At 38.5% G+C, this 288,358-nt stretch overlaps 1 protein-coding gene across 2 annotated transcripts; it reads left to right on the forward strand.

The window, feature by feature from the left end:
- The first annotated feature begins 62,422 nt into the window (after positions 1 to 62,422).
- Positions 62,423 to 199,327, forward strand: SATB2 (SATB homeobox 2). Of its 2 annotated transcripts, XM_088135672.1 has the most exons (11): positions 62,423 to 66,439; positions 67,481 to 67,708; positions 98,171 to 98,347; positions 118,086 to 118,212; positions 118,884 to 119,007; positions 129,287 to 129,389; positions 136,308 to 136,780; positions 155,214 to 155,426; positions 160,840 to 160,995; positions 173,452 to 173,649; positions 198,496 to 199,326. In XM_088135672.1, the coding sequence occupies exons 2-11, from the start codon at positions 67,540 to 67,542 to the stop codon at positions 198,949 to 198,951; spliced, it is 2,196 nt and encodes a 731-aa protein (XP_087991798.1). In that variant the 5' UTR covers positions 62,423 to 66,439; positions 67,481 to 67,539; the 3' UTR covers positions 198,952 to 199,326. The 2 variants fall into 2 exon arrangements, with proteins under 2 accessions (XP_087991798.1, XP_087991799.1); XM_088135673.1 differs by lacking the exon at positions 155,214 to 155,426 and having other exon boundaries at positions 198,496 to 199,327.
- The last annotated feature ends 89,031 nt before the right edge of the window (positions 199,328 to 288,358 follow it).

Raw genomic sequence — 288,358 nt, forward strand, 5'->3', positions numbered from 1 at the left:
TCCCTCTCTCCATCCAGGAAAGAAACTGAGTTGTGATCTGTCAAGTGTGCAGATTAGATGAGACTTCCAGGTTGGAAGTCACCTTCTAATTCTGATGTCAGATATGGTAAGATGGTCTAATTTATGAAAACAAACTAGTCCAAAATGCCTTCTGGACATAGGGTACTTCAACAGAGCTCCCAACTGTGCCTGTCAAACCTATTTGTTTTACGTTGCTGCATGAATGTCCTCACTGCTGTGTTCCATCCTCCTGTTGAATGAGTCAGGGCTCCCTTCAGCTAGCTATATGATTATATCTATATCTACTGTATATCTATCTCCTAACTTCATTTTTGGAGTTAAATGCCATTTTCTCACTTGTGACTTATAGCAACTTCTAAAGTCATCCAACCATTGTTGTGCCAAAATACAGAAATAAGGACAGGTTTGATATAGCCTCAAACATGGCTGGTTGATGCCAGAAGAGTCCAGTGAGGAAATGGCCTTTGGAACCTCTTCACCACACCAGCTTCCACTTCCCTCATTGCCTGCTTCCCTCTCTCTCAGAATACATATTGCAAATCCATCCTGACAATAGACACAGATGGATAATAATAATAATAATAATAATAATAATAATAATAATAATAATAATACAGATTTTGAACAGATTTTAAAAATTACCAATTAACTAAGTCCTTGTTTACGATCAAAGTATAGCCTTCTCATCACTTGTTCTAAGAGGGTTTACTCTTAGCTGAAAAACAAGAAAATGTACATTGTGCCTGATTTTTAAGAGGTAGTGTAAAGCGCATTTTAGAAGCTTTTTTAGAATCCCAGAAAAGTCAGACTCCTGGATGATACACTTGTACACATGAATCTTCAGTATTAGTATTACTGAATGTGAAAGAAAGCAGTCAATATGGTTTAAATTAAGTGCTCAGTTCATGTGCTGTCTATGGAATTTATTTCTTGGATTATAATTTATTATTTTAAACCTTCTGCTTATGTAATTATTAAAGGCTTATTTTACCAGTAATTAAAATGCAACATGGAACTTATCAAATATATCCCTTACTGCCTTTCATTTTTAATTTGGTGTTGGGCCCCAGCATGCCTAGATTTCCTAACAAATCAAAGGAATTTGTTTAACTGAGTTTGCCCAGTCAATAGCTTCAAACTTTAAGGAGAGTTAGATATGTTTCTTATGATCAAAGAACTTGGTTAGTTCAGCAAAAATTTTAGGGCCTATTGTACCCCACTAAGAATGTTTGTAAAAAGTTGGTTCACATCTTTTTTATGTTGTGGATGTAATACATTTGAAGGAACTTTGATACCTATGTTATGGTCTATATTTAATTCCTTATTGATTAGATATTATTGCAATGATAAATCAGGTTCTTGAAAGCAGTTAAGAGTTAAAGATGTTAATGTTTTGTTTAATTATATCTGAAAAACCTGGAATCCTGCAATCTATGAAGAACTTTGAATATATTGAACTTGGACTATTGAAAAAAAGGGGAGCTTGTGTTCATGGAAGAATGCTGGTGACCCAGCCTGTAAATGTTAGCTTAATGAAATTGCCAGCTCTCAGCCTTTGAATCAGCTTTGTATCAAAAAGAGAGGCAAGACCAGACAATATGGTTCCTTATGGCTTAGTTTTAATTCATTGTTTAAAAAAATGCATCAGAGCTTGTATAAGGAAATGATATAATTTATTAACCTGAGATGATAGATATAGATAGATGATAGATATAGATAGATGATAGATAGATGATAGATTTTTAAAAAGAATAAAAAAAAAGTTAATTGCAATGTTTCTGAAGTTAAGTAAAACTAAGAAAGGCTAAGCTTCTCTACAGCCAGAATTCTCTTAGCAATTTAGGGGCGTGCACACATCTGTATTTGTTGTACTTATCAAGTACTTATTAAATGTGTTATGACAGTATAAGATACAACGGCACACTACCCAAAGCTCTCTAGAGACAGAGGCGTCCTGTTCCTGCTGTTGGGCCATGGCTGGTGGATGTTCTTCCTGCTGACTGACGATCTGCTGAAGAGGGAGACAGCAAAGCCACATCTGGTTGGCCTGTCCTGCACAGCACTTGCGTATCCAGGATGACTCTATTCAGCAGTACTTGGAACAGGTGGGCCAGAGGCCGGCCAGGAGGCAGCGATGGAAGCCGCCCGTTTCGTGCTGGTGTCATTTTCTACTAGCTCAAGAACTGGTTGGTAGCACTTTAACTCAGTAGAACGATATTGTACTCATTTTAAAGGGACCCTTGTCTGGGGCCAAGAGGGTGACAATGACTCCCCAGGATGACTGCAATTAAACTCAGTGCAGCGGCACTGCAAATAAGGGCATCCCCATAGGAAAGCTTTGCAACAGTTCAGCAGCAGCTCTGGGCTACTGGGACTGTGTGACATGGCTGATGTGGAGAGGTGCGCTGTGCCTCTTCTGTCTCTTGCTGTGGCTCATTTGGAACCAGAGCACAGCTGGGTTTCCCCCTTTGCAGTGCCAAGGGTTTGTTGAGCTTGTGGACTTTTCTCTTCCCCCTCAGTTTGAAAAGGCTTGCTTTGCCCTGCTTTCTGGCTCAGGGCAATGATTACTCTGAACCCTCCCTGAGGTTGTTTGGAAACCCTGCTTAAAACGTGTCTCATCTACACCACCCACTGCAGTAACGTGCAGCCATGGTTAAAACTGCTAAGAAAAAAAAAGGCTGGTTATAAAAAAATATAGCATCACCGACATCTGCAAGCAGCAAGGGTGGAAGGAAATGCAAAATTTGCAGCCTCATGATGCAAACTCCATCTCTTTTGTACTTATGTCGTGACACTGCACCCAATTATGTAAAGGGCAGCGCTTGCATTGTGACATTATGACCAACGTTCTATCATTCTGACAAATGGTCAGAATGGTTTCATGAATGTTCTTGTGTGACATATTTGCATTTTAGTTTCACAAGAGGATTTTACATACAGCAGGAATGGTGCCTTTGCAGCCAGCCTCTTCTTCATAGAATCCGTGCAGTTTTTTAATTTGTAGTTTTACAACGGACCAAAGAAATACACAATGAATGAGTAGGGTTGTTAACCATTTGTTTTGTTTGCCTTTTGTTGGAGTGGGGATGAAGAAAGTTTTGTTGTTGCAGAACCTGCAGGAGGGAGCAAGGCATTGGCGTGTTTATACTTTCTGACTGATCAGCTGAAAATAAAGCTTTTCTAAATTGAATCATGGTGTTCCCTGTGTGTTCTCAGTGTTCCAAGGTCAGCGTAAGTGAAGACCATCACAGATCCTCAATTATGCTGCTTTGTGAAAGAATTAGGAGTGAAAATAGCTCTCTTCACAGTCAGCCTTCCAGACTGAAAAGCTAATTCCAGGAACTCCAATCCAGGTCACCTGCTTCTGGTGCACGTAACTCTTGATCACACAAAACTTACGGCCTGTCTCCGCAGTATATGGTGTTTCATATCTCAGTTTTATTTAAATGTTTGATGACTCATCATGTGTGCATGGAGTGATTCTACTAAAAAGCACTGATTCTGAAGTGTGGTGAAAATATTTTCTATAATAATGCATGTGAGTGACCACTTAGAGTTGAGTGTCCATTCAATTAATACATCTGTGAAATTTATAAAATTGGGTCCATTTACACAACTGTGTTAGAGAATTAAATTTCAGGGTAGCAATGGGCCATATTCTGAGGGGTCGAGGGCCATAATTTAAGTTCCTGACTGAATGGTGGTTCACAGGAACTCTTCTGGTGATGTGGTGACATCACCATGGCAGGGAGCGAAAATGGTCAGACTTCTTTTCAATATTTGGGACTTCTGAAGATGAGAATAGAAATATTTCACTTGTGAGAAGCTGTGGCTTTCTAATCTTGCTTTTATTTCATATTTTTAAGCCAAAAATCATGTTGCTGAAATTCAATGATTTTGTCTTCAAATTTCAGTGGTCTCTTCTTAAGAAGCTTTGGAGGACAAACAGGGTGTTGATCAACTACAGTTGGTCAACCTCTAGTTTACAATTAAATGCTACATTTTTGTTTCACTGAGACTTAAAGACACTTTGAGGTTATTCCATGACTGAGCTACATTATGTTTTCAGTACCATATTTTTAAAATAGAAAGCTTTTTCCTAAGAGAACTGGAAATTCAGGGAAGCTTTTGAAGGATCACTTTTCTGTCATACTGAGAAAATAATAGAATCTCAAGGAATCTAGTTGAATAGTGTCAAACTTTAGATAGAGAAACCATGAAAGGGATGAAGCAGTAGGCATAGGTAAAAGCAGAATCAGTCAAAATCTCAACTTTCAGTAATCATGGATGAATATGGATTGGGAACTTTTGAGGTTTATGGTCCCAACACATCTGGAGGGCATCAGGCTGAGGAAAGCTGTACTACCAAGATAACAATAGCAAACCCTGTTTGGGAATTCTAGGCAACTCCGTGCCTTTCTGTCTAACAGATTTGCTTCAATTAAGCAGCCACTTATCAGAAATAAGTGCTGTCTGTAACTTCCCTCCATTGAACTCCTAACCTCTAAGTGGAAGGTGATCCCCACACATTATTCTAGCATTGCCATTACAATACGTTGGTACTATTTCTCCTTTTCTGCTCTCTATCAAACATTATGGAAATCTCAGGCATAAGTGAGTTACCCAGTTTCATATGCATACTAGGGGTGTAAGGTTTTTTCCCTCCCTTTCCTGTTCTGATAAATGAAAGAAATTTGCTAAATGCCTGAGGATTACGTACTGTAATGTTTCACTCGTTGCTGATATTTACAGAAATGGGAGGACTACCTGGGCAGTTTTGTAGGGATTCAACTATTCGTGCTGTGGAAATCAGCACCTGCCCATTCTATCAGTGGACTCCCTATAATTTCATTTTTTTTAAAAAGAACATTTGGGAGAAGAGATTGTTCAATATCACCAAATCTGGAAAGAAATAACAAATCCCAGCCTGATTTCTTCCTTGGTGACTTGCAAAGTCACTGCTGCCTCCCATCTCTCTCTGCTTGACTTCCTGTGCAATAAGTTAATAGAGCAATAATAGCTGATGAAGTGGAAGAGCACGGGGGAAGGGGGGAAGCCCTGTTGTGCACAGAATGGAATGAGATGCCCTTATCATGTTATCCTATCCCATTAAAGCACGAAGCTGTCTGCCCTGTTCTTTTCATCCCATTCAAGCGGGTGAAGAAGGGTGGGCATGGGGATCATGGAATTGCTATCGCTCATTGCAACTGTCAAAGAATTATACTAATTGGCTTAATTTGCAATAAATCCAAGCAGTTAAAAACCTTCAAACAACCTAAGTTGGAAAGGCAGTTTTTAGACACATATGACAATAGCGGAGTTCAGAAATTCCAGAGGCAGGATTACTTTAACCATTGACACAAAGGTCTACCTTCTTTTTCTGCTGCTGAGATGAAGTTGGCCATGGATTTCTGGTCTGAACATGGCATTTCTAGGTAGATTTGCTCTTGTCAGCCTCCACATGTAGAAGATGATATCAGCAACAGAGACCTTCCTACCAACCATGGAGGTTTACGAACAAATGAGGGCGTTTTCTGCAATCAGTGGAGAACCTCCATGGATAGAGAAGCTGTTCATTTTAGACACTCACCCTTTATATATGAATGGGAACTGAGCAGAAGGTGGACTTAGCAAAATGACTGGAGTAAAAGTCCTAAGAATCTTTACCCGAGTGTGAGAGAATATCATTATCATTATCATTATCATTATCATTATCATTATCATTATCATTATCATTTCCTGCCTTTACATATATATATCTCAAGGTGGGGAACATACCTAATGCTCCTTCCTCCTATTTTCCCCACAACGACAACCCTGTGAGGTGAGTTGGCTAAGAGAGAGTGACTGGCCCAAACTCACCCAGTCAGCTTTCATGGTTCACACTCTCCTGGTTTCTAGGCCAGCACCTTCACCACTGCACCAAACTGGCTCTCTTTTAGGGTGCGGGTTTTCGTCATCTCAGGGTTGTCTTCTTTTCAGAGCAATATGATCACTCTATTTTGACTGGCTGGCTTTTGCTTTCTTTTCCATTAGCCAAGGATCCCCGTCAATGTTGCCAGTCACATGTTCACATATGGGAGTGTCACTGGAGATCCTGACGGTTGCTACTTAAAGCCTTTACACATTTCCATGCTCTTCTTGCCTCTTGCGATCTGGTCTGGAATTGAATCAGATTCATCTCTTTTTTAAAAAAACGTTTTCCTTCATTTTTTTAATAAAACAGAACAAAGAGAAAAAACAGAGAAAGAAAAGGGGAAAAAAGCAATATAACAACAGAGTGTGTGTGTGTGGTATTCTCCTAAATGTATATTAATGTATTTTGCACAACAAAATTTCACTGAAATTGTCCACAATCTACATCTGTAAGCAACTCTTACCTAAGTTGCAAGTAACTATCAGGCCTTCAATCCAATAAATAGATGGGGCCATCAGTTTATCTTGTTAGTGTTAAAGGACTATTTTCTTAGCAATCAGAAGGAGAGAGAGAATGTATTTCTATGGTCCATGTGCCCAATTCTTTATAACGGTTCATTTCCTTTTAATGGCAATACTTTAGGTCAGCCTCAAAAACTGAATTTGATTGAAGTATATTTTTTCAAGTGAGTTCTCTTAATTCAGATTTGCTTTCCAACCGTTTGAAATTCAGTAAGCTCACTTTTTTAAAAAAGTGCTGTGATACTTACATCAATGTCTTCAAACTAGCAAACAAGAATTACGCTTGTTTTTCTTGTTTTGATATCAGAGTGAAAATGAAATTTGAAATATTTTTAAAAGATATTCGAATTCTGAAATATTACCTAAATTTCCTAGCTTTACAAGTACTTGTTTCTTTGGGATGTTGGCTATAAATAGTCCATTTTCTTTTCTCTGGACAGAAAAAAGGGTGGATTTGTGTTCTGTTTATAAAGAAAAATCAGTTCAGAAGTTAGCATCATGCAACAGACTGAGTTGCGATCATATGATCATAATCTTCCAACAAATCTTGCTGAGCCACTGATAGGAACTCATCCACCAACAGAACGGAGCTCTTCATTTCTCAATTTTTTCTCCATCCTCAAATTTGCTCTGCATGGGAGCAACCTTGAAGAGTGTGCTGAAAACATAGTGGGGAACAGAGTGAGATCTCTTGTTGCATTAGTGAAAATACATTCCTATAATATTGGATGAAGTTCTGTGGCAAAATGTATTTTTTTCTCAAATATTGGACATTATTTCTGAATTGCATATCGTATTTTATGTACCAAATTTGGGCAAATTGGTGTCCTGTTTTGGGGCGAGTCATTTCCTCTTCTTGGATGATGTGAATAGGTGGCCACTCTAGCTGATGATGAGCAGGGAAGAATAGCTCAGTGAGCTGGCTGGGGGTCCAGAGCCTCCTTGGCATTCAAAGAATAAATACTCTTTACAGATGCAAGGAGCAGCATATAAGGATGGCTGTTTCTTTCCAAATCCTGCCACAGTTTTGTATTAATGAAAAACAATAGCATCAGTGTAAAAATATCAGATGAACACAATAAATAGACAATATTTTAAAAGAACAATAATCCTGTTGAGGAAAAACGTAACAAACGTGGAGTGGTTTTGATTAACTGGGATGCATGCCAACATCTCAGACTTTTGGAGAGGAATTGGTATAATGCAGAAGGAGCTGTTGACTGCACTGTAATCTATCACCGTGGTCAATGAACAATATACAGTGAGGCATGCCTGCTGATTTCAGCTCTAACATTAGGCAGAGTGAGACATCTGCCTTAGGAAGATGATCTTGGCTGTTGAACAAACAGCAAGTTGTACGTCTTTTAATCTATTATTTTTTTATTATTGCTATTGCCATAGAAGGAGGCAGACGTGAGGATGATCTGTTTTACATGTTACAATAGCTGAATCAGCCTTGGATATTCTGCACTTTGATGGGGTAGAGATGGCATCTGCCATTCCATCTTCAGTAGAAGAAGATGGCCGGCCCTGAATGAGTTCCTGGAAGAAATCAGAAAAATGCTTTCCTATACAAAAAACATGTTTGAGAAAACGTAGACCATCTTAATTATGGAAAAATGAATTCAACACAAGTTAACTACAATATTAGGCTGCTACAGTTCCTACTAGCTTCTTTGCATTTTCTAAATGGTAGAGAAGTGTCATGGTATGTGGGAATGACCTTGGGAGACAGGGGGAAGGGCTGCGACCATAGGAATGGTCAGATAAGAGGTAGATGAGCCTGCAGCAGGAATGTGGGCATGGTAAACATCTCAGAAGGGACCCTCCCTAGTTTCTTGGGATGTAAATGCGACAGGAAGAAATTCACTTTCAGATTTGCAAGATTCTGTTAATGTAACCTTACAATAAAGTACAATTACAGTAGTTCATCTGGGCATGCTTCCTGTCTGGATTTCCTCACAAGAAGTCACAAATAGAAAAATGTGTTTACTGATCCCTACAGCTCTGAGTGGCAGAGTGCGATGTGATATAGAGATTTTCTAGGGGAGGGGAATGGAAATGGCCTTTTCTAAGAGGAAGGGTGAATGGATGTTCCATAGATGCTTAGACCTCTAAGACTGCAATTCTCTGCACTGATTAAAGTCAATGGCCCTTACTTCATGAAAGATATTTCCTAGGTCTCTCTGTAGGCCTTTCTCCATTTGCACCAACCATGACAAAAGCATGCCCTGCCCACATTATTTTTCTGCCATATCTTCATTCCCTTGCCTGCCTTTCATCGCCAGCACACAAGCGAGACAGGTCAAAGACAGCCTTGGATGTACTGAAGTGACATGAGCTTCCCCCCCACCTTATTTTGACAATGTCCAAGGTCAGCCTCAAGGTGACTGACAGTGATTGAAAACTACAGCAAGACAATACAGACAAGAGAGGGACTGGCAATGAATTGGCTGGTATTGTTTCTGCCAATTCAAAGATGGGTGTAGAGCACCAACTCAGTAATAGCGAAAGCCCTGTGAAAGAGCTTAGATGAGGATGCTAGATAAGAGTTGTTGGGAGTCGGGTGGCAAACAAATCTAATCAATCAATCAATCAATCAATCAATCAAATCAAATCAAATCAAATCTACTGGAATAGTTTATAGTGGAGTCTCTACCTGAATATCCATCTAGTCATGCTTTGTACAAACTTCTGAACACATGTGCAAAAGAAGCTATCTGGGGAATCAGCGAATTCTTGGGAAGGAAATTTCATCTACTTGCGCAAAAAACAGTGACGTGTTTTACTAGACTGAGCATGGATTATTCCCAATACTGGCACTGAGCAATCCACTAGATGTTTTGGACTTCAATTCCCATCAGCCCCAGCAAGAATGACCACTGGCAAGGGAAAGCTGAAGTGGAAATTAAAAGTATTTGGCAGGCACAAGACTGCTTAATCTTGACTTAGAATTTTCTTTAGTTTTAATATTTTAGATCTCAATTGTGACAGTACAATTGTCTTGGCAGAACTTTGCTTTGAGTAGGAGCGTGGAAAGGCCTGAAGCAAATTAAACAAAAATAATTATGTGATAACGAATATCTTGCTTGCTTCATGGTTTTTTTTCCTATAGAAAGCTTTACATAACATATTTCCACATGAAATTTACCCATGAAATAGATGGAAATGGTTTCTTTTTTCTTTTTCTTTTTCCAAGGGGGGTATTGAAAAATGCTCACCAAGTATGACAGCATGATTCTACTGAAATATGCAGATTCTCCTTTGGCTGTCTTTTGAATGGGCTGTTATCTTGGTGCAGTTCTATCTTCACAATGAAAAATACCTTCTTCTAAAGTATATAATTACCCTTTGTCACTTGTAAATTTCCTCTGGTTTCAGAGCTCATTTAATAATGCCAAAGAGAAGTTAACAATAAAGGATTCCTGCCAATTTAGCACCTTGTACATAATGTACCTATAATGATAGTTTGATTGCCTGTGCCCATTATTTCCAGCTTCTGTCTATTTTCTATTACTACACAGAGAGCCATTCTGCTCTCTGGAAGATGAATACAAGAGATGAATACAGATGTTAGCCTATAGAAAATGTTGCCCACAAAATGGCGTTCACATTAGTCTGAATCTCGATTTCACTTGGGGCTAATAAACACAAACAAAGTTCTCCATCTCGGATGCACACGGCAGATCAGAGGCATGTTTTGAATAAGAGCTAACCAAGCCCTTCATTCTTGACTGTGCCTTTGAAGTATCCTGATGGGATGGTCCATCCTGGGGCTGAAAAGGTATTACTGGAGAACTCTAGTTTAGTAGTGGAAGGGGTGGGGGGGATCAGTGTTCTAGTCCACAATGTCCAACATCTGGATTTCAGCCCTGCTGGTTGAATCAGCCATCATTGGTTGATTTGAATAGCAGAAACTCACAAGAATTGTGTGCTGGAAATTCCAGCAGGGTAGACTGGGAAATCCCAGGGGAAAAGATAAGATATTGTACAGAAAAAGGACACACTTGTATATTGTTTCCAATGCCTACTGACTGAACAGTAGCCAAGCTTTCTAGCAAAAGCCATGTTTGCAGTGCCAGGTAATCTGGTGTCCCTCGGATGTGTATGGATAAAATTCTGCTAACAATTCAGGTTTCTGTTCAGTTCAATCTTTTCTGCTAGACATGACTGATTATACTTATTTAAATGTCTGATTTTGTAGTCTAAAGCTTTTTGGGTTTCAATCTGCTTGCTTTCTTCTTCACTCAGGGCTGTCATTGCTCAGGCTAAAGTTTGCAGGAATATGTAGCTAAAGTCTGTACTAACACCCTTCCCCATCAGAGAGAGAGAGAGAGAGAGAGAGAGAGAGAGAGAGAGAGAGAGAGAGAGAGAGAAATACTAAAAATAGAAAATTACAGACTGTTCCTTGCAATGACAGCATTTGACACTGTAGAAAAGAGATGCTCCTTCGAGATTCTCTGGAAGGCCTGCACCATAGTTAATTCTGAAGAGGTCAGAATAAAGCCCTTTGAAATGTTTACACCGAGAAAGACCACAGCTTAGGCCAATCCTCTTAGTCTCAACAGGGTTTTTCTTTTTCTTTTTGTGCCTTCAAGTCAGCCTTGGCTCCTGGCAACTACCTGGACCAGTTCCTGCAGTTTTCTTGGCAGCATTTTCAGACATGGTTTGCCATTGCTTCCTTCCTAGAGCTGAGAGAGAGTGACTGGCCCAAGGTCACCCAGCTGGCTTTGTGCCTCAGGCAGGACTGGAACTCCCAGTCTGAGCTTTTCAGCTTTGTACTTTTGAGGGTTGGCAAGGATCACTGCCTGGAATCTTGCAAATTGATGGCAAATATTTAAAGATAAAATATTAAACTTCTGATAACCATTCTATATACTCCTACGTAGCTTCATGTATGCCTAAAGATAACAGTTTTTTTAGGCAACATTTTGAGCAGCATTGCTTACAGTGTTATGTTCTCCAACCTTATTGCACAAACGTTGTTCTGAGTGAGCGCAGTACAGATAGGACAAAATGTTGCCTTTGCATTTCTTATAAGCAGTTTGAAATCTTCTCTGATTAATTTAAACAAAACAACCACCACCGCACAATTTCTAGAGTGTTTTTTAAAGTGTCACACGAGAGAACAATTGTACAGTATCAAAATCAAATAGCCAGGCTGGCAAACAGTGTAGCAATGATATGATTTGCACATCGACTGAGGACCAAAAGATGCCAGTCTTTGTTATCTTAATTATGAATTAGGAACAAGACAAGACAAAGCAGAAAATGTCAAGCTGGAATTACCATAGCATTTGCATGTTATCCTAATACATATCAAAATTTCTCAGTTTCATTTCTTCTAGTCCTAAGCACCCTCCGTTGTGCATCCCCTCTGTGCTTTGTTACCCGCAGCTCTCCCTCCTTTTCCTTCCATTTCTTGGGGTGTATATCTGGCACTGACAAACTTTCTCTGATGTCCATCAGGGAGGTTTTAAAATCTGGCCTAGAGCATAAGCCACTAAGTGAGAGAGAAAGATGGTATTATAAAAAGCAAGAATTCATCATTGTGGAAGAACTTACTCATACATTTGGTGGGATGAGAGTATATGTTTTACTGCAACTATGGTACCCTAAAGCATTGTATTATTTGTTAACCTATTGTACTTTTTCAGATTATTTGTACTTTTTCAGATCACTTGAAAAAAAAGATTCTATTCTTGGAAAAGTGACACTTGGAGAAAAATTGAATAGCTCTAGTGAGAAAAAGAGGTTGAGACAAGGAGCTTCTCTTTGCCCTCTTATCCTCATTTTTGAAAAAGAATGGCTAAACTTTGCCGTGGTGTTAACTATATTGGTTGAAATCACAAAATAGTGTGCTAATTCTGGATGGATTAACTCATTGGATGGATGAGGTTGAGCTTGGATTTAGCAACTCCTGCTGACTTGAGACTTTAAAAATAGAGGAACTTTTCTGATATCATCAATGGGTTAGAATCTATATTGCAATGACCTGTAACACAGCAGAATTGTTGTTGGTGCTCGTTGGAGCAGGAGGTCTTCCCAATCTCTGTCCTCACAGTTCATACAGGAAACTTCTATTAAATTGACTGCATTCTCAAATTAATTGCAAGACTTCCCCCTTACCGTGTGCAGACCTGGAGTGAAGGTAAGGAGTGTTAGACTTGGGGATATCTTTCTAGCTTTGTGGTTTTCCTGAACTGTTATATCTTGTTATCTTGTTATTTGCTAACCTGAATAAGCAATACTGTAGTTTGTATCTTGGACATCTGTCTGAAAGAGACACAGATTGCTATCCAGGCTTCCAGACTGATGTTCTAGCTTATCCCTGAAGGAATTCAAGTCAGAACTTAATATCCAAGGAGAATAACCTCTTAGACACTGAACTTCGCTCTGTGTATGAACTCAAGATTTTCCATTAGATTGCAGTAAAATAAGGGCTTAAATTTGTGTGCATGGCTTTCTGAAGGTGTCATGTGTAATCATGGGGCACTTGATACACGCACACTTATATTCTAACAGAAATCTCAATTTTCTGAGAATAAGCCCCAATGTGGCCAAATTGGTATTATTCATGCACAAAAAAATTGGTATTGGCAGCAAGAGGAAATCTGAGGATTTCAAAAAAGCAAAATATATGAAGGGGGAAAACACCTCAGAGAATCACTCCACCCCCCCCTCCAGAATAACCCAAGCCCATTAGAACTGAACCTATTTAGTGGCTAGGGAATGCCGAATGACTATTAGTGGTGAAAAACCGACAATAATAGAAGGGGGAACAGAAGAGAGAATTTAGAGAGAGTGGCTGGTTGCCTAGAACTCTGAACAGGAACTTTCCAGATTGAATGATTCTGTTGCAGAGCCTCCTTGCATAAAAACAGAACTTGTTCCCTTGAAGACGTAGTCTAGGGCTACCAGATCTGGACAACTGCTAGATGGCAGCAAGGAGATATAGAAACCTCTAACTCCTTGCTGCAATTTAGTGGTTGTCCAGACTTTTGCAGCCCAGATCTGGTAGTCCTTGTAGTCCAAATTATAGATTAAAATGAATCCTCATCACATTTAATCTATGTGACATACATTCTTCCTTCCTTTGCCTCTAACATACTGTCAGGAGAGCCTGCAGTAACCTCCATTAAAACATCCTCAAATAACTAATTACTGTTACTATAACTAATAATGATACAGTTTCTAAAACTAATAAACAATAAACTAAAACAAATAAAGAGAAGTATGAAGATACCATCAAAATAATTCAGATCATTCAGATTTTTAAAAGTTGTGAAAAGTATGATAAGAGAAATATCTCAAACTGCCTCCCAGGTGAACCTCTTTGGGGAATGTGTTCCAAATTTGGGGTGTTGCCACTAAGAAGGTCCTCGCCTCATGAAGCACTTGCTGTATTACTTTTTGTTGATATGCTAAGTTGGTTTAAGTTACAACTTCAGTCAGGAGCAGAAAGCTGCACAGAAGAGAAGCCAGGTCATTCTTTTCCTTTTATGATTTGTTCAAAACGATACCCATATATCTCTAGGATTTTTTAATACCTGCAAAGGAAAATGTGCTTTTCTTCTTATAGAAAAGATAGGAGAAAGACATAGTTATACCAACTTTCCAGCTTAAAGCTGAACTTTGCTTTCAGTTCCTCATGTTACTCTTAGCTCATGTGCTTTCCCAAATTCAGGTAATAGAGATTGACTATGTTGGCATGGTACCCTTTCCAGGTTATTAAGGTAACCATGGCTATTAATATTAATTATTATATTGCAATAATTATATATAATTATTTGTGCACAATTATAATTATTATAATAATTATTTAATATTAATATCACTGTGGTTTACTCTGTTAACCCAACCTTCTGGACTTGCACAGTACACAGAACCATAGACTAATGTCCTAGGCTGGGTTTCTGCAACATATTAAGGTACGTATGGTTGTGTAATGGATGGCATGAGGGGGGAAGATTCTGGAATGGAACTTCAAGGTTGTCAGGAGGGGGAAGAGACATTCCAGGGCGAGCGCCTCCTCAGCCGGCAGCAAGAGTGTGGGAAGACGAAGAGGATGAGGCTGGCCTCTCCCTAGAGTCTCATGGGTTACAGCCACTAGTTGCTTTAGCATAGGTTTAGTCTGGCGAGATTTTGTCTATTAGGTGTGAACTAATAAAGGAACTGAACTGTACTGGATTGCCTCGTTGCTGTTCCTGGGCTGAACCTGACATCAATCTCGCCAGACTAAACCTATGCTAAAGCAACTAGTGGCTGTAACCCGTGAGACTCTAGGGAGAGGCCAGCCGCATCCTCTTCATCTTCCCACACTCTTGTTGAGGGCTGAGGAGGCGCTCGCCCTGGAACGTCTCTCCCCCTCCTGACAACCTTGAAGTTCCATTCCAGAATCTTCCCCGCTCATGCCATCCATTACAGGTTGGTTACTTTGGGCCTCCATATCACACACCACACGGGCATTGTAAACACAACCAAAGAAAGCTAATAGGATACATTTATAGTATAGGGCTGTGCTGTGCTCCTTCAGAAAGTGTGCAATTTCCAGTGCAGCCTCATAAACCTGTAAAAAAAGACAGCTGCTTCAGCGAGTTGAAAAAAAGGCACCTTCTATATGCCCCTGCTTGTTCCGAAGGATTTGTACCCTACAAATTAAAACATGTCTGCTCAGGAGTAAGTCGCCCCGAGTTCAAAGGGACTCCCAGGTAAGTGGGTATCAGATCACAACATGATTGGTGCTTCAGATCCACTGCAAACACAGAGCAGTGTAAATGCTGAGCTCCCACTGATGTCACTAAAACACATCTAATTCACTCTTGATTACATCCTCTAATGGAAGCAAGGCACTTTCAACCCAAGCCTACCAATATTTGCTCAGAAGTCATCTCACTAAGGTTCAATACAGTTTACTTCCTGGTAAGTGTCATTAAGAGTTGAAGGCATTGTAAGTTTTTTTTTTTTTTGTGCTAAAGCTCTTTAATGCATCTTGAGATAATTATACCATTCCTATAGGGCTGGCTCTCCCAGTCTGGAGCCCTGTGGATACTTTAGAATGTGAACCCATCTCCCAAACAGTAAGGCATGCTGATTCTGGATAATGGAAGCTGTAGTCCTGAGCTACCAGGTTCAGAAATGCTGCTAGTATATTGCTCTCTTTAGGGAAAAGCAGTGTTCAATTGGCTAGTGTGGTAGGAAAACGTCACCTGTACTGACAGACTTTAAAGGTGTGAATGATTTCGTCTTGCTGCATCATTTGCCTTTCATATAATTTTTCATAATATTCCTTCATACAATTGCTAATTTTCCCAGGCTACTGGTGTTTAAACAAAGGGCTTGTTCACTGCCAGGCATCTTCAATTTCAGTCTGATCCTGTGTTGACAAGGATCATAAATGCAGAGCGATTATGATTTTATTTGCTGTTGGAAGGACTGAGGAGTTAAACATTCAACTTCAATGAGAGCAAAGGGAAAGCAAAGGAGGAGTTCATCAGCATATAGGCTTCTCCCCACAGCTGTACCTTCCAAAGACTTACCCATCTTGGTTAGTCTTCCAACTCATACTTCAGGCTAGTTCCAAGGGTTTGACTGGGCAAAATCCTCCTGCAGATGGAAGTAGAGAAATTGTGCTGCTTGAACAGAAGGGTCTATGGCTTGTAGATTCCTCCCAGCAGTCTCCTAAAAATTTGATCCAGAGTGATGTACATTTCTCCAGAGCGTTGGGAAAAGGATGCTGGGAATTATGGAGGAGCAGCTCAGCAGACACGACCGTTTCCTGCCTCCCTCCCCTTTCTACTGTTGGGAATGGACTGGACAGAAATCCATTTGGGGTTGATCTTATCAATAAAACTCTAATTCCAGTGCAGTGTCTTTGATGTGATTCTTTTCTGCATCTATATTTAAATTAATCAACTGATTTATTAAGAGCTCTGGTTAATTGATTCAGAACCTTGGTTAAAACAAGACTGATCGTAGACCACTGATTAATATCCTGTCTTGTCAGGATTGAGGAGCACACGTATTCTGGAGGATGGACTTGAATAATAAAGGGAAGCACTGTCCTCTGGGTCCTGCGTGGCTCCAGATTAAAATGAACTAAAGGGGATACCCATCCCTTGTCCCTTGATAAGGCCATTCATGCCCCCTCCTTGCTGTGGCTCAAAAATGCCCATGTCAAAGACATGTCAGCACAATAGTGCCTCTGTCTGGTAGCTAGCCTGTTGCCGAGGCCAGCTGAAGTTGGAATAAGGTGTTCTAGCCTGAAAGTAGTTTTTCCCTGGGAAAAAAGAAGAAAAAAACCTAAATAATGAAAAAACCCAAGCCAATCTGTAGTCTTAAATAGTATAGCAATAAAATATCTTAACACAGCAGAAGTTCCAGACTGGTCTGTTCATCACTGGTAGCCCATGAGGTCTGTTCAGGTGTGCCACAGAAAGGTTCCAGAGCAGTTTAAGTATCTGTATTTTCAGAATTAGTGGGGATGGAGGATCCTGGGATCATCCAGTAGGTTCACCACACACCAGTGGTGTGGTCTATTGACTTTTCCCCTGATCAATAATTAGATAAAGGGGTCAGATTAGGTTGATGGCAGTGTGGAAACTGAAGATTTTTTTTTCTTCCTCATTGCTAGGTAATACAAGAGTTTCCTCTTTTACCTTCCTCAGCTGCAAATACACCCCCCCCAAAAAAAGTGCCAAGTTTGAACTACGGCAATTTTCACAGGACTTTGCTCATAAAAAGTTGGTATATCCAGTTCAAAAGGAAGACAAGATTTACAGTACACTGATTAAAATATCCATTTTATTTGTGCCTTGATTTGAACACAAAAAGCGTATTGAGTTCTAGTTGTCTAAACTGGGAATGGAAGAAGGCTGAGGATTATTTTATACTTTGAACTTGGCTTCCCAACCAAATGTGTTTAGACTGCAACTCCCAGAAATCCCAACTGGTACGGTCTTCCCTTTCCCTACCTCCTTTCCAAATTCTACTTTTAACCTAGGAACTGGCAGGAGAGAGAGAAAAAAAATGAAAACAGTGCAGCAATACCAGATCTATGGTGCAAAAATCAAGATGGCAGCCAAAAGATACAGAACTCTAATTCTTGCTGGCATCTAGTGGTCATCAGGATTTTTGCAACACAGATCTGATAGCCCTAATATAGTCCTACACTTAGATGGTCTTTTTGGCCAATGGCCTGGAAATTCTGGAAACTGCCATTCCAGCATATCCGAAAGACTTCAGACTAGAGAAGAAAGTCGTCTCATTCTCATTACATCCTGCAATTCCTAAGAGTTACACCAGTGGGCGCCATTCCTTTTCGGTTACAAGATGGAGCCACATGTTTGTTCATTAGAGGTCGTGATTGCAGCTTACAGAGTAAGCAGAATAAAACCTGAAGGATTACCTTTGACTCACATGGACTGTGTAAAACAAGGCAAAATAAAGTACTACCTATGAGCTAAAGAACTAAGCATATGCTTTAATAGGCTTAAAAGAGGCCATAAAATGTTCAATCGATTTAAGGGTAGGCTATGCTTATATTGATCCCCTCCCCCTCTCCCGAGAGAGAATAAAAGTAGTCTTCAGAGGGAGGGTGAATAAGATGGAGGGAATGGAACTGACATCATCGGCAGCCTGTTTTTCCCTCTGAATCATTAAGATTTGTTTGTCTGCCTTATTCTTCCTCAATAGACAAGATCCTCTGACCCAAATAGCTGCCAAATAGAGAGGAAAATAAGCAACGAAAGTTGTACACAGGCTCAAAATGCAGTGTGCTCATCTCTGTTGTGTGCGTGTGCTGGAAATCACCCTTTGAACTTCTGCTTCTGGTTTAGTGATTAAAAGCACAGGAACCCTGGCAGAATGAAGAACAGGGAGAGCTGGCAAGCCATCAATAAATTGGTCCAACAAGTTCACGGGACAATCTTTCCAAATCTCTTTGTCTCTTGTCCTTTCCATTTCTGTGTGAGTATGCTTACTTCTTTCTTTTATTCCATCCTGAAACTCAAGTCTTCCGCTGACCAGGTTTGGGAGACGGAAAGGTTGGTGGTCCGGGGGAATTCTCAGATCTGTTTAGCTCCAGCAAGTAGGCTGCGTCTTGTGTCCTCCCAGGACACATTTCTAATCCACTTCCTTTTCACTCTGGAACCAGCCAGGAATGCTCTCCTTCCCCAATCCTTCCTTGCCCCAGGCTCTGAACCAGTTACATGGACTGCAAGAAAATGTTGATAAGAAATGGCAGTGTTTCGTCCGTGAAAATATATCCTTGTTTCTTCTGCTCATAACAACAGAGCCTCTCCTTTGTCCCTTGGTGCAGCCAGCAAGGACCTTTGAATATAGCATATTTATTGTGTTTGGAACCCATTTCATGACTTCACTGGGCATTTCACACACGTGACTTATTTCTATCCTATAAAATGCTAATGTGCATTCACAATCAATGCTATTTATTGAATGGACCCCATATTCCTGCAAATGAAAAAGGAAGCAAAATACAAATTCTAATATTCTTCAATAGTTTCTAAAGTCTGTACAAGTAATGCTGGGGGCTTTTATAATTATAATGCTTTAAATTATATTATATTGATGTATTATTTATTTTGTGGTTTGCCCTTGCCTGCTTCCTAGGGCTGAGAGAGACGGACTGGCCCAAGGTCACCCAGCTGGCTTTGTGCTAAGGCGGGACTGGAACTCTCACAGTCTCCTGGTTTCTAGCCTGGTGCCTTAACCAGTGTCCCAAACTGGCTCTCTAACATAATGAAAAGTGTAATGCAATTATAATTACACATGTGCAACTGAAATAATTTTATATACAATGTATAAAATGCTTAAAAAACATTCAGTTCCTTTGGCCCAAAAGGCAGCCTGGCTGAGAAATGTCCTGGGGTATGGATTAGTGAGCAGGAGCCCCTGTCCAGAAGGACGAGTCCAACAGCATGTTCCTGTGACCGGCGAGAGCTCCCACTTCTCCTGATGCCGTCTTATGCCTTCGAATGTCTGCGCCAGTCGGATATCTCTGTGCAACTATTTCAGACCGCTGGATCCTGAGCAAGCTGCTGCCCCATTTTCGGGCACACCTCTAGATTTGCGAGGGTTAGAAACTAAGATTTAAAAAGTGCACAGACACAAGGATGGCTGCCACTTACGCCACTTCAGCGTGTGTGTCCTTACGCAGCTTTCCCAAAACCAGGGCCTTGCAGGCTGGCTGGGGACTAGGAGAATCTCAGTCCCATGCACCTGGAGCTTTCTGGGCTAGGGAAGGTTGCCAAATTGAGATGTGTAATAGAGGAATCCTCATCTAGATGTGCAATGGAAACCAAATGTTTTTAATGTCTCTTTTAGAAAATGCCACTTTTGGGTCTAAATCTCTGTCAGCTGAAGTCACGTTTTGAGTCCATCCCAGCTAAAAATCAGATCACCAAAAGAAAGCCAGCCCACGCTGATTTGAGGCCATATTTTTTAAATAATGCAGTTGTCCTATTTGTATATGATAAAAGTTACTCATGTGGACTGTCAACTACACTTACCTAAATAAAATAACCCTGGAAAATACCCTTTGAATAATGCTAGCCACCTGCTTTAAACTGTCACCACACCCTGCAATGGCAGAGTTCCCGAACCTCTAACACAAAATCTGGACTTTGAATGAATTAAAGGTTCCCCCCTTTCCAACTCCCCTGGCAATCAATGAGTATCTCTGTAGCCTTCCCCAACCTGGTGCCGTGCCAACTGTTGTACTTCCATAATCCTTAGCCAGGGCTGGGGTGGGTAAGAGTAATAAGAACTGAAGTCCAGCATCAGGATAAGGGAGGCTGCCTTTCTGCCTTTCTTGAGAATAATCCCCACTGCCTTCCCCCTTGACCGAAAATGTGTGGATTTTCCAGGCTGCTTTCAGAAATGTCCCTTGAGTCCAATTGTCTTCTATCTGAAGGAGTTCTGCTTAGAACAGCACTCACAAAGCCAGGGAAAGGGAAGTCTAGGCCATTGAATGGGAGCGTTTCCCATCACTTGTTTTCACCGCTTCTGCTCCTACGCCGTTAACATAACACAGCACACAGAAATGTAGCAGGTAAACAAAGCTTTCTGGGCCCAGAACGGAGGGGCGGGGGAAGCTTCAGACTGAGAAGACAAAACTTTCCTCCACTCTCTGACCAAATCCTCATATCTCAGCTTCCTTCTCTTGAACACAAGCTGCAGCAAGCTTTGCACACACACAAAAGGGTTGCAGCACATTGCAGGACAGGAAGATCTGGCCCAGGCCAGAACAAACTGACTGAGTTCATTCTGAGGGCCTGTAGCTAGTTTCACTTCAATCTCATTGGAGAAGTAACTGAAACTTGGAGTTGATCTCATTATAGAGCTGATACATGAGGTCCCCTTGCCAATCGTTCTTGGAAGAGTGGCTCTTGCAGTTTCACAGAAGCTCCTGATGGCCAGGACAGAGGGCTCTGTGACTAAAAACCATCCAGGCAGCAATGGCATGCTGCCTGAATCTCCAATATGTTATTTCCACACCTGAACACACCTTATTTGATTTCTACACGTGAGGACACTTTGGCAAATGCCTGACCTGATGCCCTTAGCCATTGCAGCATCGTCTTCCTATTTGCCAGTCTCGTTCTTTCTTGCTGCTGCCTCATCACAAACCATTAAAAAGCCTAGCCAAAGTAAAAATCTGAGGATGTTCTGGATTCCTCTCCAGGGCTGGCTTCATTTCATTTCCCTCCTCCCTGCTTCCTTTCTGTGTTTTTCCTTCTGTTAGCAGTCATCAGTTTGGGACCACTGAATCTGCTTAGTCCTTACTGGGCTGAGTTCGGAGATATTTTTACTTTTTTAACAATGTTTTCTTAAATCTATCTGGTACTGATGCAAAACAGGTGGTTCCTCTGAGCTGATTCCTCCATGCAATTGCTTATTGCTCTGTTTTGGTTACCGTGTTTCAGATTGGAAGGAACTGTCCCCCTGCTCTAAGAACCAGGTGCCAGCAGACGCTGCTGGGTAACTGACCGTTATGACTCATGCACGCAGGGTCCAATATGAAGGCTAGTTTGACACTGGTTGCCTAATTGGGAGAAAAATGCTTGAAAGGCACATTGGACGCCTATTATAAACCCAGGAACATCTGGTTGGATTGCTATGTGTAAATAAAATTATGTATTTTATATTAAGAGAGAAGGCAGATTTTCATTGTGCACTCTCTGGATTAAAAAATGCAGATTCAAAAATATGAACAACTTCAAAGCTGACCATCAATGGCACAAAGCTGGAAGACTTCTGAACATGTGGACTTTTTTTTTTAACTTACTTTCCAGGTAAGTGAATTTGAATTTGAACACTGGTTTCTGTTTCTGCAGGCAAGAATGCAAGGATCTCGTTTTGTGTGCGCTATTAGGAGAAATATTTTGCCCCCATTTGCTGGCAAGAATATCCAAACCCAGTGATGTAGATGGAAGAAAGAAATTGGTACAAGATATCTTTTCCTCCTTTAAAACTGATATTTCCTAAATTGGCTCCAAGGGTGAATGTGAGACATGTTTCTTATAAATGCCTTCATAAATAGGGGCGAAATGTCATTTTGTTTGTTTTTTTAATAACTGAATAGGAACTTAGGTAGAAGCTGAAAATGTATTTATTTATTTGAATTTATTAGCCACCCAACTCCAACAGACTTGAGTCAGACTGATGATCTATCTAGATTTGTCTTACTAACACTGACTTAAAATGTGCAGTGTTCCCTGCTTTATCTGGAGATATCAAGTATTGAATACTTTGGCATACAAAAGCAAGAGGGTTGGCAGTGAGCTATAGTTCACCCCTTACAGATCCATCAGGCAAAGTGAAAAAGTAATTTTCTCTTCCTCGTACAGATTCTTATATGCCCATTGCTTGACCATGAAAGATGCTCTTGCAGCAGGACTGCAAGGATCAGAAATATGTTTTCTATCTGCAAGAATTGAGCAGGAGCACCAGCACCTACCTATCTTCCTTCTTATATGGGCAAATGAAAGTAAACTGATTCTGCTATAAAGCTGATCTTGTCTACCCTAATGCATATATTTTCTCACCTTTACCAATCATGATGATGTTGATGATATTGTTATAGCCCTTATATAACTTCTCTTATTATTTATGCAAAAGCAGCTTGCCTGTAGCTTACATTTTCTATATTGTGGAAAAAAATGAAGCAGTGCTGAATTATGTTTCTCAGGGGCCTTTGCAAGATTGCCAGTTTCGGCCACCTCAACAGTATACCAAAAAATGCTGCAGATGCGCAGGCTGATTCTTCTGGAACTTGCGAAATACATTCAAGTATGTGTGAAGTGCATCCTGTCCTTAATTTTTTAAAAATGCAAATATCCTACAGTCTTTTGGAATCAGGGCTGTTTCAAAATAAATATAGACATGACTTCTGGCTGAACCTTTGCCTAACCCTTCTGTCCACATGAGCAATCCATGTTGTAGGAAGTCCAGTTTAAATGCCTGCCCCTCATTGCATGTGCCTTTCCGAGGACATTAGTCAAATGTTGATTGCGTCTGCTTATATGATGCAGATAGGCAAATAACCTCTGGATTGAACAGGAATATTAACATATGATTCCCCATATAGATATCAGAAACGGAAGTTTCAGTATAGCTGCAGACGGGACAAAATTTACCCTCCAGCAAATGGATCAGGCATAGATAGAAAACCAATAAAAACTTGTCGTCTTTTCAGTTTTTTTCTACTTCCTACCTTCTTTCTACTTTAGTCCTATAGGAAGAAAAAATTGAAATTTCTGGCTGGAAAGAATCTATTGCACCTATAAAGATAGAACATGTTGCGTGCCTTTATAAGTTTATGACACAGATAATATTTTATCTCCTGGATTTCCTGGTTCACATTGCACATATGTTATCTCATACGTTATAAAGTAATTAATGAATCTCAGACCTTGCTGAAGTCAGAAGGATGAGACAAAAGGCCATTCCACACTACCAGTGCTTCCATCCTCCAATTCTTCAGTTTAAAAACCAACCTGTAAACACCTTCGGTTCTTCCAGCCTCAAAATGCAGAGAACGCCAATAGTCAATCAGTGGTCACTGTCCTTCTTTTCAGCTGATCGATAGGAAAGTGCAAAAAATGTCATCCAACCAGACTCCTGGTCCTTGAGTTCCTGTTGGCCATGGTGCAACCCAAAATCTTCTCACTCCTACTACACATAACAGTGCTTCCTTGTCCATGTTTTTTTAGTACATCTAAGTTCTAAATATTTGTCGGGGGTTTATTCTACGAGGGAAAGCCATACTATATGAGGGAAGACTGACTGTAAAAAATGCAAACAAAAGCGTTGAAAGCCTCCAGAGGCTTCCCAGGTGCCTTGTTGCATCTACAATAGCCTGTGAGCTGTGAAGGTGAGTTGATCGCGTGCTGATCATCTTGTGACTGTGGTCACATGTTGCTCAAGCAGTTGAACTAGGAGAGGGAGGAGTAGAAAGGTTCTAAATTTATTAGGAACACATCAGCTAAGCTCCCCCAAACAGTGTCATGTGAAAGGACTGAACTCTAAATGGGGTAAAAACAGTGGTATGAAGTATCAGACAGTGGCTTATATACAGCCACTTAGTGAGTGTCTAGTAATGGTATCAGGAGTTTCACTGTCCATCCAGTCTCACTACCCCTGCCATTTCAGGGAGTAAACTGGGCTCTTAGAATTAATCTACATATTCAGAGAAACTATATAATGCAGGGCTTCATTCTGGAATTGCCATTTCAGAGAGAGTTTCCATGTCTGAAAGCTGTCCAATGTAAAAAGCAAAACATGTTCTGCAGTGAGATCCTTAAACAAAGAAGCATGAAAACATGATTCCATCTCTTGCCTGCAACCCAAACTCATAAGAACTCTGTCTCAGGTTCTCAGTCAGCCTCAGGGCTCATCATGGGTTCTCCTAATTGTGGTTCAAAGAGGCCTTGTGAACCGTGTAGCCCTGACCAATTATCAGAGTGCCTCGTTGTAAGTGGAGGTGGGCATTTACTCCCAGAGGAAAGCTGGGGAGGCCACCTGCACCTGATATGGTCTTATCCACCACCTACCATTCACTGTACTTACGGAGTCTGGAAAGGACTGTACAGAATGCTGCAAGGAAGACGGATATTATGAGAAATTAGCCTACTTTCAAAGCCAGAAGAAGAACAGGCTGGAAATTAGAATTACAGACAGGCAAGGAAAGGTTTATATGAACTCAGAACAATAACAGTATGGGAAATGTATTTCTACCCATTGACTATGTAATTACTTCTTTGAGGGTATCTGAGAAGCATTTTGTTAGTCAGCTATAAACAGAGGCAGTCTTTGAAATGCAAAGTTCTGCTTAAGATGTTTGCCTTTTCAGTGAGCAACCCTTCCCACCTCCATTCTCCAATAGTTTTTGCCACTGTGCTGCTTAGGGAGTTTAAGAAAAAATCTCCCCCCTTCCTTTTTTTTTTTTTTCAATGAAATTACATTAAAAAAAATCTCTACAGTGAAACAAGAAACTTAAGCATATCTTCCAGCAGCTAAACCAACCACTTTTTCTGATTCAATAAAGTAAATAAGGAAAAGGACATGGTGGAAAGCTTAATAATTGCTTACAGGAGCAGGCTTGTCATGGCTGTTGCTAAGGCATGGAGAAGGCCAGGTGGGACACAGCCTCTTTGCGACAATCGTCCCCTTTTGGGCAAGCTCATGCCAGCAAGCGCACGTTGTCCACATGGGGTGCCTGGTCCCCAGCCTCCAGGGCCAGGAAGTAGCTAGTTAGTGGCAGATGTACTATCATGTTGGGCTCAACACCTGGGGATTGCAAGGACACATGCTCAATTCCTCGGCCTGTCTTTAGTATTTAGCCATTGCTCTTCCAAGAACATTCCAGTCATCTCTTTGATCCTTTTCATTCACCTTCTCTGCTGTCTTCCACTTCACTTTACCTTGCCAAAGTTTACCCAAAGCATGTGAATTTATGCTTGCTGATAATTCCCTCAGGGGAGCAATCAGTCTTTATTTGGTTCAAGTTTGATTGATTGGTTCTTCTTGTAGTCCATGGCACTTTCATAACTATCTCCAAAGCCATAATTTGGAAGCATCTGTCTTCTTTCAGTCAGTGTTTCTCAGTATCCCACTTTAATGGCCATACATTAACCAAGAACATTATTTAATTATTCCAATCTTTGTTGTCAGTACAGTGTCCTTATTTATGATCTTGCCTATGTTTGTCATTGACTTCTTCCCTCTTCACTTCTCGAGGATGCTGTTTATTTTTAACTCTTTTCAACTCAAGGAAACAAAACTACCATTTTACTTCTTCATTGTGAGTATACTCAGCACTCAGGTTAACAATACCTTTCTATTTAACATTAGCCTGCATTTTTCATTTTCTTCTATTCATTTAGGAAATATATATTTAAAAAATATCAAGAATTATCAAAATGGAGTGCCTTTCCTATTAGAAAAGATTAAGCATATAACCCATTTTTTCCAAGTCTAGAAAGTTGAATGCTAAGGGGAGACATAATAGAGATTCACAACAGAAGGGCATGTGCTATAGCAATTATGGTTCTAGGATTAGAATTAAGGAGATCTATATTCAATCCACACATAGCCATAGAAGCTCGGGGTTGATTTGGGCTAGTTGTATAGTTCTATGTAGGCATTAAAAAATTACAGAGTTGCAAGTACTCATTTTGTAAGCATTTTTGATTGATCCCATCTCCCAGCAATGTCACTCAAATAACGAATTTTAGCATGGATGCCTGCAGGAAGAAGATTTTGTTGGCTTCTATAAGTGCAAGGACTTTGGTCAACATGAAGGGTGACTGACAAGCTGCATCTGGTTACAGTTTACTGTGTTGTCTAATGCAGCACCTGTTAATGAGTACCTTACCCATGGTTAGCACCAGATTCAGACACCAAGCCTTAGAGTATCAGGCAAATATGTCGCATGAGTGGCATGAAAGTGTAGCGAGGAAGAAAGGCTTTCTCCTTCATTCCCATTGCTAAAATAAAGATGTTCACCAAATGTTAGTAAGTTCAGGAAGTATTTCATCCCAAGTTTACAGAATTCCCTGACACAAAGAGCAGTGATAACTGTTAGCTTTCAAAAGAGCTCAGCATATTCTTGGTAGGCAGATCCTGGAATGACTGCTAGGGAGCAGTTCATATGCAGAGCCAGCGTGCCATAAATGGAGTGGTCATCTCTCTGCCCGCTGTTGAAAACTGAAAGTGAGCCAGACTGTCATCCATTATATATGGTCTTGTCTTGCCATATATAATGGGTGCAGCTACATAGATTAGTTCATGACCCACCAAAGGAAGAGCAAAAAGACCTTGAATTTGCTACAATCAGATACTTGATTCTGACGCAAGGAGGTGATTTTTAATCTTCTTAAACTTTTTTCAAGCCTTAAACTAGCTTATTAAATCAAGCTAATTATTGCTAAATATACTATCTTGTGCAGCTGTTAAATATCCCTTCCATTCTGAATACAACTTTGTGCTAAAAGAATGGAGTGGATAGAAGAGAAGCACGCTATAAACTTTTAATTCATGTGTTTTATTTAGCTTGGAAGGCTTTAGATAAACAAGTAGAGGAGATACAGAGAATTGTTTGTCAGAGGTTCCAGGGGACCTTCCCCTGGTGCTCAAAGCAGGGAATGAATTCTGAGCTACACATCTGTCATCGCAGACAAGCTCCTCCAAACTTGTGCCTTTCAGATGCGCTGGGATTGCAACTCTTAGGCTTCTCAACCAATGCGCCTATTCGAGCCTTCTGGAAGATATGGATGGGGGAAGCTGAGGCAGACAGATCTTCTCAGAAAGAGATGCATGACACTCCTGCTCCTCCTCACTTTGCTCCTTCTCTTTTCCTCCCTCCCATCTGCCAAGCCTTTTGCATAAACATAGAGAAGGGGGAGAGGAGATGAGCGGCTACAGGAAAGCAGTAGCGGCTATCTTCAGGAGGTCGGATTTGGCCAGCTATCAGAGCAGAATTGGAGGAACTGTTTGCAGCAGGATGGGCTGCTGCCGTCTAGGGACAAGAAGGTGTGTGGAACTTTGGAACTCTGTTGGGCCTCCCTCGTCAATGGCAGGCTTTCCTATGGGTAAGCAGCCCATTTCCCCCTGAAGTTAAATGCAAGTATTTGAGAGATTTTTTTTTTGAGACAGTCTCCTTTCTATGACTAAATGAAATGTGGTCTGGAATTTGCCTGATAATGTTCCATGCCTTATTTCCCTCTACCTTGCCTTTAGTTTCTTTATTAGCTGTTGTTTCTAATTTCTTTTAAGAGGATCAGGAAGCCTATTTTGGCTGCAGTAAGTAAACTATCTTTGCAAGAAATAAGGAAACAGTTAGAAGGGAGTAGCTGCCACATTGTGTGGGTTACTTAATTTTCTTAATTGAAAATAGATGAACAAAAATAGACCTCAGACTTCCTTTCCTGTCCTTCCTTTTTTCCCCCAACTAAAAAAAAATCCAAGGCTATAATAAAACCAATGGATGTTTTATATAATGGGAGAAGGAAGGGAAGAGGGGCTGGTGGGTAACTTATTTGAGGATTTCTGCATTCCCTGTGCTAGATAACAACAACAGCAGCAGCAACAACAACATAAATAAATAAATAATAAAGTATATGAATAATAAAATATTCACAGAAGTAGAATAGGAAGAACTGCAAAGGTCTACCCAGGGCAAAGGAATTGAAGCCTTGCCAGAAGTAGCTCAGACTGTAGAGGCAAACCAGGGCAGTCGGCAGTAGAGGAAGCCAGCATAGCAATTGAATCGTTTTCATTCCCAAACCAGGCACCCTCTCCTCTGCCTTCTCCTCAGAAAGAACAAAGCCCTCTAACTAAAAAAAACAAGAGGAATTGAAACAAAGAATAACTGAGCATCTAAAACAGCACAAAAAGAACAGAATAAGGCTTCCTGCATTGAAGCTTGTTACAAGAAACAGCTCGCACAAATATTAAAAGATGCTAATACGGTAATATCAAATGTAAGCACCAGCTCACTGCAAGAAACAAACCAACTAATGTACGGCACGGCTGCAGTTATAATTGAATACCTTGGATACAAAATCAATGAACAAGAAAAAAAGCCAAACAGTACATTACTAAAATGGAAGATCAGGTTGGAAAATAAGATCAGCATGCTAAGATCAGATGCAAGCAAGCTAGAACAGATGAAAGAAAAGAAGCTGGAGAACAAGAAGACCAAAGAATACCTGATCAAGAAATATCACCTAGAAACAAGGAAGATCAAAGAAGCACTGGAAATAACAAAGCAGCAAATAACAGCCATAGCCAAAAAGATCAGCAGATATGAAGCTAGGCAGAATCTCCAATTTCAGTCAAATCAGAAATGTTTCTATCAATCATCAATGGAGAGACTACAGGGAACCAGTCAACACTTGACAAAGAAGAAACAATGCAGATCTGGGAGGAGCTACAGGACGACACAAAGAAATAAAAGAATGCAGCTTGGATAAAGGAAGTGGATATGAATAAAAAAGAAGTTGAAATGAAAGAACTTGTAATAACAGCAGAAATGTGGAGAAAAGGGCAAGGAAGATCAAGTATTGGTCAGCACCAGGTGAAGATGAACTGCATGGATTTTGGTTGAAACATCTGATTGCTCTACACCCACTCATTGCCAATCAGTTTAACAACATACTGCAAGGAGGTGAAATTGAATATTGGTTAACATCTGGCAAAACCTACCTGATAATGAAAAATCCAACAAAAGGGGCAGCACCAGGCAACTACAGGCCAATTACACGCTTACTGACAACTTTCAAATTGCTAACTGGTGTGGTAGCTGATGCAATCCAGCAGCATCTAGTTGAAAACAAGCTCTTTCTATCTGAGCAGAAAGGAAACCACCCAAACAGCAGAGAAACAAAAGATCAGCACCTAATTGACAAGATGATGTTGGAAAACTGCAAGAGAACTAAGACCAACTTGAATGTAGTTTGGATTGATTACAGGAAAGCATTCGACTCCCTGCCACATGACTGGATAATCAAGTGCCTAGAAATAACAGGAGTCAGTAGAAACATCAGAAGCTTTGTGCAAAGATCAATGGCACAATGGAAGACACAGTTGCTGGTCAATGGTAACAGACTGGGAAAGGTTAATATCAAGAGAGGAATCTTTCAAGGAGACTGACTATCACCACTACTGTTTGTCATTGCATTGATTCCTCTGTCAAAATACTGAACAAGTCAGGCCATGGCTATCAAACATCAAAAACATCTGCCAGGCTATCCCACCTCCTTTACATGGACAGTCTGAAGCTGTATAGAAAAACACCATCTGAAATAGAATCACTGCTCAACACTGTCCGAATATACAGCCAAGATATTGCAATGGAGTTTGGACTGGACAGATGTGCCACCCTGACCATCAACAGGGGAAAAATAGTGAAAACTGAAAGAATCAAGATGCCCTATGAAAATAACATCAAGAGTCTGGATGAAGAAGATCACTACAAATACCTGGGCATTCTTCAAGCTGACAACATCAAGCGCATTGAAGTCAAGAAGAAGGTTAAGAGTGAATACATCATGAGAATGAAGAAGATCTTAAAGTCCAAGCTCAGTGGAGGAAATACCATCAAGACAATTAACACCTGGGCAATTCCAGTCATTAGATACACAGCTGGAATAGTGGACTGGACTCAAGCAGAACTAAAAGCCCTGGATAGGAAGCCCAGAAAAATAATGACAATGAATCATGCTTTTCAACCATGTAGCGATGTTGACAGACTATACTTACCAAGGAACATAGGTGGGTGTGAAATGTTGCAAGTACCCCAGACAGTTGAAGAAGAAAAAAGGGCATTAGAAGAATATCTGAAGGGCAGTGAAGAAGATGCACTGAAGCTAGTACACCATGAAAAGAGACATGGCAAGGCAAAGTATTACGTGGCCAGTACACAAAAAAATAGCAGGCAAAGCAGATAACAACAAGATCTGGCAATGGCTAAGAACATGAAAGTTGATGAAAGAGACAGGGGGGCTAATTCTGGCTGCATAAGACCAAGCCTTAAGAACAAATGCAAACATTTGAGAATTGAGAAGACAGCAACAGACAGCAAATGTTGCCTCTGCAAAGAAGCTGAAGAAACAGTGGACCACCTAGTTAGCTGCTGCAAGAAGATCACCCAGACTGACTACAAACAACAGCATGACAAAATAGCAACAATGATGCATTGGAATATCTGCAAGAAATACCACTTGCCTGCAAGCAAGAACCGGTGGGGCCACAAAACAGACACAGTAATAGAAAATGAAGAAGCTAAAGTGCTCTGGGACTTTAGAATTCAAACAGACAAGCACCTGCCACATAACACCCCAGACTTAACAACTGTTGATAAAAAAGTCAAAAAAGTCTGGACAGTGGACATTGCAATACCTGGAGACAGCAGAATAGAAGAGAAAGAACTGAAGAAAATCAGAAGACACAAAGACCTGCAAATAGAAATAGAATGACTATGGCAAAAAAAAAAAGCAAAGATAGTACCAATAGTTATAGGCGCCTTGGGTGCAATCCCAAAATATCTGGAGCACCACTTGAAGATCATCAGGACTGACAAAATCACCATCAGTCAATTGCAAAAGGCAGCTTTACTTGAAACAGCTTATACCATGCGACGATACCTTTAACACCAGCAAATGACAACATCTGCCTATCCCAGGTCCTTGGGAAGGACTTGATAGGTGGATAAAAATGCCAAATCCAACCTAAACAACTGGCTGACTGTGCGACCAACAATAATAATATTTGTTCATGCAGTATGTAACAATGGCACTCCCTGCCCCAAGGTTACTATTTTTCTGGTCTCCTCTGAGTATGATTACTCTGAAAATAGCATTGTTTCAAACAGAAGCAACTGCTTGCTATGTTTACTTTATGGGAGTGAACGGGGTTTGGGAGTTCATGGAAATTTTACTGTATGAATGCTTCAGAAGCATTATCGATTATGTATTACACAGGCCTAGTAAAGACCAAAGTAGGCCCATATAATCAACCTGGAAATTTTTAAATAAAAATGTCCAGATTGATTATACACATGCTGATCACACACACACACACACACACATATGGGATTTGCATGACATATTGAACCACACGCTAGCCAAAAACATTTTGGCTGCCAATTTGGGTAAGCCCAACCTGTTTATGATTCTGTGGAATGTGCAATCCCAGGCAACTGGATTGAAAAAATGCTGGTTATATTAATCATAGCTAACTATGTTAGTCCCTTGTCAAACCTAAAAAAATGAACTTTTTCTCTATATGTAAATAGTTGTTTTTGCTTTGTAACCTCTTGAACAAAAGCAGTGAAAAGCAAGGGACTGGGACAAGAACGGGTGTACAAAGTAGTTACCAAAAACCTCTTGCAGGAAGCCTCCAATTACCTTGAGTCACCCCATCAAATGGAGCAGTCGTGCTTCTGCAGACAACAGCTACTAAATGACACCCTGCTATAACAGGGAGTTTTGAAAGATACTTTCACCCTTGTGGTTCAAACTCATGGAAGAGTTGGGAGAAGAAAGAAGAGGAAGTCTGTGGTCTGTTTCTGTATGCTTGCATCTGGATTACAATTTATTTATATGTGCCAGAGCAAGGCAAGGCTGAGTTCTCGAACCCAACCTCCATTCCTGTGGTGCTGATGGCAGGAAATAGGACATTTTGGCAGATAGCTGTTGAGGGGGCAGGTGTGGGGTGAGAGAGAGCAGAAAAAGAAAAGTTGGAAAACAAATCCTGAAGACTTTTATTTCCTGTGATCTTCAGAAAGGTCCCTAAAAGTGATGCCTTGCTTAGGGAGGCAGTGGCCACACAGAGGAAAGCAGAATGAGGATTTTAATGCAAACAAATGCAAAAGTATAATGTATGTAGCTCAGAGAGCTTTTCTTCATTAGTGTTTTAATTCATCCCCCACCCCTTGCTGCATTGCTGAAAATAACCCGTCTTAAATTGGACTGCCTCAATTCTGTTCTCCATTCTCTGTCGTGCACTTTTCTAAACCAGCCAGTTGGCCGATATTTTCAGGCTAGACATTGGCCAGTGTCATGGCTGGAGTAATCCATCAGCCACTGATCACAAGAAGGGATCTAAATGTACCTTCCCTCATTCCCAAGACATACCTCAGGTTGTCTCCCTAAAAGGGTACTGGAAGCACTATAGCATGTTCACACTTGTTACTCTTTTGCTCCCCTGTCAGTGTAACTGGGGGGGAAATAGTTGATTTTAGGAATGGAAAGAATTGGCATAAGATTGAGCTGAGCACAAGATCAAGGCAGGGTCGCGTGATCAAGGGGGAACATTAGGGTCCTGGCCCCAACATGAGGGTCAAGTAGGCAAAGCAGGAATCGAAATGTGGTATCCCTGGTTGTATACAGGGAAGGAATTCTAGGAATGCCACTTATGGAAAATAAACCTAGAATAGCAACACTGTTAAAAACTATGGTTTAGTATTGCCCAATTCTAGTAAACTTTCTTGCTTATGCACTCCAGCCTACTTTGAACTATGCCAGGACAAAAACTGGACAGAGCATCTTGCAGCACAGGGGAAAAAATGTCCAGGACTAAATGCAAAAGTGGGCTTCATGAAGAGTGTGAACTGCTAGAGTGGCTTTTGCAAGAAAAGAAAAGAAAAAACGATCGGCAGCTTCTTTTATTTAAATAGAAGAAATGTGTGTGCTTCCTATTCACACATATTCATAATAAAATCCAATGCCTTTCTCTAAGATATGTGTATGGCCATTTCTGAGGCCCACATTTTACTCTGGGAACTGTAGTTTTTAAATACTTTTTAGTTAAAGACCCACAGCCTTCTAGCACTGCCTCTAGAGGTTTCTGGATAGTTGGAACAGGACATATTCACATAAGGGAGGATTACTCTTAAACATTCTGTCTTTCTTCATTTTTTCTGGTCTTCTGACTTGGCCATTGATCGGGCAATGCAGGGAGAACAACTGGAGGCACTCAAGACAAGAAGAGCAGGAGCAGGAGGTTTCATTCAAACTACGCACAGAAAGGTTTACAGGGAGCCCTGGGAATGCTGCAGAAGTGATCTGAGCAAATGGTTACTACAGTGAAAGACCTCCAGATATAAGTGTGCAACAGAACACCAATTCAGGTTTGATCCTTGTGATTATGCTAAATTAACAATATGGGGGCATCTAAGTTTAGAAACGGCAAAGCAATATTTTTGCTGACAAACCAGGATAGAGTGTGGAGTGTATACCTGAGAACATTCACTCTTCCTACCTATATCTGTTTTCAGTCTGATCCTCCTCCATTCTCCCTGTTAAACCACTTCAATATATTTTTTCATACTGGTCGTTCATGTTTCTATTCAAATTCATTCAGCATCCATTCATTCTTGATCTGACATTCTCTTGTTTTACCATGCATACTTATTTGGTAATCCATTCCGACTGCATTCAACTTAAGTTTGCTTTTCATGACATATCCAGTTCTCACCTCTGCCTTCTCCTTGCAGAAGGACGGTCTTATACGTGGCCATTTTTGCTTCTTTTGGGAAACACAGCATTTTCTATGTTTGCTAGTTAGTACAGTAGAGTCTCGCTTATCTGAAATAAACGGGTCGGCAGAACGTCGGATAAGCGAAAATGTTGGATAACACACAGTAACGATTGAGTGCGGTAAAAAAAAAAAAAACCCAATCCGCATACAATAACAAACTGCACTGAGTGACCATTAGGAAAGGCGAGACATGACCGACACATGAGTCATAGGCTAGACATGCGTGCCTGCTGCGCCTGTTGCAATCGATTTTTTGCGTTGCGGCGCCGCACCGTCAGGAGCAACAAGAAAGAGTACACTCACGCTCGCAAACAAGCGGCACACTTTTCTCGTTGCCGATTTATGCGTGTTGTTGTGTTTTTTTTAGGGGCGTCAGATAAGACGGAATGTCGGATAAGCGAAGGTCGGTTAAACGAGACTCTACTCTATTACTAACTGTCCTTCTATCAGCATGTCAGTAAACATTCTACTGATCTAAGAGGTGAGGCTGATGAGGCAAGAACTAGCAGTTCTCACACTAGAGACAACGTTCATGTAAATATACAATTGCCCAGCTTCATGGTCAACAAGTGCTGCCCTAAGCAACTGTTAGTTTAGAAGGTCAGAAGGAAAAAGCCTGGAGTTTCAACCCCTGAGGATATATAAACCTCTTCACATCCTTGCACTACAGTGGGCCATCAACTGTTATATGTCATTCTTATCTGCAATAAATTCTTGTCTGACTAAGCCATTTCTGTGAGACTTCTGCCAAATGAAGCCAAGAAGTTGAGCTAAAGGCGATGTAACAGATGCACAAGCTCTTGAGCTCCCCTCCCAGAAACCTTGCAGATCTTTACATCCTGGATCTGCCTCCTGATCTCGGGTTCTAGCTTAGCAGTTCCTGCTGCTGTCACCTGTCTTCCAGGGGGTAGCTCGCCTGGCATACTGCCCCTAATCCTGGTATGTATGACAGAGCTCTCATACCCTGTGATGGCTTTCTGGCAATTAAAAGGTAAAATACAAGAGTTGGAATAATTTTTATACTGCCATTTCTTGGCTACATAGTGTAAAGATATGTGGCTAAACTCCTCCTTGGGATCAAGACAATCTCACAAGAGATAGACAAAAACATAAATATATAATATTTATATAACCCTATATAAATGTGATGTATAAATAAATAAATGTATAAATAAAAACCAACTTTTGGAAAAAAACACATAAAAGCCCATTTAATTTAAAGGGCTTTTTAAGTGCAAACATTTAGTGGTGCATAACAAAAACAAATAACAAAAGCTGTTCATATGAACAGAAAACAGCAGCTGAAAAGAAACTTAGGAAATACTATGCTCTCAGCAGGCCACAAGATAGGTCTGCTACAAATGAAACAGGCACTCTCTGCCCAGGACCTCACAGACTTCAAAATGAGAGTATTTAGGCTTCCATTCCTAACCATGATGATGTCAACATGATGACATACACACTCTTTCCCCTTGTAGTTATCTATGCAAGAATAAAAAAATAACAGATCCAAGAACTATACAAAGGATATATTTTTGGACATGCCTTCAGTAGGCATAAGTTAAGTAACTTATGCATAAATTACACACAATTCTTTAGCTTGTATAGAATGATAAAGAACATGTAGACTTTAGCTCAACAAAGAACATAAACCAAGAACCTAACACAGATTCCTGGCTAAAACCTATTACCTATTTTTACCAAATTCGAACCTTCTTGAAATAAAGATCCTTTCTTTTCTTCTACCAGGTCTTCCCTTTTTCTTAGAGCTCCAATCCTGAATTAAAAGTTGTGGGGGAAATAGTAAACCACACAAGTAGCAGGCAAGCCAAGGAAGCAAAAACCACATGGTTTTCAGGAAGGTATCTTTAATGATAATCTCAGATAGAGCAGAGTCTTGACACCTGTAAATTCCCAGCCTCAGTTTTAGTGAGTAAATTAAAGCAGAAACTCTTTGAAATGCTTTCTTTCTATATCTCTTACATTTGGACTTTATTTGGACTTCTCAGATAAACCAACTGCCTCATTCCAAGCTTCTCCACAGTATCTCACCCTCTTTTCAGCCTCAGTCATGCCACTTCTTTGGTGTTCTGCCCCCACTTTTAAAAGGATCAACACTGTTTTCTATTTCTAGCAGAGGAATGGGTTGGAGTACTCTGACTCTATATATGACCTACATATGGGGTTGTGGATTGTATGATTTGAGTCTATAGACTACAGTCTGGTTATGCAATCTGCATTCACAACAGATGACATGTCAGGGGATCTGTGATTTACTCTTGAGCCCAAGTATGAAGACTGACACCACAGTATACAAATTCATCTACTTGCTCAAGCTTTTTTGCCATTTATATAGAACCTGTAATTGTTCAGTATATTTGCCTTGTCAAATACAAACTACCTGGGTTTTGATACAGTAATTTGCAAATCTGTACTTATCATTACAATCTTAAACTCAACACAAACATGTTGGCTTATCAGCTAACAACATGGCATCATCTGCATATAAAAATATGTGTACATTCACATCCCAAATCAACACAACTCTGACATCACTATTAGTGTTTCCTATACATTTATCCATAAAAACAGCGAATAACCAAAGGGACATCACACACCTGGGTCTCACTTCTCGCTCAGTGCTGAACCATTTGCTAAGCATTCCATTTATTCTCATGCATGTGTTATTTCTTATCACATTCAGCAACTAACTTCAACATTCATACAAAATGATCCATAATTCAAGCTTATTCACTTTATCATAAGCTTCCTCTAAATCAACAAACATACAATAAATTTACTTTCTGACATTCATACATTTCTTAATGCCCTATGAAGAGCAACAATTTGGTCTGTGTGCCTTTGGCCTGATGATGTGCACCCACTGATAAATTATACTACCCTTCACAAATTTTGCTCATTCACATCTCTTGTACCCTTCTGATCAAAATTTTGCCAAGCATTTTCTTAGGCACACTTAAAAACTCTTCTATTGATTTTGCATTAATTTTGTTACCTTTTCCTTGAACAATGGTGGTATCTTCCACTCTCAATACAGATGCAGTTTTCACACACAGTTAAAGAAGTTATGCAGCCATTCCATAAGCAAGCCATTCCTTTGTTTAACAATTCTCCAGTTACACCACTAATTCCTGCAGCTTTAGCACGTTATAACATTCTCACAGCATTTATGGCTTCCTTATGATCAATTCCTCCTGTATAAGCCTAAAAATGGGGCAGTATTAGATTTCAGGAGTGAGAGTTTCTCAGGACAACTGAAGGAAGGGGGCTTAATTACAGGCACTACTTCAAATATTCAGTGGTTACACAGAGAGAAGGGAGTGAAGAAAAATGTCAGTAGGAAGGGAAACCGTATTTCTTTTTTCTTTCTTTTTTCCTGAAAAAAAAAAAAGAAAATTATTATTTTACTGAGTGGCCACTGCAATACAAGAATGCAAATATACAAATAAAAGTAGAATAAAATGTACGGACATTTTTATTAATATTAAAAACCCAACAGAACAAAACTTCAAAACAGAAAAGCATTAAGAGCATTAATTCCCTTTACTGTCAACTCTAATCTCAAAGAGAAGAGCTGTTTGGAATTTCTGGTTGCTGTAGGAATCTTTGCAACCTGCTCAGTAATGTGAGAATATATTGAAATATAACACAGAGATGGAACAAATCAAAATGGTATGATAAAGGGAATGGAAAACTTCAAAGAAATAATCACAGTACACCGCTATGGAAAAAATCAATAAAATTTACTCCAACTTATAATTTAAGAGAAAATTGATATAAAATGTTTTACAGATACGGTAGTATATAACTCCACCAGTAATTACCATGATAGACAAATCATATAACAATAAATGCTGAAAATGTCATAACAAAGAAGAAATATTTTCATCATACATGGTGGTTATGTAAAAAACCTCAAAAGTACCAGAAAGAAATACATAAAAATATTCAGAAAATCCTAAAAATAAAATTTAAGTGGAAACCACAAATATTTTTATTATGTATAATCCCAGAAAACCTAAATGAAAATAACACAATATACTAAGATATACGTTGCTGCAAGAACAAATTTGGCACAACATTGAAAAAGAAGAACTTTGTCGACAACACAAGATTGGGAGACCAGAAAAGGAGAACGTGCAGCAATGACAGAACTGACAATATAGTAGAACCCTAACCAAATTTAAGCAAGAATGGCTCCCTTATATACTGCACGTTACACACAGGGCAAATTTCGACATATGGAGTAAGGTTTCTAGGAAAAAAGTTATGAGACCAATTAAACATAATAAATGAAAAGACTTAAATAGATGCTAGAAATAACCTTCAATGTTCAGTGTAAAAGATAAAGATCTATGTTGTGGTCAGTAGTTGGAGAAACAGATGGAAGAGAGGGGGAGAATGTGTCACCTGCATGTTATCCTACAGTGTTTTTATTTCTGCTTAGTAGATGTTCTCTTTGTTTTATTTGTCACTATCTAATACAGACTTTTCCCCTTGTATTTCACTATTGTAATAATAAAAACATTAAAAAAATGTAAGGGTACTTCTCCTTCACAGATTTTGTCACAAATTAACATCTGTGAAAGCCATTCCATGACCAAGGAAGATGATGTGACAAGAGATTCCTTCTTGGACTGATATATACAGCATTTTGACAAGTGAATAAACAACATGAAGACGTTTTCAGTTGCTCTGCTACAACAGATGCATTTATGATTAAGCAAGGGAAGGAGAGAAATTCTCCCATCTAGGACTGTTGGGGACATGAACTAAAATCTTAGTGCAGTGAAGCTCTCCTCAGTGATGGAAAAGTTAATGGTACAGATAACATTCTTTATCAGAGTTGGTTTTAAATCTATTTTGCACCTTGGAAAAAGTGTCAGTGGCTGATGATCTACAAGTTGAACCCAGAGTCTTAATAATAAATCTGGCTTCTTAAATTCACTCTGTGCTCTCTATTTGGGACAAAGCTTATATAATACAGGTTTTCTGTTGGATGACAAACTTGATCCAGCCTCCTGGTTTCAACAATTCTTGATAGCATATAACAGGTAAGCAATCCTGTGGTATTTGAAGAAACTTTTCTCAACTTTGTAACATTCACTGTTACAGGTGGTAAGTCAGTTTCTGTTAGTAGAAATGCTATTGGGATCCCCAGAGAAAGGGCCATAATTCTTCTGGTAAACTTGTGAAATCTCAAGCCTTATTATCTGTTCCCCAAATCTCTATGCCATTCAACATTTGAAGTTCAGCTTTCTCTACATAAAAGTTGTGCAGGTCTTACTAATTGTCTAAGCGTCTACCATTCTAGAAGAGAAATCAGAGTATTGTATTATACTAGAGTCCTGTCTAAACTTTTTGACTACCTGCTTATAGGCATTCACCAGAGTTATTCACCAAAGGATACCCCCATATATTTAAGAGTGCAGCTGCTCTCTTTGACATCTATGCATGACATGTTTTCATTATTTTTCACCCACAAAAAGTCACATTGATCTTAAGTGTAGTAACTTCCCAATTTCTATTTTTGCAGAAATCACTCATCTTGCCCAACCCCTCATAAGGTGTTGAGAGAAAGGACTTACCATAGGCCTAGTTTCTGCATACATCAGAAGAGGCATGTTCTGTACCTCTATAGGTGGAGGAAAAAACATGAAATTGCAGTTTGTTTAAAGTTCAAAGTGATACACACTGCTGACATAAAAATTAAATAACCTAAAATATAAGCCTGATTCTTTTAATACTTATCCTCTCTGTTAAAACTCTGTTAAAGCTCATTCTTATCTGCATAGTGTTGTTACAGTGCAATTGCTGATCAGCACTAGCAGTCTCCTGTCCATATAAGCGAAGACATCTTGCCCTATAACTTTTCCTATCCACTGAGTTAAGGACAAATGAAAGATCCACAAAGCCAGCTTATATATTCTAACAAAGATAATTTACAGGTAGACTTCACTTACCGACTGCCTCATTTAATGACCGTTCAAATTTATGATGGTGTAAAAAAAAATAGCTTTGTGACCAATCCTTGCATTTATGACCATTGCAGCATCCCACAATCATGTGATCACCATTTGGGTGCTTTGCAACCGGTGCACATTTACAACCATTGCAGTGTCCTGCAGTTACGTACGTGATTGCCACTGATGTACTTCACAACTGGCTTGTGACAAGCATTGTTAATAGAGAGCATGAAAGTAAATTGTAAGTTGTGTGATGTTTTGCTTAACGACTGTGGAGACTTGCTTAATGACCAAAGGGGTGGTGAGGTCATAAGCCCATTGCAATCACTTGATGTTTTGCTTAGCGACCGTGGCACTTAGTGATGGAGTTGCTGGTCCCAATTGTGGTCGCTAAATGAGGACTATCTGTATTGTATATATTGAGTAACTGAATGCTGCAGAATAAAGCACCAGCTTCTACTTTTCTGAAAGCCTGCCTGTTACTTGTACAAATACTGTTTACTTTCTCCCATGATTCCACTTTACAGAGAAAATATTCAATAAACTAACAGTGAGTAACCTGTCAGTTGTTGGGTCCCTTTGATCTTCCTTTTTTATAGACTGGAACAATTGAACTTTTCAGCTACTTCTGTGGATATCATATTTGCTTTTGCCTTATGAAGCTTTTATAACCCAATTAGGTCTTGCATCCTGGAAGCAGACACTGGTAGCTATATAGGAAGATTAGTAAAATCAATGTGTTTTTGGTCCCAAGCCACTTGTGGGCAACTATCTCAGGTTTTATTTGAGGTTTTTGTTAGCTTTTTGTGGTTACTTTTTGGTTTTGACGTTCTGATGTATGTATGTATGTATGCATGTATTATTTGGAGGCGGGATTGATGTTTTACACTGCCCTTTGGGAAAAATAAATAAATCTAAAGATTATTGGTTTTCATATAGCAATGGAGCATTAAAAAGGCCGCAAAAATGGCGCATCCGTTGACAGTCTGGCATCTCTGTTTCAGATGAATCAGATGAATCTGAGTCATTGAGAACTGGGTGGCATACAAGTTTAATAAATTATTATCTCCCAGATGTTCTGGTCATTTTTTTCAGTAAGTGCTGAGCCTGAATCATTCTGCATGTTCCTTTGTTAATCAAATGTCTGTTGCTTAAAAAAATGTTGTTCATGTAGTATATTCTCTCTTGAATGGATTCTACTGATCCATTTCTTCACATGTGTCATTTTTCTATGGATTCTCTATATGTTTTAATCAAACCAGATGGTATAATTAAATAATTCTTTCTTGATGCATTTGATGACTAAAAATTGTAGTCTCAGGTGGAATTTATAGAAAGCATAAAAAGCTTCTATCCTGGTATTATTATTTCTTCATCTACAGAATTATACTTCTGAAGTGAAGAAAATCCAAGCTCTAGACTAAGCTTTTTACTCATCTTGCTGCTTTCTCCTATCCTTACATCATACTCACCCATACATAACAAAATAATAGTCACATTTGGACAGCCTATCTGGTATATGTTCCAATTTGAACCAAGGGTCTTCCCTAATTGCTGATGTTCTAGCAATGGGGAAATAAAATGTAAATAACTTAAATCTGCACCTTTAGAGAATATCTCAATAATAGCATCTGGATATATGAATAGGAGAGCCAGTCAACTGCTATGCAGTTGTCAGCCATACAGTACAGTTTGACTTCCCTATTATTCGGCTCTATTTATTGGTATAACTGAAGTTCTCAATTTCAGTGAAGAAATTAAATCAGTCCAGACTTTATTTTCTTCAGTTCCAAAATTGATTGAACAGAAATTACTGGACTCAAAATTAAATGCAGTACTGTATATCACATGGACACACTACAGTGACTAGCATGGAGAAGATTGAGAAAAGCAAGGATATTGGTCTTAATACCAAGTACAGAATAGTAAATGTTATTGTATTTCCTATAACACACATGGTTATGAAAGCTGGGCAATTAGAAATGCAGATAAAATAAATTTAGACTCCTTTAAATTATGGGTTTGGAGATGGCTACTGCACATGTATCAGACAGCAAAAGAAGAGATTTTAGACCACATCAAATCAGAAATATTACTGGAAACTAAGATTACCAAGCTAAGACTGTCATTTAGGTCATGTCATGAAATCAAATTCCATAGGAAAAGAATTTATGGTAGGAATAGTTGGAAGTGGTTAGAAAACAAGGCCAGCAAATAATTTGCTGAATAAATATCAACAAGTAGGATACTACGTTAAATCTAGAAACATTAAACAAAGTTATAATACATTGAAAAAATTGAGAAAGTTAGTTCATAAAGTCTCTGAAAGTTTGTACAAATGAGAGAAGTTCTCAAATTATGTAAATTAGAAATTATCACTTTCATTTAACCAAGCTTCCTGCAGACAATAACAAAAGGACTGAAGGAACTTTAGCATTTCCAGGTCCATACATTTAATAGTTTAATTGGTGATGTTCCATGATAGAAATCTAACTTGGCAACCTAATAGTTAATTTCCCAGGTTTTTTTGCATTTCTGTGAACTACTTCAGTTCTACTTATGGCCTCTTCCAAAGATGTGACATTCCACGGGCGAGCATTTGCTCTGGTTTTTTTCTTCCTACTAGGCTTCTTAAATTTATTTGGAAATGGTCTGATGTAATCTCTCTACAAAATTAGGTAAGAACCTGAGATATACATATCTAGTTTGTATGTATGGTCTTCTACACTTCATGTTTCCAGTCAAGAGTTCTGTGTGATTGCTGGCTGTATGTATACTGTCTGGTAGATACAGTACCTGCTGGTCAGTCTTTTTTCAGGGGAACTATGGCTAACAATACTACAAGGATAAGCCTCAGAGGGGTACACTCTCTGGGCTCACTAGATTTAATCTTAGAATGCAGACAGAGTCTCTATGTTTTGTGAGAATTCCATTTCTGGTCTGACAGAAAATTCCTCTGACATAGTATGTGAGGAGGACTGGGTTGATTCAAAAGTACCAGAAATTTCACTGCTGCTGAAAATAGATTTGGCTCAGCAATCCAGAAACTGAACACTGGGGCTTAAATACTTGTCTATTCAAAATATCAGTTGAGTCACAGATAGTTGGAACTGTTGCATTAAACCTGAAATTATTTTCTCAAGCTGATTTGAGGTTTACTTTTTTTAATTCAGCTAGGTAGGAGGTTGTTTTCTGAATGATGTTTTCTGAAGATAACATCTATATCAGATTGGGATCTGAAGTAGTTTTCATGATGTTCTTGAATGAATAACAAAATCCATTTCTACTGTCTTAGGGGACATGCAAACAATGGATGCAGTTGGACTTTTAGAGCTCTTAACCAGTGGAGTGGCTGACATCTGTTCCCCTAGTGCCAATTCTTTAATACGCCCTGAGATGCCAAGTACTGTCTCTTTATGAGCAGACCAGATCTCCTGCCCATACAACATCAGGATTAGATTCTACCCAAGGAATAAAATGAGGTCCTCTCGAAGGGCGAAATTGCCCCATAGACCTCTGCTGTTCCTTTGGCAAATTATTTGGGTTGAATTTTGAAGAAGCCACTGGGCCCTAGTTGAGACTGCTTGAATAATGTATCTTAAAATATGTTGAAATAAAATAGACTAAAGCTGTGCGGTTTTCCACTTTTATAGCCAAAGAACATAAGTTTGAACTAACATAGATCTTGTGGAAACTTTCCTCTTGGTTCCTTATTTCAGTGCAAAAATCCCTATTAGATTGCTGACTACAATTCAGGAACTCATAAGGTACAAACTTGTGTAATCACAAGGACCAGCCAGACATAATCAACATGAAGAATGAAGGAAAAACAGCTAGGGGACTCACTAACATATTCCACAAATCTACTGCACCCATTTCACATTCTGGATTTTAAACATAGTTGAGAGCCCATCAAACACCAGCAAGCTCTGGCTCCCAGAGCGTAATTAGGTAATACCTAATTAGATAGCAACTGCCAGGATTTCATTTTGATGTGGTCTTGAAAAGAAGAGGAGACAGGGAATCTCCAGCCTTTTCTGTCTCCATTTCTCAATGGTCTGAACCTTGAGTTTCTAACTTGTCTACCCACTACTGCACTAAGGTGCCACCCATACCCACTTTACTACACACAAAGAATCAAGAAAGCCTAACTTGGGTACCAGGGCATGATTGTGCCATGGTAAACTGGGCATAGGCTCTGCAAGTCTTCTTTCCATCCAGGTGACATGGATTTGAGAGAGCTGCTTAAATCCATAGAGCAGCAGATATTACTCTCGAGTAAATGCTCCTGTGGCAGGAATCACACTGCTTTGAAAAGGCAGCTTTGGGCTGGCAAGACAGGACTACATATTCCAGGTTTCTGCCGATGTTACTAACAGGGGGACTAGAAACGGAACTCTCGGCTAACTTAAGGGATGTGTAAAGCGTGCTCTGCCCGAACCTTCACCGCACAGGACAGCCGTTCTCAAACCACTGATACTTCATCTGTCGGCGCTCGGAACAAAATAGCCCGTTTCGAAGCACCGACCAAAACACTGCTGTTTCCGGGCGGAAGTGGTGGTGGTGGGGGAGCGGGAAAAGGCGGTGGCTGAGGTAACAGAGGGCAGGGAAGAACCTGGAAGAGCGGCGCACGCGAGAGCAGAGGGAGCAGCGACGGTGCTCCCCAGGCAGCCTGGACGCCGGCCAAGGATGGGACAGGAGATCTTGAGACACCAAGCCAGTTGGGCTTCTCAGCCAGTAAAGCCTTACACCCGGGTGGCCAGCTTCGCACAGATTGACCTACACAGTGCGTTTGGTTTGGGCGTATGCAAACCACGGTTTAGCAGGATTTGTGAACCGGCTTCGGACTTTCACTTCCAATTCACAGAGCAGCCTTTCCTATCTGCATCCTTCGAACAGGAAGAGTGCTGCACACAAGAACTGGGTTTCTCCAAACTATGCTAAAATATGGGTGGCTAATTTTGTAAGTGCATTCACACAACGCACTTAATTTGATTACTGGATTAACCCATTTTCTGGATTTCAGAAATACTGTAAACCATAAACTAGCCAAGCGATCTGAGTTTTCCCAACACACTTAAAAACTGAAAACTGATGGAAAAACGAACCAAATTTAACAAGTGTGCAAATGCAGCTCCTGAATCTTTAACCTGGTTATGTGTTTGTGCAAATCCAAGCAAAGTGCTTAGTTTAGGATTAGTATTCTGGAAATCTAAACCCTGCTTACATGAACAAGGGACCCGTGTGTGTGATCAGAACCATAGTCTTTTAAACACATTTGCTTATCCTGCAATACTGCCGATTTTCCAGACAAGTAAGATCAGGATGACAATCCTATGCCCACTTAATTGGGGGAAGGAGATAAGCAGGGGTGTTATCATGAAAATCATTCAGATTTACTTTGAAATCTAAATAGGATTGCTGGCATACTTACAGTCTGATGCACATTAAGTCAGAAAACCTGCTGAATTCAAGATGACTTACTTTTGAGAAAACTTGCAAAGGAGCTGCTGGAAGATCCATCCATATATCTCATCAATGCTGTAAGGATTAAACATATACTTTGGGCTTCTGAATGAATCAGAGGGACTAACAGTACAATTCTAAATATGTCTACTCATTGGGTTCCATGAGACTTACCTCCCGTGAAGGGAGAGAGAGTGGATGGCTCAATAAAAATGTCAACTAAGTGTGTCATTGCTCTAAAAAAAGTCAGATTCTATTATTGGAATTAAGAGGGACATTTGAAATAAAACAGCCAGTTTCTGTGTAAGAGATACGGTAATCACACCTTAAAAAGTGTAGCCCTGGAAAAGGTGCAACTAAAATGAGTAGTGGGCTAGAACTACTAAGAGGAAAGGCTGCAGTGTCAACTTATGGGAGAGTCTGCATTATAAAGGTAAATACAATCATATATGGCACCAAAATGTGGATAGAAAGAAGTTTTTTCCTCGCAATGTAAACATTTGAGATTGCCTTTCTATTACCACCAGGCATGGTGATAGTCCCAATTTAGATGGACAAATTTATGGAAAATTGGGCTATAAATGCCTACTAGCCTTGAATCTGGAATCCCTTAAATATCAGCTCTGTAGTTGAGGGCTATAACCCCTTCTTGCTTATGCCTTTGGGCTTCTTCATTGCATCTGGTCGGTACAATGGGGCACTGAAAGTTGTGACTGAGCCTTCTCCTGATCCAGGAAGGATCTTTATTGCATTGTTATGAAGGATAAGGAAGTGAAGATCTCCAAGGGCTTCCTTGCCTGGATTGTGGGTCAAGTGGGCTATTGAGCTGTGAAAGAGACTCTCTCAAACTTCTGCCCTTTCAGCACAGCACAAAGTCTAGAAACATTTTTTCTTTTCTTTTGCCAGGTAGGAAGTCAGCAGAAAGTTCATTTCCCTTAAAAACGAGGTGATGAATCAAAGATGATGCTGGAGTCTGCCCCCATCCATTCTAGGAAGTTGTAAGTCCTATTTTTATGAACGTGTTGCAGAGAGAGAGGTTTATAATTTCTTTCTTCACCACTGAAGTTTACCAGGTTTCCAAGTTTAAGCAAAAACAAGCATCCTATGCAATTAAACCCACACATCCTCATACATGCCGCAAAATGGAGTATTTGCAGATCGTTGAAAACGTCAAATCTTCCAGTGCACTGAGAAAGCACAGATGCAACACAGGGAGGGAAGGAGGGGGAGGAAAGTCTTGAGCTGGGATGGGGGGGGGGGTGAAGGAGACAAAAGGTTGTAAGCCCCTGCTGTCTCTGGATTTTAGCTTGGACAAATTGGCTGGTGGTGGTGGAAGAAGGTGTAGCAGCATCATAGTCCAAGGGCTCCTTTCATGTGTGCCCAAAAGTCCTGTGTGCAAAGCAGGAGGAAACACATTTCATAACCCAGGGATCTGAGGATTCCCTGACTCAGAGACCCCTTCCCAGAATTCAGCTGCAATTGCCTCTAATTCTAGAGATGGATCTCTGATTGGGCAGGTGATTCCTGGCAGATCTAGGACAGTGCCTTTTTCACACCAGGTAAGTTCAGTGCAAACTTGAAAGACATGTGCCCCAGCTGAAAACTTAACTGGACTAGCCTCTGGCTACCACTGGAAATAGAAAGACTAGTATTTGCTATAGCCCTGATATGATCTGTTAAAAGTACACTCAGGAGAGAACCTGTGATTCTCTTCTGAAGGCTTTCTGATTTCCTTCATGAGGATTTGCATTAAAGCAAGCAATGGTGATGAGGGCCTGGGGGATTTCTGAGCTCTGATATTTGCACCTTGATGTGAAATCCATTGGGCATGATCTTCACATTAGTGAAGAAGGTTTGGAAGGCATTTAGCGGGCTTTTAATATAAAATAAAATCCATTACTTCATTTTCTGATTGATGTACAACATTTGAATCAGCTCCTGGAAAAGCAGTGTAACACCAAACCGAATGAAATGTGCAACAACTGCTGCTCAGAGATAGGCTGACAGGCCACCCTGGGCCAGGGGGGCTCCCCAGAGCGAGGGCGTGTCATCCTGGCAAAGCATCTTGTTCCACTCTCCCTTCCAACCGTCTGGCCCTCTTTGGTGACAAACGGCTGGAAAGCGTCCGACACTCCAAGTCTCCTGACTGCTGGGGAGCTGAGCAGGCTCCGTGTCCCCTTTGGCTAGCCTCCAGATAACCATTTCCCCTGGCACTTTTCCCACAGGGCTTTCCCAGCCTCAGTCGATCCAGGGGAAAAGGGATCCAGCTGGTGGTTGGGCCTCCACATCCCTGTGCCAACTGCGTCAGGGCTCTTTCAGCTTTCCCCAAAGCACTGTCTCAGCAGAGAGTTACCGTGTTTCCTTTGACCAGGACCTGAACAAACTGAAAATGCTGGTGGAGGTCACTGAGCGGGTGAGAGGAGTCAGGCAGGCTTTGGAGGCCCAGCCAGCCTACCAAAGATCGGAGGAGACCATGGGGCGGAAGTCCACGAAAGCTTCGAGCCTCTCTATCCCCCAAGTAAAGCAAAGGCGGGCGGGCGGCTGGCTGGAGCGAGCGAGCGACCCACCCGTCTCTTAAGCGTGCCGGCTTCACCGGGGGCGAGCGGCGGCTCTCACCTGTCGATCAGGGCGCTTTCTTCAATCAGCGGCAATAAAGGTGGGGGTGGGGGTTGGTCCCTCTCCCTGAGTGGCATTAAAAGGCAGAATAATTGCCAGGGGAAGCAAGAAAGGCGAGGCTTGCTTGCCACGCTCGAAGGGAAGCTCGCTCGCTCGCGTCCCGCACCGCCCCGCCGTCCTCTCGGGCGAGCGCAATGGGGACCGGCCGCGCAAAGTAGCGGGCGCCGCTGCCACGCGAGAGGAAGCGGAGTAGGCGGGTGCCAACCGTGCCCGGATCAACAGGCGGGCGTCGCGGCCCTACGCGGGAGGCCTGCTGGAGCGGTGAGCTACCGAGTCCCGTTCAGGCAGGGACTCAAGGGCTGCGACGGGAGGGGGCGCCCACCCGCCTTCGGACTCGCGCGACTGGAAGCGCTTTGGGGCAGAGTCGCCCGAGCTCCCGCCCTCGTTTAGTCCGGGAAACTGGGAAGGGGGCTTTGAAATAGAGCCGGTAGGGCGGGCTGGGGCGGGGCCGGGGCATGGGAGCAGAGCCTGGCCTCTGCTCTTCCTCGGGGGAAGGGGGCTCAGGAACTCCTCTTCAGCTGCCTGCCTTAATGGGGGGGGGGAGGTGGGGGCGGTGAAGCTGAGGCCTAGAGGGAGAGGCTCGCAAAGGCTCGGCTGTTCTGTATGTGTTTCAACCTCGTCTTTCCTACCTTCCTGGCCTGGGAAGCCGATTCTTTCTCCTCCGCCCCCGCTGACCCGGTGCAAGTTTCACGAGGTCTTTCTAGTGAACTCTCCCTCTCTGTCATGGGGAGAGGGGGCGGTGGCGGCGGCGGCATTGGTCTGCCTGGCCACGAAAATTGTTACTGGGGAAATCATCATCTAGCGGAGTCCCCTCGGTGACGAGTCAGGCTCGGGGTAAGAGAGGGGCGCAGCCTCCTCCTCTCTGGAAGCCGAACTGAGTTAGGCTCTGGGCTTCATCCCCACGAGCTCTCGGGTCCCTTGGGGAGGCTGGGAGGCGGCTGCTCTCGAAAGGCGGCGGGTCAAGGGCTCCCGGAAAGCTTCTTTCAGGTGTTCTGGTGGGGGCTGGGTGAGATTTCTTAGGGACAGTTGGAGGAAAAATGAAGCAGACCCCCCCTCGAGCGGATAGGCCCACCGACCCCGCTAACGTCGGGCATTGTCCTGCGAACGGTGAAGGGAACCACCTCTCAAGAGTTCAGCTGTTTTCTGGGCACTCCAGGAACACGTCTCCACGTGGGCGCGCGCGTCGTGTCCTTGGCTAGGGTAAAACCGGTGGGCTCCGTTTAGGCAGGATTTGGTCCTGAAAACTTTTCTCCCCTTCGCTTTCTGAATGTGGTTGGCTGGAATGCGGTTTTCCGAGGGAGAAGGGAAGCCCAAAGCCCTTCGCTTTCCCCTTCTCTTCCCTCGGCCCCCAATAATTAGAGAAGGATAATCCATGGCAAATCTCTCATTAGAGTGAAGGAGCGCAGGATGCCGCGAGGTTTCCCCAAGCCAGCCGCACCCAAGAGTCCCCCAGTTTACGTGCAAGGTGCTAATCGAGTCCAGACGGCGGTGCCTTGAAATCACCCAACGCCCCTTCGCCTCAGAACAAATTCCGAGGCTGTTCCGGCGCTGCGGGTCCTGATCTTTGTCGCCAGCCGAGGCGTGCTGGCTTTGTTCGTTTCTCACTTCGGGCTTAGAGACCCGCTTTGAGCGAGACAATAGCCCGCGCGTGCCTCCGGGTAGTTCGGCTCCGCGCAGTTTGGGGAGCCAACTTCCGAACTGGAGTTCAGTTCGCCCTGAAGCAGCCTCGTGCTTTCTGAAATCGAAAGTGCCCCCTTTGTTTGTCCCAAGACGCTCCGTTCCGTGGTTGCAGCTGGGCCCCAACGAGGTGCCGCTCTTTTGCGTCAAAATAAGCCTCCGTGAAATAGCCACGGGTGTCAACGCCCTCAAAGGCGCCTCTCCATAAAGAAGATAGCACAACGTGCTAACTTAATGAGGGCTTTGGGGTTTTCTCGCCTTTCCTTCGAAAGCTCCGTGGCTGATTTGCCTCGGAGCGGCCGCTAAAATTCTTCCTGGTGCTAAGAGCAACCTCGGTTGACCGGGAACGGTTAACTGAAAACGAATTGGGGTGACAATAAAACAGCACGAGCGGCGAAATATTTCCAGATCGGTCTCCTAAATTCGGCGTACGGGTTTCAGTCGAAAACCTACTTTTGTGGTGGTTAAAAGCCAGCCGGATCCTCTCTGCTTAAAATCGGAAAGAGCGAACCTTTCTCCTGGAAGTTCAGTAAGGCCGAAGTCCCAGGCTGGTTCCTCTGGCCGTGAACTTCGTTAAACTCGATGGGGCTCTCATCCGAGTGGACACAAGTCTCGCCTCAAGCTGCTTTTTTGCGGTATTGCAAATTACGGAGAAAGGAGACTCTCAGCCCGACAGACGCTTGAGGGAATTATTCCCTCTCAGCCAAGCCCCCCATCTTACGACCCCCTTCGCCTTTCATATCTGATAGGTGTTTTGCCCTTGTAGTCTCCTGCTGCATTTCCTGTGTTTCGTCCTAATCCTGCTCTGTATGATTAAGGCTGAGATCCAGAAGATCATTTTGTGATTTTTTTTTTTAAATGACGCCGTCCAGTCTTATTTCTGAATAAGAGTTTCAAATTAGAAAAAATGATGACTGCAATCTAACTCAGTGTTTAATTCATCTATACCTAGTACCTGTGAGTAAATCCCATTAAACTCAAAGGACTGAACATTTTTAACTGTGCTGACCACTAAATAAGGGAACTGGGTCCCAGAGAGTTTCCAGAAAAGTATTTTATTTGCAGGGGGGTCCTTTATTGGATCTCAAAACCAAGAAAGACCAAGATAGATGCACCCTAAATATGCCCATTAGTTCCTTTGGGTTCAGTGGGATTTTCTCATAGGTACTTTGAGTATAAGATTGCAGCCTAATTTGGTGCAAAGTAAAATCAAACCAAATGAAATGCATGTTATCAACAACAACAACAACAACAACAATAATAATAATAATAATGGGGGGTCCTCTACAAGTGTACTCTCAGAGGCAGGCTGGCCAGCTTGCTGCACTGTCCAGAAAGGTGGACATGTGTCAAGGAAGGCTGCCAAGAGGGAAGGCATGTCATCTCAACAAACTGTGTCCTCATCTGACAAGGAGGCATCTTTCCGCTTTCTCCTCCAATGTCTGGCAACCTAGCAGCAGAAGAGCATCATCTGTTCCACGTCCTCTCTCTTGACTGCCGGCAGCATGGAGCTTCCTTTGGCTGGCCTCCAGGCAGCCAGTTACCCTGACACATTTCCTGCAGGGCTTTCCAAAGGCACTGGCTCCAGGGATCCAGCTGGTGGCTTGGCCCTCCTACCTCCTGGCTATCTGCACACTCACTCTCTCTACTTTTCCCAAGCCTGCTCTTTTAGCAGAGAAAAATTGGGAGGGAGCAGTGGGAGAGGGTGACTGGAAGGTGCCAGCTGGATGAGCCCTGCAAGTGCACCTGCTAAGCAAAGTCCTCAGTACTAGCTGAGTCAAGGTTTTGCTGAATTAGGATAGAAAGGAGATTTCATACATCCCACTAAGGCCTAACCCATGATTTATAAATGGCTTTCATACAGCTAGCTAAATGAGAGCCAAAGTGCACCATGATGGTATATTCACAACATTCTTACCATCTTACCTGGACTGAATAAACCCAAGTTTTTAGGTTCTCACTGCTCACAGGACTGTAGGGTTGAGTTTGCACCACACAACTAGAGTAAAATGCAATGAGCTACTTTACAGTTCCAAGTGCTGTGTAGTATATAAAGATAGCTAGAGACTTCCCTCCCAGCCTCCTTGTTGCTTCCTCCCTGTTCTGCACTATGGGCAAAATGAAATGCCTGATCTTAAAGAATATTATAAAGGGCCTGAACTTTGGGAGAAGTGTTTAGACTGTCCAGGGAGAAGTGCAGGCACAACTGCTGGTTGTTGCTTCCAGTAACTTGCTCTGTTAGGACTTTTCTCAGGGAGTATCCATAGGGAGGTCTCTGGATTGGAAGCAACTGTTGCTTGGGGATACAAGTCCATTAAACCTGAAGTGACTTAATATACAAGAAAATAGGCACAAACTATTTCCATTGCAATCAAGGGGTTCAACATATGGTCTAGCTTTTTGCAGCCTGAAGCTGAGAGAGGACAATTATTTATCATGAGACAACCTGCAAGAGTTTCAAAGCACTTCCCCATGTGGTTGTGGAGATGCTATCCTTACAAACATATTTTATCCCCTCTCCCTCTCCTCCAGAGCAAGTTGTGGGAAGGGGTTAGAGATTTAGGGAATGCTGCTTGTCTGAAAAGGGAAATCAATTGTGCCCTCTTCAGAATTCAAAGAAGCCAGGAGTCCAATTCTCACCTGTGCCGAGAATTGGACTCCTCGCTTCTTTGAATTCTGAAGAGGGCATCTTTAGATGATCTTGTTCAAAAGCTAAAGCAAGTTTGAACTCAGTACTTGGCTGGTGTGCACTGTTGGTTTCAGCGAGGCAGATTTTTGAGCAGCGTAATTGGACAGAGTTGAACTGTTAATGAGACACCCCCCCCCCCCCCGCCTTCCCTCAGTTTGTACAAGGCTGCTATCTGAATCTTCGGATAGGTCCGAGGCTGTCTCTTACTTTACTTAGCCACTATTAAGCGCTGCCTACCTGCCTGCTTCTTTCTAATCAAAAGTAGGCAATATAGTGCTTGGGATCCTGGCTAGGTGCTTAGGCAATGCTGCTTTGACCATCCCAAAAGAGGAATCAGTAGCTTCTTTTAAAAAAAGTGCCACTGTGGCTGACAAAGAATCACATTTGGACACATAGCGTAGAGAAGCCACCACTGTGGAAGTGAATATTCCCAAAGAATATCCCTGAGGATGTGCAGCATAACCCACTTAGACAGAAGAATTCAAGAGCGCCATCCTGGGATGCTTTTTGTTCAGCAGGGAGTCCGATTGATTTCCATGGGTCTTCCTCAGAGGCGCTTGGGTAGAAAATGATCGTCCAGATGATGCTAAATCTTACTGATTGCCTTCCCTAACTCAGTGCCTTCCAAAAGGCTGGACCACAACTCCCATAATACCCAGCCACTCAGCCTGTCAGATAGAAATTATGGAAGATGTAGTTCTATCTGTCTGGAAGGCACCAGGTTGGACAAAACAGTCATACCTAGATGGGAGGTATTTATATATTTAACATATTTCTATGCCATGGCAATCAAAATGACACTTGGTAACATACATAGAAAAAAACTACAATATGAAATATACCCAGTGAAAGAAATAAAAATACAATAACACTATAGCAATACAAAGAAAATAGAATAAAAGAGATGGCAACAGCAAATCAAATCAAATCAAATCAGTGGATGACTTTCTGAGACAGGTCAGTCTTCAAGAGCCTTTGAAAGATCAGCAAAGAATGATTCCTGCAGATAACCATGAACTTGTTCTGGTCCTGAACTTTCAATAAGGGCCATCCTTGTTACTAAGACTTGGCAGTACCTGGACATTGATTACATTGGGAACCGCACCCTTCATTCTAGTGAATCACCTAGGTTAACTACATTGCCTTGAAAATATTTGCTTTGACCAGGACCTGAACAAACTGAAAATGCTGGTGGAGGTCACTGAGCGGGTGAGAGGAGTCAGGCAGGCTTTGGAGGCCCAGCCAGCCTACCAAAGATCGGAGGAGACCATGGGGCGGAAGTCCACGAAAGCTTCGAGCCTCTCTATCCCCCAAGTAAAGCAAAGGCGGGCGGGCGGCTGGCTGGAGCGAGCGAGCGACCCACCCGTCTCTTAAGCGTGCCGGCTTCACCGGGGGCGAGCGGCGGCTCTCACCTGTCGATCAGGGCGCTTTCTTCAATCAGCGGCAATAAAGGTGGGGGTGGGGGTTGGTCCCTCTCCCTGAGTGGCATTAAAAGGCAGAATAATTGCCAGGGGAAGCAAGAAAGGCGAGGCTTGCTTGCCACGCTCGAAGGGAAGCTCGCTCGCTCGCGTCCCGCACCGCCCCGCCGTCCTCTCGGGCGAGCGCAATGGGGACCGGCCGCGCAAAGTAGCGGGCGCCGCTGCCACGCGAGAGGAAGCGGAGTAGGCGGGTGCCAACCGTGCCCGGATCAACAGGCGGGCGTCGCGGCCCTACGCGGGAGGCCTGCTGGAGCGGTGAGCTACCGAGTCCCGTTCAGGCAGGGACTCAAGGGCTGCGACGGGAGGGGGCGCCCACCCGCCTTCGGACTCGCGCGACTGGAAGCGCTTTGGGGCAGAGTCGCCCGAGCTCCCGCCCTCGTTTAGTCCGGGAAACTGGGAAGGGGGCTTTGAAATAGAGCCGGTAGGGCGGGCTGGGGCGGGGCCGGGGCATGGGAGCAGAGCCTGGCCTCTGCTCTTCCTCGGGGGAAGGGGGCTCAGGAACTCCTCTTCAGCTGCCTGCCTTAATGGGGGGGGGGGGGAGGTGGGGGGCGGTGAAGCTGAGGCCTAGAGGGAGAGGCTCGCAAAGGCTCGGCTGTTCTGTATGTGTTTCAACCTCGTCTTTCCTACCTTCCTGGCCTGGGAAGCCGATTCTTTCTCCTCCGCCCCCGCTGACCCGGTGAAAGTTTCACGAGGTCTTTCTAGTGAACTCTCCCTCTCTGTCATGGGGAGAGGGGGCGGTGGCGGCGGCGGCATTGGTCTGCCTGGCCACGAAAATTGTTACTGGGGAAATCATCATCTAGCGGAGTCCCCTCGGTGACGAGTCAGGCTCGGGGTAAGAGAGGGGCGCAGCCTCCTCCTCTCTGGAAGCCGAACTGAGTTAGGCTCTGGGCTTCATCCCCACGAGCTCTCGGGTCCCTTGGGGAGGCTGGGAGGCGGCTGCTCTCGAAAGGCGGCGGGTCAAGGGCTCCCGGAAAGCTTCTTTCAGGTGTTCTGGTGGGGGCTGGGTGAGATTTCTTAGGGACAGTTGGAGGAAAAATGAAGCAGACCCCCCCTCGAGCGGATAGGCCCACCGACCCCGCTAACGTCGGGCATTGTCCTGCGAACGGTGAAGGGAACCACCTCTCAAGAGTTCAGCTGTTTTCTGGGCACTCCAGGAACACGTCTCCACGTGGGCGCGCGCGTCGTGTCCTTGGCTAGGGTAAAACCGGTGGGCTCCGTTTAGGCAGGATTTGGTCCTGAAAACTTTTCTCCCCTTCGCTTTCTGAATGTGGTTGGCTGGAATGCGGTTTTCCGAGGGAGAAGGGAAGCCCAAAGCCCTTCGCTTTCCCCTTCTCTTCCCTCGGCCCCCAATAATTAGAGAAGGATAATCCATGGCAAATCTCTCATTAGAGTGAAGGAGCGCAGGATGCCGCGAGGTTTCCCCAAGCCAGCCGCACCCAAGAGTCCCCCAGTTTACGTGCAAGGTGCTAATCGAGTCCAGACGGCGGTGCCTTGAAATCACCCAACGCCCCTTCGCCTCAGAACAAATTCCGAGGCTGTTCCGGCGCTGCGGGTCCTGATCTTTGTCGCCAGCCGAGGCGTGCTGGCTTTGTTCGTTTCTCACTTCGGGCTTAGAGACCCGCTTTGAGCGAGACAATAGCCCGCGCGTGCCTCCGGGTAGTTCGGCTCCGCGCAGTTTGGGGAGCCAACTTCCGAACTGGAGTTCAGTTCGCCCTGAAGCAGCCTCGTGCTTTCTGAAATCGAAAGTGCCCCCTTTGTTTGTCCCAAGACGCTCCGTTCCGTGGTTGCAGCTGGGCCCCAACGAGGTGCCGCTCTTTTGCGTCAAAATAAGCCTCCGTGAAATAGCCACGGGTGTCAACGCCCTCAAAGGCGCCTCTCCATAAAGAAGATAGCACAACGTGCTAACTTAATGAGGGCTTTGGGGTTTTCTCGCCTTTCCTTCGAAAGCTCCGTGGCTGATTTGCCTCGGAGCGGCCGCTAAAATTCTTCCTGGTGCTAAGAGCAACCTCGGTTGACCGGGAACGGTTAACTGAAAACGAATTGGGGTGACAATAAAACAGCACGAGCGGCGAAATATTTCCAGATCGGTCTCCTAAATTCGGCGTACGGGTTTCAGTCGAAAACCTACTTTTGTGGTGGTTAAAAGCCAGCCGGATCCTCTCTGCTTAAAATCGGAAAGAGCGAACCTTTCTCCTGGAAGTTCAGTAAGGCCGAAGTCCCAGGCTGGTTCCTCTGGCCGTGAACTTCGTTAAACTCGATGGGGCTCTCATCCGAGTGGACACAAGTCTCGCCTCAAGCTGCTTTTTTGCGGTATTGCAAATTACGGAGAAAGGAGACTCTCAGCCCGACAGACGCTTGAGGGAATTATTCCCTCTCAGCCAAGCCCCCCATCCTAACGACTCCATCCGCCTCTCAGGTTATTTGCCCTTGCAAGTTTCTGCTGGAGCCCAACATTCAGACTGATCTCACATGAGGTGGGTATGAGGGTGAGCCTTTCACATAGTCAAGCACACTTGAATGCTGTCGAAACACCTGGGGGTGAGAGATGAGGCTGAGAGATGACCGGCCTCATCCCCAGTTTCTGAGCTTGGAGGAAAATTCTACAAACTGAATGGAGTGTACTCAAGACTATAATGAAAGTATTTTTTTTATCCCAAACAGTCCAATATATTCATCAACAGGTGGCTGTTGATACACTTTTTCCAAAGTATGAATGTTTTTTCAAATAAGAATTATGCCTACTTCTCCAGAGTTGTGTCCTAATCTCTGCTCTGTGCAAGACTAAGGTCTATAACACTTTTTTTCTTACTGAACACTTTTTTTCCCTTTTATTAAAGACAGTCAATCTTATTTCCAAATAAATGGAATTTGTTATTCAAAAGAGAAGATTCCTACTGATGAGGGCTGCAGTACTGTACACATAACACCTTTGAGGAAATCCCATTGAATTCAAAGACCTTGGGAGAATATGCATTCAGACCCCATCCATGCTAGCCTTTTTTTTTTTTTTTCCTTTTGTGTTCTAGTTGCTTGTAAATGACCCTTTTGTGGATAAAACTGTTTTCTGGCAAATCTCTGGGACTCAGATTCATTATCTGGTGCTTTAGAACTTGCTGGCATGCTTAAAAGAAAGGTCAGGCAACCTCCGGGTTCAAATGCCAAGCAGGCAATCTGCCTGCCTTTCTCTAAAACAACAACAGCAACAAATGTTGCTAACCAAACACGGTTAAAAGAGCAATCATCGGTGGACCAGAGCTATGTTTTGGCTTGCTGGGAAGTTTATACACTTTTCCAGAGATCAGAGTGTGCAAATAACACAGGGTGTTCAAGATGGAAACTGAGCTGTTCCGCTTTGCAGGTAAAGAGTCTTTTCTGCTGAGGGGTTTGAACTAGGCTCAAAACCCTCCATTACACCGTGCCCTGCCACTGCTTTGCCGTTCCTATTTTCACAGAAATGGGTTCACTGTGCTGTTCTGTGCCAGCTTTTGGGCTAGCTGTTTGATTTTAGTCTGGGGAATGCTGACTTTGCTCTTCTCTTAAAGCGCATCCATCAGTCAGTGGAACTGGTGCAAAGTGGATTTAGGTTGGAGTCGGCAGTGCTAAATAGATCTGCAAGCAGGTGGATCAGGAAGTGAAGGAGATTTGTTCCCTTTTTATGCAAGAAAGAAGTCCAGTGTGTTTCTCTGGGCTGCATTCCGAAAGAGAGGCTACAAAAATCCTCAGGATTTGCTTTTTAAATTTAAGATGAGAGCTTAAATACATGCAGAAACTGCCTTGAGAGATTGAGCCTTGTAAGAAAGGCAGAAATTTTTGAGCCTACTCGATAGTAAGTCCCATTTGAGTTGGGAATAAAATCCAAAGGTTTCAGGAAACTGGATTAGCTACCTTACAGAGAGGGAGTGGGAGAGAGAGGGACCTAATTTGCCCCTTCAGCAACAAATCCACAGAGTGGGTTCATTTTGCTAAGGACCCACATTTAAATCTCCTGGTTACAGAAGTGAAAAAAGGGAATGGAATGCTTTTTTTCTGGATGCTTCTGTGACTGGTGCCTCACCTAAAATCCTGTCTCATTGCATCATTGTTAAAGCTACTAGCCACAGGAGAAAAAGCCCATCCAGCTTCTTCCAAGTCATCCAGTCACAGGCCCAGGACTGCATTGTAAAGATAGCCAGAGTCGATGGAGGGCACATTGATCTATTCAAGGCACTCCACACAGTTTCTGTTGGGTGACCTTTGTGAACAGGCTGAGCTTAGATGGAGTAGCTAGCTAAGGCTGCAAGAGAGCATGGGGATACCCTTTGCACCTGCCCTGTTGAGACTTTTAGCAAAGACATTCTGCCACTTCTCTTCCCACCTCATTTCTATCCTACATAAAAGTGGTAGTTGTTATGCAGACATCAAGACTGAGTATGCAGAAGCACCACAAGCCCAGCAGCTTCTGGCTGACATTGCTGCACCAGGAATGAACAGATGTGGCATCCCCTTTTGCCATCAACTTGCAGGAGCATTACTCTGATCTCAGCATAAGGAGACTGAAGGGATAACTGGTTCTTTTGAGCAGTAGGACAGTTCCATCAAAGACTTGCTGGGCATCTGGCAAGACAGTGCTCCCCAGTGTGCAGGCCAAATGCATGGCTTCTCAGGTCTCCCTGCTCTCTTCCCCCCTTCCCCCCAAAGGCTTTTGAGTTTTTCTGCCCTGAGTCCCATGGCTCAGTTTCCCCTTTGGCTCTGAGCATGTGTGCCTTGCTGGCTTTAGAGAGCTAAATTTACCCAGCTTGGATGGCACCAGCATTGCCTGCTGCTAGAGGCAAACAGGTTAGAGGAACACCCATGGAGGGAACTCCTTACCTCAGCCCACCCAAAATGGGCTTACCAGAGTGGCCCTTGTACCGCACAGCCAGGTGTCTGTTACTTTTGCTGTAGCTATTACAGCTGAACAGACTGAACACAGGGTGGCGCTGCCTGAAGGACAAGCCTTACTCAAGGCTGGGATATGCTAAGCAGCCCTTTGCTTTCTCTGGCTGCAGCCCTAAGTCCCTCTTTCCCTCCTGATTATTTCCGATGGGATTTATTAAGGGCAAGATCAGAGCCAACATGCCCACATTGATAGAAGCTGTTTTATTCTGAATAAGTCGGTCCAGAGCCTGAGAAAGAACAGGCCTCCTGGCTCATGGTGCCAAATGCCTGTCTGCTTAAAGAGAGAGAGAAGAGAGGGAAGGCAAGCAGCCAAGTTTCCCTTCTTTTGCCACTGTAAAGGTGCAAGTGACCAGCCCCGCCTCTGCCCTTAAGAGCTCACTCCCTGCCCCACTGCTTGCATAAAACATTCTTCTTGACTTGAGGGTAGAGGCACCAGGAGCTGGTCTGTTCTCTTAGGTTAACCATCCTCACTCCTTATTGAGAAGGAATCCTATTCTTGTGCCAGAGAGGAGGGCCAGAAGCACACAGCCCACCCCTACTCCCAGTACACTCTGAAATGGGGAAATCAGCAGCAACAAGGCTATTTGACCTTTTCCAGGCTAAGTCAGATCTTTCTTGCCTACAGTTCAAGAGTTGTCAGCTTAGAATCAGCATGCTTGTTTTTCTTCTTGGCTCCTTACCTAAACTCTTGCAAGAAATTGTCTCTTACCTCCCTAGCCAAAGCCCAGCTCAAGCTCTTAAACTCTGGCTTACATTTACATTTTAAATATTTCTCAGTAGGTGGACAAGTCATTCACCATGGTACCTTCTGGTCCTGCTCTTAGCTGGGAGGGGCAATTAGATACCTTCTCCCCCCCCCCCAGAAGATACACACACACATGCACACACACAAAGATGAAAGAAAGGATCAATGGGGAGCTGATTAAAAGAGTCAGCTCCACTGAGTCAGGCATGACAATATCACATCAGGTCATGGAAGAGCCTTTTGACTATGTTCTTGGTAGCTGCTTTCTGACCAGTCATTTGCTCCCTGACCTTGGCCTTAGCTTTGAATCCAGCTGTAGCTGCCCCTCTAGAGATAACTGTTTCATATTAGGGACATTTCTCACTGGTACAATATCCAGACTTGCGTACAGGTAACAGGTAACTGTACTCACTACTGACTAACTCTTCCAAGTGATACAGGTGTTCCTTTTACTCAGTCTGTTTATGGCCTACAGTGCGCCAAACCATGTGTTTTGTTCCATGCCAGCTGTGTGTGTTTTGTCAAGCCAGACATTGTGGTTTTTAAACCATGATTTACATTTTAGCCAGTTGGGTAATTATAGCCAAATATAGTTTATTCAGCAAATCATAGTTTAGCCCAAAATATGCAGCTGGGTGTGTGTGTGTGTGTGTTTTCTAGCAGATTAGAGTATTGTATCTGACCTGCCCAGTCACACACTGGCAGCAACTATAACCTCACCCTTGTATGCTTTTGTGTCCCCTTTCCCTACTAAGGGTTTGGAACCAAAGTCACCACGAATCCCCTGAAATTCACAGGGTTGCAAGTATTAGGACTGGCTCCTAGCCCAATACTATCTTACAAGTCTGCACATTCCCCCCTTCCCTTACTATCCTTAAGACATCCCTACGCTATACAATTAACTGTCAATTTATACTTGATAAATTGTTCTAGAAGACCTGGACTTAAGGAGGAGATCATGCTCAGCACGTTCAGCTGAGAGCCTTGTCCTTCCAAAACTAATGGGATTTCCTTGTGAGCCTCCTGGTCTGAAGATGACACACCACCTTGCCAACTGTTTTTAACTAAACTGTGCTATTGATTCCTGGGCCCACCCAGGCAGATATGAAATCCTCATTTTCTTCAGGGGCAGGACTGGGCACTGGCAGGAGTGGAGTCGGGTGAGGAAAGCTTTGTTCCAATGATTTAGCAATAAGGAACAAAATCTTAGAAGCTGTTGTGGCTGCCTGTCATTATTCTTGGACTGATTTTGCAGAGTCGGTGGGTAGGCTGCTAGCCTCCAGCATTGTGACAATGTTAACTTTTGCTGTGGTCAATGAGATTTGCTGGCTCCTGAATGGCTTGGATGTTGTGGTGTGCCTGAAGAAAGACAATATTGGGCTTGCTAGACCCATGTACAGGAGATCTTCCTTCTTGGCTCTGGAAACCCTTGAGATAAATAATGTTTCTTTTCATGTAGAGACTCTTTGGTTGGAAAGTGGTATGTAAAAAAAAAAAAAAAAAAGGAAAAAACAAAAACAAAAACCTGACCCTTGTATTATGAGTTGTTTCTGAGATCATCCCTTCTGCTGATCTAAGCACCTGGGCATCAATAGTCCAACCAAAGAGAAGTGCCAAAGATGGGATGGGGGTGGGGGGGAGGACTTTCTGACAGAGTTCTGACATGAAACAAACTTATTAGTGAGAATATCCTTAGAATTAAAATAATATTTCAAGGGGCAGAACTAACGAAATTCTTATGGAAGCTATATAACTGTAGCATTAAAATAAATTATGTTTGGGATTTATCTATTTCATTACTAACACTAATACAGTAGTAATATCAAGAAGCCTCCTGATTCAAATCAATGCATAACACATTTTGACTCAAAACTTCATCACTACACAAACCTCAATTAAATACCGGTTTATCTTAGTTCTGAACTAATATTCTTTTTTGTTTTTTTCACTACCCGACTATGGTGAAAGAACACCCCTTTTAAATGTTGAAAACATAAGATTATTAAAGCATGCAAACGGATTTTATATTTAGCAGAATGAAAAAATAAGCAAAGCATACATAATTTGAAACAAATGCTTTATTAGAGAAATTTATAAATATATTGGATATACATTTATTTCACTTAATCTAGATATGTTTAGAATCACAATTTCCTCAGAAGTTACTATTTTTTTTTTTTAAAGGACAACTCCACAAAATTGAACAGTGGTGTTAAAAGGTATAGTTGAGTTTGAGGATCTTAAATTATAATATGATGAATTCATAAATTATGATGGGTTAAATCTTTTCATAATCCAAATGTTTATTTTCAGTAGCTGTGCAGAAAGTTTCACAAAACTTTAAATTCACTACAAGAAAATCAATTCAACAGGAAATAAATGGTGAAAGAATGTAAATCACACTTAAAACAACAGCATTGCAACCAACTGTATATCAGTATTTAACTGAATGCATTATTCAAAGTAACCCTGGGAGTGGCTAAATAATTTAGAACAGTTTTCCTGAAATCTTTTATCAAATATTAATACTTTATAAAATATGAATAAGTGAACAATCCGGTTGTATTCTTCAAGACTGAACTTAGAAATTCTGTAATCAGTTATTCACCCAGAACTGTGGTGCTAAATGTGATCAATGACCAAATGCAAATCAAGATCTTCACTTCTCAAATATCATAAAATAGCTCATTAATGAGGTTGGATGAAATCCCTCTAGCCACCCACATAATCAGCAGTAACAATAGTGACAAACCAGCCAGGAACAGGGAAAGACCTGCCAGAAACAGCATTTTTCCACCAGAAATCTCAACTTCTGAAACTAGCAGCACTTCCCATTTTGGCCAATCCGATTAATAGGTAAGAGGGAAATTACTGTTCTACTGCTAGAATCAAAGGAACAAAAGTTTTCTAGAAAATGCCTTTGGCAAATCACCCCTTCTCCCTTTTAGTTTAGGGCTTTTCCCCATGTAATTGTGCTTCCACATCTTTCCCAGTCTCCTTTTCTGAAATACGCACAATGTATTTCTGTTAATTTGACAGTGATTTTTTTCAATACTACAACTATAATTTTTTCAAATGAGCCTTGTAAACATTCATCATGGGCAGGAGTTCGAGTACGTCGTGTAAGTACTGTATAGCCTTTCATTTTTCCCTGGTAGAACCTTTTTGAAATGTCGAAGTAAGAAAACGATCTCCATAGATTTTCAGGAAAAGACTGACATGTCCTACACGTACCATTTATGCAGGGGCAGGGGGAAAGTGTTAATTCTCTGCTGAAGAACCACGGCTTTTCCTGAGATGGGTGAAGCACTTGCCCTACTCCGATTTAAAATGGAAATGACTTGGAATTAATCTCTTACCCTGGTCAGGGGTTCTCCGTAGTTCCGGGGCTGCCAACCAGCAGAGCTTCCCAGAGGGGGCTTATGCCCAGATGGGAAGAGAGAGATCGGCAAAGAGGCGAACTATTGCAGCCTAGCCTATTTCCATCCTCGGGAAATGGAAGAAACCACGACCGCCGCGCCTCTCCCCTCCAGACTCCCATTCTCGGCGGAGTCCAAAGTCACCAGTTCGCTTTCTGCCTTCTTCCGAAGCTTGGAAACGTCCACCTCAGCGGCTTGCAAAACTGTTTATTTAGGATGGGGTGAGGGGATGGGGAAGAAGAGAGCCCAGAGCTCTTCTTTTGCTTTTCATCCGAATAAAGTCCCCAGCAAGATTATATGGTGCTCTTTCTGGATTGTCTTCGGCCGCGATTGTAAGGCTACTCGGCTTCGGCAGCCTCGGCGCACACAAAACACTTCGCTTTAATTTTGCAGCAGCTACTGGGGTTCGCCGCTTCTGCTCACTCGTGCATGGCGGTTACAGAAAGGCTTTCCCTTCAGAACGTCAGAAATATGTACCTGACGGGGGAAACCAAGCTCTAGCATTTCTCTCACCCTCTGATGGTGGAAGATCTGGGGTTCGCCAGAGGGAGGTTAAATATGCCATCTTGGGCGCCCCAGAGGACGTAGATATGCGTGGGATAAGGCAACCTAACTTTGCATAGAGCTAAATGCTCTCCTGCACCCACTTATTGGCGAGTAAGCCTTGTAGAAGTAAGAGGAAAACCGTGGCACGCTTTTAAAGTTCTCTTTCCCTCCCTTCCCGGTCTTTTCTTCACGTTTTTCCTGAACTTCGAATTCAGAATGCAGAAGTTTGGGAAGTCTAAAAAAAAAAACCCATCCTGGAAGAAGTTAACGCAAACCACTTTTGTACTGTTGCCAGGAAAGCTTCGTGGACGCGGCCACGAGCTCCTCAGAAGTCAAGTTTGACTTCAGGCAGGCTTTACAGTACTTTTTTCGTCCTTCTTTAGCGAGAGTATATCTGAATTGCCTCCATCTCCTCAACGGTCCTGATCCAGACGACTTTCCCTCGTCCTGTTACCCTTCTAAACAGGGGGCGGAAGAATCCGTCTCCTCCCAAATCTTTAAATGTGTTCTACCGTCGCCGCGATTAAAAAGCCGCACAAACCCCGAAACCCATTCAGGCGGAGGGGATTTTTTTTTTTTGACCCTCTAGCGCCACCGTAAAATAAAGCACTCTTAAGGGGGCCAACAGTTTCGCCGAGCGGTAGGAATGCTGGTCCTTCTCCCGCTCGGGCTGGCGGGCGCGCGCGCGGCTTCCCCAACGGCAATGCCGAGGAAGGCGAGAGGAGGAGGAGGAGTTCGCCGAGTCGCCTCCGCCAGGCGGGAGAGAAAAGGAAAGGGATTCCTGCTGCACCACCTTAAACGCAGAGCTGCCGCCGACGCTGAGAAGAGGCTTCGGGGTCTCCGTCGCCGAGGGCGGCGAAGGAGAGAGGCGGACCGGGCTCGGTTATCCCCCCCTCCTTACCCAGGATTCCGGGGGGAGAAGGCGCGCTCTCGTGCCGGGAGTTCGGGCCTCGCGCTTAGCGTCCGTTAACTCCTCCGAAGGGGCAGCGCCTTTGCGGGGCGCAGCGGCATCGTCACCTGGGCTCCCTCTCGGGCGCGGATCCCACCGCTTGGCCTCCACTCCACTCCACTCCACTCCGCCTCCCGGCAGCTCCTGAACGCCGTAAAGGAGCGGCAGCGCCGAGGGCGGCTGGACTACCTGAGGCCACTCACCCTTCTGCCCGCGGCGCGGCCGACCCTCAGACCCGGCGGCTCTCGCAGCGCGCGCGCAGGACGAAGCGGCTTTGCTCCCACGCGGACTGTTCCCCGCCCAGAGAGGAGAGGGAGGCCACCCGGCGCCCCTTCGCCTCGGGAAGGAAGAGAAAAAAATAAAATGCGGTCAAGGAGGGCTGGCTCCCCCCGCCCGCCCTTCCCGCGGGACTCGCGCACCGGCCCCCTTCCTGTGCTGCGGGGGAGGGCCATGTGCGCTTGTTTTGAGGCTTCGTCGAGGCCAGGCCACTCTGAGGAAGAGACTGCCGGGAAGGAAGCGCCTCGGAGGGATACGGGGCTGGCGCCGCTCCAGCCCTCCCGCCCTCGTGTCCCGAGTGCCCTCCCGCGTGGCTGCTCGGCTTCACTTTTACAGCTGCAGTCTGGTTCGCTCGCCGCCTCCCCTCCGCCCCCAATTTCACAAGCTCCCCTCCCGCTAATCCTGCCCCTTTCCTTCGCAATGCCGCCTCCTCACTTCTCCTCCCAGCTCCTCCGCCTGCTCCTTTTTGGTTTGCCTGGGTGCTTGCGTGAACCGCGTGTTTCAATTTATTATATATTTATTGGGCTTTAATTCCCTGACAGGCGGCTTCCTCTTTTTTTCCTCCCCCGCCCCCGGTCTTTCTCGCCTGCGTGCAAACGGCGGTGCTGGCCCCGGCAGCGGCAGCGGCAGCGGCAATTTGTAAAATCCTTCCCGGCCGCTTTGGGAAGGGCTCTATCCAGCCCGAGTGATCCCGTAAGATAAACGCAGATACTATTTTGGGAAACTAGGAAGAGAGGAGGAGGAAGTGGGGGGGAAAAAGTAGGAGGGAAAGAGAAGGGAGGAAGCGGAGCTGTTGTTATTTTGGATTCCAAGAGTCGGGAGGAGGTAGGGAGGGAGAGAGGGAGGAGGGGAAAAAGGCATCACCACCATCACCACCACCCCCAAAATTCCCAAAGCAAAGAAGGACAACCCCAGAAAGGACTCACTTTGCCTGATGACTCAACGCAACTAATAATCATTTGTCTCCTCTCTGGCGAATCCCTCGTGTTTCTGCCGCTGCCGCTTATGCTGGCTGGAAGAGGGAGAGATTGAAAGTGACACATCGGGCGCTGCTCGCGGCTTAGCGGAGGTCAGAGCACCGGCTTCTGCTGCTGCTGCTGCCGCCGCCGCTTGCCCGATAGAGTGTCCCCATTCGGAAGCAGCCTCTCCACCCCTTTGCTTCCCCCTCCCCCTCTTGTTTCTTTCCCCCCTTTTTGCCGAAGGGGTGAGAAACCGTCTCCCCCTCCCCTGTCTTTCTCCCCCGCCTCCTTCCCTCCCGATCCCAGAAGTCTCACCTCTCCTTTCCAGTTGCCACCTCGGGTGCCCTTTTGGGAAGAGCTCTTTCCTCAAAGCATCCAGCCGTTTCAGGCGCAAGACGACCAGGCATCCTGACCCGGGAACGAAAAAAAAAAAAGGAAAAAAAAGGGAAAAATAATACCCCCCCTCCCCACAACTTAAGGCGTCAGTGGGGTGGGGTAGTGGGGAGAAACGAAAAAGGCAAAGAAGAAAATAAAGTAGCAAGAGGAGCCAAGAAAACTTTCCACCCTGGATTCTCTACTTTTGATCCATGGACAGAGCCCAAGTCAGCCAAGTTACGGACAGAGTATAAGCAGTAAGTACTGAAAAGCTTAGCGAACTAGCCGCGGTAGTCCCGAAAGATGGTTGAAGACGCCTGCTCAAAACAAAACAACTGACTTAATAGAAATGTAATAACTGTGACCGAGTTGCTTCAGGTTGAAGTTTTAATGTGATATGTTACACTCCATTTTATTTGTTTCTGTGTAACTCTGTAAATCGCTCTTATGCTGTCTCCCCCACCCTACGTTGTGTAGTCAAGCTTGAAAACTCAATCTGCTTGAGATAGCATTTCAGCACAAAATTCCACATCGGCTCTAGGATTGCAGGCAAACGGGGGGAAATACTCGAGGAGGAAAAAATGTTTTTCCCTTCTGAGCAAACCTGTAATTTTTCTTTGCACAACAAAAAGCAAATCAACAGAAGAATCAAAGGTTAGCTTAACATCTCTATTACTTAGCAAGCGTTTACAAACGGGAAGGATAGCAAATATATGTTGCTTTTTAAAGGCTTGTTTAAGAGTTTGAAAGTGGGGCTACATTCTTAAGTACTCTTTACTGGCATTGTAGGTTTGCTGCTTATTTCTTCAGTTTATCCAGAACAGGACCAACCTTGAAATGCATATTTAGCTATGTAACTAGAGGTCTGTATTACTTCATGCATTATTTGAAATGCATTAGGTCTTTTAAAGCTTAGGCTCTCTTCTTAACACATTTGTTTGTCGAGTCCATAGCTTTTATAAATTGCATTGCATTCTTTATCTCCAAGAGAGAAACTGGAGCAGGTAAATAACTCTGAAAATAGCAAGGTTTATAAAGCCAAAGTTAAATGAAAACTTCTGTGAAAGATTCTGTGTAGGTACTTGTTAGCTGATGGTACCCCAAGCAGCATAGGGAGTATTAAGAAATCAGGTACAAAACCAGAGTGTTCTGGTTAGCTCTTCTGTGCCATGCAGCTGCTGTTATTTCTGCTTGAAGCACCCTCGTTAAATGTAGATGTAACTAATTGACACATTGGATCTGGATGCTTCTGAAATGGTATTTCTTGTTTGTTTCTTTCTCCCTCTTTCTCTTTTTAGGTCCTTGCTCATTTTATTGTGACCTGCCTGTGGGAACGTTGTCTCCAACTCAGAGTAATATGGATCGGAGAAGCGAGAGTCCCTGCTTAAGGGATAGCCCAGAGAGAGGGAGCGGCAGCCCTGATGTCAAAGGTCCTCCCCCGGTGAAGGTGGCCAGGCTTGAACAGAATGGCAGCCCTATGGGAGCCAGAGGGAGGCTCAATGGTTCTGTCACCAAATCAGTGGGAGGTAACAAACCTAGCAGAACTAATGTATGCATAACAGTCTGGCGGCTGAGTTATAATAGCACAAGGTCTCAGGGTTCAGGTTGGTGTAGCTTGAGCGTCTTGGTGTAAGATTACGGAAAGAAAGTCAATGGCAGACAGTTAATGCCCCACTTTAACTGATGTCTCTCATCAGTAACCAATAGGCTCATTATGGTTAAATAAAGTGGCTTATGTAGAAAGTGGCATATTTTGGGCACTTTGCCATTCTATATCTGGAGTTAACTCCTTTATGTTGCAGGAGAGAGTGCCTCCTTTTTCCTGGAATGCTTAAAGTTATTAAATACTCATCTTACTCTTAACAGAAGACATAAAAAGGCTTTGGAATTTCTTTTATTTAAGGATAGTTGTCATTATCTTCTAAATAGTTATATAGCTATATCTGGACCAATGTCAAAGAATTTAGCCCGTATGTAGTTTTATATATATCTATGCCGAAGTGGTTTGCACTAAGTAAGCTGCATTAAAAGGGGCACTTAATTTAGTCTCAAGAATTCTGTATTTTTGTTAAATGCTTTCTATACATTTAACCATCTTCATTGTATTTTATTCTCTCTTAGAAGGTTTTTAAACCATTCTTTAAAAATAAGGAAAAAGGAGGTCATTTCAAAATCCATCGTAGGACAATATCTTAGGCCCACTTAAGATTCCAAAATAGTGTGCAAATTTTACTAATCAAGAGTATGAGGATAAATAATGTAAGCCTTTACCTCGTGAATTATTTGTCACAAAAATCTCAGAAGAAATTGGTGTATTGTTTCTTTATCTGGTACTAGTTTAATTCAACTGAGATTTGTGAGATCTAGCTTAGGAGTTCAGCTGACCTTCTAAACCTTCAATTAGAAGTAATAGTTTGGTATCACTCAGTAAAATATAATGCCAAATAAACGTATAAGCCAACTCATTTCTTTACTTTCCGAGGCAAAACTATGTTTATTTTGCTTTTGTGGAGAATTATATATCTATTTTAACAATGATATAGCATTTCGATATTATAATTACAGATAGCTCATGTATTCTATATAGTTTTACATTTTTAAATGGTGCCATTTCAATAACTCTCAAAATCCCTAACATGCAGTTACTTTAAAGATTTTATTTGTGTCATAGTTCCTGGATCTTCAATCACTTTATGTTTGGAGATTAATGTTATAACAGGATCTGATATTTTTGCAAAGTTTCTAAAGTAGAAGGAGATAATAATGGCAAACGCGTAGTTCTCTTAAATATAAAGCATATTGTAATGCATATTGGCAGCATTTTTACTCTGTAGCAGTTCATTAAAAAGCTCATGTCTTTACAAATATTGGGATCTCTGAAGGATAAGAAAAATGCAGCGTGGCATCACTGCACCCTTTTTAACAGTTCAACCATTTTGTGCGCATTCTTATCTTTCCCTTTTCAGTGGAGATTAGTAATTACTAAAGATTATCGAAAAGTTGTATCTTGAGGTTTCCTTTCTCTGTCTCGCATTCTGTCTCCCCGTCCTCCATTTTAGTTATTTATATATTCTTCGATAACTTAAATTTTCTTTGTACTGGATTAAAAAAAAATGGTCAATAGCTTGAGAGCCTTTGATGAATGCATCTTTTTTTCTTAGCATTCTTATCACTGTAATCTTAGAGATAAGGAAAAATATATAATTAAATAAGTTCAAAACTTCTGAAAGCAGTAACAGATAGTTATTGATTTGTTGCTTGCTACACCTTTTGTAACTGTTTCAAAATGAGCCATGGAGGAGTTTGTGACAGGTTAAGAACATTTATTTTTGGGAAGTGTTTGTAAGTTTGCACCATTGTTTTCTGGTGATCTGCTAAAATACATTGTGGAATGAGAGGTTTTTGAATTTTTTTCGATTTTGGAGGGGTTTGCAAATGTTGCTTTACTACTACAGTGCTTTGCTACAAAAAAAATTCTCAGATTGTAATGATATCAGTGTGACAAGAGACAGGATTTTATTCACAAAAAAGTTGTCAAGTCTTACATTTCTCAGTGTCATCTTCTAAGATTATCTTTTCATGCAATACTAATTGGTTTAAATTAACAAACTATATTATGGTATTAACTTTCTGTTTCATGCAGGTTTTTGTAACTGTAGCACCTGCTTACCAATTGAATGGAAGACACTAAGAATAATTTCTAAAAATGTAGTTCTTAATTCTGTTATACTGAATACTAAGGCAATTAAATATTAAAATAGTTAAATCAAACCTTCTTAGGAATTGGGTGCCTAGTTAAAATTGATATAAATTAATTTTAGCTGCTGTAAAACTTTCTATCTTATAAAATGTTTATTGCTATTGTTCTCCAAAAGTTTATTTTGAAAAAAAATCAAGAAATTTGTTCATAGATTTAAGCATAAATTATAGAAGAAACTTACCTTGCTTCAAATAGTGCATTTATATAAAATAAACATACCCTTTTAATTACAATACACAGATTTGAATTTTATAGATTTGAAGACAGTTAATTATAACAGAAAGGGAAACTGATACTTGGTTTGTAGAAAGGAGTAAACTAGAGGTCTAGTTACACTGAAGAAATATTTGTTATATAAAATAAAAAGATCTCCTGAGGTTGTCCAAGTATAATAAATTTTTAAATATAACACATAATTTAGGAAAGTTACTTGTTCTTAAAAAAGTACTGTAGTTTTGTTTTTTTTAAATATCAGCAGACTGTAATTATCTTATTTTTGTTGGGGAAAACAAAAAAGTCCATTGATATTTCCACACTCTCCTCTCTATTCTTCTGATTATTATTTGTGCAGACATAAGATATTACCAATTATAACAGTTACGTTAAGTTGCATATTGTCTCTGATATGTACCTCTAAATAAAACTTGTGGGATATACTTTTTAAAATTTTTATTTTGAGATGTATGAGAAAAGTTACAGAAAACTTTTGTTGGTAATGGCGTATTATGTGTTCTTGACTTAACACTTCTTGTTCTTTACAATATTAATTTCAGCAGAATTAGTCAAATTAAGCTGCAGCTTCTCTTCCTCCCTCCCTCTTCTTCTGGTATTCCTAGATGCTCTGTTTTAACCATCTATGTAATAAAACAGAAATGCTGTGATATGTTCATGATTGGCAGAATTTATAGTGAGTCTGTGGGAGAAAAAAGCAAATATCTCTTTAAAACACATCTGATGCCTGGGAGAGAGGTTAAAGCAAGCAAGAGCTCTATGGTGTTGACAGCTTTATATCCCTGCTGGGTAACATTCACTTACTAGAATTGGCGTCCCCTCTCAGTTAGTAATTTGCTCCATAAGGATTTTGGAAAAAAAAAAGGGGGGGTGATTAATGGCCAGGAAACTCAGATTTCTAAAAATCCTGAATAAAATTATCTGTTCATGACTCATCAGTTTTTTATGGACATTTATCTTTATTTGTGTTTAAGAGGCTTAATAAGACTGTAATCCTCATCTCACTAAATGTAGAAATGAGGTCTGCAAAAATCACTAAGATGTTTTAAAACTAAGTCTCCTATTTTGTTCTTTATGAAACCAGCTTAAGTATATAAAATAGATAGTATAAAATGCCAATATCAGATCTAAGAAACCGATTATGTTGTCATATTTGATCTATCCAGTTCATTTCTTCAGTGGTATTATAAGGCTGAAAAGCACATAGTATCAGGTCTTGTAAAATATACAGTCTAAAACATAGGCCGATTCAGAAAGTATAGGTTTTGCTTAATCAGATACCTAGTGGGTGGGGGTTTGAATAAAAAGTAATAACACTTCTGTAGTTTTTCATTAATATATTTCAAAGTTTAGTATATTATATAGTTCACATGTTCAAACAAATATGCTATTTTTAACACATATAATAAAATTATTGAAGGTCAGATCCATTTACATTGATACTTATTGAAATCAGTCCACTGAAATCAATGAGTTTATCATGACTAACTTAAATCACATTCTTTTTTAGTGGTTCTACTCAAAGGATGTCTAGGCTGGAACCTAGCCTGTTTCTATTCAGTGTAGGTATATTTCTCAAACTGGCTTAATAGGAAAATATAAAGCTCTGTTTTCAATTTTTAATAAAATGGCTAATGGTCCAATCTTATATATGATTGAAAAACTTATCACATTGTTTTCAGTTAAGTTTACTCTGAAGTAAATGTACATTAGGTTGCAGCCTTAAATTTCAGATCTGGACCTCAAACTTATACAGTTTACTTAATATTGAGTCCAATGTTGCACAGTCCCAAGTAGGATTCCAGTTTTTGCTTTAAGGTCTAGCATGCCATTGTTAAAATGTTTATGTTACAAAGATTAATGCTACATCTAATAGAACTGGGCATAGGAGGGTTTGTTATGACCTTTTATTACTGTTACAAGGGTCATGAGGGGAAAATCACAGCTAACATTTTACTAAAACATTAAGATGGAATCCATAGTAGTGAGTGTGATCTAATGTATTAATGGAGGAGTGTTGATGACAATTGTTAACATACTTTTCTCGCAAATAGTTCCCTTTGCAGCTGAGTGGAGAGTAATACTGTGGTGCTGAATCTTTCAATTTTTCTCCTGTGGTAGTGATATATTGTGTTATATCTGTAACAATTAAGTACTTTATAGCTTGATGGTAAAGTAAGCTAGTTTTAGCCATTGTGACAGATTTTTATTACTACTTGATTTTGGAGTATATGTGGTTTATATAATCCTGAATTGGATAGTGCTTTTTAAACATATTATCAGTTTAAAATATTGTAAAACTTGTTTATTTTTACAGCGCTAGAAGACAAAATTAAAATCTTCAAAAAAATTGGGAAATAATAAGTTGTTAAGTGAGTTAGAAACTGAATATTTTTAAAAAATCAGCATTTATAACTTAATTGAACATTGAGATGTGCTTTTGGAGTCAACTATCTTGTCATATTCTGTATTCTCATAAGAATATAGCTCTTTTGTGGTTTTCAGAATTTGGTCATTTGGTTTCAAAATTATGCAGTTCGATATCCAGAATGAGCATACTGTATAATTCAATAAAGAACCTAGAGTTGGTATTTTGCATAATTTTGGAACACATCTTCTGAAATATTTTACATAAATTCTTAACTTTGATGGATTTCAGATATGAAAATGAGCTGTAATGCGATTTGTGCATTTGCTTAAAAGACACAAAGATTAGCTTGTTAAAGAAGAGAATGTGTGATGCCATTAGGTAAACCAATAACAAAGTCAGTATAGTGGAAAAAAAGAAGGAACCCAGCCTTGACTCTAAGAGTAGATGTGGGAATGCATTCTGGTAGTTTTAAAAGGAATGTAAGTACTTGCTTAGAAACAATGACTTCAATGGGAAAAAAGTATACTTAGGAGATTATAGTTATAGAGTATTTAAACTTCTCTTGTGATATTTGCGCCTCTCTCTCTCTCTCCCTCTCTCTCCCTCCCTCCCTCCCCCCCTCATAATTTCATTGGAAAATGACCATATTTAATAGGGTCTTTTAAACTGTGTGAAGAAGGGAAAATATGTTCTAGGTGTATGTACTTGGAAGTAAGTTCCATTGAAATAATTAGATTTGCCTTGAGATTAACATACTAATTGGTTTCTGTTCAGCCCCTCTTCTTGCACTTAAGTACTTGGTAGGATGTTGTACTGATTTGTTTCCTAGTGAAGTACATGCAGTTAGGAGTTTAATGTAAGGAGAAGTACTTGTTACAGATGAAAACTTTGTCCTTCAATCTTGCAGAAAGACATACATTTAAGGCAATTGTTTTTTTAAAAAAAATGACTTTGAGAGTTTATTTGCTGAAAACCTTTATACAGATGTATATAATACATGCATTTCTCTATATCATATAAAGTATGTCTAATGTAATATTTAACTTGGATAAATATGGATATATTAGCTTCTTAGTATCAGCACAAGACATATGTTTCAGTTGTGTGAATTACTTGTGCTGAAATTGAAATAATGTAAGCTGAAAGTTAAGAGGAGGGGAAAAAAACCCTTAGAAATTGTATTATTTTGTCAATCTTCTTGTTTATATGGAGAAGTTCAGAGATAGGGAAGTGTCATTATAATGACAAAATAAATCCTGAGTTAATAATGAATTAATTTATTATTTCCAAAACAAGCTAAAGATAGAAAATGGGATCATTTGAAAACAAATGAAAAAGAATAAAGAAAGAACTTTTCCTGATTGCAGTTTAATAAATAAGCAAGGGTATGAAACCATTAAATAATGCATCATCATAATTAGTAATGCATTTTTTAGAACATGTGCTACAGTTCGGAATAACTGTACATGAAAACTTGGAAAATTTTACTGTTATATGCGAATAGGTAGTTCATTCAATGTAGTTCAACTTCATGTAATTACATGTTAAATAATATTAGCCGACTGAAAATTGATGGAGTTATTTGCTGGGAGAAAGGCTGGTAACTGTTTAGTAGTACTTCTATATATTAAACATTGTCTTCTGCTTTTAAAACTAAGTGTGTTGTCTGAAGGTGCTTTACTAGATTTCTGGTATGATTCTTGTATGTATGTTTGAGTGGAAGAAGAATTGAAAGCAATATCTATCTAGGGAATATTGACTTTGAACCATAGTGTCTGTTTTAAAATGTAACTCTTTTTTTTCCTTCTGAGATAATGATGAATCAATCTTATGTTAATTGGTTCCTACTGTATAAACTCCACAGAAACAGATGCACTTTCATACGAAGACATTCTGTAAGTGAAACTCTGTTTTAAGAGCTAAAGCCACAACTGACAAACATTTGAGAAGCTGATGATTTCAGAGAAATATATTTAATTATCTTTGCCATGCTGAATTTTCCCACCATATTTAAGTTAAGCATTCATCACAGAGTGTTAAATATTTATCTTGTGTATGTAAAAGAATGAACTTCAGTTGTTTGGAACTACTTAAAAAACATAAAAATAGGTCAGTGGTGTGCATGATTTCTAGAAGAATTATACTTTTTCCCCCCAGAAAGATTGCTACTAATGAATTTTTTTGCGAGGGGAGATGTTTCTTCACTTTCACTGTATTAATAATACATGTTATATAAAATTGGGGAGAAATAATACATCATTTGAAAGTAAATTTAATTAAATTTGAAAGAAAGTGCTGTTTTTACAAGTTTCCTATTCTGCTGCATTTTCTGTATTAAATGCATAAATATAGAAGTATATGCCCATTTTTGATATGTTACATTTTCTAATACTTAAAATAAAATGAATAAAATACACACATGCAAACATCTGGGAAACTTGATTTCTGCAAATCTAAATAATTTAGATAAGTGATGTGTAGTTATTACCTAATATGTATACATTTCCTGCAATAACTGAAAATGTAATGCTAGCATTTTTGTAACTCTGTTTATTTTTGAGTATTTGAAATTCTTATCATATGAAAAGTCTAGCTTAAGCTGCTATCAGTTTTTATATATATGACTGACATTTTTGCTCATAACTTGAGTTCCAAGATGAATGCTGAAAAACATAAAGTGGGTATGTATTTAGTATAATTTAAAGCAAATTAGGTAGGCTTAAATTTATGGGATTTAAATATTACAAACTATTTAATACCTTGGATTTCAACAAAATTTATATCTGCTTTTCTATGTGATTATTGTGAAAATGTCACAATCCTGAGTTTCCCTATAAATCGGTTAAATAAAAGGTATTCCTCCTTTTGTACTTTAGAAATTATTTTCTAAATATATTCTATTCTGTAGTCTTTTTTTTTAAAGCTTGTTTCATAACTGCTCATTAACAAATGGAAGAATAGTAGAAATTTAACAAAGACTGCCTCGCAATCATGTAAAGACTTCAGTGAAAATCTATATCCCATGAAAACAAAGATCTGAACATGTAAATGTTATTTCATAAGTGATGTATTATGAAATGACTACATGCTTTTGGTAATTAGCCTGTGAATCAGGAGGCCACTATATGTTATCTTTGTATATGTATTTTTTAAACAACATATTCCTGATAAAAATGTGATGCAGATAGTTTTGATCAGTCCAGTCACCTCACAGGACACATTGGAGGTGAACATACCATGAAACAAATGCATGTAGCCATTTTGAATGCTGTAGAGTTCACTGAAAAAAAATGCAGTAAACACAGACATTTCGGTACTGCTGGGTGATCAGGAAGGATTGTTTGTATGTCTCAGTAAAAATGGAATTAACCCATGGTTTTTAGCTGTAAAGGATGAAAACCTGCTGTATTGTTAGAAATTAACAGTTTTGAATGGAAGTTTATTTGCTAACAACCAAGGCCATGTTTAGTGTGTAAGACTTTTGTTCATGCCATGGGAATTTGCCTAGTTCTTGTTCCTCTTCCATTGCCATTTGCCTTCAAATTTACTGCAGACAATTCCCCAACTCTATGGAGTAGAGTGTGCAAAGGGAAGAGAGAAATCGATCTACTAGTAGTTTCCAATCATTTGATGAACAGACAGAACTATTGTTCCATTTCTTGCTTCTTTATATGCTTTGTGGGTAACAGTTTGTGCTTTCATTAGAATGTGATCTAATACATCCATACTGGTTCTTAGTGGTAATAAGACTATAATCTCCATCTGGTAATTTCTATATCTGAGCACAGGATGACTTAATTTAAAGGGTAAACAGAAAAGAACTTTAAAACAACAGCAAAGCTTATATCTTAATATTGCCAGTATGCCTGCAAACAGCGCTCGGCAAGCTTGCTAGCTCACCTGAGTTTTTAAAAATAAAATAATGATCAGCTACAGCCAAGTATTTTGAAAATGAACTCATCTGCCCTGAAAAAGACCCAAACTAAACAGAGACAATAGGCTCTATCCTGTTGGAGGGGATGGCAGATAGCTTTCTGCTAAGTCACTATTTTGAAACTGACTATGTCCTCAGTGGCACCATTTATGAATGGGCAACTCCTGTAGCCATTTTGTGAGAGCACCCACAACATATTTTCAAAAATAGGTCAGCTGCTTAAAATGCTTGCGGATCCATGTCTTAATTTATAATTCATTCTTTGGCATTCATTGTGTATGGCAGGTAGAATGTCAGCCATTTTGTCATATTTAAAACAGTATAACATTTTCTGGCATCTTCCCCAGCTTTTTTGTTTGCTACTTATAGTTATTCCATTTGGAATTACTATTTTGTATTTTTGCTGTCCTATTCATATATTCATCCATATGAAAATATATCCATGTGCAGTCTAAACTGCTTGCGTGGGCAACAAATAATATTGTGTGAAATGGTTCTCTTAACATCCATATCTGTGCACACTGATAATGGAATGATTTGTGCAATTCTGTGTTAGCTACTATGAAAAGAAGCTTGATTCCACATAAATGGCATGTGGTCTTTATTTTAACTACATAGATAAAAAAACAGAAGACTTTATACATTGTGCAATACTGATTCATTGATAAATATGAAAAATAATGACTTATTTTCAGTCATTTCATTATTAACTATTTTTCATTATATGTAGCAAAACTGGGCTTGAGATTTATACTGAATTTAAAGGATATCTAGCTTAGGTAGCAGTCCTATGCAAATTTAGCTCTGAATAAATCTTCTGGAATGTACTGATACTTTCTTCAGGATACAGTAGATATTTGAGAGTTTTATTATTAGTTGATTAATATGACACAACAAAATAACATCCTAGCTATAGGCCTAGTATTTACTGACATAAATGTAGACTTTGGTCGTAAAGTACACACACTACCTAATATTTGACGATAGCTCCTAGGTTGGAATCTAGTCAGTATAAATGTATTTTTGGATTAGACTTTTGTATTTAGATCTTCTTTTCTTGAAGAGAAATAATTGCTGGTGGAATCTGATCAATAATGTAGCATGCCCTTTGAATAACCTGTCTAATATTTTCATTTTATGTCACAACCTAATATGCATATTTCTTAGATTTGATATTTTATATGTTATATGCTAAAGGAGTAAAATTTTCATTTATGGCTTATGCATTACTGTGCAGTAAAAGGTGCCTTTTATCATGTATTTTCTCAACTTACAAATAACTTTTTTGCTGTAATCCTTGCATATGAGCTGAGTACCATGATAGATATCTCCTTAAGTATTGTAGTAAAAGAAAATGACTTGTATTGTGAGGCTGTGGATAGTTTATGTTGTTTTGGACCAATTTCCCAAGCAGTGATAGAAAACAGATTACAATAACAATTATACAGTCAGAAGATGCAATATCCATTTCTGCTTTAATTGAGTGAAAGAATAATAAAAACATCACTAAGAAAAATGAGATGGACCTGTCACATTACCAATTTTTAGACTTTGAGAAAATGCAGAGAAACTGAAGTAGGTTTACTTTACCTCATCTTGTTAACTAAAATTTTATTTATAGTAGAAAATATGTTACTTGCATTCACAGATGTGGACAAGGTTTTAGGAATTGCTGTTTTTCAGATGTTAAAGTAGAGTGAAATATTCAGGTTTATGCTGAACCGAGACACTTCTTATTGTCTGTATAGTTTTTTTTCTTTGTTCTTTGCAATTGGAACCATTTTATGGCCTGTCACTTTATAAAAATGAACACAATGCTACATTGTATTCCTAAAATGTATTTCTGGTTTGTTTGATTCTCAACTTTCCTTTCATGACTGGAATATTCATATTAATGGAATGGACTTCCATACCTCAACTTTCTCTCTGTAGATTCCTAAATCCCTGGAAAAGTTGGCTGTGCTATGTGAGGAACTCTTGGGAATAATCTGAAATTTTGTAGATCTGTAGAGGGAAGTTAGGAAATATGCCCTCAACTACATGAACAGAGGAGTAACAAGACTCTAAGCTAACACACAAAATAGATATTTTCCAGCTATTTGGATTAATTTATACAACCATGTTGTATGATTTACCTCCCCCTGCTGAACAGTTTATGTCTGAAAACAATTATTTGAGTAGACCCTCAACAGTTTCCAAAATATTGTAGTATGCCATTGCTACTACTCTGTTTAAGAATGAGAGCTCAATCTGTCTGGAAGAGATTTCAGTTGAAAGTCCCAGAATGGTAGTAAAAATAGATAATGTGTGCATTAATAGAAATAATAATTAAGGTTACAATAATGTCCCTTCCAAATTTGGAGCATACAATACTGCACACTTATTTAAGAATGAACTTATGTATTATGTGCATTTTCTGAAAAGCCTTTTCTATTTTTTTATAAAGTGATGGGTAAAAACCCATTGCAAAACAAGTATATAGTGGCTTTTCCTCTAATGGAAGACTAAGCAAATGAGGTCAGTGAATAAAAATAGCACTTCTCAAAATTGTAATGAACATGAAATATAGGGAGATTTAAATGAATACCTACACTTACAAAAAGTGGCATACCCGTATATGAGCAAAGGCCTATCAACTCAGTTTTCTACAGTGGTCAAACACACATCAAATGGCAGTCCACAGAAATACCGAGTGGTTATTTAATATAGGTGTGTTGTCTGTCATACTTGAGATAATTTATAAACATCACAAGAAGTAATCTTACTTTCATGGAAGAAATATGTATATGGGTAGAGTGTGGCATGTTAGTTAAATCCAATGTTATATGGAATATCAATGGATTGGGTTACTCTATGCAACTAGCCTGGTAATAGTATGGAACTGTTTGTGTACTATATTGATGGTTCAGGTCCTAAGGCAAAAAGAAAAAATGCATGGTGATCAAAGTTGCAGTTAATTTGAAGTCTTTAGAACTGTTTTAAGATTTTTAAAATGAAAATTAAGCAACATGTTTGCAAATACTAAGGGAGACTGAGTACCTTGAGTACCTTTCTCATGCTAAGACATTTTAATAATTTTTTTTTAAAAAGGCAGAGAATTTCATGCTTTCTAGACAAGTACACAGAACTCTGATTGTTTGAGCTGGTATATTTTGAAAAGAATAAATCCTTTTTCATATACCATTATTGTATATTGATTATTCCTATGCATTCTTAGGCATAATCAAAATTCAATGAAATTGTATACCAAATTCTGAAGTTGATTGTGCTTGATGGCTGCTAAAGAACTGAAAGAAGTTTATCTTCTTTTTTTAATATAAATTTTATTAAAAGTTTTAAAAAGATAAAAACTAACAAAAACTAATACAAGGTGAAGGAAGAAAATAAAGGAAAAAAGAAAAAGAAATGGACAAGGGTACAAAAAGAAAAGATAAAAAGAAATAGAAAGAAGCTTCCAATTTCCTCTGCAGCAAATACAAGTATAATTACAAAATTATCTCTTATTCTATGGTTACAAAGAAAAAGCTCTCTCTTTTTCTATCTAATATTTTCTAATCATCAAAACCACAGATCAAAAGTTCATTTTTTTCTGTTTCATGCAAAAAAGTCTAAGGGGTTTCCAGTCAGCAAGAAATGTAGATGTTATTTTTAATCAAAGAAGTCAATTTAACCATCTCTGCAAATTCCATAATCTTCACCAACCATTCCTCCATTGAGAGTAGTGCCAAACCTTTCCACTTTTGAGCAGATAATAGTCTTGCTGCAGTTATCACGTGTAAAAACAAAGTTCCATCACTTTTTTTTTCCAGCTGTTTATCCATCAGTCTCAAAAGTGAAAGAAGTTTACCTTCAAACTAGGGCTGAATTTACCCATTTCTGTGTACCAGGATGTTCCTTCCTATTTTTTTTCTTTATTCCTCAAATATAATCTAGCTGAATTCTGTAGAGATAGCCACATGTTTTAGAATAATGATGTGAGAAAAACAAGAGTTAGTAAAGCTACAGCTCAACCTAGAACAACTGAGATATCAAGGGGAAGTGATTAGTACAGGGGATACTTCTAGGGTTAGCTTAGATTTAATGGCATGTGTTAATGTGCAGCCTTTCCTAGCTTGGATGCAGTGAAACTAAGTCAAAATGAGGAAAGGAATTGGAAGTAATCACAGGTGTTTGGACACAGTTAAGTCATGAATTACTAAGCCTTTGTTTGGCTTTCTCTCTTTTACCCATGGCTTGCTTCTCCCCCCATTCCCTCTGGTTCCAGTGGCATTTCTTGATCATGTCTATGTTTTTTCATCAGGTTCTACTTTTGGATGCTATACAAAGACACTAAAGTGGGTCATTTGGTTAAATATAGTGTTCAAAGTATTAATTTACAAGAATTGCAATGAAGTGTATGGATACAAATTAATTATAGAACAATGAAATTAACTTCTGAATGTTTATAAGCAACTATTTCCAGATTTTTGAGGCAGACATTTTTTAGTTTTCATTAGAAACTACAGTTTTAACTAGAAATGGGCAACTTTTTTTTTTTTGGTTGAAAGTCATATTTCCTCAAGGGTATTCTTTTGGGCATTGAATGTCAGTTGGGGAGTGATGCTAAAGCAAGATTCTTCTCTTGAGATACTTTGCCTTTTTTTCCCTTTCTAATATCTTCCTTCCTCCCCACAAACACACAGCAGATTGCCAGGGAGGAACAGATTATTCTTGCCATAAGTCTTGCAATTGAATTGATTGTTTGCAAAGGTGTTCTTGAAGTCTGATTGAAGGCCACCTTTGGCTGGAAAGCTGCAGTTGTTCACCCTGGTTAAAACAAAAGTTTGTTCCAACTGAAATTAAACAGAAATACCCCCCTACAGCTATAGAAGGCATTCATTTTTATATGTGATGTTATTTAAAGCAATTAATTAGGCACAAATAATAGTGGGCAACCAGAAGGCTAATGACAGCCAAGTAAATAAAGAGCTCTAAGCTATTCTCCAGTGGATGGTTGCTCCCATCTCTATATCCACCACTAACAATGAAGAAAAATGGCAATGAACTGCCTGGGCTGCCATTAGTACCTGATTTAAAGCAGGAGTAAGCTGCCTTCTGTGGGAACATGAGAACTGCAGTGAACAACCCAATGATCTAAAGTCAGCAGTGTTGTACAGTGAGGATTTCCCTTTTTTCTTTGCTATTCACTGTTAGGGCTTACACTACAATTTTCATGGATTTCCCAATTTAAAATAGCAGTTTTCTGTAATCAGAGTTGGAAGGGGCTCTGGGGACTATAAAAAGAATTTCTGGGACTAAATGCAGCCCCAGGGTTGCAGTAAGTTTGCCTTTAGTTTAAGTTGTATGTCAGGAGCAAACTATTTTTAATAAGAATTTGTATTTGGGTATTTATATTAAGAAGCAAGGAGCTTTTACTTTGATAACAATGCCATAGTGTAGTTAAGAGGTACATGGGTACGTTGATATGTCATTCTGCCTTTTTATTTATTTATGAATTTTGTTAATATTGTTTTTGCCTGAAATACAAATTACACAATACAAATTAATTTAAAATTGTGGTCCTGAGCACTATAGAAGATTTAATAGCAAATCACTTCATATAAAATATTATACAAAAATATATGAATACTAATATTTATAGTAAATGTATTATGTAGGTAGTGTTCTTTAAATTTGGTGGATTCTTCAGGTTTTGTAAACTAATTTTAAATGAAACCAACACATGATGGGTTCTTCCCAGGATTTTCCTTCTATTGTCTTAAATGTGGCAGCCAGCTTGTTCCCAAATCACACCAATACCTTCTTTCTGTACCTGAAGCTGCCACCTGCTTCCTCAAATTAGAACCGGCCTTCTGCCTTCTTCGCTATTGCTGCTGCACGGCCACATCCCACAGTGCTACATACATAACTCCCAGCATTCCATCCCCTCAGCCACTGCTGGTGTCCGAACTGCTTCTGCTCAGAACAGCTGCATTTAGGTCCCTGCACAGAATGAAATGGAGCTGTTTGGTTCTATGTATGACTCAGAACTTCTGAAACTGAGGCTGTAGCCTAAGTGGCCAATAGAAGCTGGGCAGATCACAAACTGCTTCCTTGATGGTTTGGTAAAAAGTGTGTCAGGAAAAGAGACAAAATGCTATTTTAAAATTGGAAAAACTAAATATGCCTGTATGCTCCCTCTGTAGCAGGCAGTGTCACAGGAACATGTGATTTAAAAATGTTCATGGTTAAAGGGATGGGAGGATGAGCCCATAGTGTGTCAGTTGCAGAAGGACAGGAGCGTATTTGTGAAAGTGCAGTTGGCCTTTGGTATTTGCAGGACCTGTGTTCCAGCATAAATCCACAGATAAAGAAACTGCAAATAATGAACAGTATACTTAAGAGACCCCTCCACTGGGGAAATAGCAATGCAGAGTGGAAAAACCATCATGAGTCATGTGGTACAAGCTGGGTGACTCTCTCATCACTATACAAGCAAGTTGCTCCAAAGAAGAGGACCAGGTGCTAAAAGGAAGCCACATAGAATCTCACTAACAGGCTGACTCAGTCAGATCCACTGTGACCCAGTGGACTCCTCAGAATGTACTTTCTGCATGAGTGAAAGCCCACCCACTATTTTGCTCATGTCTAAAATAACACCTCCCCCCCACCCAAAAAAGGCAAAACTGTAGGTACGTGAAAACCAAAGTCTGGTCTCGGTCTTTTACAAGTCTAATAAAGTATTATTATCAGTTGGAATACACAGAATCATGGATGATCTGTGATCACCACAGATGATGAACACTACTGGAACTGAATATTTCTTGCAAGGGGAAACCATGAATGTGTTTCTTAAGAATTTTTTAAGAATTTCAAGAGAAATATCATCTGAAATTGTGACCTGTTGCCTATGTAGACTTGCTTTTTGCAAGAGTTATCATTGCCTAGGAAGAAAATCTGTAACAGCTAAAATGATAAAGAACCTTTAACTGGGAAGAGAAAAAGAATGAGCAAAGCTGAATATACCATTTTTCTTAAAGTAAATTTTGTCTTACAGTTTTAAGTGCTGCTTATAACTACAGGTAGGCTGAGAAAATATGATTGGCTTTTTCATAAAAGGAGTTTGAAAGAAACATCTTTTGATTTTTTAAAAAGTTATTAATATTAGGGTAGCAAACAACTTGGGAGTAAATGCCATTGCTCTGAAAAGAGGAGACATGTCATGCATGGGCTGCAGCTTATGGATGCTGTTCTCTCTGTCCTGAGAGAGAGAGAGAGAGAGAGAGAGAGAGAGAGAGAATGTGTGTGTGTGCGTGAGACACCCCCCCCACACCCCTAGACCCTTAGAATGCAAATCTGCTTGAGTATAATTGATTGCAATTAGTAGGATTTACTTTTGAGTATATAATGAGTAGTATAGTATTGTCATGTATTCAATTCAGATTTTATTTTTAGATCCAGACTTAAAGATAACTTCATTCTGAAGCTACAACTTTCTGTCAGTCACAGTTGGGCATGAAACAGTCCACTGTGGAGGGACATCCATTTATAGAGAATTCCATAGCTCATATTTTCCCTTTCATCCTCATCTCTCCCATATGTGAATTCCAGTAAATAACAGAACAGTATTCTGTATTTCAAAAGTGGTTGTTTCACAGATTTGTATTTGGAAAAAGCACTACCCCCCTCAATTACTCCAGAGCCGCCTTTTTGCCTTCTTAGTATTGCTGCTGTTGCACAGCCATATCCAGCAATACCGCCCATTGCCCCCCAACTGCTCCAGTACCCTCTTTTTCCACCCATTGCGGGTGTCCCTGCTGCCCTTGCAATACTTCTGCTCAGAACATCTGCATTTTGGTCCCTGCGTAGGATGAAATGGAGCTGACATCCATGCAGCACCCTGAAGTGGCAAATAGAAGCTGGGTGATCACAGACTCTAAATGCCTGTACTTCATGCTTTCATAAATGTGCTGGTCTGGGCAACAGCTGACTAAATTAAAAAAAAAAAAGTAATTTATATTAATATTTATAAGAAGGTATTAGGTATCATCATTCTATTAGGTATCATCATTGTTATTAAAATCTTTTAGGGTGTGAGAAGGACAACTGCTTTCAAGGAATTAAACCTAGTGTACAATTACTGATGGCATGCCTTCTGTTCCCATGTTCCCTGAATTTACCTCCAATGTGTATGTTATGGTTACTTAGCTAAAAGTTGTTTCATCCAGACTTACATTTTAACATGTTTAGTGTCTCTTCTGACAGAAAATAAAAAAGGTTTTGTTCTGACTTTGAAAGAGTAAGAAATAATCTGTTTAGACAGTAGCTTGTTCATACTAAGGATCAGTGGCCCAAATTAAGACAGCCAGTGTGATGTAGTGGTGAAGGCACCGGGCCAGAAACCGGGAGACTGGGAGTTCTAGTCCCGCCTTTGGCATGAAGCCAGCTGGGTGACTTTGGGCCAGTCCCTTTCTTTCTCAGCCCAACTCACCTCACAGGGTGGTTGTTGTGGGAAAAATAGGAGGAGGAAGGAATACTAGGTTGGTTTGCCACTTTGAGTTATTTATAAAAATAATAAAGGGATAAAAAAATCTAATTTTTTTTTTTAACAAAGTGGCTATTTAAAAGCACAGTTGTCGAAAATAGGCAGCATTACAGGGGATTGCCAATAATCTGGTTGTTAGAATTCTTGTTCGAGGAATAGCTATGACTTAATGGAATTCAGAATTTTATTTTGAAAATGAATGGTGGTGTAGTACAGGGATCACCATATTTGCAGCATGTGAAATACTGTACTGTACATTTATTTATAGTAGACATCAAAGTCCACTAATGATCAGTTATAAATAAGTGGAATGAAGGCATGAAGACTACCAAGTGAATGCTGTCCATTATCCATTATATATATGTATGTGTGTGCATGTGTATAAATAAAATTATAAGTCAGAGATTTTAACAAAAACTCTAAAAAGCCAGTATTGCTGCACAAAAATTGGTTAGAAACAAAAAAAGAGTTTTCCTCCTGGTTTACAAATGGGAAATACTGAGGCCAAGAGATAAACAATTAGAATAACAGAGTTGGCAGGTTTTTTTTAACTTTCAATTTTATTTGCTCTTTGTAGGTTGTGGGGAATCTAAAACATTATGGATGTATGGCAGAGCACCAAAGAGCTACTAATAGATTTTAAATTGTCTTCTGCCTACTCCCAGGACAGAAGAAGAATACATTTGATAAATCAGGAAGTTTCTTGTGAAAGGTTTCTAGTGAAGGTTGTAATTCTGTAACAAATGATAGCTATTATCTGTTTTCAACAATGTCGTAAAGTTATATATGTAATGACACTTATATTAAGCATAATTTTAAGATTTAGTGGCAAATAATTTTCCAAATCTTGCAACTGGGATATTGTTGGGTATTATAAAGACGCTGACTCCAGTCCCACAGAACATAATTTCTAAAATATTTCTAAAATATTTATTTATTTATTGAGTTTATGTAGTTACCTTGTACTTTAGGCAGCTCACAATCCAAAAACATAAAAAAAAGAAATAATAAAATGACATTACAACAAAGCTGACTTCCCTAAAACCTATAATGCAACGGCCTAGCCCCAGTGCCTGAGGAAAAAGCTAGGTCTTCAGCGCTTTCCCAAAGGCTAATAGAGATGCTGTTTCCTTCTGACAGGTGCTGCAACAGAGAAGGCATGCTTCCTGAGTCCCACTAGATGGCACTGTTTCAGAGATGGGACCTGGAGCATGTCCACCCTGCCAGATCTGGTGGGATGGGCAGAAATAATTGGAGACATGGGCTCCCTCAAACAATCTCTAAAAATGCACATATGCTAATTTCTATCTACTGTATATATGCAAGTTTTATTGTTTACTCCATTCACTTTTAGTGCTTTGTAATTGAACATTTTGCAAAGATTGTATTTTAGCAGCTGATTCTTTTGAGTTCTTGTAAGCTCATGCTTCTGTTGGCCTCTTTTGATTGCTTACAATTCTTTAAGCTCATGCTTCATTGATTTATGTGTCCAAAATATTGAAGCTATATTAATGCTTTCATTGAGCAGTCTGGTTTAACTTCATCTAATGTTCAATGATTTGTTCTTGTAGTCCACTGTATTTTCAATACTTTTTCCAGCACTGGAATTCCAAGGCATTGATATTTCTTCATTGAGTCTTCCTGATGGTCCAGCTTTCAGAGATATATGTTACAACTGGGAATATCTTGGCTTGACAATACATACATTTGCCTAAAATGACTATCCTTTATTTGTGTTTTTAATTTTTTTTCCCTGTTCTTAATCCTTGAGTGTTGCCCAGAGTCATTGGCAAGTGGTTGGTCTTAGAAATGTAAATTATAAATAAATAAATATATTTTGGTTGACAGTGTGATATCTCTGCTCTTTAATATTTTGTCGAGATCTGTCATAATCTTTCTCCCAAGTAGGGAATGCCAAGTAAGAAATTTTATGGCTATAACCACCCTCCCTGTAAATGTTTGAGCCTAGAAAGATAAAATGTGTTACTACTTCAGCTGTTTTTCCATCTATTTACCTTGGTTTGGCATGACCTGTGGACATCATTGTAAGGTTTTTCTTAATTATAAGCAGGCCAGCTTTTGCTCTCTTTCCTTTCACCTTCAACAAGATTCCTTAAATCTTCTATTCCCAGAGTGTTATCATCATATTTGCTTGCTATATTTTTAATGATGTAATGAATTCCTGTAAATAGTTTTTTAGGCACTGTATTTTAAAATCTATTTATTTGTTTCTTTTTTTTTTTAGCTTAAGTTGTAAATTTTCAAGGAATTTGTAATCAGAGCTGTAATCAGCACCAGATCTTGTTTTTGCCAACTGAAAAAGTGTTTCCATCTATGCACATAGATGTACATAGTCAGTTTAATTTTGCTATAGTGCACCTGGTAATGTCCGTGTATAGAATAGTCTTTTAGGTTGTTGGAAGAAGGTATTTGCTATAAACATTTAATTTTCTTGGCAGCACTCTATTAGGGTGCTGTCTCATTTTGTATACCAAGGCCAAATGTTCCTATTATTTTGTATGCTATTTTACTTTAACTTCAGCATACTAATTTTTGTATAATTTGTATGTCATGGGGGAGGGGGCTATGTTAGCAAGGTGTTGCAAGTAACCATGGAACAATTCAGCTTCTGCTTCCCATGCATCTGTGCTTAAAGCATATACTTGTATCACAGTAATATTTATTGGCCTGGTTTGCATTGGAGTTGAGATCACTGTGTTATTTTGGGGTTGTGTTCAAGCATAAATTCTATATCTATTTGCTAATAATGATGGTTATTCTATTTCTTCTATGTTTTTTTAGAAGTTTATAGGAGATCTTCTACAGTAGAAGATCTAATGCTTCTTTGGTATTAAGTGGCCCATTTCAGTCCACTTCAGTTCACTGATTCCCAAAATGTCAACATTCAGTCTTGACATTTCTGTCCTGACAAAATCAAAGGTACCTTGGTTCATAGTTCTGATATTCCATGTAACCAATAGTAAGCATATCCTGCAGCAGTGAATTTTCCTTTTGCCTCTGGGCACATCACCAGCTGGACACCCTTTTGGTGTTAATCCAGTTACATAAGTACCAGTGTCACTTGTATTTGCCCCCTGTACTTTCCCAGTAGCTCATTGGGGGGGTTCACTTTCCAATGTCATGTTGACATAATCCTATGTATGTATGTATGTATGTGTCTGTCTGTCTGTCTGTCTGTCTCTCTCTCTCCCCATTTGGTTTTCTTAGCAGAATACTGCAGTAGGTTGCCATTTCCTTCTCCAGTTAATCATATTTAGTCTGATCCCATGTCTTTTCCACCCAAAATAATCATTCTGCATATGATTCTAGTGGGAAGTTTTTTAAAAAATAATTGCCACATGGGAAAGAGAGGTTCTTTCCAGCTAAAGTCCCTGTGGAAAACTGCCCTCCACTATGGCAATTAAACTTAAGAAATCTAGTATTGGCACAATGGAAGTTCTCCTTGCCTCAATATTTAATTAATTGAATTACCAGCTGAGATGATGTATATAGGGTAGTCATGGGGAAAGCTGCAGCCTTCCCTTCCAAACCATTTCTGCATGGCAGTAATGAAACTTAGAATAGGAACATCTAATATCTTGTGAACATATCTTGGAGATCTACAAAACGGCTGATACAGAGGAATGAACAGTCACAAAACATCTATGTCCTTGAAGGCAAACAGATAAATCACTTCTTTTGGATGCTAAGAACAAGACAGTGTTGTAGTCTGGGACTCAAAGAATATCTGCTCCAGCATTCATTTCAGGGACAAGAGACCAATGAGACATAAGTAACATAGTATAGAGTTAAAGATAAAAATGGAGTCTCAGCCAGAATATGAAGTCACATGCTTGCCCTGACAAACTACAAAAAAATTCCACAGAAGGCAGAGTCCTATTGGAAAGTTTGGGTGGAAGCTGGGATAATGACTGTAAATCAACTATTACGTAATGACTATTTTAAGGATTTTTCATGACTTCAAACTGAATTTGGTCTTTCCAATTTGCAGTGGTGGAGGTATCTTCAGCTTAAGCATGTTGTAACAGATCAGTATGGACCAGGCACTTTGGCTGTCACAAAGGTCCCTGAGCTGCTTTCTTACTTGATGGAATCCATGACAGAATTAAAACCTATAACATATCTCTATCAAAAGCTCAAGGAAATTGTTAAAGTGGACATTTCTGGGATATTTCAAGAACTGGAATTTCCGATAAAGCCCCATCAATGGCTTCATATCCTTAAATATGTTAAAATGCTATCTACAGATTTGAGATTAAGGTTGATTCATCAAAAATATATATCTAGTGTATTGGACTCTCTAAAGAATGTCTTTGAAAGGATGGATATCAGATTTTTTATGCTGGAGGTGTAAAACATTTGAGGGCTCACTAACCCATATGATATGGTCATGTGATCATTTAGTATCTTTTTGGGAAAGTATATTAATGTATATAAGTAGATTTATGGATAAAACTTTAAATGTTAAATATGTTAATGTAGTGTTGAATTATATACGAAAGCTTTGGAATTTGAGTGTATATCCGAAATTATGGTTGTATCAAGCATGGGGGGTGGCTAAAGGAATTATGTTAAGAAATTGGAAAACTGATATTCAAAATGCCAAGGAAGAGTTGTTGGAAATGTGTGATTTATCTGTTTTGGAAAAGGCAATATTTTCTACTTATCAAAAGTTTTATTTATTTATTTATTCAATTTATATGGCCACCTATATCAACAAGTGATTCTGGGTGATATAGCAATAAGTGTTACTATGGCAGAAATTTTGTGATATCTTATAGTAATATCTTGTATTGTTCATATTATAGCAGTTAATTCATTAGTAAGCCAGTGACTATTGATAAGTATAAAATATAAGGTAGATTTTTTCCTTCTCAGTTTGTATTTTTAGTTTATAATTCATTTTTTTTAAAACATCTTTTTCTTTAATATTAAATATTATTTTGTTAATTGTGCATGTATAAACTAAATTAAAAAAAAACTCAGAAGACAGAGTACTCTTCAGAAAACTATGTATGTTTATATGTAGGCAGTCCCTTCACACCTACACTGAGGCAAAACATCTAGCAAAGTATCCCAACTATACCAAAAGACTCCTTGCCCCTGACACTCTGGAGCTTTTTGTTTCTAATAGTCCTCAACCTGATCCTGATCACTCCATGCTGGCTTTTTTCTGGATGACCGCACTTTCACAGCATATTAGCTTATAGCTATTGGTCCCTTCATCCAGAGAAAAACTTGGGAATGCAAATAAGGCAATAAAAGTTTACACTTTGCTTTCTATCCCATCAGTCTCCTATAATAAATAAATAAAAATAAAACAGCATTTAACAGATACTTTTCCAAAAATCAGAAGGGCGATGGGGACTATGTTAGAATTCCAGGGTTTGGGGGAAAAATGCCATTGGCAACAATGGATACTCAGCATACTGGGAAATAGGTTTGGATCCAAGTCCCCATAGGCCTAAGCTTATAGGAATAAACCAAACTCTTGTTCTCTGTTCAGCATTGGTGTGGATTATTTGTTCAGCTTTCTTGATATTTTTAACTCAATTTCAATCTTAGTTCAAAGATTGAAAATGAGTCAGAAAATATCAAGAAAGCTGAACAAATAATAGGACTCCTTTCTTTACTTACTTTCTTTGTGGTTCTTTCCAATATATCACTAATATTTGGTTCTATATAATATTTTGAGAATTTTATATACATTGCATATGTGGGGTTGTGGGCTAGCATTTGAACAGAAATAAAATATGGTATTGTATCTTTTCTAAAACCACATAAGGAAGTAACATTAGTATAAAGCAACAGCTCTTTGCGAACTCCCTTTCATTCAAATACAGTTTTGGATAATGGGATTCAATCAGTCCCAGAAATCCAGTATGGATCAGTTAAGATTCTTTGTTAGGTATATTCAGTAGTGCTGTGTAATGCTTCAGATTTGATTTCAAACATCGCTTTGAAGCAGTCAAGAGTGTGCATGCACTGTTTGTAACTGTTTAAAGCAGCTGCATTTTTTCTTGAGATTTCATTCTGGGAAAAAGTGCAGCTGGTTTTAAGAGTTGCAGATAGATGCTATGTTTGTGGCCCTCCATGCTCTGAAGGCCATTTTGGAATCCAGTCTGAAGCATTACTCAGCCCTAGTATTTAGCTCACTGAGATGCACAGAAGAAAGCTTCTGTTTGGTTCAGGCATTCATTTTCTGTTCTGCTCTGGAAATTTTATACTTTCAAGAGAATATGCTTCTCCATCAGGAAAGCCACAGAAAACAATCTAGAGATAGTTATGGAGTCCTCAAGTGAAGAGTTTTTGTTCTGATAAAATGTCCATATATTTGCTTGTAAAACATAGAAACTTAGGCTGTAATAAAATTTTCTTCTGTGAGTTTAGTGATGCATCTAAAATGGAAAATGTTTGTTGAATTTGAAATAGAGTTGGATGATCAGTCAAAAATTGTCTCACTGAGTGCTGATGCACTAGGTAGGTGATTTCTCCCTGAAAATCAGAAAGAAATAATCATGGTCCAGTATTATTTTGTAGTATATTAATCTGGAAAGTCATAGAGGCATGCTGGATTATTTCCTACAGTTCAATTATAGTTTAATTACTTTCTGCAAATTTGGTGAAGATTGCACTGTTCTTTCTGTAATTCCAGAATTATAGTGGAAAGTGATTTTTGTTTGTTTTTGTTTTGGAAGGTGGCACTAGGATTTCTGGAACATATTTTGACAATATATAGAACTAGCTTTTTCAATTTGGCTCCATATTATTTCCAAGGGAAGAAAACCTATAATAACTTCAGAATAATTTCCTGGATATTCTGAAAAAGATAATTCTTTAACTCACAGAGCGGATTACTGTACTCACTCTTAAAAATATTTTTCATTTATTGTAAAGATCAGTTACTGCTAACAGCTTATACTTTGCTAAATGTAATTATTTTTCAAATACATACTAATATACAACCTAAGATGCTGTTAATATTCACATTTGAAATTTTAAATCTTATTCAGTTTACTACATTCGTGATTTCCAAGACATTGGTCTGAAGAACAGCAGGTGTTGCATATGGTGAAGTATTTCCCTGTTTTCATTCCCTATACTTCCAGAAGCAGTTTGAAGATGACTGTTGATTTTTTTTTTCACTTCAGCTAACTTGGAACTCTGAGAACAAAGGTGAAAAATCAGTGTCCAGCCCTGAATTGCAGTAGGTCTTGCATCAACAAAAATTCCATTCTCCCATTCACAAAAAAGAGAAAGATAGTATAAGTTTCGGCATATAAATTTAATAAATAAATAAATAAAAATAAAAGGTGGTCGTACAACAGCTTCAGAGGACCCTGGAGGAAATGGATTATCTGGACCCCTTTCAGTCAGGTTTCAGGCCCGGTTATGGGACAGAAACAGCATTGATCGCACTTTTAGATGATCTCTGGCAAGAACAGGATGGGGGTAGTGCATCCATCCTTGCTCTTCTTGACCTCTTGGTGGCTTTCAATAGCATTGATTATGGTATACTTTTGGGTTGGCTGTGGGAATTGGGGCTGGTGGCACAGTTTAGTGCTGGCCAATCCCAATTGGTGTTGATAGGAAGTGAGAGGTCCAGTCCGTGGCCCCTACTTGGGGGGGTGCCTCAGGGTTCAGTCTCTTGCCATTCCTATTTAACATCTACATGAAACTGTTGGGTGAGATCATCCAGCACCATGGGATGAGGTATCAGTATGCTGATGATATTCAAGTATATATCTCCATCCCAGGTGACTTAAGTGATGCTGTAGCTATCCTTTTGCATTGCCTGGAGGCTGTAGAGCCTGGATGGGTGACAACAGGCTTCAACTGAACCCTGATAAGATGGAGTGGCTGTGGGTATGGGCAGCCTCAAGATCTAGGAGCTTATCATCCTTGGTTTTGGGTGGGGTTGCACTAGCCCAGACAGACCCGGTGTGTAATCCCCCTCCTAGCCATGACTGCCATCTGCTCTTCATACAGGAGTCATGAATCTAGGAGCAGGTGGCAGTCGTGGCTAGGAGGGACTTTGCACAACTTTGTGTTGTGCGTCAGTTACACCCCTTCCTCGCTCAGGAGGCCCTCTATGTGGTCACTTATGCCTTGGTCACGTCTCGTTTGGATTACTGTAATGTACTCTATATGAGGCTACCTTTGAAAAATATTTGGAAGCTACAGCTGGTGCAAAATGCAGCGGCATGGACAATTTTGAACGCCCCTGGGGAGCACATGTAACACTGTTACGTGAGCTGTGTTGGTTGCCAGTTTGCTTCCGGGTCCAATTCAAGCTGTTGTTCCCGCCCTGTGGAACAGTTTACCACCTGAAGTGCAGGCTGCCACTCTCCTGGCCTTCTGAAAAAGTGTGAAAACATGGCTATGCCAGATGGCCTGATGGAAGCTTGCATTTTTGGGATTGGCTGGTGGGATGATCGATGCTGCTCCTCCCCATCATCTTGAATTGTATATCATCTTTTTATATAGAATTGTTATTAGTTATTTTAAAATGGATATTTATATTTTTATTGTTTTTACTGTTTTGGATTTTAATTGTAAGCCACCCAGAGTCACCCTCGGGGGGAGATGGATGGCATATAAATTTAATACATACATACATACATACATACCCAATAGCAGGACACTTTACTGGTCTGGTGTTGGAGAACTGACTTAAGCGCCTGTTAATTTCACCCCTCCTCGTTTGTTGAAGCTATAAAGCAGTTAAGCTAGCATATCCATTACAGGAACTGAAATTCAGGATCTGGAAGGAGGAGTGATGCAAGAATTTCCTCCACTGGAGAAACAACCACAGCAGCTAAATACACACTCTAACTTCCCAGAGATTTCAGCTATACTAGCTTGGTAGAAAATAAATCAGCTTAGCTTCACTATACTGCTGGTACATCATGAGAGCCCAGAGTTCTTACCTGCATTCATACTGGTCCAGCAACTTTACATGGGTCATCATACATTTGCAATATTGGGTTATGAACACTCCAGTATATAATATACCAGAAACAAATGAAATTCTGGAAGCATTTTTGGATAGCTACAGCTTGCTGTTGTGATTCACACATACATACAGTAGGTAACCTCATGCTTATGCTACTGTAATGCAGTTATGTGGAACTGCCCTTGTACTTGATCCAGAAGCTGTTATTGGTACAGAATGTGGTGGCCAGGTGGAATGGAGCATGTTGTGAGCATACTATATTATTGCTAAGGCAGTTGCCCTGGCTGCTGGTTAGCTATGAAGCCAAGTTCAAGGTTTTGCTGTTGATATATAAGACCCTAAACAATTTGGATACCTGATAAATCTCCTTTTATTATTACAGATTGAATCAGTTGTTTAAAATTGTAAAGATTCTGTGTGTGCCAAGGATTGCAGAGTACTGTCTTGCAGTAACTTGTGCGTGGGCTTTCTCAATGGTGACCATTCATTCATTCATTCATTCATTCATTCATTCATTCATTCATTCATTCATTCATTCATTCATTCATCTGTATTTTGGTCAAAGACCAGCACCACAGTGGTGGTGATCAAACAATAACACCATAAAGAAAACATCAGTGGTGATATTTTCACTCTGAAACGTTCTCCTTTTCTGCAGTTCATAGGTTATTCATATTAACATCTTTTAAGTACTGGTGAAAGATCTATCTTCTCTCCCTGTGTGAATATTGTACGTATGATTTTGTTTTTTTCCAATCTCCTTTTTCTTTAATGTTTTTAAATTGAATATATCACATACAGTTTTAATTATTGTAATTTGTACTGTCAGTATTATGCAGGTTTAACTGATTGTAAACCAGTCTGAGATTTAGTATAATTGGAAGAAATATACTAGTATATTAACTAAATAAAAAGTTTTAGTATAAGAATCAAATATGTATTGTTTTATTTTATACTCCAAAATGATTGACAATTTATGTTATAAATATGAGCCTGTCCTCCTCAAGTGTGGTGATTTAAAGAAGTTCAGAAGATTTTGTTTTGGTTGTGGACCACAACTTGTGGATATTTGAAATTTTCACTTATGGGTGATAAATTACTATGTAGTGTTATATGACTTGATTGAATTACTAGGAGTTGTTCTGCTTTTAAATATTTCAAATAAATAAATACATGCATAGATTCAAAAGGAGAAAGAAAGGTTTATAATCTTTGAGCTCCACAATCCCATAGAAAAATACAGAACTTCAGTATTGCTTTCTTTTAAAGGTAAATTGTTGCATGTTTATATTAAATTGTTATATTTAGTTTTCAGATAAGTTCTATGGGTTTTTAATGGGAAAGCTAGACATATACTTACTACTCTTTTTAATTCATTAAGTATTTTGCTGGCTCTCATCACTCTTAATAAAATTTGGATGTTCTTAGATAGTAGTTGAAGCATATATTATAAGACATTAATGTAAAACCTGTTTATAATAGGAAATACTCTATTTTTCAGAGAAATGTCCTCCTTGCTTCCTTTTTGGAGACTTCCTCCCTTCCTTTATTGTGAGGGGATGAACTTCTTCCAAAGGAGTATATAATTAAAAAATAGTTATAAGTTGGTGTGGTATGGGGGTACTGGTGGTGATGATGGTAGAATGAGGAGAGGCATTGTAAAACATACACTATGATTGTACTTGCAAATATTTTAGTGTACCAGTTGGGAATAGCAGTTTTGAATGTTGGGTTGACATTACTTGATTAATTCAGCAAGAGTTACACAAACTTCTGATTTATATAGCTGTACCTCCCTTTTTGTAAAAAATAATAGATCAGAATTATCAAGCATACCCTAAACAGTTATTTTCCTAAAGTATTATATCTCAGTAATATTATCTTCCTGGTTTGAGCAACTGTTGACAAAATTGCAAAATGTAACTTACTCATTATTTAAATATCTCCTTTGAGAAAAATTATAGTGGCTTTAATTGCAGGCATTTGTTTGAATGCAAGTTGAAGTATGGAATTAAAATTTCATGTTATGGGTGTAGATGGTGATGCTAAATCATTTGACTCAAATTCTGAAGATAACTTTTACATGTTTATTAACTCAGAGGGAACACACTATGAAAAAAACTCTTGATTCAGCTTTAACCACTGTGCTTTGTATTAGCCATTTTATAAATAGACAGGTCCCCACTAATAGCCATTTTGTGAAAGCACCCACAATATTTTCTCAAAACAGCCCATTCTCAGTTAACATCTTTTCCTCTTCTATCTTATATACTTTCTCCTTCCATTTTTTCTGCTAGCCTATGCTCTGTTTTTCAGTTCTTCCATTTTCTTTGATTTTGTTATTTTATCTTTCTGTCTTTTGCTATCTTTACTTTTTCTTGCTCTCTGAGATATGATGGGTTGTACAGAATAGTTGGCTGCCATAAAGTAGAAAAGCTGGCAACAACTTCAGTAAGAGCTGCTGAATGCAGGGAAAGAAGAAAACAATGCAAATGTTGTGATATAGGTATTTTCTGTCTCCAATTTTTATGGGGCTATCTGAGCCTTGGATGTGCCCAAAGAAGCAGGAAGGAACAGCAAGAAATCTCCTCTTGGAATTCCTTGGGAGGCAGAAAAATTTCAGTATAAGAGCAGTAGAGATTATGGCATTGCATTGTGCATTTTGGTTGTTAGGGCTGACTTCAATTTTGAAAGCCCCTTCAGCAAAAGAGGTGCTCTTGGGTGTGGGCTTATGTAGGTAACTATAATGATGTTTGGCTGTTTTAACTTCCCACAATGCCTATAGTGATGCTAAATTGCCAGGATAACTATCAGTGACTCATACAGTACTCAGTTTGGGGGGCTTGGATTCAACTGGTATCATAAAAATGAATCATTGAGGACTTCTAGTCATCTTCTTTCTTCATTTATTTATGGTTCCAAATAAATAAACACAGGTATACAATTTAAATTATAGAAAAACCAAACCTGAAACAATGAATAATGAAAAGAGGGTGCCAAGCGACTTCTGCAAGTGATAGATATTGCTAGAAATTTGGCAACCTATTAATGGTTGCCCAAGCTAACCTTCCACCTTGCAGAAGGAAGACTATAACCTCTTGAGCAGAAAGACAACTAAAATTTCTGACAATAGGGTTTATGAGTGCCAGCCATGTTTCATTTTAAAGTGTCAGTTTGCTGTATAGGTAACAGAAAAACAAGAAGTATTTAAATTGATTGTTTTGAAGATGAATTCCTCCAGCTTGGAAAGCACTTTACACAATTAAATATGCATAATAAATAATATACTTGATTATGATGAAATGGACCTAGCAAGTTGATTGTTCATAATATGATTTATTATTATGTGTTGATTTATGTTAAATTATTCACAATGATATTACTTTCTTTAGAGACCTTTGTATAATCTGTTTATTAATCCTTACTAATCACATGCTTTCATTTGAACCTACTTGACTAATCAGACCTCTTTTGATGTATGTGTGAGAGCTAGTTTTGGGAAGATCAGAAGCGAACAGTCTGAATCTTGACTAATCTGTTACCATAAAAAGTAGAAGGCATCTCTCCAACCCAAAAGAGAAAAGCTTCAAGCCTGTGGCAGTGCACAGGTGGGAGAAAAGGGCACAAGAGTTTGAGCCTTGATCTCACAATAAATAGGACTTACATTACTGTTATTTGTTATTTCTATTTGTTTTACATTTTTATATGAAATAAAATATTTCTGTCTTTCTTCAAAGTGGGATAAAATCATTCAACTTATATAAAAATAAATAGTAAGACGGCTACCACTTTAGATATTTTTAAGAAAGTTTAGGCAGAGTTCAATTCTAACACCTAAATGGAATCTCCATCTTCTGAGTCGATATATTCCTGTTTGTGTTAGTGTCAGTGTGATATAGTGATAGGGTGTTACAGTAGGACCAGGGAGGCCCAGGTTTAGTCACTGAGGAAATCTCAGCCCAATCTACCTCACAGGGTTATTCTTGTGGGGAGAAATAGGAGGAGAGAACACTAAGTATGCCACTTTGAGCTCCTGAAGAACAGATGGGATATAAGCCTAACAAACATATGTCTTGTTTCTGAGTTTCTTAAATGTACTTAGCAATGGTACTTGCACTAGATATATTATACTGATTCAGAAACTTTTCTTGCATTCTCTAATTTTGGATTCAACAATCTTTCTTCCTCCAGGTTTGATGATCCCCGTCTTTTGTGTGGTGGAACAACTGGACACTTCTCTTGAATATGATAATCGAGAAGAACATGCAGAGTTTGTTCTGGTTCGTAAAGATGTGCTTTTTAGTCAGCTGGTAGAGACTGCACTCCTGGCACTTGGATATTCTCACAGCTCTGCAGCTCAGGCACAAGGTACTCCATCAAAATGTTTAATAGTTGGGTGCATAAGAAGAGTTTTTCCATGGTATCTAAACATGGTATTAAAAGTAGATAAGGTAGCAAATTTTTATAATGCCCTAATGATAATCATTGAGGAATCATGTACAAACTTGAAAACTGCACTCCAATGGAAAATTATTTCTAGGTTTGTGCCAATGAACACAGTAGGAATTACTTTTGAGTACATATGCATAAATCAAGCTGCACATCATGAATACCTAATTGTGTATGGGTGCATTTAAACAAAGAATACCAGACATTACACCAAAGTTTATTTTACTAGTAAATGTATTAACAGGTGCTCATGATAAATATGAAAACAACAGTGTAGCAGTATTAATTTATTCTTCAAATAGCATGTAACACATGCTATTTCATAACTGTATTCTTACAAATAGAATCGGAATCAAGTTAAATTGTCTCATTTGATTTAGAGGATTTAGTTCCAGTTCTGACCAACTATTCAAAAGAATATGTTTGTGTGTTTTAAATCTGTAATATGCAGTCCAAACCTGATTATGTTAACTGTGGCAACTGATGAATGTTTAGAACCTTCTGTGTTATCCGGATTGGACTGCCTTTTTCCTTATAATATATGCATTTATCTGGAGAATATTCAGTGTCCTCACTGAATTTGAATATTTTCTTGCAATATCAGATGAATCTTCAAGATACAACAAAGGTTAACAGCCAATTAAATAAATCATAGTTGATTAATTACCTTTTATTTTAATTAGCTGATTTGATTATTGATTAAAGGGTTTAAATACTTATTTGGGAGAAAGGGACTTCCTTCTGAGTAAATATGTGCAGAATTGCACTGTAAATTTGCATAAACTAACCTGAATAAAAACAATAGACAAAAGCAGACATGTGTAGTTGTCAGATGATGCACATATGTAGTAGCAGAGAATCCCTTAAGATCAATAAGAGAAGAGAAAAAATTTCCTTACCCTAAGTTTTCTTATTATAAAAATAATACATTTTAAAAAAGTCTGCCAGGCATTATTATTCAGGGCACCCTTATAGTTGAGCCTAAAGTTTTTTTTTTAATTTAAAAATTTAATTTAGGCAACTCTCACATATATGCATGGAAAATATATAAACCAAAGTTTAGACAACTTACACGCAAAAAACCATTAGTGTCTGCAGGAGGGGGATGGGGGAAGCGATGATACACGCATCATGGCACAAACTCTGACTTATGTACTTGGGTAAGACATTGGGATACAAATACTGAAAGGGGGGGGTTGACACATATTTAGTAACTTTTTCATCATTGTGGCTGATGGTGGACGCCCATCCATAAAATATAAAGGAGCTTAAAAAATAAATTCATGCCATTTTGATAGAATAGAATGAAATTGTAAGTCATAAAAATGTAGCCTTAGGAAAACTGTGTATGCACATCAACTGCTATTTCATTATATAATTTAATAATGTGCAAAAAAGATAGCGTGTATCATATTTTATGCAAAAGTTGGTATAAATAAGAAAGTGAAATAATAATGGGCTATTAACAAGCTAGACCATGAAAATATGTTTTCATTAATAGTGGATTTGTGAAAGAATTCTAATCAGAAACTCTGATAAGAAATAAAAACATGTAACAATAGATCATATTGTTGCATAAAACTCGAGAAAAAAAATTAAATAATCACTTCATGGCATTATAGGAATATTGTTTTTTTGAATATAAAGGTCATTGTATCCCACTATTTCTGTCATGGTGAACCAGTTTTCAATTTGACAGCACTATTCATCTTGGTTAATTCATCTTGTGAATTAACATGTGGAACATTCTGAATTAAGCAACCAAGGCATCATTCTTGGCATCTCTAGAAAGAAGGTGATCCCAAGAAAGAATGCTTTTATGGAAGCATGCAACTTCTTTCACTGACCCACACTAGCTAAGCATTTCACTTGGGAAAACATATGGGCCATCCAACAAGGGCAGAGAGATTGAATTGGATAGGCATTGGCTTTTTCATCCTTAGGAAACAGTAGTTTGCTAGTACATTAAACAGGTGCATCTGGCTTGCAGATTTTTGTTTTTTCTCATGGTCCAGAGTCCGTATTTTAGGCTTTTACATGCTTACCGAGTGTTTTCTGAAAAACATTGAGAAATAAGATGAGATTTGCCATGTTCTAATCTGGAGTCTACCTTTGATAATTTTCACTATGCCACTTAAATGGCTAAGGGGGTTCCGTGGAATTACTTATGGTTAGAAGTTATTTAGCTGTTCCTTCTTACTACCCATCTCTGTGTTGTATGTATTCCTGATTAGAGATATAATTAAATCTGAACAAAACCTGTTATTCGAAAATATTTAAATATTTAATATTTCAGATGTATCACACACATAAAATGCATACTAATTAATTATTGTTCTGTTTCATAATGGGTGCTGAACTTGAAATTCTGTTCTTTATACTGTTAGAGTATTAATACTCTATTATTATTATTATACACACATACACAACAGCGTATAAACCAGTTGGGGTCTAGCACTGTGGCATTTTGTAAGAATAACACGTTAGTAAATAATGGATGGGACATTTATTTTGGCTGAAGGATTGAATTGACTCTGAAATGCATGTTTGAGACTTTGTAGTAGCATTGGGCAATACTCATTCCACTGTGCCATAAAGCCTCCAGTGTGCTTTCTCACACACTGCCACATGCTACTGATAATAATGGATGGCAGTTTTGAAAGGGATCCTGTATGAAACTCTCTCCCCAGCAGCAACCTTTCTTAAAAATATCCTCTGCCTGGCACTGAAGCTTTAAAATAGCTTTCCATTGTCATCCAATTCAATAAATAGTATTTTAAAGCCATACTGTAGGGCAAGGGGAGGGTTTTAAGGAGGTGTTAGCATTTCATTTTCTAGCAGTATTCCCCCTCAAAATTGTTCATCCCTGTATTGCAAAAAGTCTTAAACTATCCACATTGACATCAATGGAAGCTATTTTAAACCCCTGCTTGGAACAGCTTCTAATTTGAAAACAGGGGTCAGATACATCTGGGGAGAATGGATCAGAATTAAAAAAAGAGGATTTTGGGGAGCAGTATGGCACACTTGAGAAAGGTAATTGGGATTCTCAAAGCTGCTTAAAAGGGCTATATAAATATCTGAGGTTTGGATTAGGTCCACAGATGAGGTTTCCTATGCCTGTTGTTTATCTCAAAGATAGAACTGTCTTTTAGTCAACATTGCAGATTTTATATTTGAAACTGTTCAATCAAAATCATACACTTTTCACATAAAAAATATCAGAGAAATAATTGCTGCAGTTAACTAGGATGAGAATTTATGAATTCATTGAAACACCTTTGGAGAAGAGCACATGCTGCTGTTCTCTATGCCGGTATACCTGTTCAGTGTAGATATCTTGTTTTGATGTTGTCCACATTCCCAGAGATTTTGAAACATGAGTACTTTGGAAAAATATACCATCCTAGGTTGCATTCTGATGGAGAATATTAGTGTCTCTGTGAATATCTGAATTGGTTTCAACTTCTTGAAAATATACAAGGTGTAAGAACTGAATTTCTCATGAAAAGGAAAAACACATTTTAAGAACATTTTTAATGAAGTTACACTATCATGATGATCAGCAATCATGATTTTTTGTTTTTTTAGTCAAGGACCTTGAATGCATTTAAACTGAAAACAGAAATGGGAAAAAATATTTTTATATCTACTATGATTTGAAATGCCCACACTTTGGCTTGGATAGGTTTAACAAACTTTAATCTAAAATCCCAAACCTAGAATGAATCCTTTGTCATATTAATATTGTACTGTAGTACCCTTTTTATAGCCTGAGTGAGAGGTTTAGTGTCTAGAAGGTTCCTTTTCAGACTTAAGCTCTCTATTTTTACTTAGGGAATATTTCCTTCCTCTTTTTAAATACTTTATCAAGTGAAAGGAATGGTTATAAATTCTTCATACCTTCCTGATCTATCCTACACATTCTGTTTTTTTTTTTAAAACAGTCTAAAGCTTTTAGATAAAAAAAAGCAGTTACTTCAATATCTGTTTTTGTGTGCTGAATTATTGAAAAATAATTTATGTGTTATATATCTATGCAGTAAAACTGAGATTGGTTATAAAATGTAGCCAAAACTAACCAACTGATCAAATGGCAAGTCCTTGAACACTGATTTATGGTTAACTGAAAAAGATGGAAACAGTAGTACTTCTATTATTGCACAAATTTATTTCATATTGGTTGCAGACAACTGTATTTATAGTATAACAGTCTGATTAACATCTGATGAACTGTTGTATATTACAATATACTTTTCTTTATGCCAGTGTTAATGTGCATTCATGTTTTCAATAAACTATCAAAATGATTATATATATTTTTATACACACACTTTTTTGGGTGGTGGGGGTACCTTTGAGTCAGTGTTGATTCCTGGTGACCGCCTGGACATGTCCCTGCAGTTTTCTTGGCAAGATTTCAGATGTGGTTTGCCAGTGCCTTCTTCCTAGGGCTGAGATAGAAGGACTGGACAAGGTCACCTAGCTGGCTTCGTGCCTCAGGCGGGACTAGAACTCATGGTCTCCCAGTTTCTTGCCTGATGCCTTAACCGCTACACCAAACTGTCTGACCATTCTAATGAATCTGCTGCCCTAGCAGAGGTCCAGGCATCTGTGATTTACAGTTTAAACAAGGAAGTGATGTCACTATGGCAAAGGATGTATGTTAATGTATGCCATTTTCAGGTCATGTCTCATCTGTCCTGAAATAAACGTTCCATGTGTGGAGGTTGCAATTATTTGTGGCAAGCCCATGGTTGTGATGGAAGTCATGAACTCAAGCTACCAGACCCTCCTTCCCAAGACAAGGAGGCTGAGGTTACTCAAGATTGAAGCCTCATAAACTTTAACACCAGCCCTGAGACAAATCCAGGAGCTTGTAGCAGGCTGCTGCCAGGTAGCTAGGTGGTTGGTACATCAACCCCAGTTCAAGCTTTTCAGTGCAGTCCAATTCCATGCACAGGAGCTCACATGTAGTCACATGGGTAGCATTCTTTGCCACCAAAATAAATAAATAAATAAATGCCTGGTCCACGTGCTTGTCCATCACCATGTCATGTATGGATGTGGTCTTAGTATACCAAGACTTGGTATTTAGCAGCAGTAGGTGGAGACAAAGTCACCAAAAATTTGGCGACCTGGCTTAGAGTAGGCCAGTAACCCTTGCCATACTTTCCCATGCCTGCCATGACCTCAATTGGGATCCCCTTACATCACCCCCCAGAGACCATCCCTGGCTCCAAATCCAGTCCTATCCCAGCTTGCTTCAGCCTACCATTCATAACAAGCCCCTCCCTATCACTGTTAACTGGACATAGACAATTTTGATAGTCTTTTTCAGTTTGGTTAATTTTTATTCTCCGACTCAACTGATCTTCTGATCTTAACTCAAAATAACCTCTAGAATGGCTTGCTTTGAGTCTTCATGAGCAGGAAATAACCAGTCATTCTCCAACAACACAACCAAAGCTCTATTGCTGCTGGCAGCCCAACTCCCTTTCTGGTGCTGTCAAATGCAAACACTCTGGCCTCAGCATGGTCCCTGTCATCAACTTTCACTGAAGCATGTTGTCAAACTGTACTTGTGGGCTAGTTCAGCCATGGTCAATGGTGGCAGTGCTAATGTTCCCCCATCCTCTAGCGAACCCTCTTCCTGCAAGCACCACTTGTCAGCCCAAAGTCATTCCCACATGCCATCACACATACTTGCTCTCTGAGGATATAGGTTCTTTTCTAGCAGCTGAAACATTGGTTTCTGGATTGGTTTGTCAGGGCATCACAGATTTCTCCTCACTGTTTTGCCTTCTGTGCTTTCAAATCTTTACAACTTCTAACACCTTTACAAAACCACCCCCCATTTCCACTTTCTCCCTTCCCCATTCTCCCTTTTCACTTTCTATGCCACTTTCACCAATACTCCAGCTAATACTTTCCTTTCCCTCACTAAAATTAACAAACTGCTATCCCACAAAAGTAAAAAGCCTGCACAAAACATCCTATCAACTTATCCTGGAGCTAATTAACTAACAGCTAATTTGGCCAGCATCTTAAAAAAATACATTTATACTTATATAAGTGTGATATATAAAGTAGTCCCGTGACTGTTTTTGATCATAATTCTTTTTACATATTTTTTAAATAAATTGAGTTATTTCATGGAACAAGAAATACATATTCAATAGAAGTGAGTGGAGTGTTATCCTTTTTCTTTTCTTTTTAATTTTTAAAAATACAAGTCCTCAGTATTAAGCAGCATGAACAAGCAGCATTGATTGTCCTGATACATTTCTTAATGAGGTAATTATAGAAATACAAATCATTGTGGGTTTTGAAAATCATGTGGGGTTGTCATGCTATGTGATGTAACATTACAATGCAGTGATTTGTAAAATTTGAAGAAGATCCCTCCTTTAACTCTAATGTAAACAGGACATTTGTTGAAGGAGCCTAAGCAAAAGCATAAAATAATTTACAAATCCTAAAATGGAGAACATAATATTTTAGAGATAAGCATTCCAAAACATCACAAAGTTAGAAAGTTAGAAAGGAATGGCTACATTTTTATGGTACAAATGGCTGTACCTTCCTGTAGAAATTTTATGTTTCTAGAGATAAGCTGGACAGACTTTTTATAACAAAATAAGAGATTATTTATTGTGGTCGCTAGGAGTCAAAAATGATTTGATGGCACATCATCAATTTATTGTTCACCTAAAACTCTTTTATAGATCAGAAGGTAGTTTCTGTTAAAGTAAATTGCATTTTTGAGAGATTAGGGTTAAAGTGAAGATAACAAATGCAGTGTTTTCACTTGTAAAGCAAACTTATAGAGTTCACTAAAATTTAGTTATTGAATCATGATCTTGTTTATCATATGACTGCAAAATATATTTGACTTTGATAATGATGCTTTAAAATTAAGATGGATCTAAATGCATGTTTATAAAACTCCTTGAAGCACAAAACCTTTGCCATGGACAACTTGCTTATAGGCTGAAGGTACCTAATTAAAACTGTGTATTCCTTTATGGCTGAATGTATCCATTTAAAGCTGAGAGTTGCCTTTCTAGGACATTATGAGGATATCCAATTTTCAGGACTGTCCTAGTAAAAGGTATGTCTGGGTGAGTTTCCAGTTCAGTGAAACAACTGATGTAGTGATAACAGTCGCAATGAAAGGACAGCCTTAGTGGTCCCTTGTTTGAGGAACAGACACACTTTAAGTACCCTAGCTACAGGTAAGACTGAGTGAGGCATAATGAGACTATTGTTGTGTTTACTAAAATGTTGGCAAATCTGTATTAATAAAATTTATTTAAGATTAGCTAGGAAAAAACTCTGTCTCCTGTATTCTCAGGGAATATAAAAAAACTCTCCCATTGTAAGCATAAATTGTGGGATGAAAAACCTAGACTGGATTAACACTTACGTTTTACCTTATTCCAATTTTTGTTTGAAGCTTCCTTCTGTTGATTACTTACTTTGCCTGTGACTGGAAGAACACAAGTATATGCTTAGAAGGATATGAGGGTAATCTGAGTGCTGTTATTCTAAGAGTGTTAGGTAGATAAAGGCAGGTATAATTGTAGAGTCTGTGCAAACCTTTACAGAGAAAGAAAGGTAAGATAATTGAATCAAAAGTATTGCTTCAGGATTCAGATATGATCTTTTGGCCTTTGAGATCTCACAGGGCTCAATTTTTGTCCATATTGTTTGGATGCCTGTCAGTTCAGGCACATGATTTCATCCTGTTGGGTGGAGATTGAATTTCCTTAATAGTGTCTTCTCAGACCTGGTACCCTGTCTGAACTCTAGCATCTGGATTGGGAAAGTCTGCCTTAAAGTATCAGGTTTGTGGTTTATGAGTTCTTCAGTACTTGGCCTTGTTTTTGATGAACTGCCTGTGTTCAAAAAGGTTTTTTCTCAGTACTGATGCCCAGTAAGCTCCAATCATTGTATATCGGAGTTTGCCATGGTCCTAGGATGCCTAATTTGATTGGTTTATTGTAAAACAATTTATAGTGAGGCTGCCCCTGAAGACCAGAGAGAAGCTCCAACTAGTGCAGAATGCCATTGCTAGGATCTTTACTGGGACAAAATTCTGGGATCATATCACCATTTTATTATATTTCCTGCAGTTACTGCCACTCCATTTCCATGCAATTCACGTGCTGGTTATTAGGATGAAGCAAAGAATACAAATGTATGCTTCATGTAGTATGTGTTTCAAGCAAATGTGTTACGTAATATGAGATTATCAACAGATTAAACTGTGCATGATACTTTTACTTTTGATAAGTGTCAAAATTTGACAAATGTATGGCACACAACATATCTTTATTTGGGATCTCCTGTCTGAAGCTTTATCTCTCCTGTATTTCTGTTTGGTTTTTGAGGGCACAATAGGCCTTTCTGGAGTCAGATGTTATGAGAGTGGCAGACTTGTGTCTTTTCCCTATTTCTGTAGTATCTAGTAATCAAAAATGCATGATATGACATCAGCATGTTTCCCTGCTTTACTTCATTGGCTGTGGCTAATAGAAACAGAAAGAGTGGTGACATTATGTCATATGTTTTGCATTAATAGACATTACCAAGAGAGTCAGGGTGTGGAGATAGAATAAAGTGTGGCTAGTGTAACATATATAGTGTCTGTTTCCTTCCTAACATTACTTCCAATGTTTTATGCAGGGAGATATATCCACTAGCTTCAGGCTGACAGAGTGTATTTATTTATTGATTAAAAACCTTTATATTGTAATATTTTGTCAAAAAGATACTTGGAAGAAGTTTACAAAGATTGATAGTATGAAAGTGCTGCTCTCAAGGTTACAATCAAAGGATATTATAGGAGGAGAGGTGTGTTAGTCTATGGTCGCAAAAAAAATCAGGAGTCTGGTAGGACTTTTTCTGACTTAACAAATTTTATTAAAATATATGAGCTGTAGTTCATTTCATCAGATGCAGTAAGCCAATGAACTGATGAAACTGATGTAATGCGATGAAGCTCATGAAAGTCTATGCCTTTTAAAACAATGTGTTAGTTGGAAAAAGTGCCAGCAGAGTCCTTCTGATTTTTAGTCAAAGGATACATTTCACAAGGAAAACAGGATGGGAGGAGAGAGAAAGAAGCAGTCCCAGTCTCAGCACTCAAAGTTATTGCAGAGAAATGGATGTACTATTGATACCATGGAAAAAAGAAGAGTAGAGCAATTTAAATGACTATCTTGAACCATAATTCTAATCTAGAATTTGCTAAATATGGACATAGCAGGTAGCTGTTCTTGTCTTATAAGCAGTCTTCCAATCTTCTTACTGGACTGGGGAAAGAGAAGTGTACAAATTTGTGGCCTTTACTTGTAAAACTAAACTCTGATTTAGCATTGGGTCTGGACTGATTCACAATTCTGTTTGACTAATAATGACTGGTTAGTCTGGTAGAAGCTTTCCAGGGCATGGGTTGAAGGAAGCCGTTCAGCCCTATTAAATGAACTGAGGATAATCTTTGCTATGCAAAGCATGAATTCTTTGTGTTAGGACTCTTCCTCTGTTACTTTTGCTTCTCGTTGCAAGTGAAGTAGAATAATGCATATCTTTGAATAATATTCAACATTTTTCTTAATGTTTTTAGAATGTTTTTTTATGGTTTTTCATGGTCATCCTATTTTCATGGTTTAGGAAAAGTAATACCAATATCCTCTCAGTTTTTTAAAAAATGAACACTTAGTTGCAAGTTGATATTGCCAGTGAGCCATTTTTGCACACAAATTATGTGGCACAAAATAGGAGGGGAGGGCAAGTGAGATATGAAAGAGACCTGAGCCTTGAGTGAATGGGATGAAAAAACATAGGCCTCAACCTTTACAGAGTTCCATAAAAATATCTACTTCTGCTTCATTGACTATGCAAAAGCCTTTGATTGTGTGGATCACAACAAACTGTGGCAAATTCTTAAAGAGATGGGAGTACCAGACCACCTTACCTGTCTCCTGAGAAATCTGTATGCGGGCCAAGAAGCAACAGTTAGAACCGGTCATGGAACAACCGATTGGTTCAAAATAGGGAAAGGTGTACGACAAGGCTGTATACTGTCACCCTGCTTATTTAACCTATATGCAGAGTACATCATGAGAAATGCCAGGCTGGAAGAATCACAAGCCGGAATTAAGATTGCAGGGAGAATCATCAACAACCTCAGATATGCAGACGATACCACCCTAATGGCAGAAAGTGAAGAAGAACTAAAGAGCCTCTTGATGAGGGTGAAAGAGGAGAGTGCGAAAGCTGGCTTGAAACTCAACATTAAAAAAGCTAAGATCATGGCATCTGGACCCATCAATTCCTGGCAAATAGAAGGGGTAGAAATGGAAGCAGTAACAGACTTCATTTATTTGGGCTCCAAGATCACCGCAGACGGAGACTGCAGCCATGAAATTAAAAGACGCTTGCTCCTTGGGAGGAAAGCCATGGCAAGCCTAGATAGCATATTAAAAAGCAGAGACGTCACCTTGCCGACAAAGATCCGCATAGTCAAAGCTATGGTTTTTCCAGTAGTAATGTATGGCTGTGAGAGCTGGACCATAAAGAAGGCGGAGCACCGAAGAATTGATGCCTTTGAATTGTGGTGCTGGAGAAGACTCTTGAGAGTCCCCTGGACTGCTAGGAGGTCAAACCAGTCAATCTTAAAGGAAATCAACCCTGATTGCTCATTGGAAGGATCGATAATGAAGCTCAAGCTCAGATACTTTGGTCACCTAATGTGAAGAGAGATCTCTTTGGAGAAGACCCTGATGCTGGGAAAGATTGAAGGCAAAAGGAGAAGAGGACGGCAGAGGATGAGATGGTTAGATAGCATCACTGAAGCAATGAGCATGAAACTGAGCAAACTCAGGGAGGCAGTGAAGGACAGGAAGGCCTGGCGCAATATGGTTCATGGGGTCACGAAGAGTCGGACACGACTTAACGACTAAACAACAACAACAGCCTTACTGGTTGCAGGTTAAAGGAGGTTTGGTGCAGCATAAGCAACCTGCTTCAACCTTACTGCTGGTTTAATTGCTCCTCCCAAAATGCCCACTGGATAATTTCTGGATGTGGTACAGTTTGTGTAATCCTGTTTTGTCCTTGCCACCTGGAAGGAGCAAACCAATCTACACTACTGAACTGAGGCTCCTTGTTGGAGCATGGGCTTTTGCAGTGAGGGAGAAGAAAATGTCCTTTTAAATTTAACACGGCTGATCTGCAAAGCAAGAGGCAGTGGTAGGGGGAATTGCCCCTTTCTCTTTGCTCTAAACAGCCATCCTACTTCATTCCTTTAAAACCAAGCCAAACTCGCCAAAGCAGCATATCCAATAGAAGAATGATGAGTCCAACCCAGTTTCAGATTCCTTGCAGCAGTCCTTTTTTGTCTTTCACAAAAAGTAGTTAGGTCCAGAACAGCTCTACTCTTAGCTCTGGGTTTTGCTTATGAGCTCTACTCCTCCTGTTCCCCAACCTCCACTCAGCCTCAGCCAATAGCAACAGATACCTGGAACAGCATGGAACACTTAAAATGCAGCTGCTGGAAACAGTTGTGATTTCTTCCAGAGCAAACTCTCACAACACAAGTGTTCTGTTTTGAGAACAGGGTGCTTGAACATGCAGTTTTGAGTTCTCAATTTTTAGTAGTTGAACACTTAATTCATTCTGCACACTCCTGGGTAATACTAGCTATAAAATGCCTGGAGGTTTCCCTGCAGGAACAATCCAATATACCCAAAATTGATATCAACACAATTTGTGGACTACTATAAAAGGACAGCAAGCTAGATGTTTTCTGTAGTCTGGATTTAAACATTTATTATACTGTGAGTTCCAGTAAGGCTGAGCACAACAGCTTGTGTTAGCAGGGTAAAGTTTGCTTATTGGGTCAAGTACTTCTCCATCCATAGCTAGCACTGAGTTCCACCCAGTTACATTGGTTCTACATATGGGCATAAATTAAAGGGATTATTTGCAAGTCTGCCCATGTCAAGGAGACATAAAAATATAAATTCGGTAAATTAGACTTCCTTGCCCTTCATTCATTAGATAGTGATTAATCAAAACAGGAAAGTTGAAGGTTGGTTCATAATGAACTAGTTTATTATCCCTCTCAACTCTTCTTGAAACTCATTTACCAGGCTTGCCTCTTTCTGTTTCAGATCCAGGTTTTGGCAATGCTTTCTTTTGAGACATGCTATATATATAAAAATAATAATTTAATTTCAAAGCATGTTTTTACTGAAAAATATCAGTCTCTTGGAAAGCCAACATATGAAGGCAATTCTGTTTATTATTAAAAAGAGGAAAAAGGAAGAAGTTTCTTTGGTATTTTGTTTAAAAGTCTAAAGAAGTCTCAATATATGAAATATCAGTTCCACTGCCTTTATATCTAGGCCAATATTGTGGCTGTTTTTTTTTTTTTTTTTTTTAAGAAAAAAGGCTTTGAAATTAAATAACTGCTTCTAAAATAATCAACCAGAAAATTTTATTTAATTGTGTTTTCTTCATAGACTTTTTATTAATTCTGCTTAGTTCTTTAATGCTTATATTAAACTAATCTAATCTAAGTTCAGGCTTTGGCATAATATTTCCCAAATGTGAAACAGCATCTATTACATAAGACTAATCTTCATGCTACAAAATGCAAAACTTACATTTTATATAATATAAAATTACAAGGCAATCTTTTGGTATATTTAAATAAGTTCTTTTGTATTTAGTTAATAGAAGGCAGTAAGGAAAATGGATATGAAAACATTGAAATCTTAAGCTTTTTATTAATTGAATTTTCACATTTTAAAAAGCTATCCTTTTTTTGTAAATTACTTTTACATCTTTGTTTTTGTGAAAACAAAATTCACAATTCTAGAGATTATGTAATGTTTTCTGGCTTCCATTTTCATCAGTGAAAGTAATAGTTTTGCATGTTTTATTAGAGTACTGTCCTCCATAATAGAATATAACAATGTGGGAGCTATATGTAGGTGTTTGTTTCTTGTTAAGACTTAGTTTTCCCAAAGCTGAATAGCCATTTAGCAACCTGTTAATTTTGATAATTATTGTGATTGATGATTTATTGTGAAGTTTATTTGAGGTATTGATATAAAACTACCTGTGATATATTGCATCTACAAGCTGCCTATAGAAATAAAAATACACTTGAATACTATAAAATATTATAAAATAAATGAAGTACAGTAATAAAACTCATAATAGAACAATGGTAAGAACTTGTTCAGCTGCACCATTATGGCCTTTCAAATGCTGAGGTGAATAATGTTTTCAGGTGAAATGATTTGTGATGGATTCTATAAATAATTTTTATTGGGTGATAAATTGTAGAATTATCAAAACTTTCATAGCTAAATATCATTCTGTGTCTTGCTTCTTGATAACTCATTCAGGCCCAAGATTGAGGGGAAAATCAGCGAGTTCAAATTATATTTCAGTCAGAATATTTATTTCTTGGACTGGAAATATTCTTCAGGAGGAAACTAATTTCTGTCAATGCAGCATTTTCTCAAAGCAGGAAACAAAAGCAGACAAGAGGATTGAGTATATACAAAATGAATTCTGTGCTTGAGCAAATTTTCATGCTTTTAGCTGTAGCCTTTGGACAGATAGCCTTGATGCTTTTTTGAATGAAGGTTTGTATTGATTGATTATGTGCCATCACGTTGGTGTCAACTCTTAGCAGCTATATAGATAGATTTTCTCCATGACGATTGGTCCCTTATCTGGGCTTTCACGTCCTCCAGTGGTGCATCCATCACCACACTGATTCCATCGACCTTCCTGCTGATTATTCTCCTTCCTTTTACCTTTCCCAGCACTGGAGCTTTCTCTAGACAACTAGGTCTTAGTTCTCTGTGTCCAAAGTAGGATTATTTGAGCTTGGTCATTTGTGGCTCAAGTGAGAACTTTGGGTTGATTTGTTTGATGATCCATTTGTTGGTTTTCTTTGCTGTCCATGGTATTTTCATGAGTCTTCTCCAACACCAAATTTTGAAAGTGTCAATACTTTCCCTAATCTGCTTCTTCAAAGTCCAGCTTTCATTTCCATAGAATGAGGAATACCACTACTTGCACTATTACATCATGGTGTCTGAATAACTCTTCCAAGACTTTCATGGCTGCTTTACCAAGTGCTAATCTGCAGCATATTTCTTGACTGCTTGTTCCTTTATATTGATGATTGATCCTAAAAGGCAGAAGCTATCCACCATTTCAATATCAATTTTAAGGCTGGTTGTTGTACTAGTTGTCATTAGTTTGCTTTTCTTTAATTTTAGTTCCATTTTTTTTTCACTCTGCTCCTTGACTTTTATTAGCAGACCTTACAGATCCTTTGCATTTTTGGCTATTATTGTCATCAGCATAGTGCAAGTTACTGATGTTTCTTCCTCCAGTTTTAAAACCACACTCATCTTCCAATCCAGCTTCCATTCATATATATTCAGCATATAGGTTGAATAGATAAGGGGAGAGCATACAGCCTTGTCTCACTCCTTTGCCAACCTAGAGCCAGTCTGTTTCTTCATGTTCTGTACTGTGGCTTCCTGATTTGTTTGTAGGTTTGTCTTGAGGACAATGACATGTATACTTTTCACTTAATTTCTCTGTGACTTAGTTCTAATGCAGTGTCAGCCAATGTCATATACTGTATCTATAAATTCATGTACCCTCTCTTCCATTTCCAAGAGTATGTTAGCCATAGTTTCCTTTGATTTTTAAATTGGTAAACCAGGGTAGTGTTTTGCTTCTCAGGTACATCTGTTAGGTGCATCTGTCAAATTTGGCTTTTCTCAGTTTCTTAGTTTTCCATTAATTAAGTCTGGTTCATTCCATTCTTGTCCCAAGTTGAGAGATCCTTTAAAAAAAATTTTTGCAGAAAAAATTGTATTTCTGATGCATGTTTCTCTAAATATAAGCATAGTTTATCTACACACATTGACATATATGTGCAAAATACAAGAACCCTTTTTGTTCAGGACTATTTGCATTAGGACTTGTTGTTTTGATTGTCCTTCTATCTGATACCCCACTTCTTTTGAAATGAAAATGAAAACAAAACTAGCTTATTTTGGGATAATGTGAGCCATGTGAGATGGTTTTGCTATGTACAAAAGTCACAAATGTTCTCTGCTTAATTGTAGTTGTAAAATGTGGATTTGTGATTGCTTCTGCCTGCAAGTTGGGACAAAAATCACAGTATCATGACAGGCTGAGTACATAAGATATGTGGTTTTAGGAATGCTGTATTCAGTTGAGGTATGGATGGGGAAAGATGGAGGTTTCACCTGCTTGTGCCAAAAAGGGACTTCACATATACATATCTTTTATAGTTTTTATTACTCTGGTGTAGGCATGGTGCCATTTTGCCTGGTTGTGGCTGGCCAGACTGGCCCTAGTCACTCACTGTCAGCATTGCCATTTCTTTGCAATGCTAGTTGAGGACGGAACATGCTTATTCTCAATCTCTTCCTCCCGCTTCATTTCATGCCTGCAGGAGCTACTTCTCACAAAGTTATCCTTCACCAAACAAGAAGCAACTGGAAATTGTCCCTCACATTCCAAAATTGGTGCTTTCAAACCATATATTGCTTCAGCAGGAGAAAGAATTGCAGACATTTATAACTATAAATAGGGCTTGTGACTGAGAATTATTATTATTATTATTTAGATTTATTTATTTATAGCTGCCCACTATAAAGGACTGTGGAACTTACAACATTATCAAATATACAATTAAAACAAAACATACCAACAAAACAGCCTGGACAAGAAAACAATTATAACAGTGCAAAAACACAACAGGGGCTCCACAAACACCTTAACCCCAGCTGGGGCCTTCCGCAACCCCTGGAGAGTAGGCGCCATCTGTACCTCTGGGGTGATGCTATTCCAGTGGGCCGGGGCACAGAGAAGGCATGCTTCCTCGGTCCCACAAGATGGCAACATTTAATTGAGTAAAAGTGGAGTACACTCACTCTGCCTGAACCTACCAGGCGGGCAGAAATGATTGGAGACAGGCGGTTGTAGCAGTCACTGCAATTCTTTCATATGTAATGGCTTCATTAGATTTTCTACAATAATTCTACCTGTCAGAAACTTTTGTCTACATGAATGCCTGAGGTGCCTATTTCCAGCCAGCTTGTTAAGAAAGACTGATAGCACCCCATGTCTACATTTCTGACTGGTGAGACACAGAGGAAGGGCACAAAGTGAAGCTGGAGGGAGCCTTTTCCACTTTACCCGATGCCCCTTTATGCTGCTTTCAACCTGTCAGCCTGACTATTTCTGGACATGAGTTTAACACTCTTTTGAACACTGAACCTGTCTTCAGTAATAGCCTGATTTGACAAGTCACAATTGGCAAGTTGACAGATGGCAAAACTTGCTGTTTCAAACTCCTGTTTACACTTGCCCAGCACCAACTTACCATAAGTCAATGAGAGTGATTTAGGTTAGGTTTTCCTGCTGGCAGGTGTAGCTTTGTGGGAAGGTGTCAGCCCTTTGAGTTAGACCAGACTAGGAAACCAAATTTATGCAGTCTAAAGCTACTTTTATTATAAGTTTATAGTAACAGAATCTTGCAAGTCTGAATGTACTTTTCCCCCTCTCCCTTTATCTTTGTGAGATCTAAGGACGGTCTTGTCTGAGATGCTTTCTCAGATTACAGTTCTGTCCTGGACTCAAGTTTCCTTTATCTGACCATTGTCTTGGTAGCAGCTCTTCCTTCTACCCATTACAGATGGAAATGCACAAATCATATTCCTTAACTTCTCCTGCATTATAGCTGTAAGGACAGCACCACCTGACAAACTTGTTATTGAGAGGTTGTTGGAGAAGCAAATTCTATGCCATCATATTTTTCTGCCAGGTCAGGAATTAGTGGGTTGCACTTCAATGTGAGTATCTGGCTGTGCCCTAAGAGGAATCAATACTTTTATTTTCTTCTTTCTACATTAAGCAAAAATTCCTTAAAGCATTATATGAAGCATATCTATAGTACAATTTTGCAAGCAATATCCAGGAAGGTGAGATGTTAAGTTTGGGGACAGTAGGCAAACCAGAAGAGTGATGACCTGATATTTCACACATCAGTTTTTACTTTGAATATGCTCTGCATGAATTTTCTTAAGATAGAATATAGTGTCTTTCTCCTGGTATAATTATTTTCAAAATAGCAGGATATTGGAGCTAGACAAAACTGAAAATCAAAGCGAGCTAAGAAGTGTTCATCCATAACTAATAACGCTAAAAAAAAAAAGCATGTCTGCAGCACTGTAACAAAAAGGACTTGCAGCAGGTGTTTATGTGCAAAAGCACTGAGCGTTATGGTAACACCTGTGTTTCTGGACTGTTTGCCAGGACAATTTCTTTATTTTTAAGAAAGTAGAGAAAACAGTGGTAGTAACACAATTGTAGTCTAACACTAACCTGTTCTTTATAATAGGGTTTTTCAAACTCTGTTTGAAAATTTGAGGGTGTTCTGTGAGAGACTAAGGGGGAAAAAAAAAGTCAACCTGAACACAGCCAATTTTCTATCACTAGGGCTTTGCCTGTTGATTCGGGATCCCACGAATTTTTTTAACATGTTTTGTGGCTTGAAAAAGTTTTAAAAACTGTGCTTTATAAAATCCAATTTGTTTGTCTCAAGATTTTTCATTCATTCTCAGTGTAACTTGGTAGACACGGCTCCATGATCCACCATATTTTTGCCTCCTGTTCTTTTGTTCCTCTAACTACCTTGCCTGATGAAACATTCTAGATATTTGAAAGCTTGAGGCAATTTTCTAAAATTTCTGTTGAACTATTTAAGGTCCCACTAGCTTCTGTGGGTAGATCTAATGACCAATATGGCTGCTGTTGATTTTTAAAGTGGAAATTTCAACCTCCTCCTGACCTGATGTTAAGTGTCGGCTGTGCTTAAGGTGACTTAATTTATAGTAGTTGTGTTAATCCATCAGACTAAGCCATAGTTAACTGAAATATGATTTACTGAATTAGCCCAGTGCCTATGTTAACCAGACATACTGAACCACAAACCAGTCACACTGAGTTCGCAGACCACACTGAACTATACGACTACATTTTACCCTTGAGAACTGCTTGAGTACAGCCTAGGTTTGACTGGAGAGAAGATTCAGTGTCCTTGTTATCCATTTCTTCTTTTTCATATTTCATCATTTATAGTAAATGTTACATCTCCACCCACCCAATATGAAAATATTACATTTCTACCCAATATATGAATAGGTTCTTCACAGTGATTAATTTAGTTTTGTACACTAATAATGATTCTATCATGTAGCAACTTATGTTCTTCTTCTACCACTTTACACAATACACCCTGAAGATATACTGAACTGAGTTGTACATGCATACTTCTTCTTATCCTGACAGACTTACAAAGGCCTTATTTACACAGAACTTATTGCAGTTGTAAATAACTATCTGATAATGTGTAATCTGGATCTCTGGTAGTACATGACATGCCACATGTACATCTTCATGTGTATTTTTATGATTAGCATGGCAGACCTTTCTCAACTCATATTAGAACTATTGGATCTGGGCTGCAAAAATACAGATGAACCCTAGATGGCAGCAAAGAATTGATGGACCCAGTAATATATTTATCAGTGTCATTTATGAAAATATTGACAGTTATGTTTCATTTAAACAGAATAATTCATTCTTATGAAATATCTTTGTGAAATACCTTGCACCAGTTTTTTTTTTTTACTCCCAAATAAATATCAAAAGCAGGTCTGATGGTTTCTTGACCTGTATTTACATAACCCCTAGAAATTATCCCATTTAAGAGAAGCAACCTTTCTGTTGGCAAGGGGAATACAGCATAAAGAGCCAACTCTGAAGACATAGAGTACAGCGAATGAGCTTTGTATGTTACAATGCGTGATAAGAGTATAGGCTCTATTTATACTGCAGCATGTTTAGCACCAGATTGTGAATTCTTAATACTGAAACAATGGCAAGATTTTAACATTTCTGTTCCCTTTGTGATATGTTTTAGGCATTCTGTGTCAAGCAATAAATACTTCTCTTTAGCAGCCTTTCCATAACAGTTCTGGTCCAGCAAATGCCTAGTAACCTGTTCTAAAGGATTATGTTATGTAGGGCTATGCAACACTTTGGACTTGTTTCCATAAAGATGCTTCAGAATGAATGACAGCACAAACATCACACCTGTCTTACAAACAGGTGCTATGTTTGTCCTAGAACACTGGCATGCTTTTTTGGAATTTAAATCGGAAGCATTTCATATACAATCACATGCATTAAACTGAATTCCAGTGTTATTCTCAAATAGCTCAGAAAGCCACTGTCAATCAATGTAGTACATTATATTAAGTGTAAAGAGCCAGTGGTACTTTTTAGGTCCTTTTTAATTCAAAACCAAAATTATATCTTTAAAGGGTTTTTCAGGTTGTAAAATTAGGTTTGCAAGCTGCCCAACTTTAGATTCTCCATACTTACAACAAATTTTCAAGAGAACATTTTGCTACTGTAATAAATATAAAATAATTGGACACTTCATAGATACAGATATAGATATAGATATAAATGTATGTATATGATTATTTCATTTTTTGTTTGTTTGCAGGAATAATCAAACTTGGGAAATGGAATCCACTTCCACTAACTTATATGACAGATGCACCTGATGCAACAGTAGCTGACATGTTGCAAGATGTCTATCATGTTGTGACACTGAAAATTCAATTACAAAGGTGGGCACTTCTGAACATCTGCCCTTCTCTATTCCCTGAGTTGCTCTGTCAATCACACCATTACTACTGAGATTAACACATGCTATCTTCATTAATTTCTGAGGTCATTTTGAAATGGAAAGCACAATATTAGAAGGAATTGCAACTGGCAGCTCTTGTTGGGTGATATTGTAACTAGATATTAGAGTACAGACTAATGTAGTCAGTCTTTAAAAGAGAATTTTCCATGGGTACTCATTCAATAATTCTGTAAGACCTGATTAAATATCTAGCACATTATGCCTGAGAAATAAACATTTTTTAAAGGTTTCTAGAATTTAACCAGAAATTCAGAACTAAGTTTTGGACTTGAAGGCTCTTGTTCTTATGTTGCCATCTGCTAAGGTACAATGGTGGAGAATTTATTCAGCCAGTGATAGGCGACGTAAGTATTTGCTCAGGTTAGGCTGCAGTCCTATATTCAGTTACTTATGCTGAAATCTTCCTAGGTTCCGGATTGCAGATGGAAGAAATGACTACACTGTAGAAAAGAAGAGTGATATATAAAATATGAATGTCCTATTCTTAGTTGTGTTTGGCTTTACAGAGCGCTGTAGCTCTTGCATGTAAAGAGCAGTTATATTTGCTGGCAACACTTTCCATCTGTCTGTTCTCCTGTTCTGTATTTGCAGTTGTTCGAAGCTAGAAGATTTGCCAGCAGAGCAGTGGAACCATGCCACAGTCCGCAATGCCTTAAAGGAGTTGCTCAAAGAGATGAATCAGAGCACGTTAGCCAAAGAATGCCCTCTCTCCCAGGTCAGTGCCTCTGTTGGTGGCAAAGGAACTACATCCCATAAAATTGCAATATAGTATGTAAGAATGAATGTAGAAAAATGTTGAGTACTTAAGAAAGAATCCCTGCAATTACATTTTTCCAATGAGTGCAAGTCCATAGACAACTGTGGTAGAAAAGTAACAAGACAACAAGCTGAAAAAATTTGGGGGGACACCATCCTGTGTTTGTTTGTGATGCCTATTCTGCATTTTACCTTTCTTTCTCTGTGTTATTACATGGTCAGTTTGGAGGCATATGCCTCTATTAGGTAAAACTATTAATATTCAGCATATTCCAAGACACAGGCCAAAACTTCTTAAAAAACAAAAGCCCGTATCTTCCAAGTATCCAAAAATGAATAAAACGTACAAGTTAGTACTGCTACACTTTTACAAATCAAAATGCAATCACAGATATATTTTTGCTCTTATGTCTTGATTTAGCAAGCTGATACACAAAACACTACTGTTTTAATGATAAAAAAGTACATGTGTCAGCGTTTTAAGGATTAGCAAATAAGGTATGTTGAGATTTCTTTTTTTTATAAAAAAATCTGTCTTACTGAATATTGTGCATAATTTTTGAGGACTGTTCTTATAAGCTTTTTGATGTTTTCTTTAGAACGATGAAAGTCAAAGAGAAGAATACAGTGGAGATATTGTTGAATAGGACCATTTGAAAGAGATGCTTCACAATGCACATTAGTATGAATGAAGCACCTCTCGTCAAATTTGCAAGGCTCATGCTTCAAAAGCTGTTCTCAGTTATCTGCGTGTGCACAAACAACATTTCCAGAGGACCCACTATAAAGTGAAATGACTATGCATGCACATGCATATGAGATGACTGGAAAATCTTTCCAAGGAGTTGTGTGATTCATGCAAAAGACACAACTTCTTTAACAATTTTGAGAGAAATGCTTCATTCACACTAATGCATGTTTCAAAATATTTCTTTCAAATACTTTGCAGAAGCCTATGATTAAACGTTTTAGGATTGCGTAGGCTGGTTCTTCTCAAATAGCGGGCCTGGGAGTGTTTCAGAATAGATAACGTGTTTATTTTTCTCTGTTTCTAGGGCCTTTTTCCTCTCATTGGATCAAAGCACATCATATCCTAGAGACAGGCTCCCTTTCTGTTTACATTATATTCAGTACAAGTGCATATTTATTTATTTATATTTATTTACTTAATTTGTGTATGGCCCATATATACACAGAAACTCATATTAAAACAGACACACTCATACAAACATGAAAAACAAACAAAAAATAAAATACAGATTGTGTTACATAAAACATATGAGTAGCACTGATTTAAGCTATTCATCCCTATAGTGTTGGCAGCAGCAGTAGATAAAAATATAAGAACTTTGTAGAATCCTGCCAAGAGTTCTCCTAGTCTAGCATTCTAGATGACACAATGTTCAACTGGGGACATTTGGACAGCCTATAAGTATAGACAGCAGGCAATAGCCATCTCCCACTGTTAACACTCTGGCAGCTGATAATCAGGAACTAATATACAATCATGAAGATTAGCAGCATCAAGCATCAAGATATCAGGTCTTTCATTAATTTATCTAGTCTCCTCCTGAAGCTGTATAAATTGGTATACATCACCACACCAGAAAGTAGCAAATTTTGTAATTTAAGTATGTGTTGAGTAAAAAGTTCTTTTTATTGCCCACCCCCAGTTTTCATTTCATTGGATGACCCAAAATTCCAACACAAAAGGAACTTCTTCTTGTCCACACTTTCTATACTTTGCATGGTTTTATGTACCTATATTGTCTCCTCTTATCTGCCTTCGCTCTAAACCATAGTTTCAATTCAGTTAGCTTCCAGATCTGTGGACTTCAACTCCCAGAATGTCTGTATTAGTTTGACCATTATTGAAAATTCTGGGAATTGATTCACGCATATGAAAGTGGCTTAGGTTGGAAAACACTGCTCTAAAAAAACAAAAAACAAAGAAGCCCTAAACATTGTCCCCATCATAAGAGCACAGCTCTAACCTACTAATTTCAGTTGCTCTTTTTTTTACCTTTACTAAATGTACAATATCCTTGTATAGTAATTACAGGGGCTGTGACTGATCAAAACGTGATGTGGTATTCTAGGTGTAGTCACAAAAAATTATATAAAAGCATTATTGACAGTTTTATCTCCAGTTCCTCTCTCTGAATTATTTCTAGGACAGATTGTGTCTTTTTTTTTTTTTTGGCAGCTACATCTTAGGCTACCATTTTCAAAATTATCTTTTTGTTCTTAATTTTTAAATTATAATACAAGAAGTAAAATATAGGTTTCTTAAAGTTGTAATGGGATGCTTGAACAATATAAATTTATTGGGTTTTTTATTTTATTGTTTTTATTCTTCCCTAAAATTGGTATTAAAATAACTTTACCTGCCAAAAAGAAAAGTTTATCTTTAGCATAGTGAAGTAAGTTTCTGAAAGGTTAACAGTTAAAATTGGAATTTTTAATGATATGAAACTTAATATTTTATCTGGAGATTGCTTTTTAAGTCTCATATGAACTTTGTACTTCCTTGTTATCTTCATTAAGGTTATCAAACAACACTGCTCCAGCAACAAAATATTTGAAGAACATATTACTGAAACACTTGAACCAAGGAAGTTTTTTGCTTTATCAATTAATAAAACTTCATATTTGATTGCATGAACATTTTTTTATTTTTCTACTTTTTTTTACCAAAACTTTCTGAATCATATGTTTTTCTTTTCAATGTCAGTTTTTTAACATAGTCAAAAATACCTTCAAAAATGCCTTGGACAGAGTGAATGTTACTCATCAGTTAACAGCTTTAGATGTATAATCATCAGTTAAAACTATATTTATAACCATTCACTTGTTATATAGCATAAAGTTCTCTTTTTTCTTTTTTACAAGATCTCTATCATATAGATAATAATAGCTATTCTCTATTATCAGTTCTTTATAGAACTTAATGTTCTTTGAGGCACACCATAGCTGAAAAAAAGGGTTTTAATATATGATTGAACTTGTTCTTCCCTCAGCAGAAAAAAGAGCCAGGCCTTCAAGGAAAGGCTGTAATTCTGTGATTAAATTCATGCTTTAAATGCAAAAGACTCACTGTTTAATCCTAGCATCTATTGTATATGTAGGGAAGAGGAGCAGTCCTGTCTAAACTAGAAAGTCATTGCATGTCAGTATTAACAGTACTGGGAAAAAATAGATGGGAAAAAATCAGAAAGAGGCTGGTAGCACCTTTTCTGACTATCACATCTTATCAAAAGGCGTAAGTTTCATGGCTGCAGTTCAGAGGCAAAGGTAGATTTTCTGTGTTTCCTCTGTATCTGCTGGTGTGCACTTCACCACTGGTGGGAAGGTTCTCCTCATCCTCGTTCTTGGGATTTCCCTCTCCTGCTGAAATGAAATGCCATGGCATCTTGCTGCCATTCCACCATTGTTTTCTTGCCCTGAGGGTCAGCTATATTCATTCACACTGGAACAGTAGCAAGGGAAGAATATGGGAGGGGTCCAGGTACTGGTTAGCTTCTGTTTTTAGTGGTTCCCCAGAGATAGTGCTGGCTAGCTGAAATGAAGTGGATGAAGACCTAGTGGAGTGCTGCACAGCAGGGTGAAGATAGCAGTCCAGGAGGCAAAACTGGCAGCCATGTAGGACATACCTGTTGGATTTTTGTGTCTGTGTGCAAAGCACACCTATGTGCTATACTTCTAAAAGGATGCCTCTGATAAGCATACTTCATGATTGGGATTTTGTTACATAATATTAAAAGATGCCATTTTGCTACATGTGGAACTTACAAGTATTCTTAAAATAATTTGTTTTTTTCTGTTTTGCTCCAATATGAATTTTGAGATATATGAATAGATACAATGCAAAATAATATCTTACATTAATTTGCTTATCCTGAACTCTGAGCTTGGTATTACAACATTTTGATTTATTGTGATATCCTGAAGAGTTTCAGATATTAGGCATATCTGTATTCTTACATAAATATGGCATTTTAGTACAATCCTGACTTTTTACTGAATATATTATGATAGTTTCATGTTTCCTTTTTTCAAACTTAGTATATTCTTTAACTGTAATCATGCACTTCAGAATTATGCTGAACCTCTACAGTCTCAAATGAAGAGCGAGCAGAATATAGTTACAGGTAGTCCTCGTTTAATGACCACTCATTCAGTGACTGTTCAAAGTTATGACGGTGCTGAACAAGGAGACTTATGACTGATCCTTGTAGTTGCTGCGGTCACAATGTACCCGCGGTCATGTGATCATGATTCAGGCGCTTGGCAACTGGTTTGCAATTATGATTGTTGCAGCGTCCTGCAGTTGCATGATCACCATTTGCAACTTTCACTGCCAGCTTCTGACAAGCAAAACCAGTGGAGAAGCTGGCAGGAGGTTGCAGATGGTGATCATGTGACATTGTGCCTAACAGCTGTGTGGGATTTGCTTAATGATGGCAACTGGAACTGCTGCAACTGCTGTTGTAAGTTGGTATGGTCACATGATATCACACTTTATGACCACATTGCTTAGTGACAGAGTTGCCAGTCCCAATTATCGTTGTTAAGCGAACACTACCTGTATCTGATATCCTCTGACAGTGTCCATTCTTTTTTTAAATAAAGCTTTATAAAACTGCATACCAAAGCAGTAGTATCAACATGTTCCCAGTAAAAATGGTACATATCTCCTCTCAGTTTGTTTCAATTTGTCAAACACAAGGCATTATGGGTCAATAAAGGTGAGAATATGATATACTTTTATCAGCAGGGAAGAATAAGAGGAAGAAAAGAAGCAAGTCAGGACATAACAATCTTTTTCGCAAATGCATGCAATCAATGATATCTGAATTATTTTAATGTTGTACTTCTTTTGAATCTGGTATCTTAAACATTCAGGGTACTAGCACTGTTATACTAGTTCTTAAATATTTTCCATAGGGCCCAATGGCAGGTATTGAAAAAGAAAAACATAACTTAGAGTAAGAGTTCAATTGAAATATATATCTATAACTGTTGTAAAAGAAAATCGGAAGTCATTTCCTTATAGGTCTTTTTTCTTTTTTTTCTTTCTGCATTTTTGGCTTTGTTCTCTCTCTTTTTCTGTATTTTCTTTTCTTGCTTTATCTTAAATATTAGTTGTTGTTAGTTTTTATCTTTCTTGTTTAAAAATTTAATAAAGTTATAAAAAAATGAAATATGCATAGGTTCTAGTCAATTCATCTGAAAAAGGATATATAGATATAGGGAAAAAAGACTAAGGAAGACAACTAAAATTATCAGGAGACATGAATGCCTTCCTCATTAGAAAAGGCTCTTTAGCTTAGGAAAAAGTAACTGAATGGGGACATGGCCAAGGTGTATAAAATCATGCATGGCAGGGAGAAAGAGAATAATTCACACAATGCATAATTAACCTGTGGAATTCATTATGACAAGATGTGCTGATGTCCACTAATCTGGATTGGATAGATTGGATAGATTCATGGAGGACAGGTTATCAAGTGTTTCTAGTCTAGAGACTCAAATGGTACTTCAGGGGTAGGGCAGTCTACCATCTTACAAATACCAGTGGTAGAGGAATTATCTCTGGCTTTTGAATACCCTAGAGCTATCTGGTTAGCCACTGTGAGAAACAAATTATTAGACTAAGCTGGGCCTTTGAGTGAGAGCTGATACTCAGACTGATAAGGAGTCGAGTAACCATTTCTAAAACAGTCAATAGGTGCAGACTGCCCTACCTTCATAAAAGATGCCAGCTTCGTTCCTTTTACATTGAAAGAGCCAAGAAGAAGAAAGTGTGTCTCCTTAATTTGCCTACCTATAGGTTTCTCATTTGAAAGAGTACTCACTAGAATTCTTGTGTTGTTATTTTAACCTTCTTTCTAATAAATCTTAATCAGAAAAGAAGAGAAACACACACAGACACACACCAGCTATTATTACATGCATACACACACACACACACACACACACAATGGGTGTGTGTGGAATAATAGCTGTTTAATAGTAGTAATGATTATTTTGTTTTAGTTTAGTGATTTTATTTCTTTGTTGTAGCTTATATCATGCAAAAATTGGAATGTTTTAGATAAGCTGCCTGTTATCACCTGACTATTTTTAACATAATCCCTTCTCCCAAATCAGTTTTAAGAAAATATTGTGCCAAATATGAAAAATCATTACAACCCCCTTGTGATTAATATATTATTGACAGCAACAAATTACAAAATTGTCTCCTAGGAATGAAACTGCAGAGTAAATGCTGCTGTTTATTAGTGTGCTTGCAATACATCAAATATTCCTCTGTAGAGGAATAAAAGGAGGTATCGCAGGGAGTTTTTTCTCTACCTTTTGTTTGAATGCATGCATTTCATTTTCCTTACAGGTACTGATTCAGAGTGCCATTAAAAAGGAAGTGTAATCACATGGTTTAATTTAATTTGATCCACTTAGGTCTATTCTACATTTAGTTGCTTTTGTTAAGGGAAAAATGGCTGGAAATGATTTATCAGAAGAATGATATTATGAAACATATCTTTTAAGCTAAGGACTCTATAAATTACTGATATGGTAATCTAGATATTTTTCTTTCCTACGTCAAGTGACTTTATTATGGTTTATCTATGTTTTGTGGAAATTTGTAATTTTATTTGAATGGCCTGAAAATCTATATAGGTCTGTTTTATAATTCATAAAATTAATTCCACTCCCAGCCATTCATACAAGTTTTAATTTCACCCACTACATACATGTTCATAATAAGAATGTACCTGGATCAGGTTCTGAACTCTATACTTTTCTAGAAATGTATATACATTTGAGAGGCTTGTAAACATATGCACTCCTCTGTCTATATGTATTGAACGTTTTTTAAAAGTTTATTAAAAAGGTATACATAGGAAAAGTACAGGGCATGAAGTCCAAGTTTTCAATCCCCATTACAATTATTAAATAGCATTGCTACAATTATATTAAGGCATGAGGGATAGAGAACTTTTTTCTAGTTTGCTATGGCTAAATTGGATGTGATGATTGCTTCACTCATATAAAATAGAAAGCAGATGAGTAAATTTTTACTCTTCAATTAAATAATATAAAATGATATCAAGGAACCTTATAAACCCATGCTTCATTAATCAAATTCTTTTTGCCTGCTTTGGAAGTTAATCAGGTTGTAGTCACTGGGCCATAGATCAAGGAAATGGGAATGAAAGGACTGGTTACTGTCTCTGTTATACCCATTTTGATGCTAAAACTATGCATCACCCTGCTATATCTGGGAAAAGAGGAACATATACAAACAAATATTTATGTTATCATTGTTATCTTGTATTTCAAGCTCACTCTGAAATGATTAAGTCTTGACAGTGGGGAATAGATTGGAAAGAACTGGGTATAGAAAGCTACATGGCAAATCAGTGAGATAATGATAGTGATAGTGATATTATAGTGATGACACGGATTTTGTAGTCAACCATTATAGTCATTATAGTCTACCAAAAAATAATATAAAATACTTGTTTTGGTCAGCAAATAATCCATAGGAGGCCCCACTTTTCCACTTTACTTCATTTAGGCAGATTTCTAGTTGAAGGTGTGAAAGGATGATCAAGAACATCCTTCAGGAGTGAAATTTATGAAACTGATAAAGTCTTTATCTTCCAAACTTTTTTTTTTTTAAATACTTATTGCCAAAGTGATCAGTCAGGTTTTCACACATCACTAAACCATATATTGTCTGCTTTTGGTTTAGTATTAATGATCCCAGTTATTGTAATTTGTAAGCTATAGTTCATAATCTAGTGTTAATATATGAATTATGCTGGTAAGCTTGCTAAACAAACTTACATGAATAACATGATGTGCGAAACCTGTTATTAGCAAGTTTTTGATGATTTTATGAACATTGTTCAGATGACCATGAACAATGAGACGTAGGCTTGCATAATCCTATTTCACTTTTAGTCTGCTTTGCTTGCCAGAGGAGCAAAAGAAGGGAGAGAGAGTTTTCATTTTAAAACTAACTTTGGTTCCTCTTGTCATATGAACCACAGGCCTGGATTTGTTAAATTAACGAATTGGAATAATGAACCCAAAGTTTGGTACCGGTTTATTATAATGCATTGTCATTTAAGGCAGAATTACAGTTTGTTCTAAAGTGAAAATCAGTACTGTCTCTCTCCTCTTATGTGAATAAAGAAGGGGAAAGTGGGAAATGGAATCCAACTTGCTAGAGCTTGTCCCATCTTGTAAAGCATAATTTAAGTCAGGAGTGGAGAACGTTTATAAGGGGCATCTTTTGCCTGGTCTTCCAAATATGTACTGTCCTTTCAGGGAATGCGATTATATCTTCTGTCTCCCTCTTAGCAGACTCCTTTTCGCTCCTACTCTCTTTTTCTCTGAATCCTGTTTATGTGCGCACCATAAATAACAGGGTTGGCAAGCACAACTCCATTTCCTCCCATGTCTATATTATTGTACAAGCTTGGATGATTCTGTGATGCCACAGTTTCAGAAAAACTTACATTATGTTATTACTTGGAAATCTTAAATTTGGCAGAGTTTAAAAAGGATATAGGATATTTTACCACCAGTTATAAGCATTAATTATAAACTGATCATTTTCCATTTGTCTCCTCTGCTATGCATAAAGACTCAGTCTTTCTTATTTTTAACTCTAGATAGGTTTGATTCCCAGGCTAAATGTGCAACAATTATGTTACAGTATTTTGATTTTTGGAATCAAAATGAATACCGTTAAGATTTCAGGGTAGAGAGCTAAAGAAACAATAAACTAAATTGTTGTGATGGCTGTAGAAATGCTGCCTGGAAGATGGTAATGTGCAGGGTGGGTAAAGTCTGGATACAACCCATTTTTTTAAAGGTTAAAAACTTTAAGAGGTGCCACTGCAACTTGTTCTAAGGGTAAAACTAAGTGAGAAGTGGGCCTTTGGTGATTGGAAGTCTCAGTATCTTTTTCTTTACAAATAACTACTTGAATCAGGACCAAGGTGCATGAGAACAGAAGTCGGGCTTTTCTTCCCATGCTCTTGTATTGGCTTGAGATGCATGTTAGGAAACAATATAGAATATACCACATAAATAATAAAATCAAAATAACCCCCAAACTACTATTCTCTTGATTTGTGAAATTTAATTAAAAATAAATAAAAATTACTAGAAGCAAAGAAGCAAGAACAGTTGGGCATTTCCCATCCTTCAAATGCTTTTTGCAGTTCTACATTTGCAGAACTTTCATATCATATTTATATGATACTAAATCTTTTAAACTACTTATTTTGTTAATCTTTTTGAGCATGCTCTTTTCTACTCCAAAATGCAATTATGCCATAATACTACCTCCTGAAACTAGACCCCATAAATAATAAGGTATAGTATAATTAATAAAAAGATACTGAATCAGAGCAATGGAGCAGCAAAAGGAAGAGCTATATTTATTATCGAATATCCTGTGCAATGTAGTTCAAGCTATGTGCTAGGTGGTTAAAAACGATTTGGCCACTAATATCTATTTTCAGGGGTTAAAAAATAAAAATACAGTATTTAAATACAAGTTTTCAGATAGACATGCTTAATTTGACATGTAATATTTTTAGTTCTTCTGCTCAGAATAACATTGCAATTGTTTCCTATGTGGATTTTCACAAAAGGATTAAGGACATGTTTCTATAAATATTATTAATTTAATGTATTTGCTTAGCTGTTGTTCTGTAGCAAGTAGCATGAATATTCCCAGATTCTTGGCTGTGTGGTCCCTGTTGCAGTTGGAAGCAGAATAGAAACATCTGAAAAGCATTATTTGGATTATACATGCTGGAGCATCTAATCTTACCTTTAGGATCCGGTTCCTAAATCACAATTCTTCTCACCCTTTGTATTCCCCAATGTGGCACAGCTTCTAGTGTACTAGAAACATAAGGATTCTTTCGATAATACCCAGTATAAATTAAAGTGACAACTGCGTGTAAACTGGAGACATATGGATTTTCCACAAAATTAATAGTGAAAGCAATTTTCTCCAGTTACATAAAATGAAAGATAAAGCTAGTCCAATAGTTTTTGTATATGAATACATTTTTACTGTTTGTGTTTGTCAGTTAAGAATTAACTACTGATAAATTTTCAACTACATTACCTTCTTTTGGAAGAATTTTGATTATTTTCTCTTTAGAACTCATTTACTTCTCTCTTTTTTTTTCTGGTTTCAGAGTATGATATCATCCATTGTAAATAGCACATATTATGCAAATGTGTCAGCTACTAAGTGCCAGGAGTTTGGAAGATGGTATAAAAAGTACAAGAAGATTAAAGGTAAATTGATTTTAATTATTATTCATTGCCAAGCCTGTTAACAGATCATGAATACTTGAAATTTGTTATTCTAAAATAATCAAGAGGTGTTTACAAAGGCTAGTTTATATACAGTATCATCAATATTTTTATTTTATTTATTTATTTATTTATTTATTTATTTATTTATTTATCATATTTATATAGCCGCCCGTCTCACACAAAGTGACTCCTGGCGGTATACAACAATTAAATATTTTTCCTGATACAAAGATCTTCTTTGGTTGAAGCAGCTACTGTATGATATTCAAGAATTTTTATAAGTATTCTATCTCAAGGTAAAAAAAGGAATATTTCAAAAGTGTTTTTTGTATACGTACTTAGTGAAAATATAATATAATCAAAGGAGCTACACAGCTTCAAGGCCGTTTATGGATCATTCTTACTTGTTGTAAGACAAAAAGGGGGAGCATCTTACTGTATTGGGCTATGGTATAAAAGCACCTTCAAACATTAAAAAGCTCTTCCTGTGGTCCCAGAGTTGCCACTGCAAGCACCAAGCATTTCTATCATATTATGGGCTTCTACTTCCTTTCTTCATTCAATTTTTAAAGCTTTTTTTTTTCTCCCACCCCTCACCATTTTTTTTTAGTAAGTGTACAGTTAATTGTTGAATATAGTCAACAAGCATAAGACCTTGATTTCAATCAAGATGTCAAGGATCTAAGCCTGAAGAGTTTTCTGGATAACTCCGTGTATACTGCTAAAGAGACTCTGCCTGTTTAAAACTCATGGAAATGTTTGTGTGTGTGTGTGTGTGTGTGTGTGTGTGTATGCTTGAGGGGGAATCGAAGGTTACAGTCTGTGTGAAATAAACACAAGCTGCTTTAACATGGTTCAGGTAGCGTTGATTCATCAACTAAACAAGTGGGAGGGAAACAGCAATGAAAAAAATTACTGTAGGAATACTTGAAAAATAAACAGAACCAAAACTTTATTATCATCATCATCATCTCCAAGAGCTTTTGGTATATTTTGTTTTCATATCTTATCAATTTCTGTCACATAGTATTTATAAATGAGAATTTAGTTTGTATGTAATATGAAAGGTTCAATTTTAGAAACAATCTCAGTGTATTCTTGTGAATTTAAAAATAGGAATTGAGTTATTATGAACCTGGTCAGCACGATCAGCCATCACTCAAGGTCAATCCAGTTGAAACAACCACTGTTATACACATATATCTTAAATTTTTGTTATATTAAACTAATTGTAAAAAAGCCATTCTAATTTAATATTGCAAATGGAAAATAAAGAAGGGCTTCAAAATTATTTTATTGGCATTTCAGTTGAACATAATCTGCTCTGTGAAATGTGTTTCTGATTTATCCACTAATGTCTCTTTTAATAAAGCAGTGGGAACTAACTGGTTCCTTCTTAATCAAAACCATGATTTCCTAAACATAAGCTATGAGATTCTGTTACAAGTTGCCACATATAGATCTCTTTGGTCAATCCTTTCCCCTCCCGTTCTGTTGAGCTAAACAAACAGTAAAATAATTATACATACTGAAAGATCAAAGTAAATATGACTAATGCATAGCAAAATTTTTAAAAACTTTCTGAAAGAAAAAAAAGCATTAGGTTGCAGAACATATACTTAATGTTTAAACAAATATGAGAAACTGAACAATCAATAATTTGATATCATTAGCAACAGATGTAAAAGTTATATGCAAGGAGGACTTGAAATAAACATGCTCATGGTATAGTTGTGGAATCCATTACAAATTCAACATTGCTATTAGGCTTAGCTCACATCAACTTTTGTCTTTATATCAATCAGGCTTTCTTTTTGTAGATTGGTGAGATCCACATCTATTGACATACAAGGTTCTGAAAAATTGTTTGATTGCAGTTGTCCATTAAAACTGATATTAGAAAAAAATCATACAGACTATATGGTGTTTGGCATTACTTGCTCCCTCACAGGAATTGTTCTCAGTTGTAACCCTCCTATCTTTTTACTTTCCTCTGCCCTTTCATAATTGGTTTTTGAAGTTTTATATCGTACACTTAGAAGGAAAGTTTATTTTAGCAATCCCTAGAAATTTGTAAATAATAAATAATAATTATGAATAATAAAAATAGTAAGGATAACAGCAGTGAGATTCTTTGCTATATGTATCTTATGCAAGGCAGAAGAGTATATATAGAAAAAATTAAATATGCAGTCTTGCTCATGTAGGCTTTTATTCATAATATAGACTGATTTTACCATAAACCAATTGAAATTGCACCTATCGGGGTGAAATCAATACCGGGCATTAATATTTGCTCTGTAAATTGCTTGTATGAGGTATGCCATAATTTTTCTGCTACCATGTATGAATATAGGAAATTCAGGAAAATATTGCTTTATTTTAAAATGTAGCTGATCAAATTTAGTAACATAGTCCCCAGTTTAAGAACAAGTTCTGTTCCCAAAGTGTGTCCTTAAGTCGAATTTGCATGTAAGCCAGAACACTATTATTGTATAATACTGTATAAGTAGTATTATGTAATTAACTCGAACCATTGTGTAATTAACTCGAATAATTGTGTATTTAACTTGAATTTTGCTTACAGTAGGCTCCGTTCTTAACTATGAGTTGTCCTTAAACTGGACATTCTTAACCCAGGGACTATCTGTATGTCACTGAGGTATATTCTTCACCATCCAGTATTTTAATTAATCTGACAGGCACTCGAATGGCTAAGTGTGAATGGTGAAAAGTTTAAATGCTATGAATTCATATTCATGCTGACACCTTCTATAATTGTTTTACCATATATAGTATCATAAAATATTTGCATCAGTTTTTGTTTCCTTTGTTTTGCCTTTATTTAGTAAAACAGTAAAAAAATTAACTAGCGAAAGAGAAAAGAAGAAAAACAATGCAATCACCACCAAAATTATATATAAGGACATCTTATACATGTAAATAAGTATATACATTTTATAGACAATATTTTCTATAAAGGATGACCATATTTCATTGTACTCATCCACATAATCCAAGTCTGTAAGTGATTCATTCTGAAGTCTCAAGCAACATCAGTTTTCTGTGTCTGTATTTTGTAAACTTAGAAAGCTTATATAACTGAGGTCCATTGCTCATTGTGGAGGAAGCATATAATAGTCAGGGCTTACCTGGTGTAGGCTGCAAAATGCCAGATGACCACTAGATGGCAGCAAAGAGCTTTCTGTGTCACTTTGGTGCTATCTAGTGGTTGTCTGGATTTTTGAAGCAAAGATCTGATAGACCTAATATTTCTAATTGTGACCAGTTTATAATGTATTCAGTAAGCTATATTCAACACCGTGAAATGGAGCTTATGCCATCCTTATCCCTTTGAGATCCCTTATCCCTTATCCCTTTGGGATATGTGAAAAAGAAAGGAAAATCCATTCTACCAGTGTTTATTTTAGCAAACAGATGGGTTTAAATACAATCCATAGACTCACAGAATCACAGGGTTGGAAAGGACCTTGGAAGTCTTCTAGTATAACCCTCTGCCCAAGGCAGGAGTCCTCATACCATCTTGGACAAATGGTTGCCCAATCTTTTCTTGAAAACCTCCAGCAATGGAGCACCCAGCACTCCAGGAGGCAAGCTGTTCCACTGCTTAATAGTTCTCACTGTCAGGAAATTCCTCCTTATTTCCAGGTCAGATCTCCCTCTGATGAACTTCTACCCATTGCTTCTTCTCCTACCCTCAGATGCTATGGAGAATAAATCAACACCCTGTTCCCTGTGGTAGCCCTTCAAATATTGGAAGGCTGCTATCATGTCTCCCCTTTTCTTCATTAAGCTAAACATACTGTACCTAGTTCCTTTAGCTATTCTTTATAGGATTTAGCCTCCAGACCCCTTAGCATCTTTTTTGTATTGTGGTGACCAGAACTGGATGCAATATTCCAAATGTGGACTCACTAGTGCAGCGTAGAGCAGTACTATCCCTTCCCTTGATCTTGATACTATCCCTCTGTTGATGCAGCCCAGGATTGCATTGGCTTTTTTGGCAGCTGCAGCACACTGCTGATTCATACTTAAGCAGTGGTCCACCAGGACACCTAGATCCCTCTCATAGGCACTACTGTTGAGCCAGGTACTGCCTATCCTGTACCTGTGCAATTGGTTTTTCCTGCCTAAGTGCAGGACCTTATTTTTCTCTCCACTGAACTGCATCTTGATAGATATAGCCCAACGCTCAAGTCTGTCAAGATCCTTCTGAATCTTGAATCTATCTTCTGAAGTGTTAGCAATTCTCCCAGCTTTATGTCATCCACAAATTTGACGAGCCTCGTCTAGATTTCAATCCCCTCGTCTAGGTCATTTATGAAGATGTTGGAGAGCACTGGGCCCAAGACAGAACCTTGAGGTACACCACTGCATACTTCCCTCCATGTAGATGTAGTTACATTAAGGATCACACATTGAGTACGGTTGGTCAGCCAACTCTATTTGTCATGGCAACTAATTCTTGAGTTCCCATTAGTGGGAGGGTGTTATGCTCATATCCTATCTGTGAACTTTTTATAGATCTGCTTGGTCATTGTTGGTAGAGAATGTTGGATTAGTAGGCTTTGATCTGATTCAGGACTTGATCTTGTGTTCTTAAAAAATTACTTTGCAACTATAGGAAGAACTTCTGAAATGATTTCATATTAATGTATTCATGTGAAAAGTTAATAGAAGTTCTATAGGAGCTATAGTGATCTGCATATAAGCTCTAGGTAATAAGATTTGTTGGAGAATTAGCTGACCAATGTGTACTATTTTGAAAATCGATTTTCAGTGTATTTGCAGAAAATCACTTGAGGAGGCATTTCATGATTGCCAAATACTATGGTGGAACTGCCCCTTTGGGTACACAAATCACAGATGTGCAAATACAGTTTTCCTGGTCAGAGACCAGACAGTAAATAACACTGATAGATGGTTGGGGTAAACATGAAGTTAAGTGTTGACTGGAAATGAGATTTCTGAAATTACCTCTTTGCTCATAATTGGGTTAAGTGGGTTTTGATGAAAAGAAATAAGTAATTAAGATAATCACAGTTTTTAAATAAGTTACCCACATGAAAAGCACCTCCCATGTCTAGAATAGTTCTAGGAAGTCAAGACTGGTAATTATACTATATACCTATACCTACTGCCTCCTAGAGGCTAGTAATGGCACTGTAATTTTGTTTTTCTCAAATGCAATGAGAACTAGCTATATAGCATGTGATATATATTTGCTCTTTCTGTTACTGCTATTCTGAATAGCAGTGGCAAGATTAATATTAATATTATTCTTATAAGATTATATAGCTTATATCAGAAATTGAGTCTGTGCAGAAGCTTGGGATAAATGACATCAATCCAAGAATCTTGAACCTTAGGTATAGTTGTTTACTTAGGTATAGTTGTTTACTAAGGTACTTTTTTTTTTTTTTAAATACAAATGTATTGGTGGCTGGGGGAAGAGGGAAGAAGAGCCAAAGTTTATGATTTTATCCGGTTGTAACCTCTTTTGAGCTGGGCAGGCTATACAAACTGAAAATAAAACAAAATAAAGCAAGACAATAAAAAAAAAGTTTAAATGGATTAAAATTTGTAAACAGATGCAAACTTTTGCTTCCTAAATTTGTTGTTGAAAGAAGCCAAAGTATTTTAAATGTTCTATAGTATTTTATTGATACTTGATAAATATAATGTCAAAACTGGATTTCTGCAATTCACTGAAGGTTTAGGGAGCTACTTAGGAATCATATATGCTAACAAGGTTTTAATTATGAGAATCTCTTATAATGTTTGGTGGTTTCTTTGTTTTATTCTATTGCAAGGCTGCCTGACTCCTTAACAACTCTGGGTGGCTTACAGTTAAAAACAGTAGTTGAATGTGTACTGAAGTACTGAATGTGCACTGAAGTACTGAAAAAACAGGGTGTAATCCCACAATTCATTTGGGGGTATGAATTTGACCCTGTGGTGTGCTGAAAGGACATAGTGTTTACAAAACAGTGAATTGGCTGTACATATGTCATGGGAGAAAGAATACAATAGTGATTTCAAGTGTTTCAAGTGTTTACAAAGAAATGGTATGGAAATTGATGAAATTATAAACAACAAATAAAAAGGCAAGACAGTATGAGCCACATATTTTTGCTGTATATATATAAAATGAGAGTATGTGGGATGGAAGAACTAAAGGTCCAGGCATATGGAAATGTGTATGTAAATTATGCAATATAATATTTTGATTGTTTCTGCACCATGGAGTAAAAAAACGTCCATTCAGAAAGTATTGGTGAATTATAAGCAACATGCCAGTGGTTAAAATGTTGGACTAGAACTGGGGAAATCCAGCTTCAAATCTACCATTAGTATGAAAGACTTTGGGCCAATCACTTTTCTCAGTCTAACCTGACTCTCAACATAGTTCTTGTGGGAAATATTGGAACTAGAATTGCCATGTACCTCACCTGAAACTTATGTAGGAAGGGCAGGATATAAATGTATGCATTTCTGAATGAATGAATAAATAGAATAAATACTAACTGAATGTAAATATTAGAGTTTACAAGGGCAACAATAAAACACTAGCACAATTATTCGATGTTTGATTGGGAGGTTGACCCAGTGTAATGGACTTGGGTTCTTGAAATTCAGTTTCAGTATACAATATCCTTTTCATTCTATATCCTTTTCATTTAAACCTTACTACTGTCAGATTTACAAAGTATAAACATTATTAGTTTACTTTAATGTAGAATAGTGTGGCATTAGTAGAGTTGGTAATAAAGTGAAAACAGTTTAATGCAACTCTGTATCTATTCAATTGTAATCTCTGATATGATTTCAAATTAAAATAATTGTATATTTTTATTATTTGATTTATTTTAACAGTGGAACGAGTTGAAAGAGACAACCTGTCAGAATATTGTGTTCTTGGTCAACGTCCCATGCACTTACCGAATATCAACCAGCTGGCAACTTTGGGCAAAACAAATGAACAGTCTCCTCATGGTCAAATTCACCACAGTACTCCAATCAGAAACCAAGTGCCAACGTTGCAGCCAATCATGAGCCCTGGTCTTCTCACACCTCAACTCAGCCCACAGCTTGTAAGGCAACAAATAGCAATGGCCCATTTGATAAACCAACAGATTGCAGTAAGTCGGCTCCTGGCTCATCAGCATCCACAGGCAATTAATCAACAGTTTCTAAATCATCCGCCTATCCCTAGAACAGTCAAACCAGAACCAACAAATTCATCAGTGGAAGTCTCTCCAGATATCTACCAGCAAGTCAGGGATGAGCTGAAGAGGGCCAGTGTCTCCCAGGCAGTCTTTGCAAGAGTGGCTTTCAATCGCACCCAGGTATCATATTTTATTTATTTAACTGAAGCATTTTACTCCATTCTTCTGTTGAAAAAAGGCTCTTAGAGTACCTTAAAAAGACAATCTCTGTCATCAGGCTTTCAGTTTAAAAGACATGACGCAAAAGGAAAATAAAGGAAGAAGAGACTTCTCAGCTAATTTTATTCCATTTCCTTACCACCCTTACATTTCCATTTCCTTACCACCCTTACAAAATTGGAATGTTACGTTAAAAAAACAACTATTGTATAACATTTCACAAGACTATGATATAGTGCCTTCTGTCCTTTTACTTTTTATAAAAGTTCTAAAATATTTTTATGCTGTAGAAACTGGATCCAAATGATTGAGGAAAGATGGAAGAGAATGTTTAGATTTCTTTCTTTCATCTCCCTTTAGTAACTGATAGAAAAACAATGGTTCCAGAAATACCTTTTTGAACTTTATCTGTTCTTAGTAATGCCAAGGAATCAGACAATGGTGATCTTCAGCATTATCTCTTTAGGGTATTATTTAAATCTGCCAGTCTATTAATTCTGCAATGGTTTCCTGCCAAATGAAGAAATTTTAGCAGAAACATGGCCATTTATTCCCCAAAATATAAACTAAATTATTATTCATCACATTATATATAGTTCTCTTTGTCTAGGGAGGATAGGAAAGTTGTTTAGATTTAGGAGTACTTAATCCTTCTCCTTCTGGCCCATTAAAGTTCAAAATTACTTTTCCTTTAAAGACAAGGTGTCTCCTTGTATTTCAGTTTGATGAAGAAGCAGGTTGCATGGGTATATTTGAGATAGAAGCAAACAAACAATCAGGAAAATTAAATCTCTGTAATCTACTATCATTCACAGAAGCATATCTAACTTACTTTGGATTAAAAAAAACTCCCAAGAATGCATGAACTACAAAGCTTTTGTGACTTCTTTCTCAGTAGTACCTGGAGCATTTTGGGGGGCAGGTAAAGTTGTTTGCCCCATGGACAATAATGAGAACCATATTTGTTAGTCTCCAGCCTGTGTTACCAATAAGGTTCATGTAAGCACCATAATACTCGCGTCATTCCTGAATGATTTCCATGGAACCTGAAAATTAGGAAAAATTAAAATGGCTGAAATCCTCCCATTTCAGTACCATGAGATTTCAGCCTTTTCTTAAAATCAGTTTTAGCTTTTGGTAACCATTGCCTGAGTTTGCTGATTGTGGAACTTAGTTCAGCCTTACTATTTCATATTGGGTTATTTTGTCATGATTGAATCTTTTAAATATTTTCTGTCATTATTATACAATTGTTTTATCATTGACCTGAGTTCCTTTGGGAAGAAAGTAGTATATATAATAATGTAATAATAACAAGAAATAGTTTTGAGTCTTATGGTTAAATTATATTAGTATGTATCAAAACGTAATAGCTGCTTTCCTAAGAAAAGTAACTCTGGGAAGATTGCTTTCTTTTTATCTCCTAGATTTCCATATATATGGATGCAATAATTAAAATGTGCATGGTATTATGTATTTTTTCAGATGAAGCTTTTATTGTGCCACTGCCCTGCCTATAACCAGAGATTTTACAAGAGGGCCAGATGTCACTGTCTTCTTTGTGTAGTCTTCCTGCATTTCCCCCCTCCTTTTTCCATTTGTTTTCTTTCCACAAAAAAATCTGTAAAAGGGGAATGATGAAGAGTTACACAGTGCCTTTCGATTGGTAATAATAGAAGCTGGGAAGCATTATCTGCACATGAGGGGGAAACAAAGAGACCAACATGGAACAGAGTTGTCAGACAGGAAAGGATTAAGTGTCTATGTGAAAATAGTTTGAAGTCCATTCATGTCATTTCTCCTCTCAACATTGCTTTTTCAAGGAAAACACATGGGAGTTTGTATAGGTTTGCTCATGAAATGCATATTTCTATTCTGATATATGCATATTAATCAGTTTGGACATTAATGGTATACTATATAAATATGAACATGAAATTCCTGGCAGCTACAAAATAGTGTATCATAACTTCTTTCTTGATTTTCAGACCATTATAACAGTTGATCATGAGTGAAACAAAGGTGGAAATTTTATCTTATATTGGATTAAATAATTTTTGGAGCACTGGCATATTGGCAATCCCATATTGTATGGAAACAAAATAAACTTGCAGCTACTAAAATTATAAGATGGCTATGGCTAGCAAAAAATTCACTTTGAATCAACTTGACTACATTTTTCAAGTTGGCCTTGAGAATATCAGCAAAAATTACAACAGAATGCATGAATATATACTTTTTTTTTTAATGCTGCTTTTAGTTTGAAAAAGCATTTCATCCTTTGGAATCATAACCAAAGTGCATCTATGTGTGCATTTAGGTATTTTTCCATTTCTCTCTCTATAAAGCCTAATATAATAAATGTAGACAAAATTTATATAGTGATATATTTTGAAGTTGACTCAAAAGATATTTTTTAATCTGTAGCAACAGTACACTGTTCTTTAATATTTGATGCAGAGATAACTCTTTTCTTTCATAAGTGACTGAACCTGCCAGCTATTTTTTGTTTTGCCACAGAAGCTTAAGCCTTATATACCATATTTTAGTGTGGAATCATAGAACCAATATGTGGTGTAATGAATCCTTTTAAAATAAAATGTTCTTTTCAAAATTATTGTGGCTAATGATTAAGTAATACCTCTTTCTGAAATTACTAAAAATCTGGATTTTCATAATAAATAATGGAAAGGATCCAAAATACTCAAAGAACCCAACAGAGTTTCCCCTTCCAGAGTACATTACAAATAATAAAGCAAGCATTGTAATTTCATAAAATAAAGCCAACCTGGAATACAACTGTGATTCAAAGAACCCATTGGCTGTGCTTGAACAATGCAGGCAATCCCCGGGTTAAGAATTCCCGGGTTACAGACAACCCATAGTTAAGAACAGAGCCTACTGTAGCAAAATTCGAGTTAAATACACAGTGATTTGAGTTAAATACACACTACTTATACAATAATACTGTTCTGGCTTACATATACATTTGATTTAAGGACAGACCTTGGAAACAGAACTCTTAAACTGGGGACTACTTGTATAGCTGATACAGTCTATCAGTATGTACATACTCTGCACCAGTGGCCCACTGTTTGGGATGCCCCAGTTAAACAGGAAGTGGCTGTGTTTGACACACTATCACTTCCTGCTGTTTTTGTTTTTTTTTACATTTTGAAAAAAATTGGCAGTGATCTGATCAGAGCTGGCACCACTTAAAACACAGTTGAAGGAAATTTATGTGCTTCCTTGCCCCTTTTATTCCCTATTTTGTATCCTCTCCCCCATGTGCTCAAGGGAGGGGAAAAAGGTAAAAAGAACAGAAAGAGGAAAATCCTAGACTGGTCCCAGTTTTGGGAGCCCATCTGGGACTTCATCTCTGTGCTAACAGTAGTTAACTCTTTTATCTCCATTTATATATGATTGATTAGGGAGTCTAGTTTAGCTTCAGACAACCCCACTGCTAAATTATCTTTTAGCCCTCCTTACAATCTCATTGAGCACATCATAAGAACATAGCCATTCAGTGCTTTGCAATATTTTTTAATAGAATAGGAGAGGACAGGGGAAATGGGAAAACCAGAAAAAAATTAGTCCAGTTCTTGAAGTGGCATAGCAATACTGAGATTATGATATATACAAAAGATTTCTTAACCTATTTTAATGTTGCTAGAGTAAAGGGGACCAAATTACTTGAAATGCTTTGTAGTTTCATTTTCATTTTCATATGAATAAATTAGATATTTTAGGAATCAAAACATAACACACATGGACTATATATTTATTGTGGCTTATATACCATTCAGTTCCCAAAGGCTTTTTAGCCTATGACTGACAGAAAATTGTTGCTGGCTATATCTTATGAAGGATTCAAATGATATTGTTCTTTATTTATGGTCATCTTTATTCATTTATCATTTTGCATTATTTTTTCTATATTTTTTTTAATTGGGAAAATCTGCTAAAGAGGAAAATATGGAATGGCTATGTAGTGTCTTTTCCCTGGTAACACTAGAGCTTTCTATCTGAAAGCATCCTTGGCCTAAAATTAGTAAAATTTTAGAAATACAGCACTAGGATTTTGTTTTGGATCTAGAGTGCATGCGAAGATGAAAGGTAACGGGGGATATTGAGTACTTTATGTTTGGTAGATTCAGCTGGGAACCTGGTAAAAGATCAGGAGATACAGACACTTGAAGTTATGGGATTACAGAGAAGAGAAGTTGTAAAACACAGATAAGGAAGTTTAGTTGCCAGATTCATGAAAATTAGCATATATAGAGAAAAGGATGCAAAGTAAGGAGCAAATCTGATTTCATATTCATACTGCTTACATTGCTAACTAATAAACATTCAGTTCTCAGCTTTACATTCAAAATGTACTGTATATTTCTGTGTTCATGTTTTTTTTTTTTTAATCTGGTTAACTATTTTTATTAACCACTAAATTGTGGACTACTGTTTAGTCCTTATACAGTGTGGTACATGTTGTACATTAACCAACAATTAATGTAGGTTCATAAAATATGTACTATGAGGCTGGTTTAATAGATGAACTATTTTCTAATTTATTTTAAAGTCCAATGAACGACATACTCAGAAACAAAAAAATACTGGAATTACTTAAATCTGTTGAGGAAGCTTTAATCCAAAGTAGGCTTCCCATAGAACAAATGGAAGATACACATGTGTACTGGGGTACATAATATATTTGGTCTGTATTATGACACCCTGTATTCTTTCGTCTATAGTTCCCTTCCTAACTTTATATCAGGCAAATTGAAGAGAAAGGTAGCCAGTTGCTTGGTATCTTAACTATAGTTGCATCAGAGGGACCTACTTATTTCCTTATGAATCTAGGCGATAGAGAAAGGATCTTTGCTGTTATGGCATCCTGCCTGTGGAATTTTCTTCTAAGAATGCTTGATACCTGCTGAAGGCCCCTATGCTTTTGCTTTTTAAATTGCTGCTTCTATAGTATATAATATATATTTGTTTTTTTTAATGCTGACTTATTGTAGCATTAAATAATAATCTGCATTATTGGTTTTAGGAATATTGTTCCATATGTTAATTCTATATATGGTGTTCTGAAAATTGCAATTTTAAATATTTCAAAAATTTAGAGTGGAAGAGAACCTCTATAACAATAACTTGATAGAAAGGTAAAATATAAATAATTCAAATAAATACATAATGATTTATTATCTGAAATGGGTAGTGAGTTTTGATCTAATTACTTGTTCATACTGTTTCAGACAAGCTTCATTTATTCATTAGACTTTATATCCCACCATTTGTACTGGAGCTTAAGAAGACATACATAGGCTTCCTTCTGTTTTTCTCCATGTAGCAGCCTTGTGAGATAGATTGGGCTGAGAGAAAGTCACTAGCCCAGAGTCATGCAGTGAGCTTCCATTGCTGACAGTGAACTACAACCTGTATTTCTAAGCTCTTAGTCCAATACCTTAAATGCTATGCCACACAGGCTTTAAAATATAATTATAGTAGGTATGAACAGATAATTTTTATTTTGGTTCCCGAGTGGAAAATAGTGTAATTAATAATGGATTAGACTTCCCTTAGAAGTTAAAACTGAATCTCAGTCCAAAATTGGTCATAGCTGACATCGATCAATCCCGAGAATCAACAGGGGTTTGGTTTTTTTTGCAGTCGGATATAATTAAGAAACGTAACAGTCAAATAAGATGATAAAATTTGGTACAACAAAGTTGTTACAGGGCATTCGATGCTGGGTGCTTTAAAGTTTTGTTTTATTTTGTTTTGTTTTTAAAAGGTGTATTAGTAACTTATTCCTTGACAGAACTGGATGAAATATGCATTTCCTTTCCCCCTTTTGAAGGAATGAGGTCTATTAAGTTTTGGATGAATAGATTGATTTAGGGGCTGAGGCTGAAGTGAGAGTATATTTATAGTTTTTTTAAAGTTATACTTCCATTATTGTGTGCTTGTAGTGTGTGTGTGTGTGTGTGTGTGTGTGACCGATTGTCTGTATAACTTATAAATTAACAATTACACTCCTGCCCATTTCCAAATTTTGCTTCTGTAGAAGTCTTTGGCAGAAATGCATTCTAAAGCTAGAGAATTTACATTCAGGTTTTATAGTTGAGTTGGAATGAATCTGATGAAAATCTTGGGTTTGTACACTCTGCCCTTCATCCTTCACAAAACACCGGTGGGGGAAGGCAGCATTTTTCCTGGATTTTCACTGTTTACAAAGCAGATACCATCATTTAAAAAATAAACTATGGTCAGCTTTTAAACAAGACAGAAGATCATAGGGGGTGAAAATTAATAGCTTGGTGAAAATAACTGAAGTTAAAATTTTAGACAAGTATAGGAACTTTTTTGGAATAGTGAACACATTTGGAATGCTGAGAGAACATTGTAGATGCTTTTATAGTATGGCTGCCATATTAACCGGGACCTGTCAGAAAAATAATTAATCCGAAGGCAAACTTTGTTCACCACCATCCTGTTTAGCTCCCCACTCCAGATGATTCTTATCACTCCTGGTTATTTTTATCAGTTTTTCAGGGCAGATTGGCACACTTCCAACCGAAGCACAGCACTGCAATCACTCATGGTTTTTATGTTCTGAGAATGCCTATCAAACTCTTGTAGGGTAGGGTGAGATGGAATGGGAGCTGGCAGGCAGTAAGGGAGTATCTCTGAACGTATTAAGATCCACGAATGTCACCCTGACTGCTATACAATGAGGACCAGTTTCTTGTTGCAGGGACCAATGTAAATTATCAGTGTAGAAAATTGTTTTCATGTTCTGGAGTTACTGATAATAATTCTGGCAAGTATTTTTGTTTAAATTAAGTAATGCCCTTTTAGCAAAATTTGTCCTTGCAGCCACATTTCCTTCAGACATTATTTTTAAGAATATTTTCTGAACAAATAATTAATTTTCTAAACAATAAAAGAAAATCAGTTCTTTGTTTAGAAAAAAATTACGGGATTCTTCAATTCTGAGAATAACTTTACAGAAAATGCAGCTACCAATTAATGAGGGAGGATTTGGTTTTCCGAATCTGGAGGTATATCATCAAACTTACCTATTGTCAGGTATTAAATACTGGAAGCCAACAGTTGGTGTTAATTTTCCGATTTGGGCAATATTGAAATATACATATATAACATCTTTGGTTGGATGGACAGTATTAGGATCTAAATACAACAGAACTCTTAATATATTTGGAAACAATTATGTCTGTTAGAAAGCTATGGAATGTGATGTCTAATTTTTAAGAACATATAGAGAAAATGGGAAGATTGTTCTTTTTGATGAAAGACCACTGATTTGTTCTTCGGTGATTAATTATTGAAAAAAAAGATTAATAAAAACAATAACTTTTTTATTAATAATTTATTTATTTATTTATTTATTTTAAGGAGGTATATTGAGCATTGGAATGTTGAAAAACACTTACAATTCATGTGCTATACCAGAATTTAAGCAAGAAGCACTGACATCAACTTTTTTTTTTAGAATCAGTAATTACTTTATTCTCTTCCTTCCCCTTTTCCACAATCCCTCCTTTCTTGTTAGTTTTGAATGTGAACAGTCATTTCAGAAGAATCCTATTAGTATTCATTTATCACAAAAATAAGTTTCTGATCTTCATGATTAAAAAGAGATTATGAAAAATATGAGTGCTTATTATAAAATAATTGATGACAAGTAATTACACAAAAAATAGGTATTTATTTTTAGGACATGATTTGAGCCATAGAATTGAGATTTGTTTTTTAAAAGGTTGGGGTTTTTTTTTTTACTTCTGAGAGTAAATATTTTCTAATTTCTGGGGTTGGAAGTATGAATCTCTGTATGTTAATAAAAATATTGTAAGATATTATATAAGATAATTTATATTATTTAATTTATTAGCAATAACTTCCTATAGACAGCATTGTACAGTCTTAATAAAAACAGAAAATAAATTATGCTATGACATTATTGTGCTGAAGGCTGAGGTCCTTGTAGCATAGTAGATTCATATAGTTTACCAAAGTAAAGTTTGCTGTTATATCTTGTCCCTTCTGAGATAAATTGCAATGTAAGCAGAAAAAATTAAAAATTCTGTCTTCATATTAGGACAATACTCTCAATAAACATTTTGATTTGAATGTGCTCAAAATCAGGTTTTTCTTTTAAAGTATTTTTTTTAATCTGACTGATGGGAAGCCATTATTTTCTTTGCTTTTGTCTTGTCTATTTGAAAAAGGAGAAAGAATATTGAACACAGTCATTTAGCACATACATCTCTCTTACCTTTTAGCTAGCAACAGTACTTTTCAAAGCAAATGCCTTTCTCTTGGCACTTTTTTATTCTGGACTTATTTTCTTGGGACTCAAGAAAAGTATTACTGGAGGAATAAGAAATCATTCTAAGGGAACTTTTAACTGATTGAAAAAGAATTGTGGATATTTGGGCTAGCAAATTTCAGGTCTTTCAAATTTCTCATCCAATTTCAACTAAATTTATGAAATAAAAATAATATAAGTAGTATGTGAATCCATTCTGAATGTGGTTTTTCCTAAAAGTTCATACATGCTTTTTCTTCTTGGTAAGTAAATATATTACAAAAATTCTGGAATTGAAAATATCTGATATATTCTGGATCAAAGGTTAAATTTATCCATGGCTTGCTTGAAATCAATCAACCTTAGATTAGCTGCTTTGCTTTACCAAACTTTAATTAGGGATAATCACAAGTAAGATTCTTGCAACACTAAGGATTTTCCCAACCTTTTATGAAAAATGGAAGCTAGTGCTTTGATTTCATAGTTATGCTGGAGGAGGGAAGATTGCACCTTCAAATGGCCCTGGAGGAAATAGATTCTCTAAACCTATTTCAGTCTGGTTTCAGACTGGGATATAGGATTGAGACAGCGTTGGTTGTACTTTTTGATGACCTATGGTGGGCTTAGGATGGGGAGCCTGCATCCATCCTGGCCTCCTTGGTCTTTCAGCAGCCTTTGATACCATCAGCCATGATATCCTTCTGGACTGGTACTGGGAAACACAGTATTATGGTGGTTCTCTTCCTTTCTCCAGGGCTGGTTCTAGTCAATATTGGTGATAGTGAAGCCTCTGGGGTCATCTGCCGGCACTGAGAAAAGTATAATCCGTATGTCTATATACACCTCCCAAAGTCACAATTTGCAAGTGGGGCAGCTTATAAATTCTTTAAATCAGCAAACAAACAAGTAAGCCTAAGGGAATCCTAGATTTGTTTCCATCACAATTAACTGTAGTGCATCCCATAACACTAAAACTTGGCTAGATTGATTAAGATAAACCAAGGCTTAGTGTGACTTCTAGATAGAGCCAATATGTTCTTTTCTGACATTCTTCAGGAAGTCCACCAGAGATATATTAAATATACTGTAGTAGCTGGAGTTGTGTGTGGTTTAATCTTGCATTTCCTTCACAATTCCCCTCTGTTCTATAAGCACTTATTGTCTTTCCTAAAAACTAACAGTCTAATAAAGAGAGTTTATTAAGCTAATGTAATAGCAGCATTTTCTTTGAGGACTAAAACATTTCATTTTAATAATAAAAATTGAATTTCCATCATTACACATTATATACATTTTATTTAAATCAGCTTGAATGTTGCCGTTCCAAGCCTAAGCAGGTATCTCCTGAGAGATACATACGTTAAGCATTAGTTAAATTAGTTTTTAGATTCTATCTCATACCAATATATGATAATTAAAATTTAAAGTAATGCCACATTGAAATGGGCTACATGTTATGAAACATAATTATCTAAACTATAGGTATACACATGTGCCCCTGAATAATTTCATAAAAGTTAGAGACCTGTTTATACAAGATCAGAAACCATTATTAATAGTGCAGTTTTATGCATGTCTACGCAACAGTAACCTCCACTTGCTTTATTGGAATGTTCTCCCAGGGAGATGTATATAGGATTGCAGTCTTACTATTTCTGTTGTGAAAATAACACTGCATAACATAATAACATCTTTATTGTATTCAACATGTTGAAATAGTTTAAATCCCTATAAAATATCACAATGTTTGCTGGAAGCTAAGAAGCATAGAAAACTAAAATAACCAAGGTAATTTTTTTTATTTTTCAGTACTAACTCCTAATACACTGACATTTAAAAGATGATTCTGTGTTTTATTCTAAATTATGTTTTCAGTAAAATAGTATAGTCTTTCCTGCTTGTAAGATTTGAAGCTTTGCTTGAATTAGTAAGGAAGATCTCCCAAGGCACACTCTACATGTTGAATTAATATAATGGGAACCATGATTTATCCCATAGTTCTGATACGTTTAAAGAGTGACACCATGTGCCAAGAGCAGTTATACAAATTCTTATTGCTTGATTGTAAAATCCCATGCCTATTTCCTAACTCATTGCCCTTCAGATATACTGGAAATATGTCTCTTAAGAATTCCCAGCCAGGATGTTGTCCCAACATCTCTGAAGGGCATTCAGTTGCAGAAGCTGATCTATACTGTTGGGCTCATACATATGATTTTGACCTTTAGATATTGTATTCATGGGGTGAGATAAACCAAAACAGCTTTCACAATTTGTTCTACTGCCTGCCAAAATTTATTACTGTACCATTTTGGGGTGTTTTCATACTGAACCATAAATAAGAATCTGGAGCTTTTTGTTAGCAATAGCAAAAAATAACTGTTCCATAAAATGCATTCTTAAGAATTCCAGACTAGAGTTTTTTTTTAAAATCTGAATTTGCACAGGTTGCCTCCTATTTTTTAATTAATGTATAATTTCAGAAAAAGTCCCAGCAGTTAATAGAACTCTCAGGAGTAAATGGATCCATGAGATATCTAAGGTTAACTGTCCACAGCTTTGTTTACAGTCAAATTCTGTATTAAGTAGCACACTTGTTCACAATCATCTTTTAAAAGTCCTCCTTGCAATACTGCTGTTGAAGGCGGAAAATGATTCCTATTCAAACAACAAATTTACAAATGTAATATTTTTTTCTCAATAAGCAAAGACAAATATTTGATCAGTAAAAATTCATTTACAGGTATAGGTCTTTACCGCAGAATTTCAGGTTATGAACTGACGCCCAGTTGTGAATACTTAACTTCCTTGAATTATGATAGTCTTAGGTATAAATAGCAGCATGCATAATCGGAGCTCTAGAGTTTCATAGATTATCTTCATAGATACCCAGTTTTTAAAAAATGTGATAAATGTATATCCAATAGGATTCTAAAGCAAATACATTTATGCTGTGGGTTTCCATCCTCTGTTTCCACCCTTTAGCAGAATATTGCAGAAATGAATACAATCTCTAGCTAACTTCAGGCATTTCCTAAAAACAGCAATGCTACAGTTTGTCTGGCTGGGCTGGTTTCTTTGCCATGCACCTGGTATATATCACTTTAAGAATAAATTATGCCTCATTAAATTACAATTAAATGAAATCATGATCATTTGTTTTTCTTGAAGGAAGATGCTTTGCATATTGAAAGCCTAATTTGTTGCAGGTGAGAAAAAGATGAACAGATTATTTAGTATCACTATTTTTATTTTTATTTCATAATGCTGATTGTTGGTTCATTTTTGTGTACACCAACTCAGAGCTATATGAATATAAATATAAATGAGTGCTCTCATGATACTTTGTTTTATTGACTTTGTTATCACTCTGTCATATATTATCAGCACAGTCTGTCAGAGCAGTCTATTCAAAACTGCATTGTAATAGATTTCCTTCCTGAGACATTTTCTCATGAACAGACTCTTCACATTTCATTGCCACTTACTTTTCACCATTTTTGGTGGTGTTCTGCAAGTTTTTCTCACTTTCTGTATTCTTTAAATAGAAAGAATTAGGGCTGCATAGGACACCTCTAAACTTGATATTTGAAGTGCTGTGTTCTCTTGATAGCTCAACACAGCCATTTCAAGCGCCTCTCCATATCACCTGAGTGTATGTGTCCATGTAACCATTTTGCAGAGATTGCTTCAAAAGTGAAAAGTTTTGCATAACCCTACTGGTAAGACTGAACTGCTTTCCATAGGTTTAGAGTACTATTTGGCTCCAAGAAGATTATGACCATCATCATTATTTTTCCACTGGTATTTCAGTATTCTGGTCCCACTTAACACTTCAGAAGGAAAGTAGTTCTACACTCCTGGATCTGCCATTCCAAGATAAATGCTCCCCAACCATAAACATTTTTATCTTCTTTAGATTCAGGGTCAATATAATCCTAATCTAGATCATAATAGCTCATTACTGAATATAATTTCTGGCTCAGAGAAAAATAGAAGATTGTGGTAAATATAGTCAACATAGTGATCTTTACATGATTTTAATTTTTTATTATACAGTTTCTTTACTGAAAGGAAACATTAACAATTACACCAATCAGTATGGCTTCCATACTACTGGATAATAAACCAAATTGGATTGATATCAAGCTGAAGTGAAATAGTTTCAGTCCGTATTCTACATCATCATTCAGCTCACACCAACTGAAAGTGGTTAAAGAAAACTGATAAATGATTTCTTATAACTGAAAAATGCTAGTTGCTGGGGTTACAACAGTAGTAGGGGGCTACTGCCTTTATGTATTTGTTTGTTTGTTGGCTGACCAAAGTTTCTGACTGGTGAGAAACAAGGTGCTGGACTAGGCTTACTCATAGCCCAACCAGTAAAGCTTTTGTGTTCTTGGTGTTTATACTCTTCAAACTTGTTCAAATGTAAGAAACTGGGAGTAATTTATAAACACACTTTTTGGAGGGTCTGTTTTAATATGGGAAACTGACATAATAATACTTGCCAACTATATCTGAATTATCTGTTTTTGCCTTGCAGGAGCTACTAATCTAAATGCAACTGCTTAATTAAGCCATTATTTTGCTTTTTAAGCATGAAAATACTAATATCTAGTCCTGTTGAATTAAGTTATTGCTTCTGACAGCTACTAGTTTACTGGTTTTTGTTTTACAAAAAATAAAATCTGAGAAGAAATAGTTTCTCATGAATATGTTTTATCAGTTTTATAACTTTATAACTCATGAATAGTTCTATAACTTCATGTTTTGTCTGAAAAAGCACAATCCATTGTTTAAAACTATCTTTTGAATTTAAAAATTCATCCCAAGATCAGTAAAGATTATCAAATAAAACTAAAATATATACAATTGTATTAAATAGACAAAAATGAGAAATTAGGTTAACAGCTATAGATTTATTTATGGTCCCAGACCAATAAAACACAAATACAGAATTTAAAATACAGTAACACCAATAAAATACAAATATAACATTTTTAAAAAGGGGAAAAAACAGATTTTTGAAACAGTAACAAGAAGAGAGTGTCACCCAACTTCTGCAGGCAATAGCTATTACAAGAAATGGGTTAGTGAGTGTAACGATACATGGATTACTGACTCTACCTCTGTATCTGAGCAGAATCACAGAATGATTGTTGTGTAGGAGACTAGTATGTTCGCCTATAGCAGGGGTGTCAAACTCAATTGCACAGGGGGCCAAAATCCAAAACACCCTTTAGGTCGCGGACCGAACAGGATAAACATTTATTGAACACACTAAAACTAAACTTTTAAAACTTTAAAACTTTTAAAACTTAACTTTTTTTAACATAAATATGAATAAAAACAGACAGGAATATTATTCCGGAATAAATCAACTCAAACCTTAAATAACTTATGATATTTTGCTTTCCAAAATATATCCTGTCTAAATTATACAAGTTAGAAATAAAGTAAACGTTAAAAGAACAAACATTCAAATTTCTTTACTCTTATGTCATTTTATATAAAAAATAAACTTAAATTTTAAATATCCCAAAAGATTTTGCTCTCCATAAAAATATATCCTGTTAAAATTATACAAATTCAAAATATGAACATGCTGTATAACAAAACCTGGAAATATAAATAAAATTTGTGCTTTTCAGCAATAACAAATCAAATCATTCAGTTGTCTTTGCTCTTATGTCATTTTATCAGAGCTGGACGCCTGGCATCTTTTTTTGGCAACAAGTTCGTTTATATTTGGTGTGAGGTTCTGTGTTGTGGAGATTCTCAGGATGGACTGCAGGTGCTCATCAGTGAGACGACTCCTGTGTGCTGTTTTGTTAGTCTTCGTCACTGAGAAGAGCTTCTCACACAGATATGTGCTACCAAACATGCACAAGGTTCGAGCCGCATGTAGACAGAGCTGGGGCATTTCTGCAGGAATGGAGTGAATAAACTCTGCGGGCCATGCAGTGTCGTACTTTGCCTTCAGTGTACCATTACACTGCAGCTCAATCAGCTCCATCTGAATCTGCACAGGTGCGGTTTCCACATCGACGGCAAATGGGTTGTGAAGCAACTCAAAATTCTTTTTTTGTTCTTCAAAGTCACCAAAGCGCCGTGCGAACTCAGTGCGCAGTGCGCTGAGCTTATCAGCAAAGTGCGTATTTGGGAACACCGTTGTGCCGACTTGGTTCAACATTACTTGGCAACAGGGAAAGTGGGGCAAGTTGCACTGGCGCATTTGTGTCTCCCATAAAAGCAGCTTCACTTGAAATGCCTTCACTGCGTCATACATGTCAGTGATCATGTGGTCACGTCCCTGGAGCTGGAGGTTTAAGGCGTTGAGATGAGCTGTTATGTCAACCAGAAATGCCAACTCGCATTTCCACTTTTCATCCCTAAAATTAGTGGAGTCTTTTCCTTTACTGTCCATGAACTGACAGATTTCGTTGCTGAGCTCAAAAACTCTGTTGAGAACTTTTCTCCGACTTAGCCAACGCACCTCTGTATGATAAGAAATGTCAGCAAACTCTGAATCTATCTCCCGCATAAAGGACTGAAATTGCTGCTGATTTAAACCTTTAGCTCGGATAAAGTTTATAGTTTGTGTTACAGTGCTCATTACATTGTCCATCTTCAGGACTTTGCCACATAGTGCTTCCTGGTGTATGATGCAGTGATACGCCGTTAACTCACCAGTACAGTTCTCCTCCTGCATCTTTACTCGCATCCTTCCCACTAGTCCACTTTTTTCACCCCACATAGATGGTGCTCCATCAGTTGTAAGTGCAATAAGTTTGTCCCAGGGCAGTTTCATGTCGATTATACTTTGACATACATTTTCAAAAATGTCTTTTCCAGTCGTTGTCCCGTGCATCGATTTAATGTCCATTATTTCCTCTGTAACGCGCAAATTGGAGTCCACTCCACGGATGAAGATGGCCAGCTGTGCAGTATCAGTCATGTCAGTACTTTCATCCACAGCAAGAGAGTATGCAATAAAGTCTTTGCTTCTTTCACTCAACTATGTTCTTAAATCAGTGGCCATCTCACAAACTCAATCAGCAATCGTATTTCTACTCAGGCTTACATTTGCCAGCATCTGCTTTTTGTCTGGACATAAGACGTCAAACACCTTGATCATGCAGCTCTTCAGAAATTCTCCCTCGGTAAATGGCCTGGCTGATTTGGCGATCTCCTCTGCCACGATAAAACTTGCTTTCACAGCAGCTTCACTTTGTGATTTTGCACGGGTAAAAAACGTCTGCTGAAGTGTCAGATTCTTCTTTAACTCTTCTGCTTTCTGTATCTTCTGCTCTGCATTCAGGTCTTTCAGGTTATCCTGATGTTTTGTCTCATAGTGCCGTCTTAGATTAAATTCTTTAATTACAGCCACATTAGCTCCACAAATGAGACACACGGGTTTACCGGCAATGTCAGTAAACATATACTCAGCCCCCCATCGGTTTTTAAAGGCTCTGTTTTCAGAATCAACTTTTCTCTTCGGCGTCGTGAGGGCTAGCTTCGCAATAACTTGCAGCATCATAAGTTAGACTTGATTAACGCGGGAAGCATTCGGCAAGGCAGCTGCAGCGCTGCATTATGGGATCTGTAGTTTATTGTGTTACCAGCGCTTCATATCGCCGGGCCATTAATAACAATAATATATAAAATGATCTCGTGGGCCGGATATAATTACACGCTGGGCCGGATGTGGCCTGCGGGCCTTGAGTTTCACACATATGGCCTACAGTCTCTGTAATAGGGAGTGTGCCATTACACCATTATTTTTTACTTGTCTTTTTTTTAAAAAAGAATTCAAAATACAAAATATTTGCAAAACAACAAATTGCACTGATGACAATAGGCATATTGTCAAAATGCTGCATTTTTGTACCTTATACTTACAGTGACCATATGTCCTTTATTATTATAAAGTACAGTCCTTTATTTCAGAAAGCTATCCTTTAGATTAATTTAATTAAATTATTCATTTTCTTGGTTTTGCTCATAATTTTTCCTTTGTAAAGCAAAATTATAAATATAAAGAATTAAATATTTATTTATTTATTTATTTTGTCAAATGTACATGTCTGCCCATCTCACATGAATGACTCTGGGTGGCTACAATAAAACCAGGAATTAAAACATTTTACAAACCCATTAAAACAATAAGAATAGGTAAAACAAGACCACGAGAGGGAGGATATTACATATAACACCATCAGTGTGCAAGCTTCCTAATATCAGGAGATCCCAGGCTTGCTGAAGTCTTATCCCTATGAACCTCTTTCAGATTTGCCCCTTTTTCAGGTTTGTTCTTTATTTTTTTTCCAAGAAAATATGGTCACTGTACTTATACTTGGTTGTACTTTAAAACATTGTGTTTTTTTTATGCCCCTAAAAATGGCCATGCAGATTCCGATAAGATTAATCATGTACATTTCATTCATGAATAAGAAAACAGAAGCATGTAACTGATAGAACAAATAGCAACATATAGCAAGCACCTGTGTCTGGAATAATTATTTCATATTTTGTATTTATTTGCATATTTGTTAAGAGTTATATCCCGTCTTTTAGAACAGAAGCTCAAGGTGGCATACATACTGTTCCCTCCTATTTTATTTCACAACTACAACCCTGTGAAGTAGATTGGACTGAAGGAAAGTGACCAGTCCGATAGTTCCCAAATATTTGATTTTTTTTTATAATCTTCTATTTGTGTGATTCTAGTCTGCTACTAGATCTATACTATGATATTTTTGTGTCACAGCAAAGGATATTTAGTTGGTTCTTCAAAGACTATCAGTTTCAGTTTCTCATGTATGTATGAATTTCTCATATATGATATTAACCAATTGTGAGCATTTCCCCTATATATCTTGACCCAGGGAAACTTCATTTCTTTGTGTATTGACATAAGCTTGGGGCATATTCATTTGTTATAACCTGTATTGAGCTTTCCTGCCTAGAAACAATGCAGCATGTGATTTTACCCTTCTAGCTTTTTTTTTAAAGAAAGGATACTTACGCACTTACTGTTGAGAATGGTATTTCAGAGGAAAAGGCGATGTGTTGAAGGTGTATGCAGAGTGCAGGTAGAAGGAAGGAGAAGGAGTATGGACAAAGTAACATTTAGGTGGCTGTTGTACCATTTATTTTCAGTGCAATTAGTAGTTATTTTCTGGATATGATTTATGCTATAAGAAGGAAGTTTTACTTGGAGTTCTGCAGGACAGAGGGACATGGAAGGAGAGCAAATGATTAGAGATTCTGCTAAGCAAAGACTCCAGACTTTGCTTTGTTAAAATTAGTATTGGAGAGGTCCACAGAGTGATCTGTAACATTTATGTCCCACGTACTTTGTAATTTTTTATGTTCCTTGACTTTGCTAGGTTTCTAAGGCCTAATTACTTAGTACACTTGTAACTGAGCCTCTGACTTCTTTCATGTAAAAAACCGAACAATCTAGATGATTCTGAGCATTGCCACCTCCTGACTTTTTAAATGAGGCAGCAAGAAATTTCCAAATTATTAATTTTAAAGATGAAATATCTTGAGGATTTCTCATATTTGCAGCATTTTCCCCATTAGAAAGAATTGACAGTTTGCAGTGAATGAACTGTAACATCCAAACCCTGCCAAACATTTTTCTTCATAAGTCTCCTGAGCTTTTTAATGTCTGAACTAAATTTACCAAACTTGGCAGATTCCTGAAGATGAACAGAACTGCCAAGTGTTTGCAGCCTCAAGCAGAAAAAGTGAGAGCATTAATACTTCTTAGGCACCTGGCTATAATTGTAGTTTTATAATGGTGTCTTACTATCCACTTGCCTCTTTGGCACCGTTGTGTTTGGATTCTTCTTAAATGAAAGGTAGAATTTAAATATAATTGCTCTTAAATCAGCCATGGTCCTTAGAAAACAAGGTTTGTTTCTAGAAAACATTCCATATGCTTTGACATCTGATGAAGGGTCTCAGCACTGCAGCCTGGCTGATTACAACTAACACATTTTTTAAAAAGACTTGGCCTCTTTTTTTTTTAATTTTTTGAACCAGGGATTGCTATCAGAGATACTGCGTAAAGAAGAAGACCCTAGAACAGCTTCCCAGTCCCTCCTGGTAAATCTGAGGGCAATGCAGAATTTCCTCAACCTACCTGAGACAGAGCGAGATCGTATATATCAGGATGAGAGAGAGAGGAGTATGAACCCCAATGTGAGCATGGTGTCTTCAGCTGCCAGCAGTCCGAGTTCCTCCAGAACCCCCCAGGTAAGGTTCAACCCTATTATAATTGCTTTCAGTACTGTCCCCTCATATAGAAAACCTAAAGCCAGGCATCATATAAGATGGCTGGTTAGGTTTTTCCCAGACTGATATTCATTAGAAAAGAAAACCTTCAATTTTTAGGGTTTGAAATTGCTGTTAACAGCTTTGTGTGGTCTTCTAGCAACACTTCTGGGGCGAAACCAGTATGCTATTTTTTAAAACTAATGCTGCAAATATAAAGAATGAACATTCAGTTAAGTACATGAAAGAATTCAAATATCTACAGGGCAGGTTGCACACCTTGGCTGTGATCTGAAGCTCCTGAAATCATTGATGTGCACATGGAATACGTACCCCAGCTTTTGCAGTGTTAGAAATGGTTTTCTCCACTGAATGGTTAAACAGAGCTAGACAGCGTTATTCCCTTTCAGCACTGATTGCGCACTTCAGCCTCAATGCGTGCCTGAACTTTTCTGTAACTTTAGTCTGGGGTTGTACCTTTAATTTTATCCTATGGTTGTCTACAGTTGCTTTAGTACCTCATCTTCTGGATGGCAAGCTGACCTCTAAGTAGCATCCAGAAGTGCTGAAATACAGTTAAGGAGGGGTTGTTAGATTGATTGCAACTAACTAATAGGAAAAACATTGGGAACTTTTCAAAACAAGTGGTCAGACATGTGTTTAAGGAATTTTACTAAAGAAATGTTAGAGGTCTGTAGTTGGTTTTGGGATATAATGCAGGTACTGATCTTTAACCCTCCAAATGGTCTTCAGTCATGGATGTTTAAGTGAATCTGTCCAGCAAATGTTTGCTCAGGTTAAGCTACTAATTGTTATTGCCAAAATTATAAACCAGAGTCTCTCCTAGCAGAGAGTATGACAGGAACAGTGAATGCTGTGTTTCCTCCCACACTTGTTGCTGGAGAAAGGAACCACTGAAAATTAATGTCTGAATGAAACTTTAGACCCAATACCTGTTTTATTAGAGAAGACAGATAGAGCTCGCCTAGTATGAAATGGATGTCAGAAGGTAAATACAATACTTGAAGCTCCTTTCAATACAGGGGAACAGTCTATGGATTAGCAAAACTGTAACATTTTACTCTTCGGTAAATTTCCAAAAAGTCTTAATTGTTTAAAAATTGAATCATAATGTTGAAGTTGGAGAGAGCTGTGATTTTAATAGATCTGTCTGTCTGTCTGTCTGTCTGTCTGTCTGTCTGTCTGTCTGTCTGTCTGTCTATCTATCTATCTATCTATCTATCTATCTATCTATCTATCTATCTATCTATCTATCTATCTATCTTCTTTAAACAGTGTATGTGTATATGTGTATGATTACATATAATTTACACAAGTATTTCTTTTTTGAGTTTCTAGTTTTGTTTAGTTCATTTGTTTTTAAAGGGTTTTTCGTTTTCTAAGGACTTCCTTCTTTTTCTTTCTCTTTTCCTTAGGTAATTTGGCATAGTATAATTTTGTATAGTAATATAGTATATATATACGTATTTTTCTCTTGCTATTTTTTCCATACTATATAGTTTTTAAAAAATAAAATAAACTGATTCTTTTTCAAAGTATGTTGTATTTTATATAGTTATATAGTTGTATTGCCATTTAATTTGTGTATAATATTTTTAAAAATAAAAATTAAAATGTTCATTAAATATGCAGAAATACATGTACATATTTCTCCAAATATATACATTTTGTATGCACTTTTACCAATCTAAGTGTAATTTTTCCCTTAAAAATGCACAAATTTTCAAATGTATTATGTATTCATATACATTTTATCCAATATACAGATTTCTACTCCTTTTTTTAAAGTGGAGAATTACGTTGCAAAATTTTAAAAAGTACCTTCCATTTCTCTGAAATGCATTTGTTTTCACTATTCATGTTTCACCACTGTTTACAATATAGGTGTATATATTTAAGAACAGCATTTTAAAATCCTTCCTCCAATATCTCTTTGACTACTGTTGATCAAAAGAAGAAGAAAAAAGGAGGGAGAAAGTCATGATTTGGAGACAATTTCTTTTCTGTATTAGGAGGGATAGGAGATGGACAAACAGTAGAATTGTAAATTCAGTAGGAAAAGTGAGTTCAGGAAAAACTATCACTCTCATTTTATTGAGGAAATTCTTATACTAACTGTTGCTGGTGGTTATGCTTGTTTAGAATTTGGGAGGTCACCAAACTAGCCAAGGCTGGTTATACACATCTAATTCTTTTGGTGGGGCTGATTATGTATCATATGTGAAAATTGGCATTTATGTCTCTGTTGCTTCCCTCCATGCCCTCAGTCTCCAGATATTAAGATTCTTTTTTCTATTCTATGTTTAACAGCATTTGATTATAATCACAAGGCTTTACTCCTAGATTTTATTTTATTTATTTATTTATTTATTTATTTAACAAATTTATATGGCCGCCCAACTCACACACAGTGACTCCAGGTTTCTTACAAAGTAAAATCCCAAGTACAAAAAAACCCATCAACTCCCATCCCACCAAAAACATCAACACTATTTATTTATTTAACCAATTTATATGGCTGCCCAACTCACATACTGATGTTGATGATGATGATTTTCTTCCTTCTTCTTTATGCCTCAGCATTAAGCTAATAAGTTCCAGAGCAGGGTAGAGTTAAAAATTACAATATTTCACAGAAAAAAGGATAAAATATTACTAAAAATAGAAGAACAACATTAACAGCAAAGGTAAACTATAACTTAAAAAGAAAAGGGGCTTTCCTTTGTGTTGGAAAGATAAAAAAAATGTCGATTGATTGAAAGAATTTATAAGTGCCTCTGGGCAGCTAAGAATAACTTTGGGAAGCTTGTAATATTTGATACTTGGTTGGCCTCCCTATGGAAAACATGCTGCACATAAGATGTCTGTAAATGAAAACTCATTTGGTCACCCTGGTAAGAGTCCAAGAAGATAACTATAACATTTATGCCAGTTCATTTGAACATTGGCAGTGAATTACATCCAAGATAGAGAAGTGAGGAAATTACCCAGAGAATGGAAGAGATTTCTTTTAGAAAAAGCAAAATCAGCAATGGTATAACCTACCTTCTCCTGCTGAAGCAGGAGAAAATTCTTAAATGGTAACTTATTTTATAATGCATATATGATTTATTTTTGCCTAAGTCTTAGTACCGAGAAGGATCATTTAATGCTAGAAGGGTGCCTTAAGAAATATCCAAGATGGGCAGACAGGAGAAAATGTATTTGAAATGAAAGATGATATTTTTTTTTTCCTGGTGCCAAAGTTAATCCTATATAAAAAATATTGTTTCCATAGATACCAATCTGTGATATGATTTTGCAGTGTAGTAGATAATCTCAGAGTATCAAGAAATACAGTAAATGTTCATTTTTCCCCCTATTGCATTGCTTTTTTTTTAAATTGTAATTCTCCATTTGTAGCTTTCAAGCTGATAAACTTCTGTTTTGAAATGTGTATTTGGTAGTAGGTAATCAATGCCAAACTGATCGGGGAAAAAAAAGAGCCCAAATGTTTTGAGATGAATATGGCAATATTTAAATATGGGCTTCTGCTGCTTCATTTGTTATTTGGTAAAAGTCAAGGGAAATTAAAAAGATAGCAGGCTGATTTTAGCAAAGTATATTTATATAGTCCATTCTGCCATTTTTGGACCATTTTATTTATCTGAAAAAATAAAACTTCATTGAAATAAAGTAATAATTATAAAAATACAAAGCCTCAACTTTAAACATTCTTGTTAACACAGTAGAAAAAAGTGAATTTGCAAGTCTTTTTAATAGTGCGAATTATAATCACAAATCTGGCTAAAATAAATGTTCTTATATTGTCCAATAATAAGTGAGTGAAAATGGAACCAGGCAGTCCACCCTTTATGATTTTTGTAATACGAGTGCCATAATAAAGAAGATTCTGCTTTTTGAGGCCACATATCATGATGGAATAACTCAGAGCAGGCTTCTCCAAGTTGACCACAGAACACAGGCAAATGTATTCTAAAATGGTTTTAATCCTATATTTGTTTGTTTATATATATATATATATATATATATATATATATATATATATATATAAAAGATATTCATATAACAATACATCTAAGTTTTAAAACTGGGTTTGTCAAATACAAGACAAACCTGGATTTCTCAGATACAAGACAAAACCGCATACTTCCTTTTTAGAATACCTTAGAGAGACATCTTTTTTGTTAAAGATGATAAAGTATATTGCCCTGTTAAACTTTCAGTGTATATAAAATGCTTACCCTGTACCAGGCTGTTCTAATGAATCAGAATGGAGGATATGCTATTACTTCAGGGTTTTTTTCATCCTTTTCTAACTACACTTTTTGCTTTAATATGTATTTCAGTTTCCTAAAAACCTTGTGTAATTAGAGCCCTTGGTCATTACTGTGTATCTGCATTTGTTTTTTTAAACTTGTTTGATTGAAATGATTGTTTAGCATAGTTTATTAGTTCTTCTAATAGCCATTGTAATTAATTAATAGCCATTGTAGTCTGCAGGAGATTTCTAGATTTTTGTGCAGTAAAATCCCATCTCAGTTCTTTTGGTAGATTTATCTGTGATGGCAATATTCTTTCATTAGTGTCCTTCAATTGTCACAGAAATTGATAGGAAATCATTTATTTAAAAGGAATGTAATGGAATGTACCCAGCTGCAATGTGGGTTTAGGAAGTCAATGGTAGCATATCAAGCATACTGGCAGGCATAGAGTTATTAATCTTTTTTTCATACCCACTGATTTCCTAGGTGAAATTAGGTGACTGTCTGGCCAGCATAATGATGGGAAACCATACATACTCAAATGACATACGTATAATTTTAATAAAGGATGAAAGAGACTTGAGGGAGTATATTAAATTGAGTAATAATTTATTATTTAGAGACCTCTATGCATTTACTCATTTTTTCTGGAAGAATTGGCTCTTCCTCCGAGGTATGCTTTTTTGGGAGGAGGGGGAGGGAGCAAAAATTCAAATACTCATATACATAATATATTGTATTTGAGGGTTAGCTGAATAAAATAATTGTTTAAACATTACTTCATCTCCTACATAACCTTTTAATTTCCAAGTATATGCTTTTTGTATTTGTTGAAAGTCAGAGCAACTGAAGAATACTGTGTGTGTGTGTGTGTTTGTAAGAAAAAGAGAGCGAGAGAGAGTGCATACACACGCTTTGTATGTCCTATAGGAATGCCCTGCAATTATTTCCAATCACAATTAACCTGATTAGAATAATGGACAGGAAGTGTCCCTCTGTAGCTAATGCAGTTTGGCATCAGCTGACTGAAATCCTTTGACAATTTCTGCACAGATGGCTGGGCTGAAAGCAGCACTATTTTAATTATTATTTTCATGGTCTCTCGGTAGGCCAAAACCTCAACACCGACAACAGACCTCCCCATTAAGGTGGACGGAGCCAACATCAACATCACAGCTGCCATTTATGACGAGATCCAACAGGAGATGAAAAGGGCCAAGGTGTCTCAGGCTCTGTTCGCCAAAGTAGCTGCCAACAAAAGTCAGGTGAGTAGGCGATTCTCTTTCAAGAGCGGGAATAACTTTGAGGTGGAAATTGGACCCATCCCTTCTCCTACAAATAAAAGTACACCTATACTACTAACAACAAGCTCCAGAAAATCCTTTCTTATTTGTTCTTTTGCCCCAGAATAATTTCTTTCTACCTCTTTAAACAGACTGAATAGTTAAGACACAAGAATCTTTAAAAAAAGACAAGTGAAAAAGAAATAGAATAATAAAATAAGGAATCTTGAAATGATGGTGTCTTTGTTTGATAGAGGCCTTAACAAGTTATAACCACTAATTCTTTGCTTTGAATGTTTTTCCATTCAGTAAAAAGATGAAATGGAACAATAATAAAATACAGAAATGAAAGTAGTCACATACTAGTCTTCAGAGAAATATTGTGACCCTACAAATATATGATATAAATTTGATTATAAAAAGGATCTAAACCTTTCTTACTTCCTTTTCCTTCTAACTCTTCATGTTTCCTGATACAGCCCTTGTTTTTAGTTTTGCCTAAGGCTTAATACCCACAAAAAAGAAAAAAACTACAGGCACAATATGAAATACATAAAAGGAAAATGCCATGGACCCCTTTTACACTGTTAGAAGAATAAAAATCTCATGTACCACATGGCAAAATATAATGAGAGCTGGAGCTGTTAAACGAATAAAGCTGTTAAAAGCATAATGCCACTTGGCACAACTACTGTGCATTTAACGGTTTTCCACTGTGTAATAAATGACATATGTGGTAAAAGTGCAGTAAAATAAAAACTGCACAATTGATTTTGCAAACGTGCCTTTTGTCCTCTCCTTTTTGCAATTTTTTTTTATATACACACACCTACACCCAAGATGAGATAGTTTTTAATCAGGACTGTTTAGCACAAACTGAATTACCAGGCTCTTTTTGAGGTTTGGCTGGAAAATGTCTGGAATCTTGCTGTCATTTTATGCAGAAAAGTCCTGAAATAGAAATGCTCTAAGCTACTGAAAATAATTTGGGTAGCTCACCAACTTCAATCAGTGCCAGCTTGAATACTGAAATTCCAAAGGAATCAGCCATGAGTTATTCTCCTTAGCTAGAATATATTAATCGTTCTTGATCTGAAAAAGAAAGCAGTTGCAGCATGTAGAACCGATAGAGAGGATTAAAAAAAAAATGAGCAGCAAGATCGATCAGATGTGTGAAAATGAAATTTGCTGTGGTTGTGCCCTGCAAACACTTCTTGCATAAGTATGTCTGAGTATGTGCTTTTCATTTCACAGTTCTCTCAGTTGATTTTCTTATTATACTTTTAACTCTTTTGATATGCTGAAGTAACTGCAGTGTTTGGTTTATATTAGGAATAGGAAATGTATTCAGCTCCGATAACCACATCAAAACCTAATATTATGAGCTTGGAGTTGCTATTTGCATATCAAGCTCATTTATGAGTATGTTTTCAAACTATTTTTGGTTGCCATGGTACCGTTATTTTATAATATTGTGTTGTGGGGAAACTAGGGCAAAATTTGAGAACTGTTGGTGCTTTTAATTTTTATGGCCTAGTGTCAACATCCATTTAGACTTTAAACTTATCTAGAGTCTAAAGCCTAAAAAAAATCTCAAAGAGACATACTTTGTATGACTCTCTGGAGAATTAGTAACAACCATTTAGACCTGTAACCTGCCTAAATATGTCTTGCTACCACAAGGGTTCTAATTAAGTTGCTGTTGAGATCCAAATCTTCAAATACATAAAAAAACTACTGCTGGATCATATGTGACTTATATAATCTAACACGTTGCTTCCAGCTGCCTGCAGCAGCAGCTCTGTTCCTCTGGGGAAACTCACAAATAGAGTATGAGTCCACCAGTACCAAGTGACTGGCTATGACTTTTCAGACTTGTATCTGGAGTAATTTATTCAGAACGGCAGGAAAGCACAGGCATACATTCCATGGAAAGGTGCTTCTTTCTTACTGCTTTTGAAGTCCTTGCCTCCACAAATTTGTGTAGGTCGCTGTTCGTATAGGCAATCTTTTCAGCGAGCATGGTATAAAAATAACATGTTTATTTAGTGATGTTTCACCAATTTGGGGAATTGCTACTTTTAATTTCTACTTTTGAAAAATGTTAACTCCAGTTTAAACATGTAGTTGACGGAGAACACTTAATTCTCATAATAGAACTCATCAGTTATATTATGAGCTATTATATAAGTTGTTATATAACCCATAAGTTCAAGGAGTGGTAATTCATATCTCAAACGAGTCTTAATATTCATAAGTTTATTTTGCATGCAAAGAAACAAAACAGCATTTGGAATCAATATTCATATATACAACAGCAAGCATTTTGGTTATTATTCACATTGCTTAGGATGTGGGTTAGCAAACTGTTCCTAAATATCTTAATGTAAAGATAGAAAAGAAATAGATACAGTCCTGGGTGGAGAACGGTGCTAGGGAAGCATTGCAATTCCCTAGCTTCCCTAGTATTGAAGTATTGGCAGTCAAGGGCAGCTTGATTGCCACTGAGAATATAAAATATGTGGGCAAAATTGATAGAAAAGAAATAGAGCAAGAGCTTTCAGAGAATGAGATACATGATGGATTTCATAATAGTTTGTGATGAATTAAAACAATACATTGCATAAAACCTCTTCTCTAGAATCCAAGATTTTAGATTCAAATTCAAATATAATCCAGAGCATTGTTGTCTAAAACCAGCCGAGAAAATGCTAATTCTGAATAATATTCTTCGGCAATGATGGTAGAGATAGGAAACTAAGGTATTAATAGGGTACCTGCAGCAGTAATGTTTTGTTTCAAATTATATTAAAACTACAAACAATCACACTTCGTTTGAGATCTTAAGTAGCTATCTCAGAATGGTGATCTTAAAGTCCTCAACTCATAGAACAGGCTCAACAGGCACATGAGCCTAAATTCAGGGGGTTTTAGTTACAATAATCACAAAGAGTTTAATAGTTCTAGAACTGAACTGAGGATGGACTAGAATAAAGGAAACAATAAGTATATGCTGAACAGTTAAAAAAAATTAAGGGAGGCTTCAGTCATAATAACTTATTGTTTCTGGAGAATAATTGAATTCACCTTTACTGATTCATGTGCTTCACTTGTAAGGGAAAGGATAATTCTTTGGGACAAAGTTCTGGTTTGGTGAATTGAAAGGTTCTCTGCACTGATTTACTCACAAAAAGTGATTCACAAACAGAGAATGCAATATTGGTTGAAGTATTCTCTGAGAAATTCTGTTCAACCAAATGGAGGAATGTGCATCCTGCCTGTCAACAGAAGTATACATATAATGTATAACAATTGTAGTCTTTTGTTTGATGGCTCCATCCAGTTCTTCCAAATGGCCAACATTTCTAAAAGCAAAATGGAAAATTTGAGCCAGGGATTCTGAATATCTTAGAAAAATAAAGAACATAAAAAAGTTGTGTAGAGAGCCAGCACATTTGAGCTTCTCTGCAGCACCAAACATAGGGCTCTCTGATGTTGAGCCACATGAATCCTGGTCTGAGCAAATGTAAAACTCCAGAGATAGGCTACCTTTTTTACCTGGGATCATATTTGGGATTTAATAGTACATGGGCATGTTCATTGAATGGCTGCCATAGGTGACTTGGCTGTTTTCAGAATGGCTGGATTGTGGGCATGGACATTGTAAAGCATCTATAAGAAGGTGAACTGGATCCCAAGGATTTTCTCTACAGCTTTGAGATCCTTATGGGTCCAAAGGCATTGCTGCAGACAGCTACGAGGCTAGAGGATGGTGTTTATTTTGAAGAATTATGGAATCAGTTCTCCACGTTTTTAAATGATGATCTGTATACTATGGAAAGTAGGAACTATGGCTTAAATGTCCTAGAAGTACTTGCTTTCTTTGTTGATAAACTTGTTTTTTTAAAAAAAAATAGCAACATATGACATAATCAATATTACAAACATGATTATTTAAAAATGTGTTTTCTTCTAGCCTTCTTTTTGGTCTCTCTTCTCTTCCCCTCCCCCCCATCATTTTCAGCCTTCTTTCTACAGTTGTGAGGGCTAGAAACATAAAAAATAAGAGCCCCACTTCCTCATTTTAAGAAAAGAGGCACAAAAAGTTCTTAAGGAAGCACACACTACACTTTTCTTTCTTTGCTCTTTTTTTTGCTAAGAGTTGTGTGATCAAAATTTAATTCAAGTTTTGCCATTATGTGATAATTCTTGTCAAACAAATCTTTAATTAGAATAAATGGTTCAAGTAAAGACTTGAAAGAGTAGTTTAGCAGAACTAGTAAGTTCCTACAAATATTAAAGTATAGGCTACTGCAATTCAAAAATAATCACTGTAAACTGTACCTATAGAGATCAGATGTACTTGTCAAGATTCCATTAATGTGCATGTCAGAATTCAGCATTATAGCCACTCTTTTTTTAAAAATCTGCTTTCTTCACTGGCTTTTTTTTTTAATTGGCAGGAGCTTTATTTTAATGGGGGTGTACTGGGTTTGTAAAAGGGACAGTTCTGTGAGTGAATTACAAGTTCATACTACTACCTGGTTAATTTCATGTTGCTGTAGATTTCCAGTCTGAACATTTCTTTTAGAGGCCTTTGCTTGAGTACAATTAGAAAATAATTTTCTGTGGCTAATTTGACTAATAGCAGATTCCCAGTCTCTTAAAACATCTATCGCACATTATAATTTTTCTCACAGATGCTGACATTTTTCTGCACTGAAGATGTGGGTGAGGAAATATCCTTTAACATATATTTTGAGTAGAGTTATTTTGAATCATTCTCACTAAAATCTCTTAATTTGCCTACTCATGTATTTGCTGGAATTCCTGCAAAATGTCAATGCAGAAACATTCAAATCCTTTCAAAATTATAAACATCAGATTAAGCAAGTTGTTGCTGAAGGACCATCAATTAAATACCTAAGATATATATTTCCATACAGCTTCAGTGGTGACAGGTGACCAGCAGTGTTTCAGTATGGATTACTGTTAATTTCTGCTTTCACTGTGAACATTCACACACCATTTTTAGTGGTCTTAAAATTAACAACTTTCAGTTTCTTAGTATCTTGGAAATTACAACAGTAAAACCTAGAAAATTCCAGTTTCTGTGTACTTTCCAATAGCAAGTTCATCTTTTTTCTCTTTTTTGCATTATTTTGTTATTCTCAAAAAATTGTAATTTAGATTATGAATTTGTAGATTGTTATTCACAAGGAATTTGTAGTTTAGGGTTCCATTGGTACTGCAGATGCCTGTTATGCTAATACTCCATTTAATCAAAAACTGTTTTAAGCCTTTTGTGTGGCAAAAGCTTTGAGTCTATGAAAGGTTTTGTGGAACATGAGCTGAACAGTGTTCTTCACCAGTCCCTATACATATGACAAACAGTTTTTGAATTTTCTCTGATGCACACACCAACCTGGTATTTCTGGAAGTGATTACCGTTTTTTCAAAAATACAGTAGACATATGTAGATGAAAAACCTGTATTAAATACAGCAGTTACGCTCCCTACTTACTGAAATGCTTTCCCAACATATGAATGGTATTCCTCAGCAGTACTTGTCTCACCTTGCGCCTCTCTGATTTCCTATGTCTCTGTTATGTCTTACATTGTGCCAGTGAAGAGTAATATGCTGGTGGATGCTTTTCTTGGCATCCACCAGACTTTCTGCCCTGCTTAGTGTTTACAGAATTAAAGATCCTTAAAACAAATTACCAACTTGTAACATCATATAGTATTTAGCACCTAGACACTATTTATTTCCAACCTTTTGTATGCCACCTATTCTTATGAATCGAAGCAGTACATTCTTAGAAAATAAAAATGATGGATGGCTAATACTGTTTTGAAATTGTGTGCACCCCCCCCGAAAAAAAAGAGACCAAGTTAAACGGCAGTGGTAGAAAGAATGCTAAGGTGTTGAAAAGAGTGACAGGGAACAATCTCATCTTATCCTATTGGGCAAATGAGTGTTTATGACTGGCCGCACCTTCCATGATAGAAAACTGCCCATAACAGCACTTTTATGTAAGAGTCCACAATATGTTCTCAGAAGTTCAAACATGTTGCTTACCCCTGGTCCTAAAATATGTTGTCTACCCCTGCAATATATTATGTTTCTCCAGTTGTACACACAAATATCTTAGTTTTTCCCCTTAAGTAAGGCTGCAGGCATGGTATAATGCATAGCCAAAAAAGATTAAGAAAAAACACCTAGTGATTCACACAAGAAGAACCCACAAAAGAAAGAAAAATTAGGTCTATTTTGTACAGTGTATTTGTCACAATCACAGTAGGAAATCTTCCATAAGTTAACAATGGAATTGCAAATTAGATAGGGACTACATAAACACATGCTCTGATTTCTCTTTGGATCATATAAATCTGTGTGAACACACAAATTATATATGGAGTATCATATCATTTTTAACACTCATAAAACGAGCGCCAGATGTACCTGATTTGTACCAGAATGAATAAGCCTATATTTCAGTGCTTGGGTTTAACAAAAATACCTATTAATATTTGTTTGATTAAATTCTCTTCACATGGGGCATCTTATCACAATATTTGATTAAATTCTCTTCACATGGGGCATCTTATGAAGCTTCTAAACATATGAGCTCTTTCAGTAAATACTTAAATAGTTTGACTTCTAGTTTTCATGACTGCTACTGCTGACCTAAATATTAAAAAGTATATAGTTAAAAAGTATAATATATAATGTTAATTTCTGTTCTCATCTCCCTTCCTTTACCTCTAGGGGGTTCCCAATCCACCATGTTTTGAATGCTTGTGCTTATTAAACAGGAAAATTGGAAGATTAGCAAAGGACTCTTATATTTTACTATCAGATACACATGATTAAGAGTCATTGTTCTTATAAAATGTGGCCGGAAAGCTTAATTGCCTAGGTTTTTAAATATCAGAAATGGTGACGATATTGACAAAACTGTGTATAAAGAAATCACTAGCTAAGTACTCTGCAATCATCTCTTAATGTACAGGCAACAAGATTTTTATTTGTTTTATTTATTTTCTGTACCTCTTAAATTGCAATGCTTGCAGAGGTTACAGAAGCAGATTTTCCCATTTTTTAAACATTTTATTTTAATAGGTAATCTGGTGACAGGATCAGTGTTAGTAGCTCAGTACTTTAAGGCAGTATATACATTAGATTAAAACTGATTAAATTTCATAGATGTTAGGACTACTACACCCAACCTATTTCCTGATTGTATGGACAACCTTCTCTTCCTTTAGAAAGCACAATTTTCATGGGGCTTCCCAAGAGTTATTCATCCTATCCTAATTAGTCTATTGTTGCAACCACAAGTCATACACAGGCATAATATATAAAACAATAATGATTTAAAATAGAACTTCAATATTTAACTTATTAGTCTGTAAACCTAATATATATACATATACATACATACACACACACTAAAATTAATCAGCAGGCTTGAAAATTTTAAAAATGAGTTTTAAATTTCATCTTAGAAGGTACGTTCTCCTTTATCCATCCATGGCAGTATCTTTTTTGTATTGCTGCTGATTGCAACCAATATGCCATCCTAGACACACTTGTGTATGAGTAAATTCTACTGAGCTCAGTGAGACTCACTTCTACATACAATTGGGCTTTTGGATATTTTTAATTGGATGGTAGGCTTTTCCAACAGTGCATTCATTTATTTATAATGGATGTTCAGATAAAGTGAGGAGCAACAATAAGACAAGCACCCCATAACGTCTACTCTCTTGATATAATATTGTTTAGAAGGTATTCCCATTTTACCTTAAACATCCTAGTGGGTTCTTGAAGAGATAGTGTCTGGGGATATGTGGAGGAGAATCCTGCACTGCATTTATTTTCATTATAAAAGGTAGATTTCTGATCCAATCAATGTCCAGCCCAGTTTTGAAATTAAAAACCTGGGACTGAATCTGGACAGGAAAACTTTAACTTACATTAGCAAAGGAATGGGGCAATGAGACCCCTTCCCTTTCTTTTCCTATTGAAAAATTCTGGTACACTTGAACCAGCACCAGGTTAAAGAACATTTGTTTTCTTTCAGCCACCTTTTTCACTTTCTAGCATGTTTTAAATCTACTTTTATTCCCAGTGCAGATAGTGTGGGCTGGGGGAAAAAGGATGGATACTAGCCAGGCACTCCTTAGTTGTCAGTCTTAAAATTTCAGTGCTTTTATCTATGCAAAATTCAGTATCAGCATTTTTAACACAGAAGTCACTGTTTTGGAATTTTCAGTTTCCCTCTGCTACAACCTCCCTGAATAAATCACACAACTACTTGAGGTTTTTTTAAACATAAAAAGGAGGTTTATTTATTAATAATTCATGAGTTCTCATCGAACATGCACGAAGCAACGGTGCTATTCAATAGAGAATACTGTCATCATCTGTCACTGTTTTATTTGACATTTACACTTTTTTTTTGCTTCATACTGAAAAACTTTCTCAGATAGCACAGAAAGATTATTTCAATTAAAAAGAAACACTGCAATGCATATTACACCTTCTCTGTTGATAGTAATTTCTTGGTAGGGAATTGTGTGTCTTGCTTAAAGGTTCCGTAACATAATGTTTTCAATATTAGCCTCTCATGGCACCTGAAACCCTTTTGGTTGATAAATATATGATCCTGAATGGGTAGGTGATAAACTGCTTGAATAAATAGATTGAGAGCTTACAAGAACTGTGAATGAAAGGTAGATTTGCTGAAGAAAAATATCCAAATAGCTTGGGAAAAAGAGAAAAAGAAGGCAGATAATAGCTTTTTGTGAAAGAAGTTGATATAAATGAATTGCCATTGTTGATGTCAAATAAATATTTATAAACAGCATCAGAGACAGGAGGGAGTGCCACAGTGGTATAAAATTGCAAGCATGAAGAAGGCATTTAGCACAATAACATTATAGAGTTAAGAGGGCTTAAGCAATTTCTTGCTAATATTAGGCTCATGAAAATCTTTCTGCTCTGTAGGTTAGTTATCATTTATAAAAATTGCAGAACCAGCTGATACATTCATAAGCTAATTATTGTAGCAGCTGGGTGTACATGGTGCAATATGTCTGAGGCTATGAAGTATCACAGATTTCTTGGGTCCTGCTGTGGTTTGTGTACATGCATGCCCAGGCTGTAGAAAGCTAGATCCCTTAATCTGATCAGCCAAGCAAAGAGTTTCTGGGGAAACTGGATTTCTCTTTCCCTAAATAATAAGAATGTGATTCACCTTCAGAACTAAGCTTTGCTAAATATGCCATTAGCGTATGTCCACTGGGGAATCAAGTCATTCTCAGGTGTCCTAAGGATGGGACCTCTGCCTGCTAACTTCCTGTGCTAGAAATTAATTTGGTTTGCTCATGTCTTGCACACATGGTCACACAACAGTCTACTTCATTCCTTAATAGCTTCGTGGTCAGGACCTTGCAAGGTGCTGGGCAAATTGAGCAAGATGCTTCCTAAAGAATAATGGCAGAGAGCACACTGTCCATAATAAGGCCTGTAATGTCAGGCTAAGTGACGGTAATGAGTGCAGATTATAGGAGTGCTTATCAATCAAATACAGCTGAATGTTGTGTGAAATATTCGAAGATCATAAGGAAGAGGGGAGCAGTCAACTGTCACATTTCTCTTTTCAAGCTGAACATTCTGAAAATGCAACAGCATCCTCAGACCAGAAGATTTCTGGGTCTAGATCACTCAAAACATGGACTTGGAGCAGCTGTAGGGTTTTTCTTAGCCTCTGTAAAAATAGGGGGGGGGGGAAGAAACAAGGCTGCTGCCTCAGTTTTCCAAGGGAATGTGTTGAAGCCATACTTGTTCAAATAATTTGTATGTGTTCAGTTGGAAACTTGGTTGAATCAGTAAAAAGAGTGCAGGAGGAAGAACTCCCCCCTTCCATGTTCTATTTTACATTTCAAAAAAAAAATTCTTTTGTATGGAGGAACCCCTGAGAAAACACTTTAGAGCTGAGAGTTTTAAAGGTCTGTTTGCTTGTTGCTTTCTTATTAAAGAGACATGGGATTTTGTGCGAGGAGAAGAGAATGTGGGAGTCAGCCATCACCTGATTCTGTGGTTAGCCACGTACCATGCAGAATAGTAAATGCAGATATTTATTCCAAGTAAATGATTAGATATCTTCTTTTCATTTCCCACCACTCCTAGCTTATTGCAAGAAAAGATCAGGTCTGCACAACTGTGGCCTCTCACTTGTAAAAACAAGGCAGTGTTGTGTTACAGATTAGTTTATAAATCCCCCGTGGCTTCACAGTTCAGTGCCTACAGCTGCTGCAGATGGGCCTGGCTTTTTGTCTCTTCACTGTGCTGCAGCCGGCAGTTGAAGGAGAAAATGGAATGATCAGGTTATTAACATGTAGGCCGTGAGGAAGAGGCTGCACAATGAGAACAGCTGGTGTGGCTGTCTTGGCTGATGCAGCGGAGATAATCAAATCTTGCTTTTCTTTCTTTCTTCCTTTTTTGGGGGGGGGGGATAAAGGCAAAAAACGCAGTGGAGAGTTAGGCACACAATCACATGATATTATGCAAAGTTTTTCTAGCCCCTTCATCAGGAGTCATCACTGGCTAACAAGTTTTTGTTTTACCATAGTCTTTCCAAGAGACACTAACAAACCTGTCTATTTAGATACTGTCATATGTAGACATCCTGAACAACAACACCAATTTTGTTGAAATTACTCAGATCCCAATGCTTTAAACAGGACAAAGCTATTCTTGGGATTTTGCTCATGCTTCTAAAAACTGAAGTGGTCACTTGACATTTTGGGCTGTAAAACTGTAAAGCTAATATGTTTAAAAAGTGGTAGACGTTTTCTTCATTGAGTTGCATTTTTTTCTTGTAAAACTCTAAGAAAGAATGTGTTAGTCACTGATTTTCAAGAGAGTGCTACCTGCCAGTGTAAAAAATGTTTTACCAGGTTTGCAGGATACTGTAGTAATAAGCACATTGGGTATAAGGAGATCTAATCTCCCCTTTTATGTAACTGGCTGAAGCTGCAAAGAGTTTTTCACCAATGAGAAGTATTGTCTTCACGTATTCTGAGAAGATTAATGGAGTGTGTCATCTGTCCTTTGCTGAATTTGCCTAGGGAAGATCAAGATTTTGAACAGTATTTTGTAGACCAATTGTAGGCTGTAGTGATCCTGTGACTGATATGATGAGTCAACACATTTTAAAATATTATAAGGTAGAGATTGTATGGGTTCCATGTGTTTTGCTTGCTAAAACGCCAGGTGAATTCTTTCTGTGTCTTACCCTTGTGCCCTTCCAATTTGTCACATTTCTTTAATTAACTTAAACTATTTTTAGCCTAAGTTTTAGCAGTCTGGATATGATGATTGGGTATTAGAACTGTCAGTCAAAGCAATGTAATGCTTTGGTACATCCTCCCAGTTTATATTTCAGAATAGGGAGGGATGAAATATAAGAGGAGAGAGATTTGGTAAGTGAGGCTGGAAGGATGGGTCTGGAGGAAGTTTGAAGTCCTAGCCCTTGGAGAACCTCTATCTGTCATAGTGACAGGTTTATGAATATATATATATATTTAGTACCAGGGAGGGCATGGATTGACCACCTATAGATACATTGCAATATTAAAGGAATATATATATATATATATATATATATATATATATATATATAAATAAATATAAAGAGGGGAAAAATGAACGCAGTTCCAAATCAGGGAAAGATTTGATAATGGCAGTGAAACCAATAGATCCCTTAAAAATCTCCCTACATTATTGTGATTATACTTTAATTCTGAAGGAAAAAGCAAATATAAGAAAAAGGCTCTAACAATAAGGAAGATACATGGCACTGGATACCTGGGAATTAGCAGTAAAGTATGCTCCCCCCCCCCCATCCAGTTATTTTTCAAGGGCTTCCTGTCTGGGTGCCAAATTCTATTTGTTATAGCATATAATGTTAGCATATAACTTTTCTTTCATAATTACTGTAAAAATTATGGGATTAAATTTCCCTTTCCCCCATCTCAGAACACCGAAATTAGCTTCAACTAGATTTTTTAAAAATGTCTTATTGTATGATTTATCATTATTGGGTATACAGGGAATGTATATAAATAGCATATATTGTTCAATATATCTGAATCAAACTGAACACTTCAACTCTTATTTTCCCTAGTTGAAGGGATTTCAGATAAAAGAATGTGTCTTAAGTTGAATCCTACTATTTGGGATGCTGTAGAAATATAGTCACCCAACTGAATAGTTTGCAAGTTTTAAACTGGAGGTGTTATCTATGAACACATTGTAGTAAAAAATCTGGAAAAAGTTTTTTTTTCCCAATGGCACTCAAGGCTCCTATTAAACTACTATATTCATTACTGGTTAACAATGCATATCTTTTGACTTCTCTGCAGGGTTGGCTGTGTGAGCTGCTGCGTTGGAAAGAAAACCCAAGCCCTGAAAATCGTACACTTTGGGAAAATCTGTGCACCATTCGGCGATTCCTCAATCTTCCTCAGCATGAGAGGGATCTTATCTATGAGGAAGAGTCTAGGCATCATCACAGCGAACGTATGCAGCATGTTGTCCAGCTTACTCCTGAACCTGTACAGGTCAGTGCTTTAATTATCCAATTTAAAATGATTCTTTGTCCTATTTTATGTATTTCAATCCATTTCTATCCCACCTGTAACCTGGGAGCTCGAGGCAGCCAACATAATATTCTTTCCTTCAATTTTTCCCCTCAACAACAAACTAATGATATAGATTGAACTGAGGGGGGTGATGGGCCTAAAACCACTCAGTAATTTTTCATGGCTGAGACTGGATCTAAGCCTGAATCTACCTGGTTGTAGTCTAATGTTCTACTGGTACATCATATTCCACACCACGTTTTGAAATCACTAAGTTATTAGAATAAAGAATGTGTTAAGGAAAAAACCCTAAAATAAGAAAAGTGTATAAAATCAGAGGTATTTCTAAAAGTAGAGAAACTGTTTCCTTAACCCAGATTTAACTTCACATGACTATTAAAGAAATTGTATAACAATTTTAGTTCAGAGGAAAATTATTGGCCTTGAATGCAGGGTCTAATTGTAGCTGAAGCCATGTTTAGAGCTAGAGATTGTTTAGCAGTTCACCTGGATAATTTAATCCACTTGGAAATCTCTTTGAATGCATGATATTTCTGCATTTTATCATAGTTTCTTGTACTGCTTTTGGAAAATGATACACTTGTGTTTGTTAGCCAGTTACAGAGTCTTGAATGAATGACTTTTGATTGATTGATTGATTGATTGATTGATGAAATATGAAGAAAAACATTTAGAATGAGTTTGTGGAATTTTGGAGATTCTCCAACAGCCATGACATAGTATATCTTTCTTTTTATGGTCTTGTTGCATCAGTCAGTTTTTACTGACTTCAAATATTGTAAATGATGCATAAGTATTGAAAAAGTAGAATAGATATCTATATATTTATTGTTCAATAAAATATATCTCCCATATGTTTTCTAATCGAATGCTTTGCAAGCGGTATTCTTAAATGAATTCATTAAGCAACACATATAGAGAGAGACTATGTAGATGGAGGTTTCCATTATTTTCTTATCTATATGTATACTTGCAACCATAAAAAAATGAAAATATAGATGTAGCCATAATATCTAGATTGTAATTGCACTGCAATGTGAATAATGGCTGTCAAATATGATCTTACACCCCTCCATTATCCTATCCTATCTAATCTAAGGCTATTAATAAGTAATAACTATTTGCATAATGATAACTTAAAATAATAAAAATAAAATGCCTGATTTCAAGTATCCTGCAACGTTCTCGCTTGGGACCATCCACTTGAAGTGATGAATAATAACCTTATCCTTGCCTCATTTACAACCAAATCTTAATTCCATTCTTCAATTGCATTCTCACTGAATGATAAATTTAATTTAGTAACACTATTTAGTGGAATGTTAAATGGGGAGAGATATTAAATATAAATAAATTTTATTGATTTAACCAAAATTAATCATCAAACTCAATTGTGAAAAATGTTATTTAGTGTGAAGGTATTAGGATTAGCTAAATGTCATCTTTATTACTCCCATTATTGTGATGTTATTTTGTATATAGTAAAGTAAATGTTATAAATTATTCCAACTTGTATGGAAAAGACAAAAAATGTTGAGATAAATGTACTGTATTGCATCTTCTAGATTCTATCATAGAAATAAGTGATTTTCAAACTTTTTCAAATTGTGGAACCTGTTAATTTAAAAAAAAGAAATTCCGGAACCCCTGATTAAGAGGCAAAGCTCTAGTGACAGAAAATTGGCTGTGTTCAAGTAAACTTGTTTTTTTTTTAACCCTTTTTCTCTCAAGAACTCCATCAAGTTCTCAGGAACCCTAGGGTTCCACAGAACACATTTTGAAAAGCCCTGGTATAAATAAATTGGTGTAGTGGTGAAAGTGCTGGCCAAGAAACAAGGAGACTGTGAATTCTAGTTCTCCCTTAGGCATGAAAGGCAGCTGGGTGACTTTGGGCCAGTCACTCTCTCTCAGTCCTACCCACCTCACAGGGTGGTGGTTGTGGGGAAAATAGGAGGAGGAAGGAGTGTTAGGTATGTTCATTGCCTTGAGTTACATATATTTAAAAAAGCGGGATAAAATTTTTATTTATATATATACAGGTAGTCCTCACTTACCAACCACAAATGGGACCGGCAACTCTGTCACTAAGTTGTACAGTGAAAAGTCATGTGACCATGCGTGACTTATGATGCCAGTTTGTCAGTTACAGCTGCAGCCGTTAAGCGAATCACAGCAAGTCATTAAGTGCAATGTCACATGACTGCGACGTGCGACTTCTTGCTGGCTTCCCCATTGACTTTGCTTGTGGGAAGTTGGCTGTGAAGGTCACAAATGGTGATCATGTGACCACGGGACTCTGCAACCATCATAAGTGCGCACTGGTTGCCAAGCACCCGAATCATGATTATGTGATCACAACTGCAGCGGCCGCAACTTTGAACAGTTGCTGAATGAGTGGTTGGTCAGTGAGGACTACCTGTACACACACACACATATATGCACACATATCCCCTAAAGCACTGGTAAGGAAGAGAGAAGGGAAGATGGTATTAAAAAAAATAATTAAAAAGGTGCAGCCAATCATAAAAAGATTTACCACAATTTTTGTTGTATGTTAATTCACTGCAAGATTAATAACATAAACAAAGAAAAATCTTGCTCTCGACTGCATTATTTTTATCTATCTGCTTTTTTTGAACTTTTCATTTTAAGAAAAAAAATTAATTCTATGCATAAATTGGCCAAATAAAGCAGTAGAGCTGAGGAATTTTTCTGCAAAATTGGAGTTTCTATTGATTTTACTATTTCCTCATATAATACTATTTTAAATAGAGACATCAATAGAAACTCCAATTTTGCAGAAAAATTCCTCAACTCTACTGTACATTGGAAGTTCATGGAAAATATAAGTGCATATACATACAGAACAGACAAAAAAAACCCTGCAGATACCATTGAACATGAATCATGGCTATTTCCCTTTCAAAATGGTATTAGTATAAACCTTAAGAAGAGGGAATGCCAAATGCATTCATGTAATGTAATATAACTAAGTTCATTTAAAGATGAAACTGAATTAAACAGTTATACAGCATACTGAATACCTGCAAGACTTTTTTAAGGAATGCAAATAGTTTAAATAATGTAATAATTATATTGGTGGTTGCCTGCAAAGCACAATACAATATTGTTTGACTCAGTAAAACTGTATTGACAATCTTGAGTGATGTTAGCTAATATGCGCTTCTCTGTGTAATGCAGGAGAATCTATTTGCACAATACACAATATGAATTCGAGTGGATATGCTGAGTCAGTTTATGTGTGCTGAACCCGACATCCTCTGTTTTCCTCACCAACCTCATTATATTTATTCTCTGTCTTTCATTCCAATAACATTTTGTTTGATAGTTTCTTCTGAAACAAAGTTCTTATTGATTTGTACTTTAGTTTACTGGCACTATGCAACCCTACGTCTCATGTTCTTTTCTCATTTCTACTAATCATTTAGAAGAGCAACAAATACTGCCAAAATTGCATGCACAATATTCTTAACATAGTAAGAACATCTCTGTGAAAATGTCATTCTCAGAAATTCGAAGTATTTGATTTTCCGTGAATTGTTCCAAATTCCCAATTTTTATGCCAGAAAGCTTATTTTAGAAACTTTTTTTAAAAATAGGGATGCCCTGTTACATCAGTGGATTACATTTCTGATCCATACCTATCCTAAGTTTTAACTTGTTCTTTTTAAAATTAGTCCAGGATGAGTAACTATAATACAAAAACCCTCAGCAGCAACATATTAATAAAAATAAAATCAGTAAAATAATTGCAGAGAGAGAAAAAAAGAATTAGAGTGACATACGCACATTTGGAACAAAGAAGCAGTGGTTGTATTTGAATGAGAATGTGCATCACTGTGCATGTCTGTTAGCACTGCACTACTCTTAATAGGGTGTGCATTCATATGCATAGCCCCATCCAAAATGAGCTCAACAGGTCATGCACAACTAGAGTTCCAGGGGTCCTCCAACAGAACAGATTATCTAGATTTAAGTCTGGCTTCAGGGCTGAGTTTGTAAGTGACACAGCTTTTGTCTCAAAGGTCAGTAATCTACATCAGTGTATTTTCTTCCTTCATATTATTGATTTCTTCCATATTATTTAACATCTACATAAAACTGCCGAGACAGATAATCTAGGAATTTGGGATGTTTTTTTTACCAATATTCATTTGACATATACCTTGATCTCCTCATTTATTACTAGGATAGCTGATAATCTTCTGAATCAGTGTGTAAAGGTAATACTGGGCTGGATGAGGACAAATAAGTTGAGAAGTCAGGCAAGATCCTGGACTAACAGGAGACAGATTCTGGAATTAGAATTCACCCTGTTTTGGATAAACTAGTTCTCCTTCTCTGAATGATTTGGGACTCTATTTTGCTCCTGTTTATTTAAGTGGTGGGTAACAGTGCCACCTTCATTGGTGTCCACTGTGGTTGTTTCTTAGGAGGTCAAACCTGGCCATTGTGACACATGTATTAGCTATAATTAGACTGGAATATTGCAATATATTATGTTTGGTATCACTTTTGCAAAGTTTTCAGAAACTGAAACTGGTCCAACTGGCAGCATCACATTGCATGTCCCCTGTAAGACATACATTGATTACCAGTTTGTTTCAAGGTACAACCATAGGATTACCCCACAACATGATTGGGGGGGGACCCAGTAACACCAATAACTCTAAGAGCTACACCAGCAAGAGTGGGAGCTCTTAGTAACCTCACCCTTTCCTGTAAGGTCAGAAAAGGGAAGGCTGAAGCTAGAATTTATCCACAGTGGACTGGAAGACAGGAGAACTCTGCAGGTATGAAAGAAACCAATTCTTGTATGAGAAGGAACTCCAAAATCAAACCCAAATGGCAAACCATTTCTGTATTGTTGCCAAGAAAACTGTGTGGACATGGCTGAAGCTTTTACACAAGTGCCAGATAATGAGACCCACAGGTCAGAAAGTGCCCCACTAGTTACTGGGAAAGATTTTTCAACTTTCATGAATACATCTGGAAGTGATGATGTGGCCAGACAAAATCCGCAAGGAAGTCTGAACTTCTGTTTCAAGGACATATATAGTCAGAAGGAACAGATTCGGTATACTTACGTGAAACATAACCTGAGGCATTGTGAAAATTGAAATGGAAAAAATATTCCCAAATTTTCAAAGAGGAAAAGATCCGAGTGGCTTTCAGAACAAGCTATGATGATGGCCAATGAAAGCCAGAAGATTAAAGCCTTGGGCAACAAGAAAGATGCAAGATGAATGAACTGAGACTTCCTGTGCCAGGCAAGAAAGGACAAAGAAAGATGTCAATATCAACAATATCAACTAAGAGAGCAAAATAACAAGAATATAAAAGAAATCACAGAAGAATTTATAGCTAAGGTAAGAATTCAAAGGAGTAGCCCCAAAACAAATCTAATAAGACAATAAAGTAAAAAGAAAATAGACTATAAAGGGATAATAGAATGACAGAAACTTTAGCAGAGAGAAAATTTATTCAGGAACCAGTTTCACTAGAAACTGTATGACAGGCAACAAGACCAACTATATGAGGAGAAAAGGCAGTTAAAGCTAAGCAGTAAGGCAGCAACTATACAGACCTAGAGATGTGTATATGCCTGTACTAAAGAAGGGAAAACCAAGAGAATGCACACATTTCTGAACTACCAGCAGAGATTTGCTTATGATTCCACAAAGAAGGATAGAGGCATACATGCAGAGACAAATGCCAGATTAATAGGCAGGTGTTTAAGAAAAAAAAACCAAGGGACCACGAGATCAGCTAGCTAATATAAGAAACATAATGGAGAGAATAAGAAGAGTTTCACTGACTACAGCAAGGCTTTTAATTATGCAGGTCATTTGCCAGAATATGGAATATACTAATGACAATGCACGAGCCAGAACACCTGATTATTCTTTTACGGAAACTTTACAATAAACAAGCTGTTACTGTAAGAACTGAATTTGGAAAAACAGAATGATTTATAGAATAGGGAATGAGAAAGATATGTATCTTGTCTCCATATGTGTTTAACTTATACTGTGAATATATCATAAGGATGGTAGGATTAGAAGAGATAATAGCTGGAATCAAAATACCAATAATTTTGAGATATTGAGATGAAACCACTTGGTTAGTCAAAAGTAAAGACTTAGCATTATGAACATATAACTGGAAAGTAAAAAATCTGTTAATATTTAATGTTGATGCTTAATTTCAGTATGCTTAACAGTGCATTACAGTTAGTGCGCTTAACAGCTGATCACAAAGAATTGGTCAATATTTGTTTGCTTTCCTGATTAAAAAAAAAACACAAAAAGGAATTGTTTGCTCTCTTGGACTCAAGAATAAAATTGAGCAGTCACTGGAGATATAAAAAAGATTATTCCTAAGGAGGAAGGCAATGACAAAGGATATTTCTATGACAAGAAAGATAATTGTAACTGAAACAATGGATTTTCAGATGTTTCGTTATCAAGCTAGGTAACAGCAGCAGCCTGGGGGAGTGGAGTTTGCTGGCTGTTTATATGTGGTAGCTTGCCTACTAGCCTTGATTGGGGTATTTTTTCATCCTTGATTGCTTTCTGAGTGGAGTATTATTTCTTCTTTGAGCTTGTTTATATGGTGCTCATTCCTGCTTATCTGAGTATCGGTTAATAGGTATGTGATGGGGAGCAGTATGTTTAGGACTGTCCTCTGTTCAAAAAAGGAAGCAACCAGAGGTCATGGAAAGGAAGTCAGGTTCTAGTTTAACCTCAGGCACAGAAGTTCGCTGGGTGACCCTGGGCCAATCATTCTCTCTCAGCCCCATCTATGTCACAGGGTTGTTACTGTGGGGGAAAATAGGAGGAGCGGGTGCCTTGAATAAAAGGTGGAATATGAATCTAACAAACAAAGGGTAAATAATAAATGTTCAACTTAACTTTCCTCCTAGGAGCACTGTAAGGATAAAGTGGGGTGATTCCAATGTCTTTTACCTCTTTGAACAGCTTAGGTGATATCTAAAGATTAAAGAATTTGGCTTGCAAAATTATTTAAACCCCTAGAAATATATGGTTTATAGGGGGTAAGTTTAGGCATGAGTGCAAAATATTTTAAGCTAGCCTATGAGAAGGAAGCTGAGGGAAACAGCTGAAAGACTGGGTGGGTTTTGTTTTGTTTTGCCATATTCCTATTTCTGACCTTGCCATATCAGCAGGTATAATATGTATCAGTTTGCAAATGGATTTTCAGACAGAAGAAAGACTCCAGACATACACAGATGGGTCTGTATGATCTAAAGTAAATATCATCTAAAATTTCCCAGAGATTTTTCCTAAATAGGAGAAAAAATTAGCTACAAATACATTCATGCCTTTCTTTTCAACTGAATTTATACATTGTGTAAATGCCTAAGCTTCCAGGTAGACAATGCAATGGACACAGGGTCTTTAAGTAAAATAAAATATTTAAATTCATGATGTTACCATTTTCCAAGCTACACAAATTTGCTCTTGAGAAACAAAGCACTACAGAAATCCCAGCATGCATTGTTTGCATTACAATTTATAAAATAGTTTTAAAATATACAATGCAGGAAACCATTACATAGTTAAAACTTGGGGGGGAACTAGGCAACAGATTAAATTGCTAATTAAAGGCAGAGCTGACAGTTATACATTTAGCTTAATGTTGTCTAATATTTTCCAGTATGTATGACTCATTCTTGAGAGTTAGGGAGATATAAATATCCTCTTTCTTTAGGAATATCCTGTCATAAGTTCCATATTGCCCAGCCTGACCCCTACCTTAAAAAAAATCAGATGCTTTCTCAAATGGCTGTAAATATACTTCCCCCCGCCAATATTGAGTACAGTATAGTGTATTTTTGCCTTTAACGTGCTGGTCCAGTTTAAATATTTTGAGAGAGGGCTTGTTGGGGCTCAGCAGTTTATAGTTTTAATGAAGGGGATGCACAAAATCAAATGAAATTCTCAAACAAAATTATTGTCTTTTTGCTACAGTTGAATTGCCATTTTTTGCAATTTGATGCCTCACTGTAGAGAAATATGTGGCTATGCATGTGGTTCACATTTTAATGAATGTTTGACCACTGCATTTTTAATAAGTATCATTTGTACATTTTTGACAGTATATAGAAGCTTAAAATATTTGTTCCTGCAAGCTTTGCACGCATATTGACAAAACCAATAAGCTGCAGATTACAAGCACTGAGGCCATTTATATTTGACTTTGAGACACCCAGTAGAGTTTGTTATAATAGTTATTACAATTGCAGTAAAACCAGAAATTTACTGTTGAAGCCAAACATAATTGTTTCTGATTAACATGGATACCAAATGCTGCAGATTTTTATTAAGAATATGGATATAATTGTAGTATAACTTATATTGGAAGGAAGAGAAACACCCTTAGTTCTTTCTTATTTTTATTATTATTTCATTGTATCCAGAAAACAATAAAATATTCCAGACAAGAAATATTTTGTCATTTTTGAAATCGTTCCTTCCATATCTTCTGTGATCTCTCACAGACTTCACATAGGACATTATATGATAAATTTCCAGTAATGTGATTTTTCTCCAATTAAGATTTAAATGCAAAATTAAAGTGTACATCAGATATTATTAATTAATGCAAATGAAACAATATTGACATAAGTTTGTGTCTCATGCTGTTCTTCTATTCACCTAAGACTCTACTGTGGTGGTGGGTTCTATGAATTAAGGATAGAAAAAGACAGCATAGAAAAAAATTGCATTTTCTCTTAAGTTTCCCCATGTTACCTCACATGCTGTTCCAGTGTCTTGCAAACTGTCCTTAGAGGATTGAATATATGTCAGAGGGCTTAAAAAATGCCAAGTTTTTCTTTATGGGGCTAAATTTTTGTGATAAAATTCTCAGTTTTCTCTATTTATATATATATAAAAAATAGTAATGAATATTGAAAAAAAAAATTTAGACAGGAATATTTTACAATAAAGTAAGTTTGAAATAATGTATTCATGCAAATTTTAAATAATTACGATTGATACAAAATGGAAAAAAAATGTGAGTGAACACACACTGGAAATCTGTTTCTAGATATAACATAATTTCTCTGCAATTTATTTGGTTTCAGTTTCTGAGCATCCATAGTCATTCATTTCTAGAAAACTGCTGGAGGCAAAATTGTACAAAATCAATATTTCCAAATATGAATGAAGTAGGTTTAAACCAGAAAAGCAAGTATCTGCCAGTGCTTGAATCTTACTTTATTTTTGTATGAGTCTTAGCAGGATGAAAAAATAGACTGTCTCTGAGACATACAGGTCTAGCATGTGTTAATGATACTTTTCTAGATTATCCCAAGGGAGATAGGGAAAATCTGACACTGTGGAAGGCTGGTAGTAAATTTTTCTGTGATGAGATAATTAATTTACTATTTCAATATGTAGTGGGTTTTTTTTTCCATAAATGTACATTTTATATAAAATTGGGCTTCTTAATTTTTCTTAATTAGCAGCATGATTTGAGTGCTGTAATAATCCAATAACATATTGGAATAGTTATTTATAATTGCTAGTGGAGGTTTATTGCTTTCTTTTAAAAATATAAAACAGGAAAATTGTAATTTTTTCCAGTTTTCTTTTTAATAAAACATAACTTTAAAAAGCTAGATCTTTTCAACAGCTATATTTTTATTGAATAACACTTTTTCTCTTCCAAATTGATTGGAGTTGCTTCTTAACTGATATGCACAATATAAGTTTTTGGGGAGAGAGGGCATTTTACTTTGTGAAACAGAAATTTAAAATTTGTCTTTGGCATATGTTATCTCTTTGAAAAATATTCCCTAGAATGTTCTTCAAAAGGATAGCAATCTGCTTTGAATTTAGAATTAATCTTCATTTTTTTTTTCTAAGGTTGCACTCTAACTTTTCAGTTATCATTCACTGTGCTATTTTTTCAAAAGCATATATCTAAAATTATGCAGACTTTTTTTTTGCAGGGTAGGTCTTCATAAATAGAAGCAGAATTGTGCTTTTTGACCATACTTCACATTTCACCATATAATCCCATAGGTTATGTTATGTACCTGAGAATGTATGAAAACAAAAGCCCTCTTCAGCCATTATTTCAGTGATTAGCCTCTCAATACAAGAGGGAGGGGCTACATATCATCAACCCCTCTGAATCTGGAGAGGGGCCTTCCTACTGCAGAATTTCCCTGTCTGAAGAAACAAAGCTTGAGCACTTGTCCTACAGGTAGAGGTTGCATGTTGTAATCATGTCTGAAGCATGTTATGAGAGGGTTGCTTCTACCTGCTTAGGCTATATGCAGGTGGTATATTAAACGTGTACAGAGCAGAGGATATATTGTTCAGTGATAGAGTTTGATTAATCAGGCCATTACTGAGTAAGCAAAATGTATTTGAGATCCCAGGGATGGGGTTGGGGGTAGGGGTGGAGGTGGGAGGAGAGTTCCTCCTCCTAAACATTGTCGAGTTTATTCACCTCCAAGCAAGACTCAACAGCTAGTCTGCTTTTGTTAAAAAGGTCAGGATAATGCATAGTTTATTTTTTGTAGTAGTTTAGATCAAAAGTTCCTACTCTTATTATGGTAAAGCCCAAGGAGTTGTTTATCCTAATGTTCATACAGGATTATGATGCTGTTGTAAGTAACATTTAAATGCCCACAGTAAAAAAATGTCCTCCGCATGCAGTCACTGTTTTCCCTCAGCAGTTACAGGCTCCCTAGGAAGGATCTATGGGATTGACCCTACTCACATACTGTAAGGGTTTTAAATCTTACATTAACCCACACAAAAACAGTCATCTTTAGCTTCTGTAACCTATAAGAGGCACCTCAGTCTTATTGTGGGTTGATCTGATCTGCCTGTCATGAAAGATTTTGCTTTATCTAATTTTATTCTACTGTTCAAGTTGAGTATTTTAAATTATATACACTATTTTATATATACAATCTTGTATTATATAAAATTTATTGTGTTTGCTCTGATTGCTGTATTTTCCAGTGGCTATAATGCTGTAAGAAGCTGAACAAGGCACTGACTTTTGTGCTTTTTTCAACTGTTAGCGATAAAATGAGCAAGAGCCAAGTGTCAGACTGAATAGAACGAAGTTGCTTTCCCCATATATTTTGGTTGCCTATGATTTTGTGGAATTTTGTATAAGGCAGCACAAGTCATTCATTATAAAATGTGGAAAGCTATAAAAATAGGGGTATATAATCTGAGATGGAGAAACTACTACTTTTGTTTACTGTAGCCATTATTACAGCTATTCTGTCAGCAGAAAATTGTCTAGTTATTTTAGGTAGTGAGTGCCTTTGTAAATGACATTTACCTGCTTCAGATGAGATCCACTCCAGTTTAGAAGCTGTACCTAGGAACAGACCTTTTACTTGGAAATATCAAAAATAGTCATTCTCACAGTGTCAGCTTGTTTCTCTTAAAATTGTTGATAGACTATTTGGAAGGCATTTGATTATATAATAATATCAAGTTAGAATTCTTTACTTTTTTTGCGGGGGGGATACTGTAGACATTCCCTCCCACTCTGCTTCTAGCTCAGGCATCAGGACTGATGGTAGTATCTGAAATTTAGAACATGTGCTCTCCCATAATTTATATGGCCGTGCATCTCACAAACAAGTAACCCTGGGTGGCACACCAGGCTAAAAACAATTAATAAATACCAGATTATTATTATTATTATTATTATTATTAATACTATAAAAACTATAAAATACAGAAAACTAAAAAACAAATATCAGGTGAACAGAGGATGTTAATAACAGTAGAGCCACCTCAATATCTCATCAGTCCCCTGGAGTCCCCAGGCCAGAGGGCATAACCAGGTTTTGAGGGACTTCTGGGAAATCTGGAGCCAATCTCACGTTGGGAAGGAGGATGTTCCATAAAGTGGGTGCCATGGCAGAAAAGGCCTGTCGCCTAGGACCCAGTAAATGGAGCTCCCTAGCCGACGGAACCCATAGCATGCCCTTTCTGTTGGATCTGCTGGAATAGGCAGATATAATCGGGGAGAGGCATTTCCTCAGATAACCCAGCCTCATGCCATGTAGGGCTATAAAGGTCAAAACAAGCACCTTGAACTGGACCCGAAAACAGACTGGTAACTAACGCAGCTTGTGGAGCAGAGGTGTAAAGTGTGTTGTTTGAGAAACACAACTGCCCATGCCACTGCATTTTGTACCAGCTGAAGCTTCTGGATATTCTTCAAGGGCAGCACCACGTAGAGGGTATTGCAGTAATCTAACCAGGAGGTGACTACCGCATGAGTGACTCTGAGTAGAGCCCCTCAGTCTAGGAATGGGTGCAACTGGTTACTTAACTCTAGCCAGTCTTTGATTTTACAAGCCATGAGCTTCCAGAGGTTTGCAGACCTTAGGATGCTACTTGGATACCCTTGAACTGGCAATAATTAAGGAAAGTTTACCAAAATAATGACTGTTTTGCTTATTTATGTCTACTGTTTATTGAACAACAAATAACTTTAATTGATTAAGACTCTAAGAAGAGATATGGTAACTTCCATTTGGTCTTTAAAATATGTCTATAAATAGCCCTCCAGCAGTTAAGTGCTAAGTAATTATTAGTATTTATTTTTTATTTTCTCTCCTATTTTCCTTCATCCTAGCAGGAAATAATTTTGTGTCATTTTGAAAGTAAAAAATGTTTGCCCTATGGGATTTAAAATTTGTAATAGTCTTCAATAAATAAAATCAGTTCTAATAACATAACTGCTTTCACTTGGCACTGCGGTCTAGACTCACTGCTGCTGCGGAAACATAAATAGTAATGGCCCTCCAAAGGCTAGTTCCTATTTGCTAAATATATTTGGCTAGCTTTGCATTCCTTGGTGTGCAGTCATTAATACAATTGTCTTTGACAGCATTTAATGAAAGTGCTTTACTATTAAATTTATGAAAAACTTTTCTTTTTATATTTATTTGAGACATTGAATGCCAAAGATGTGAACATCCCTTTAAATAATTCTCTCTCTTGTAAATTGTTAATTAAATTTAACTTAGTGTCTGCTTAATGTTGGTGGGAGAAATGAAAAATCAATACCCTGGATTAAAATCAACTTTTTCTTTGTAAATGTTTATGTTTAGACAACTCCTTATCAAATTGAAAGAGCTAATTCCCAGAGAGAGAATATGTATGTGCCTCCATCTAACTGTCTCTGAATTCAGAGAGACAAAATGGTAAATGGTTCATGAATTTACAATTCTAGAGTATGTGTGCATGTGTGTCCTGAAGATCCCTTCTGCTCAATCTCAAAAATGTGATAAAATTTTATCCAAGAAATTGGGAATCGTTGTGTAAGGATGCATGCCCCTCAAATATATATTAAGAGAGAACTACTGTACACACTACCATGCTTAGATTGTAGAATGAGAAAATAAAAGTTCATATATTGTTCCTTTGAGTGAGGTGGAGCATTACCAATATATAAAACTAGTACATAGATTTTAAATGGCAAATAGAGTTTTAAAGGATAGTCCTAGACATATTTATTAGTCTGTGCATTTTTTATTTTTCAGATAAGTGTGAGGATTTCTATTATTTCATTGTGTCTTAATATATGAGCATTTGTCGGGAGAAAGAGGGGGAGCAGGGTTAGTTTAGCATTAATAAATTATTGACATTTTAATGTCTTGGCACCTGGACAACCCATAAGGCTTAATAAACAGGAAGCTGCCTAATGTGAGAGCAGTCAATAGTATATTCAATCAGAACCTTGCAGTTAATTGCTAGCTGACCTTAGAGATTTCCTTTAGGAATCTATTTTCCCTTACCTGAGATCAAGAAGAACTAATAAGGCATTTAATATTCAAGATATTACTGTTGACATGTGAAAACGGGATGTGGGAGTTTTTGTGCAAACTCTTACATATAGGGGATAGGAAGTATTTTCTGGCAAAAGGAATGGAGATTTGAGAATATTATGTTTATAATCCAAGGAGTTAACTGTGAATAGAGTTGCCAGATCTAGGCACTGAGAGCACTATTTTACCTTCAGATTTTATATAGAGTAGAAAATTTGGAGTGGTCCAGAATCATTTTTTTTTCTTGGGGCAGAAAATCAAAATAGAATTCCCTGCAATAGTAACAATATTCCCTCTAATATTGTGATGCCTTTCAGAAGCAATCACTTGATTTATGGTAGATTTGAGTGACCTCAAACCTTTGTTGTCTTTGAGTAGGTAAAGGAGGAGCAAGCAACTGCATATTTTCTGCATCCTTTGAAAAAAAGAATTCCTGAATAAGGTTACTAAAAAAAGTGAGAATAAAACAAAAATAAAGTGACTTACAAATGAGCCCAAATGAGCTCATAATCCAAAAAAGCTGAGGACTATATATTGTGCTAATATATGGCAAAATGGTAAAATTAATTTGACCAACTAACTCTAGATATATTTGAAATGTGATCAGCAGGTGGGCTTGAATGAGAATGTGTATAGGAGAAACAATCTGTAGGACACATATGATAACAAGGAACTTGGTTTATTTTTATAACCAGTTGACATAACTTTACATGATCTGCATAAACCATAAATATATAGATATTAAAGAGTCTAGAACAAAAAGCTAAAAAGCTATAAAAAAAAGTCTTATGATGGTAAACACAATATTCAGTAGATTTACTAGTAATGTAACAGCTTTTATTTCAAAACCTTTTGATGACTTACTTCTTAGGGTCCAAAGGCTTTTGTATAGTTGATGCAAATTTCTTTTGGCATTGTCCATATACTATGGAAGTCATTAGATCTTCTACAAGAGTAACAAAGAAGATACTATTTTAGAAGGGGGTGTGAAATTATGCACTGTTTTGTTATAGAAACAGTTCCAGCTTCTGCAGGGACAATCCAGCAAATTGGGAATGAATAATACAATTAAATTAAATTCATCAGATTTTCTATTTCTTCCAAAGGAGTCAAATTCCAACAGTCCTAGTGCTGTACTGGTAGGACTGCATTGATATCTGTGTGACAAATGGACTTCTAGCAAAAGGACTAAATACTGTGATCCTTCCCTCCCTATTTTAGAAGATGCTCTCTAAAATATGCATAAGATTTCAAAGCTTAAGCAAGTGTGGGACAAGGAGTCAACATTCTTAGAAAGTGGCCAGAGCTAATCGGACAAATTCAGACTTTAATAGAGGGCAGCAAACTAAGTTATAAAGAAAACATTCTTCAGAATCTTTATACAGAAGTTGATAGCTGGGTAAATTTAAAGAGGCTTCTGAAAAATCAGAGGATCCATGTAAAAAACTTCTAGCTGTATAATAGTCTCCAGCACAATTCCTTGTAGAAAAAGGTGGAGGATTTCTTATGCCGCTAATTTCAAAATATAACCTAATCTAAAGGGACCCAGTATGACTTGTATTTTAAAATAAGGTTGCAGAAGAGCAACAAAACTGTAAAAGACATGGGATGAAACCTTTGTCGGAGTTAAAGCCAAAATATGTTGGATGCTTAGAACAATGACAAAATATATAAAATCTTACCTACTAGAAGTTCCTGAAACTATAAAAGGAAAGTCAAAGTTTAAAACAGGGAAGTCCATTTAACAGAATATCTCTCAGGGGATGCAAATTGAGAAGACAGGAAGACTAGTTAATCCCCCAAAGGCAAGACCTCTAAGTGACAAGTCAACTTTACAATATCATAGAATTCCTATTTTAAAGCAAATAATGCAATTGCTGTAATCTGACTGTAACCTATAGCATTGATAAAAAAATAAGACTGCTATGTATATATTCACTTCAGTAATTACTTCATTATTTGATTTCACATGTCTAATTGCTATAAGTGAAAGAAAGTCTCAGATCTTTTAGCATCGCTTTGTTTATGATTGCATTCTGCAAAGCTAAAATGGCAATATTTAAATACAAACTAGGAAGAATTTCTTAATGAATTCTACTAAAAGACACATGTGTTCCATTTTCCATTGAATTGCCAATTTTGGTAGAAATCAACCTGGCATATAGAAGCCTTGGGTCACACTTTGATCACTTCATGGCTGGATTACTACATTGTGCTCCATGTGAGGCTATCTTTAGTGATAGCTGAGAAGTTACAGCAGGTGCAAAATATAGCAGCTAGATTATGAGCTAGGGCAGCCCATTCTTGTAGAATTACACATACTGTATGTTAAGGTCACTGTACATATTGGCTTCTGGGCCCAGTTCAAAATGATGTTTATTACCTATATAGCTCAGCCTTGGGATATATGAAGCATCACCTTACCAAGCATAATTCTGCCTGTCTAGCATGAACATTGAGAGAGGGCCTAAAATCCTTCCTGCCTGTGGCCTGTTATCTTACAAGTGTCATGGCTTATCCAGAAAATGATTATGGCTACTCATCAGTATCTGCAGGGGAGATTGGGGGAGTAGAATGGTGAAAGCAGAAATGTGTTATCATAAGCCCTGCCTCTTTTGTTTGTGCATCACATTGCACACTTGTATAAAAGGTGTACAGCTTGCAGTGTGACACAACTGTTATCATTTTGATGAAATTATCAAGTTCCAAGGAAGCTGCTGTGACTAGTCTAATGTTACTTTAGGATTTCCTGCAAAGGCTTTTTCCTTAATCTTCTATCTAATTATCCAAGTAGAGATGCTAAGATTAAATCTGAGATCAGCTGAATACAATGTATGTATTCCTATACTAAGCTATGGCTCCCCTTTTGACACCGAGCAGTGATTTTATTCATTATGATTCAGGTAGATAACATTCACAGAAAATGAATGCCTTGAACATTCTAGTATATAAAATTACCTAGGAGAAGTGCTGATTTTTTAAAAAAACCCTTCAAAGAACTTCAAAGAAGTCTTAGCAACATTTTAAGAGGAGAGGCATTTTAAATAAATAATCCCAACACAGAAATCCTGCACTGATGAAATTAAATTTATTGTATATCATACCTTGGTTGTTCAATTTTCTATGATACCAGTGTTTGTTTTCTGAAGCAATTATTAAACCTTTTTTAAAAAGGCAATACATGAGAAATGCCAGTAGCATTTTAGTTACAATATTAAAGGAAAGCTAGATGAAAGTGAACATATATATATATATATATATATATATATATATATCAGACTTCCTACCATTTTACACGCTCATATTGATTTCTTTTGACACGGTCTTCATTTATTGAGTACTTTAACTCCCCTGCCCATAACAGTACATGCTGCTAGCAATTGTAAAAGGAAGCCAAGTTATATTAAACCTGCCTGAAGTCAAAATGTAATCTAACATCTGTAGTCTGTAATTTGTCATCACTTCATAGATAGGTTTTGTCGTTGTTGTTGTTTAATAACAGTTTGAATTTTCCTGGGCCTGTAACCATAGGATACTGTATCGTTCAAAAAACTGATGGAACTAAATCACTGTATTTAATGTTGTTATATTAAATCAAGGTGCAAAACCATTGCTTCCAACTCTAAGTATTTTTGGCGTCCTTATGAAGTTCTCGATTGTTAAGCTAAAGGACAAAGGGCAAAATCAAGTTCAACCACTTCTTGAAAGGAAAAATGAGCGCAGGTGCAAGTGATCATTCCTTGCCATGTTCTAGGAATGTTAGGAAATAGAGCTTCCTAGCAACTTCTAAAGGGTCTTGGTAGGACGTGCCAGCTAATAAATCAAAATTTGATCCTGTTGCCCCCACAGCCAGGTTACAATTGCATTAAAAGTTGTAGAATACCTACCAAAACGTTGTTTTTATTACTATCTTCACTCTATAAATTGCAGCCATGATACAAGGTTACAGAACCTGCGGACATTTGTTTTGAGAATATCTATAGGCTGCACAGTCTTCCTCAGCATTAAGGGAAGTTTGGAAATGGCAGCATTTAAAGATCTTCTCTTATTTATTTTTCTATTTAAAACATGTATACACTTTTTTCATGAAATATCTGAATCTGATTTAGCAGTCAAATGTTAAAACAATACTAAAATCACAGTAAGATAAAACAAGATAGAACATGCCACTATAAAATACAGAAATACAGGAATAACTGGATGAGCTGCTTTTGTGTGTGTGTGTGTATGCGTGCGTGCACATGTACCCGCTGCTTCAAATCTTTTGTAAATCCACTTCACACAAAAGGTTTTCCTCACTACAGCCTCATTGTATACTATCATGTTTTATTTTCAAGTGTTGTTCTGTTGTTGTCACTCAGAATTTTCAAGGGATTCCAAAAGCTTCTAACAAAAAATTAAAATCAACAGCGCCATTAATAAGTATAGCAAACGAATAACATTAACCAGTAACCATATGTTTCATAGCTAAAACATGGATCTGAAAGGATACTATCTGAAACGAATCTTATGAAGAACTTTCTGTGGCCAGGGCAGTTACACAAAATGGGCCCTCATTTCAATCACCCTGAAAGCCTGGAGAAAAGAAATCCCAAGTACAAGTCATTCAGAAAAAGATCAGGCAACCTTCCACCTTTTTTGTAGTTGAGAACCATGCTTATTTAAAAAACTAATAATTTTCTTTACCTTCAAAATTTGGTGGCATTACTTGTTGAAGCAAAGCTAAAATTTTCAGTCTTGTGTAGGCAACACTATTTTTAAAAATTCAACCAGGTTTATTTTATTTTATTTTATTTTATTTTATTTTATTTTATTTTATTTTAATGGCAGTTCGTTAAAAATAATGAAAACTTGAAAAGCCACATGGTCAGTCTTGATGCCTTTGGGGGCCACAGAACGCAGTATGTTCTATGAAGCAGTATCCCTCCGTAATGCAGAAGAAAGCAGTTCTGAAAGCACCCAGTGCCTCAAGAACAAAAGCTGAATTTGTTCTCGGGAATGTTAATGTGTGTAAACTGGGTGTAATATTATAGCTCTATATAATAATAAATATGGGTATTCAGTAGTAGTCTTTTATGAAAGGAAGGAGATATTATAAGGCAGTGGAGGATGATTTTTCATGTAGTTTTTGAAATAAAATTCCTTCAGTCCTTTCCATGTGTTTCCTTTTCCTCCACCCAGCCTATTAAGTAACTGTCTTTAGTCTTCTGGAAAGTTCCCATTGCAGGTTTGTTGTATCCCTTATTAACAAGTCTGTGACTTATAATTGTGACTCACTTCAGTTCATCCCATGAGTGTGGGACTTGATTCATAAGCAATTCTCAGTGTCTACGCAATCATTTAGGAAGCATAATGTACATCATCAAATGGAAATATGAAAGTTGTGATCAAGTCAAGTAGTTTTCATGTCCTATTTGCAAATAATAGTTACAGATGTTACAGGCATTAGTACGAACACATCTAATAAGCTTTGCATTTATAAAGACACATGAGAATGTAACTTGGGATTACGGTACAAATTCTCTTTAAAAGGAAATAAGTGAACCACATTGTAAAACAAAGAATGTTGAGGCTTGATGATGTAAACAATGTAAAAATGTGGTTCCTGTTTGCAGTTAGCTGGGAGAGTTTATAAATGTAATAAAGCTAGTCTTTTCACAAAATTAGCCTTATTAAACTTCAGCTAGCTAAGGGATATTTAAGGAAATGCATGCATGCATGCATACATGCATTTATTCATATACAGATGCACACGCACACACACACAAACCTGCTTGCAGAGAGTGAGTTGGTAAAATGTTGGTTACGTACCCTGTGCCATTAGTAACAGATTACATTGCAGGAAAGATTTTACTAATTAGAAGATAATGTGGTGAGGAAGGCTCCTACTTGTTTCTTCTTCACACAACAGGCAGCTTTTTAAGAGTGTGGAAGTACAGACTATGCTGTGCAAATATCAACTCTGTACTAAAGATTTTTTAGTAGCTATCAATAGCAGAGGAAAATCAGTTATGGTGGATAAGTAAATGGCAATGAATCCACCATTTGCTAATCTTCTCACTGAGGAAGTTGAGAGATTTTTACCAGGATCTACAGGTTTTCCTGGAATATAGTTTGAAACCACTGCCTTAGTTTATTACAACTAATACAGATCATTCCCATAATGATATACAACATTATATATTTTCCTAAATGTAATCATTCCATATCATACTTCCTTCCCTGCAGGCGTGTACTGTTATTTTTTACACATGGTTCCCAGCTGGATTTCATTGTGGCCTTCAAAACATATTGCAGTGTTGTATGATTTAATAGGAGTCACTTATCTTTTTAAAGTCAGCTTTCATCATATTAGGTAGCTGTATATTTTATACCTGAATAAGCTAATACCTCAAAAAATGAAAATTAATTCCTATGAAAAGTAGATTTAAAAAAAAAACAGTTTTGAGCTTTGTCTTTTGTGTACAAATATGGATGCAGTATTGCCTTTTCAACATTAAAGAGGAAATACATTAGGGAAACAGAAACATTTGAGACCTGTGGCTAGGGAACAAAACATGTTTCAGTTCAGATTTGCAAGGAGATGGGAAATGATTTGAGGAAAAAATAGGAAGTCAATTCCAGATGGTCACAATTGCAGAGAAAACTCATGTGCTTAATGAAGGAGTAGAGGGAGGAGTGAAAGTAGAAAGCTAAAAATCAAAGTCATGTTTGAATTATAATCCTAAATTACTTAAAAGTAAATGAAGAGAGTTGACCTATTTATAAACAATACATTGTATTTAAGCTGCAGGACATTTTATACAATCCTTTCAGGCCTTGCTGTTTATACTCAGTCTATGACAACTTGTGGTGGATGCAGGATTCAACTCAGATACAACAGTCACTTTTGCTTCTTGTTTATAGGAAAGGTGGCTTATTTTTCTTGATAACAATGCTGAAGTTCAGAATAATTGATAACTCCAATTTAATACAAGCCAATATCTCTCCACCAAAAATTAGTAACTGATACCAAGAGAGACAGGCAGGCAGTTTCAGTACCTGAGACAGAGTGGCCATTTGAACCCTCACCTTTTCCTTATAGCGTTATGTCAATATATATTTCTTCTCCTTTAGCAGGGCAGGGGGCCTTGAAGTTAACAGTCTACTAAATGGGGATGGGAGAAACCCAACTTGCTTAAATAAATAATTTTATGTCAACGTATTAGTGCTACTGCTTAAAATATAAAGCTTCAGTATATGTGATCAATCAAATACATTGGATGGGACTCCATTAATTTTCTCTCCTAAAATAGCCCTAGGCAACAATTGATAATCAGCTCTGAGGTTCCTTCTTAACTTCAGTAACCACAGTTGGCTGAACTGTCATCTTCAGTTGTGTACAACTTTATTGAGATTTGGGTTTCTACCAGTCAAATATAGTGAAAAGGACAGACGCTAGATAGTCAAGCTTTACCTGCAGTTGAAATATTTTTCACTTAAGTTGGTCTTTGAATATAGTTGAATAGAAATAGGGGGAAAATATCTTAAATAAATATGGTCATGTGAAAAATAAGTACACCCCATTAAGGCCTTCAGAAAGAAGGTTATAGATGCCTACGAGTCTGAGAAGAGATTTAAAAAGATTGCCAAACAATTAGATATCAACCATTCCACTGTTTGGAAGATCATCTACAAGTGAAGAAGATTTCAACTGCCAACTTGCCCAGGCGAGGCCATCCTAGGAAGTTCAGCCCAAGAGCAGAATGCAAGATGCTGCAAGAAGTCTCTAAGAACCCCAGAATTTCATCATGCGACCTACAGGTAGCTCTCACCATTATTGATGTCAAAGTGCATGAGTCTACCAATAGAAAGTAGTTGCACAAATTAGATCTACATGGGAGGTGTGCCAGGAAAAAACCTTTGATCTCCAGAAAGAACATCAAGACAAGACTCAAGTTTGCTCATGAATACCCAGGCAAAGGCCAGGACTTATGGAACAATGTGCTATGGACAAACGAGGCAAAGACAGAGTTATTTAGCCACAATACCAAAAGGCATGTTTGGTGAAAACCAAAGACAGCATTTCACCAGAAGGACCTGATACCAACTGTAAATGTGGTGGTGGAAATGTTATGTTATTGCCGCATCAAGCCCTCGGCAGCTCACCATCATAGAATCCTCTATGAATTCTTCATTGTTCCAGAAGGTGCTTAAGAATCATGTGAGACCATCTATCAGAAGTTTGAAGCTCAATTGAAAGTGGATCTTGCAACATGATGACCCTAAACATTCCAGTAAATCTACAAAGGAATGGCTGGAAAAGAAAAGAGAAAAGAAAAGAAAAGAAAAGAAAAAAGAAATGGAGGGTTCTGGAATGGTCATGTCAAAGCCCAGATCTAAATCCGATTGAGATGCTGTGGGGTGATTTGAAACTGGCTGTGCATGTTAGAAATCCCTCAAACATCACACAGCTGAAAAAATTCTGCATGGAGGAGTGGGAAAAAAGTTCCTCCCCGTGGATACCAGAGACCAGTAGACAGTTATAAGAAATGCCTATTTGAGGTTGTTTCTGCTAAACAGGGCTATACCAGCTATTAGAGCGAAGGATGTACTTGCTATTTCCACAGAAGTTAATGGCATATCTGTTAATTTTTTGTTGAATAAATGATTGCAAAGTCAATTTTTCATTTTTTTTGTTCAATTACATCACCTTTATATACTGTCTGAATGAAGATAAAATATTGATGTCTACATATGTTAAAAAAAAAACTTTACATGGGGTACACTTACTTTTTCACATGACTGTATCAATCTTGCTTTGAAACTGATTTAGATAGCCTTCTGTCATAAAATAAGCAGTTTAGTGCTTCTGTCTTGAATGTATGGTTTATAATTCTGGATGTTGAAACACTTGACAGAATGGATTATTTCAGCTTTTCCTTTTTTCTGTTACATTAAATTGGATCTATAACATTCTTCTTTGTTGTTACCTACCTTAGTTGCTGCTTTCTTTTAGTATTGCTGATAAATACTTTTACAAAATGTACACACTTTTTAAAAATTGTTCATCACATTGTTTGAGTACAAAGATTTTACAAAGATAAGTTACTTCTATTTGCCATGCTTTCAGGACTGTCTCTTACCTGGGCTGTAAGCAGCCTTGGAAAAAAAACTAGTCTTCAAAGATGGCTTATACATCCTATACATAACATCATAAATAATTGAATATAGAAATTAATTCAATGAAATGAATCCCAGTATTTGATGTTGGTTTTGTGTTGGGATTCAGGTGTCCAGAAAACATTTAGAATAAGTTGAGAAGCTGCTTCCCTATGGCAGACAGACATTGTAGGATTATGTTACTTTAATCTCAGTTCATATATTATGTCATGGTAATGCTCCTCCTCCCTATTATAACTGTGAAGAGTCTGCACATCCTTTAAAAATACACACACACACACATACACATACACCCCCCTTTGTACAGTGAGGGGTCTCTTGAGCTGGATACCATCTTTCCAGTTAATGATTAAGATCAGTGCTGCTTTGCTACCCTGTGATTTGGAAAAAATAGATTGATTTTAGAACACTTTTTTTCTGAAAAGAGTAAACTGATTATCCATTATTCAACTAATAGTTCTCATAACAACAGTAGTGATTTTGTTGTTTTGAAAATAGGCTCCTATTTAGTCTTTTTTATTATTTATTTAACTCATTACTATAATATATAGCAACATAATTTTTCTGAGCCAATTAATTTTAGCAGATAATGTCAATACCCCCTTTTTAAATAGAAGAGTTGTGATACACTTATTTAACACAGAGATAGGGTAAATGTTGCCCTTAAAGTTGAAAAGAGTAGGACCTACCTTGTAGCAACAACTAAGTTTTAGAATTGAAATCTACCTTCTTTCCTGCCTTCTTCCCTTTCTGTCTAACACATCACTGGACTACACATTGGTGAAAAGGGATGGTGCAAGACTTCGTGGAACATTTATTTCTATTTGTCACATTTCATTCCATTCTTATTACTGCTTTATTGCTGGACATAATGGTCATAAGTTCTAAAAACATATTTTTTCTGTTTTCTGCAATAGTGATCACTGTAAATATCATTTGCTTTGTGAATTTAAATAGAAGAAAAATGTAAAAAGTAATGAAAAGAAATTCTGTACAGTTCCACAATTTCAAGATATACCTGGTAAACAATTGAATTATAAAGAAATCATAGAATGTTGCAGTTAGAAAGTTCAGAGCTAACGTATCAACCTGATTACCTCCAAGATCAGAGGCAGTTTGTCTCTGGATACTGGTTGCTTATATCTTGCTTGAGGGCTTTCCGTAAATTGGAACTGTTGCACGAATAGAATTCTGGAACAGATGGGCATTTTCTCTGATTCAGCACAGCTCTTTTTACATTTATTCATATACATACATAGACCTAAACCATGTCTGAGTGTTAAAAAGAAAAGAAATGGAATCAAACAATCTGTTGTAGTTCTTGCACCATTAGTGGTATAAATGATACAACAGCAAAACTATCCTAGCATTTTAAGCTTAATGCCGAAGATTCATCTCCAGAACCAAAATCTATCTTTAGATTTAATTAAAAAAAAAAACATTATGGAACTCATCCTCTGACCAGGCAGAGCAGAGCAAATTCCTTATTCTTTGAATATGTTTTTCCTTCTGACTCAAGATTTCTTTTTTCTTATCCCATGTTATTTAGTGAATATACTTGAGTTGCAAATCAGAAGAAGTAAGTCTTCATTTCACCAATCTTACAAAATTCTTTCAATTCTCTCTGCTCATATGGCCCAATACGAAGACCTCTTTTTAAATATAAATATTTGACTAGTATGGATAAATATGAAGATACCAATTTTATTAACATTGAGTTAGATTTGTGTGATACATGAGTTTAATTAAATATGTAAACCTGTCTTTTGCAGGTACTTCATAGACAGCAATCCCAGCCAGCGAAGGAAAACTCCCCCCCAAGAGAAGAGGCCCCGCCCCCACCTGCAGAAGACGCATCTACAAAAAAGCCAAGATCCCGTACTAAGATTTCCTTAGAGGCTTTGGGCATCCTTCAGAGTTTCATCCATGATGTTGGCCTCTACCCAGATCAGGAGGCCATCCACACTTTATCTGCCCAGTTGGATCTGCCTAAGCACACCATCATCAAATTCTTCCAGAACCAGCGTTACCATGTAAAGCATCATGGGAAACTAAAAGAGCATTTAGGTACAGCGGTGGATGTGGCAGAGTATAAAGATGAAGAGCTGCTGACTGAGTCAGAGGAGAATGACAGTGAGGAGGGTTCTGAGGAGATGTACAAAGTGGAAACTGAAGAAGAGAATTCAGAAAAAAACAAAGCAAATACTTCAGAGACTGAGCAGAGATAATGTGAAAATATCACAGGCAAAGCAATACATTGTTCTGAGATTTTTTGTTTTGCTTCTTTCAGAAAAAAAGTGTTTTGGAATTTTCCAGCGTGCATAGAATATGTGCAAATTGAACAATTATTTTGCATAGCTCAATCAGACATTCCCTTGTAACAGGCACTTGAGTGTTACACTTTTTTATGTTTTATTGAGACAGTTAATTGTAATTCACTTAGGATTACATCATTGTTAATCTTGCACTTATGAAAGGATCCTCTAGCAAGCAAGTTACAGGAAGAAACAACTTATGAGATCAATGAAGGAAACAATAACAGTGTGCAGGTGTGTATATAATATGCACCATACATAAGTGTGTGTATATTTTTTATATATATATATATATATATATATATATATATATATATATAAAATTTGCATGGGACGTAACTTTAAACTTTACAATCAGAAAGTATAGACTGTGAAATCAGCTCGTTAAAAGATGAGTCTTGTTTATATAAACCACTTCACAATGAGTCGCTTTGGCTTTTAGATAAATTGCTGCCTGCTCTCAGGGTGTGGTTACTGTTTTGAATATCTATTTATTTTCTATGTTTATCCCTGATTTTTTAAATTATTAGTATGGCTTCCACTTTGGCAGCTTGATGGGTAATTTTTGAGGTATGAATTTTAAAAATCCTAAATCAACACTGCCAGAAATAATAAAACAGAGGGGGTGAGAAGACGAGGGACAAAATCAGGGCACCTTAAAAATAATTGTAAGCCAAGTAACTTCTAAACAAACTTTAGTACACGATGCACATTTAAATTCACAGAGCATGTTTTGTTCTATATTATTTCTGTAGCAAACAGATGGATTTTCATGGACTTTTCAGTGAAAGTTCGGTGCACAGTAGACTTGTCTCTTAATGAGGTCTTCATGAACAGTTGCTTTACAAGATTTTTTGTGTGGATTTTTATATTGAGCCACAGTTTATAGTGGTATTGTTTTTCGAATGCGCAAACCATCTACACTGTTGTTGCACCACTTTTGTTAATTTCAGTGAGACTTGTGCAGCTGCAGTTCCTCCCTTGCTCCTTTAGTTTTTGTCTGATATTGATGTTAGGAAAATTGCTCTTTATATATGTTGATGTTGCTTTTCAACAAAGATTTTACAAATTAATTTTTTTAAAAAAATGGAATCACAGTTATTCTGGGCATGTTGGACTGGATTTAGTCAGTCAAAGAGTCTGATAGTTCTCCAGCGCTGAATTTCCTTTTGGAGCTTTGTGCATAGGGCTCATGATCTCAGTAAGGCAAAACGTTTTCAGCCAGCAGTCTCCAAGGTATGTTTTGTATGTAATGCGTGGCACAGTTTGTGGGAACAAATGTCCCAAACTTGCTGCACTTCTAGGGAGTGAGAATAAGCCATGCAGTTTCCGTGCAGTCCCTTCCTTGACCCTAACTGAACCCTTTTCCCAGTGACCTAGCAGAGCAATTCCACGACGTAAAGCAGAACTAACGCTGACTGACTCTTCAATAGTTCAAGCATTAAAGCTGCAATCTACTATAGTTTCCAACAGATTTTCGAAGCCATGGTTTTGACCCAGGCGGTGTCGCAGTTCCTTGTCTACATTATATATTTAAAAGGATATTTTGACTTTCTAATGGGTCTAGGTTGCTTTGTGGACTTCTAAATTCATTCTTGACACGTGCTTTGTAACTTTTAACAAAGACCTCATGCAATATCACTTGGAAAGCTATTTTATGTTCTTGCACAGGCATTGTAATATATAACTGTTAATACTATTTATATATTTGAAAGGTATAAAAGGCAGTCATTAAAGCAAACCTCTGTATAGGTAGTTACTCAAAGCATTAACAACATAACAGGGAGATGATGTGTTGCAATACAAGCTAATTTTAGCTGCTCAGTAACCTCTGAAGTTTTTAAAGGGGCTTCTCCAAAATCAGTATTTGACATCCACAAATCTATAGCTGTATCCATTTTCTATATCCTTAAAAAATGTTGGCTTGCTGACTCTTCATACTTTATTTCTGTAGTATGCTGCAGCTTTAATCAACAATTCAGTAGGCGCTGGTTTATGTTCTTCAAATTGTCTTTTCAGATTTTTCTCTGAGACACTCTTGCTGAAATCAGTACATATATGTAATATTGGTCAATCTCTCATAAGGCTATTCATCTCTTTGACGGCATCAGCATTGGTGGTTTTTTTTAAAAAAAAAACACTTCAACCAAAAATTTAGTAGGTATTTTTTTCAATGCTGAATCTTGCCTTTTTTATTTTAAATTTCACTGTCAATTTTGCAGTGATTCTTCTTAGTGAATCTGTGGGCATTTTCGCCTGTGGTCTTGCCAGAACTTTAGCGAATTACAATGCATATATGTCTATTTATTCAATATTCATCATATTATATCTATTTGGAAAAAGAATTTTTTCTTGTAGTGCCTCTTAACAAAGCACAATTTTCCGCCTTTTTGTGAAGTAAAAGAAAACTAAAAAAAAAAATTGTGTTATTGCGGTATCAACAATGTGAATGAGGATTACCATATTGTAAATGTTCTTTTTCCATGTAAATCAACTTGATCTTTGTTATCACTAAGTGATAATTAAATTTTAACTTATGTGCATTGTTAGTCTGTTAGAATTTTTTGGTTGTTAAAATTAAACACATTCAGTAAATGACTTAATTTGTGAAATCATTTTTTGGGGTTCATCAGTTTTCCTTCCCATCTTCCTGAACTGATACAAGATCTAAAGAGTAAAAAAAAATTTTTTTTACAAATGTGATACAGGCTACAATCATCTTACTGATTTTTTTCCCCCAAAAGGATTGCAAGTACTGTAGGTTTTATGATATTTATATTAGAAGAGTGGAATGACTTTTCTGGTGCACATGGGCATTTGATGTTGCCAAAATTATGGATTTGAATGGTATCAAATCTCAGCCAAAACAGAAGACTGACTTATGGGTAGAAAGAACATTTGACCATTCCAAACTTTGATGCATTTTTGGAATGTGGTTATGTCTCTGTCCTTACTTGGTTTAGGATGAGCTCAGATATAGATATACTTGCTTCAGAAATGTGTGAATTTAGGGTTCAGTTGGCTTAGCCCGGTGATGCAAGATAGTTTTTCATATGCATACAAATAGATGAATTTGGGAATATGGCTGATTTGCTCCAATATGTCTCCTGGAAGCAGAAAGGCATCCCCCAAAAAAGGAAGGTAAAAGAATATAGCTTCAAGATAATTAATTTGTCCAATATTTACCTAAGATTTTTGCTTCATTCAACTAATTATAATCTCTCCTTTTCAATATTACAGAAACAAAAGTTGGCTCAAAAGCCAATTCAAACTTAAATCTTATAAAAATCAACACATGCAACAGAAGTTGCAGTTAACATCTTTAACGGTTGCATCTCCTCAAATGGGAACAAACGAAAAACAGCACAACAAACAGGCCTGTATATCAAACAAATCATAGCAATCACAATCCTCTTCTTTCACCCTCTTTTCCTGCTAAATTCCAATGATCACAAGGAAATGGCTGTTGGATCTTGTCCATCTCTTCTTTATGTGTAAGGGGAAGCCCATTAATATAAAAAGAAACCTGCTCTCAAAAATCTAGCTTCTTTGCAGCAATGGGCACTTCACCACCCTCCTTTGCTATTGATGCTGTGATGACAAAAAGCTAGGAAATGGGGTGGCAGAAAAATGCCTTAGATCCATTGGATTCCTCAGGCTCTTCTGTTCCTCAGGCTTCTCCAATATGGGTGAAAAGATGTGCAAATTTGGAAGTTGGAAAACTTAATTCTGTCCTGTTTCTGACAATGGGAGAAAGCCATAGCCACTTTTTTCCATGAAAGTAAACAACACTCAACACACTAAGATTTGCTTATGAGCAAACGTATCCTGTCTAGCACTGCTATCAAGCCTAAGATATTTGTTTTTCCCTACAAATTTTTTATCCTACATTAGGATAAAATAGACACCTCTGCAGTAGGTCCTCAGAGAGAGCAACAATAGCATCAGATTTCTTCCTAGGAACTCCATCTCTCAGTAACAAGCAAGCTCTCGGTTTCAAGATGGCATCATCCGAAAGTTGAATTTCATTTGGAAAGAATAACTTCCAATCATGGGCTAGGTTTGAGAGGAAGTATTTCTTAAGCACATCGTTTTGCCTTTTTTCCCCAGTTGCATGGGGTTTCAAATAGGTCCTTGAGCTTTTCAATTAGCAATACACAATATAGGAACAATTAATCAATTGTAATTCATTTATCATAAACATGAAAAATTGCCTGGAGGTATAGTCTTACTGAATTGCCTAGTATCACAAAGTTGACAAGGCTCTTCAAAGAACAGATCATCCACTGAAATTTGCTGTTTGTAAACTTCAAAACAATCCAAACAAGCAACTGATTTGAATCTGCCATGTACTTTATCAATTCACAAAGTTGGGGGGGGGGGTTGGGGGGGAGGAAATGCAGGAAAGCACTCTGAAAAACCATATGGGCACTTATTACAAATTTTTGAATGTGATCATTTGGTAGGCTATTGTGGCAGAAATATTTTTATTAATGCTGCTTTTTCACCATATTTTACCTGCTGCTGTTGTCTCTTGTCAAACATATTTGAGTCTCACAGACATATGTATTTCCATTTTAAATTGAATGTGAGTGGAAAAAATAAACATAGAAGTGTTTTTTTTCTTAATTATGGCTGTGAACATACTGTCTCCCTGCCCCCCCCCCAAACCTTTAATGCATTATTAGTTTTGTACCACTTTGCAAATACAAAGAAGAATGAATGAAAACATTCTGAAGTGATCACTTTAGGAACTCTGACACACACTTGCCAAATTTTGTAGACTGACTGGATCCATGAGTGGGAGAAAAATCAACTTCCAAACACATCTTCTAATCTCCACTTAGAATACACAACAGTGATAAAAAAAACAACAACCCCCAAACAAATCAAGCCTATATTAACACATGTGAAGAAAAATAGTCTTGTCTTCCAGTTTACAGGAAGACAAAACTGATGGGAGCTTGATGCAAAATACCCAGCAACTTTAATAAAGTATGTGAATTATTCTAGGTTTTCCTGCTCTGAGATATCTCCCTTAGTCATATGCTGGTATGCTCCAGCCAAAATTAAGTAGGAATAATTGCTTTCAAGGCCAATGAAACAACCTGGATCATGACTAAGGATGACAATAATGTTAACAAGGGTAGGCATAATGTGCAGTTCAGTCATGGTATATACTGAAGCTTTCCTTGCTTTCTAATCTCAGTAACAAACAATACAGAACAGTAGACTGTTTCCCCAGTGAGTCTTGTTTCTTACGCCTGCTGTAATGTGTATGTAAACATTGATCACCCAATTAATTACAAAGTAGATATTGATTAATTTAATGGCAAAATTGCTCCAAATATGGGTGTGGGTATTGTAGGAGGTGGGGGGGGGCAAACTAAAAGCCCCTAACCCCAATAGATCTTCCCAAGGAAAAAAAAGTGCTGGCTCAGCTATATGGGGTCCAATAGGACCATTATCCCCCATTACAAAAAACATTTTCACAGGGAAACTAAATTTGTCAGCTCAGCCATGAGAACGTTTAGAAAGCCAAGGAATCATGATAAGCTGGGAAAAGATAATGGGAAACAAGGGGGGATCTGGGAAAGCAGAAGAAAATAACTCCCTGGAAGGAAATTACTGATACTTGATTATGTGCCATCATGTCAATTTCGGCTACTAGCCACCACATATATAGATTTTCTCCATGATGATCTGTCCCTAATCTGGTCTTTCAGGTCTTCCAATGGTGCATACATTGCTGCTATAACTGAGTCTGTCCACCTTGCTGCTGGTCGTCCTCTTCTTCTCTTCCACTTTTCCCAGTATTAGGGCCTTCTCTAGAGAGCTAGGTCTTTGCATATGTGTCCAAAGTACGATAATTTGAGCCTGGACATTTGTACCTCAATGAGAACTCTGGGTTGATGTGTTTGATGATCCACTGGTTTGTTTTCTTGGCTGTCCACAGTATTCTCAGGAGTCTTCTCCAACATGTCAGTAGTTTCCAATTTTGCTTCTTCAGAGTCCAAGGAAAGGAAATTATATTCACAGAACACTGCCTTTCTGTCCCCATTGTTTTTGTAGTCCTCTTCCATTACCTCATAATTACATCCTAATGGCTTCACTAGGCACATTATATGTTATATCCAATGAAACTCCTGGCTGCTATATCCTGAATATTCTAATTTGCCTAAGTCTGTAAAAAGAGATTGTACCTCCACTGTCCACCCCAAATTAGGACTGTCTTTGCCTCCAGCACTGTCATAAAACTAATTTGTGCTTCAGTGTAATGTGTCCAGGTCTTCAGTTCAGATGTACCCCTAAAATATGTATGAATGGGGTGGTCTTTTTGTGTTGATGAATCAATGCTGTCCATTCCCAAACTTTGCGGCAAAGAGGACATTTTCCTGATTTCAAAGGGCAAAAAGTATTTGAAGTAAATCGGTGAGCAATTTGTTGAATAAGAAAAACTGCTCTGAAAATAAGACGTCGCCTTTGCTTAGTTGCTATTGCTTTCAGTGGGACTATGGCTGCAATTCTGAATGCCAGTTGCAGGGCGATCGTTTTTATTAAGCAGAGCATAGCTGCTGGCTGAGCTGATTTTGGCCGATACAGCTACAGTGTGACTTGTTTAATATATTCTTACTGTATTTATAGTTCCAAGGAGAGGCCAAATTGTCTTCTGCTACTTGTGTCCCTTGGCATTCATCTCACGGAACTCAGTGGGGTTTATTTCTGATTATACTAGTTTAAGATTAATGCCACTGACATTTCATCACAGACGCATCTACATTTTACAGCACTTGAAATTCCCATCTTTAAAACTAGTGGTACTTCAGGAAAGGTGCCAAGCAGAGAGCATTTACAGGTGACCAGCTTTTCCACTGTCTACATCTTGCAAACTTCCAGTTGGAAAAAACAGGGCTTGATTTTATTTTATTATTTTATTATATATTTCATTTCATTTCATTTTATATTTCATTTTATATTTATTTTATTATTATTATCAGATGCTGTGGGGGCAGGACTGTTTGTTCTTTGCCACTTTGCAACAACAGCAATAACTGGGAGCACCAACAAATACACTATTCACAACCAAAGAGGAATCAAAATGAAGGAAAGAGGAAACTTTAAGCTCCTTTAGAACATTTCCATCTTAATCATTCACACCAACACACAATCCCTTTACAGAGAAAGACCAGTAAACCAGGTATGTTTTGACTCTGTTAAAACATGGGAGGAATTCTCCCAGCCTAGAAAAAGCTTAAGTCAGGTTTCTTGTACAGCTATCATAGCCAGCAGGAATGCTGCCCTTTGTGATGTCTTCAGGTGACATTTGTGCCCCATTTAATTTAATTAATATAAATGTCAAAATGGCCCCCTGTTGCTTGAAAAGAAGTAAAGAAGGCTTAGTATTCTCAGCTACATCAAGGAAAAGTGCAAACCCACCCCAAAGATATTTGATCTAAATATTAGACTGAACTTAGATCTTTGAGAGGCATTTTTGGCTAAGGTCTTGTGATGGTTGTGATGTTGATAGCGTTCCTTATGTACTACAGTGTCTTAGACAATCACCGTTTGTCTTTTTGGAACCACTTCTGAATCCCAGGAAGTTAGAGAGTAATAACCATGAAATTACAACAGAGCATCCTTGCAGGAGAAGAACACAGCTCAGTGGTCAAGCCCTGCAGGAGGGCCAAAGCTCAATCCCAGGCCACACTAGATGGGGCTGAGTAGCTGCTGCCAGAGGATGCACTCCAGGGGTTGGAACTTGCAGGTCTCAGGGTGTGGTTGACTACCATTTCTATACACTCAGACCAAAGGTCATGAATGCTGGAAACTACACTTGAACGGAATGGTTCAAGAAAATACACTTGAACAAATAGTCTAATTTGTTGTAAAGCAACTTCCTTTAAAAAAGTTACAAAGCTCAACATTTTTGTCCTCTCCAGTAATCAGCCAGATGCTCATATGTTTAGCACTACTGAAGTTCATAGAGCATACAGAGGGTTGGTGAAATGAACTGGCAGCAGAGGACTGCTGTTGCACCATCTTGTGCTCTAGCCTTAGCATGGAGGGCCACATGAATGGAGAAGCAGATGGAGATGTGGGATGGAAATTAGTTCTTTGAAATAATTTCTTCTTCATTTCTATTGGAGCAGCATTTTTAGACTAGACTGAACACGTGATTGCAACAAAGGGCCCACTGGTTTAGGCACACCATGAAGCAGGTATATACGTAAGAAATGTGTAATTTCATTTTTAGGCTGTTCGTTTTTTGTCCTTTTCTTACTTTTTATTCTTTTAATGCAATATATTTATATATCATCGTCATCATCAACATCATGATCACTGAGATTGTATTTACAACCTGCTTGTTCTACGCTACTAAAATTCAGATAGTTGAATCTGTGTGGTTTGATTCCCTCAGTTTCTCATTTTTCCAGTCTTACATTTTTTCCTGAAGTCTGAGCATCAAAAAAGAAGTCAGTATTAAAAAAAAAAACTATGCATTTCTTCCAGTATATGGATTTTAATGTGCAAGTACTGTATGTTTGATGTACCATTTTGTGCCAGGCATTTCTCCATTTAATGATTTTTTAAAACATCGTGTTCACTAATGCACACATTTTTGTGTACACATTTAATAATATGTAGTGGACCATTTTTTTGTGCTGGGTTACATTTCATCAGTGATGATCTGCTGGAGGCAATATGATGGGCTGAAGCAAGCATTGGCTGGGTCCAGAATCCAAAAGTGGGAGGGGACAACCATTTGGTCCCCACTCCTTTCTTGCTTTCAGGCACTATCTTCTTATTGTCCCATTCCCTGCAGAAGGCTACAGGGAAGTGACAGAAACTTGTTACTGAACTCATCTCTTGCACAGAGGGCTAGAAATTAGTCCTGGAGGAGAGCTGCATAGAAATAGTCTGAGAGCCATCCATGGCCCTACAGCTGCAGGATGCTGTTCCTGCCCTAAGATAGGGACGCTATGTGTTATTTAGTGGAGAACTGCATCTATTGGTTTATAACCTGAGATTAAACAGTTAAAGGAAGGAATTTGAGCAATGCCTGAAAGGTACAGGGTGTGCCTGAGCATGGGTATACACTATAATCTCTTTAAGCATCATTCATTTTCATGTTCATATATAGAACTTACAATGTGGGAAATCACTCCAGCTGATACTTCAGAATGGGGAGAAGACATTTCTAAGACTTCAATGAGAAAAGGAAGGACAACTGGCAAAATGTATGTTTTGATGTCATGATGCAAACTCCACCCCTTTTGTACCTGCATTGTGATGTTGCACAGATGTACTGCAGAGGCTTGAGCTTGCATCATGATGTCACATTCCATCATTTTGACAAAACCTCCAGATTGTACAGATGCCTCTGTAATGCAGAGGAGTTTCTCTTAAGTAGTCGGTTGTTATCAGCCTATCCTTTCCCCAGGGTCTCTGAAATGATGCTTCCTAATACCTCCAATGAACAGAATGAACCCACCTTTTATGGCCTTCACTTCTTGCAGTTAGGGTGGTCTGGAAACCTTGTGTGGCCCACCAACATCTATTCTATGGCCCATGGCATGAGCAAGGTCCAAACTTTGGACTCTTTTTCATATTTTTGATTGTTCAAGGAATTTGGAGGCAAAAAGGGTGCCTTATACCTTACAGATATCGAAGGCTCCTATTTTACCTCTTAAAACCTCTGAAACCTGCTCCTAGTCCTGCCCACTTTTGGAGAGTGGCTTAACGTGTCACACAAAACCTGGTGTCATCTAAGAGCCAGCTGGAACTGTCCCTCCCCAAATGAAATCCTCTTCTACAATAGGCCAGTGTGCACTTGAGATTCGCATTCCTGTATGTCTTCAGATGCTAACTGCTTATTGCAAATTCACATCAGTTAGACAAGAGGCCCTCTCTGTGAAATGCCATCTCTCGCACAGTGTTTGAGTTCTTACAATAGTTACCTAGATTCTCATCACCACCACCAGCAAAGGCTGGCAAAGCATTTTCTGTTTTGACAGTAGTGGATGGAAAAAACAAAATCCAACATTGAGGTAATAGTAGGTGCTTTTGAGGCCTGTTTGAATCGTATTTCCAAGAAGAAAAATGGTATGCTAGATTCCCTTGATAGGACGTGGCAGTGTATATGTTGGAACAGATGAAAAATGCAGATTGAATGCTGTTAGCTTCTGCCTGCATGAGATGGCTATTTCGGTGGGAATTTGCCTTCTCCTTTGGGTTGAAAGGGGGTTACCATGGATTGCAATATACATTGCAACACTAAATTAAAATAGAGACATAGATTTCCTTCTTCATCACAAAATGACTTTGATATTTTTTCCCTTACTAAAACATTTTTCCCAAGTGATGCCAAAAACACATTTTAAAAATTGGGAGGCCGTGCAAGAGACACAATATTCACTTTTCTTACAGTCTGAAATGTACCTCAGTTACGGCTGAAAAGGAATGGATCTTCCTTGTTGGCTTCTAAGAGGCAGTGCTTTGCTCCTTCTCCCTGGAAGATGCCATAAGTGTGAAAATGTTAACTTACATGTGATTAGACAGTCCAACAGGAACCTATTTAGGTATATGTATATGTGTAATCGTTCTTACATACTGCCAGACTCCAGCAAGAACCCTGGTAGTTTACAATACAAGTCTGCACATACAACATGGCAACTTTGTATGTGCAGACTGGAGGGTTGGTTCTACCTGAAGGGGATGGTCCTGAATGTACCTAGTGTCAAGTCATGAAGAGCTTTGTAGGTAATAACTCAAATCTTGAGTTTTATCTGAAAGCCTACTGATAATCTGCACAGTGCCCACAGTGCTAGTAATTATGATTATGATGGCTGTTACCCACAATGAGCAGGTGGCTGTATTTTGTATCAGTTGCAGTTTCTGGGTAGTCTTCAAGGGCAGCCCTACGTAATGTGGATTGCAGTAGTCTATGTTACAGGTGCTGAAAGCAGGAGTTACTATCTCCTGGAAAGAAAGACCACCACCCGAGAAACTCCTTGCTGCTTTTGTCCAAGGCCAACAAAAGACTCATTCGTCTTCTACTTAGCAGGTCTTCCCTATCTTTAACAGCACCAGAAGGAGAGACCTATCTGCAAGTAGCTTTAGAGGCCAAGGTCAAATCCATAAAGGCTGCAGACGGTTTTAATTCTTTTCTGGGACCTTGCCTCGATCTTGGATACTAATAGATTTGTGCTTTGTCCCAATGACTGCATCCCAGTCTCTCACCCACAAAAGCTAGGATCTCTGACCTGGAGTGAATGGGTAGAGGAGGAATGTTAAGCACTGCACTCCCAATATGCCACATACCCAATGGGGCAATGGCTACCAATTTAGAAGGCTCTAAAAGGAGAAGAAGCAAAGCGATGGATAATCATAGTCTAACAATGTCGCTATTCATAATATCCAGGATCAGAAGCAGCCTTCAGCCTTTGAATATTAGCCTCTGGGAAACAAGAGTGGGGAAAAAGCTATTGATTTCATGTCCCTGCTTCTGTGGAAACACAGTGCTGAAGGAGAGAAGCCATTGGACAGATCCATCAGGGCTCTCGTAAGTATTGGGCTGCCTACGGCAACTCCCCAGAGCAGAGCGAACCTTTGCTTTTTGTGCATTGAAGTCTAACTCTATTAAATGCATATTTAGATTTTATTTGCATGTGACCAAAGTTGATGAGTCATTATGGGCTTGATAAGTTACAATGGGCTTGATCCAGAAATGCTCAGCTACAGAAGCAACAAAGTGTTTTGTGCCACCTTCAAGATTAACAGAGTTTAAAGCATTATGATTGACCCAAAGACCCACTGTGCTTAATGAGTGAGTGAGGATGTGAACCTTCTGCTGATGTCAATCCCACTAAGGAGAACAGACCAGGAAATCAACTCCACAGGAAGACTAAAACTATTTTTATTGAGAGTGGCTATAAGAACAGAATCTTGCAAGTCTGATTGTGCCAGACCTCCTCCTCCTCCTCCTCCTCCTTATATTTCAGTGAATTAGGGAAGTTTCTACCTGAGCTGCTGCTGAATGTTATCAGGACTTGTTCTGGACTTTAAACATGCTTCAGCCCCTTTTGACTAGGCAGAGGTTTGTCCATATTTCTATCAAGGTCATCTTCCTTATTCTCTACACCTGAACTGATGTGAACCAGGGCAGATGCTATGGGGTTTCTTCATTATCGGAATGTAGAAGTAGAAAATAGATGGGGAATTTGCCTTGGTTATGGCATGGAGAAGGAACCCATTCAGATTTGGCCACTGAATACCGGAGACATCCGCAGGGGGTTCAGGGTGGCGGTGGTCATGATGAAAGCAGCATTGCGCCCATACCAAAAAATGATGCTTGTATTGTGCTGGTGGGTCACTGCTTTTGCCATTTTGATAAATGTGCTGGAATCTGTGGATGCCTTTGCTAAATGCATTTTCCATATGTGTAATATTTAAAACACAGTTAAACCAAGAGGTATCTTTGCCTCATTTTCTCACTGATAAAATGGTTTCACTTGCATCAGATTTTCTGAAGGTCAACATTTATTTTATCACCCATATTCATTTGAGAAAATACTCCATGTGTATGAAGCTACATATTTCAGTGGGTTCAAGTGTTCTTTTTTCTTCTCTTTTTCACGAATCTCACCACAATCTTTAAAAAAAAAAAAAAATTGTAGAAGTTCTGTATTACATAATATTGAAACCAGCAATAAATAGCTAGGACTTAGTACTTGCCACAGGGCAGTTTACTATTTCTCAACCTCAATTCTCTTTATGGAATGGAAATCATTACAGCAAGCCACACAATGCAACTGTGAAACAGAGAACCGCAAGTACCATCGCGCACTTCAGGTCTTGTTTAATACCACAAGTCATAGGGCTGTGGGCCATTGGTCTGGAGTGTAATTGACACTATAGCAGAAAAGAAGTCTGGTTGTGTTGCCAGACTGCATTTCCATGTATGCTAAGGAACCAGGTTCTGTTCCAGAAATCCATGCCCTGTAAACATTATGGATAGTATTCTCACAATTAGGAAATATATTATTTTTAAAAACTTGGACTTTTTGATGGAATCCAACCTAAGATCTAAGCCACTCAGACTGTGTTTCCATAAGAGGAAAACCTACCTCTGTTTTCCAAGCACGTTATTCTAGCCCGTTAGTGTTGTCTACTTACAATTCTTCCGTTTTTTTGTCACTCTCTCTTACAAATATATTGTGCAGGCTGGAAAGTAATAAAAATAAAAGGGAAATAAGTCAGGGAAAATATTAGGGAGCAGATTAAGAAATTGACCTGTTGCTCTTGGATATTTAATAAACAGAGAATCTTAGGAATAGTAGAATCCATTCAGCTAATTGGTTATTGGCTTTCCCAATTCCTTAATTGGACGAATTTCAGGTGACCCAAGCTAATGAAACCTTGATGCTGAAGGAACATTCTTTATGCATTTTAAATGGACTTTTTACCTTGGCAAGTTTTTTTGTTTTACCTAAGTAACTCTCGTTCCTCATTCATTCATTCATTTTTAAAATATATATGCTGCCCTTCAAAATAGTGTTTTCTCACAACAGCTTAAATGCTCTAAAGTTATCTTTTTAAAAAACAAACATTAAAAGAGTTGTTATAAATGGATATCAACAGATTGATTGATTGATTGATGATTATGTGCTGTCAAGTTGGTGCTAACTCTTAGCAACCACATAGATAGATTTTCTCTATGAAGACCAACAGAACATGCCAATAATAAAACTTAGCAATAATAAAAGCAGAGACACAGAAAAATAAGTGAAAACCTCCATTATAGCATAAAAGTACATTAAATAGCTGAGAAGGCTAAACATCTTTTGATCTGGTGCCAAATAGATCATAAAGTTTGTACCAGGTATGCCCATCTGAGGAGGGCATTCCAGAACTGGGGGGCATCACTGAGGAGGCTCACTTCTAGTCACCCATTCCATCATAGCATTTGGATCAGAGTCTCTGACATTGGTCTTAGGATACTTGTAGGAGCATTTGGGAAAAGGTGTTACTTCAGATACTGTGACTGCAAGCTGTGATGTGTGAGACAGAAGATTGCCAACTTCCTGAACTGAAGTGGATTCTTCTAGCCCCCACGTTCCAGGTATGTTGTAACATTTGTCCAAGGGACTGGAAAAGATCAACTTAAATTCCAGTACAAAAAGGGTAGTTCTTACAGTATGTATGTTCTAACTGTTGAACAATTGCAGGTATCTTACATGCTACCCAGATAATGCTCAATATATTGCAATCCAGACTTGGACAAAGGACAGAACAAGAGCGCCTATGATCACACTGCTAACTTCTGATGGATCCTGAAAAAAGTTAGGGAACTGCAAAAATGAGGTCTGTTTTTGCTTTATTGTTTATACAAAGTCTTTTGACTGTATAGACCACAACAAATTGTGAATAAGCCTTTAAAACATGGGTGTTTCAAGCCATCTTCTCTGCCTATTGAAAAACTGATAATGACTAGGATGCAACAGAATGGAATATGGAGCAACAAAGTAGTTCCAGATTAATAAAGAAGTGCACCAAGGTTGCATACTGCATCATATTTAATTTATATGCAGATTCTAACCTGAGAAATGTTGGACTAGAATAATCATTGGAATTAAAATTGCTGGGAGAAACATCAGCAATCTTTAGATATGCTGCTGATATTACTTGAATGGCTGGAAGCAAGGAAAATTTAAGGACTCTTTTGTTGAAGGTGAAAGAAGAGAATGAAAAAGCCAGTCCTCTGCTCAATATTAAAACAAACAAATAAACAAAGAAAGATTAGATCAACCAGGAATACCCAATGAAAACAAATGGAGAAGAAGTTTATTATATTATTTATTTCATTAAATGTATTATAGTTGCCCACTCCAGCAGACTCTAGAGATGTAAAGGAGCAGACTTTTTTTATTTATATGATTTATATAGCCACATACAGAGTCTCACACAAATGACTCTGGATAGCTTACAAAGATTAACAATAGCAGTTAACAATAGAAAACCCACCAAACCCACCACCCCCAGCATCCAAGGATAAACAATAACCCCACTAACCATCAATAATAATAGAGTTCACCTAAACACCTGATCCAAATGCCTGAGAAACAGCCAGGTCTTCAGCGCCTTGTGAAAGACTTGATCACAGGAATGTTGATTGAAGCCAGGAAATGAAGATGAGTGCTAATTGGGTGAAAATCTACACAGTTAAAGTACAGAGACATCACACTGATAACAAAAGTATATATTCTCATGCCCGATCTGTATCCCCATCTGTAACATGGCTATTAAAGCTGAACTATCAGAAAGGCTAAATAACGAAATGTTATTCAATTCAATGTCTTTGAATTGTGGTGCTGGAGAAAAACAGGATCTTACAAGAACTCAAAGAAGCAATTATGAACAGACATTCCTGGTGAAATAGTATCCACCGAAAGAGTCAGAATCAACTGAATGAGCAGATAGCACCATTTTGTAGCAAAAACTCAATAGTATTTCTCACACACCTACAGCCCTACGTTTAAGGTTGATAGAAACGTGTGGATTGGCAGCTGTCTGCACCTCAGCAAGCTTTGCCTCTGGAGGTGAAGAACTTTGCTTCCATAAAATGTCTCACCCTACCTTGATGAAGCATGTACAAATGCCTTTTTTGTCAACTGGAGCAAAGGTGCTGCAACCCTTCACAAAAAAGCCCTTTGAGGAACTCCTTCATTCCCAGAGAGTAGCGCCCTGAAGTGCTACGCAGCCCTCATTGCATGTTTCTTGTAAGGAGTGCAGAGTAGAGATCAGGAATCGGCAACCTTTTGAGGTGCTGTTATTTATTTGTTGCACAGGACCCTCGTTCTATGACTCTGTGCAACAAATAAACAACTCACAAGAATTTGAAGATCTTTTCCCTGTGAGGCTGCACAGAAAATTGTGTGATATTGTGGTCTTTGCGTGTCAGAACACAGGTGGTTTTGAATAAAGATGCCAATATTTAATGAGATGTGGACGGTTGCATGAGATTGTGCCCATTTCTTTCTAAATGAAAATAATTATTTTTGACATTTTCTAGATACCATCTAAGGAGCATTGTAGGTGCCCTGGCGCCAATGACCACCATGATGCTAACTCCTCAGACAGATTGACCAGGTTGTTTCTAATCTGAGCAGTTTTGCTTGTGCTTTGTCCTCCTATATCCCATTTGCCCCATTTACACTTACACTATGCACATTTTAAAAATCTCTTTTTTTTACATGCCATGCAAAAAGACAACTTTTGTATGCATTTTAATGTAAAACACATTTTTGCATGCATTTTGATATCATTCTGGAGCTGAGAACTAGCACAACTGAGGAAAGAATAACTGTGGTCCACATATTAACCTAAGAAGTACCCATTTGTTGTTGTTTAGTCGTTAAGTCGTGTCCGACTCTTCGTGACCCCATGAACCATATTGCGCCAGGCCTTCCTGTCCTTCACTGCCTCCCTGAGTTTGCTCAGTTTCATGCTCATTGCTTCAGTGATGCTATCTAACCATCTCATCCTCTGCCGTCCTCTTCTCCTTTTGCCTTCAATCTTTCCCAGCATCAGGGTCTTCTCCAAAGAGATCTCTCTTCGCATTAGGTGACCAAAGTATCTGAGCTTGAGCTTCATTATCGATCCTTCCAATGAGCAGTCAGGGTTGATTTCCTTTAAGATTGACTGGTTTGACCTCCTAGCAGTCCAGGGGACTCTCAAGGGTCTTCTCCAGCGCCACAGTTCAAAGGCATCAATTCTTCGGCGCTCAGCCTTCTTTATGGTCCAGCTCTCACAGCCATACATTACTACTGGAAAAACCATAGCTTTGACTATGCGGATCTTTGTCGGCAAGGTGACGTCTCTGCTTTTTAATATGCTATCTAGGCTTGCCATAGCTTTCCTCCCAAGGAGCAAGCGTCTTTTAATTTCATGGCTGCAGTCTCCATCTGTGGTGATCTTGGAGCCCAAATAAATGAAGTCTGTTACTGCTTCCATTTCTACCCCTTCTATTTGCCAGGAATTGATGGGTCCAGATGCCATGATCTTAGTTTTTTTAATGTTGAGTTTCAAGCCAGCTTTTGCACTCTCCTCTTTCACCCTCATCAAGAGGCTCTTTAGTTCTTCTTCACTTTCTGCCATTAGGGTGGTATCGTCCGCATATCTGAGGTTGTTGATGATTCTCCCTGCAATTTTAATTCCGGCTTGTGATTCTTCCAGCCTGGCATTTCTCATGATGTACTCTGCATATAGGTTAAATAAGCAGGGTGACAGTATACAGCCTTGTCGTACACCTTTCCCTATTTTGAACCATTTGGTTGTTCCATGACCGGTTCTAACTGTTGCTTCTTGTCCCGCATACAGATTTCTCAGGAGACAGGTAAGGTGGTCTGGTACTCCCATCTCTTTAAGAATTTGCCACAGTTTGTTGTGATCGACACAATCAAAGGCTTTTGCATAGTCAATGAAGCAGAAGTAGATATTTTTCTGGAACTCTCGTGCTTTCTCCATGATCCAGCGAATGTTGGCGATTTGATCTCTAGTTCCTCTGCCTCTTCGAAACCCAGCTTGTACATCCAGTAGTTCTCGGTTCATGTATTGCTGAAGCCTAGCTTGTAGGATTTTGAGCATAACCTTGCTAGCATGTGAAATGAGTGCAATTGTGCGATAGTTTGAGCATTCTTTGGCATTGCCCTTCTTTGGAATTGGAACATAAACTGACCTTTTCCAATCCCGTGGCCACTGTTGCGTTTTCCAAACTTGCTGGCATATTGAGTGCAGCACTTTAACACCATCATTAGGTGTTAAAGAAGTACCCATTAGGTCTCATCATTTCACTCCAAAAGACTTGAGATCGTCAGAGCAGAGTAGAAGACATGCGAGGCAGAGCAGATGCTTGCCACCGAAAAGCCACCTTGAGTTAGTCACTGCATTTCCATGAAGAGCTGGAAGACCCCTGCCCCAAATCCTGCCTTGCTGCTTCTAGAGATGACTGCCAATATTAAAATGGACAGATTGATTAATTCTCTTGGTTTGAATAAATCACATCATATATTCTGCGACTAAAATGCAAACTATTGGTTTTACTTTTTCTTTCACTGACTCAAAAGCTGGGCACTAACAGCCTCTTAAAATTCTCCACCTACTTTGTGAGTATAGAAATTGGGTGGAGGTTTTCTCCCAATTTCTCCATAGGAAATTGCCCAATCGTTTCTGGAGGGGAAAGTTCCCGCTCAGCGGTGAACAAAGTGTTGCTGCTTTAGTGACAATGTCAGAAACTAGGGAGGCTGCAGTCACTACAGAGACAAAAAAAACAGAATGTATACATAAACCAAAAACATTAAATAAAGGTAAGGACACCACATTCTGCCCCTAAGGGCTCTGAAATTCTCTTTTCCTTTGAAAAGGCAAGAGAAATGTTAAGAGGGGACCCTCTAAGATTCTGCTTATGACTTCTGCTCAGTGCTCAGCTTTCTTCAACTAATGGACAAGGTTATGAGAGATGGTGTGTGAGAAATTCACCATGATAAAATGCAAGACGATATTGACCCCAGGTCTACTTCTGCAAAGGCCAAATAGTGTGGGTACAACTTGTCAAATCAGATCAAAATTAAAACAAAAACAAAAACCAGCCTTATCGTAATCTGAGGAGTTACTTTCCTTACTCATATCAATACAAAAATATTGTTCTAAAATTATTTTCTGGTTTTTTTTTCCTAGCAACAAGGGCATGCTTGAAAGATTTAAAGTAAACAGTATATCGTGTGGTTCTTTCTTGTCTTTTTCTGGGTGATTGCCTTCATTTTTCCCCTGAGCATAATCAGATAATAGAAATTCTTGAAATAAAACCTTCAAATCCATCTAAATAACTACAGTTCTTTAATGTCCAAAGCTACCTTCCCCTTCAATCTCCTTTAAAAATAACTGAAAAAAGCTGTGATCCTTGAAGAAAAATCTACATGGCCTTCCCCCCCCCTCCCCCCCCGCAAGCTTCTGGGCCTCTTGCCCTCATTTCAACAGGGTTCACTCAAGGAACGCTTCTTGGTGGATCACACGACCCGGGCTACTGTACGGGACAGCTACATGCAGATCTCTGTGATCTGGGCAGCTGCCCCAATACCGTTGGGCCTTTGCCTCCAGAGAAGACTCTGAAGGGACAGAAAGCAGCCCTCTTTTGCCAGTATGAGACAGCAGCAACTTGATGGCCATTGTGGCAAACAGAATTGCAGACCTATATGTATCTTCATCCCAAGATCGGATAGCCAGACTGACGGGGAATATTCGTCTTCTAACTACCAGTTCAATTTACTGTGGTTTATAAGCTGACCTGAAACCATTAAGAGTTTTTCCTTTTGCTTCCTCTCTTCTTTCTGATTCATATTAAATTAAACCTGCTCCCCTCCTCCCGCCCAAGCCCTGTTCTACGAAATTTAATCTGAACCCTTTTAAAAAAATTCAGAAACTGACAGCAGAACTTATTGTTCTGGGACAAGCAGTGGTGCAATTATAAACTTTATTATGCAGGATCTCATTAGGATAGTATGTCTATCCTAGCACCGCAAAACCCTTTGGATGGGCATTTCTTGAAGCAGCTTTCATACACACACACACACACACACATTTTATATATAGTTATATGTCTGTGCGTGCATGTGTGTGGTATTTCAACAATAAAAGCACAAAAAATTAAAAGAAAATAGAAAAAAAGAAAAAAGTGAGAAAAGTGAGAAAAGTAAGAAAACATAGAGGTATGACTTCTGCCCTTCTTTCCATCCAGTAATTGCCATCTTACTCTTTCCCCTCCCTCTTTAACCCGTTTTGGGTTTTTTTGTAATAACTTTCTTAAATTTTTAAACAAGAAAGATAAAAACTAACAAGAACTAATATTTAAGATGAAAGAAAGAAAGAAAGAAAGAAAGAAAGAAAGAAAGAAAGAAAGAAAGAAAGAAAGAAAGAAAGAAAGAAAGAAAGAAAGGAAAAGAGAGGACAAAGCCAAAAGTACAGAAAGATCTGGTCAACTTTGCCATTTCTGCAAGCTCTATCAATTTTATAATCCAATCTTCGTTATTCTTCCATCTTTACTATATACAATATTAGTTTACTATATTTCTTTTCCAATTCAGCGTTCATAAAACCCAATAGAAATAATTCTGTTCATCCTAATATCCGTCTGCAATATCTTTTGTATCATTGTATGAATTTGCACCCAACATTTCTTTGCTTTTTCACAAATCCACCATGCATGATAAAAGAGCCCTCCTCCTTCCAACACTGGTTTGACATTTCTTTATACATTTTTGATAGTTTAACCGGTATCATTGCAACAGCTTTCTGAATGACTTTGCACAGCCCGATGTAGGAGAGAAAGAGTAGTACCTCATGGCCCCTTTTTGATTCTTTCTAGCCCAACAGAATTTTGGAAAGAAATTATGAAAAAAAGCTCTGACCGTCTGCCTATTGGCAGGACAACTCTCCCAAAACTGAATGCAATGGAACGAAATCCAGTGTGTGGGAAGAAAATGGGGAAAAAAGATTGAGCTGGAAAATGGACCAGATTCGGCTAAGGGCTATGGAGAAAAAAATGCAGAACAAATCTCCCCAGTGCATCCTTCTGGGAAAGGCCAGTGGTGAAAGCTGTCTGAGTGACTCTGGGACAGTCACTCTCTCAGCCCCTCATCTCACAGGGTTGTCGTTGTGGGGAAAATAGGCGGAGGAAGGAGTATTTGGTATGTTCGCTGCCTTGAGCTATTTTTTTAAAAAAGTAATAATAAAGGTGGGATAAAAAAAAATCTAAAAAAAAGGCAACTAAACAGCAGCTTGGAATATTGGTGACTCATTCTAAGTCCCTTCTCCTGGTCATGTGACCCAGGGCAGTACATACTCAGACTGGCCTGATCTCTATCAAGGCACATATGTGATCACATAGATCACTGTCTGAAGTTAGTGTACTTTGAGAGCCCTTTGACCTCCGTAACTTTTCCTGACAACTTTTATCTCCCTGGCTAAGGGAGTAACCTGGATCTAAGACTCTGTGGCCTCCCTACTCAATATCTCAGTTGGCTGTGAGATTTTAGATTTTACTGCGGATTTCGGTATTTAAATTTTTGATCTATCTTATGAAACAGCCAATGGTAAATAAGCTAGTATGTCACTGGTGGTACACTATGAAATGTAGTGCATACCATCAGTTTTTGAAGTTCTTCAGATGGTACTATTATGTTTGTGTTGGTCCAAGGCTGTAATAATGTGTATATTTATCATATGCAATGTGCCAGTGCTTCCCAATATACGTACATATACATACAACACAACATGAGGGGAGAGCAGAAGCATAAATGCACGCAGACATGAGGATGTGACATGTTGCTTCGACACACAGAAAAAGCAATACAGATGCCTCTTAATGGCTATTCCTAGTACAGGTTGGAAAAAATCCATTGTACGCTTTCTCTACCTTGTTTAGTATCAACACAACTACAATCCTGTGTTTGAACTCAGTGGGGCTTTACTTTGATTTTCATCAGTTCAGCTTGTAAAAGATATCACAAACCCTAAAGAAAGATTTTCAGATGGCTAAAAACATTATTTAAGAGCTTATCTGGAAATGCAAACTATCTAATAAGTGTTTTTGGATCCTTCAAACAAAAGAAAGAAGGATCAATTTTCTGTTTTATAAACTGCTGAGAAACTTATGTAGTTGAAAATATATCAAATGAAATAAATACATAATTCATTGCTCCCTTCCTCTGCTGTCTTCTTTGATGAACAAGTAATAGTCAGCAATATAAAATAAGAAAGCTTCATTATCACTTCATTCACTTGCCAGTTCAAGGAGGTTCAGCTGATTGCCTTGGCACTTCAGCAGAGGCTCTCTAGCTCTTGCTCTGGAGAAACTCCACTTCCTGCCATCCTGTCTGCATGACAAGCCCGCTGAGCAATCTTTTCCTTCTCCATCTTGGGGGAAGGGAGGAGGGATGGTTTAAAATGAGACGCTGCAGTTCCTTCTACAACAAGGGGAGCTGGGGAGGAAGCGTGGGGCTGCACTGGTTACTAGTAGCTTTTAAAAAACATTTATTGTTAATATAGCAAAATACAAAACAAAAAAGTCTACACGGAATAGTGATACTGCAAAGAAAAAAAACCCCTCCTTTAAATATATTATAGTGGTTAAATGAACTAAACATAAATAAATAAATTCAATTAACAACATCCATTGGATAAATACTTATATGAAATTAATTCAGTTGTTGAGCTTATGATTGAATCTGGGCCACAAAGCAACTTTATTTGTTTGTTTGTTTTTGTTTGTTTGTTCATTTATTTATTTATTTATGTGTCATATTTATATAGCCGTCCATCTCACACAAAGTGACTCTGGGAGGCGTAGAACAATTAAAAAGCATAAATACATAAAAACAATTACAAATAAAAAAAATAAAAACAATTACAAATAAAAAATGTGTCATCTTCTCATGTTCTCATTTTTAGAGCATGAAGACTTTTCAAAAATAGATAATAGACCCTGCATCCATTCCTTAACGTCAGGAGAGTGACTTTCTTTCCAGTTACATGAAATTATCTTTGCTATACCTTCAAACTCTTTATAAGATGACAAATTCCATATTTTAGGAATATAATTCAACATCACATTGGGATCCTTAAATATAATATTTGTTCCCAAAATTATATTAACATACATATGAATTTGAAATCAAACAAAGTTATAACCAAGCAAGACCAAATCCTATGAGTTAAAGAACCTTTATATTTCCTAATCTTCTTCAATAATTCATAGATATAGAAGATTCCAAAAGCAACAAATTAGATATATTCCAATTAATAGTATAGCTAGAATGTAAACCCTTCTGCCATATAACTTCAACAAACTTTGGTAATGACATGGCATAATGATCAAAAATACCCATAATATCAGCACATAAGAACAGTTTATATTCAGTGTCAAGTGCCACCACACTTTTAATATCTGCCTAATAGAAGAAGCCAATGGTTTGAGAATCAAACTGAAAATTAAAAGAGGCAAGGGATGCAATGTAGTTTAAAGGGGTGAGAGACAAATCCATTGGTGATAATTCTAGCCACAGGATGAAGATACCAAACTGTATCCAATGAACAAAAGATAATGGAAACCCATATTTTTTTAAAACATAATTCATGCATTCAGTCTGGACTATAGTAAAGGCCTTTTCAGCATTTAATGAAATTAGAACAGCTGATTTCAGTTTGTCTGCACCTACATCCATAATGCCAATACCTGGGTAAATATTGTCAAATGCTAGTCTGTTTTTTATAAATCCAGATTAAGATGGGTATATTATGGATGGCATTATTTTCTGTAGTCTCCTAGATAATGTTGCTGTTTACATTTTAGCATCCACATTAAGCAGAGATATTGGTCTATAACTGCACATCTTGAAGGATTTTTCTCAGGCATTAGTATTACTGTGATGTAGATCTCATCAAACAATGAAGGAAATACAGAGAAATTAAATGATTGGTTCTAGAGCTCCAATAACATAGGTCCCAGTTATTATTGGTGATCATTTGGTCTTGTTGGCTGGTGTGGAGGGTTGTCACACATGGTGGCTTGTACGTGGCATAAGCATGACGAAAGGCACAGAAATACAAAGAAGTAGGCAAACCAAAGCCACCTGATGACCCTGGGGAAAGAGGAGACAGGTATGTCATAAGGGACTCTTTATCTAGGGCTGGATCCAGTTTGGTGACAAACCTCTCCAAGAGTTCACATAGGTCTGCCTGTAACAACTTTATGGCGTGTAAGACTCAAAGTTCTGCTGGGCAAATTATGCACACTCATTAGAGCCAATGGCAGGGCATCTGGGTAGGACAAATGATAGGCTTGAATACACTTACTACATTTGAATACAATGAAGCCTATATGTTTTAGAGGAGGATGGACAATCCATGGGTTACATGCAGCTCTTGAGCTCCTGTTTTATGGTCCACAGAGCACCTAAAAAATATGTGGCTGAATTTCAACAACAAACTATCATGGAATGGAAGCTCAGGTTCCCACTACTTTTCAGTAGGAAAAAAAATGGAAATGACAAATTAGATAATTTCAGATACAAATTCACATTTGGCATCTGCAGGCACGGCTGAAACTCTAGAGAACTGCTCCTACAGAGTAATTATGTATAAGGCTGTTTGCTATGTTCCCATAAAATTGGAATGAAAGTTTGAAAACTTTGAAACTAATTTGAAGAACTCTAGAATTTATATCAGTCTTTAAAATTACATAGCAGGATACTTCCCACTTCCATTTAAAGTCTGAATCTGTGGCTCCATACAAGACCGCTTCCTAGGTTTCCTACAATCCTTTGTGCATTAAAAAATACTACACTGTCATGCAAGAGAATGATATACTTTTGCATGAATAAATTTCCTTATGAGACACATGAGCTGGCCAGGTTCCTGCTGAGTTTTCAGCAACCGTATATCATGATAATATGAATTATTTGAATTCTATTGCACTTCCTACTCTTGCATATAATTACATGTATTTTTTTTAAAATTCTCTTTTGTCCCATGCATTTTCAAATTTGAAAACGTTGACATGTTGATGGACTCACAGATATATTTGACCATATTTAACAAATGAAACTTGAATGATCCCATATTTCCCTGTGGTTTACTTAGAGGATAAACTTAAAGGTTAAGTTAAGACAATGATGAACACAAGATAGGTAGATGTCTGGGTGACAGTATAAATCAGCAACTTTCCAATTACCACTTATTTAATAGTAACAATTTTTAGCTCTAAAGAAGGCTCTAAGAATCTTTGTTTTGTAGTCACTTTAATGTAGATTTATATTTCTAGATGTGCAAGGCATCTCACTGTAAGACTCATAGGGATCATGCGTGACTGTTTTTGCTCCTTCAGCCACCATTTCATTCCTGCACAGAAAGATGACTTCTGTAGTTACCAAAAAAAAAAAAAAAAAATCAGTATGGACCCTAGAAGCCTAAAAACCACTCTCCCTCACCTTATGAGATATGCAGCGCAATCCTTTATTTCTCTACTTGGAGGAAAGGCATTTTGTGTTCAGTGAAGCTAAGAACTATAGGATTATTCCTAAATCACAGGGAATATTCACTGGATACCCTATTGGATCTCTCAGAAAGGAAAAGCTGCAGTTCAGCTTATTTTGGAACTGGCCCCATAAATTCTAGGCTCTTTGGAAAGAGAAGATACAGTTGTGGGTGCAGACCAGATCAAGTGAATAGAATAACAGGGAGTTTGTAAGGGGGTTGCAGATCAGGGGAGAAGCCCGCTGAGCACCAATCTCCACAGGATAAGCATCAAAAGGAGTCCCTGACTGAGGAGGCCTGGAGCTCTAAGCTCCATAAAACTTAGTTGCTATTTTTTAGGTCAAACAGTTCCTAAAGAAAATAACTACAAGTTGCCAACAATACAGTAACTAGTACGAAGATAAAAAGCAGAGAGGGTGTTTTCCAGTTGATTGCATAGAGTGTCCAATGTGCAATTGTTGGGCCCATGTCTTGGGTGTACAGTCAATGCACTTTGAGACCAATGTGGTCAAGCTGAGATTCTTAGAAAGCCAGAGAATTATGCATATGAGATATGATAGCTTCATCTCAGTCTCAGGATAACAAATCCCTTGTTGCCTTGGGAAGGGAAGACATCATTTCAAAGATAAGAGAGATATTCCCATAATAGGAACCCAGTCCTTGGGTAATAAACATATATCTTCTGATGATACTCCTCCAGAGTAGAGGGCTTTTGATCATGGATGATTTAATCATTAGAAACACAGACAAATGTATTTGTGATGGATATATAGATTATATGGAGACTTACATGCCTGGTGCAAAGTTGAGTATGTCTTGATAAGCTGGTATTTATTTATTTATTTATTTATTTATTTATTTATTTATTTATTTATTTATTATTAAATTTGTATGATGCCCATCTCCCCCCAATGGGTGACTCTGGGTGGCTCACAATTAAAAATCAAAAGCCCATAAACAATAAAATACCCCATAAATAATTAAATTACTCAATCCATAAAAAAACACTATAAAACAAACCCTATACATAAATACTAAAGACATTCAACATGAAGTGGGAGGTAAAATAAATTACCCCACCAGCCACTTCCACTGATGCAAGCCCCCATCTGGCCCCCAGGCCTTCTGGCATAGCCAGGATTTCACACCTTTCCTAAAGGCCATGAGAGTGGGGGCACACTGGACCTCGGGAGGCAGATTGTTCGATAGGGCGGGGGCCACAGCAAATATTGCTGGGCAAATGTTAGTGCTCATGGTCCATCTTGCTACCAATGATCTTGGGAAATAGTTGGCTATGTTTGGGAATTCAATTTGGATTACTAAGTACCAGACTGAAATTAAGGACTGTCTAAATATCAGAAAAGCCACCTTTCCCACAGACAGGACAGGTTAGACAGGAAAAACTCTCTGTTGGAATGCATGGATAAGACAGTGGTGTCAGGCAGAGGGATTTGGATTTATTAGGCATTGGGGTGAATTTCAGGATAAGCCAAGCTGGTACAAGGAGGATGAATTCCATTTGAACAGACATGGAACCAGGCTGCTGGTGGATAATGTCATAAAAATGACAGAACAGCATTTAATTGATCCTAGGGGGAAAAGGCAACAGGTGTGGGGCACTATCTATTTCAGAAGGATGGTAAGGATATTTCAGGAAATATTATCAGGAATAGGACCATGAGTTGTGTTGATGGTTACTGGGCAGCCATTTTTTTACTTAAGTTATGCTGATTCAAGAGGGCTGAATTTTCATTTATGGATTGCTTATGATATGCTTTTATTGTTAACTACTCAGGGTTGTTTATTTGGGGCAGTATAAAATCTTGTAAATGGAATATAATAAAGCCCTGTAATGCTCACATACAAATTGATTGTATGTTTCCATACTGTGCATGGTTCTAGCCTCCCAACATTGAAAAGGGATTTAACAGAAGTACTGAAAAAGGCAACTGATAAGATTGCAGGGAGAAAAAGCTAGAATGTTGGGACCAATTAGCTTAGAAAAAAGGCTACTGAGATTAGCTGAGAAAAAGGATACTAGATCAGAAGGCATCTGGTGAAGCTGGTTTAAAGGAGAGTTAAAACAGACGATCCCGAGAGCAGGGCAGGGAGCTCTACTGGGCCCTGGTATGGGCGGCGATCCACAACGAGCTTGGGGTTGATGCGGTGGGCCCTGGGAAGCGCTGGTGCGTCGTGGCAAGCCCGCTGAGTTCTGGAGCGGCGCGGAGAGTTCTGCCGAGCAACCGGTGGTGAGCTTTTAGACTATCTGACCCCCGTGGGGTGCAGCGAGCCGCGAGGAGCCCAGATGATCTGCAGTGCGGTGTGGCAGGCTCCAGTGACCAGCAGTGCAATGCAATGAACTCTGGCGGGGCCCGGCACAGCATTTCCAACCCCAGGCCCAGTGGGCCCAATGACCCAATGGACCCAACGGACTCCAGGCCTAGCAGGCTCAGCAGGCCCCAGCCAGCCCCATATGGTGTGGCGAACTCCAGCAGGCCCCGATGCAAGGCAGCTGTCCAACTGTGGAGGAAGACCCCTCGGTTTTGGAGGAACAGTTGGGTAGCAGGGGGGGTGCCTGACAGCATCCCAATTGACTCTTGTTTTCAAGAGGGGCGAACTGGGACTTCAGGATCTAGCCACCCCTATTTAATCCCGCCCAGTGCCAGTGCAGAGCAGTGCAGAGCCATGGGGTCCCTCCAGTGTGTATCTGGGACTCCCTCCAGGTAGTGAGAGTCTGGGGGGAGTCTAGGAGCGTATGGGGATGTGAGGGTCCACCTGCTAGGTGAGAGCCAGGAGGTGTGAGTAGTGTATGGGATGCCCGCCCTGCCGACTAGTGAGAGAGGTCGTGCAGGGGGGCAGAGTGTGATTGTAGTGTGAGATTGGGGGGGGGTCCCAGCCAACGCCAAGAACGTGAGCTGGTGCATGGGCAGAATCTCCCCTCACCTGGGAGTGTTTGGTTTTGAATGTGGATGCCTGACTGGATGGAGGGAACTTTGCCCCAGACCGGGGACTCTGAGGGCCTGGGATTGGAGGTACTTGGGCCTGGTACCCCCAGGGATGATGTGGTGGGCTACATTATCAAGGTGGTGATGGGTAGGGGATGATATGGTGGGAGCAGGAGGGCGGGCCATCTTCGGGGAAGACGCCCCTGGTGTGTGCTACCAGTGGCGTGTTCCAGCCCTCCTTGCTCACTCCCAGGTCCTGACCAGCAGGCTCACAGGGGCCCTGGCCTCTGGCTGCTGCTGCTTAATCCAGGTCAGTTAAAAACAAGGCCCCCATCATATGTGACTTGATCACTGAGGTGGGGGCAGACCTGGCATGTATCACCGAGACCTGGCTGGGCCCCGAGGGGGGGTGGTGCCCCTCTTGGAAATGTGCCCAGCTGGGTTTATGGTGTGGCACCAGCCGAGATGCCAGGGCAGGGGAGGAGGGGTGGCTGTTGTCATCTGAGAGTCTCTAGTGGCCTTCAGGGGCATTGCTCCACAAGTTTCTGGCTGTGAGACACTGTTTCTTAGGTTGGGTGCCCGTGAACAGTTGGGAGTACTGCTACTGTACCAGCCTCCCTGCTGTGTGGCAGCCTCCCTGCCTGAGCTGCTGGAGGCCATCTCGGGGCTGGCAGTGGAGTTCCCCAGGCTTATGGTTCTGGGGGACTTCAACCTGCCATCCCTGGGATGGTCCTCGGAGGTGGCTTGGGAGTTCATGGCTACCATGGCAGCCATGGGCCTGTCTCAAATTGTATGGGACCCAACCCGAGACAGTGGCCACATGCCAGATTTAGTTTTCTTGTCTGAGCAATGGCAAAGTGATCTGAGGGGAGATGTAGAGCTTTCCCCACTGTCATGGTCAGATCACGCCCTGGTGACCCTGAGTTTCTCCTATGCCACCCCCCTCCGCAGGAGGCAGGATGCATGCGATTGGTCCACCTCCAGCGCCTGATGGACCTGTCAGGGTTCCAGAGGGAGCTGGGGAGCATTCCCGTGGTCCTGCTCCATGGTCCAGCGGAGCCCCTGACTGCTGCTTGGAATAGGGAGGCAGCTGGGGCCTTGGACAGGATCGCACCTATGGGACCTCTCTTGCCACATCGGTGCCGATACTCCCCGTGGTTTACGGAGGAGTTGAGGGTGCTGAAGAGGGTTAAGAGACATCTAGAGCACCGCTGGAGGAAGACACGGACCAAATCCGACCGAACACATGTTAGAGCCGCTATTAAGGCCTACATTGTGGTGATAAGAGCAGCGAAGCGCCAATACTTCTCCGCCCTTATTGCATCCGCAGAGTGCCACCCGGTGGCCCTGTTTGGGATCACTAGATCCCTCCTTGGTAGGAGGGAGCTGGAGATTCATTTTCAGGGCTACATGGAGGAATTTTCAGAGCACCTGCAGGATAAAATCGTCCGGATTCGTTCCAAGTTGGATTCTGAGCATGGCGCAGGGTCTGGCTAGATACCAGGGGATCGTTCTTGCCCAGTTATCTGGGAACGGTTTGATCCTGTTGTTCCTGAGGAAATGGACAGGATCCTCCAGACTGTGAGGGCCACCACTTGTCATCTGGACCCATGTCCCTCCTGGCTGGTGAAAGCAGCTCGGGAGGTGACATGTGGTTGGATCCAGGCAATAGTTAATACATCCTTGCAGGAGGGAGTGTTTCTAGCACCCTTTAAAGAGATGTTGGTGCACCCACTCCTCAAGAAGCCCTCCCTGGATCCTACCGTACTGGACAATTTTCATCCAGTCTCCCACCTCCCCTTCTTTGGGAAGGTGGTTGAGAAAGTGGTGGCATCACAGCTCCAAAGGGTCCTGGAGGAAACGGATTATCTGGACCCTTATCAATCAGGTTTCAGGCCTGGTTATGGAATGGAAATGGCATTGGTTGCACTTATGGATGATCTCTGGCAGGAGCGGGATGGTGGAAGTGCAACCATCCTTGCTCTTCTTGATCTCTCAGTGGCTTTCAATACCGTCGACCACAGTATCCTATTGGGACGGCTCAGGGATTTGGGGGTGGGCGGCACAGTTCTGTGCTGGTTCACCTCCTTTCTTCGGGGCCGGTCCCAGTTGGTGGTGATAGGGAGCGAGAGGTCCCATCCTCAGCTCCTCCTCTGTGGGGTGCCACAGGGTTCAGTTCTCTCTCTGCTCCTTTTCAACATCTACATGAAACCACTGGGTGAGATCATCCATCATCATGGGATGAGGTATCATCAGTATTCTGATGATACTCAATTATGTATCTCCATCCCTGGCAAGGTAAGTGATGCCATGACTGCCCTCTCACGGTGCCTGGAGGCTGTGAGGGTCTGGATGGGGAACAACAGGCTTCAGCTGAACCCTGGTAAGACAGAGTGGCTGTGGGTTAATGGCTCCTCTGTATCAGGGATGTTGTCATTGTTGGTGCTGGATGGGGTAGCACTGCCCCAGATAGACCCAGTGCATAATTTGGGGGTCCTCCTGGACTCACGGCTCCTGCTCAAAGAGCAGGTGGCAACTGCGGCCAGGAGGGCTTTTGCACAGCTTCGGGTTGTGCACCAGTTATGCCCCTTCCTGGATCGGGATGCCCTTCGAACGGTTACTCATGCCTTTGTTATCTCCCAGATAGACTACTGCAATGCGCTCTACATGGGGCTACCCTTGAAGAGTATCCGGAAGCTTCAGCTGGTCCAGAATGCAGCGGTGCGAGCTATTTTTGGGGTCTGAAGCAGGACCCATATAACACCTTTGCTCCATGAGCTGCACTGGGTACCAGTGATCAATCAGCCCCACCTACCACACCAAGTTGTTGTTGTAAAGAAAAGAAGAGAGGAGGAAATGCCTTCTATGCTGCTTTGTGCTCCTGAAGGAAAGGTGAGATGTAAATCTAACAAAACCACCAAATAAATATTGATATTCTACAGAGTTTCATGATGAGAACAAAAAACCCACTCTGTCATGAATTATTTGATGAGAATAGAAATACAAAACTTAAACCCCAGAGAAATGAGAGGTTTAGTTACCAGGATTTACAATTCCTAAAGGGTTAAAAAATTAACATAACCTCACACTGAGAGACAGGAAATCTAATGCTTGGGGTAGTAATACCTGCACCCAACCATGGCCCTGCACTGAAACACCTGTGCCAATAAATATGTATTAGACCTGCTTTTTTATTGAGAGCAGTAACAAAATAACCTGTTGCTTAACTAGGAGATATCCTTGAGTATAATTTAGAAAAAATCAAGTGGAGAACCACATAAGAAGCGAGGAAAAGAAACAGGGTGCAACTGAGAAATATATTGTTTTGGTCTTTTCCTGATTTACATTCCCCCACCTGTTTTTTCTCCCCAACCTCTGGTCCTTTCACTTACTGACTTCATACTTTCTCTCTATCCCTCTCCTTCCTTCCAGCTAAATGAAACAACGTTCTCTCCTCATCTCTGCCCTAGGAATGTGTGGAAATCCTACAATATTTGGTTCCTGCAGTAAAGAAAATGCAGGAGCAACTCCTCTTACCTCCCATGTTGGTTATTCTGGTTTAATTCTAACCAATGCAATGAATCACCCATTCCCACAGCCTCCAGCACTATGGCCAGTGTGCAGTTCTCCCCTGCCCAGAATATGGCCTGCCAGTATGGGGGAAGCAAACCATGCCCCAGGGCAAGACTGGAGCACCCTTCGCCAGCTTTCTGTACTCTGTACCTGCAGACAAGCATGATTCAATGGTCTTTAACCACTCTGGGAGAAGTGGGATGAAGTTCACTTGGTCTCCTTTGCTCCCCCTGAGCTGGAGGAAAACTTTGGAAGCAAGGAACTGTTTTTATTCATACAGGCTCTTCACGTGATTTAGAAGCCTAGAAGATCAGGGTTCTTCTATATTCTCCAGGGTGCCTTGAGAAGTAGAGAAATCTTCTGGCTGCGGAGGCCATCCTTCCAACTCACCGATGGTGGAGCATTTTCCCTGCTGTGTACTGATTCAGGTGGAGCTAGAACTTAGAATGAGCTTTATTATCTCCAAACTGCATGCTCTCTTTCTTGAAACTACCTGCAATTTCTGCCCATAGGTCTCCCCCAAGTTCTAAGTGTCTAGTGACCACAAAGTTAAATCAGAGTGCAATGTTTCTTGCCCTCATTCTGAACTGGCAAACATTTTCATCAATCCTGATTTCAGTTGGATTATTTCTCATTCATTCCCCCCCCCCACCTCATAATACCCCATGAGGATTTTTACTTGCATCCCCAAACTCTATTCTATAACTATAACTGTAGGGCTTTTGGGTTCAGTGCCTGCTTCCGGCTTGCTTGCTTTGAGTAACCATAGCAGGTGGTCCCTTGTGATTCTAGCAATTAAGAAGACAAGGGTGGGTGGTCCTTAGCTGTGCTGCCTGCCACCATCTTGGTATTCTCCAAGCAGCCTGCCAAGCAGTGGGAAAATCAATTCAGCTGGAAAGGCAATTCCCTAGCATGATATCATTCCAGTCAGCAAACTGATCAAGGAGCTTTGGGGAAGTGTAGTAAGAAGACAACGGCTTTCGTCCTACTAAGGAAGATCTCTGAATTGAAGGTGAGAGCTGGAAAGCATTATCCCTTGTGACGGTATGCTAGAAAAGGAAAAATCCGACATCTCATGAAGGAAATCTCCATTCCTGAGAACAATAGCTGAAACTGTCATATCTAAGCATTTACACCTTCTATTAGGATTCAGTTAAGTTGCAGGGATCCTTTCCCAGGGTGCAAACAATGAGCTTCAGAATAAAAAGCCCCAAGCTCCAAGACAGATAGATGCCACATTTTAATTCACATCCTTCCAGAAAGTTTGATAAAAATGAGAATGCGTGTGCAGATAATGGGCACAGTGAGCGAACTGTATTCAGATTATACTAACCCTGCAATAAAAAGTAAAAAGAAAGAAGCACTTGACCAAATTTCCAGTATATTTTAGTAGTTGTCTTGAAATAGAGGTAGACCCACCCAGATGGCTTCCTTCTAAATATGGAGTATTGAATCTGTTTTTAAACCCAAAATAATACCTTTTGATTGGAAAGATTTCAGTCACATTATTTGTGCATTTTATTGAGGCAAGGTTGCAATTATTAGCGTCACTAGGAATTTGGGACATTTAAATACAGTCTTTAGTTTGCTTCAGAGCAAACCACATCCCCAGGCAATTATTGTTCTATCTAAATACCTTCAGACCCAAGCTCTGAACCAGCCCTGGCTTTTATTGCTGGTGGTCTCTTTGTAAATCGGCTCCTGCAATGTGAAAGCAAAGCAGATGAGTCCAGGAAAAGAAAAGAAAAGAAAGAAACCAGGACAGTAGGATGAATGTGAGAGACAGTTTGGTGCAATGGCTAAAGGCCCTGGGCTAAAAGCTGCAAGCCTGTGAGCTTTAGTCCTGCCTTGGGCACGAAGCCATCTAGGTGACCCTGGGCCAGTCCCTCTCTCTCAGCCGCAGGAGGAAGACAAGGGCGAGCTGCTTCTGAAAATGTTGCCAAGAAAACTGCAGGGCCTTGTCCAGGCAGTTGCTAGAAGTCAAGGCTGGCTCAAAGGCCCACACAAGCAAAGGGTGAATGTCCACGAGAGAGGGTGTACATTTAAGAAGATGGGCAGAATCTAACTAACAGAGCTTTTCCCAGTGTGGCATCCTCTAGATGTATTGGACTGTGTTGGCCTTGCTGACTAGAATTTTTGGGAGTGGTAGTCCAACACATCCCTCCATTGAGAGAGTATTGAACTAAAAGCAAATGAAAATCAGCAGGGAATTCCATGAGGGGGTTCAAAAGGTCAAGATGGCAGTTGCAGTACCATGATCAAAGATCTGCCTCTTTTTTACGTGTGTTATGTGATACACGTAAAAAAGGGTTAGGGCTTTGCTTACATGTTTGTGGCTACCATCTTGAAATTTTTGACACCCCCCCCCCACTCCCTGAAAACTAGCCTTAGTCCTTATTGAAAGTGTTTGGTTATTCTCAGTTAAATGTCGTTTCCTCAGCCATAACATTGCTGTTAATCTAAATGGTGGTATTTTTAATGACACTGTTTTTAATTTGACCAACTTGTAAGAGAGGGGAATATAAGCAAATTATCACTCCCTTTTCTTGGCCTAGGACCACATTAGCCATTTTATCTGGAATTCAAGTCATTTAACCATAGACTTGTTCCAAAAATGATTCAGCATTCCATATGTTGTTCTCTTCTCTTTTAAAAATTGGGTTGGTGATGGGATGGGACAGTTAGCAATGCCCTCGCAAAACAGGAAAATAAGGACTAAATTCAATAACTGCAATCATTAGAATGAGTTCACAAAGTTACCAAGATGATTTCAATAAAGGTCTTCCCATCTGGTGTGTTTTAAAAAAGAGGCTACTGCTTCTCTCAACTACCCTTCCTTTAATTAGTGATTTTTTTTTTTTAAACTCAGGCGGGCGGAAACTAGTTCAGGAAATGACTCATTAAAGGACTGGTGGATTGAAGCCACTTTAAAGCACATGAAATGAAGAAATCTTGGTGGAAATGCTGAAAAGAGGAAGTAAATCTCATAGGACTGGACTACACTGTCAACATATTTGGGATTTTGCACCTGAGGATGGCACTGGGGAATTTGTTATGGGGAATATAGTCTTTTAGTAAGTTTTTTATGGATCTTCTGCTTTAGTTTTCTTTCCTGCGGATTTTGAAAGAGCAATGACTCCATTCATCAAAGGCCCCTTTACTAGGTGACTGGATCTAAGCTGCAGTTATCTGGACATCCATGAAATGGCAACAAAGAATTCCTGTCATCTAGTGCAGGGTTCCTCAACCTTGGCCACTTGAAGATGTGTGGACTTCAACTTCCAGAATTCCCCAGTCAGCCATGGGAGTTGAAGTCCACACATCTTCAAGTGGTCAGGGTTGAAGAACCCTGATCTAGTGGTCAACTGGATGTTTGCAACCCAGCTATGGCAAGCCCTATCACCAGGGCATTCCCTGTTTGTTGATGTGTGGAATGAGTATGTGTCACATTTGAATACATATTTTGGTAGCTTTTATATCTGACTTCAGTTTGGCCATCTGTTTAGCTTGTGGAAATCATTGCTATGCTAAGAATCATTTTGGATTGTGAAGGATATCCAAAGATAGATGATAGATAAATAGATGATTGATAGATAGATAGATAGATAGATAGATAGATAGATAGATAGATAGATAGATAGATAGATAGATAGATATTATGGCACAGATTTCTAGTTACAGTAGTCATTTGCAGCAGGCTTGCAATGCCAGGCAGCAGAGTCAGACCTATTGCCTCTTCCACATCCATGGTGGCTCCCCAGTCTCTGCTGCTGGCACTGATTCTTTCTTCTTCATCAGCCACCTGTAAATGTGGATATTCCTGGGACAGTCATCGAAAGAGGGGAAATGTAAGGCCGAAGTTTAGGAAGTCAACTGAGGCTGTCCTGAACGCACGATCGTGGTGATGGTGGCAGGTGTCTGATGGAGCCAGCCTCATAAATGACTGTGACAGCTAAAGGATGTTGTGATTGGCAAAAGCCATTGTGTGTGTGTGTGAGAGAGAGACTCCTGCTGCACCGACACTCCTAGACAGGGAGGAACCTCTGATCTCATGCCCCAAAAGAAGAGGCTGGCTTTGTCTTACTTGTTTGTTTTGTGTATCAGTGTCTTAAGGCCCCACTCGGAAACGATGCTATCTGCAGATGCAGGCAGAGTCACAGCCACAGATCTCAGTCTGTTTCCAGCTGCATTTAAGGTGCCCTTTGCATCCCTGCCTTCGTACCCCCGGACTCTGTTTCAAATATTTTCTTGCTAGCAGCAACAAATCCTGCAAGGAAACCACCTCGAGTAAGAAGCAGGAGATTCCACAGGGTGGATAAAACAGTTTTTTTCCCAGCCAGCATGCAAGTTCCCTTAATAGACATTGTGAAGTGTTCAGGCCTGCCCTAAGAAAGCCACAGTACAGTATAAAAAATGAGGCACTAGCTGTTTCCATGCTATTTCTTGCCAACATGCTATTGATGAGAGGTGGTTCTGGGAGATGAGTTGAAGCAGGGGGCGGGGGAGAGGGGGGCAAGTTACCCTCTTTTTGGGCAGCTGCTGGCAAAGGCCCGTGCTTGTGTGTGTTAAAAGGCAGCCTGGCCCTCCCAGCATTGTCTGTCATGAAGTGTGTTTCTTTGGGGACCCACAGCAGCTCCTGGATGAGAGACTCTGGCCCAACCCTGTGAGTTGTAGGAACTTCTCAAGCTGCTGAGCCCGGAGCTAGCCTGCAGTTACGCTGTCAGATTCACTGAAGCTGAATGCCTTATGACAACTCTCTACCTGTAAGGTGATAATGGGCTGAAAAGGCTCTGCAAAATTGATAGGCTCTTTCTCCCGGAATAAAAGCGCCAAATGTGGTGGAGGTGCAAAGCAGCAGTTGCCCTTTGGAAGTTAAAATGTGGAACCTGCAGCAAGATGTTTGTATGATCCTTCATTACACAACTCAACACACAGGCACAGCATACCCAATGTTTTGTACCCCCTGATTCTGCTCATTCTTCACTGGGCTGCTTTAAGAGTTGTGAGTTTTTCTTCCCCTAAATATTTCGTGTGTATGTGTGTGTGCACATGCGCACACACCTTCCAGTCAGTCTTGACTCCTGGTGACTGCCTGGACAAGTCCCTGCAGTTTTCTTGGCAAGGTTTTTCGGAAGTGGTTTGCCCTTGCCTGCTTCTTCCTAGGGCTGAGAGAGAGGGACTGGCCCAAGGTCACCCAGCTGGCTTCGTGCCTAAGACAGGACTAGAACTCACGGTCTCTCTGTTTCAGCCTGCTGCCTTAACCACTACACCAAACTGGCTCTCAAAATATTCTGCACCCACTTTAAACTTTCAACCTTCAGACCTGCTAGAACCACCTTCTTGAGTTTGGGTTGATAACAATCTACACATGGAGAATGTGTTTGCTCTAAAACTCAGGAGCCCCAGCTCCCACAGCCAAGGATGAAATCTTATGGCAGTTGCTATGGGGCTCCCCACTCATCTGGACATACCTGATTCTTCAAATGGGCTCCTGGAATATTTTAGTATAGAAACTTGGATCAAACTAAGATTCCTCAGCACAAATTCAGAGTAAACTCAGTTAGATGAAGAGAGGAAGTTTACAGGCAAGGCAAGCCAGCTATACTTCCACCTCTTGCTTGTTACCAACATCCCATCTCTATATGTGTGCAGCTTTTGAATGGAGAGGTTGTCTGCACTGATGTGATCCTCTGTAAACCTGGCCTCTGAGATAATGGCTATGTCTCGCCATCTTTAGAAGTCTGAAACTTTTTTTTTTTTCCCCAGCAATTGCTTTTCCTGAAATTGGAGCCCTTGAATTGGCTTTGACAATTTGTTTATATAACGAAAGGGTTCAGCGGAGGCATACGGGCAAACGAAAAGGGAAAGGAACATGCTTTTGGATAATTATGTACTCTGGCTGGGCTTCTGTTTCATCTCGGGGATGGTCTGTTTATAGATGACTGATATATAATATTACCTTCATTATCTTAGTTAGGCAATAATGGGTGGAGCTCAGGTTTTGCCTCTACAAAAGGTAACTGAAGAGTGGCAGGAGAAAGGATGCACCCCAAAACAAGAACTGATTACCTTGGAGAGATCTCTGATGATAAATTCATGCCTTAACTGTGCTGAATGCTTTCACAGCCTGAGCATCTTAACTCCATCTTTCTCTGGTTATAATAAAGAGAGGAAATCCCACCACAACTCACAGTAAAGGCCACAAGTTAGACCTATAACAAAAGGTGGCAATGCATTTGCACCTCTCCACAGGAACGGTTCCTTTCAGATACCCTGTTTCACTGCCATTTTTTTCCTGGCCAATAATCAGCATTCTGTGGCTAGTAAGCATACTCCTTCCTTATCAGGCTATTTTGATTGTGATTCCCCCTTTTAAAAAGCATACGCTAAGGACTTTCCCAAAACTCATCCCTCTCAGCTTCCTGTCTTGTTTGTCTGTAGCTGTGTTTTAACTTCCTGTCAGCCATCATTTTCTGAGTTTGCTAGTAGCGGGAACAATGATAACACAGGGCAGAGCATTGAGTTGATATCGAAATGACTAGTGAACCTAGGCTAACATCTTACCCACACTATCTAAGGAATAAGCTTATTGAATTTAATAGAACTTCCTTCTGAATAAGCATGCATGAGATCAAGCTGTACAGTTCAGCCTTATATTATCCTGTCCTCCCCAAGTATAGAAAAGGGAAATGCAAGGAAAAAAAAACATGTCAAGGGTGAGGGTGAACTGCAACTGAGCAGTGTCTTACTTGTACTCTAAAAACTTTACTGAATTATGAAACAGGCAGCCTGCGAAGCCCAGGACTGAAATCCTCATGACTTGATGGAACAGGAAGAGAAGGGAGAGAAGTAGAAAAACACATGAGAAGGACATCAAATCCTGTATTGTAAAGACTAGTGTGACCAGCCCACAATGTTGCATGTAAGTTTACAGAACAAATATCCGCTCTTTCAGACACTGCAAGGACACATTTTTGTTCTGTGCCGGCCAGTCCTATGATGTTTGACAATCCTGATTCTAACCCTTGCAGTAGCTTTGACCCCCACACTGCTCACTGTCACATCTGTGGATTTATCTTGCTCCTTAAAAAGGCCATTAACTCTGGGTAAATGATCCCTAGGCTGTTTTTAGAATAATTAAAACCAAAAGGCCAATAGTTACTATCAGCTGTCTATCAGCAAAACTTGTGTCTCCAAAATGTGGGTTCAATTTCTTGTTGTTAAAAAGCACAAAGCCATATGTGGAACATTATCACGCATCTTTGCAAAATTAGCAGAACTATTTGAAAACCCCAGCCTATGTCTATGGAATTGCAGCCCCCTCCTCATCTCCTCCCTTCCATCTTCCTCCCAGAATATCAGGTGAAAGTACTTGCGAGCATAAGGGCGGAGGTGGCTGTAAGTTGGCTGGGGGAAAGTTTGAACACGAGAGATGATATGAAAAGGCTAAAAGTGTTCTTGAAAATCAAGAACCCTTGGGTAGCTATTAGAGCTAAAGAACAAAACAGTTTCTCCTTCATTTATACATGCCAACTCCTGTCATTTTCAGCCAAGCAGCCAATTTTCAAATAACTGTCTGGTCTACCAAGGTAGAAAATAGGAAATGCTCAAGTCCTCAACAAGGTCCTGTCACCAAGTCTGAGACACTAACATGACCAGCAAGTGTTTTAGGAGAAAGGAAGGATGGACAGAGACCTCTTTTGTGGATCTGCATTATGGCTTTCTTGGAATGCCAAACTCAGGCTATGTTTAGAAACAGGGGAAAGGAAAGTTTGTTGTCAGAATGTTTACAAGAGGGGAGGTGGGGTTTGCCCATAGGAGAGTAGATAGACTTCTCCAGAAGTTGGCATTTTCTGTTAGGAATTGCAGAACGGGGAATCCATTAGACAGACGTTTCCTAGCCAGTTTGTTATTGAGGTTTCACCATTATAAATGGCTAATGTGAAAATTGTTGGAAGTTCACATCTGTGTAATCTTGGACTTCTAACAGGGTTGCTGGAACTCACAGCCATTCTTCATTATAAAGCAGTTGCCATTACATGGTTGTTGTGTTATTAAAATGAAGGCTGTTGATTTGTTTGGTATCAAAAAGATACCCAGCTGTGATCTAAATATTTCCTAGAGAAAGTTCTCCCCATATGCTACTACTTTTATTTCTTGTGTGATGTTTATTTCTTTTTCCATAATAGACATAAATGGAAAAATCACTGCAAAAGATCTTAGGTATAAAAGTGCAGGGCATAATTCAAAGAACACCTTTCAGGATTGGACCTGAGAACCATCTAGGCTCAAATTCTTCTGGGAAGATTATTCTGTTATTCCCAGTAATAGCCAAGGCCTATGTAAGTGGGGTAACTAAGATCTTTTATTCTCTTAAATATAAAATATTCTGAGTTTTTTTTCCCCTTTACATGCTGCTGTAAAATTGCTAAATAGATCTGGGTGAAAACTGTGGTGCTAATATTTTGTCATCTTTGTTAGATCTCATTCTTTTACTAGGACCAACTCAAAGTGCTGGTTTTAATTTTAACATTCTTGACAGCTTGGAACTTGCATCTTCTCCCAGATAGCATATAGATGTAGTCACTGGAGCTTTCTTCAACTTCCCTGGCAAGTGAGGTAGAACTAGTGACTACATATTAAGTGGCCATTTCAGTGGTAGCGCCCTGGTTTTGAAATGCTCTCCCTAACAGCATCTCCCTATATGTTTAATATCTACTTTAAGCATTTTTAATGGTACCAGGCAAATACTTCTATTTTTTTCTGAAGACTTTTATGTCATGTTTGTAACTTTTAATATAATGTGTTTGCCATTAAACACAATATTAAACACTAATAAACAGACAATAGTCCAATAAAGGACAGCCATTTGCCTCTAGGACAATCTCCCCAACCTGAAGGCCCTTTAGATATCAGGACTTCAACTCCCAGTATTCCCTCAGCTATTGCTGAGAATACTCTGAGTTGAAATCCATTCTTCTGGAAGACACTCAAGCCGGGAAGCTCAAATGCAGGCACGAAGCAATAGCCCTCCCTTGTTATCCATTCTTACCATCGGGTTAGCGATGGGTAGATGATGTAAAACATGGAGTTAAGCTGAGGAAGTTAACAAAGAATATATGCCTGAAAGTTGTTGTCTTTTTGGTCTCTTCCTGTAGTAGGCATTAACAACTACACGACAATAACTTGTTTTGATTGACTGAGCTGATTCAGCAAATATAAAACCATACAGCGGGCTACCCTGCATTTACATCCTCCGTGAGGTTTTTCACGTGGCCAGCTCTGTTCCTAAGTAGAAATGATCCTCCCACTGTTGGTTTCTGCTTGTTAAATTTGTCCTTTCCTTTTGTTTGAGTCTCACAACAAGATGACCTTTGGCATTTCAGATGGTGATTTCAACTGCTATGCAATAGATCCTTTTTTTAAGTGCATACAGGCAAATATCCTGGCTAACAAGTTTTCATTTATGTTGCAAGCCTAACATTTTGTTCCCTCTGAGATTAAAAAAAAAACCAACCACCTCTGTCTGAGTCTCAAATCATCTTCATTAAAAAAAGAGATAATTTTATACAAGGTAGAGTTTACTCATCTTCCAATTAGTTATTTGCAGTTGTTGAATCTTTCCCAGAACCGCTCACGTGGATCCATGTGCATTTAGAATTCATGTGATAAAAATTTAACACTGTAGTATTTTTATTCACTTTAAATAAATTTATAAATAAATTTGAATAAATTTAGCTCATTCAGTTTTTTGGATGGATCGATACACTTCAGACCCATCTGACTCATTTTCAGTGACAGAAAAAGGAATTTTTTATAGGTTTCTTGGGATAATCAACTGCGTATTATAAGCTATATTTTACACTAAGAAAGTTACATACGCTGTATACAAGGGATAAAATGTTTAAGGTAAACAATATGTTCTATAATCATGCAAATGTTCATGTGCTATATGTTTGTGAGTTGTTGTTTTTTTAATCACATTTTGATGCAGACATGGGGCAGGTTATCTATGAAGATAGCAAAGTTGACATGGGTTAAAAAGCATAGTGAGCCAGCCATATAGAGTGTACACATAGATCTGGGCAATTAGCTTCCTTGAGATGGGAAAGCGTGGAGATTTATTATGCCTTTGTATGATTTGCTTTATGCACAAAACAATCAATAAACAGACTGCTGATATAAACATACTGAGGATACAGGGTGTATACCTTCTGGTTGCTGGGTTGCAGGCACAGCTGCTTGTGATCTCACACTTCCAGGAGGTGAGAGGGCCAAACCTGTAGTGGTGCAGATGCTCTGGAATGGCCTCTCAGTGGAGACCAGATTTGCTCCCTCCCTGCTGGAAATATTCAGGAAATATTCAGGAAATTATTGGAAGCTGAACTATTTCCAAAGGCATTTTCTGGATTCAATGCATTGCATTGCCTCTATTTTTAGTTTTTTTTCTATCCTCTGTTTCTGCTGAAGGTTTATGATGTATTGATTTTAGGTTACACTGTGGAGAGTTTAACTGTTATTATATTCTATACCCTGTCAGCCATTAAGAATTGCTGGACTGCAATGGGGTACAACTTTTATATATACAGTATGTTGGTTTGCAAGGAAGTCTTTGGATTAGAGATCCCATCTTGCACAGAATAGTGTAAACTTGCTTGGGGTAAATCTGGGCTTTGGTTGAGCTTGTACCATGTCATATTGTCCAGGAGTGCCAAAACTGATGGATACTGTCCATATCATTATCAAATATTTATGCATCTGGTACAGGGATGACTAAGAATGGTAACCTAACCTACACCTTTTTTGATCTTACTAAAAGTGTTATGTAAAAGCCTCAGCTAACCAAAGCCATGATGGGCAGCATCGTATGGGCCCATCCGAGGAGGACCATGGCATATGGAAGACTGCAACTTGGAATGTTAGAGGAATAAATAGCAAAGTGCATCAATTAACAAATGAAATTAATGAAAGAAAAATGGGTATATTAGTTGTGTTTCTGAAAGGAGAAAGATGTGGAACATCTGAATGAAGGTGATCTGATCTTATGGACTGGAGCTGATAAATACATGCAAGGAAGTGGTGTAGTTTTAATTATGAATGAGACAACGTAAATATAAGAAAGTGTGAATTAGTGTCATCTAGATTATTGTAGGTGTTTATAAAAATTCATGGATTGGTGATAGTTGCATGTTATGCTCTAGTCTAGAGAATGGTGGTAATAGAAGAGCCAAGAATGAGTTTTGAGGAAAATTGTGCCATATTCTGAATGAAAGCTATTGGGGTGGGGTGGGGGTTTTGTAATGTGACGTGAGCGGATGGATGAGGCGAAGCATAAAAGGTGGCTGGAAAATTTGGAGACCCCAAAATGAATGAGAATTGTGATTGGTGAATATCTGCTTAGAAAAATATTTTGTTTCACAGATGTGGTCTAAGTATATGTCTATTTGTGCTTACATATGGAAAAAGAATGAATTTTAAAGAATGTAGTAAAGGTTACAAGGGTGATGAGAAGTTCTGAATGTGGGACAGACCATTATTTGGTGGTGTCAGGAATGGATCTTGAGAAAACTGGACAGAAAAGGAAAGAAGTAAAGAAAATAGAACGAAAATAGAATGGCTACAGGAAAAGAAAATGTGTTATATTAAAAAAAAAAAAGAAGAAAATAATCTCCCAACAGAATGAATGGAAAGTGGATACAGGAAAAGAGGATGTGGAAGCTGCTTGGAAATAATAAAACAAATATGTTACAGAGCTCCACAGAAATATGTGGGGTTATGCTAGTGTGAAGTATGAAAAAGGATGCTTGGTGGAATGATGGTTAAGAGGCTGTGGAAGAGGGAACATGCATATAAAAGAATAATTGCTGCAAAAAGCAAGGTTGAGGGAAAGATATGTGCCTACAGAGAAAAATGTAGTCAACAAGAGAGAGTTGGTTAATGTTAAAAGAGACATAAAAAATACAAGCAATTCAAAAAGAGTTAAGTAAGGAGCCTCCAGCAAAGTGAATGGAAATAAAAATAAAAGCAATGACACAATTTGAGATCAAACTGCAAGAAGGGAGTGCTGCAAGGAATATTTTGGAAATTTGTGTGGGGATGATAGTGATATACAGAAGAGTGGAAATGCTACAAATATTGGTGTTCAAGAAAAAAATGATGAAAATGAACCCATGAATCCTTTTAGAATGTTTGGAAATGATAAAGGCAGATATAACTGGAGAAATGTTATTTCTGGACATTTTGGAAGTGGTTTGCTTATTGAGCAACTGGGTGATTTGGTTAGTATGTAGATGAAGTGCCAGACGACTGGGAAAATGCCATTATTGTCCTCCTCTAAAAAGGGACAGGTAGCATGAGTAAATGCACAAACAAAGTGGGATTTGTTTGTTAAGTGTAGCTGGGAAGGTCTTTGGCAGAATTATAATCAAATGGGTACAAGAGGTGGCAATGAGCAAAATTTTGGCAGTACAGTATGGCTTTATGCCAAGCAAGGAATGTGTAGATCAGATTTTTGTTCTTCAGAAAAATGTCTGGATGTGTGAACGAAAGCTTATTGTACTTAGAGAAAGCATATGTTCAAGTGAATAGGCTTGAATTATGGAATGCTTATTTGTGTAAAGGAGTTGAAGGTTAGTCATTGACCATGATAATAGTTATATGATGGAAGTAAAGCATGCATGAGAATAAATGGAATGTTCGGTGAATAGTTTAATATTGATCAGGGAGTAAGGCAAGGATATGTGATGTCCCCTTGGAAGTTTAATATAATTATGGTTAAATGAATAAGGAGTACTTATGGTGATGTTAAAGTTGTGTTGACTGGAGATGTGAATGTGCATGTACTTTGTATGCAGATGATGCCATCTTTTGATGAGAATCCAAAAAATAGATTATAGCATGCAATGAAGAGAATGGATCTGAAAATTCATGTATCAAAGACAAAGCTAGTTGTGTGTGACAAAGAAAATGGCATAAATGACTGCAAGTTATATATAAGTGATGAAAAACTGGAGCAAGTAGATTAATTTTTGTACCTGGATAGCATGTTTTCTAAAGATGGAAACATGGATGGAGAAATTTTAAGATATGCTAATACTTGTAGAATGGTAGTGGGTAACACATGGTCCATTTCAAGGAATAAATGTTTTAAAAAATGAAAAGTGCTGTGTGGAAGAGTGCTTCTACCCACTTTGTTATATGGAAATGAGAGCTGCGTATGTCAGGAAAAACAAAAGTTGAATGTAGTGGGAATGAGATTAAAAAGTGGGCAGAGTAAAACAAGAAAATCAAGAATGAATGGTTGATGAATGAATGTGGCTGGCTACAAAAGTGAATAAATGGTATATTATAGTAATTTGATCATGTAGAGAGAATGGATGAAAACTGAATTGTAAAACAACCATATGAGAAAAGAGTGAATGGGTCAAGAGGAAGGGAAAGACCAAGTACATCTTGGTTAGAGGATGAAGTTGATGAAAGCTGAAAAAGAAAGAGGCGAGAAATTTAAAGAACAAAGACACTTTAATGCAATGTACAAATGTTGTGGAAGCAAAGAAAATTTGCTTTACAGAGACAGAAAGGCATGGAAACATATAGTGAATGGTGTTGGTGCAAATTAGATTTAGTTATACATCCTTGTCTTTTCTTTTCATGCCTTTCATTTCTTTTGATAACTAGTTCTTTCTCCTCTGCTTATCCTGAAATGGAAGTGCATGATGGGTACAAACGTGTCAGTGGTATAGGTGGAGGCATGGTCATTCCTATTGGCCAACAACAGAACTATTAACACTATCCCAGACTGTCAGCTAGCAGCATATACAACCCATGTACAGACTCTTCAGTTACTGCAAACTCCAGCTTGCAACTCCAATTCAGATTCATGTGGCAAAATGGTTGTGACCTCTTTTTCTGTCTTGAGGAAAATGTCATTTTACCTAAGACCTGATGATTTTTTTATTCCAAGGAGAAGAGTAGGATTCTCAACTATCAAGAAACTTCAGTGTTTTGTTTTATAATGGCAATTCATCAGTTAGCTATTCATGTAACTACTCTACCTACCTTTCCTGCCCTGGCATATTTGAAACACTGAAGTCAAATAATAATGGATTTAGGAACTCTTCATTTGTATGTACATGCACACACCAAATATGCAAATCCAGCCCTCTTAAATTGCTTAGCTCATGATAAAAAATATAGGATTTCAAGGACTTGTGAAATTCATGCTTTAATGAGGAGGTTGTCATTCACTCAATTTGACTCTTCCTTTACTCTGTATAGTACACATTTAGCAGGTGATGCTAATGTATTTACAAATGTTGATCCAGCTCCATACACATGGCAACAATAATTAAAAATGGCCTCATATCAAATATATGTTTCCCATCATATGGGATCATTAATGAAGAGCAAAAGCACAGTGGGCATCCTGACATCATCATTTCTTATGATCTATGGACTATAATTATTTCTTCTTCTTCTTCTTCTTCTTCTTCTTCTTCTTCTTCTTCTTCTTCTTCTTCTTCTTCTTCTTCTTCTTCTTCTTCTTCTTCTTCCTTTCTCTCCTCCCCTCCCCCTCCCCCTCCCCCTCCTCTTCCTCCTTCTCAACCTATACATTATTGACTTAGGTTCTTCACAGCCTTATGATCCCAGTGTAAGCAGTGTTTTTAATAACCATGGGGTGTGTTCCTCTTTCTTCAGCTGGATCTCAGCCAGCAGGTGGCAACACCTGGCTAAACTGATTTGGGCTCAGAACTAAGCAGTTAGTACTTGGATGGGATTCCTTCAGAGAAACCCAAGGCTGTAAATTGGACTGGAAAGTTGGCAAACCACTTCTGTATTGCTGCCAAGAAAATGAGATGGCCTTGAAGATTTTACTTTTTCTTTGGCTATGCCTGTTGACTCCACCTGTCTGCACATAGGTTATATGACTAGAAATTAATGAATACTGGGACTTGAATAATAATAATAAAAAATCCCTTCTCACTTCTATGGGTGGTATGTGTGTTCCTCAATCTCGGGTCCTCTACTGAGTTTGAGGGTTCTGCACAATATCTTAGCTATTCCTAGAGGACTGCATTCTTCTGGACAGAGAGCTCTGATGTTGTTTCTGGGATCTGTTGGAGCCACTCTTCCAGCTTAGGAATCACAGCCTCAAGTGCTCCTATCACCACTGGGACCACTTTGCCCTTTACTTTCCATATCCTCTCTAGCTCCTCCTTCAGGCCCTGGTACTTCTCCAGCTTCTCATACTCCTTCTTCCTGATGTTGCTGTCATTTGGCACTGCTATATCTATCACCATCACTGTCTTCTGGTCCTTGTTTACTACCATGATGTATGGTTGATTGGCCAGTTATCTGCCTGTCTGTCTGGATCTGAAAGTCCCACAGGATCTTAGCCCTGTTATTCTCCATGACCGTCTGTGGAATCTCCCATCTGGACTTGGAAGGATCTAGCCCGTACACTGTGCAGATGTTCCTGTACACAATGCCAGCTACTTGGTTGTGACGTTCAGTGTATGCTGTTCCTGCCAACCTTTTACACCCTGCCACTATGTGTTGGATTGTCTCTGAGGCCTCTCTGCACAGTCTGAACCTTGGGTCCTGTCTAGTGTGGTAGACCCCTGCTTCTATGGATCTGGTGCTTAGTGCCTGTTCTTGTGCTGCTTTGGTCAGTGTCTCAGTGCTGTCTTTTAGTCCAGCTCTTTCCAGCCACTGGTAGGATTTCCCAATGACCGCCACCTCAGCTATCTGTCGATGGTACATCCTATGCAGGCTCTTGCCTTGCCATGGCACTTCGTCTGCTTCAACTTCTTCTCATATCTGTTGCTGCCTTAGGCATTCTCTCAGCAGCTCATCTGTGGGTGCCATCTTACTGATGTACTCCTGGATGCTCTGGGTTTCATCCAGGATAGTGGCTTTGACAGTCACCAGACCTGGTCCAACCTCTTTCCAGCTGGTGTATAATCTCTGGGTGTTGGACTTGGGGTGGAAACCACCATACATTGTGAGGAGCTTCTGGGTCTTCACATCAGCAGCCTTCATGTCCTCCTTTGGCCAGCTCACTATACTGGCAGGGTATCTGATGACTGCCAGGGTGTATGTGTTGATGGCGTGTGTTCTTCCCATTGAGCTTGCTCTTCAGGATCTGTTTTATCCTTTGGTGGTTCTTGGATGTTGCTGTCTTCCTTGCCTCTCCTCACTGTTGTTCCCAAGTGGCTGTGGGATTCAAAGGTACTTGTAGCCGGTCTGTATGTCTGCTATGAGGCCCACTGGTAGTTCCACCCCATCAGACTTAACTACCTTCCGTCTCTTTACTACCAGTGGGCCACACTTCTCCACACTTCTTCACTGTCGATCTGTGTCAGGTGGATCAGTGACTCAATGTCTCGTTCACTCTTAGCATACAGCTTGATGTCATCCATGTAGAGGAGGTGGCTGATGGTAGTTCCATTCTTGAACTTGTATCCATATCCAGTCCTTATGATTATCTGGCTGAGGGGGTTCAAGCCTACGCAGAACAGGAGCAGGGACAGTGCATCACCTTGGTATATGCTGCACTTGATGGCCACTTGTCTAAGCTGTCTTAAGTTGATTTATGCCTCATATCAGCTGCTGTGCTCTGTAATGGAGGGGGTGGCAGTGACATTCCAGCTTCAGGTGTTGACTGCACATCCAGTTGTTCTTCTGGGTCTTCCTGAGTCTGGGATGTAATGTGTAGTTGATCTATCTCAAGTTGTGAAAGCAGCTTCCTCTCCACTATGTTGACGTGTTGGGTAACTAGCTGTTTCTCAGTTAGTGTGGATGTAGGTCTTCTGTCCATCCATAGTTCCCTCATATGTTTCATATATCCCCTCTCATTAGGTCTACTGTTGTAGTAGCATTCCATCAATTCCAGGTTCTCTTGACTCGTCCATGTATGGTTTGTTCCAGTAGCCCACTTATTGTCAGATTGTCCTGGTTCCCCAACACCTGGCAGGGACCTTGTTAATCTGGGCAATGTCTGAGCCAGCATGACACTCTTATATCACTCTCATAGGTAAGCAGGTGAAGCTTTAGGGGATCTTTGCCCAAGGACTCCTACTGGTAAGGTAGGTACCAACCAGGATTTGAACCCCAGTCTCCTGTGTCAAAGGGTGGCACTTTAACCACTATGCGATCCAGCTGCTATACACACACACACACACGCATGCACACACTTAAGTTCATCTATGTAGACGTGTATATTATTTATCAAGAAACAACTTGTTACACTGTTAAATTCACTGCATTATTTGCCATAGTTTAAAGACAAATTTAAATACGTATATACCTCCTGTTTGTTCCTAAATGAAACAACTGATTTAATTAGAAGAATATTAAATACACTATGTTCCATATATCCAAACCCCACTCACTCTGCTGTCTACAGAATTTTTTAAAGCATTTGATAGAATGGAATGTTTAATTATTTATTGAACTTACAGTTGAAGACCAAAAGAGAATGGAATCTAAATTCTTTAAATGAATTGTTATTTGAAATAGGATTTGGGCATAACTTCCTATGCATAATCAATGAGCCTTATTCATTAGTACAAGCAGCAGTTAATATTACTTGACTGGATACAATTTTTTTTCACTTCATATCAATAGGGCACTAAACAATTATGCCCTTTATGTTTTGTTGAAAAACATTACAGAAGTGTTAGTACAGAATATTAGGAAGATGAAAACTTCTAGGTCTTAATATAAATCTGTTTATATATAACATGTTCATTTTTCTTCAAAATCCTAATAGAAACATAACTCCATTGCAATTTGAATTAAATACATTTTATGCAGTACCAAGTTACAAGTTAATTTTAGATGGCATTTGCTATATTAATCAACACTGATAAAGAATCATAGAAATAGCTAAAAGAAGCTACTGGATTTCCTATCAGTCCAGGTAGATTTAGATATTCAGAAAGGACTGATATCAACTAAAGAAATGTCTATCATATTCTGCACAAGATTAAACTAGAACATAAACCATGGCAGTAGCAGTTACTATCTTTGTTTGGTAGAATAGTTGTGTTCAAAATGACTATTCTGCCTAAAATTCTACTTTTGTTTCAAATACTTCCAACAGCATTGACTATTCCTTGATATAATGTATAGCAAAGACTTATCCACTTCTACATAATGATAAAAAATCAATTCAACAAACCACACAACACAACCCAGTAAAAATACACAGTGAAAGTTTAGGTATGCTAAAATTGGAAGTGTTGGTGTTTTGCAGTAAAGACAGTTCAGATAATTAGGAATTCAAATAATGTTCAGCAGGAACAGAAATAATTAACATTGGATTCTATATCAGTTAAGGTGATACGACTTCTCTCTGACATTAAGAAAATACTAACTACTGTCATATTCAATGTTTAAAACGGGGGGGTTCAGGAGTATCCACAGGGCAAAAGTGAGGGCAAATGATACAAATGATGTGGCTTACATACTTATGTCCGTCGCCATGACATCATGCCATCATCACATGATAACAGCATGATGTATCTCTCTGACATCATTGTGACTTGCTATGGAGCCTACAGTGGAAACAATACTTGTCTATTCCTCATGCTTTCATTTTCCCATTCCTCAGTCGTACATTTAACATTTATTTAAGGGAAAGATTGGGGGAAAAAATTTAAAAAATGATAGGATAAGGGTTTTGATTTTGATGAAAAACTTGTTACTGCTGAATATATTTTACAAAATCCAGCTGGATTTCAAACAAGAGAAGTTCCTCCACTCCTTTGTAAACTATCTAGGTCTTGTTAATTACATTTCAACCAATAACAGTGAGGGAATTTCTCTTATTGTACAATATTTTTATACCAAGCCTAAGCTCTTGAAAATTGAAAAGAAAAACAAAGCAACCTTTGGGATATAATCATTCCTTTGGGCCATATGTTTTGAAGAAGAAGAATTTCAAGGACGTTTGACACTATATTCTGCCATTAATTTATTGTCTAATGTTCCTAGGCAGCTGATGCTGGAGTAGCATCAGAAATAGATTCAGTTCCTGATTTTAGGCAACAATGATGAAGATGAAAACGAAGGTATATTACAAAAGTTTTTCCTAGAAGATAAGCCTCATCTGTGCAGCAGAGATATATATACATACGTGTATGTGTGTGATCCCAAATTTCCTTTCTTGTTTGCTTTCTTTTAAGTTTTCCTTTTTCTTTTTTTAAGTTCTGGGTTTTTGAGCTTTCATTCTGATGTTTTGTATATCCAGCAAAGAACAACTTTAAAATCCTAATTCTAGAGAGTTTTGGATATCCAGACTAAGAGAGTGGACTTACCTGGTATGGCCATTGTGATTTTTAGAGCACACAGGGAAAGGTTTTCGTTTACTAAGATATGTTATGTTATTGCAAGTTGATTTTAATGGATTTCATCTGGGCTTATTAGTGCATTTTCTCTATAATGTAACCTGATGTATTCTGTCAGAATCTTGAAAAGTTTAGTACACCATTGTTTTTCAAACTACGTTCCCAAGGCAAGTTTCTTCTCTGGATTGGACTGGCAGATCATTCCAAATACTGCTCAATCTGTTCTAATGTTTCTAACTCTCAAGGTCTTATAAAATCTCTCTCTATACACCATATATGTACAGGGAAATTGATTTAAGCTTCCCAAAGTTAAAAATTTATTTATTTATTTTTCCTGAGGTTTATTATAATTTATCATTGTTAACATTTCTAGATTCCTTTTCATCCAAAATGGTGATTTCAGCCCCTCATCTTGGGGGCTTCTGTCTTCATCTCTCTGCTTCAGTTATGGTTAATGCTTTTTGAAAGACAGAGAAGAAAGAACCTAGAAGATAGGTTTATACAGATCGCAGCACATATGGGTCTAATACAAACCATGATCTCACCTATATCAATATACCATTGCACAAATGGCATGAATTTGGGACACAACTAGCAAAAATTACATAATTTGCATAATTTGTGCAGTTATGTCATGATGCACATGATGTCACTTGCTTCCTTTTGTCTGCTGCATCGTAGAAGAAAGTTTTCATCTCCTGGCTGTTTCCAAGCCAGGATAGAGATGGATTTGATTCATAACTATAATTTAGTTCACATCTGTATTTTAAAGACATTTCAGGCTGTACTTCCAATGAAACCTGGATCATTTGTTATTACTTCACAATAGAATTTTATTATAGTATTGTATTAATACTATTTTGTTACATACAAACTAACCAGCCAACCCTTCCCCCCCCCAATTCTAGTTAAATTAGAATTATAGCTCATTTGTTGAGTTTATCATAATGGAAATAGGTGGCAGATGTTTCTGGAAGAGACACTTCTGATTCATTGACTTAATGCCTTTGAACCACTTTGGTTCCAGAAAAGAAAAAGGGGAGATTAAAAATGTTAGCAAGAAGTTGATTTCCTTTTCCTAGGCCAGGTGGAGCAACCTTTTCCACCCCAAGGCCTCATCTGGTTCCCATGTGGGAAGTGCACATATAAATGCTGAGATCCATCAAGCTCTTGGTTTCCAGGTTGCTAACAGCAGCTTGGATGCAACGTTTCAACTAAGTCGCTGGGCTGGGGTGGCTTGGAGTGGAAGTCTGCTAGTAATCATTCATGGCGATTGTTGGGCAGAGAGGGATACGTGAGCATGGACCTTCAGTATAAGAAAAGCTACTAGTGTCAGTCCTTCAAGATAGATCAGACTAGGAATCCCATGTCATATGTAGGTCAGTACTACTTTTATTGTAAAGCTATAGTAAGTGCAAGTCTGAATGCACTTCCCCCCCCCCTCCCTTTATCTTTGTGAGAACTAGGCAGGGTCTTGTCTGAGATGTTTTCTCAGGTTCCATTCCTGCCCTGGACTCAGTCCTCTTTTATCTCACCATTGTCTTTTTCCTATTCCTCAAGGCTATTCCCTCTGCCCTCTACACTAGGAAAAGGTGTTACTGGTAGAATGAGACTGTCTCCCCCCACCTGATAGCTTAAAATATCTGTATGTGAGCTGCTAATAATAGTAAGAAAGCAGAAATCCCAAAGCTGGGAGTGGGAACCTCATTATACTTGCTCCCAGTGATCCTGCTGAAAGTAGAGGCAGGTGGAGCAGCAGTGGGAAAGTATCTGCCTCGTTTTCCCTCCTCTTCCTTTTCTCTCACCTGGCCTCAGTTGCCACAGCTTGGCATTGGTGCTTCAGCTCTCACTCTTGGGGGGAGGAGGCTTGTCTGAGAAATTCGCCTTGGTGCCCAGAAAGCTGTACTTATACCCCTGCCAGCACATCTATTGGTACAGCCCAGAAGCAGTGAAGGTGCTTGTACCCAAGCAACCCTAATCCTCCCTTCAATAAAACAGACAAACACCTGAATGAATGGACATATCTACTATTTTCATAAAGGGAATGAACAGTGCATCTTATGGCCAGACTGCTGTGCATAGAACTGGAGATGTTGGAAGTCTCATTAATTACCACTTGATAGCATCTCCAGCAAGCGGTGCCAGATACTGTTTAAACATGGGTTCAGCTACAGTCAAAAACAGTTCTATGATCAAGCCATCCCAGTTATCTTCACTTTTTGATTCTTGATTGATGCCTGGAGCTATCTGAAAAAGCATCACCAGAACTCTTGTGTGAATTCTTAAGAACATTGGTGCTCTTTGCATTTCTTATAGAACCACAGGCAGTGGATCAGGGCTTCCATGTAAAGGTAGGACACAAATATAATATGGAGATATAAGTGAGAGATCAACAGTTAAGGCATGTCTTTGAAGGTGCAAAATCTAGGGTTACTGTGTCATTATTTATGTTTTTTATGTTTGTTTATAGTTTGATGGGGGTGTAGTTAGTTGGGGGGGGTTGGTATTTTTGGGCATTTTTAAAAACTTGTAATAAAACAAATAAATTGTGTTTGCATAATTACATATTGGAGAAAATATGACTTACCGAAAAGAAAAAGAAAAGAAAAAATGCCCCTTCGGACCTACCTTGTTATTAAGCCTTTCCGCTACTGTATGAGTTAGCTCATAACATTATCTGTGAATGTCGCCAATAGTTAAAGCTGGAAGAATTTGGAAAAAGGACATCCCCATTCCTAGCATCTTAATAATTTGAAAATACATGCTTTAGTTGGAATCATTAACTTGCCAGCTTTTTACTCTTGCAAACCTTTCTCTTTTTCATAGTTCCTTTAGGTAAGTAATGTTTTAGGGAAAAGGTTCACTAACTGAGGGCAGTGAAACTTTGCCTTCAGTCCAGCTATAGCTGTGAGCAACCAGGGAATGAGTAGAATAATGACTAGTAATTCTAGAAGGGGATGGAGATTCCCATCAGGAACAGTAAAAGTGGGATCCAAACAATACAGCTGTAGCTCACATGGATGCAGATCAGGGCAAGAGATATCAAATGCTAGGGCACGCAGCATATGGGACTCACCGAATGATTAAGTATGCCTGTGATCTAATATTGTTCTTTGGTTATCTTGGGCTGCCTATATGTACTGTCATTCTTGCAAACTCACTCGAGTTCATTCTAGAAGTTCAGTAAAGCAAGGATAAATTTGTCTGATCATTACAAAAGACCCAAGATGGCATACTGGTCTTTTCCTCTTGAATCAACACCTTTGTTTTTCTGAGAAATAAATCCATATCTTCTCGGTCCCATTACAATCAATGATGAGCAGTGTTAATGGCTTGAGGAACCTAATGCAGAGTTAAACTTGCTGAAACCCACTGATTTCAGTTTGTTTCAAGTCCTTGCCATTTTTTTAAAAGAAAGGTCTGAGGCAAACTTTGATATCACCAAGTCAGCCAGGTCCCTCCAAACTCAAAGCTGAAGAAGCAAGTGAACTCATTTCCAGAAAAAGAAGTACACAGTCGTCTCCTATGTTAAGATTTAATGTCTTAAATGGTTGCCAGGTTGTCTATCTTCTGACAGCATTATTTCCATTTAGAAACTAAAAGCCAAGGAAAAGAAGAGAAATTCTTTTATTGACTCTAGGATTAGGTCTACAACTCTAGATCTACATTTGATTTGAAAGCTTCAGACCCATAACTGGTGTCATTAACTATTTTACTACCCTAATTCCATGATCTGTCAGTGTATTTAGATAGTTAAAGCAGGAGAACTTAAAAGATATGTAGGGTTTCAAAGTCTGGGTGTGGTTTTAATGGTGGGCATTCTTTCTTTTGAACAATTAAGAACTCTCTCTGAAAATTAAGTTTTATTTCTGTAGTGTAATGAAATGTCAAAATATTTCACAAATTGAAGTAATAAAAGAATCCTGGAAGCAGATATGTCAAAATTGGGGGGAAATCACATTTTTAATTTAATGAGTTGATGAAATGTGTCAAAACAATCATTTGGGCATTGAAACATCAAAATCACACTTTCAGATTTCTCTCAGAAAGTAAAAGTTTTGACAAAACTTCAGTTTTGACAAGACACTTTTTCTAAGAGGGAAACAAAAGACGATAGAGGAGAGAGATGTTTTGTTTTTCTTTAACAACAGAATTAGCATTTGCATTGCTTGCATTTCTTCTTTTTTTTTTAATGAGGATGAGATTAGAACAGTATAATTGTAGCAGAGTTATAACAATATAAATTATTGCTGTACAAACAGCTTTCTATTATTTGAGTAGATGGTTTTAAAATCCATATTTTTAGATAAGCCACAGATTATATAATTAGCATATCCCAAGCTTATTGCTCCTGCAGTTTTACATTTCACATCCTCTATCCCCTCATTATAATTGGTTTCTATGTCATGGTCTTGAAATTGTCTCTTCTAAATAACTGCTGATGTACCTTGCTCTTATAGCTTGACATTCTTCCATAGCGATGAAGATGCAGTTGTCCCATGTCATAGATAAACTCTGGCAATCTATTCATATCATCAGATTCTGACCAGCATTTCAGTCTCCTTCTTAGACATAGGCCATTGTAGAGGATTTATGCCACACAATATTACAACGGATCTAGGTCCATCTTCAACAGATTAATACAGAATATACACCCTATCAATTGTAGAGAATTCCCTTTATACTTCATTGTTGTGGCCTTCAAGTAGCTGGTTTGTAATGTTGCCACAGCACAAGAATCCACACAATAGGAAATTGGAACATTATGACGTGGCAATGATGATAATGCTAACGATTTCTTTTGTTTTCTATATCGTTCTTCCTCCTTGAAGAGGACATGGCTTTACAGAAGGACAATAAAAAGTTAAATAAAACCACCAGCAATAAAACCAACAATTGTAAAAAACAGTGGAGTACAAACCTTAAAAACAGAGTTCATTTAAAAAGGGGGAAGTGACTTCCAAAAGGCAATCTGAAACACAGTTGGTCCTAAAGTGTTAGCATCCCATAAGCGTGTGCTTGAAGAGCCATATGTTCAACTGTAGTGAAAAAGAAGCCAGCATGAACTGGAGGGAGGGGGGAGAGAAGTTGTCATTCCCTTTTATAATTGGGGGACTGCCACTTACTACAAGCAAGGCCTTCCCAGCTGAATTTATGACATGGATTGGGCAATATTTGAGAGGAGGTGATCTTTTAAGTATCTATCTTGTTAAAATTCTGATTCATAAGACACCATGGCTGAAAATGTGCCACCTGATCGTAGATGTCAGCAGGGTAGGGGCAAGTGACAAAGCAAAGCGATTATGTTGTGATGCAGACTCTGCCCCTTATAGACTTGTGTGCAAATGCCATGACCCAAATATGAAAGGGTGCAATGCCATGCACAGTTTCATCATTTTGGCTTCATCTTGGGTATGAATGTGAAATAGTTGGACAGCTGAATGAGAGGGAGGGAAAGTCCTTACTCATCGCCAAATACTAAAACAGCAGAAAGGGTAATATAATTGTCAGTGATGAACAGCATTTGGATCTTAAACTGGCTGGGGATCCAGCTCAACATACAGTCCAGCGGGGCATCTAACAGAGCCAGCCACGGATTGGCAATGACCACCATTGTCTTGGACTGGTTCTGAATCTACAGAATCCAAAACAGTCTCCCAGAGGCCAGTCTGTATGGCTGCCCACCACTTTGCTTGTTCCTGGATAGCCTAGGAACATCTCTGGCTTGGTGGCATTTGTCACCTGCAAAAGCATTCTCAGTCCCATTTTCTTTTCATCTCCTGCTTTTAAAACCAGGATGAAACGTGGGTACCCTGCAGAGATTCTTCATCCTCATCTTCAGGGTGATGACCTGTGTGTGTACAGGATTGCATCCCACTGTAATGGGAAGAAGGAATGGCCTTGAAGGACAAGGGGAATTGCTGCTGCTAAGACAACAGCCAGGTAAAAGAAATCTGGATCCATGGCAGAACTGTAACCTGAGAAAATGTCTCAGACAAGACCTTCCCTAGTTCTCACGAAGATAAAGGGAGGGAGAAAGAAAGTGTGTTCAGATTTGCAAGATCCTGTTACTATAGCTTTGTAAGGCCTGCATGACTTTGGATTCTCGGTCTGGTCTGTCTTGAAAGCCTGACACCCACTTTTGCTTAAATGCCATCACAAGCAATGTTCTACTTGACCTAGTTGTGGGCTTCCAGTACTCACTTCAAGAGCTCAATCTTTCAGCAGGGTCAGTCAGTCCACCCTGAGACACAGCATGAGAAATGTTATGGTCAACAACAGAAAGCAACCAAAGTGTTTTGGGGACTTGGAAAAGCTGAGCAAGTCAAAACTTGACATACTTGTGGTTGGGGTTTTCCTTTCTTTGGGGAAGGTTTTATTGTATGATGCACCATTGCCCGCTTAATGTCCCTTTCAGTGGCTTGCATTCACACTAGAACTAGAGGATGTTACTGGCAAGCCCCCTCCACAAAACAATTTGTATTAATTTCTTTTCCAATGCTCTTCCTTTTATAAACAAGCAGGCTTAGGTCCCTCTGCTCCATTTTTAGCACCATGTATTCTATTTTCAGGAAATGGCTCAAATATTTATACATGCCTCTTCCCAGGTAGGGCAGTGGCTGGGAAGAAAGAAAAATATGTTTCCTTCAGGCTTGCTTTTGGTGAATTAGAGACTAGAGTGTTTTCTTTTTCTTTTTTCCTTTCTTTCTTTATTTCCAGTTTAGAAAAAGGAACTCACTATTAAAAAACAGATGATCTTCAGCAAGTGATCAAAAGAGCCATTTCCCAAGTTTTAGGTCATGTACCTTCCTTTGGATGCTTAAAATATCTGAGAACTCCTCCTGTTGTATGTTATAATTTAGGCCCATATGAATGTTGCTATATTCAGCCTTAAACTCCAGTCTGAGTAGTTCCTGGACCACTGTCCTGATGTGGTTAATCTACTGTATAATATAAGGACACTATTTTTTTCTGAGTAAAAATAGTAGCTATTTCACTACTTTCAATACACAGCATGTTCAAACTTGCTAAGTGAAATGTAGAAGCAGGTCTAATATGATGGCCCATGGCCAGGCCATTCTTCTACCCTGCAGATGTTCCACATCAGCATGCAAAGGCTTATTTTGGTTCCTGCCCATGCGATGCGTGGAGAATCTGGACACATCATGCAAAAGAATGATAGACCTCAGTTTCCACTTCTTGATCAAACAGGCCCTGATCATTTGGGCAGAGCTTCTCTTCTGGATGTGACCCCTCTGGTTGCCTGGTCTGCTAAAGGTCCCAAGAGTCTTGGAGTTGGGCAAGCAAACAAACAAATGCATTCTCCTATATAAGGCTCTTTAGGGGGGAGAGAGAGAGAGAGGGAATGTCCAATGATTGTTAATGGGGAAGAGAAATCAGCAAGACAAGTTTGTGTTATGGACAATTCAAGTCCATAACAAAAATGTTGACATCACAAGTTGATTTGGAGCTTTATTCTTCAAGCATAAAAACATTCTCCTAGGTGGAATGACTACAGCTATGTGTGCATGCAGACAGAGGCAGGCATTTTTCAGAAGACTGTTTCATTAAAATTCCTGCATAAAGATTGTACATATATAGCAATACAGTGGGGGCCTTCTTCAGGTTAATTCTAGCTGAAATGTATGGAGGTTATGGGTGTGGAGGTTGCCATAAGCCTGCAACTGCCATAAGCCTAAAACTGCAGCTCCACGCACATTCATCTACCCAGAAAGAATTAGGATGCAGGGATGTGAAACATGACTTTAGAATGTCTGGTTTTGACTTACTTTCACCCCAGAATCAGTTCTGCACTTTTGAGATGCTATGGTATGTCTTGTTAGCTTAGTATTAGCTTTTCAAACCTAACCTGACTCTTGATTAGTATTATAGACCTTGACCCCAACCTGAAAGCAAAAGTGGAACAGAGGATTCGCCTGTGGTCCCCCTTTATGACATCTGATTGGAACCCTGATTTTTTCTCTTCCTCCCAAAAACTGGAGCAAGATGGAATAGATGAGTGCTGTGAAAAAAAATAAAGGGTGTGTAGTGGGTGCTGAATGGAACATATACTGTACACCTCATCTACCTCAGAGTTGTTGATATAGTTGGGAAGACCACCCAGTCAGTTCATTCTACTGCAGAAATTTTATGGCAGTTATATACAGAGAAGCCTGTCCTTTGGGATGAATTTAATGTATAAAGGAAATCTTATACCAGGACTTCCGACTTCTGCCTAGTAGCTTGCGTGACAAGTCACTGTGGTCCAGCCTGTCATCTGAGACTCAAAAATAAGCTGCAGTCTCCAAGCCTCAAGCTGTGCAGGCCTATCTTTGAAAGTTCACTAATCTGAACCCTCTGGAAGAAGCCAATGCCCTGAAAGGCCCTCTTCCTTGCAAAGTGCAAAGAGATGTCCCAGAGTCAATGCTAGGCTGTTGGATGCTCTGGCTTTTGCAGGGATAGGTCTCTGGGCTCATGGGTTCTTTCACAGCACCAGTGACCTAGGTGGATCTCACATGACCCAGGGATCATGGCTTGCCCATCCTTCATCTAGGTGTTTAATCAATAACCTAATACACATTAAGAAAAAAGCTCAGATGTCCCCAAGTTAGTATGCAAGTTGATGGAACAACTTCATAGACTTTAACTAATTTTGCAGTGAAATTAACATGAAAGTTAATGTTCAAACATAAACATTTTACAGTATAATTCAAAGTCCATTAGGCCCAAGAAGGATGGTGATATCCGTCAATAATGTCCTTGTTTGACCTTTGAGGCAGAGAAGTCATGTTCCGGATAACCTCAGAGTGTATCAGATGCCAAAGTCTCCTGTAATTTTGTGGGCTCCAGCAATATTACTGTATCTTGGAAGGGAATTAATAAATGGTTGTTTTTAGTTCTCTGTGCATTTTCTTTTTCTTTTAGTCAGCAAGACATATTGTCTGTGCTGATGGAATTAATGTGAAGTGCCTAATGCAAAAAGCATTTTTCTCTCTCTTTGGCCTCAATCAATGCAACGGTGGAGTTGAATCCACCGAAGGGACAAGTACCACATTGCAATGAAATGTACGTAAGCGTGGACTGGTGGCCTTTTCCCTTGTTTTAAGAAAGGTCACTGGGTCACTAGGCTACACTTACACTTTTTTTTTTTTTTTTGCATAATTGATAGTGGGGATAGAGGGGAGTCACTGTGGGTTACGCTGAAGGTGCACAATCCATTATTTCCTGGTAGATCATAGGGCTGAGGCCCACTGGGATGTTTATGAGACTGAAATGAACATTTAGGGCTACCCCACTCCCCATTCCCCACTACAATCAGTTGTATGTTACAGTGCATATATGTATTCTTTTGATAGTTGAGATTGTGACATGCATCAAAGCTTGTATGTTTGTAGTGTGAGGCTATCGGTGTACAAATTGCAATGATGGTCTCTGTTCTCTGTTGCAGTTGCTGCAACAGCAGTCTCTTCCCTAATATAATGAGAAAGTCAAGTCAAGACTGTTGGTGTCCTTCTTGTGCATGAAGGGAAGGCAGATGCAGCCGGTGAGAAATCTTGCGTGCCTTTGGTTGACTTGCTGGCTCATCTTTGCTTTCTGGTTTCTGTCCTGAGGTGCTGCTCAGGTGACTATACCATCCAGGGCTGGTCTTTCTCTTTCTCTCTCTCTCTCTCCTCAGTGAGAGAATGAGAGTGAATGCCAAACCTTAAAACAGCACTTGAAAAACATAAAATGAACAAATGATACAACATACAACCCATATTTCAATCTTTCTCCAGGGTTTGCCCTTAAGGCAACATTCCTTCTTGAAGAGAGGTTTGTGAAATTATGGGTCACTTTGAACCCTGCAGGCTTGTGGCAGCTGTAAAAATCCACTTGGAGAGTCAAATGCTAATCAGAGTTATGGACTTGCTATCCTGGATGGAGGTGATCACCCATTATAACTATTCTCCCAGTTATCCCCAGTTTGCTGGTAGGGTTCTTAAACACTCTGCCACACAGGGAACAGAGAGAGCATTCCAGAAGTTCAATTATCATGTGCATTTTAATATTTTTATAAGACCTCTTGGGCTTAATTTAAGTTTATCAATATTGCTTTAAGTTTTAGTTTCATTTCGTAAATATATCTTGCTTTATGTGAAACAAAGCAGGGTACACACATGCACACATACTTTGGGTGGTGACGGGAGCCTGCTGTACTAAGGTACAGTCAACATATTAAAGGTTGCAGCATCCCAGCAAGCGGTAACCTTGCTGCTTTGTTGATGGAAAAAGAGGCCTGCCAGCAAGATGGCTGTGTTGTTGTTGTTGTTTTTGGTGTCTTCAAGTCAGCGTTGACTCCTGGTGACTGCCTGGACAAGTCCCTGCAGTTTTCTTGGCAAGATTTTCAGAAGTGATTTGCCCTTGCCTCCTTCCCCGGGCTGAGAGAGAGGGACCGGCCCAAAGTCACCCGGCAGGCTTTGTGCCCAAGGCGGGACTAGAACTCCTGGTCTCCCAGTTTCTAGCCTGGTGCCTTCACCGCTACACTAAACTGGCTCTCAAGATGGCTGTTACGCTGCTGGAAGTTGCCTTTTCTGTTGCATTGCCTGCCTGCTGGAACATCACACCCCCAAGATTAGGTTGGCCCTGGCCCTGCTGCCTGTTTGAATCCCTTGAAAACCTGGATGTTTCCCCAGGTATCGGTGGTGTGTGTGTGTGAGGTCAGCACGTTAGTTGAGCCCATCAGGCATTACTAATTCATTTTTGACTGGTGTTGTCCTTCACAGTCAACATTCTATGTTTTGATTCTATGCTTTTATTATATAGCTGTTTATGTTGTATTTTTATTTTTTTTTTAAATCTATCTTAGCCTCCCTGAGTTGCCATTGTGAGATGGACAGCCATACTAACTGAATAAGAAAACAAACAAACAAACATAGCCCAGATGTTTTGTTCAGAAGTTCCCCTATGTAGATGTTTCAGGAGAATCTGGATGTATGGTCATGAGGATGAGGAAGAAGGAATGTCAGGAGCAGGCACTGATCTGCAAGATCCAAAGAGCTGCTCTTTTTCTTCTGACCTGCCTTCCCAAAGATCTGGTACTGTGCCAGCTGTAGGACAAATTGCCTCCATCTCAGTCCAAAAGACTAAATGCAGCCGATCCTCTAAATCATTCTTCCAAGGCTAATTGATATATTACCCATAAAGTGTAATTGAGCAACCATAGGGGGAAGTTGAAGGGACTTCGGTCAGGCTAGCAGACATGGGTAGGGTTCTTCTCCAGAAAAGTTAAGCTGGAACCACCCGTCTTTTCTTGCAAACAGGCCTGATTTGAAAAGCAGCCTTGGTGCAGGGTTTCAGTTCTCTTCAGATCCACGGGAAAGCAGCAACGCAGGCTGCTGGCAGTGCAGGCAGACCGTCAGCAGGGAAAATAGGATGCACGCATGAACATCTGCTCCAAACCCCTTGAAAAGTAACCATGCAGTAGCGTGGGAGAAACATCTGTGCAGTGTAAAATAAATGTCAGCTTCTGCAATTCAGGCAGGTTGAGTGGAGAAAGACAAAGGACAGCTTCAATGTTGTCTCAGCTTCAGAGAAATAACTTTATTTTGCTACCAATAAGGCACAGACAGTCGTACTAGCTGGGAGGCTAAAGAGTCTTATGGGGCAGGGCCCGAGAGCAACACCCCTCCGGTGCTGTTAACCTAGTAGGAAATGGGAACGATGAAAAAGCTGAGAGTGCACTTAAAATTCCTCCTATGTGCAGAGATGGCAGGCTTTTGATAAATAACTGTATCTGCTGTTCTGACAAATTAAATATTTAGTAGGACCTATTTTGCCATCTGTTTACAGGGAGAGCAAAAAAGGAAGGAACAGCTAAAAACTCTTTGCTTCAAACAACAGCTCCGTAGCTTTGTTTTCCCTGCAGGTTATGCAGAACGCTAACCTCACCCTGAAAGTTGGAGAAGAGAAAGGGGAGGCGGGCAGAGGTTGCACTAAGCCATTTCTCTTTCCTTCTTTTTCAGCTCTAGATTAGCTCTCACAGGCAGGGGAAAGCCACACAAGAGGAAATTAGCCCATCCCAATATCTCTAGATAATAATGACACTCATGTTGTTCTCATTCCCATGTGGACGTCTGGATCCAGGGCTGGAGGTGGCTTTCAAGGCGAGGGGATGCCCAGCTGTTGCACAGGCGGATATCGATCCAGCAAGGGGCATGCACACCAAATGCTAAAGGACACAACAGACTTTTGCAGCCTGGCCCCCAACAGATGCCCTGGAGTTCAGTGCCACAAGCTCCCAGCCAGTGATCCTGGGCTACTTGGGAATTCTGCTAGTGGCTATCCAATCCTCTGGAAGCTTCCAGGTGTGGGAAAGCTGATTTAAATGATCATGATGATAACAAGAACGAATTTCATGCCTGATTTAACAACCAGCTTAATAACAGTGATATACTTCTTGCATCTGATTACAAACCATGCTTAAAGAAAGAAGGAAGCATTGAGCTGAGCTGAGCTGCAGCCATGACTTTCAACCATGAAAGCTGATTCTTCAGTTGACCTGCTGCTTATCTACTGTGGCATCAACATCTTCCTGGAGTTCTGCAGGTGGGGGAATTAACAATGGGGACTGTTCTAACCAAATCTTCAGGGCAGGGGGTGAGGGGCAAGGAATTCCTCCCTGATAAGCTTTATTTGGGAAACCTCTAAGTTGGCAGTTGAGGGGTAAATGTTGAAGCTCTGCCAAGCTCTGTTGCCCAATGAATAGCAGAGACATAAACTCCTGCTGAAAGGCTGGTTCTGGCTTCTGCTGTGGCAGACCCCAAAACAAGGGTGATGCTGGCCCATATTTCATATTTGGAAGAAGTAATTTATGCAGTGGATTCTGAAGGTGCAAAATGATGGTTCGTGCAGAGAAAACGAGCAGCTCGGGCAGATACACAGCAGTGAAAATCCAGGACCTGCTTCTTTACTTCTTCATCCTGCCTTCTGTTGGCCACTTTCCCTCCATCTTTTTTATTCCGGGTTCTTACTCTGCACAGTGAGGAATAAACACCTGGCAGGCCAAGTCTCCTTGGGGAATGGGCAATTATCCAAAACTCAGGTGTGGTGTCCTCTGACCACCACCCCCAAAAAAAGAAAAGGAAAAAGAAAAGAAAAAGAAAAAAAGGCATTTCCTTCTAATGCAGACCTGCCTGCAAATAATTTATGAGCTAATACTATTTTATAGCTTCTGCACCCTGCAGATGAACATGACCTGCTACCTTATTGTTATTTTGTCATCTTTCTTCTATGCAAAGGAAATGAGCTTGCCCACGACCACTCTATTCCCCCAGCAGATAAATATAGCTTTGATATGTGGACTCTCATTTACAATATACTTTTGTTAAAAGCCAATTAGCACATGGGGGGAATTCAGAGCAGCTTTACAAGCCACTGGATTTTGGCCAATCAGCCATTATGTTGCAAAGCCTTAGCCTCTTTTTGTGCATTTGTGGAGTGCAGCTGGATTGTCCAGAATGGCCCAATAAAGATCAGGGAAAGAATGACCTCAGCAAAGATTTAAAATAAACCCAACCTTCAATCAATTTCCTAATTCACTGCTTGTTGGTAAGTGATCTAAGGGCCAAATATGATATGATGCAGGAGAACCCTAATTAGGTTCTTTACGTGTGTTTGTTGGTGTTTAATTAATAGTTGTGTGTGCGTGGGGGGTGGGTGGGCTTGTATATTATTTGGACTGGCAAGGTCCTTAAATATTGAAGGACAAATCACTGTTCACCTGCCTCCTGTGTGGACTGTATTTTGTGTGGTGCAACTGTTGTTGCCGAGTTTGTTGCCTGATGGAGGAACCAAGTCGCTGGGGCAAGGTGAGATGTTCTGAAAGTCTCTGCTCCCCATTCAGATGCAGCCATGCTGGATTTGCTGGGACGCTGCTTTTTCCCAACTGGGCCTTTGCAGACCTCAGACTCTCAGAGCTCTCTTTGCCAGCGGGCTGCCACCCGGACAGAGAAAACCAATGTCCCTTCCTTCCATTTCGGGTGAGCTGTGCTGCCGAATCCAGGGGAAGGTGGCTTTGCAATGAAGGAAGCGTTGAAATGTGTCCGTTCCCTTGGAGAGAACAAAGTCTGAGTAAAGCATTAACGTGTGCATTAACCCAGATCACACATGGCAATGCAAATCTTGCCTCCCTTGCTTACATAAAGTGTCTCTTTTTACAGCATCCTCCAAGACCTAATACAAATATTAGCTATCATTCTCCTATTAATTATTGTTAAAGATTTAAAGGGTCAGGGAGTCTAAACCTAATAATGTTTTGGTCACTGTGAGAAAGGTACAGAAAGATTCCCTGTGTGATTTGGCGCTCCTTCTGCTGATGGGGTGTTGGAATGCATGCACTTAATGACTGCTGGTTTTAGAGTGGAAAAGAAGTGCCGTTGGGAAATGCTTACCCTGCTAAACTGCCCTGAAAATATCTGAACTGCTCTTGCCTTTTTACATTTTTTATCTGAATTAATATCCTGATTATATTTTCAGCCAATGCTTTCTTTGAAAGACAGCTTATAAGAGCCTCCCATTCAAGGAACAATAACTCTACATCTGCTTATAGTGCTGCAGCATACAATTCTCTCTGATTGTGCACTGGGTCCTTTGCAATGATTTTCTATTACCCATACTTCACTCGTTCCATTTTGCACATATAGGGGCTGCCAGAAACTCTTTCAGATCGTGCCAACACTGTAAAAACTAAACCTGAGACAGCAAGCTGTGGCCTTTTTCAGCTGTATGAGCCCAAGCCAGTAAGGCCACCGGTTAAAAATGGTGGGAATCATCATCCAGGAACATCTTGAGGGCCACAATTGCCCAAATACTGCAGTAAGTAATACACTTTGGTCAAATTTCAAACCAGTTCTGCAGCATGGTCCTCATTTTTTTTTTTTTTGGCCCCTGTTTATCTATTTATTTATTATTTCAATTTATATGGCCACCCGTCTCAAATTCCTGACTCCAGGTGGCTTTTGTTGTTCAGTCGTTAAGTCATATCCGACTCTTTGTGACCCCATGAACCATATCACTCCAGGCCTTCCTGTCCTTCACTGCCTCCCTGAGTTGGCTCAGTTTCATGCTCATTGCTTCAGTGATGCTATCTAACCATCTCATCCTCTGCCGTCCCCTTCTCCTTTTGCCTTCAATCTTTCCCAGCATCAGGGTCTTTTCCAAAGAGTCCTCTCTTCGCATTAGGTGACCAAAGTATCTGAGCTTGAGCTTCATTATCAATCCTTCCAATGAGCAATCAGGGTTGATTTCCTTTAAGATTGACTGGTTTGACCTCCTAGCAGTCCAGGGGACTCTTAAGAGTCTTCTCCAGCACCACAGTTCAAAGGCATCGGGTGGCTAACAACAGTTACAAATGCCATAAAAGACATAACAATAGAAATAATGCACACATAATTGGCAGCCAAGGTTAAAAACAATCAACCCAGCTATTGCATGGGTTCTATCACACATTCCGATTCCCACGCTCAGTGTTCTCCACATGGCATGTCTTACGTGAAGAAGATCTATCCCACCTTTGAAGGATGTTACCCTGAACAAATATGTGAGGATTCCAGAGTGTTTCTACTGTTTCAGGGACAAACCAGTGCTAGGTTTCAAGTTATTACTACTTTATTCAATTTGCATCCTGTCCTTGGCCCAGAGGGCCCTCTTCAATCCCCAGAAGAGGAAGAAGCTGATCAGGCCTGGCCCTTGGACTCAGTTTAGCAGCTCCAATGGTTCTGCTTCCTTGGACTCTGTTCGGAGACCTGACATTCCTTTGGTCAGGAGTGAACCATCTTTTTCCAGCAAAAGGCTTCATTCTCTATTTGTGAACTGGGTCCTATCAAAATGCAACAAGATCATGTCACCTTTCCTAAAACTGGAAAGCCAGCACTTTCAACATCTTAAATTGTCCCACTGTCGAATAAATAGATTGGAGCTAATCTGGGTCACAAATCACATTGTCAGAATTTGATGGCAAGTCTGGAAGATCTTCCGGGGATGACAAAATAGCATCAGGAAAATATATCAGACCATAGGATGTGAGTTGCCTTGTTTGACCTCAGACCTTTTCAGAGTTGGCCTTATCCTCCATTCCATAATTAGTTTGAACTAGGGCTGCTGCGCTGTGAATGGCCTCTTCTCAAGTCAGGATGCAAAGGATTAGAACATAAAGGGTCTTCCTTTATGTTGCCTTCTGGGAGAGATGCCTATAGAATAGGCGTTATTTCGTTTGTACTCAAACTTCCCCAAACAGCTGGAGTCAGTGAGTGGGTTATCTCTGAACTTTCAATGTATAGAGATTTCATAGTGCTGTCCTTCATATCTCACCTAATTACTGACTTGGGTTTCAAAAAAATCAAAATGTATTTATTATTCATATGATGGTAATTTCTGAAGGGACACTTATTAACAATTCCCTATGGTAAACCACAAATTGTCCTTGGGATTAGAACAAGCGTACCATTATTTTTGCCCCCAAATTCCATGAGGAAGGGGAAATATTCAAAACCCTTTCTGAAGTGAATCTGAGATTGGGAGGCAAACTTAGTTTTAATTAAAGTTCTGGAGATGTTTGTCAGAAGAGGGGGAGAATGTGATCATAACACTTGCTCCCCAGTAGGTACACAGGAACATGAAGAGCCTTCATCTGCAAGTCAACAGTTTTGCATGCTGGTTGGTGGTGTTCAAGCGGTAAGAATAGCACAAAATTGCCACCAGTTTGACATTATTTGAACACTGGTGGGAAGAATGGGCATGCTTAAAAGTCAGTTGGAGCTCAAATTCCTTTGTCTACATTTTCACTTTTATAAAAAAGAAAATTGGACTAATATAAGTCTGAGATGTCGTATGAAGGGATTTTGAGATAGCAAAGGTAAAGAAGGTGAATTCCAAATGAAATGTAAATTCAAAGTGGCCACATCAACAGCCATGCCTCATGATATGAACCCTGGCCATTTGTACCTGTGTCCTGATGTCAGATATAAGTCATTACAACACTGCCAAGCAAACTTTGTCATAGCTCCCTCTTGTCATCCTCTGCAGATACCTGCGATCAACAAAATTAAATGCATTTATTTGGAGAAGGTCTCATCTGACTGGGCAGTTTTAGTGGGATTTCCTTCTGCAAGAACCCTCTTTCTCTCTCTCTCTTTTTGCCAGACAGTTAATGTGCCACAATTTAGTACTGCAATGAAGAAATAAAACAAATTTAACATATGGCTTGGAGCGACGTGTATGTAGATAGTTTGTCAATATCATCACTGGTACTGAAAACTATTTCACAGAGGGTGGTGAGGCCTATTTCAGTGGAATTTCACATTTTGAGTCTGTGATTAAAGAATTAATTGTGTATTCATTAATTAATGTTGGATTGCAAGATTTACTCAGTTAATCAGTGTGATTAATTGAATAGAATGGCAATGTGGTTTCCAGATACGTAATAGTTAATTGGTGAGTTCAGAGAACAGGATCTAGATTGTTAGAAGAGGAGGAACTGTGTCACAAAAAGTCTGGGGATGTCATTCTTCTCCAACAAGGTGCCCACCTCCAGATTTTTGTTCAACTGTCAGAATTCCCAGCAGTAATGGAATCTCTCCTATGCCAAGGACTGCTGGGGGTAATATATTACATTAATGGTCCAGTCTGGTCAATCCATGGTCATCTAAAATGACTCAAGCTCTTCAAAATCAGTGAATCTTGGTGGAATAAATCAGTCTCATAATGTCATATGTTTTTTAGCACTGGGCTGTTGGGCTCAGGTTTGACATCACAATTTGTCAAGACTTAAAAATGTATTTTTAAAGAATTGTTAGGCACTTCCCACACACCCCACTCTCTCAGCTAAACTTAGAGCAGTGGGTTGGCCATGTGGTTTCTGAAATTGCTTGATCAGTGAGAAATACCAACGGATGAACTGGGCAGTTGTTCCACATCCTTGTTTTCAGAACAAATTAATTGAGCAGCTAACCTGTTCATCAAAGGGCAAGTCCATTCAGACATCACAAAATTAGCAGAGAGCCATTCTCTATTTAGCAATTCCGTTCAAATAGTTTGTTTATTAAATATGTGGCTGTATAACTGCCAGACAATCTTGATTCTGGGAACATGAACTTTAAAAATATCAATTGTTGCAAGACTTATGATTAAAGTCATGGGAGTTGGCAGAATTCTTGGAATCCAAATGGGGCAGTGACGGCGGTGGGAATTTGCTTTGCATTATAGTCTGATATTGGATAGGATGGGCAATTTGACTATGTTGGAGATATGTCCAGATCAGGCTAGGGGTGAGAAGAGCAAATCTATGTTCTCCTTCTCTTACAGCATTACTCTTTTTCTAGTTCATTAGGTTCCACCCGTCTAGGGCAATGCCTCTTTGCTAAAAAAAAACTAACTTGAATGTTATATAAAAATAAAGAGAGCTTCCGACTATGTATAAAATACTTTTTCTTCATAACATCTTTCTTCCTAGGAAAATAGAAGATTCTCACAGAGACTGGAGCTTGATATTGCTCTTTTGAAGTGCTCATTTTTTGAAAGAAGATCTCATACTTTTTCTGGAAGCCTGGAGTGGCTAGTGATATCTTGTATCTCATTCCTAAAGAAGGGCCCGTCATAAAAGGATTTGGCACTTGGCCTGTATGCAGAAGAAGCAGTTGGTTGAAGGAGAAGCTGATAGAAAAGAGCTCCTCTGTCTAAAACTCTGGAAAGCTGCTGCCAGTCAGAGCAGGCAAGATTGAGCAAGGTGGACCTACAGTCTGATCTCACAACTCCTTCAAAAGCTGCTATTTGGGCCATTAGTGTTAGTGGATGGCTGAGACGCACAGGCATACAATCACTGTACTATTGGTTTGTTTGTTTATTAGCTTTGTGTCCCATTTTTCATTCAGGAGTTTCAGGTGGTGAACGTAGTGCTCCCTGTTCCTCAGAGTCAGCTGACAGTTGGAGCCACTTATAAGCCTAGTTAAACAAATATTTTCCTATAACAACAACCCTTGGAAGCTGGTTGGGCTGAGAGAGCCACCTTGTAACTTCTGTGACTAAGAAGGGACTAGTTGGTTAAGGTCTTGGTCTCTGCACTCCAACACCTTAACCAACTCTTCCACACTGGCTGTCATCTATGGTCTGCTCTAAACTGATCCAAATGGCTACTATCTTATGACATCCAGTGATATGTGGTGATCTCATGTGATAAATTACATGATCTGTTGTTACAGCATGTTGCTTTTTTCATACAGAAGAGAAGAGAAGAGAAGAGAAAGGCATTCAAAATGGTGAACGGAGTAAAGATGTAAGGCCACGTACCTTTCTGAGAGGGTCTCACCTTCCTAGGAACAGCAGAATCATTCTGGATTAATTAAGCAAGGACGAAAATTTATTTGGCAGAAAGAGGTGGGGGGAAGGGAAATATTTGAAGTGTCACAACACCTACGTTTTATATTCTTACCCATCTCAGTCTTTGCAATTCATCTGATAGCTCAAATACTATAAATTTAGTTGAAGATAACAGAACAGATGGGAAAAACATATGGTTTGTAGGTAGTGTGTGGTGGTTGGTATTTGTAGTACATTAGGGGAATTTATTTTATTTTCTCTATTTTCTAGTGTAACTTTTTCCATACTTTGTCAAGCACCTTTTTTTTTTAAAGAAAAATTACATTAAATGGAGTGGTGGCTTTGTTTGCTTATAGCAGTTCAATCATGTCTTTCATCACCCATTTTCTGTCTTTGGTGTTTATAACTTTATGTAATATTTTGCTCTAATTTGAACCTAATTAATAGACTCTGGGCCCCTTTGTGGAATAATTCTCCAATTCTATTGACAGTCAACACGGCAGCCCTATATAAATCTATATAAAGAAGTAAGTCCTGTTGAGTTCAGCTGGACTTGTTCTTAGGTAAATGAAGACAGAATTGCAACCTTCATTTTTCATTAGCAAAATAATAGTGATATGTTGTCATGACTTTGATGTACTTTGAAAGCATGATTTTGGACTGAACAGTGGTTATGGCAATGAGGAGGAGGGGTCTGGAATGGAGGAGAACCTCCACAACTTTACACCGAGGAACATTTCTGTTTACCATACTAGCGCAAATAAGTATGGGGCTGCTTTGTATCAGCTTTGTTTTCTGGAGGGATTTTGCTAAGAATTTAAATGATGCCTTTCACCTTTGTACATCAAAGCTTAATGGGTGATCCTTTGCCTTGCTACCATACATTTACATAATGGTTTAGATGAAAGGAGTGTAAAAGCTAATTGATACCGTCCCCTCTATGGGTATCTTGTACAAGCCACTATGATGGCACCTTTGTTATAAGGTACAAATCATAGTGCAAATGACAATGAATAATGTAATTTGCATAAGTTGCAAATTAGAGATCATTGCACACCATTTGTGTCATTTGTGTAATGATGTCATAAAGCTTATGACATTTTTTGTCCACCCACCACAACCACCACCACCACCTCCCCATTGACAGCCACGGTATACACCCATGTGCACAATCACATGCACTCTTCTTCCCTAATATGTGTTTTAAGTCCCATTGGATGGAAGCTTGTGACAGAAAGCTGTGAAAGCACAAAAACATTCTGGAATGAGAAAGAGGAGCAGGAATGCAGGAGGTCGGGAATCGTACCAAATACAACTGTGATTGGCTGACAAGAACCTCTTATCAAGTACAGCACTGAACATAGCTTAAAAGGCAGGGAGGGTAACAGTTTGGTTCATAGATCCCTGGTCAGCTACTTTGTCCAACTGTTTGCCAAGTCTAAGAGTCTGATCATGGAACGGGATAAGACACTGATTCTGCCGCAATGCCGCCCATCCCACTGCCTAATAGTTTCCCTAAACAGGTTGACAGGGCGACTTTCATCTAGGCACTGAAGACTCCAAGTGTGATGGGTCTGGGGTGGCTTTAATATTTATGTTAAGGTCACACTGTCTGGGCCAGCTCAAGATTTCATGGTTTCTGTGACAATGATGAACTTGTCTTTAATGATTCACTGACTTTGACGATCACTAATGGATCACTAATGGAAAAGAAGAAAATAATTGGCAAGTGGAGGAACCACGAATAACTCAGTTGTTACAAAAATATTATTTGACTGGTTTGATCTTCAGATACCCATAACCTGGATGTAGGGAGGGACTAGTTTTGATGATCAAACATAAGAGTGGATGAACCAGGTAGGTTTTTAACTGCTCTTGAAGTATTCTGCTTCAGCCACTCATACTTTTGAGCCTCTGGTTTCTATTTATAATGAGCAGGTACCTAAGTCATTAATGCAATTCTTTCCAACATCCTTGAACAAATCATGGAGTTGTATTAGCTCCATGTCTTCTGATGATAATTACTGATGATAATTGGGCTAAGGTTCTTATGCTGAAATGCAGTGTTTGTCTTTTGCCAAACATAATGCTTTTCATTCAAGCCAAAAAGTTCTATTTTGGTCTCATCTGTGCACAGAACAGTCTTCCAATAGCTTTCTGGCTTATCCACAGGGTAGTTGGGCGGCAATGTTCTTTTTGGAGAGTACTGGCTGGTTAGAGTCAGGCTAGATTACTGTAAAATGTATAGAGCTGTCTTTGAAGACAGTCCATGAATCAGCTGCCATGCAGTGCTGCCAGAGACTAGATGGTCAAAGGGCATGGCACTGAATCTGTGTTAATTGCACTATTTACTGGTGCAATTCAAAATGCTAGTCTTGATATCTAGGACCCTAAATCAGTAGCAGTTACTACTGCACTCAAATTGTGTGTGGAGAATCCCCACTAGTGGGCCCTTTGAGGAACAGAGAAGCTAGCCTAGGTGGGCCTTCTGTTTGATCTAGCACCAACATTGAACAGGTTGGATCCAGGTGTTTCGAAGGACTACCTGTGCCAGTGTAAAACTGCCTGGACTGTAACTACAGAAAGAAAAGTGCTAGCTGGAAGCCTACCTTTAAATCCATTACATTGATGGGTAGCAGGGTCCTTTTCAGCAGCTCCCTTACCTCATGAAATTCCTTCCCACTTGCAGATTTTTAAAAAGCATTGAAATCCTACCTGTTTCAAATGATTCATGTGTGGTATTAGTCATGCTGCTGTTTTTTAAAATATGGATGGCAATGGTTCTGGAAATGTTTGATATACTGGCTATATTAACATTATTAATTGCCTTTTTGATATTTTATTATACTTTTATATGACTGCATTTTCATTTTTTTCTGCCTTGACAGGACTTTGTTCAGAAAAGTGACTTAAGGGCATTTGGTGAAAGGCTAGTGACCTCAATAATTAGAAGCCAGTAATTGCATATAGCTTAGCATCCTCCAGAGAGCTAAAGCAGGTATTTTGCACAGGTGACTCTTGTCCCCCATCAGGCAAAGGAAGTGTTTGCAGCTGCTCAAAGGTGACTGTCTACATTCCTCCTCTTTTAACACCTATCTGATCAAATGACTCCACGCAAGGATGCAGCTGGACTTGGACTGTTTATTTCTGCTTGCTTTGCTAAGTATGCCTTACTGGGACTGGGACATGTCTCCATAGAAAACCAGGGTTGGCATTTCTGTCCAAGGGACTTGAAGTTGAGGAGAACGGTTTCAGTCCCCCTTCATTTTCTGAGCCCTTTCCCCATGGAGATCACACCACTGAAAAGTTGTGGTAAAGCACCAAACATTGGTGGCATGTTTTTCAGAGAAACAAACAAACAAAAGTAGATAGGCTTAACCCACTGAAGAAAGCAAAAATTACCAACCAACTCCCTTTCTCTCTTTCAGGGACAGATATTATGTGTGTATGGAATGCACTTCCTTGAATCTTCCTCTATCTTTTGGACTGGATTAATTGTAATTTTTGCTCTCTTTATTGTATGTAATAAATTCAGAAATATTGACGAGCCAATCTGAATCTATAAAACTGACCTGTCTTTTCTGCTACAGTCTTGTTTTATGTACTGAAACATACTTTCTTGATCCAATGATGGGACAAGGTTATACACCCCTTACCTTTGAACCAGGAAGTACTGACTGTTATGGATGTGTTCTCCATTTCTCCATCCTTTCCCTGAGCTCCTGAAAGCATTGCAAGGTCCTTTAAAAACTTTGCTTAAAAATGATGGAGGAAGGCTAGAATATAGCACAGCTTTTGCTGCTCATCAACATTCCTGCTTCCAACTGACACTCTGACCTAGGCTGTATCTGTATTTCACTAAACCATATCATCTTAAACGCCTCAATTCTTTATTGTTTTGCCCTCAGCCCCTAAAGCCAGGTGCTCTTTTATGCTGCAACCAACTATGGTTGATTAATCAACTAAAGCTTTAATTACAGATTAAAAATTGCCCACCAATTAATCAGTGGTTTGGAAGCAAAGGCAGCCAGTGGGATTTGGATCAAGGATCAAGAAGCTAATATTTTGTATTTTTGCTTGCTGAGGGCTGGAAACACAGACTTCAGACCTTGGAGAGCGAGCTGTGGGCAAGAAGGACTCAGTGGCCTACTTTTTGTGTTCACCCCTTACTCCGTTTGACTCTTCCTTTGGCCTCAATGCCAGTCTCCTCTTTGAGGGAGAGACCAAGACCATCTGAAGCTATTGCTGCCTTATCTCTTTTGCTGACTCACTCAGGGGAGAAGAGCAAGCAACATCTGTAAAGAAGTGATATGGCTGAGCCAGGATGTTCCAGAAATTGGTGGTGTGCTCCCTCCCCCTCCTGGGGCAGACGTCTGGTTGTGCTGTAAACTGACATTGTTCCTGAGGTCCTGAACTTACTTACATTGTACATTGTCATTGTTGAGGGAGTGCCAGAGGAGAAAGCCAAATACATAAGAAATTTTTTTTGAAGGAACAGAGAAGTAGCAGGAACTATTCATAAAGTAGCAAAAAGGGGCTTGAAAGCAAAGTTGTATGAGGAATGGTTGGAGGCACTGGGTATCTTTGACCTGGAGAAGAGAAGCCTGTGGAAGATGTGATAGCTGTCCTCAAGAATCTGAAAGTGGGGCAGAATTATCCACAGCTGTTTTAAGAAGACAGGACCAGGAACAATGGTCATTTCTGGTTGTTACAAGAAGGTAGGTTTCAGCTGGACATCAGGAAATTTTCCTACTAGTAAGAGCTGTTCAACCACAACAAACTACCTTGAGAGGGGGTGGAGTCTCACTTCCTGCAGGTGTTTAAACAGAGACTGGATGACCATCTGATGCAAATGCTATAGTTGTGGTTCCTACACCGGGAAGGGGGTTGGGCTAGATATTCCCCAAGGGCCCTTTCAACTAGTCTATGATTTCCATTGTCCTCTTTCGGTGCAAACACCCTATGTCCAAAAGGTAGTGGGCCAAGTGGGGAAGTACCCATTTGCTCTTCCTGTCTCTTGGCTTTCAGAGCTGCTGTCTTTGATCCTGTAAGTACCTGGGAACAATGCAAACCATCAGAAAAATATCCCCCAGAAAGGCAACATGTTGTGGGAGAAAGTATACCTGTGGAACTTGTGTTTTCCTCAGAGATTTTAAATGAAAAGAAGCCCTCTTTCCTAATCTAGCATGGTGATCCTGAACATGGAAGGTGGAATTAGTCTAAATAAAAAAGAAGACATCAGTACATTCTGTCATGAAAGAAAAAAAGAAAACCCTCAAAACACAAAATGATTTGTTAATGCTGCTTCTTTCCTATTCACCCCCCTCTTTTGGTTTGAAAGATAGACAAATTCAGGCCTTGGAGTTGTGTGTGCTGTTGCAACTGTGGATTTTGTACTTTTCCTGCTGCCCTTTGATAATGCAAGAGAAAAATTAATCCTTTATCGCCTGTGATTATCTGTTTACAGCTTATTAAAGATATAAATGCCAGTAATTTTAAATGACTGTATTAAGTTGTCCTTGAAAGGAAAAAAAGAAAGAGAGAGAAAGAGACAGCATGTGGACATCATTGAAAAAGCATTTATGAGTCATTAATACAATTTAATCTGGGGCAGAAGAACTGGATATGGAACTGTTTCAAGGAGCAGCTTAGTTTTATAAAGTGCGCAGGCAATGGCTCTTTAGTAACATGGAAAAAATTTATGGCTTGCTATTATGAACTTTATAATCTCTGAGTAGAGATTATAACAAGCTAAATGCAGTGTACTTCTGATAATCTTAAATGAGCATTTCAACTGTATTAGTGTAGCTTAACTGATAGCACCCATTGCAGATTGGGTGGAAATCTAATGTAGGTGGCAATTAATAATAATTGCATGTTTACGAAACAATACAGTATCAGTAGCAGGTTATATAAACAGCTGTGGCCTAAAAGAAGCCTCTTTCATTTAGTACATGACTAATTATATAGCAACTAGATAATAATAAATATTTGCATGAACATTTATATAGTTGTGCTTTGTCTAATCCAAAACTTCAGAGAAACTGCATTTTTAAAAACAATGTGCTAGAACTATGAAAATCATAGATAGGAGTATATGTATAGTTAGGCTCCTCAACCTAGTTGCTATGAAAATTCAATAATTTTTAAAGCAAATTTAGAAACAATTCCTTAAGCAGGAACATGGGTGCCTACAGCAACTGGGTTTTTTGTCAAAATGACAAAATGCCCTTTATTTAGCAAGCCATGGTTCAAAAAACCATATCTTGGCATAATATGTCAACCCAGTCATTCTCCTTGTGGAGCTGGACGTTTAAGATCTCATGATCTTGAAGGGTGGTTTTGAGAGACATGCTGCTGGCCCGGAAAACAAACACATTTGGATTTCTAGGCTCATCTTAGCATTAAGAGGCTTATTAATTTAAAGCCCAACATCACACTTTTGCCCCAGTGACTGCTGCCTTTCAACCTGGCAGCCTCTGGAATTGCCCAACCCTCTTCAGAGCTGAATGTATGTCAACAGCTATAGAAATTGATGGCCTCAAGATTCCCATTCCTTTTCTGAGAGTCTTCATTTTCACCCAGGGAGCTGTAGAGCCCTTGAGCCTCACCCTGCCTCTGTTAACATCTGATCATTGTTAATGGGCAGAGAAAGAAGCATTTGACATTCAAAATGCACCTTCTGGCCAATGGGGTTTTTAGATTCCTATTATAAACAGAAACCACTTTAGCCTCACAGGTGAAAATGTTTTGTAATTGAAGCATTTAACCAGGAAGCAGGTCAGTAGATTATCACAACACTCCAGACAGGTTCCAGGTAGCGGGCCTGACCTTCTTGTAATGCAAAGTGGTACTTAACCTTAGGCAACGGGCTTGCGGTAGCCCAGTAGCACAACTGTGCTTGTGCGTACACGCCCATCAGGTTGCAGAGTGGTTACAGTTTGTATGTTAAGACAAGCAGCTACTTTAGAAAAGGAAATGAAAAATCCCCTTGGGCACCCAAATTAGTTTCCCTGGTCTTTAAGTCTTGACCTCTCTCCCTCTCAAGTTTATCTTGCAGGCTTTCCATTCCTGATTTGGCATGCGGGCTGCGGTTGTGAAGGAAGCAGCTACTCTCCAAAGCATACACCCAGTGAGGTCTTCTTTAAGCAGGGACTACTGTGGGGTGCGTAGACCACACCACCTCCTGCAAAGGGTACATACCTATTCATAAAAGATTTATAACCAACCTGTTATCCTAAGGATTTTGTGGCAAATAATGGCTCAGTGTCAAACACCCAACCATCTTCATAACACCTGCAGAGAGTCACTTAAGGAAAGACAGACATGGTGAAGAGGCCGTGGTCGTTAAGCCCCCAGTGTGAGAATAAAAAGCCAGACCTTCACCTGGTGCTGAAAAGCAGATGATTGCAACACCAGCCTGGCATCCTCAATGGGGGAGGCCCCCTTCCCACATTGTCCTGGCATGGGAATTGAGGAAAGTCTCTGGGCAAATTCACACTGAGAGAGGGACTGCCCCAAGTACAATGGTACCTCGGGTTACGAACGCCTCTGCTAACGAACTTTTCGGGTTGCGACCAGCTCTGGCCGCAAAAATTTGCCTCGGGTTACAAACCGGATCTGCGGCCATTTTCCGCCGTGACACATGGTCCGCGGCCATTTTCGGCCCGTTCCACGTGGTCCGCGGCCATTTTTCCGCCCGTGCCACGTGGTCCGCGGCTGTTTTTCTGCCCTGCTGCGTGGTCCATGGCTGTTTTTCCGCCCTGCCGTGTGGTCCACGGCCGTTTTTCCGCCCCTGACGCATGGTCCGCGGACGCCGGAATGGATTAACGGTAATTACATTGAACCTTATGGGAAAAATTGCTTCAGGTTGCGACCAAATCGGGTTGCGGAACAAACCAGAGTCACGGAACAGATTAAGATCGTAACCCGAGGTACCACTGTATTAATGACTTTAAACATTATTGCTGCTACCTCAAGTCAGACTGGTGTTATCTGGTCTCTAAAAAGTGTCCAGGCTGATAAGCCTTGCTGGGTGATTCTGCACTCACTGTGATTTCTGAGTTGTCCTCAGGTGGATTTCTTTGGATTCTGGTCAGCTCCAACAACCTTCCTATAAACCAGCATTCCTTAATGGGATGCCTTCCAGCAGAGGTGTTTGACTGCAGTTCTCAGTGTCTCCAACCAGTATGCCACACAGATGTTGTCGCTGGGGATAGTGAGAGTTGTAGCCTACCACACCAGAAAAATGCCAGTGAGGAAAGCTGCTATAAAGGAATTAATTTTCATTTTGCTTATACAGAATAATACATAAGTTTCCAAAGGAGTAGTTGTACTAGCCTGCTGAAGGAAAAGTATCTTGTGGTGGCTTCAGAATGAGTATATTTATTATAACATAAACTTTCATGGATTATAATCCAATGATCATATGCATGGAGTGTAGTCTTAAGAAGAAATATGGTTGGAAGGTGGCTAGATAGTAATCACTGGGAACACAAGGATATGAAGCTTCCATGTTTAGTGTTTTCCCTGACCCATTCCCACAAGCTCCTCTCTCAGGACAGGTGACATGGACAACAGTTGGTGGTAAATGTCTTAACTTTTAAGTTCCCAAAAAAATCACTAATATTTAAATCCACCAAGAATTATGTTACAATGAACTTTGTTGGCGTATCCAATCTCTAGTGATTTTTATTTGCTGGATCAGGAGAAAAACCCTTCTGAAGCTTTTTGCTGTTAAGCACTGTGAAAATGACCAAGGTGTCAATTACTTCAGCCTTGTGAAAAGTATTAGCATTCAGAGCTTTGTGTTTGCTAAATGTAAGCGCGGGAGCTATTTCACCGAGGGCTGCCAAATGATTTGATAGCGTTCTTTAGCTGATTAACTGTCTTGCGTTGAACTGGAAATTCAATTGATTCTTCATTGATTGAAATAACTTAAAATGACATCCCACTATAAGCAATGGTGGATATTTATGGGACTCTTTCTGTTCATTAAACAAGAGACAAATCATTTTTAATTATGGAGATAATCTTGCACATACTGCCTGAAACAAGAAGCAAATGGAAAGGCTGCTGTGTGATGCCAGATGAACAAAGGGCAAACTTTTTCATAACTTGATGGCTTGCTAACATCCTGGATGGTGAAATCATTGAGATAGTTAAAGATATTTGCTCAGTGTCCTTGAATGGCTAGAACATCTCTCCCCAGGGATTCCTGACTGTTAGGACTTAGGATAGTTGGAATACAAATAAAAAATAAAGTAATAATTTGGAAATCACCTGTTTCTCTTTAATATATTATCATACAACAAGCATGACATTCTTTTATTTCAAGTGAAAAAGTTCCAGTAAGGATCACCCCTGAAACTTTCTACCACCTAGTAACAGAGGGAATTAAATAAAACAGTAAGATGCACTTAAGGGTGGTTAAGGGAAATCACCTGTTTCTCTTTAATATATTATCATACAACAAGCATGACATTCTTTTATTTCAAGTGAAAAAGTTCCAGTAAGGATCACCCCTGAAACTTTCTACCACCTAGTAACAGAGGGAATTAAATAAAACAGTAAGATGCACTTAAGGGTGGTTTAGAAAACATGAACCACATGCAGCTTCAAATTTGATAAGGCCATTGCCTTAAGTTGCGTTAAGTTCATGATTTTCAAATAGGGAAGAAATGCCTTACCTGCAGTGCTGGCTCAAAATAATTAGATAAAGATTTATTTGGCCATAATTAAGAATAAATGATGCCCAAGAGTTTTCAAAGGTTGAAGTTGTGATTGAGATATGAGAATTTGTTCAGTCTGTGCTTTTGAAAAGTCTCACACATTTTTCATTAATATGATGCAAAGAACTTGACCTTTTTTTTTTTTTTTGGAACAAAATTATGTCACCCAGGCAGACAGATTGTTTGAGTGCTTTGCTCTTAAAAGAATCCTTTTATCAAATCCCTTTATGGGACTGAATGAGGATAGCTACCTTATTATTTTTCTTCCCTAGACTTTCCCTGCAATTTCACATTTGGAATATGCTGATCAGGTTACATTAGTGCCATCTTCCTGTCCACGCAAATGAAGCTGTCTTTCAACGTGTTGGGTTTTTTACAGTTTTTTTTTTCAATCTGTTGAAAACTTCCTGTGACATACCGAGCCTTTCAGAGGAAGCATCAGGTGGGAGCAAGCACTGATGGAATGAATGCGATGGGCAAGGGAAGAGCGTTGGGTTGGGAAGAAGCCTGTCACTGAGAGAATGCAGCAAGGCCAAGGGTTCCTCTACCCTGGCAGCACCACTAAGTCATGCTATCTTTCATTCAGCAAATATTTCCCACGTAGTGCTTTGTAAAATAAAAATAACATCCTCCAATGTTAGCTGTTTTTAAAGGCATTATTGCCCCTTTTTGGGAGCCCAGATAAATAAACAAGTAATGCTGGCCTTTCAACCAAAAAAAGGCAGCGCTGCTCTCCCTGCTCTTGATGAGGTCCTTTCTGACAGACCTTGCCCCTCTATTCCCCCAGCAGATCATGGGTGATTTCTTTTAGGTTTCTGGTAACAGGTGGGGACGTAAATCATGTCCCTCTTGAGTCTGGTCAGGGCAACTGCATGAGAGCCTAACAGCTGTACTAACATTTCTACATTTCTTCATAAAGAAGAGAGGAAAGTCTTGGGATTACATAACATACCAAAAGTGAGAGAAAAGGAGGCTGACAGATTTGTCCCTCTCTAGGTCAGAAAGAGCCCCCCCCCCATTTGCTGCCATAGCTAACCATACATTTTAGTATCAACACAGCATATCAGCTGAGTCAATATGATGTCAGCCTGAGTGAGGCATCTCTAAAGAGACACTGGTTCAAAAACAACATTAAGAAGCCTAAAATACGAAGTTACTAAGAAGGAAAAAAAGGAAAAAGGAAAAATACACATACATATGTAAGAACACAACTCCACTTTTGAACAGCAGATTAAACCAGGATGGGAATAATACTGGTCAGTCTTTTCAATACATTGATAAAAAGCCAGTTTATAGGCGGAGAATGATAATCAGCCCAGGATTTCAAAACTGATGAAGTAGATTCTTTTTACCAGAAAATAACCCTCTTTTTGACCACAGTCAAAAATAATCACAATCAATCCAAAGTTCTTCATAAAAGTGATACACTCCAAATATTCAGTTTATACTTCAACAAAACATTCACATCTTCACATCTTATTTTGTTTCTCAATGCCATATTACAAACTTATTCACATCAAACTAAAATGAGACAACCATACAACAAGGGCAAAATGTGCATTATGGGCCTCTCCATCATACTGACCTCTACCATATTGAATTAGACAGTCAGCTCTTGCTAAACATCCTCTATTGTGTCCAATAAACAGTAGAAAAGAACTGTAATATACTTTTAAAATATTCTTTAAAACACTGGCCCATCCACCGATTTGTTAAAACTGGGTATTTCAGGTCTACTCCAAATTTCTTGCAAATTATCAAGTTTGATTGTAGTAATACTCTTCAACTGTCTGTATCAATGAAATATAGTTAGCAAAATTTTTATTATGGTCATAGATAGAATCAAACAGAATTACAGACAGACAAAAGGACATTGTCCTATCAATGAAATCCAGATTAGTCACTCTGTCCTATGGTGGTGCCCTTCTGACAGCCTATCTTATTGCTAAATTACAAATCTGACAATTAAACAGGTAATTGTGGGATTTCTATCTGTTATAAAATAACATATGTAAAATTCTGCTGACTGACTGGACAAGTTTTTCAAAAGTGACTAAAGTAGCCTTTGTCTCAGATTGGAATAAAGTACACAGCATAGAAAGACATTTGATTGATTCAAAATTTGCTTAATCCACATGAACACAGCCTTGGCATTACCCACCATGGAGGAACGGTTGGCAAAATTGATGGAACTTTCTGAGATGGACAAACTGACTTCTTTGATTGAACAAAGGTCATTATTGACATTCGCCAATGACTGGAAACGCCTTATGGACTTTTTGCATAAGAAAGAAATGATTTTGTGACTTATGGTTTTGATTATAGAAAGAAGGGAATTATGACAAAATCCTAGAGAGGTTTGATTAGAATTGTATGTATAACTGATGAGAGAAAGATCAGAAGTGCTATATATATATATATATATATATATATATATATATATATATATATATATTCTTGTTTTCTGTTCTTTTATTTTTTTCCTTTCTTTTGCTTTCTTTGTCTTTTCTTTTACTTTACTACTTTTTTTCTTTCTTTGAATGTACTTATTATTATTTATGTAAAATCTTTTAATAAAACATTTTTTTTAAAAAAAGGAGAGTGTTCAAATGGACTCTAAAAATGAGGCACTGATAATTATAGTAGATCAGAGCACAGAGTGGGTTTGCTAGAATGAGCCTTTGGGTTTCCCTAAGTGGTTGGTGGATCTGTATAATTTGGTTCAGCTCATTTTGGAGCTCAGCATCACCCATCCATTGCCTAATTATTTCCTTGGCCTTAACCAGCCCCAGTATTAACAGAAACTCAGGTGACAAGCCACAGGAACACAGTTTACTTATGACATTTATCCACCATTTAGATCTATAATTATCCCTTGTAATTAACAAAAGTAGCCCCATAGGAGCTAGATTGAGCCTTAGCCAAGTGAATAGAATTGATTGCCAAATACTGGCCTCTATTCTGGGCAGTCCTGCCTCCATTCTCAGGCTTGCATTTGGCGCACTTCCTGGGGGTGAAGAAGAGCCTTCTTAGGTTGTACTTCCTTGCAGGAAGCACAGCTGAAACCAAATCCCACTTATACCCCATATAGTGGATATGCAATCGATTTATATAATTTAACTGCAGATGGAATGAAATATCCCCCCTGGGTTTAATGATATCTTAAAATCACAGACATGCTCAGGTGCGTCAGGGAGGAGGCATAATTGGGCCTAGTTGCTTCTGGAAGAATGAAACCCAGGTATTTAAAGCATTGGGATTGCTCAATTGTTTGATTTATATGTTAATTATGAATTTTGGTACTGTTAGAAAATACCATACCTTTTGTTTTCTAATGGTTTCTTACCAGCTGCTCCTCCTTCCAATGCTGGACCAGAGCCTGGAATGCTCTCCTGAGACCAACCTGGGTCAGTGACAGGATTGTGGCATTGTGGGCATAAAGTAGGATTGATCGCTGTTTGTCTGTTCTGTCTTCGGGCCATGTAAGTCAAGCCCTTGAAGAGGTTTGACCAGGGGATTTGTATAAATATTAAACAAGAACAGGGCCACGATACACCTTTCCTTTATGACTGAAATTGAGCTTGACAGCCCTTCTGCCTGATTGCATCTAACTCTAAGACTGGTGTTTTGGTATAATTTAGCCATTAATAATGCCATATGTTTATAGTGGTGGAATTTCTAAGCTTGTCCCATAAAAGGGTTCTGGATAATTGACAATAGCTACATAGAGTTGTGAATTAGTGTCCCATGTGCTTTTGTCTGCTAAAGGCTGCAGGATCAAACAATGACCTACTGAAGATCTCCCTCCCTTGAAACCAGCCTGCACATCTTCTAAATGTGTTCTTGTTCTATCTGATCACAGAGCTTCCAGAATAAATGCCAAGCATATAAATTGCCAGTTGTAGTCAGAAGGCTTATGCTCCTGTACTTTACTGGCTTCTTTCAGTCTCCTTTTCTGAAAATAAGGATGACTATTGCAACGCCCCAATCTTCTGGGACATGTATCGTATTATCAAGGTCGGTGACAGGATTGTGGCATTGTGGGCATAAAGTAGGAGAGATGCAAGAACCAGGGTCAGGCAATCAGCATTAGCTTTAATTAGTTCTGCTGGGATAGAACTTCCATTGATCAGTCAGCTGCTCTGCTTCACTGATGGTCACTGGGAGGCCAGCACTGCCAATCACTTACACAGATAAGGCATGAAAGTGCACTTTCCGGGCATCCACCAGTGTACAACAGGCCAATCTAGACAGGCCCTTGTTTGGGTGATTTGAGATGAGCCACCAGAACCAGGAAGAGTTTCTCAACTTCATAGTCTGCATCAGCTGCTGCCGCCTCCGCCCCTCTGCTCTTCTTACTCAGATCTCTTTAGGGTTTCCATCAGGGTGGCCTTGCTAGAGCTGATTGAAGTTTTTTTTGTTTTTTGTTTTTAATGACAGGTGAATGTGTTAATCAGGTCTTGCTTGGTCCATAATCCCTTCTTTGTCAAACCAACTTTTATTAAAATATTCCTGCTGGGCTGAATCATGATTTTTCTTCATGATATCTAGCTGCAAATTCTTCACTAACTGGTCATACAGGACCAAACATGAGGCTTTGCAACCCTCCAGGAAAGCATTACATAATGAATTACCTAATGTTGAATTATTCCAGTTATCAATTTCCTCTCTGACCCACCCCTTCCATTTTAGCATCATAGGACCAAATGCAGATATTGTGTTAGGATAAGATCTTGGAAGAATTAGTCCTGAAGAGGCACCTGGAAGGCTAGCATTTTAATATTAAAAAAGGGGGCATACTGTAGGTTCGGGGTAATCTGAAACTCTGTCCAATGACGGTAATAATTTAGGTGTTCCCAACACTGCCTGATTGTATGGTCACAAGATGTTTTAACTGAATATCTTGCAGCTCAGCAGTTTTTGACAATCCAAATTAGTTCAGCAGCATAGCTAGTTTTTGAAAGAACGATTAACAATAAGCTGATTAGTATATACAATTTTCTTATTAAGAACTCCATATTGCTTGTTTATTTATTTATTTATTTATTTACTCTTAAGATTTATTAGGCTGCTCAACTCAAACAATGTGACCCTTATTATAGTTAGCTGCAGCAAACAATCATGCAATGCACTTCAGTGGTTATACTATTATTCAAACACTGTTCACAAATGCAATCATTGCAGCTTGGGAATGGCATTTTCCTTAATGATGATTTAATTGGAATGCTGGAAAATGTACACACCAAGCACAGGTAGCCTTGTTGGAACTTCTGAGCTAGCATTATCAGCCTGGTCATCTGGTTTCTGACTTTTCCCTGTCTGGAGTGGTATACGGTCTAAATATATTAAAATCTCATTTGTTCTGGGAAAATAAGAAGGGCCGCTTTGTAAACCTCTCATATGTTGTCATGTTTGCCCTGTAAAGTTAGTTGCAAATGACATGATGTGCGGTCATCACCTGCAGCCTTTCAAATCACCCTGAGTTGGAAGAGACATCATGTGTCTCTGTTAAATCAATGGCATATAGGAAGTGGTAATTAAGGAAGCCATTGTTCCCCATTATATTTCCATTTTCAGCCCATGGAGTTCAGCATTCTGGGTAATCTAAAGGACTGTGCAAAGGAGGCCCTTCAGAACAGGTGATCGTACATACAAAGTACAGTAATACCTCAGTTCATGAATGCTTCTGTTCATGAACAATTCGGTTCGCAAACAGCAGCTTTCGCAAATTTTTGCTTCTGTTCGCGAACTCCGCATCGGGTGACGAACATGACCCATGGCCATCTTCCCTGCTCTGACACGTGGTCGTGGCTTCCTCTAGGTGAGATCGCAGTCGCAGACAGACACTTGCTATGAAGCTTTTTGGTGACGCCTCAAGCAAGGTTAGTGTTCTCTCTCTTCATACTGTACTGTACTTTGTTTCATATTTCTGTGGTTAAATATATATATATATATATATGGTTCAGAATGGATTAACCTTATTTACATTGAACCTTATGGGGAAATTTGATTTGGTTTGTGACTGATTCGGCTCGCGACCAGAATCGTGGAACAAATTAAGTTTGTGAACTGAGGTACCACTGTATCTCTTTTCAAGTTGTGAAAGCAACTCTCCAGGTGCACATGGCTGCTTTTGAAAGCAGCTTCCAGTTGTTTCTGCGTGCATGTGAACAAATGTCCACTGTAAAGCAGACACCCAAGCTGGAAAAAGAAGCAGCTGTTTTAATGATTCAGAAAGTGATGCTTCATCTATGGCATCTGCTGGGAAGGTAAGGACAGCAAAAGACAAAAAGTACCTCCTGTTATTGTGAAACAAACTCCGCCTCTTTTGTAATTGCATCTTGGTGTTGCACACAAGAAGTAAGGGGTGGAGCTTGTGTTCTGATGTCTCAATGTATATTTTGTCATTTTGACACAACCTCTGATTGCTGCAGATGCCCTGGCTTTATACAAACTCCTGTACATTCCAGTTGTGAAGGATTGGCAGAGCTTGAGTAATTTGGCTTCTGGTTTAAGGGTTTTGCAGGGTATTTTTCTCTTCCTTTCTTGAATTCCTGGAGCACAAATATTTTTACTTCAATTTATTCTATAGTGGCACAATTCCAGATGAAAACTGTGACTCTTTTACAGATATGTAACAGTTGCAAAATATAGACAAGAAATGCTTTTAGAACAATTCAGTGATGTTTTCTAGTCTAACCCAAGGGCTGCAGTTTTAGTCTGAGGGACTAGAAAACATCACTGAATTGTTCTAAAAGCATTTCTTGTCTGTATTTTGCAACTGTTACATATCTGTAACAGAAATGAGACTCCTTTGGACTGGAGTTGATGAGACCATACAAGACTGAATTAGTCTCACCAAAGGTTACAGATCTGAACAAGCAAACTGTTCCTTAAACAGGTTGACTTGTTGAGCTTAAGCATACTGGTGCCAAAAGATTCACCAGATTTTTTTATTTTTATTTTTATTATTATTTTACCAGGTTTGATCTAATTAACGTTTTCTTTCAGTTTTGAGACTTACCTGCCTAGAGTGTCCTGATGGCAGGAAGTTAAGCTATAAATTGAAACAGCACCAACCACAATTTAAAAATATAGTTGTTGGCTATTTGATTTTTCCCACATCTTAATGGTTATTTTCTAATGGATGATTTTGTGCTTCCTTACCATCTGCATAGGAATTGCAAGGAATAGAGAATTTGGAAGAATGGACTTAATAGACTTTTGTGGGAGTTCTTTAGATAGAAATTTCCTCGAAATAAGTTAAGCTCACTCAGACTTGAGACTGGGATGCCTAAAACTAAAATGAGGGTTTGGAGAAATGAACAGTTACTACCTTAAGAGCCAGTTTTCCCACCGAGCTCTGGCAGAAGACCTACTGAGATGGAAAAGAGCAATCAAACAGAAATTTATGGGCTTTCAACAGAGTTCCTTATAGCCATTGGGTATGATCAGGCCAGACAGGTTTTTCTGCAAAGTCCTAATGATACGGAATATCGGAATAAGGTTAAAAGGCTCTCATAGCATAGGACAGCGTGGGTTGCAAAATTTAGTTGTGAACCTGCAGATTATCTAAATACACTTACCTTCTAAGACAGAACACACTATGGCTAGGACAGTGCTCTTCCTTCTGCATTTTGCAGGATAGATTTGCTAAAATCCCATTAGCTGAACACCCGTGTCTATGTAAATGTGGAGAGACTGAAACAAAATTGCATGTTTGATTATACTGTCCTTTCTAGAGGGATCGCCAAAGAATTATATTTTGTGCTTTCAAGTGCCATTATTCAGGCAGAATGGATGAGTTCCAGATTAAGTTTCTTCTTTTTGACACAAACCATTATCTATTCTATTATCTGCACATTAACCAAATTCTGCATAGAAGCATTGAAAATGAGGCAACAGATGATGCAGACGTGACTGTTATTCCACTGATGTATATGTTTTTCTAGATGTGTTGATCTTTGGTCATAAAGACTTGTGTGTATGTGCTCATATATTTAATTTAACAAATATTCATTTACTTATGTCCTGCACCTGGCTTTTCCCACTTCTATTGTTCCATCCACTTTTTTTTTCAGCTCCCTCTCTGGGGTTCAGAACAGCCTCAACCTACCACACACACACACACACACACACACATACGCACACACACCTTAATGTGACCTGCAGCATAAAAAGGTTGCTTAGTTCTGTAGCTTCCAGACATCATTAAAAAAAATTAGCTGAATGGCCAATCGGTGGCAGAATATGTATGAGAGAGACTAAGCTTCTTTCTGCCTTTTTCCCGTCAGTGTATTCACACAGGGAGAATGCCTGAAATTAGGGGCATATTCCAGCCACAAAATCTGATTCAGAAAACAGGCCAAAATCAGAGGCTGCCCAATTTGATTTGAGACCAGCATCAGGAATGAGTGTTGGAAACCTAAAGGGGGGTTGTTTGTTTTTTGCTTCTGTTGAGCAGTTTGGAAACTAAGAAATTGATTTTTCTAGCACCCCTTTCACTTTTTAAGAGAAATTGAGAAAATCTGTAGCTGCACCAAACCCGCTTCAGCTCACAGAAATGAATCCAGAGAATTTAGAAATGATCTCCTTTAAAATCTGAGGTTCTTTTTTTTTAAGTGTCTATAATTTACTTTGTTCCTAGATAGAATTTGATGGCATATGCAAGCATTAGGTGCAGTGAGTTTTGTAGAAGGGGAATCCTTCCAGATTTGGGAGATGAAATAAGGATTGCTAATCTCTCCTGTTGTTTACTGGGTCATGATTATGAAAGCATCAGACTAAAATGGTGCCCTTGATTAGTTAAGCTGCTAAATTATAAAGTGCAGGGATCTGGGAACTATTTTCCTTTAAATTCTGTTGTTTTTGAGAAGGAAAATGCCTAATTCTTTGTTGCTACTGTTGTTTTTGGATTAGATAACATTTGCCCACAAAAAATAGAACTCCCTATCTGAGAGAGATGTTTCCTGGGATTAGCTCCCCATGATTAGCAGAAGTACTAGTAGGCCTTTGATCTGTACCCCTCTCAGTCCCTCGGTTCTCCTTCCCTCCTCTCTTACCCAGGCCTGGGGTTTATCAGGAAAGGAAATCCAAAATTTTTAAAAGCTACTAAACATCCAAAGGTCTCAATTAATTTCTGGTCCTATTGGAGGAAACCATTCTTCAACAACTTATACAGTGGTACCTCGGGATACGAACGCCTCTACTAATGAACTTTTCGGGTTATGACCACCTCCGGCCGCAAAAATTTACCTCGATGTCCGAACTCCGCCTCCGGGTA

Source organism: Python bivittatus, unplaced genomic scaffold (genome assembly GCF_059951505.1).
Source record: "Python bivittatus isolate LINGU-HERP-01145 unplaced genomic scaffold, Pbiv_v1 ctg000200_np1212, whole genome shotgun sequence".
NCBI lineage: Eukaryota > Metazoa > Chordata > Lepidosauria > Squamata > Pythonidae > Python > Python bivittatus.

Coding starts and splice junctions, on each gene's coding strand:
- SATB2 (XM_088135672.1), top strand. CDS start 67,540: ATGGATCGGAGAAGCGAGAGTCCCTGCTTAAGGGATAGCCCAGAGAGA. Junction 160,996..173,451: donor TAGCTGCCAACAAAAGTCAG/GTGAGTAGGCGA, acceptor ACTTCTCTGCAG/GGTTGGCTGTGTGAGCTGCT. Junction 173,650..198,495: donor TTACTCCTGAACCTGTACAG/GTCAGTGCTTTA, acceptor TGTCTTTTGCAG/GTACTTCATAGACAGCAATC.